This window comes from Mustela erminea, chromosome X (assembly GCF_009829155.1).
Source record: "Mustela erminea isolate mMusErm1 chromosome X, mMusErm1.Pri, whole genome shotgun sequence".
Classification (NCBI taxonomy): domain Eukaryota; kingdom Metazoa; phylum Chordata; class Mammalia; order Carnivora; family Mustelidae; genus Mustela; species Mustela erminea.
In genome coordinates, this window is record NC_045635.1 from 17,577,605 (window position 1) to 17,865,962 (window position 288,358).

The window sequence follows — 288,358 nt, forward strand, 5'->3', positions numbered from 1 at the left end:
TTATATTTACTTCAGTCCTTATTGCAACCTTTCTCTAAGTTTGAAATTCTTCCCAAGTGAAACATTAAACATTAAGAAAAAAACCAGAGGCGCCTGGTTGGCTCAGTTGGTGGGCCGTGCAACTCTAGATCTCGGGGTTGTAGATTGAAGCCCCATGTTGGGTGTAGAGATTGCTTAAAGTAAAATAATTTTTTTAAAGTAGGCTCCACACCCAGTGTGAGCCCAACATGGGGCTTGAGCTCACGACCCTAAGATCAAGACGTGAGCTGAGATCAAGAGTCGGATGCTTAACCGACCGAACCACCAAGTTGCCCCTAAAATAAAATCTTAAAAAAAAATAAGGGGTGCTCCTGGCATAGTTGGTCTCCCATCTGCCTGACGGACATGATAGCAGGACTTTTGGACACAGAACCAAAGCCTAAGAGAAATAAGGCACAGGAGCTCCAAGTAAGTATGTGCTACTTCTTTCTTTAATTTTAATTTTTAAAGATTTTGTTTATTTATTTGACAGAGATCACAGGTAGGCAGAGAGGCAGGCAGAGAGAGAAGGGGAAGCAGACTCCCTGCTGAGCAGAGAGCCCGATGCGGGGCTGGATCCCAGGACCCTGGGATCATGACCTGAGCGGAAGGCAGAGGCTTTAACCCGCTGAGCCACCCAGGCGCCCCCAGTATGTGCTCCTTTTAAGATCTAGTACAGGATGCAGTGATCGTGAGGCAGAAGTTCCCAGGGCAGGAGTGGTTTCAGGGCCTTCTGACTGTCCCTTCTTAGTACCTGCAGGGGCCCCACTGGAGACCATGAAGGCTGTGGCGGAAACGCATGCCAGCAAGATCAGGGTCCCGTGGCAGTTGGCTCTCCGTCCACTTGTGGATTCTTGTGGGTCCCGCTGGCTCAGAGGCAAAAGCCCTTAGGCAAAGATCTTTCAAAGACCCCACTGTTTCTTTGCTGTGAGATGTTCTTTCTGCTGAGACGCCGCAGGGCGTGAAGAGGTTGACTGTTTTCTTTCCGCTTGCATGTGGCAGAAGAGCCGAGTGGGGACAGGGGAGCGGCCCAAAGCCGCCTCTTTACTGAAGGCAAAGAGCCCCATACTTTTGTAGATTGACAAATAGGATCACATTCAAAAGCTATTTAATTAGTGTTACAGGGAAGCTGGCCGAGGACTTTAAAAGGTTCAGCTGGAACAGTAGTTGTCCTGCTAGTCAGGAACAGGAATAGAAAAATGAGGGCAGTGCTTCTCGAACTTGCGCAGAAGGAGTACCTGATTTTATTTTCTTAAAAAACAGTCTGTTCAGTAGGTCTGGGGCCAGGCCTGGGAGTCTGCACGTCTCACGGTCCAGTTGGCCAACGTCAGTGCTGCCTGGCTGTGGACCGCGCTCAGAGGAGTTCTGAGCGAGAGTGTTGTAGGCGGAAGATGGGCGGCCCTGTAGGAAAATACGGAGAGCTCTTGTGTGCCCATGGCTGAATCCGAATGTTTTGGTTATGGACTTACTGTTACAGGTAGCCTCAGAAGTAGTAGCTGTGGCCGTCGTAACTGCCCAAGTGAGTTTCTGTTTGATTTCCGCAGGTTAGAAATGTCCTTGTGGACTTTGTTAAAACAGCAATTAGATAAACCATTAATTTGGGGCTTGATTTTAAGCTCCCAGTACTCCCCAAACCAAAAGACATTTACACCCCCAGCATTTGAAAGATTGGCAGCAGATGGAGGCCAGTTAGTGGAGACCTTGAGGCAAGGAACGGTGTTGAAGTTTTCAAGTTGTCCTCACAATTCTGAAAGCATATGGACAACATATCGGGGTGCAGACATTGCCCTGACAGCTAGAAGGTTCTCAACACAAGGGTAAGGTATTATACTTCTTATTCAGCTACACATGCAACTTAACTGAAGCCTGGATTGTGCTTTGATTTCATGGGTTTAGGTGAAGCTTGTTTATTTCTGTGGAGAGCAAAACCAGAACAAATTTCATTTGGAGGTTGGGTCTTCTGCAGGTTTATTCAAAATGCAAAGAATAACAAGGGGAAGGATTAGAGGTTACTTGATTCTGTTCTGACACATTGAGAGCTTTCAGTAGCACTGGACGCTCTGGCCACAGCAGCCTCTGTGTGGGGGGTCCTGGAAGATGTTTGAGGACTATTCAGGGCACCGTGTAGAGGAAGAAAACCTGTGGGCAGCCTCTTAAGGAGCAAAGAACAATAAGCATAAAACACCAGCTTACAGCAACAGGGCTCACTATGAGGGCTGCAGGAAACGGAAGCGCGCAGGAATGAGTATGAGACTTCATAGGGTGACGGCTATAAAGAGAACACTGGTTTTCGACAGGGGATGGGTAGGGGAGGAGGTGATTTACACCAGTGGTTTTAAAAACACTGAATGTTTAGAAGACAGCAAAACCCAATATTTATCCCAGCTACAACTCTACAAAAAGGTGAAGAACTTTTGGGCCCCTGGATGAACCTTTTAAAAAAGCGTATGACTCTCAATTTTGGCTCAGGTCATGATCTCAGGGTCGTGAGATCGAGCCCCCTACCCCTTGCTGAGCTCTGTGCTCAACACGGCCCGCTCGAGATTCTTTCAGATAGATAGATAGATATCTCTTTAAAAAAAATTAACTCAGGGGCACCTGGGTGGCTCAGTGGGTTAAGCCGCTGCCTTCGGCTCAGGTCATGATCTCAGGGTCCTGGGATCAAGTCCCACATCGGGCTCTCTGCTCAGCGGGGAGCCTGCTTCCCTCTCTCTCTCTCTGCCTGCTTCTCCGTCTGCTTGTGGTCTCTCTCTGTCAAATAAATAAATAAAATCTTTAAAAAAAAATTAACTCTTAGATTTGCTTTAACCAAAGGCCATAGGCCCTACCAGTCTTATTTCTCCCCCACCAGAAGGACATCTGGGATAGTGCTGTGGTTGAATTGTGTCCTCTGCAAAAGCTGTTGAAGTCCCAACCACCAGTACCTGGGAACGTGATCTTGTCTGGAGAGCGGGTCCTTGCAGGTGGTCAGATTAGGATGAGGTCAGTAGGGCGGGCCTCATGTGATATAACTGGTATCCTTATAAAGGGAAATTTGGACCCAGAAACATGTAAATTGTGGGGACGGGAGAACATTATTCTACAGGCCAAGGAATGCCTCAGGAGAAAGGCGTGAGACATTCCTCCTTGCAGCCCTCAGAAGGAACCAACCGTGCCGACACCTTGATTTCAGCACTCTAGCCTCCAGAACTGTGAGACAATAAATATGTTTAAGCACGCCAGCTTGTGGTACTTTGTTACATTCTTCCAGGGAAATGAATACAGGTGGTCTTAGAGATAATTAGATGGCAAACAGAGGAGGCTTTATTATGTATCAGTCAGCTGTTATTGCAGTAAGTATTGCCTAACAAGCAAACTTCAGATTCAACAGCTTCTAGGAGCAAGTGTTGGTTTCTCTCTCGCCCACCTGTGGGTTAGATGGCGTTCAGCTGATCGGCGCTGGGCTCTGCTGAGCCCTGAGCTGTATTTTGGGCCTAGGTCTGCTCCACATGCCTCTCATCCTCCTTGGACCAGTGGATGCCCGAAACATGTTCTCCTGGTGGAAGACAGGAGGGCAAGCGCGGTGATGAGGTACATCTCTAGCCTCTGTTTCCTGTCTGTTTCCAGTTGGTCAAAGCACATTGCATAGAGGCAAGGAAGTGCAGTCCGGTAGCATGAAGCCTGAGCAAACACGTGGATGACAGGGGAGGGAGGAATTGAGAACAATTCAGATTTTTGAAGTCAAATGAAGACATTTGTCTTCAGAATTTAATGTAAAACCCAAGGAGTACCTAATACCCCTGTTTGCAATTCATGGTGCTTTTATTCTGTTTCTTGTTTTTTGTGGGTTTTTGTTGTTGTTGTTTGTTTGTTGTTTGTTTGTTTGTTTTAAAGTAGGCGCCAGGCCCACTGTGGAGCACAACGCGGGGCTTGAACTGACCATCCTTAGATCCAGACCTGAGCTGAGATCGAGTCAGGATGCCCAGGCCACTGAGTCACCCAGGTGCGCTAGAACCAATGGTGTTTAAAGAAATAGGAAAAATGTCTTTTTCAGAGATAGTAGCACAGACTGTCCATCTTAACTGACAAATATGTGATGACTGAATCTTAAAACCCTGTATTTCACTGAGTGAAGCAGTCAACAGATGACCTCTTATTAGCAAAGAGATGGTAAAATCTTGGAGAAAAGCGAAGTACTAACAGGTGTCTCATAAGGTAAAATAGTACTGTGGATTGTAAAGATCCACTTCATTGCTAAGAGAGGCCAAAGTCTGTGGCTCCCTGGAAGGAACGTCATCCAGGAAACTCAGGAAAGGGGCCGTTTGGCAAACATACTCTTGGTAATTAGGGAGTGTGAAACACAAGACTGAGTCCTTACACATGGAAGTCAAGGCAGCGTTGTTACTTCCCTCCTTGCTTTTAGTAGTAGGATCAAGACCTGGCTTGAGAAACCACTATAGATTTCCAGACCCAGAAGTCGGTAGTGCTTCATACATACTTAGTGATGTTACAGTTCACTCATCACGTTCACACCAAGCAGAGCTGACTCCTGCAAATACAATTTACTTAAGGGGTATAGAATGTAAAGGTGATTTTGAGCAGAGGCTCTGGGCCCAGACCGCTGGCTTCAAATCCTGGCTGTGCCACTTCCTGGTTCTGGCATGTTGGCCCTCTTTAGGGCATCTGGAAAATAGGAATAATAATGGCGACTCTGGCTTGATCCACTAGAGCTGCTAGAAGAGAATACAGGAGATGGGTGGCTTATAAACAAGTTTATTTCTCACAGTTCTGACGCTGGAAAGTCCAAGATCAAGGTGCTGGCAGATTCAGTGCGTGGCGAAAGCCAGCTTCCTGGTTCATACATAGCTCTCTTCTCTCTGTGTCCATGTGTGGAAGGGTCAAGGAACCTCTGTGATCTGTTTTATAAGGGTACTAATCCTGTTCATGAGGGCTGCACCTCCCAAGGGCACCCTTTCCTAATACTATCACTTTGAGGGTTAGGATTTTAACATAGGAACTTGGAGGGACACAAAGCATTCAATCCATAGCAACTTTCTTGTGGGTCATTGTGAGGCTTAGATGGGTGCCTGGCACAGAGTAAGGGCTCAAATGTTAGCTTTTATTATTTACCAGGAAGAATCAAGTTTCAAAAAAGTTATGCAAAATCATAATTTATACCATTGCGGCCAAACTCAAGTATTTTGGACCACTGCTGCCTTTAACAGAAATTGTGTGGTGGAATCTTAAGGAATTCTAAGTGCCATGCCCTCTTCAGTCTTTATACTCACCAAGAAGAGTTACCCAGATTTGGTTTTACTTAATTTTTATTTATTTATTAGTTTATTATTATTATTATTATTATTTTATTTATTTGACAGAGAGAGACACAGGGAGAGAGGGAGCACAAGCAGGAGGAGTGGGAGAGGGAGAAGCAGGCTCCCCGCTGAGCAGGAAGATTGACCTGGGGCTCCATCCCAGGACCCTGGGATCATGACCTGAGCCAGAGGCAGATGCTTAACGACTGAGCCACCCACGTGCCCCTTAATTTTTAAAAACCTACAATAATTCTCCCACATGCTCATTCTTTTTCTCTCCCAATTTCTCCACATGTCTTCAAAATAACTGACTATATTAGATGATAATTAAGTGGGGGGCAGTAGGGAGGTTGAGTATTTCTGATGGGGCCCAGAAAGACTCACTTAAGGCAGGTTTGGGTGATCTACGTGTGAGTTAAAATCGGTTAAGGTTAGATAGTTATTATACAAGTCCCTGGAGAGTAGGAACCGTGCACTAAGGAGCTTCACATCCCCAGAGTTGAGCAGGTGCACGGTACCCAATAAAGAGAATGAAAATGTAAATTATCAAAGAAGATTCTATCCAATGTAAATCATCAAAAAGATAGTGTATCTGGTAGTTTGGGTACAAAAGACCCAGTATACAAAACACTTAGCAAGTGAGTCAATGTAACAGGAAGATTAGTAACTGGTTTATGTTTTTTGGCACTGACATATAAAGAAATTAACAGCCAAAAAACTGAGATGACCAGCTTGCTCTTTCACAGAACAAATGCGAAATCTACAGGACATCAAAATCTGGAGGGCTAATGTCAACATCCTCATGGAAGGATCAGAATGCTACATTGTGTTACTAGGAAAAAAGCAATGGAGAAATTGGAAAATAACATTATTGGGGGTTTCTGTTATGCACCAAAGAGCTCCTTTAAAAACATCACCCCTTTAAAACAACACTGCGTTTGAAGGGCTAATAAAATCATCAAAGTTAGAAAAGTACTTGGCAACGTTTATCAGGTGACCTACACTTCTCCCTTAGTTATCTGCTACCCCCTACTGCTTGGCTCCTAGCCTTGAAATTTACAATTCTTTTAGAAAATAGCACCTCATGGTAGACTTATTTAAAAACAAACAAACCACTCTTCCAGTACCTTCTCACATGTTTGCTTCTTCAGGCTTCAACTTATTAGATGTTGTTAAATTGCTTTCCAGAGTGGAAATTTACACAGAGTACCAATGTACACACTTAACAATCAGGACATCAGAGCTGAGGTTGCTCCATTGCCAATACCTGGTATTTTCGCTGGTCTGCAGCTGTGAGTAGTAATGGTACAGGTTTTTATTTGCCTGGTTACTAATGAAGTCAGGCCCATTTTTATAAGTTAATTGGCTAGCCAGTGTTCCTCCTTGGAAAAATGCCTTGTCTTCTGTCCATTTGGCTATTGGGCTTTTATTTTCTTGTTGATCTCTTATGTTTATATCTTCAGGAAAATAATCCTGTGTTACTTGTATGGTTACGAGTATCTACTCCCAGTCTGCTCTTGTGAAATCATTTTAAACTGCACTTTGTTTTTAATTACATTTTGTAATCATCAGGAGACCAGCTTTGGCCATGCTTTATCTTTTCATTTATTCATGGTATTTTTTTTGATGAACATGAGTTTTTCATTGTAGTCTTATTTTTTGGTCTGTTTCCTTTATGGTTTGTGTTTATTGGTCTTGTTTTAGAAACTTTTCCCTAGCCTGATCTTATGTATATATACATATTTTTTCCCTCCTCCAGTGTTTTAAATGTTTGCTTTTCATACTTAATTCTTTCATTTATATGGCATACTTGTCTTTTGGGGATTTTTTTGTTTTGTTATTGGTATGCCAGGAGTTGTGAGTGTGTTTTGTTCCATTGTGATGACTACTTGTCCCGATACCCTTGATTAAATTGTCCATTCATTCTCCAATGACTTGAAATGCCTTTGTTGTCCTACATTAAGTTATTCATTTATTCATGGGTCTGTTTCTGAGTCCAACAGTTTTTTTGGACTTTGAGAAAGTGATATTTGACGGGGCTTTGCCAAAAATGTACTTTAAAAAAGATATACAGATGGCCACAGAATGCCAATGAATTGTATTTTATTCTAGAGTATTAAAAAAAGGAAAAGATGTTGATCACAGTCTAGATGAAATTCTTTTCTCCGATGGCCCACTATATTATTTTTTAAAGATTTATTTCTTTATTTTAGTGAGACAGAGAGTGCATGCGCAAGTCAGGTTGAGGGGTAGAGAGAGAAAATCCCAAGCTGACACCCTGCTGAGCGTAGAGCCCAGAGGACTCGATCTCATGACCCATGAGATCATGACCTGAGCGTAACACTTAACTGACTGAGGCACCCAGGGGTCCCTATAATTTATTTTTAAACATCTAATTTAAACAGCTAAGTTGCATGGAATCAGTTATCATAGGCTAAACAACCACATTACGACACATTACTGAAGATGCTGTGCATAAAATATGTTATCAAATGTGGTAGTTATATCTAAGTTTATTACATTTGTGGACAGAACAGTTCAGCATGTGAAATTGACAAAAAAAAAGAACTGTATCTTGGGAAGAATTCAAAGTCTAGTAAATCTGTTCAGCCAGACTCCCTGTACCACCTTAAAAAAGAAACATTACTTACTTGGGGTTTTTGATGACCACAAAATTGTGCTTAAGTAAGCAGTGAAACCTATGTAGTTATCTGTCTTCATACTATTCCCAGGAGTGGTCAAAGGCAGCTCACAGGGTGAAAACACATTTAAAAGAGGAAAAAAGCTGGGGGTAACAGAAAGCCTGTGTATTTCTCACGTATTCCAACCACCTGCAGAATGATTCCCTCCTAAGCTTTTCCAGGATCTGATCTTTTTAATTTCACCTCTAAAAAACAACCTTGTATTAAGTACAGTGTTGTATGATTACTCAAAGCATAGTCAGACCTAGTCCCCTGATGATTATAAAATGTAATTAAAATGAAGTGTGTAGTGTGCCTGGGTGGCTCAGTGGGTTAAAGCCTCTGCCTTCAGCTCAGGTCATGATCCCAGGATCCTGGGATCGAGCCCCGCATCTGGCTCTCTGCTCGGCAGGGAGCCTGCTTCCTCCTCTCTCTCTCTGCCTGCCTCTCTGCCTACTTGTCATCTCTCTCTGTCAAATAAATAAATAAAATCTTTAAAAAAAATGAAGCGTGTATTAGAAAAGATTTTGCAAGGACATGCCTTGTCAGTCTCATCTTTGCCACCAAGTTCTGGGAGTTCTCTGTCGGTCTCTGTCCAGTGAGATTTGAATGGAATCATCCAGGATCCTACGTCTAGACGTTCTAAGTCTCCGATTCTAACCCTTGTGGTAGTGGTAGTGTACTGGGTTAATTCGCTTCCACGGGGATCGGAGTCAGACATTCTTTATGCTGGGTACATAATCATTTGTGTGTTCAGTAACACTCTGCGTACTTGCACATGTCAGCCGCTGGTGGGGATGCCGAACATACCAAGGTGACCACCGCCCCCGGAAACATCCCCCAGTCTACTTGGGGAGACTAACTCACAGACATAAAATAGCAGGCTGGGGCCTCATGATGCTGCATGTGTGGACATCTGAAACAGTGCAGGTAACAATCTAAAACAGCCAAAAATGGACAGAAGAAGGAGGGAGGGACTGTTTTTAGTTCTCGAACGGAAACGCTGATGGTTAGGTGGAAGATACTGGAAGGGATAGCTGTGTATTTTCCAGGTTTCTTTTTTCTTTTTTTATTCATCAGCATTTCAGATAGAAATGTTTAAGGGAAACCAGGGAAGGGCTGCCAGGAACATAGCAATTTGGTTTTCCAAGATCATTATATTTAGTACTTTAATGTCTAGCTTTTGAGGTCGGGGTGAAGGGTGTTGAATTTAAGAAAAAGTAAACAGTTGTTCTTAATTATACCATACTATGGGACTTGCTATGCTAACTTCATACAAAAATAATCCAGCCTTTTCCCCATTACAGAAACATCAGTGATTAAGCAGCATCGATTGCCTGAGTGGTTATGATTGGGGGTTACTACGGTTAAATAATGCTGAGCCTTTAAGATGAGCAGTAAACTGCGGGTGGAATTCGTGGCTAATAATACCAGTGAGACAGTGTGTTGTGTAATGTAATATTTAGCACCTCCTCAGGAAGACAAATGATCTTTCCTATTTGTGCAATGTGTTATACTTTTTGGATATTCATATATCACCTGATGAATTTCATACAATACTAACACAATGAAATGTTCCTGGAATTGGACATGTTGAAAAACATTGTCTCCTTCAACAAATGAACTTGCATAAATGACTACATTTAAGAATGCCGAACTGAGATCTTTTCCTTTGTGCTTAAGCTGTCAAGGCCCTCAGTTGCCATCAGTAGCACCTCTATTTCTCTTTAAAAAAATTCTTGTAGTTTAGATCCGTCTGGGGCAGGCTGGATGTGAAAGTTTGTAAATGGTGAGCTGTGTGATAAGGGCTACAGTTTTGTCCTTAGAACTGGGCAAGAGGAGCCCTGCCCTGAGTCCTGGTTTCAAGAAGCCTTTCACGCAGGCTCTCTGAGCAGTCCTGCCCCCTACCCCTGGGTGGGCGGTCGGCTGGATTAATGTGATGTGTGCCTGCATCTCCTTCTAGAACACAGTTTGTAGCCCCAAGACTGGAAATTTCCTGCCCAGACTGCTCAGAGCACTTCTGGAGCCCCTGGGGGTCTCTTTGTTTATTGTTCCATTATCCTGATGGAAGACTCTGCCCAGGCTCTGGTGGGTGGTCAGGGTGCTGCTGCTGGTGGGGGTATGAGTAGAGAGAAGAGGGCAGCAGAGGGTCCTGGCGTGCCAACGTGGTTTTGCCTGGAACTTCACAGAGTCTGAGCATTCTGAATGGGAACCTGGCCTGTGAGGTGGGTAAGTGAGACATTTACAAGTTAGGAGGATAGACTGTATTTAACAGTTTGTAGCCCGATTTATAGATTTAAGTGGTATGTGAATGGCCGTGTTCGTACTCTGATCTCAGATCCTGCAATGTAGGTCTGAGCCTAGGGAACTATCTAAAATAAAAATGTCTAAAAATATGGACAGTGAGTTCTCATTAAGCTGTTTAGAAGAATAATGGCAAATATTATATTGTGTCAAACAGGTTCTTTTTATTGTTATTTATTTTAAAAAAAGATTTCTTTATGTTAGGCAGAGAGTGAGTGCACGCATCAGTGGGGGAGGGACAGAGCGAGAGAGAGAGAGAGAATCCCAAGCAGGCTGTGTGGAGCCCAGCGTCAGGCTCCATCTCACGACCCTGAGATCAGGACCTGAACCACAGTCAAGAGTCAGACACTGAACCGGCTGAGCCACCCAGGTGCCCCAAACAAGCTCTCTTGGGAGTCAGAAACTTTCAAGAGCTTTGTGAAACTGAAAACAACCGGTTGAAATTGGAAAATCTTATCTTTGTTCCGTTTCCCCATTTGTAGACGATGCCCTATGTAAAATGGGCATCCATCCTTTTTCTTTTCCACTGAGTGTTCTATTGGCAGAAAGTTCTACAGAACAAAAATGGGTGTTCATTTGATGAAAACCTGGTTCAGTGCACCTAGAGAGCACTTGACATTAAAGAACCCCATGGTGAGTTCTTACGGCAGAGGAGACATGAACTAGAAACGATTTCCCTCTTGCCCTTGATGTCTAGTCACTTCAGAGAAGAGGTCGGTTACCGCTACTCTCTTTATCCCTTTCTTTTCATCCCAATGGCAAAATCACATCCCGAACCTCGCCTTTGCTGGCTGCCTTCTAGCATCTCTTGGGGATTTCAGGTACATTCATCCTGCAAAGTCACGTGCCTTCTCTGTAAGGTCCCAGGGGTGTAAAGATGTCCAGAGCATGAGGAAACCCTCAAGTGGCTCAAAGACAGGAGGAAGCAGACGGTGTATGTTCTCACTTGGGCTATTCTTACTGCCAGTAGGAACACAACCAGCTAGGATTGGATGATGACCGTGGTCTGAGCAAGAGAAAGGACCAGAGAAGAAGGCACATCGTGGTTTTAAGTTGCATTTCCTTCGCGACTAAGGAAGTTGAGCTGCTTTTCCAATGGTTTTTGTTTTTTTTTAAAGATTTTATTTATTTATTTGACAGACAGAGATCACAAGTAGGCAGAGAGGCAGGCAGAGAGAGAGGAGGAAGCAGGCTCCCCGCTGAGCAGAGAGTCGGATGCGGGGCTCGATCCCAGGACCCTGGGATCATGACCTGAGCCGAAGGCAGAGGCTTTAACCCACTGAGCCACCCAGGCGCCCCTGCTTTTCCAATGTTTATTGGTCACTCAGATAACTTCTTTTTGAAGTGTCTCTTCAAATCTTTGGTCCACTTTTTCTATCGGGTGAGCTATCTTTTCTTGTTGCTTTGTACACATTCTGTATATGGTCCAGGTATGCAGGACAGGCACGCCTTTGACCTACCTTCGGGGTGAAGAGAAGACCATCCTAATGCCTCTGGCAGACTCGTCTGTGCGTCTTGTGCTGGGGAAGAATAGGAGTTGGTGTAGCTAAGATCATGGATGAGGAAGTCGAGCCAGGCTGATGTTAGGCTGGTAAGTAACCGCTGATGTTGTGCTGATTCTTTTTTTTTTTTTTAAGATTATTTATTTATTTATTTGACAGAGAGAGATCACAAGCAGGCAGAGAGGCAGGCAGAGAGAGAGAGGAGGAAGCAGGCTCCCTGCCGAGCAGAGAGCCCGATGCGGGACTCGATCCCAGGACCCTGAGATCATGACCTGAGCCGAAGGCAGAGGCTTTAACCTACTGAGCCACCCAGGCGCCCCGGTTGTGCTGATTCTTAATACTGAAATAATTTTATGCTTCATGGAAAGCATATTTTTAATTTAAGCATTATTATTATTATTATTATTAATAATAATGAGGGCCCTGCGCCCTCAGTGCCTTCCCTTTCTTCCCTTCCTGTCCTCTATCCTCCCCTGTGCTCCCCTTCCTGTTCCTTTCTTCTCCGTTTCTTTCTCCCTCTTCTCTCCTTCCTCCAGTAGATCGTCACTGAACACTTCCCATAGGCATAGGTAGCCCTGAATAAGAATTAAACACACACACACACACACACACACACACACACAAGGAGTCCATCTGTAGGTATCTGTATGTGTGACAGAACATATGAACTATTAAGCACAGTAATAGTGATGCCTAACATTTCTTCAGACACCATTTTGAGGACTTTGTCTTATAATAACTCTATAAGGTGAAGACTATTGTTATCCCCATCTGTTCGATGAGGAAACTGAGACCCTGAGAGATGAGTTTTCTCAAGGTCACATAGAAGTTAGTGGCAGTGACTGCTAGGAAGCCAACCGAGGAAGTTCAGTCACGGGTACCCCCTGGCAGCGTGGACCATGCATCAGCCTCAGTGGCCATTTCCAGTCACAGAAGGCCAGGGAAGGGGACTGTAGCTGTCCGTGTTCAGCCGGGAAAGCACGAACAGCTCTACTTATCTTAAAGACAGTGTATTTAATGCAGAGAATTGGTTCTAAAGGCATTGAAACCAGTTGGCACAAGGAGTAAAGAGGGGATGATGGTGCTCAGAGTTCTGTACCTTCTGGAAGCTGCTACTGCTACCAAAAGAGGAAAGGTGTTGACTCCCAAGTCCGCAAAAACACTCCCTCCTGTGGCTGCTGCTGACTGGGACTCCGGGGGCAATGGTGCCACAGAAGCTTCTGGAGTCTATGCGTACCAGCAGCCATACGGCCTCTGCTGCTGTCACCTCTGCTACCACTCTTGTAGGAGCCCACCGTCATCTGCTGGAGCCATGGGGAGAACCAGAAGCAGCAAACAAAAATCCAAAATAGACTTGTATGTGCCTCCTGCCCATGAAGGCCTCCCACTGACAGAATCCAGAACTTACCTGGTGAGGGAACCTGGAAAAGGTAGTTTGTGGGCTTGACACCGAACATGCTAGAAGGTCAAAGTGAGGCTGAGACCCAAAGCATATCCTACATGCTCAGTACTGCACAAGGAAATGTGGGGACAGGGAAGAAAAAATCCTTGTTTTGTTGAATCTAAGATACAATTGATTGTAAGATGTACCACAATTGAGGTACCATTAAGAAAGACACATCCTGTCAAGTTAAGAAATACCTCCTAACCCCTACTTCTGGAGATGTTAAAGCTTGGAAAAAAAAAAAAAAAGTCCCTCTTAGAACTGATGCAGTATGGTAAATCCCTGCCCTCAGCTTGCCTATAGTCTAATGGGGTAGAGTCCCACACAGATCATTGTCACACAACTGAAGTGATATGACAGGTCACCCCCTGACCTTGATAAGAAGAGGGCTTTAGTGCGCTTTCTAAAGGAGTCTGAACTGAGTTTCAAAAGATGAATCTGAGTTTCTAAGGAAATGGTTTTCCAGGCAAAAACATGTTTCTCCTGAGAACAAAAAGGCTGGGTGAAGTTCAGTGTGTCTGGGAGCTTTAAGAGGGTTTAGAATGGCTGGTGTGTAGTGTGTAAATTGAAGGCCAACCAGAATGAGCCTGGAGGAGTGCAGGGGTTCGGTCACCCAGGACGTCTGTGTGAAACATTTTGACATTTTCCCCAGAGGTGACAGCAGCTCTTAAAGGGTTTTAAGCACCATCATGGGTCCATTTGAAATTTGACTCAGGATTACAATTCAGTTGGCTTTCGGTGGTGTGGCTGTAGCTGTTGTTAACTACTGAAATACCTCCTTCCTTTCAGTGGCTGCTTCTCCAGGCCCTCCTCACGGCCTCATCTGCCCCAACCCCTCTCTTGGGACCTTCCAGATCGAGCAGCTAAGAAGTCGTGCCTGTGTGGCGCTTTTAGCCAAGCCACTCCGTGGTGCCGCTACCTTGACGTCCATGTTGTTTGGCCAAGGCACTTGTGGGGACCTGAAACCGACCCTCGGCTCATGCAGGTACGTGCCCTGGCTAACAGCGGGCAGAGTCACAGGAAAATGGAAGCCTCTGACAGGATTTTCCCAGCAGCCCTCAGGATCCAGGAGTCTCTCCCTTGCTTCCCAGCGTGCCCCTCAGATAAGAGCTTCACGGAGCTTACCACGACTCTGCTGTTTTGGGTTTGAAGTGACCAATTTGGCCTTAGCCTGGGAACCCCAAAGCATTGCCCCCACTCCCGGGATGTAATGAAGACCCAAGCCCAGGTCCTGCCTCTTGCTCTGTGTGCTCCACCTTGACCTCCCACGTTGTCCATTGAGGCCCGTTGTGCACCTGCTTCGGGACCCGCAAGGAGGAGCCTTCTCTCTTTCCATTTCTCCTGCAGTCTTTGGTTGAACCACACAGCTTGCACGCCCCCTGCTCCACTTCACAAATGTTATTTTAACCAAGTCGTAGCAGCCTGGTGCTCTCATTACTGAAATATTTTTAAATATTTTGAATGTCATCCCTGGGTTCTCTGTAGAAGTTTAACGTTTAGCTTTGTTAGTTCTTCGGTTTGCCTTACTGAAAGAGATCTGATGGTTTCTTTAAGCCAGCGGACCTCCAGATGTGGTCTCCAGACCAGCAGCATTAGCATCACCTGGGAGCACGTGAGAAAGAAACGTCTCAGACCATCCAAGAGCTACTGAGTCCCGCACTCGAAGAACAGCGCCCAGTAATCTGTGTTTAAACCAGGTTTCTGGGAGATTCTGGTGCCTGACCACACCAACTTGAAAATCACTCCTCTGAGCCTCTTGCCTTTATTAAACATCTGAGTAAGCCAGCCTTGAGCAGTTGGCTCTAATCATCACAGGCATAGAACCTTCTGTATGTTAGTCATCTAACCGAGGGGTCGGGGTGGATCTGATCGGTTTGAGACTATGGCTCGTAAGCACTGGTGGGATGAATAGTTATTACCTTTTAATAGAATGCTGTGCGGAGGGATGCTTTGGGGAAGGTCTGAAGGGTTTTGGAGCTGGGTTACTTATGTTTTTAATTTTCTGTATTTTATAACTCTTTGACATCTCTGGGCCTTGTGGACCCAGGGAGGGCCTGCCCCTCCCAGGGCTAGACAATTCCTAGAGATAGTAAATGACTTGCCTCGTAGCAACCCTTTGAAATGCAACCCAACCAATCCCGAGTCCATGTCTTCACCCACCTCCTTTGCTCAGGCTCCTGCAGTCCAGGAACCTACTCACCCAGAACCCACACCACCCCAAGGGCCAGATGGCGGACAACTAGAGAGCACTTCATAGACCAGACCTGCTGAAATTATTCGCTCTCCCTTCCTCAGCGTGTCTCAGGTGCTTAGCCTGCTTGCCCGTTTCTTTTCTGAAAACCATACTAAAAGGCTTTTGTGTGTACTTTTCCCTCGTTCTTCCTTTTTTTACCCCCCTTGCTCATCCTGCAGCCTGAACAGCCCCAATGCTTCCCCATGTGGCCCTGTGTGACATGGTGTGCCCCTTCCTCTTGAAAACTGTGAGTAATAAACCTTTCTATCAAAGCCCTTCTCTGGGTCTGTCAACTGCGTGTACCTGTGTTTAAAACAAATCTTGGGTACATTTCACAAGAGGTCGACAGATTTGAGTTCCATCTGTAAAACAGATGATTCCTCTACCACAGCACTGACAATAGCACACATGAAGGGAGTGCACACAGAAGAGATAGTAGCTGTATGGCCAGGAATGTGAGAAAGTCAAGAAATGAAATTCCCTTTTAGGCTCAGACGTGAACAAACAGCACAATACATGGTTGAGAGGCCTTTCAAAGGTGGATATCTTTCCTTGTGTTCGATGATGAGCAGCAGTAAATCAGGAGATAGTCTTGTTGCCCAACCAAAAAAAGATTTTCCCCATATTTAATGATGGCTGCTGTTCCTGCGAAAGAAATGAAACCTGATAATTAGTCTTTTCCACGAGAGAATTAGAGGAGGCATAGTTTATCGCTTTCCCTAGGTCTCAAGTGTCATTTTGACACGCTGTACCTCCCTTCACTAATTACCTGAGGAAGATAAGCAAATTTATCAAGTAGGGGCAGAGAGAAAAGAGGTTGGAATTTGAAACCTCTCAGGCTTGAAGACAAATGCCTGCTGTGTGACCTTGGGCAAATCGCTTAATGGCTCCAAACTTCAGTTTCCTCATCTGTAAAAGGAGACAGAACATCCAGCTAAGAAAGATGTTAAAAAAAGATCAGATATAATGTAAGTAATGAGTCTCATTAGTGGGAGGCCTGGGACTTGAACCCTCCCTAGTCTGAAGGGCCTGCCAACAAGTAACAGAGCCCTGGCACAGCCGGTTGGAGTCTGTGTCCTCGAGCTTTTCTTTCCCTTTCCTCCCTCCTTGCCCCACCCCCACCCTCCCTCCTCCTTCCCGGGGATGGATGAATACATTTTTCAGGTTTTGAATCATTTCCTTCTTTCTCACTGAAATTGTAGCTCACATGGGATTTTGCTGCCTAAAACAGAAGGCCCGGCGCCTCCGAGTAATGACCAGATGCACTCGTGTAGCATAAAGACTCCTCTTTGCTTGTCATCCCGGCCACTGAGGCTGGGCCACGGTTGCAGGATTCCATTAACTCTGGATAAATAATCTTACCTGGGAGTCCTACGGGGAGAGATGTCAATGTCCAGGTGAGTCCCAGCCCGGCTGGGGTTTGGCCTATGCCCTCAAGCTGTCCATTCTAGTAGGTCCCCCTGGAAGTCTGCCCAGTGGATCTGTCATTCAGGGATTTGTATTTCTCTGGACACATGGTGGACTTCAGTGCTCTGTAACTTGGTGGCCAAGGGCTTTGTCTGCTGTGATGATTGCCCAGTTTACTGAACCCCGGGCATGGCTTCTTCGTCTGCCCTCACAGGGCCTTGTACGCGGCCAGCCACCTGAGAAATGCCCAAGAAATTTCTCTGGATGCCATTGACTGATTCCAGTTAAAGCTCAGGACAGTCCTGGAAGTTCTGAATGGAAACAATCAAGCGGGGGCAGACCAGATGATTAAGCAGACTTACCTGTGTAGTGACTTCTCAGTTAACTGATTTTCATGGCTCGTGAGAAATTATAACATTATTTGACATCCCCCCTTTTCATCCCAGAATAACACTTCACCCCAAAACACACTAAATAATATGCCATAGTTTTAATATTACAGTTTCAAAGACGCATTGACCAATTTCCCTGACACAACAGTTGGCGTTCAGAGAACGTTTAATAGAAGAATTCTGTGAAGCTGGTCAAGTTCAGGTGAACATTTTGCTTTGTGTTAGTGCGCAGTGTAGGTGAGGATAAGAGGCAGCATCTTCTACTACCCTTTAGTCCAGGGTTTCTGTGAAGGGCCGGGGAGTAAATCCATTCCATGGGCCATATCTGGGTCACGGAACTACTCAACGCTGACCTTGTAGCATGAAAGCAATCATAGACAATATGTAAACGAATGGGGGTGACTTTGTTCCAATAACGTTTATTTATAAAAAATAGGTGGTGGCCCAGATTTGGCCCACGTGCCCGAGTTTGCAGACCCTTGCTTTTGTCTCCTGTAAGCATTCATTATTTTTCTATACTTTGAACTTCTTTATTTTGCTCTATTCTTTTTCCTGTGCTACAACCTTTTTCTCTCCCCCCCCCTTTTTTTTTTTCAAAGATTTCATTTTTTAAGTAATTTCTACTCCCAGTGTAGGGCTGAAACCCATAACCCCAAGATCAAGAGTCACACCCTTCACCGACTGAGACAGCCAGGTGACCCTTCAGTGCTACAAGTTTATTTTTAAATGCAGTTTGAGTGCAAGATAATCAACATTTCCCAAAAGGTTGAAAACTTAATGCAGAAAATGGCACAGAATGAGGAATGCACCTTCTAATGAACAATTCACCAGCCCCCTTTCTCCTGCTCTCAAGTCCTCCTTTGGTGAGGAAAATAAAACTTCATTACTCGCATTACGTGAACAAACTGCATTTATTTTCAATACCTTGAAAGTTATTACTTTTCTAGGCTTGTTTTCATTGTTCAATTAATGTATTTTCTTCTCTGCGTTTGCGTATCTTTGTTTGGGATGGAATGCATTGTAGTTTTCCTATTAGGATTCATGGACGTCTTCTTTAGTTTACTGGCTTTTCACTTTGCAGTTGAGTGTTCCAGAACGAATTTACGTGTTTCAATGAGGAATAGCTGTACGTCAGGATAAGTCCTAGTCGCCAACCCGCAGCCACCATGGCCTGTCAGTTTGGTTCCGGAAAGTGTGGGGAGACTTGGAGAAGAAAGGGAAGCAGGAAGAAGTGGTGTTAACACTTGTGTCGGTGGCCGGTCCCTCGTGCACAGGGAGCTCGGTCAAGCTGCAGACCGACGATGTATGGCAGCGGTCCCCTCAGCGACTTTCCCTTTCCCGAGTTGCTGTACTTCTTGAGGCTAGTCCTTGGGCCTCAGTGTTCTCATGGCAAACCAGACTTAAAAAGACGTTTGCTATCAAGCATATACTTTTACCATGAGGCTAAACTGGGAAATAAACGTGCTGTCCCTCTGTGATATATCATTATCCTTTGAGCATTTAGCAAAGGATTGGGAGGCTGCGAGACACCCAGACACTAACATCTGAGCGTCCTAAAGCTGCTTTTTAAGAGTGAGTACCTGGGAGCTCACTTGCCTGATTTTCATTGTTCTTATTACTGCCTTCACTCTTGTGGGCCATGAACTGTAGATGCTGGGGCTATAGCATTGAACTTGATGGATGTGATTCCTGACTTCACAGAGCTCACAGTCTAAGAAGTACTATGGATTCAAGTCTAAAATCTCTTGGGAGAATCCCGTCCTAAGAGCCAAAGGCCTGCTAAGATGTGTTATGGAATAACAACAACAAAATAACATCAATAGGTAATAAGCACATAATATCTATAGCATACTGTGGTGTCATAATTTGGACAAAGGCTTGTGCTCTTCTGCCTTTGGGGCAACATGAAACGAGCAGAAAGTGAGGTAGGATGTGTTTTGGAATAAGTCTAAAACCTTGAAAGAGGGGCGCCTGGGTGGCTCAGTGGGTTAAGCCTCTGCCTTCGGCTCAGGTCATGATCCCAGGGGCCTGGGATCGAGTCCCGCATGGGGCTCACTGCTCAGCAGGGAGCCTGCTTCTCCTCATCTCTCTCTCTGTCTGTCTCTCTGCCTATTTGTGATCTCTCTCTCTGTCAAATAAATAAATAAATAAAATCTTTAAAAAAAAAAAAAAAAACCTTGAAAGAACCCCATGCCAGGGGTATAAGGCCTGACCCAGACCAGCCAGACAGGACCGTGAAAATGTGGCCACGTAATGCGGGGCTCAACAGCCTCTGCAGAGCTCCAGTGGGACCCACAAGGCCATGGGCACAAGTTCTGCATGAAAACTGTGCTCTACTGGTTTTCAGACGAATTCTCCACCCCCATTCCCGCTGTCCTATGAGCATCAGCAAAACAATAACAGTTAAGTAGTAGCATTGGTTCACAACACTGTTATCTGTATCATTGGCTAATAAAACCCATAGCAATGGACTCTCAGTTGCCTTTCCCCAGGAAGAAAGCAGATTTTCATAATTTAAATCGTTCGCATAGTTGAACAAATCAAAGACCCAGTCATTCACTCTGTCTTTCCAGTGAAACCAATCACCTTTGATTTTTATCCTGGAGAATCTGCTGAAATGGGCGTATCACAGAAACACAAAACTGTACTAACCAAAGGCTGCTTTGGTGGGCCCGGAGGGCAAAATACACAAGGGCACTTTCCATCAAAAGATGCGGAGGGAAAAAAAATCTTGTACCATTTCTTCTGTGGTTGTTAATAAGCTTAATTCGAATGCTCACCACAGAGAGGAAGTGCTTTTTCTTTCTCCTTAAAAAAAAAAAGTTCCCGTCCAAACCATCAGCCTCTGTAGGTTGCCTTAATTGCTGCTTTGCACTGCACTGGACTATGACTCTGATTTTTGGCACATGCCGTCATACACCAAGTTCCTAAAATAAAATGCTCCAGGATATCCCAGGAACTCTTAGAGGGCTTTAAAAAGGGACTTGCACACCGAAACAATAGCTTGGATGGAGACAGTTGAGGCGAGCAGAATGATGAGTGCACAAGAATTACGTGATTCACTGAGACCTTAGAGCAGGGCCGGAGAATCCTCGCCACCTAACTTATCACGGTTTGGGGGAGTTTGATGAGAATCCAGTTTTGATAAAGACAATTGTTTTTTCCTCCCTAAGTGACTATACATTTAAATAGCTAAAACATCTGTTCAGCCACATAGTAAAACATGTACACTCAGAACGCCTGAGAGAAGAGCCTGCCAAATCATCGGTTGCGAGCGACTTTGCTGGGGGGGTGGGGTGGGGAGAGCACCAAGATAAAGCAACCACTGTTTGTTTTGTCTGGTCAGGGGGAAAGCCAAGGCAACCAATATTTGGGGTTTCTTTTATTTCATTTGTGGAGAAATATTTGAGAAAGGGTGGCGAGGGAAGATTTCCTGACGGGACTTCTTCAGCTGTCTGTTAGTAGAAGAACAAGAGGACCTTGGATGTCAACGCCTAACAGACTCTTGAGACCAGCCACCAGACCACAAAAAGTGACTTTCTCTTTGCGTGGCCTCTGCGTACCCTCCTGATGGAGGCAGAAATGGGGAGCAGCACGGAGACTGGAAAGACCGCCAACAGAGGCACTCGAATTGCTCTGGCTGTGTTCATTGGCGGCACCCTGGTGCTGGGTATGATCCTCTTTCTAGGTAAGTGGGGCGCTGGAGGCCAGGGATTGAGGCGAGTGCAGTTACGTTTCCTTGTGCTTTATTCTGGCAGACCTGGTCAGGAGGCAGGTGGAGGGCTGTTTGAATGTGTGAGTAGGTGGTGTATCCTTAGCTTCTGTTAAATATGCAGAAGGAAAAGGAGCCCTTTCTTTAGGAAGTCGAAGAAATAAATACGTGCCACCAGATGTATAGTCCAGAAATGCCAAGTGGGTTTCAAGTGGCTTCCAGCGGCTGGAGGACTCAGTTGCACTGCGCAAACGTTTTTTTTTTTTTTTTCTTTACACATTGCATTTTACATTTAGCAAAATGAGGGTTTATGAATTCATAGTCAGATACCTTCATTTATTTTGTGAGGAAAGACTATGTTATGATCAAAACCATGCTGGAATTTTTTTTTTTTTTTTCCATTTGAGTTTTGCTAATGTTTGCCTGAATGAATCATGAACTTTAACTTAAAAAAAAAAAAAATACAGGGATGCCTCGGTGGCTCAGTGGGTTAAAGCCTCCACCTTCGGCTCAGGTCATGGTCCCAGGGTCCTGGGATCGAGCCCCGCATCGGGCTCTCTGCTCGGCAGGGAGCCTGCTTCTTCCTCTCTCTCTGTCTGCTTCTCTGCCTACTTGTGATCTCTCTCTGTTAAATACATTTAAAAAAAATGCAAAGCAGTCTTTAAATGTGCCCCTTAGGGGCGCCTGAGTGGCTCAGTGGGTTAAAGCTTCTATCCTCAGCTCAGGTCATGATCCTGGGGTCCTGGGATCGAGCCCTGCATCGGACTCTGCTCAGCAGGGAGCCTGCTTCCTCCTCTCTGCCTGCCTCTCTGCCTACTTGTGATCTCTGTCAAATAAATAAAATCTTTAAAAAATAATAATGTGCACCTTAAGGATATTCCTCAATGCCTTTCTAATCCAGTGACTCTGGTGGGATGAAATTTTAACTCTGTTTTTCTAGATTTAAAAATTAATATGAAGGGAAACAGAGGTTGTCCTTCCAACATTGGAAAGGTATTGTGATTCAATTATTTTAATGACCCTTGGTGACAATGATGTACCCAGAGAGTATGATGATGAAAAGCATATTCCTATGAATAAGAATGAAATGTCATAAAAAGCGGAGATGGATTTTCTAAAATTGCCGGCATTCTGGACCCTTGATTATTAGCCTTTGTAGTTTCCTCATACAGCCCATACTATTTCATGAGCTTGAAAGCTATATGGGAACAAGCCTCTATCCTTAGGGGATTTGAGGTGCAGTCTGAAATGCAGCGAGCCTGGAAATGTTCTTTGGCTCGCACAGGTTGCAGGAGGCCGTGTTTATCCTGGCAAGGGAAAACCAGTGATTCGACTTGAAAAGAGTTAGGGTTGTGTTGCTGAAAACTCTGCTAAAACCAGCAAACCATCTTTCCATGTTCTCTGTGGCTGCAGACTTCGGAAATTAGATAGGTTTATTACTTTCTGCTACAGCTAAACCTCCTACTCCTGCAGCTGAATTTGTGGATCTCAAAAACTTTTCTGAGATTTCTCGGCACTTGGGGTTTAGACATGTGTCCTCTCCTGAAATTCAAAGGAGAGGAAGATGATATGGTCATGCCCATATGGGAACTGCATACAATGTGGGAAGTGAGTACAAAGTTAGACTATTTGTGTTTCACGAACGCTCCCAAACTTCAAAATCCAAAGGATGATCGTTTATGTAAAAATCCGCACTCTTCTCAATGTTTCTGCAGCTTGAAGCATTTGAAATTCCACGGTTTAAGAACGACTGTATTCTGAGGCTGTTATGTATTAGTTGAAATATTCTCTCTCTCTCTTTTTTTATGATTTTATTTATTCATTTGGAAGAGAAACAGAGACAAGAGAGAGCACCAGCAGGGGGAGAGGCGGAGGCAGAAGGAGAAGCAGACTCCACACTGCGCTGGGAGGTAGAAGCTGAGCTTGATCCCAGGACCTGGAGATCATGGCCTGAGCTGAAGGCAGATGCTTAACCATCTGAGTCCCCCAGGCACCCCTAGTTGGAATATTCTCAATGGGAGCAAATCTTTGTTCCTTGAGAGGAGATGATTATTCAGAAACAGCTCTAAAGTTTTTAGAGCACAGTAAAATTCATGAAACCAGGCAATGCTATGGGTAAGGAGGCCTGCCTAGAGCAGAAAAAAATAATTTGCAGTATGCCCAGTTACCTGGCTCTCACTGCAGATTTCTAAGAGGAGCTCTAATGATGTCAGAGAATAGAAGTATAGCCTCTTTACACCTGCGCTACTACTCGGTGTTGCCCTTGGACTGGCAGAATGCGCCCCACTTGGAATCCCGAGGTGCCCCCCCCCTCCAAGAACTACTGATTCAGAATCTACATTTCCATACGATCCCCAGGTGATTCATTTGCAAACTAAGTCTGAGAAGCCTTGCTCTAGCTGACAACATCCCCTTGGATGTCTATATTTGGGGATATTTGCTTTCAGATAAATGCACAGTCTTCAGGAGGTTTTTGTCAAACATCTCTGCACTATTTCAGACCTTTTCCCCCCAGCCTTCTCCACTGCCTAGTCCCCCAGGCTTTGCCACCCACCTCCACCGTGCACTTAGTGAAAAGTCCTTGTCTGAAAATCTCCAGGGACCTGCAAGGCAATGCTCTTCCTGACAATATTCTGGTTAAGTCCTCTTCTCTTCAAAGAGCTTCCTGGTTGGTATTTTTCTGTCTGTCCAAATTTAGGCACATGCCTGCAATTTCTAGCATCCCTCCTTACTTCTTTGTATTTTCGGCTCTGGGCTAATCTCTTTCCTAAACCTTAGTCCTTCTACAGTAAGAGTGACTGCCACTGGCCTTGGGGTGGGTCTCAGAGAAGCTAGAAAACTAGAATTTAAAATGACAGGTAGAAGCACAACCAGTTTATTTTAAGGGGTCCTTTCTTCTCTACCTCCTCCCCGCCTTCTTCCACCCCACAGTCTATTCCTCAAATGTAATGGTTGGCAAACTTTTTCTGTGCAGGGCCAGAGTGTAAATATTTTCAGCTTTTTGGGCCATCCAGTGTCTGTGCTGCTACTCGACTCTCTTATAGCAAGAAGGCAACCACAGACGAATATGTACCCAAATAGGCGTGACTGTATTCTGATATAATTTGATTTCCGAACACTGAAATTTGAATTTCAGATCAGTTTTATGAAATATTATTCTTCTTGTGGTTTTTTCCAACCATTAAAAAATGTAAAAATCATTTTTAGCTCATGGGCTGTATAGAAACCAGCAGAAGACTGCATTTGGCTCATGAACCATAGTTTGCTGACCCCCCCACTTTATGGTCATTCTCACACTGTTGGTCTGAGGATGACTCCACTGCATTCTGCGTCATTTCTGCTAGTTAGAGAAAAATCTAAAATGAGAAACCAAACTGTTCCTTAAGTTCCTTAAGTGATTTTTAAAGCACCTAATCAGTAAAAAGTAACATTTTCTTTTTCTATATTAAAAATATTATTGTTTCTGGGGTGCCTGAGTGGCTCAGTGGGTTAAGCCTCTGCCTTTGGCTCAGGTCATAGTCTCAGGGTCCTGGGATCGAGCCCTGCATCGGGCTCCCTGCTCAGTGGGGAGCCTGCTTCTACCTCCCCCTCTGCCACTCTCTCGTGTTCGCTCACTCAAATAAATAAAATCTTCTAAAAAAGATTTATTTATTCCCTTTAGAGAGAGAAAGAGAGAGAGAGTGCGCAACCCGGGAGGGGAGATCAGGGATGGAAACCACACTCCCCACTGAGTGTGGAGCCTGATGCAGGGCTTGATCCCAGGACCCAAGATCAGAATCCGAGCTAAAATCAAGAGTTGGACACCCAACCGACTGAGAAACCCAGGCACCCTTAAGATACTTCTTTTCTTAAAAATAGACCTGAGATGCTCCATAGGCAATTTTCTTTTTTTAAATTAAAAAAAAAATTTAATATATTTTTAATTTATTTTTTAATTAAATGTATAATGTAACACAAGTAAAATGGCTGTTTGGAGGATGGCAGCAGAGAAAAGAACAAAGAAAAAGCAGGCTCCTCTTAGAATGTGGGTTAATAACAAATACAAATCACCACACTGGCAAGAGATATACACAGGCCTTCCGTCTCTATCAGAAACACAGGTACCGCCATGTTTTCTTATCCTGCTTCTCAGCTGAGATGCCACAAAAGGCCTCGGCTCCCCTTCACCCCCCCACCACTCATCTCTCCGCAGCCACATCTCCGAGGATTCCTTATTTCTGCTCACAGACTACAGCAGTCATGAATTTCCATGAACTTCCTTGGCTACCAAAAATATTTTTGAAATCTAAACTCACATCTGCTAATGCCCAGGTGCTGCCTGGAGTTTACAAATAGGGCGCCCTTCTGTACTTCTGCAGAAATCCATTTAGATAATACTGTCAGCCAGATGGGGAAGATGAAGCCATTGGTGAAAAGCTAATTCTATCTCGCAGGGTTTTTGTTTTGTTTTGTTCTGGTGGGAGTAGGTGGAAGCTTGGTCCACGAGCCGCAGGTCTGGTGGCTAGGCTGAGTTTGGTGGGAGGAGGGTGTGTGGGGTACACGGCATATCATGACTCCCTTGCTAGATGACTGAATAATATACGGTGTACCCCCCCCCTCCCGCCGTAACACACACACCATCAGAACTGATTCTGAATCTTATCTAAACATTAAATGCCACGCATACTATTTTTCTCCTTCTAGTCTGGATTTGCTCCCAATGACATAGTTGTAAATTTCATTTTTTTCCCCCATCTCTAAAACAGGAATGTAGTTGTAAACAGAAAGAGTGAAATTATGAGACTTAAATCATAGATAACTTGAGATGGAAGAGACTTGAGAGATCATCTAGCCCAGTGGCTCTCAAACTTGAGTGTGTATCAGAGTCACCTGGAGGGCTTTGCCAAAAAGCACATGGCTGGGCCCCACCCCCAGACTTGCTGATTCAGGTCAGCGGTAGGGCTCAGTAGGTCTTTCTAAAGAGCTGCCAGGGGATGCTGCTCCGGAGGCTTGGGGACCCCACTCTGAGAAGCACTGATCTGATTGTATCCACTCCTCTTATATTCTAGAGAACCCAATTTCAGAGCAGCCGAGTCTCACCAAGGTTACTTAGCTTGTGACCAGAATCTGGTTCGGTGATACCGAGCCCCCTGGATTTTTGAACTCCGGGTCAATGCCGAGAAAGACGAACTGATATCAGATGTCTAGCATATGTGCCTGACTGTGGGTTACCTGATGGGGGTCTGCTACAAGACAGTCATCTCTTTATTTTGGTCTGTTTTTCCAGTGAGTCAAGGTTTCTTAAGTCTCCAAGCTAAACAGGAGTACTGCCTGAAGCCAGAATGCATCGAAGCTGGTAAGTCCGTTTTCCTTCCTGTGTCAAGTTATCATTATGGTACCTTGGGGAAAGGAAGAGGAAACAGTTGGTATTTTTAGTGTTCTGTTTGTTTGAGGTTTACCAAGTACAAAATGCAATTTTGATGAACCTTTCCATTTACCTTCGATGGGAAACGCTCAGTGTGAAATTGTGGAGTATTGGCTTCCTGTTTTTCCCTTCCTTGCAAAAAAACAGCTGTGTGGTATTCCAAGTCATTATAAGAAAATCTAGAAGGGGCTTGGAAGGCCAAATGGCTTTTCTTAAGACCCGAACAGAGAGACCATCAGCCTTCCTATGGTCTCAGCTGGATATAGGTCCCTGTTTACCCTAAGCAGTCTCTCTGTATCATTTGGTCAGTGGGTCTGACCTGTCTGCCTCTGAGCAGGGATCCTCCATCAATCTTCGCTTCCACTATCACCTGAAGTCACTTTGGGTCATTACAAGTCAAGCTTGTCTGGAGGTTAAAGGGCCATGCATCAGTGGGTACTCCACAGTGAATATGAGTGTTTAAACTCACCTCCGTTTTGGCATAGCTTATATTCCCTCTATAGGGAAGAAGGAATAGGGCTAGGGCCTAGATTTGCAGGACCCAGATTTCAGCGGCCCACCCCTCTTCTTTAAGTGGGCACGTGGGCACAAACACTAGTGCATTTTCCAAGGGGAGAGTCATAAGGATTAGTTAAGCACATGGCCCTTTCACTTTCCTCTTGGTCTTAAGAGATTAATGAAATAATCTGCCAAATATTTATTCCAAGTCAGGCACTGAGTTAGCAGTGAACTTGAATGACCAGGTAGGGGAAGAAAGACCATCAATAAGCACAAGGTGATCAATGTGGAAGAAAAAGATCGGCTGGTGGTAATGTTGTGCAGAAAATTAAAATATTCAAGTACAGTAATGTGATAGCAAGGACAGGATGGCTAGATTGGGAAGTCTGAGGAAATGATGTTGAAATGACCCTGAATGATGAGAAGGGACATGTGTGAAGATCAAGGAAAGGGCTTTCCAGGTACAGAAGAGCTGAGGCAAAGGTCCCAGAGCGGAAGAACTTAAGTGCATAGGGGACAGAGTGCAGGTGATGAGAGGCTTAGTGGGGAACTGGGGTGTCAGCGAGTGTGGGTTTTTCCTAAGTGTGCTGAAAAGCCTCCAAAAGATTTCAGTAAAGACAGAGACATGATCTTATTAGCATTTAAACGATCTCTCCGTGCACACCTGGACTCGGAGAGTCTTCTTGGGTGGGGAACAGACCACAGGGAGCAAGACGGAAGAAGGTCCACAGGAGGGAGGTTATTTCGGTAAGCTGGATGAGACTCGATGCTTTCTTGAATTCCAGAGATGGAAAGGCAGAGTGTAGAGGGTTTAGGAGCCAGAGGGCTGCCAAAGGATTTGAAGTGGGCTGTGAGAAAAAGCAGAGAATCAAGGTGATGCTTAGATTTTTGGCAGTGGCATTAGCTGAGTTAGAAAAGACTTGGGTAAAAGAGCTTTTAAATTCAGAGGCCTTATACAGAGGTAATGGATTAGACAGTATGTTATTTTTTGTCCCTTTTTAAAGTGATCTATATATATATTTTTAACCAGTCATTGTGTTAAGTGACTTACATATGCTGCTATCTCATAAAATCTTCATAAGAACCCCATGATGTCAGTGCCTTCACCAGACCCAACTACAGATGAGGATATGGAGGCTTCTGGAAGCTAAATAATTTGTTCAGGATCACATCCTGAGTTTGGTGCGGCACTGGGCTTCAAGTTCATGTCTGTTTGCTCTCCATCAGTGCTTTTGTGTGATAAGGCCATACCTGGTAACTCTTCAGCCTTGGTCCTGTCTTGCCTTTTTCATAAGGATAGACCTACCAGAGTCTGGTGACTGGATAACAGTTTCAGCTTCTCGATCTCACCCCGGAAAGGGTGAGAATAATTTGGGAATTCCCATACCCTTTCCTGTTTGCAGCTTGAGCCGCTGACCTAGGGGATTTCAATGGAAAGGGATGAGATGAAGTAGAGTGGACCACCAGGCGGAACTGTCAGAGGTCACATTTTAGACTTCATGTCACCTTGTGATTTTGCTGTGGTTGGGTCCTTGCAGATGTGTGAAAATGAGATTTTCTGAACTGAAAAATTTTCAATTTGAGAAGGCAACTTTTGGTATGGAGAGCCACATACCGTATGAGTTTTTTCTTTATTACAAATTGTAATAACGCAAGAGTAAACCTTACAGAATGCCGTTTGCTATGTCGTCTCCTGGCAGCTAGTCTGTTTTGCCTTGCTGTTCTGTTTTTAATTTTCACGTTGGTGAACAGCTTTCTAATACTGAAAAAAAATACTGATTTTTCTGTCTCTGTGACAAAAGGCTCACCAAGGATATATCCTCTTCAGTGTAACATGAACCTCACTGTGATTAGGGACCTGCAGAACAGCTGTTAGGTACACACTGTATAAATGGGCCCCTGGGAAGGTTTCAAATGAGAAGCAGCACAAAGGCATGCGCGGGAGGTGGAGCGGGGATGGAGTGGAGGGGGTGGGGGCGCGCATGCGTGGTGGAGGCCCGCGTGCGTGCATGGTGGGGGTGCGTGCGTGGTGGGGGCGCGCGTACGTGCGTGGTGGGGGTGCGTGCGTGGTGGGGGTGCGCGTCTAGTCGTGCAGGATGGAAGTCGTGCTTGTCTAGTCGTGCAGGGTGAAAGCTCAGAAGTTGGAAGCGTTTGATGACCTCTGGACCATTTCTGAGCAGGTGCCACCCGTTTCTGAAAGTCTCCTCTCCATAGCCTTTTTTCCCTCCTCTTGTCCATTTCCTTTTCTCCGAATCCCTCTTTCAAAATAAAGGTGGAAAAAATTACAAGGAAAGGGCGTGCCAAATACAGTTGAGGGCAGACAAGCTGACTTGGGTTTGAAGCATGATCTGGCCACTTAAAAGCCATATGATCCTGGGTTGATTAAATAACCATCCAGAGCCTCTTGTTTACCATCTATAAAATGGGAATGCTGTTTTAACTTAGCATATTAGGTGTGAGATTGGGAGAAAATAGTGCTGGTTGTAGTAGTAATCCAGGTCTACAGTGTGTGATTCTTAACCCCAGACCCAGAGAACATTGTAACCGTCAGTTGGCAAGACTGGACCCGATTTCAGTTCTTGTGGTGGCAAAACTAACTCTTAACTTCTGTGAGACTGTTGTAGACTTTGTTTATACCACCTAGGAAAATATCCGTATATTTCCTATGTAATTATTAAGGTGCTTGTTTCAGGAGTGCCACTCCAGACATTGCTAGAGGTAGTATATTAGCTGTGTTCTATGCACTATATTAGTTTTCTAAAACCTGAAAGCCTATAAGCTCTGAAAAGTAACTCAAGAGTTTCGAATGAGTGTTTATGGAATTATAATAGCAAAAATTTGTATGTAAGGTTGCCAGCTTTAGCTACGTGCATACGTGGATGCTCAGTTACATTTGGATTGCAGATAGACAACAAGGCTGCTATTTTTTGGTATATGTCCCCTACAATATTTGGTACATTCTTAAACTGTAAAAGCTATAATTGATAAGAAATTCAAATTTCATTAGGCGTTCTGTATTTTATCTGGCAACCATATTTGTCGTGTGCCTGAGACTGTTCTGGACATTTCATATGTATTGACTCATTTAATTCTCATGAAGATCCCGTGGGTTATGGTTATTATGTCTTTTTATAGATGAGGAAACTGAGAGGTTAAGTAATCTGCGCAAGGTTACATAGCTTTGCACAGTGGTGTTGGCATTTAAACCCAGGCTGTCTGGCTCCAGATGATGCTGAACTTTCTGAAAAGGGCTTAGCATGGTTCCTGGTACACAGGAAATGCTCAGTATTAATGATTTTACTGTTAGCACCACCCTCTCCCTTGAGCCCTGATTAAACTTAAAGGCTCAGGCTGGTACATGGGGTGTGGTGCCTCTACCTCGGCATAAGCACTAGTAAGAGACCCAGTAATCCCTGACCTTATATGCAGTAACTTGAGAGAACACATAGTTGGGCCATTCACAGGTTTCTTTGATCCTCATATTTCTTTATTAAAACAAGTCTCTTTGAGTTTTCTCCATGGAACTGAGCAGGGGAAAAGGAGTTGTGGTGTCTTGACAACTGTGGTCCCTTGAAATTTGAAGTCACCATTCTCCTCCAGAAAGTGCAGCCCTGTGCCCAGCTGTGAATTATGAATGATGAATTGGGAGGTTGAAACTAGAGTTTTCCCACTTAGTGGGCTGACTTCCAAATTCTGTGTGAGTGATGTATTTCCCCGCTCTGTGTCAAGGCTGAGGTCAGAGCTGATCTTGCAGATTTTGTAGGTACCTACAAGAACGCTGGATATGTTTTAGGCTGGGGGCAGGGGGAGGTTTGGGAAGGCTGCCAAAAAACAATGTGCTTATGTGAATAAAAATGTGTGTGAAGGTTCTTCTGTGTGACTGTAAATATTTTTAAAAAATATTTTATTTTATTTATTTGACAGAGAGATCACAAGCAGGCAGAGAGGCAGGCAAAGAGAAAGAGAGGGAAGCAGGCTCCCTGCTTTTCATTGGGTTTTCATTACTTCAAATAAATATATCCTGGCATTAATTAAAGTATGAAAATTACCCAGAATGTCATCTTTCCAATGTCATTAAAATACTGGCTGCCCCCTACTTTTTAAAAAATTGGTGCATATCTTTGCGTTAGAGAGGTAGCCAGCAGTTGTATGACAGTTGGCAGGGAGTTGGAGTTGAATATTAGGAATTTTGGAACCTTCTCATTTTTTTTTTAAAAAGATGTTATGATTTGAGAGAAGGAGCATGTGCATGCGGGAGATAGATCATGAGTGAGCACAAGGCGGGGAGAGAGGCAGAGGGACAAGCAGACTCTCTGCTGAGCGTAGAGCCTAATGTGGGGCTCGAACTCAGGGTCCTGAGATCATGACCTGAGCTGAAGTCATATACTCAACCAATTGAGCCACCCAGATGCCATAAGAACCTTTTCATTTTTTAAAAAAGATTTTATTTATTTATTTGACAGACAGAGATCACAAATAGACAGAGAGGCAGGCAGAGAGACAGAGGGGGAAGCAGGCTCCCCGCTGAGCAGAGATCCCGATGTGGGGCTCGATCCCAGGACCCTGAGATCGTGACCTGAGCCGAAGGTAGAGGCTTAAGCCACTGAGCCACCTAAGCGCCCCTACCTTCTCATTTTTTAGTGAAAGATTTTTTTAATGCTCATGGATACGTATTTAAGTATGCAAAAACTTCCTCCCTGTTGACTGTATTACATATGTAATTGTGTGTGGGCTTATGAAAGAGGAAGAAATGGTAAATCAGTCTGTTGTGTCTTTCTGTTAACTTACACACATACTCCCCTCCTCTGGCCAGGTCCAGGGGCCAGGTCAGCAGCTATATCGTTTTACGGGGCTGAATTCCCTGCTAAATGGCCCTGAGCCTCCCTGCAGGCCCTGTGGGGGTTTCTTCCAGGGGTTCATTCCTCTGAGAGCTGCACTGAACGTCCAGGGGCTCAGGAATTCATAGGTGGCTTTCCAGGTCTTTATGGAGGTATATTGTACATACCTCTTTTAAATGTTTCAATATGACTTATGGGCCTCGGTTTCACCTTCAGCTTATGCTGTGGAACAAACTACCTTTGAGGCTTGAAACACGAGTGATTGAGTATTTCTTCTGATTCTGTGAGTTAATTGGGGGTTCCTCTGCAGCTCTTGCCTAGCCTCATTCATACAGCTGCGTTCAGCTTGAGGGTCCTCTGGTCTGGAACGTCCATGATGGCTTCAGTCACAGGTCTGGCACTTGGTGCTGATGGGTTATTTTCCATGTTGCCTCACCTCCTCCGGGAGGCTTCTTCAAAGGGCCATAACAAGGTCCTTCTAAGGCCTCGTTTTGAAACTCCAGCAGTCATTCAGCTGTATACTGTTGGTCACAGCAAGTCACAAGGCCAACCCAGATTCAAGGCAGGGAAAATAGATCCTGTCGCTGGATGGGATGAGTTGCGAGTGACCCCGGAGAAGGTTGAGAGGGATGGAAGGAAATACTGCACACGTCCTTGCAAATAATTTACCGTAAACTCCATCTGCATTCCTATCCCATGCTGCGCAGCTGTCCGGGGCGGTCCTGCAAAAACCATTAACACCAATACCACCAAGCTTTTACCCACTCAATCTGAATACAGTAATTTAATAGAGTGAAGTTGATTCAAGGAGTCATTTGAGAGGAAAAGTAAAAGCCAAGGCTGGGGAACTGGTTGATAGGAAACGGTTGTTTAATTTGGAAGGGAACAGTACACAGCGTTCACTGCTTCTCATTAATCCTATGATTTTCTTTTTAAATAGCTGCTGCCATCTTGAGCAAAGTAAATTTCTCTGTGGACCCTTGTGATAATTTCTTCCGGTTTGCTTGTGATGGCTGGATAAACAGTAATCCGATTCCTGAAGATATGCCAAGCTATGGGGTTTACCCTTGGCTGAGACATAACGTTGACCTCAAGTTGAAGGGTAAGTTTCTACGGGGGTTTGGTGACGCACTTTACAGAGAGCAGTACTTGACAGGAAAAACACAGTTTTGGATTTGAAGCATGCCTGCTTGCTTTTTAACTATATTAAATTTCATTTCTAAGATTTTTTAAAATGGAAGGTTAAAAGGAAAATTGTGGAATTTCAGTCTCCCAGATCTCAAATACAAGCCTAGCAGAGGCTTCATTTTGTTTGCATTCACTAATGTTAAATTCTGCTGAAGGATAACTAGCATTTCCTTGAGATTGGGAACAAAGGAATAGTTAATGAAAGTTGTTTTATATAATACACTTATTGGTTGTGTTCAGAGCAAACGGTCACATGTTTATTTATGTCCTGGATTTTCATGGCTACAAAATGTACTTAACACCTCATTGTCTTTTGAGAACTCAGGATGACCTTGTGTTTGTCATATTGTTCCTGTTAACTTCTGACTTGGCTCTGGGGGAACTTTCTTTTCTCCCGTGGCCTCTGTGGTAACGACAGGCTCACACACACATACTCACATATGCCTACGGACACATATACATGTGTGCGTGCGTACACACACACTTCAAAACTTGGAAAAGTCTTTCACTAGAGGCACTTCTGTTCGCATTACATTTATTTTTTTATGCTGAGCTATTGGAGGAAGGCACTTCAGGATGGAAGTAGGGAAATTTTAAGGCCAGATAAGGTAACTGTTTCAGGAAAACAATAATGTGTATATTTTAGGGTGCCCAAGTGGCTCAGTTGGTGACACGTCTGCCTTCAGCTCAGGTCCTAATCCCCGGGTCCTGGGATGGAGCCCTGCATTGGGGGGGGGTCCCCACTCAGTGGGGAGTCTGCTTCTCCCTCTCCTTCTGTTGCTCCTTCTGCTACTCCCCCTGCTTATGCTCTCTCACTTTCAAATAAAGTAAGAAAATCTTAAAAAAATGTGTATTTTTTTCTTTTTGATAACTAAATTACACCACATAACACCTAGAATTTTATTTATTTTTTATTTCATTTATTTTTATTTTTTTACTTTTTGGTTGTCCACAACACAAGTTTATCATCCTAAAATTCTCGAGGTTGGAAGTCTGAATGAGTTGGCAGGGCTTCCGGAGGCTCGAGGGGTGACTGAATGCTGTGCCTTTTCTGGCTTGTGCAAGCCACCTTCGCTCCTTGGCTTGTGGCCCCTGCTGCATCTTTACAGCCAGCACTGTCGCATCTTCAGCTCTCTCTCCAAGCTGACCTCTGACTTCCTTCCTCACATCTCTTTCTCTCTCTCTGATGAAAAGTCTCTTCTATTTAGAGAGGTAAGGCCCCATCAGTGACCTGATCACTCTACCTCACGATCCTTAACTGAATCCCACCTGCAAGGTGCCTTTGCCATATAGGGTGGCACAGTCACAGGTCTGGGCACAGGGGTGAAGACATCCTTGAGCAGGGAGGGAGCGCCATTCTAGTGCCAGAAGCTTCCCGCTCTCTCTGGTAGCCTGAGGTAGTCCTGTGCTGTAGCCTGACATTTAGAGCATTGCATTTGCTTAACTGGGCCCCCTAAAGCTTTTGTTTTTCATCCATTATGTAAAATAATAGGATCTAGAGCTTTTAGAAAAGATCTTTTCGAGAAACTTCCAGATCAAATGTGAAGTGAAAAGGTATGTTTTCTCTTTTCCATTATTGAAATTTTTTCCCTTGTTTTGGATATTTGAGACTTTAGAACTCCAGAAGGAATTTCTGAGAAGCTGGAAGAATCATCATTTTTCTTTCTACTCCATCTCCATTTCCCCAAGATTTTAAGTACATGAAAATTAAATGTCTCAATTTACATATGTTTTAATAACTGTAACTATTGGCATAGTAATTAGATACCTATTGTCAGTTGTAAGGAAAATGTACTTAAGCTTCACAGCTTATCCACAATATAAATTGTATGGACTTAAACTCTTGAGGAGGACTTAAAAGTTTCATAAGTTAGAATAAGTATGTGCTATAATGTCGGTTTTCCCCTAACCCAACAGGGCAGGTTCCCATACTATAGAACGATAAGACATTGAGAAATGAATTTGCTAATAATGATTTCCCTGTATGATATTAACACACATTTATCCTTCACCTACCATTCTTGCCTATTTCCTGTTTACCTTCTTTGGCTTTTCTTCCTAGACAGAGAGAAGTGTACACAGGTGTCACTGAAGTATAAGAAAAAGATAAGATTTGCAGATAGATGCTCCTTACATGTTAGTTAGAGTCAGAAGATTTCTATCTTCAGGGCATCGAAGCAGTTAGAATAATTTAAAGCTCTTCCTAGGGATGTCTTAATGTGAAAATGAAAATCAGTACCAATGTGCTTTTTCTTTGAGGACACTGTGTATGAGTTCCTTGAGCATTCATAGAACTATGACTTAATTGTTGAGAGGCACACAGAGGTTTTTTTGTTCACTTCCTTCTTTTAAAAATGGAAAACTTTACTTCTAAGCTAAGTTGGGAAAGTACAAAGAACCAAAAATTAAATGCAAAAAGAGTAACAAGAAAGTTGCTCATAAATCCACTCATGGGAATAACTGCTAATGGAGCAGTTGGGTATACATCTTTCTAGTTTTTCTTTTTTTTTTCCATTTGTGGGTATATATGCAAACCTTCATGTGCACACCCATCTATTTAAAAACCTAGCTAAAATTAGGCGTACTACCCTGTCATGGACTTTAAAAATGGTGTCTTTCTCATAAACACAGTTAATGTCAATAGATATATTTTCTTATTCTATATAACACTTTCATAAAGATCCATGTGTATTCCAGAAGTGGAGTTGTTGTATTGAAAGAGTTGTCACAGTTTAATTTTTGATGTGTACGTACAGCTGAATAGCCCTTCAGAAAGTTATTTCTAGGTCTTTATATATTTTCTTGCTGCTTTAAATGGTAAGTCGTCTCCATCAACTGGTTTTATTTGGAGGGGGGTGGTTTGGTGTGTAAAGTAGGGGTCAGCAAAGCATGGCCTGTGGGCGCAATCTAGTTCACTGCCTATTCTTGGAACTAAAGTTTCATTGGGAGGCTCTACATCCGTTCAGGTAGGCATTGTCGATGGCTGCTTTTGTGTTACATCAGCAGAGATGGGAAGTTGCTACGGAGACCACATGGCCCACAAGCCTACAGTATTGACCCTCTGACCTGTAAGGAAAAAATTTGCCAACTCCTGGTACCCATTGTAAAGCTTTGATATATCTATATTGGATCACGTTAGAACTGTCTTTTTTTTTTTTTTTAAAGATTCTGTTTATTTGAGAGAGCGAGTGAGAGGGAGAGAGCACAAGCAGGCAGAGGGAGAGGGAGAAGCAGGCTCCCCATTGAGCAGGGAGCCTGATGTGGGACTGGATCCCAGGACCCTGGGATCATGACCTGAGCCAAAGGCAGGTGCTTAACTGACTGAGCCACCCAGGCACCCATGGAATGGTCTTATTAAATAATAGCTTTTTGGTGGCTTCTTTAGAATTTTTTAGATAGGTAATCTTAAAGTTAAGAACTAGAGTTTTTGTCTCACCCTTTCTTTTTACTGTATTGGCTGGATCCTCCAGAACAGTGTTGAACAGTAGCAATAACCATGGATGTAATTTTTTTATGCCTATCTTGGTTGGTGATGCCTCCAGTATTTTCCCTTGGCCCCCAAACATATTTTTTTTGTTTTGAGTAAGTATTCTTTATTGCATTCTGTTACTCCTAGTTTGCAAAAAGAGCTTCAATAATAAAAACACAAAAAAAGTAAAAACAAGTCACGAAGAACCTAATTTGGTCCTGCCATCCAGTGATACCCCCCCCTTTTTTTTTAAAGATGTTATGTATTTGACAGAGAGAGGGAGATCACAAGTAGGCAGAGAGGCAGGAAGAGAGTGGGGGAGGGGAGAAGGCTTCCTACTAAGCAGACAGCCCGACACGGGGCTCGATCCCAGGACCCCGAGATCATGACCTGAGCGGAGGGCAGAGGTTTAACCCACTGAGCCACCCAGGCGCCCCCAGTGATAACCTTTTAAATGCAAATATACATACAAAGTTATATGTATATGTCAAAAGGATCATATATTCTGTGTTTATAATCTTTTATTTGACATGATAACATATTTTTGTGTCAATAAAAGTAGATCTTTACTATCCGTTGCCATGACTTCTTTGTATGGATACACTCTAGCTGATTCAGTCAATTCCCATGTTGCCATTTAGATTATTTCCAGATTTTTTTTCCTCATTGTAAGCGCTCAGAGCATGAGTGTTGAAGCTGCAGACCTACATTTGAATCCTGGTTTCCTTACATTTCTCCTCTGTGCCACTTTTGACCACTCATTTTCCCTAGCTCAGTTTTCTTACCTTTCAAAAGGGGTTAAGAGAACCCATTTCTTAGGGCTTGTGGGGCTAGAGGAGATGACACTTATAAATGACACTTTCCTGGCATACAGCAGGCCCTCAGTAAATATTTGTTGTCTCTGCCTCTATTTTGTCTCACAGCTCGTTCTGAGGCTCATGAAATAGTGTCTACCAAATGCCTGAGGTTTTATTCTGGTCTTATCGTTTGTAAATATCATGTGCTTTCAAAAATATTGAATACCGTCTAGATATTTTTCCTCACCCTTGATAAAAAGCGAGAACATCCAAAAATAAAACCCAATACCACCAATCAAAAGAATACCATTTTCTTATGGCTGATAGAGAACACACAGATACGGCTGTCCAATTTGTGAAATAAAATGGATTTGACAGATCGGGCTGATGAAAAATTGCCCTCTATTGAAGTCAGCAGCCTGGCTTCGTGAATTTTTTCTTTAAGTGGCATATAAGACTCAGATTCCTAGTTGGAAGATAAAATTATTTCTTATTCTCTCCAAGAAGCAAGTTTTTTTAAAAAGCAGGACGAATATAGTCATGTGTTTGAATGTCTCAAAATTTCCTTCCTACAAAACCTCCCAAATTTGTCTTCATGTGACCGTGAAGATGACATAGCATGTGTTGCTTATGAACGAGCAGATGAAAATTTTGCAAATGAGCACTTATGAAACATGAGGCAATAAGTGAGATAGAACACTTGTGTCAAACAGAAGACAGATGACTCAAGGTAGGGCCAGCTCATCTCTATTATGAAGTAGCAATCTTTGCCAATATTTTGTAAAGAAATGCAGTGTATTATTATATTCAAGCATAGATAGCACCAGCAGAACAGTAAGAGGAAGTAGGATTTATACACTAATGAGCAAAGAAAGGTGGTTATGATTCATAGATGGGTTATTTATTTGTAAATATTTGCTGGCTAAGATTCAAATGGTTCTCATAATTAAATACCCCCCCATCTTGTTTTTGCCATAATGATCCTAGCCAAATCGTCTTTTGCAGATAGTGGAAAGCTGAAAATTTCAGATCTTGTAACGTCATTTGATAATTAAGAAGTTGAGACGATTGAAGACTGTGAATTGTGTCATTTTCCTCAAACCATGAACATAGTATGATATACCACACTGAGCTTCGACATCATTAAATTCTTTGAAACAGACCTCAGATTAGAAAAAAAAAATGGGGACACAGTGGAGAAATGCTATGAAGCAGCCAGCCACTGGGGTGGGCTTTTTATTCTTGGTGAAACTCAGCCCCGGTAAATCTCAGTGAATCTGCTGTATAAATAGGAGGTAGAAGGGTTGCTATTAATAGATTCCTGTTTTTGTGACCATGGTGGCTCTTTTTCATGTGGCCACACATGGAGTAGTAAATTGCCAAATTATACATGTGTCATCATTAGGTCCCACATGCATAGAGAGGTGCCGAGTGAAGATTTGGGCCTGTATAGAAGACATTTCTTTATTTATTTACAAAGATTTTATTCATTTATTTGACAGCACAAGCAAAGGGTACAGCAGAGGGAGAAGGAGAAGCAGGATCCCCGCTGAGCAGGGAGCCCAACCTGGGGCTCGATCCCAGGACCCTGGGATCATTACCTGAGCAGAAGGCAGACACTTAACTGACTGAGCCACCCAGGCGCCCCTAGAAGACATTCAGAATGTGAAATGAAATGATTTTACTTGAAAACTATTTTGTTGTTGTTTGCATTTTTCCTAATCTTGGGATACCATTTGAGCATGGGGGGTGTGTGTGTGTAGAGTGTAAAGAAAGGGAAAGAAGCTGTCAGATTTAAAAAGTTGAGCAATTTCTTGTTAGGAAACACCCCCTTGAAATATACACATGAATTTCTCCCTGAAGCCTCTTTGAAAAATGTATATGTAGATCCAGAATGTCTTTTTCTAAATAGCCGAAGGACGTGAAGAGGCCATGAGAACAGCCATCATGTGTGAAAGCTTGTGTTCCCGTAGTTCTGATCATTAGAATTTCAGGTTTTCTGCTTGTGTCTTCTTTTCTACCCCTAGTACATGTCCTTGTCTTTTTAACTCTTTTCTACTCCAAGCATTTGATTTTAAGATCTGATCTTTCTCCATGTGGCTTTCACGTAGCTCTTCTTTCATAGGGGTTAATATTACAAGTAAGTTGGGTACACTTGACAAGAACCAGATCTATTCATTAGATTCATTCTGGGTTGTGTGCTTTTTAATTTGGGGAAAATATATTCACTTCAAAGAGATTGAAATGCATAGTGTTTTGACTGAATTAATCTGTGAACTCAAGACTGTTGACTTGGCGTTTATTTTTTTCTTGGTACCAGTTGCTTTCAGTCACAAGTAAGAGAAATCCCAATTCCACCTGTCTTAAAAATAGAGAAAATTTTCTGGCCCATGTAACCAAAATGTTTAGTAATAATTCAGACTTCAGGTAAGGATTGATCCAGCAGCTGAATGTCATTAAAGATCCTATTTCTTGATTTCCCTGTGCTTTGACATTCACTGTCTCATAATTTGTTTCTAAGTCTCTTTGGTCCTAAGATCCTTGTCAATAGCAACCAAAATGTATACTTCCTCATTCACATCTAGCAAGAGGCATTGTATTAGACATAGGACGATACAGAAGTGCAGAGATTTAATAAGGCCCCCAAGACTACCCATGTGGAACTTAAAAATCTGCACATCACAAAGCATTTCAGTAAGTACTGTAATCAGAAGTCTAGAGCTGCACTGTTCAATATGGTAGTCACTAGCCAGTTGTGGCTTTTTTAAAAATAAGATTTATATATTTATTTGAGAGATAAAGAGCATGCAAGTGGTGGGGAGGGGCAGAGGCAGAGGAAGAGGGAGAGAAAAATTCAAGCAGACTCTGTGCTGAGCTCAGAGCCTGATGTGGGACTCAGTCTCACAGCCCTGAGATCAGACCTGAGCCAAAACCAAGAGTTCAATGCTTTACCCAACTATGCCATCCAGGTGCCCCCCACTTGGGGCTCTTGAGTACTTGAAGCATGGCTAGCTGGAATTGAAATGTGGTATAAATAAAAAATACCACCAAATTTCAAAGACTTCATTTTTAAAAATATATAAAATATCTCACCAAGAAATTATTTCCTCAATTACATATTGAAATGATAATATTTTAAGATCTATTTGGTTAAAGTATATTACTAAACAACTTCACCTCTTTCATTTTTCTAATTTTTAAATGTACAAGGAAATGAATAATGACCTGTATGGCTCAGATAATGTTTCTATCAGTGCTGTTCTAGAGCCCTGAATAAGCCGTTGGATAGGTGAGCTATCTGAATCAGTTCAAGTTTACGTTAGTTTATAGAGTTGAGCAATAGAGAAGGGGCAGAGAGCACCTTTAGTAAAAATAGTTCTCTACTCCCATCTCCAGTCCCTTTCTATCCTATTACTCTATTAGTGTTCTTTGTGGCACTTATAACCATTCGAATTAGCTTGTGTATATTTTGCCTGCCATTTTGGGCTTCACTGTGACTCAGCACCCAGCATCGTGCCTGGCACATAGTTGGTGCTTACTAACACTTGTTAAAGAGAATAGAAAGACTGTGCCCTCTGTGAGTGGCTGGGCGCAGTGGTGAGGGTGGCTGGCTGACTCAGTGGAGAGGGGTGGCTTTCTCGTCTCTTCTTTCTCCCCTTCCACCTGTGCCGAGGGCCCAGCATGCTGTTCCAGAAGCGTCCCGAGATGCAGCCAGAGCTTGCCCCTGAGGGAAGGGGAAGACTAATCATCAGTTATTCTTGGACAGGAGAATGGAAGTGAGACAGGCTAGAGCCCTTCCTGGGGCTCCAAGACTCTCTGGGGGTGTGATCTTGTGTAAGATACAGTAAGGAACAGGAAAACTCCCAAGACAGCATTTACATTTGGGCTCTGAAAAGCAGTTGGGATTCTGCCACTTACTGGCTCTGTGACTGCTGGCAAACCACTTTCCTCTGAGGCTGAGTTTCTTATCTGGTGATACTGTTGGATTAATTCAATGAGGTGCATCAAATGTCTTCTACACAGAATTCAATAAATAACATCTGCTGTTATTGTTAATTTCATGAGGATTAAATTAACATTTTGAAAGCATTTGGCATGTAGTAGATGCTTGAGAAATGTTAGATTCCTAGCCAAATAAAAATTACAAATTGATAAGAAAACCTTACCAGCATCATTAAAGTAAAACTGTAGGATGTAGTTTTTTCTGAAAGTCTTACCGTGCCTATAAATAAGGCAGCTGATCCTGAAAGGGGCAAGTCTGGAGGTGGAAATAGTAGGTTAGGACATTTGTGTGTATTCCGAGCTTTTATTGGCAGACCTTGGTCATGACCTCAAACCTGGAAGGTTTTGATAATCTGTTTGTTGGACAACACATGGGTTGGGGGAAGGGCATTTTAAATCCCTCCTGCAGGAAAAGAGAGAAGAGGAAAGGGGAATTGGTGAAAACGAGGAGAAGTGTCATCTTAGGCTGTTCTAGATCTTCTAGATGCCACTTTTTGTTGCTTACACTGGTTTGCTTTTCTTCTCTCATTCTTTCACATCTCCCTCCGGGATTCTTAACTCAAGAGGGCTGTCTATAGAATTCCAGGGACTTGAAGGGGAAAAGATGCACGTTTATTTTTGCTAACCTCGGATGGAACTTCAACATTTTCTTTAATTATGAAAGTAGGCAAAACCCTGGTATTATGGGCTGTGACCCTGCTAGCAATGCAAAGCATTATTTTTCTGTCTTGTTATAAACGTTCCAAGTATCTTGAAATATTATCTACGTACATCCCGACTTCAAAATCCTAGCAATGTTTAGACCTAATGCTAGATCTTCGTATTTAATGACTTAATGAAGTAGCACACATATTATGGTGACAAACAGCAAAACAACTATTTGATTAATTGTATTTCAGAATAATTGGTTTCTTTGTAAACCCGTGTTTCTTATGCACTCGTAAACATTAGTTTGAGAGTGGTCCTTAGGTTTTAAGAGCCTGCCCAGGAAACGTATGGTGCAAAAAAGATGAAGAACCCCTGCCTGTGTGAAGGTTGCTGGGGCAGGCCTCAAGAAGGTACAGTTTCATTGAACTCCAGTCTTTTGATGCATCCTAATCTAGGTGTTTCAAGCAGAGTTGGCTATTACAGGACCCCATGGGTCCACTCAATGCTCAGGTCTTTGAACAGTCCATAGTCTTGAATCCCTGGGTAATGAACACATTACCAACAGTTCATGTATGTTTATAAGGATATTAGATGAAACCAGAGATTTGTGTTTAGAGATTTGTGCCAGTGCCAGACGTTGAACTGATTATGATGTGATTACCTATGCCATGGAATAAATATATTTATAGATGAAATGACTGAGTGTTGTCACAAGCCTCTTATGAGAGCAGAGAGTTAAAAGTCAGTGCCCAGCTGGAGATGATACAGCTTTTACTGTGGTACAGTTACAAATACTTAGAAGCAATGCCAAATGATTGAAGATAGTAACACAAAGTAGAGTCTTCTTTTACAGGTACACAATACGTGTTGCATGAAAGAGCTTGCTTGTCATCTGATCCTTGAAGACAGGGACTGTTGGTACAACTTGAAAGGGTAGAGGTAGAGGGAGACCGTAGATCCGGAGGCTGTGAATGAAGTTCCAAGGAAAAGACCGAATCCATGAAACTTGGCGTTGTTGGGAGGATGACACGGACACGCCTAGGTGAGAGGTGACAGGAGTGAAATGGGCCAATGAAGGATGTGAGATTTTTGACCAGCAGAGAACGCTGAGGTTTCTGAGCAGTGAAGCTATAGCTTGGGAATGCTGTGCCTAGGAATAACGACTGAAAAAAAGGAGCGGGGAAGCAGACGAGGGGGCATTTTTATAGTATAAATATTGCAACACGTTATAAAAAGTTTCCTGCTAGTTAGCTTGAATGTTGTAGGAAGAGACATTTTTACTTTAGAAGAGTGCTGACTAAATTTAGGTTCTTTTGACTAAATGTAAGTTCTTTGGCCTGACTGATGACACAGGATATGGGCATCCTGAGAGAGACATAGGAATACTTCTCAGCTTGCCCACACCCAGGCCCCGTTTTGCATGGTTGGTGCGTATAAGTGTATTTTGCTTGGCAGTTGTTCAGGAGGGTTGTATATTTTTGAAAAGCCACTTCCTGAAAGATGGTGACTGTTTGGAAGGGAAAGAAAAATCCTAGCTGGTTTTGGTCGTAACAGTCCCGAGGTGTGCCCATGTGAGCTGCGGTCATGATTCCAGGAGCTCCTCTGGGTCCCCACGTGTTCTTGCTCTTGGTCGCCACAGGCTGGCATGATAACGGAGCTGAGAATGTGGGAGTTTGGCAGGAGCTTCCCAGGCTCATCCCGCTCTCACAGCAGAAGCAGATGACTCAGATCGCCTGGACCGTGAAACCTGCATCTTCAGAGAAATGAGGCAGTCACTTACCTTTACTGTACTTCTAATTGGTCAGTGGCAAAACTTAGGCACCAGAAAACTGAGAAAGTTGCTTGCACATAAAAATATGTGGCCAAACAGGGTTGAAAATTCTACCCTTGGATTTCCAGTCTCCCTGATGAGATGGCCTCAGCTGTACTCTCACTTTCAACTCTGGGAATATTTCAACTGCAACTGCAATTCAATTTCAACTGCAACTTGACAGTGTGGAATGGGTTGAGCATCTTTAAGATGTGGCAAAATCCCCATTTCTCCCCCAGTGTTATTACAAATGGGCAGGATTTCTACTCCTTACTGTGTAGTGAACTTTTAACGATTAAAAAAAAAAAATCCTAGGAATACACACGGAGAAGGGCCTAGCAAGCCTGGCACTGTGTAGGGATAACCTGCTTTATTTTTTTTAAACTTTTTTTTAAAGATTTTATTTATTTATTTGACAGACAGAGATCACAGTAGGCAGAGAGGCAGCCAGAGAGAGAGGAGGAAGCAGGCTCCCCACTGAGCAGAGAGCCCGATGCGGGGCTCGATCCCAGGATCCTGAGATCATGACTTGAGCTGAAGGCAGAGGCTTTAACCCTCTGAGCCACCCAGAGCTAAGGTGGTGACGCTAAGATGAGCTAAGAAGGTGGCGCTGTTCCATTTTGCAGTTGAGAAAGCTGAGGCTTGGAGAGGTTAAGTATTTCATATTCACACAGCTAGTAACCTATAAAGTCACTGTTGTCCAGAAGAAATGTTATGTGAGTCAAAAATGCAAGTCACATGTAATTTTCCATTTTTAAATAGCCATGTTAGGAAAAGAAAAAGGAAACAGGTAAAATCCCATGATTCTGTCTAACCCAACATACCCAAAGAATTGGCATTTCATGTAATCAATATAAAAACATATTCACAAGGCAGTTCACATTCTTTCTTTCCTAAGTCTTGGGATTGGTATGCTTCTTATACTTGTAACTCATCTCCATGTGGATGGGCCACATTTCCATTACTCAGTAGCCCCACGTGACTCCCGGTTCTGCAGTGGACAGGGCCGTTCTAGACCCGTGCTTCTCACTGATGGCAGCACACTGAATTCACGAGGGAGCACAGATGCCCAGGGCCCAGCCTTAGAGGTTTTGATGTAATTGGTCTGGGATGGAGCCTGGCCTTCTGGATTTCTTAACCACTCCTCCCCCACCAGGTGACTTTATCATGGGGCCCAATTTGAGAACCTACTCAAGGGTGAAAAACCAAACCAACTGAGTCAAGAACTATAGGCACCGTCCGTTGGAGAAAGTTCTCTGAGTTTTCTGAACTGAGACCCATTCAAAACTACTGCTCTGGCAATATGCTTTGCTAGTCGACATTAAAGAATGCCAGGCAATGCCCGAATTCATGAATTTCTTTCAATTTACATTTCCCAACCTTTTGGCCAAGTCCCAGAATAATGCAGGAAAAGACAAGGGAGTTCTTCCCCCCCCTTGATCTGCACGCTGGTCTCGATACACACCAGTACAAGTAAATGAAGACCTGAAGGTCTATTATTTTAATTGAGGTCTGAGGTGTCACCATCTGTCTGGAAACTTGAAGCTGTGGAAAAGAGGAAGTTAGGGTTTGCCAGCTTCAGGTCATTGCCAGAATGAAACAAGTCTGGTGGAGAACATGTGGGAAGTGCTGGGTGAGGAAAGCAGGCAATTGTGGCTCCAGCTGAGGTCTGAAGGCTGCACAGCCCATGGTGCGGCGGGACGTCCAAGGAACTGCTCTTGCCAGGGCCCGTGTGCCTGCCCGCGCCCTCAGCCAAAGCCGCCATGTGCCTGTGGCACCCGCCATGCGGGACTCAGAATGTCTCCCCTCGCCACAGCTTCACGTGTCCTTCGAATGCTTTTGGAGTCATTTGGAAACATTTTTACATTGCCTTCTTTTATTTAAATTCCATACTGCCTTCCATCTCCGGACACACTGATTATTTTTCAGAAGGAAAAATGCTGGGTCTTCTGGGATGACAGTGCTCTAGTTATATGCAAATTTGTTATGTTCATTTGACTTGTAATTAAGCATGAGAACTCGCACCCATGGCTGAGTCTTTCATAGCCTTAACTAAATCAATACCTTTCTAGTTCATTGAATTAGAAATACCGTCACCTGTAAGAGGCGCCATTACTTCATGTTCGCCAACAAAGATGGCGCTCCTACCCTGGGCCACCTTTTCCCCTGACATTTTTACTTTATGTTCATTGAAAGAGTTCTTGCAGACATTACTTTTTATCTTAGGACTCTTTTGCATGAAATGCAAGCAGGAGAGATTGGTTCGAGTCGTCCTAAAACTTCTTCCCAGTTCTTTTGATTTCAAGTCATCAGCGCTTTTGTTTTCTCACAAGACATTGTCTTCTTTCTGTCCATAGCAGCCGTGATTCAGCATTCCTTAAAAAAGTGCTCCCCGATTGCCTCTTTGGAGATGCAATAAGTTTTCATTTCATGCCCAAATCATATTGAAATCTTTCTGAGGACCTTTTAAGTGACAGTTTACTGGCCATGCAGCCGACTCATTTCCAGGGTCTACTATGGGAACTGCTCAATCGCGTTCCCACACAGGCGGGCAGTGACTGTGCCCAGCTGACAGTTTTCAGATGGATTCCAGTTTCAGAGATGTGAAGACGTGGAAAGGAATGTGCTTCATTAGAACAGATGAATTATGCTATGTAAATTGTATTTCCACTAATCCAGGCTCCCCAACTGCTTAGTCCCATCCACCTTGTTTATGTGCTTTATTTTTAAAAAAGATTTTATTTATTTATTTGACAGACAGAGATCACAAGCAGGCAGAGAGGCAGGCAGAGAGAGGGGGAAGCAGGCTCCCTCCTGAGCAGAGAGCCTGATACAGGCCTCGATCCCAGGACCCTGAAATCATGACCTGAGCTGAAGGCAGAGGCTTAACCCATTGAGCCACCCAGGTGCCTCTGTTTATGTGCTTTAAACAATACTCAGTGAGATTTGCATAATGTTCCCTCCTCTGTATTCTAGGTTTTCATGTGCACTGGTGTATAAGCAAACTCCCCCACTTCCTTCTTCGCCTCTAATGAGTAGCTACAAAGCCAGACTGTAATGCTGTACTTTCCATCCTTGAGCATGTACATAAATCACCTGGGAATCTTGTTAAAGTGAAGATTCTGATTCAATGGGTCTGAGAAAGGACCCAAGGGTCTGCATTTCTGACAGGCTCTCAGGTGATGCCTGCACTGAGGGTCTAGGGACCACGTGATGAGTGACCAGGCTTTACTACAACTGAGGACCCAGTATGTCACTGAGGAAACTCACCTCTCCTGGGGGCATGAGTGGTTTTGTTTTTCCTCCATTCACAGTATGATTCTGATGAAAATCTGTGACTTAAAAATGTCAAGTTGGGTAAAAACAAAGATTTCTTAGGATAAAAAGAAAACAGGAAGTCTGTGTCTAATGTTTTATGATTCAGGGAGAGATATTTCTTCCCCTTAATTTGTTTTCTGAAAGATTTGTTCATTTTGTTTTCCCTTGCCTTCCTCCTCAAAAAACTTGGGCAACTTGAATTTATTAGGAAATCTGCATGTAATTGCAGATTAATAACCTACCCATTAATACCACATTAGTTCATTGTGATTAATAGCATCTCTTTGAATGCTTAATGAATTAGTAATGATGGACTATTTGCTATAAAGTGTCAAGAGAACATTCTGTGTAAAAAGGCACCACGCATAACAGGAAAATTAATTATATGCCGGTTGGAGAATAGCTTGTCACAAATAAGAAATGTTTGTTTGGAACGGCTCACTGGTGTTCATATTTATACAATGAGAGTTATTTTTAAAACATGGATGGACCTTTTAATTTAGAAAATGAGAAGGGGATTTTGTTTTCATCAATAGCTGAGCTCGGTGTGGGAACCGATATTTCGGAAACACACACGAGTATGTGCCGGTCGGTATGCTCACAGGTCTGCTTCCTCCAGTGGTCATGTAGGTTACGTTCCAAATGGAGCAACTGCTACCTGCTGTCTGCTCTGAATTCTTAAGTTCATTTCCCCAAGGCCCAAACATTTCTTGTTACTAATTTTATTCCTTTGGCCTATCATTTGTTTTCTCTCTGGTTCCTCACTCTAATTTGGTGCTGTTGGCCATCATTGTTTATTTCTGTCTTTGCCCTACATCCGAGGAAGCGAAGGTCAAGGAAATTATGTGACTTGCCCAAACCAATCCAGCCATATAATTTGTCCCCCACAGATTATGGGTCTAACATTTCAAATGTCTCCAATTTTAACCCAGGCGGAAAGAGCTGCATGAGCAGAGGCTTTGTCTAGCTGGTGCCTTTGAGGAAACCCAAGAAGCCCAGTGTGATTGGAGCTCAGAGTCAGAAGGGAAAAGGGACAAAAGACAAGACTGAAGAGAAAGGAGGGGCCAGAGCCTTCAGGCCCTATAGGCTGTGTAAAGGTTTTCTCCTCTGTCCTCAGGCACTGGGAGCCCATTTGTAAATGTCACACTGAGGGGCATGATGGGTTTTGCCAGAGCACATTGGCCACGAGTAGAGAATGGCTTGGAGAGGCGAGCTGGTGTATGGAGACCCGTTGACAAGGCCCTGCCATGCTGTTCTGTTTTCTAGCTTGGGATCCAGATGAAGATAGAGTTTGTCTTCCTTGTTACAGAAAACCCCAAGCGTTACTGGATATTCTTTTCTCTGTGTTCTCCTCAGGGCAGCATAAAGGGTCATTGTTTCTTCTCTGTAGCCCCCAGTTTCTTTGACCCGAGGAGCGTACTTCTCCAAGCACGTCCTGTTCCCCAGAATCTGCTGGGGAAGCCCCGGCAGCAGGCAGCGGGCAGGGAAGTTTGCTGTCTCCCTGCCAGCCCTTTCGCTGCTTTGACTTATGCTGAAGGTGCTGTTGCTTCCCCTCTTTGGGATAAAGAAGGGAAGGAAGAGATCCCAGTTCCTAATCCCTCACTGTTAGAAACCCCAGTTAAAAAGGATAGCCTGGGTGGCTCAGTTAAGAGTCCAATTCAGCTCAGGTCACGATCTCAGGGTCTCGTGGGGTCGAGCCCTGCCTCGGGCTCTGAGCTAAGTGAAGAGTCTGCTTGTCTCTCTCCCTCTGCTCCTCCTCTTCCTCCTCTCTCTCTCTCAAATAAATAAAGTCTTTTTTTTTTTAAAGGACAGCCTTCCTTGACCACACACTGTAGTTTGAACAGCCAGGAATAGAACCACTGCTACTCTTACCTCCTCATGGAAGGTGGGAGTGAAAACAGGGGTTAGTTGGGAAGTGGGTTTTTAAACCTATGTTTACAGTGTTTTGATGCCACTTTCACAGATGAGGGAGGAATTGTGAAGTCTAGAGCTCAGATTTTTTAGGATTTGAGGGATGCAGTATTTATCTCACTCTTCTTTGCCGTGGGGCGTGGTATAAGCTGGAGTTGAAAATAGCTGTCCTGTTTTTTTTATTTTTTTCACTTTGGAAGTATTCCTGACATTGTGTAGTTTTTTGTTTTGTTTTGTTTTTGGCTCTTGAGTGAGTGAATCAACCCTTGCCTTAAACCCCTATCGCATTTCACCTTTGAGAAAGGAACTTTTTAAAGTTGGACTTTGCAGAACTGAGGAACTAACTTAGACTTAAATGGGCCAGTATGATGAGAGCTCTCCAGAACAAAACAAAGTAGTGCTTTCCTTGAAGAATGTTGACATTTAATTAAAACGAAGCTGTGGAGTGAGGAAATCAGCAATCAACCTTGACTTTGAGTGGGACGGGGAATGGGGGAGGAGGAAATCTGGGCTGGTGATGTTCTGGGATCACAGGCATCAAGAAGGACTGGAGAAAATTGTCAACTATACCTCATTTCAAGTTGGGGGAGGTAAGGAGTGCGGGCGACTGCTGTTGGTTCTCAGAGTGTGTTCCCTCTACCTATAAGCATTGGCATTAGCTGGGAATTTGTTAGAAATGCAAATTTCTGGATCACACCCTAGACCCACTGAGTTAGATACTCTCGGGGAAGACCCAGAACTCGGTGTTTTATGATTCTGATGCCTGTTCAAGTTTGGACACCACTGGTTTAGACTAGACATAACATGAAGAAAAGCCTTTCGGACCAGCTAACTATGTCCTGCCCTAACCTCACCATGGCCTCCCATCCCTGGCTAGGTTCCTCAGGAGTGAGTCTCCCTGGTCATAATAGCATGACCGGGCTTTATGGGGGACTAATTGAGGTCGTGTACCATACACCTGGTACAGAGCAGATGTTTAATAAAGGAATGCTATCACCTTGGGTCCTTGGATGTTCAGGACTACTGAGGAAGGACCCCTGCAGGGGGAATATAACCACACATGGTCTTTCCTTTATAACAGTAAGATGGTAGAAATAGGTAGGACAAAATAAATAATTAGGGTTTTTACTCAAGGAAAAAAAAATGTGAAGATGGATTATAGTGACTTTAAATTCACCACAGGCCTTTCATTGAATTATCTGCTAAGATCCAAATTATCTAACTAGGAAAGCTATTTTTATGAGTTAAAATATCATATTGGGGGGTGCCTGGGTGGCCCAGTGGGATAAGCTTCTGCCTTCAGCTCAGGTCCTGGTCTCAGGGTCCCGGGATCGAGCCCCACATCGGGTTCTCTGCTCAGCGGGGAGCCTGCTTCCCCCTCTCTCTCTGCCTGCCTCTCTGCCTACTTGTGACCTCTGTCTGTCAAATAAATAAGTAAAATCTTTTAAAAATATCATATTGGTAGATTCATTGCAATTCTATGCTGTCAAAGAGTAATATGAAAATTTAGTTTAAATTATTTTGAAGTGTAACCCTGATAAGTGTAATCCTTATAAATTTGCTTGCAAGTGGGCATAATAAAAGAGTTACCTTCTATTAGACTTTTGTAGTGTCTGGCAGTTTTATAAAATTGATTTCATTATGGGCAAAGAGGTCTTTTGTGTTAAATGGGAGGTATTTTTATGTTATTTGGTAACCCATGATTTAGATCGATGACATAGAGGTTTTTAGTGCCCCTAAAATAATCTCTGCCCCCTTTTCTGAAGCTGATGCCAGCCAACAACGATAATTTATAAGATGATCATAAAAAATGAACAAAGAAAAGGATTTTGACAGGGTCTCTCTCTGTATGGAGGTGGGAGGTTCCCAGAAGAATGAGAAATAGCAGTTTGTCCTGTCTTTTCTGTGTGTCAGAAAGACTCCAGTGACGCCGTGCTTGCCCGGCTCTGGGCAGAGTTGAGCGCACCAGTCGTGCGAAAACACCAGGGCTATGGGATCCACAGACCGTGACTTAGTTAACTTGAATTTTATTTTTTAATGAGAATAACAACGGGCTTTGCAAGCTGATTTAGAGTCTCCAGGTCCAGCTGCCTAAGAGTTTAATACCCGTGCAGTGTGAGTTAGAAAAATGAAATTTTTTGGTATGGTAAATAAACTGAGGAGCCTGGAAACCAAATTGAAGTCTGTAGCCTGGAAAATCACCAAGGACTAAAAATAGCAAGATTAGAGGCGACAGTCTGCCATGGACCATCCGAAGATGGTTTTTAAGTACCACCAAAGGAGAAACCAGGCCATAAGATAGGCTTAAAATATATATATATATATATATATATATACACACACACACACACACATATATATGTGTATATATATATATATATAAATTCTATGGGCGCCTGGGTAGCTCAGTCGTTAGGTGTCTGCCTTCGGCTCAGGTCATGATTCCAGGGTCCTGGGATCGAGCCCTGCATTGGGCTCCCTGCTCCGTGGGGAGTCCGCTTCTCCCTCTCCTTCTGCCCCTGCTTGTGTTCCCTCTCTCGCTGTCTTTCTCTCTGTGAAATAAATAAATAAAATTGTTTAAAAAAAATATATATATATACATAATTTCTAGAGAACATTGTGCTTGTTGCATAGGTGCTGAAGGACGTAACTTCCCTTAGAATGTGGATTCGACTTGTCAGTGTTTTGATTTTTCCTGTTTTTTTTCCCCTTGTATGTAGACTTAGAAGATACTCTCCCCCTTCCTTCTAAGGGAGAAGTGTTGGCATAATCTACGGTGAGGTCGAGAATTCACATTGATGACATGTGATGGGAAGGTTTTAGGATGCAGTTGCTGTTTGCATTAAGCACATCAGGTCCCCAGCTTCAGCATCCCTCGGCCTCCTAGTCGGTAGCCGGAGGATTCCCTGTAGCCCAGGCACATAGCAGGGTTGCGGGGTGGGGACAGAGAACACAAAGGAGCAGGTTTTGATAGAGTCTCTGTGCTCTGAGGCCATCTCCTTCAAACGGCATCAGCTCAGCCCCGAGATTCTTGGGAGGTGTTTGCTCATTGGCCTCATTTGTGCACGTGAAATGTTTGAAAATGGTTTTAGGTGAAAAGGTCTTAAATATAGTAGAAACTTCAAATGACTGGCCTGAGCTGCGTTTGACTGTTGTGAGCTCTTGACTTACTAGGGGACTTCTGAGTCTTCAGGAGTCTGGCCTTTCTTTGGAATGCTCTTCTCCTGTTCCAGAGCCCCCAATAAAGGCCCTGTCTCAGCAGGAGAAGTGAAATGAATGAGAAAGATTGGTGGTCCTGTCTCAGCTTCTGAACTTAAAGGAAGTTGAATGCCAACTAAGTATTTACCCCCAAATGGAAGACCAGGATGTAGATAGCTGAACTGAGACCACTGGTAAGATGAAACCTAGGAATCCCAAAACCTGGTGTTCATGAAAACCAATGAAGTCTTGGATTTCGTTGTATGATACAGAGACTAGGATGTGAGAAAAGCATATTGTGGATGTTTGTGTAATCGGGACATTGCTGATTATAACAAGCAATAATGAAAGAAGTGCAACTTCTTACAGTTCCTTTTCTCTTGGGTGAAAAACTCTTAGACTTAACCTTTTCAGGAATTCAGCTCTGCAGTTGTGGACTGAGCACCAGCCACGCCAAGCAGTAGGCCGTGGGTGCTTAAGATGAATGGGACCCAGTCCCTGCCCCTCAGACTACTCAGTTTAACTTAGACTAGTCATTGTGGATGCCAATTTTATGTACCGAGATTACTTTTCATCTCACAGGACTTGACCCAATGACCAAAAGTACCTTCTTCATTAAAATTCTCCCTCTAGGTGTACCCTATGAAGCCAGGGTTGTGTTACAAAGGCATGACTGTCACACCATGGGCAGAAACTAATTCTATGTGGACTGTAGATCCAAATGTGAAACAATAAGGATTCTGTAAAAAACATAGCATTATGATTGGGACAGGCAAAGGTTTCTTAAATGGGACACAAAATACACTAACCATACACAGAAAAGTGGGGAACTTGGATTATATTGAAGAATTTGATGATTTTATTTGATTAAGATTAATGAGAAAAAATACATAATATTTTTGTGCTCTGTTCGAATTTGATGATCAGAAGCACTTTGAATCCAGCTTTATAGTCTCAGGTTTGGTGCATGATACGTTTTTATGAACTGGAGTTTTCCTTTTCTGTTGTAATATGGTTAAGAATACCTGGAAGAGGGTGAGGATTGAGAAATGGTCCAAGAAACAACACAGAGGATGATGGCAATGCCCTTGTGTGGGTGACCCAGGAGCCCTTCTCAGCGCTTTAGGGACATTTTAATAACTTGCGTAATTGCCTTTGATAGGCAGCCTTTGTTTTCTGCTCATTAATTACTCTCCAGGCTTTATTGCTCTTACCACTAATTCAAATACAGAGATACAGAAAATGGATGCCGCCAGCTGATTGCCAGGACACTGTCTGCATATCAATGCTCTCCCGCCTGCTTGGGCATGAGGAGGTGAGGAGAAGGGAAAGGGTTTGCCAAGTAACCTCGGATAGCTGAATTTGTTTTAAAAGCCATGTTCTGGTACAGAAGACAGAATTTTGACACAGACAGGGGTTACCTCACTTTATGGGACTTCTCTTTCTTAGGGGTGGCAGGTACTGCATTTTTAACAAAGTAATGGTTTATGGTGACCCTGTAGGGAGCAAATCTATGTGGCGCCATTTTCTCCAATAGCGTTTGCTCACATTATGCCTCCATGCCATGTTTTGGTAATTCTTAGAATATTTCAAACCTGTTCATTACTCTTATATTTGTTACGGTGATCTGCAATCAGAGAGCTTTGATGTTATCATTGTAATTGTTTTGGGGCCTCACGAACCATAGAAGATGTCAGACTTAATTGATAAATGTTGTGTGCGTTCTGGCTGCTCTTCCAACTGGCTCTTTGCCCATCTTGCTCTCTCTCCTCAGGCTTCCCTGTTCTGAGACGCAACAATATTGAAATCAGGCCAATTAATAACCCTACAGTGGCCTGTAAGTGTTCAAGTGAAATGAAGATTCACACATCTCTTACTTTAAATCAAAGCTAGAAATGATTAAGCCTAGTGAGGAAGATAATGTTGAGACCTCGGACTCTGGCACTGAATGGTCACCAAGTTGTGAATGCAAAGGAAACATTGTTGAAGGAAATGATAAGTGTTCCTCCAGGGAACACATGAATGATAAGAGAGCAAAACGGACTTCTTGCTGATCTGGAGGAAGTTGCAGTGGTCTGGACAGAAGATGACAAGCCAGCCATCGTATACATCCCCATAGGTCAGAGCCTAATGCAGAGCAAGGCCCTAACTCTCTTGGATTATGTGGAGGCTGAGAAAGGTGAGGAAGCTGCAGGAGCAAAGTTGGAAACTGGCAGAAGTGGATGCATGAAGTTTAAGGAAAGAAGCTCTCTCCCTGATATAAGGTGAAGCAGTGTTACCCAGTTACCCAGGTATCCAAGTTCTCCAGAAGATCTAGCTGAGATGATTCACAAAGGTGACTACACTCTACACAATGCATTTTCGGTGTAGATGGAACAGCCTTATATAGAGGAAGAAACCATGTAGGACTTTAATAGCTAGAGAGGAGAAGCTGGTGCCTGGCTTCAAGGCTTCAAAGGACAGGCTTTCTTGTTATTAGGGGGCTGAGGCAGCCCTGGTGACTTTAAGTTGAAGCCAGCACTTACTGACTATTCTGACCATTCACAGCCCTTAAGGGCTATGCTAAGTCTACCCTGCTTGTGCTCTCAATGAACAGCAGAGCCTGGATGATAGCACATCTGTTCACACGTAGTTTAGTGAGTATTTTAGTGCACTATTGAGTTCTGGTAGCTCAGAAAAAACTTAGAACTGCTCAATGGCAGTGTACCTGATCACCCAGGGCTCTGATGGAAATGGGCAGTGAGATTCATGTTGCCTTCATGCCTGCTAACACAACATCCACTCTGCAGCCCGTGGATCAAGGCATCATTTTCACTTTCAAGTTTTATTATTTGAGAAATAGGTTTCATAAGACTATAGCTGCCACAGGTAGTGATTTCTGTGATGGCTCTGGGGACAGCAAATAGAAAACCTCCTGGAAAGGATTCACTGTTCTAGATGACATTAAGAACATGTGTGATCCTTGTGAACAAGTCAAGATACCAACACTCACAGGAGTCTGGAAGAAGCTGATTCCATCCCTCATGAGTGCCTTCGAGGGGTTCAAGACTTGAGGAGAGGAAGTAATTTCAAATGTGATGGAAATATCAAGAGAACTAGAACCAGAAGTAGAAACTGAAGGTGTGACTGAATTGACATCATGCCATGATCAAACTTGAATGGATGGGGAGTTTTTTCTTATAGATGAACAGAGAAAGTGGTTTTGTCTTTTTAAAAAATTAATTAATTGATTTGAGAGAGAGAGAGCACGAGTGGGAGAGGACGAGGGAGAGGGAGGAAAAATCTCAAGCAGACTCCCTGCTGAGTGCAGAGCTCAATGTGGGGCTCGATCTCACGACACTGAGATCATGTCCTGAGCTGAAAACAAGAGTCAGATGCTTAACTGACTGTGCCACCCATGCGCCCTGAGAAAGTGGCTTCTTGAGATGGAATCTACTCCTGGCAAAGACACTGTGAAGGTCTGAAATGACAACCAAGGATTTAGAAAATTACATAAACTTAGTTAATAATGTGGTGACAGGGTTTTAGAGGATTGACTTCTAGTTTTGAGAGAGCGCCAAATCCTAACCACTAGACCACCAGGGAGCGTCTTGACTCTAGTTTTGAAAGAAGTTGTTCTGTGGATAAAATGCCATCAAGCAGCATCTCATACTACAGAGAAATAGTTTGTGAGAGGAAGTGCCAATCTATGTGGCAAACTTCACTGTTGTTTTATTTTAAGAAATTACCACAGCAACCGCAACCTTCAGCAAGCTCCAGTCTGATCGGTCATCAGCCATCCACATCTAGGCAAAACCCTCCACCAGCGAAAAAGAATGTAACGAGTTGAACACTCAGATGATGGTTAGCATTTTGTAGCAATGAAGTATTTTTTAAAATTAAGGTATTACATTGTTTCTTAGACACGGTGCTATTGCACATTTAATCATCTGCTGATACAGTGTAAACATGACTTCTGTATGCACTGGGAAGCCAGAAAATTAATTTGACTCGCTTTATTGCAATATGCACTTTTTTGCAGTAATCTGAAACTGAACCCATGGTATCCCTGGGATGTGCCTTAACAAATTATTGATATTTGTGCGCTGTTAGGGTTTTGGGAATGCCCTACTTAGTACTGCATGTCCTCTTTTTACCTTCTTGTCATACACAGAATGCCTTGGGTGCACACTCAGGTACATACGTACTACTTTGAGTTCTTTCGCTCCCAAGGCTTGTTTGGGTCCTCAGGGCATTGTTGTTTACAATCTGTGGAGTGTTTATAGCATCAGAAGAACATCACATCCCTAAATGGAATTTGGATTATTTACTTCCAAATGTGTCTCCCCAACAGTCCAGCGACTGTGGAAGTAATACAGTGGAAAGGCACCTGATCTGATTTGAATAGAAATGTATGTGAGTATGGTTTTAGAGCTTTGTGTTTATTAAAAAAAGAAAACAATCTTCCTTCTCGATCCTTGGGGCTAGTTATCTTGCTTTTATTGCTGTGATAATACATAAGAAACACCAAACAAGTCAAAACAATTGAAAACACCCACATCCAACTCAATTTATTTTATTTGAATCTGTGGAGTTCGTTGGACTTGGTTGATATACAAGTGTGGATAAAAAACTGGTCAGGAGCTCTGGATTGCCTTTTTTTTTTTGTTTTGTTTTGAAAGGTAGAACTTCTAGTTTAGAAGTGGAGATTCCTCTTCAGGATATATGTAATTATTAATTGGATCAGCACTCTCCATTGTATGTATCTTGAAGCTCTTCAGAATACAATGGGGGCATCTGTTGTGCCGTCATTGGGAGGCAGCTGGGTTGTTTCAGAAATAAAGTCCACATGCCTTGACAGCAGCAGGCTGCCACAGCTCCATGTCGGCAGTGCCGTGGTACTGCTCGGGGATGCTTCCTCTTGGCTCCATGTAGGTAAATGAGCACTCGCCGGTACATCCAAGGTGTGTTTTGGCGGGGAGGGGGAGCAGTTTTTATTGAGTCTTGCCTTTCCCTCCTTCTCCCCTTAATCATGAAAGCTGCCAGTTTCCACCTTCAAGCAAGAGCATCAGTGATGTTACAAAGTGCACATCACTTTCTGGGTGGGCTCATGTCTACGCTGACAGCCATTTTATACACATGACCTCATTTCAATGGCCAGGACTCCGCATGGGGAAATGGACAAGTTTTCAGGCAATTTGGGTAGGCTTTCCAATCTTGCCTCTCCATTTCCTGTCTAAACAACTTCTCCCATGTCCACAGCATGTTTATGCAACATCGAATAAAACTTCTAATGGGCAATTTCCTCCAGGTGACCTCCTGGAGAGGCTGGGCGGTGAGGAAATCTTAAGAAACCCGACCCTGATGAAATTGCGTCCTTTGAGAATATTACTCCGTGCAGAAACAAAGAACAGAATTCAGTTATTTTTGGTTCTTGAATAAATGAATTCTGTTTCTTTTTATGTAGGTGGCAAAAACATTAACCCCTGCAGCAGGTCCAGTCTGAGTCGGAAATTGAACTTCAGGTTTCTCTGAATTAAGAGAACCTGGCAAAAGAGAAGGTTAATTTTTTTTTTATTTGAACCTCAAGCAACTTGGACTTGGTCGTGCTGTCTGTATATCTTTTATAGATGTATCTTTTCCAGGGTTGTCTGTCTTTACATTTAATTATCCGGAGGCCGGGACTGTGGTTATGGAATGACCTCTAAGTTGCACCTTGTATGGGTGGATACTAATGAATCCTTTCTTAACCTTCCCAGCCCTTTTGGAGAAATCTATCAGTAGAAGGCGGGACACCGAAGCCATACAGAAAGCCAAAATCCTTTATTCATCTTGCATGAATGAGAGTGAGTAATAAAGAAAATAACTGAAATATTTAACACCCTATCCTTCAGAGACTCTATTAATGTTTAAAGATGTTCTTTAAGGAAAACGAGAACTACTAAGATTCCGATTAATGTTTAAAAGTGTTGTTTGAGAAAGGGAACAATTCTCAAGGACTGAATCTTGACTCTCCCTGTCTTAATGTTCTGTTGCTGGCTTGATAGAAAAAATAAGAAAATAATTTTATTTCTTTGGCTTGGATTCCTTACATAGCAGTTCCTCCATGAGAAACTTGGGTAGGGTCAGGAGGGCAAACCCCACCATATGTGGTGTGGAAATGAGAATCTAGAGGCCCTGTCCGGTGTGAGAGGGAGCCTGGGAGAGGGGGCATTTGGGAGTATTGCTGTATCCCACAGAAGCTTACCCAGGCCTAGGACAATCCTGATTCCCAGGTGGGCCAGGCTCCTTCTGCTTCTCCATCAGCCTAACAGACATCTTAGGTGGGTGTCTTGGGCCTGTCTTGGCGTCTTGGGTCTGATTGGGGTTAAGGTTAACACTTGCCATTTGATCTGGTGTGTTTCCTCAAGACCACTGTAGGAAGAGAAGCCAGTGCCTGTGGGAAGTGTGTTACCTTGTTTAGAATTTGGGGTATTATTTGGTGAGCTGGAAGAGTGTGATAATAGACGGTCAAGGAGTCTGGAAGCATTAATTCACGTGTATTGGGGAGTGGTTGGTTTTACTGAATGGTTTCTTTTACTTAGGAAAGTACCCTATATCTTGCAGGGTATGCTCAGCCTAATATCACTCATTGGGCTGTAACAAGCCCATCTTTTCTTGTCGGGAATATCCAGCAGCTTCTGTAGTCCGCTTTCCTGGCAAGAATACCTGGTTCAGGCAGTCACATTGAAGTGTGAGCCATAGCTAGTTCTGTCTCTGTGGTCCTGCTCAGTCCACTGCATCTCTCTCTAACAGGTGAAATGTGAAGTTGGGGTCTTATAGGGAATTTTCTTTAAGAAGATGTACTTGCATTCTAGTTTGGTGATCCAATCTGCAATTCTAACTCTTTCTTTGTATTTGCTCCCTTTCAGAAGCGATCGAAAAAGCAGATGCCAAACCATTGCTACACATCCTGCGACATTCCCCTTTCCGCTGGCCTGTGCTCGAATCTAACATTGGTCCCGAAGGTATTTGGTCGGAGAGGAAGTTCAGTCTCTTGCATACTCTTGCAACGTTTCGTGGTCAATACAGCAATTCTGTGTTCATCCGGTTGTATGTGTCCCCTGATGACAAGGTGTCCAACGAGCACATTTTGAAGGTATAGTGAGGATTTGTTCATTCTGTTTATTCAGTCCAAGGTCAGCCTTTTGGGTTGTCTTTCCGGGGAGAGAGACTCATCCTACCTTAGTGAAATAAGAGGATAAAAATTCTGTTAAACATCGGGATCTAGAATATTCCTTCCTCTCAGATTTGCATAGTGTAAATCATTAACAAACCAATTTTGTCAGCCTTTCAGGAAGCTGGTGGGTAAATTTAAGTCATCTCTGACCTGGTCCTCAAATATCTACTCTGAGCATGTGTGGGGTCCCTAAATTCCAGTGGGGAGCAAGCTACAAAGACTTTCTGAGCTCTGCTCTTCCCCACACCTACTCATTCCCCTGACAGAGAAATAATACTGAAAGATTCATCAATGACACAGCTTGGCAAGGATTCAAATACATTTCTTAAAATTGTTTTGTGTCTTGATCCTACTCTTTTTTTTCCTTCCATAGTTACTTTTTCCTCTTAAGATTTTTAAAAACTTAATTATTCGAGAGAATGAGTGAGAGAGAGCAGGAGTGAAGGGAGGGCCAGAGGCAGAGGGAGAATCAGACACCTTGCTGAGCAGGGAGCCTGATGTGGGTCTTGATCCTGGGACTCCAGGATCATGACCTGATCCAAAGGCAGATGCTCAACCAGCTGAGCCACCCAGGCACCCCACTTCCACAATTTCTTTGACTAATAATAAAAACTTTATTGAATCACTAATTTTTTCCTCCCAGTCTGTCCTTTGTCAAACCATCAAATATGAGACTGACGTGCTACCTACTGCGCTAACGAGGCACCTCAAACCATCAAATATTAGTGATATATTGATGATCAAGTCATAGAAGTAGAACAGCTATTAAGAGTATATTACTCTTTTCTGCTGTAAGTCAACTTTTTAAAATTTTTTAGTTGAGATCTACTTTGTGATCCAGGATGTGATCTATTCTGGAGAATGTTCCATTTGCACTAGAGAGGAATGTGTAGTCTGTTGCTTTGAGATAGAATGTTCTGAATGTATCTGTGATGTCCATCTGGTCCAATGTATCATTGAAAGCCTTTATTTCCTTGTTGATCTTCTGCTTAGATTATCTGTTCTTTGCTGTGAGTAGGGTGTTGAAGTCCCATACTATTATTATATGATTGTCGCTGTGTTTCTTTGATTTTGTTATTAATTGGTTTATAGATACTAGTATATATTATTATATATTAATATAATGAGGCTCCCATGTTAGGGGCATAGATATTTAAAATTGTTAGATCTTTTTGTTGGACAGACCCTTTAAGTGTGATATAGTGTCCTTCCTCACCTCTTATTATAGTCTTTGGCTTAAAATCTAATTTGTCTATTTTAAGGATTGCCACCCCAGCTTTCTTTTGATGTCCATTAGCATGGTACATTGTTTTCCCCCCCCTCACTTTAAATCTGGAGGTGTCTTCAGGTCTAAAATGAGTTTCTTGCAGAAGGATGTCAATGGGTCTTGTTTTTGTTTGTTTGTTTTTAGAGATTTTATTTATTTATTTGACAGACAGAGATAACAAGTAGGCAGAGAGGTGGGCAGAGAGAGAGGGGGAAGCAGGCTCCCTGCTGAGCAGAGAGCCCGATGCAGGGCTCGATCCCAGGACCCTGGGACTGATGCAGGGCTCGATCCCAGGACCCTGGGATCAAGACCTGAGCAAAAGGCAGAGGCTTTAACCCACTGAGCCACCTAGGCGCTCTGGTCTTATTTTGCTTTTTGTTTTTTGTTTTTTTGTTAATCCATTTTGATACCCTGTGTCTTTTGATTGGGGCATGTAGCCCATTTACATTCAGACTAACTATTGAAAGAGATGCATTTAGTGCCATTGTATTGCCTCTAAGGTGCCTGTTCATTGTCTCTGTTCCTTTCTGGTCTGTTACTTTTAGGCTCCCTCTTTGCTTAGAGGACCCCTTTCAATATTTCCTGTAGGGCTGGTTTGGTGCTTGCAAATTGTTTTAGTTTTTATTTGTCCTGGAAGCTTTTTATTTCTCCTTCTATTTTCAGTGACAGCCTAGCTGGATATAGAACTCTTGGCTGCATATTTTTTCCTCATTTAGTGCTCTAAATATATGATTCTAGTCCTTTCTGGCCTGCCAGGTCTCTGTGGATAGGTCTGCTGCCAATCAGTATTTCTACTTTTGTAGTTTATAGTCTTCTTGTCCTGAGCTGCTTTTAGGATTTTCTCTTTGACTCTGAGCCTTTAAGTTTTACTCTTAGATGACGGAGTATTGACCTATTTTTATTGATTTTGAGGGGGATTCTCTGTACCTCCTGGATTTTGATGCTTGTTCCCTTCACCAAATTAGGGAAATTCTCTACTATAATTTGCTCCAAATTCTCTACTATAATTTGTCCTCTCTCTCTTTCTTCTTCTGGGATCCCAATTATTTAATATTGTTTTATCTTATGGTATCACTTATCTCTTGAATTTTCCCCTCATGATCCAGTAGTTGTTTGTCTCTCTTTTTCTCAGCTTCTTTATTATCCATCATTTGATCTTCTATATTACTAATTCTCTCTTCTGCCTCTTTTAGCCTAGCAGTAAGAGTCTCCATTTTTTATTGCATCTCATTAATAGCTTTTTTTAAAATTTCAACTTGGTTAGATTTTAGTTCTTTTATTTCTCCAGAAAGGAGTTTTTATTTTTCCAGAAAGGGATTCTCTAGTAACTTCTATACTTTTTTCAAGCCTGGCTTGCATCTTTATAGTCATCATTCTGAACTCTAGTTCTGACATCTTACTAATGTCCATATTGATTAGGTCCCCAGCAGTCTGTACTGCTTTTTTTTTCTTTTTTTTTAGTTTTTTTTTTCTGTCTTGTTATTTTGTCCAGAGAAGAACAGATGAATGACATAACAAAATGCCAAAAGGGTAACAATGACCCCAGAAAAATATACACTAACCAAATTGGAAGAAACCTGAAACCAGGGGGAGAAGAAAGGGGAAAAAATATATGATTAGGCTGGTGAATAGAACAGAGCCACACACTTGATTTTGGGTGTATTTTGGTCTGTTAGAAGAAACTGCCTCCTGGGGTGCCTGGGTGGCTCGGTGGGTTAAAGCCTCTGCCTTCAGCTCAGGTCGTGATCCCAGGGTCCTGGGATCGAGCCCCTCATTGGGCTCGATCCCAGAATCCTGGGATCGAGCCCCGCATTGGGCTCTTTGCTCATCAGGGAGCCTGCTTCATCCTCTCTCTCTGCCTGCCTCTCTGCCTACTTGTGATCTCTGTCTGTCAAATAAATAAATAAAATCTTAAAAAAAAGAAACTGCCTCCCCAAATTTTAAAGAATGAAAAACATAAATGTTTATAAGTAAGAATTAAACATGATGAAGGGATAGAATATGACTATAAGGATGAAAATTAGAAAAGATTTTAGCAAAGGAATTGATAAGATAAGCACTTGGTTGAAAAAAGAAAAAAAAAAGGAGAAAGTATGATCTGGCTGGAGACTACAACAAAGCCATATGCTATATTTATGTTATATTTTAGTATGTTAGAGGAAATTGTATCCCAAAATTTTAAAGAAAGAAAAATTTACATGTATATAAAAAATATGGTTAAATACAATGAAGGGATAGGATATGACTATAAAAATGGAAATTAAAAAGGATTTTTTAAAAAAGGTATTGATAAGATAAAATAGTTAAGATAGGTTGAAATAGGAAAGAGGAAAAATTTCAAAATATAGAAAAAGAAAAAAACGAAAATTAAAAAAAAATTAAAAATTTAATTTTGAAAGACTAAAGAATCATGGGAAAAAAGGGCAAGAATTCTGTGTTGTTGTATTCCCCTGGCTCTTTGTTCCTCCCTCTTAAGAGAAAGGACTCTCTTTGGGAAGGCACAGCACTGTGGTGATTCCTTTGGGTGAGCAGGTGGTACTTTTGGGTAAAGAAAAAAGGCACCTCTCCAGTGGGCAGAAGCATCACCATGCCAAGGCCAGGCAGTTTGGTGAGCAGGGGTTGCCCAGACCCACCCAGGGTCTTCTGTCAAGCTGCCCTGTGGTGAGATGGCACAGTACTTGTCACAGGCTGAAATGGGAGAAAGGAAATTAAACAAATATAGGAAACAACAGAAGTGAAAGCCCCCAAACATACCTTGCCATTTGGGTTTGGGTTTATTTTATGTAAGGAGATAATAAGAATGAGGACTTTAGGGACAATAACGAACTTGAATATGTGGGATCCTGAAAAAACATTTGGAAGACCAGGTTGTCTAAGTATGTGTTACTGAAACTGACTTTAAATCATCATTAGTGGCCTGCTTTTTGTCTGACTTTTTAGCAAAATCTGTAAGAATGACAAGGAGAGACCCTCTTGGAAATGAAGTTTCCAAGTTTGCTTTGCCTTTTTTCCCCCTAAATCTTAATTTGGCAGATGTTTCTTTTTGCGTTAGTGCTTTGTTTCCTAACCTGAGGTTTGTCGTAGTTAGAGAAAAAAAAATCATCTTTGAGTTCAATATGTTGGATTTCCTAAACACATACTTTATTTTCTACTTGGGATGTTCAGATCATTTGTAAACACAAGGATTAAAAAACCTGCAATAACGCAGTGTCCTAATGTTGGTCTCTTGAGAAAGTCTTTTGCCTCAAGAGTTTTTATGTTTCTAAAGAGATTTAGTTGTCAGACCTTATTCTGTTTGGTGTATTTAAAACGTTTCCTGGAAACCATAATAATGTAGAGGTTGAAAAAAGGTCCAGTAACTTCTCTTGAGTCATCCAAACTTTTACAACAAGTGAATTTAACTTCATTTCTTCAGAGGGAAGCTTTGGCTTTCTTGATGTTGTCTATTTAGTTTCCTTTCCTATGAGACTGAATCTCCAAAGACTGCTCCAAGTTGTCCAGATCTAATTGAAATCCAAAGCATCTTAATCATAATATTGTGTTTCACGATTCTGGCTTACTTAATTTTTGGAAGAAATGGTGGTAGATTGGGAGTTTTAGTAGGATGAAGCCAGGCTGGCTTATGATGTGGTTGTGTGGGGCCAATTAGAGAAGATGGTTGAACACACAATTTAAAGATTTTAGTAATACACGCAGGCAAGATAGATGTTATGAAAATTTCTTTTTTTTCTCCTTGAAAGAAGAGCAGTGTTTTTCTTTGAATTTTCATAACATCACTAACTCTTTTTTTAACCCTATTTATTTATTTATTTGGAATTTCTTTTCAGTGTTCCAGAATTCACTGTTTATGCACCACACCCAGTGCTCCATGCAATATGCCCTCCTTAATACCCACCACCAGGCTCACCCAACCCTCACCCCCCCAAAACCCTCAGTTTGTTCCTCAGAGTCCACAGTTTCTCATGCTTCATCTCTCTCCTCCGATTTCTCCCAACTTCCTTCTACTTTCCATCTCCCCATGCCCTCCGTGTTCTTAACTTGGTCTTTGTAGTATTTGTTGCATATGAAGGAGTTCCTCATGGAAAACTGTGATCCTATACCAATCTTACGTATTAAAGAAAAAAAGAAAATATTTGAGATACAGTAAAATAAAGAACTAGAATACATAGATAAAAATAATGTAGAGTTACATAAATTAATGATACAGGCATGTAGGATCCAGTTTCTATTCAGTTGCTACTAATTTTTGAGGTGTTACTTAGATTTTGTATGTTCTTAATTTGACTTAACTTTTTTCTGTGTGAATCAGATTTAAATTTAGAAAATCTGCTGTTGGGATTTGTTTTATTCAGTCTCTAGGCAGTTGCTGAAACTCAAGAAAGAACAGCCATAGATTTAGAGAAGATTCTGGAACTTAAAAAATAATACTTATTTTTAAATTTACGTACAATGAAATTAACTTTTTGTGATGCATGTGTCTATAAGGGTTTTTTTTTTAAAGAATTTTTATTCATTTGAGAAAGTGTGCATGCGTGTGTGTGAGAGCACAGTTTGGGGGAGGGGCCGAGGGAGAAGGAGAAGCAGCCTTCCCGCTTAGGAGGGAGCCCAAAGAGGGGGCTGTGTCCCAGGATGCCAGGATCATAACCCGAGCTGAAGGCAGACACTTCACCGACTGAGCCACCCAGGTGCCTCTAGAAGTTTAGACAAGTGCATAGAGTCACACAGCAGTTCCATCACCCCCCCACAAAATTCCCTCATGTTGCCCCTTTGTAGTTAAGCACTTTCCCCATCCTTAAACACTGTTCTCTGTCCCTGTAGTTTTGCCTTTCTCAGAATGTGAGTAAAACTTGCCTGTGTTGTTCCATATATCAGTAGTTCATTCCTTCTTGTGGCTGAAGACTGCTCCGGAGTGTGTCACAGTTTCTCCTTTCACCAGTTGAAGAGCTTTTGGATTGTATCCAGTCTTTGGCGATGATGAGTAGAGTTACATGTGGGTTTTTGTGGGAGCATGAAGTTTTTATTTCTCTTAGATAACTCCCTGGGAGTGGGATTGCTAGGTCATATGTAAGTGTATGTTTAACTTTTTAAGAAACTGTCAAATTGGGACGCCTGGGTGGCTCAGTTGGTTAAGTGGCTGCCTTCGGCTCAGGTCATGATCCCAGCGTCCTGGGATCGAGTCCCACATCGGGCTCCTTGCTTGGCGGGGAGCCTGCTTCTCTCTCTGCCTCTGCCTGCCACTCTGTCTGCCTGTGCTTGCTCTCGCTTCTCTCTCTATGACAAAAAAAACACAAAAAACAACAACAAAAAAACTGTCAAATTGGTTTCTCTTTCTCTCTCTCTCTTTTTTTTTAAAGATTTTATTAATTTTGTTGACAGAGAGAGACACAGCAAGAGAGGGAACACAAGCAGGGGGAGTGGGAGAGGGAGAAGCAGGCTTCCCACTGAGCAGGGAGCCCGATGCAGAGCCTGATCCCAGGACCCCAGGATCATGACCTGAGCCGAAGGCAGATGCTTAATGACTGAGCCACCCAGGTGCCCCTCAAACTGGTTTTTGAAGTGGCTTTGCCCTTTTGCATTCCCACCAGCAGTGTGCGACTGATGCAGTTTTTCTACCTCCTAGACAGCTTTTACATTGTCAGGTTTTGCTTGTTTGTTTGTTTTTGCCATTGTAATGACAGGTAGTGGTATTGTCTTGTTTGTGACTTACATTTTCCCAATTATTAGTGCTGTGAACTTACTTTCCATCTTCATATCTTGGGCGAATTGTCTCTTCAGATCTTTTGCTTGCTTTTAAAAAGGGTTGTTTTCTTACTGTTGCATGTTGAGGGCTCTTTATATATAAATCCTTTTTCATATATGTAGTTTTCAAATATTTTGTCTCTGTCTATAGCTCTTTTTATTTTGACAGTGTCATTCACAGAGCAAAATTTTTTAATGATGATGCAGTCCAATTTCTTTTTTCTTCTATGGATTGTGATTTTGGTACTATGTCTAATAACTCTGTCTAGGGGCACCTGGGTGGCTCAGTCAGGTGGCTCAGTTGGTTAAGTGTCTGGCCTTGGCTTAGGTCATGATTTCAGGGTCCTGAGAGCAAGTCCTGTATTGGGCTCCCTGCTAAGTGGGAAGTCGTCTTCTTCTCCCTCTGTGTTCTCTCTCTCTCTTAAGTAAATAAATAAAATCTTAAAAAAAAATCTTTGTCTAACCCTAGGTCACAAGAGCTCCTCCTGTATTTTCTTCTAGATGTTTCATAGTTTTAAGTTTTACATTTAGGTCTATGATCCATTTTGAGTTAATTTTTGTGTAAGATGTGAGGTATGGGTCAAGGTCCATTTTTTCTTTTTTTCTGCAAGTGGATGTCCAGTTGTTTTAACACATTCTTCAAAAAGACTGTCTTTTCCCCTTTGATTGCCTTTAAGGTGTGAAATTGTTTAATTTGAGAAATTATGCTTTACTTTTCCATAATAACTCCGATTATTTCATTGTCTGATTGTTATTTGTATTTTTATCACCTATCCTAAACTTTCAGAGAGAGTTCTAAATTTTGCAGAGATTTCTCAAAGCAGAATTATTTGATTCCTTTAAAATTAAAAAAAAATCAATCAATTCAGCACAATATTTTAGGGGTATGGAGGTAGAAAATCTGGATAATCAACTCCTTCTGGATTGGCATTTTTGTAAAATACTGCAGTGTGGAGAATTCCGGATCTGGTGACAGGAGACAGTGATTCTCCTCTGAGCTCTGCCCAGCCATGTGACCTTGGAAAAGTCACCTATTTCTTTGGCTTTTGTTTCTCCACAAGCAGGGGGAAAACCAAAGCATCTCTAAGACCTATTTCAGTTCAGATAACTTTGATGCTATTCAGTATTGGTAGAGCCTCAAAAGGGTTAGAATCTATGAAGTAGGGGCCGGTCTCTGATACTTTCTGATTTCTGTCTTTGCTGAAATACGTTTTGCCTGTCGCTCTGAGTGCAGGGAACTGTTTCTGTACTGGTGACAGAGACTCAGACTCTCCCTGGGATGCAGATTCCATGATTATTGTTAAAGTGGTTGGTAAGAATTTCTATTATAAGCAGAATGCTTTCTGCTTTGTTTCAACAGCTGGACCAAGCAACTCTCTCCCTAGCCGTGAGGGAAGACTACTTGGATAATACCACAGAAGCCAAGTCTGTAAGTTTTCCTCATATTCGACACTGTGCCCTGTCAGAGTGTTGTTGGGTTCATAAATTGCTCTAAAATCCCTGACTCTTTATTGGAAATGAACAGCGTGAGTGTTTAATGACCATGTTGCCAATGCAGGAAGCAGAGGCTTTTTATTCACTCAAACAAATGGCACTCCCTCTCTTTGGGAAGTCTGGGCATCAAGGCTCCCTGCCCTCATGATGGAGCCGGGGAGACAGCACACCCGAATGAAGCAACCAAGAAATGAGCCTGCAGCCTTTCCTTAGAACTGTAGAGAGCTCACTGTACATTGCAGAAGTAAACTGTGGGATTTTCCTGGGTTCACATAGTTGGTGAGTGGCTCTCAAATCGTATGGCTTAAGAATCACCGGGAACATCCTGTTAAATGTCGATTCTTGGGCTGCAGCCCAGGAGAGGCCCATGTAGGAGACTTGAAGTGGGACCCCAGAATCTGTTTTCTTAACAGATGCCATGGGTTAATCCAAGGTTAATGAGGGCCAGATGGGGGGTGCCTGGGTGGCTGGGAAACCTACTAGTTTCCTGGAGATTGGAGTAGAGCTGCTTCATTCCTGACACTTTAAATTCATTTTGGAAACATGGTTGAATTTCCAAAGGAGTCCCAGACCCAGGGGATCCTTGACTAGGGAGTTCACTGGTTTCTGGGCCAGCCTAAGAATGTAAGAACTTAGACTGGGAAGTGTTGGATCCCAAGGAAAGTCCCTGCCCCTTTGCTGATACTAAACCTTGTATCTAGAAGGTTCTAGAGGGCAGGAAGCTAGGTAAGATCTTAGACAATTTCCTCGGTGAGGACACTCATCAAAGAAGATTTGCATGTTTGTATTGTTCAACAGTGGATAGAAGGAACTTTTGCCAGTCTGCGGGCACCTACCTTTTTTTTTGGAGTCACCACTCTATCAGCAACCAGGCTTGAAACCGTGTAACCAATCAGTCAAGTCCTGTGGATTCTACTTCCAAAATCTCTGTTCCCTCTGGTCCCCCCTCTGTCTTTACTGCTCTAGGTACTCGATGTTAACTCTCGTCTTGACTACAAGTAGCTTTTAACTGTTACCTCCTCCCCTTTGTTTCACTGCCTCCTCAGCCCCAATGGACAAATTCTCTTCTTAGAGCATAGCTCCCAGCATGCTTTTTGCTCACATGCTAGGCTCCGAATTCCTTAGAGGGAATCCAAGGCCTCTTCATGACGTGATCCCAGAGCATGTTTGCGGCCTCATTTACTTTTGTTTTTCTCCCAATAAAGGCAGCTTGTGCACCTCACAGGAGGGCTCCTCACTGCTCCTTCCAGTGCTCTGTGCTCATTCCTCCAGTCTGGAATTCTTCTCTACTTTTTGAGTTCCCAAATGCTTAGCAGCTTTGTTAAGGAACTGATTTTGGTGTCTCTAACACTGCAGTTAGTAATTTCATGTTTATTTCCATCACTGGATTACACACTGAGAACCAGACTCATGCATTATGTAATTTTTTCATCTGTGCCCCCCATAAGCACAGAATGCCTAGCAAGACATCCTCTACATGTGTTAATGGAATAAATAATTTCTTAACTTGAGTTGGGAATTAGAAAGCATCGTTTCTTTTTTCTTTTTTTTTTTAAAGATTTTTTTTTTTAATTTGACAGAGAGAGGTCACAAGTAGGCAGAGAGGCAGACAGAGAAAAAGGAGGAAGCAGGCTCCCTGCTGAGCAGAGAGCCCAATGTGGGGCTCGATCCCAGGACCCTGGGATCATGACCTGAGCCGAAAGCAGAGGCTTTAACCCACTGAGCCACCCAGGTGCCCCGAAAGCATCGTTTCTGATTAAGATTATTTGCAAAGCTTGCTTACTGATTAGCAAATATTTATTAAGACCCTGCTATATGCCAAGCACTGTATAAGTCTCGAGGTCATAAGCATAGCAAGAATAGCATATAGAATCAAGATGTAAGGAAATCGTAGTCCCATAGCACAACTGTGCAATAGTTTATGATGTGGTGTATTGAGTTCTCACAAATATGTCTGAAAGGAGAGGTTACCCTCAACAAGATTCTACAGTTTCCACAGAGAAAGTTCCCTCTCCAGTGCCATATGAATAGCCTGAAAATAGGTTTACGAACATGCAGAGGGGAAACTCTGTATTTGCTATTTGCTGGGTTTCTCTTTATCATTCCTCTCTTCTTTCTTTTTTCCCTGAGTAGTGAGGAGAACTTTGTAAAATCCATACAAAACTGAAGAGACATAGGGCTGCAATCACTGGTCCTTTATTGCTTAGTGTGAAGGTGGATACATTGAGCTGGAAGAGAATCAATCAGTTTCCACTAGTCTTCATGGATCATTCCTCCTGCTTTTAGCACCTCTTCTTTCCCATTATTTTTATTAAAACCTCATTGCCTGGAAAGAGGAGTCTGACCTTTAACTTTCCATTCTGGGCTTATTTGGAGATGTTTCATGTATCTATAATATCACTGATTGCCAGAAAACTAGTTCCCTTGATCCTTGGTGGCTGGTGTCTTTGTCTCTCATGGAAGCAGCACCCCCGTAGCTGCCACTCTTCTTTGTCCCAAAGTGGTTGGTGGATGGTTCGTTTTGCCTCATGCCTGAGTATAGAGTGATATTGAAGAGCATTTACTTCCACCTGCTGTTTTTGCTCTTCTCTGTCCCTGAAACGTACTTTCTAATAGGCTGTCATGGTCACTTGCTTCTTTATCTCTTACAGTATCGGGATGCCCTTTACAAGTTCATGGTGGACACGGCTGTGCTTTTGGGAGCTAATAGCTCCCGAGCGGAGCATGACATGAAGTCAGTGCTTAGATTAGAAATTAAGATAGCCGAGGTAAGTCTTAATGTAAACTCTTTTTTTTTCCTTCTCCTTATTTTAAAAGAAGTATACCATAAGTGAGAATATATATAAAAATGACATTCTGTGGCATTGTCCTTTGGGTCCAAGGTAGAGCTCATAGCATCCCCTCTGGAAAGGAACAGGAAGAAGAACCATGACAGAAAGAAGAGCTCTTCTTTCCTTCTGCCTCCCTGCTTTAAGTCCAAGGGCCATATACCTCCCAGCCGTGGCCAAAGAACAGCATCTGGGAGATCCTCTGACTACCTTTTCCTGAAAGACTTCTGTGTGGTTCCTAGAGAAGAATAGTTAGTTAAGAAATTCATATTGATTTGGCCTGAGTGAAGGTTATTTTTCATTTAGTTTACCTTTTATACCAGTTCCACTCAGGCTCAGTCTGACCTAAAATCGGGGCTTTGGGAAGTCTGTTCACCCTTCCTAATTCTGGATATACAGTTGGATGAAGAAAGTGTAGAGGACATGCTCGTAAGCATTGTTTAGCGACCATTCTGGTGCTTCCTTGTACCTAACCCTGTTTTTTATTCTTTTCTTGCCCCACTTAAATGTCATTATGGCACATGCTCAGTTCTTTGTAAGTTGCCTTAAGTTCAGGCTCAGGGTAGAGACCCAAGAACAAACTTGAGGGCAAATAATGAGAAATTCTCACAGGTTTAACTTTGTTCCGAACGTAACTTCTTTGGTAGAAGAACCAAAGTGCAAAATCCCTGTCTATTCTTAGGACCAGAGGGAACAAATGAAACCCTTAGTTGGATGTGAGTCCAGGTGTTGCTTGGTTTTGTGCTTGATGAGGTGGTGGGAGGGTGTTGAGGTATGAAGTAAGGATGATTGATAAGGGTCAGGAGGAAGTAGTTTCTCTCAGCTGCAGTGATGTACATGCATACATCGCTCTAAACTCTTACTTGCGGAGCAGAAAGTTCGTTCATGCATGTCACCTTTGAAGGCTGTGTGAACACTGCTGCAGATGTTCTGGAGTCAAAGACCGGGCCTCTGAGCCATGTCTAGAGGCCATCTGGATTCCCTTCCCAGGCAAATAGGAGACCCAGAGCTCTAATTTGGACTGAAGCTCTGGTGTAGCGGGGGGAGGCCTTGCCCTGAGCCAGGGATTTGGACCAAAAAGGGAACTAAAAACAGCTGGGCTGAGGCAAGACTGGGAATTGTTGAGAGGCTAAATGAAGTGACAAATCCATGCGGTGGTGGTGGGGGGGGAACGTAGTTGGCAGGGAGCTGAAAACAGCTCTGAGGCCAAAGGGCTTCAATCTGGGGCTGTGAGCCCTAGTGGGGGAGGGAGGAGTATGGATATTCTCTGAGGCAATGATTCAGATAGAGCCAGGAAGCTTTTTGAAAGATTCATGAACTCTCTCCTGTGGAGGGTGAGGGGGGAGAAGCCGAGGGCACTGAAGCATAGAAAAGAGGGGGCAGATGTCCGTCACTCAGCCCTGTGGGACTTCTGTCTTCAAGAATCTGTGGTGCACGGATTTTTGGCCAGCCGGTAACTCTTACTTCCATGTTTTATACCCCTAGGCCATTCAAAATTAGTGGAACACGTAGTACTAGGGAAACTTCTGAAGCTAGAGAGACAGGACAGCCTAGCCAAGCACAAAAACGTCCTTGGAAATATAGCCATGTAAGTGTGCATTTAACCAATACCAGCTAGAGAGAAGTGTTCACAAAGGGAGGGCACACTGATCGAGTGGCCCTTGTGACTGGAGCCAAGTAGAGTTTAATTGGAAAGGCTTGACTGAGAAAATGAATTTGGGCCAAGTCTTGAATCTTAGTTCAAACTGTGGGAGTAGTGATGGTGGATGGGGGTGCCCGGGTAGGAGAGTCCTGTGTGAGGTGTGAGGTAGAAGGCGGCAAGTTTAATGCAAGGGAGCCAGAGGATGGAGGACCTTAAGAGCACGGTGTGGTTTAGGACTATGAGGAGCTCCTTCCTGTCCACAGAAGTGATTAAGATGGCCCTTGAGGAAGATAATCATTGCTACTTTTCTTTGATTCAACATAGCTTAGATTTGGTGTTGGCACAGTGGCCAGGAGCACGAGTATTAGGAATAGAAAGTGTCAAGAGTGAAGGTTGGAGATACAGGCTTGCAAATATGTGTTTGAGTGGTAACTGAACTCATTCCTCGAGCAGTGGTGACAGGGATGGGTCTCAAGGTCAGAGAAAGCAGAAGGAAGAGGGAAGGGGAGGTAATGTGATGAGCTGTTAACAGAATGATCACAGGTGGCGGCGGTATCCAGGTAGTCTAGTGCTCTTTAGTAAAAATGTGTCCCAAGGGATGAGGCATGGCCTGTGGTTCATGAGCGCTTTGGGTCCTTTTCTGGATCCCACAGGTGGAGGTGGAGTGTTTGTCTCAGTTGCGTAATCTCGGTTTGGCTGTCAGACCTGCGCCAGGAATAGACTTTTATCCATCCACATTAGAGGTGAGGAATGGATTTAGGAAGTTATTTTTGGATTGAGGGCAGTGTTTCACACTGAACGGGACAGGAAAGATTCTTTTTATTATCTTCATGTTAATTTTGCCTGAAGTGATGGCTTTTTTTTCCCTCTCTCTCCCAAGTGGAGCACTGCACCAAAATCTTGAAAAGCTTTATGATACTCGGCAGATGTTTTGGCACATGTAGAAAGTGGTCATGCATCAAGAAATGGTTCATTTGAAAAAATAACCGAAGTCTCTTTCCAACAGATAATGATTCCACATGAAAACCGAACCAGCGAGGCCATGTACAACAAAATGAACATTTCCCAGCTGAGTGCTATGATTCCCCAGGTTGGTGAAAATGATCTAGGAAATGTTATCTTAACTGGTCATTTTACAAGCGATTGTACATCCTCTGTGTATGAATTTTTGCCTTTGTGAAACCTACCATCAGTCTTAGTGGTTATCATCATGTTCGTGAGTCACCACCTAAAATATCCCCTGCCAGTGCATTAGGGTGCTTCCTCCTGTGGGGAACAGAAAACCTTTCCAAGAGTGGCTTAAAAACTTAAAGCCCATTTTCTTACATGACCGAGGTCTAGACGGAGGTGGTTGTTGGTATTGCTTTTGCTGTTGCACAGTGTTGTCAAAGAACCACGTTTGTTCTTTCCACTCCGCTCTCCTTAGTGTGCCGGCTTTTTGACCTCCCGTTTGATGACTCAGGCTTGCGAGGTGGCTACGGTAGCTCCGCATATCACGTCTGCCATCAGCCAACAAGAAAGGGGAAGGGCCAGTGATAGGTTTCTCTATTTTACCAGGAAAAAATACCAAAGCCTTTCCAGCATATTCCCAGATGTCTTCCCTTTGTGTCTTAAGTAGGACTGGGGCCTGTGGCCATCCCTGCTTACAGGGGAGGCTGCAACTGAGTAACTGGTTTTCCAGTTCAGTAGTGGATGCAGGCAAGGGAGGTTAAAAAAAAAAAAGGCTGGAAATGACTTTTGGGGTAGCCAGCTACAAATGCCAAGAGAGTGATGCTCTGGAGGGGACACATATTGTTTTCCTAGTTCCCCCCTGCATAAGTAAAGCTGCCCCAGAGGGGAGACCAGTAGCGTAGCCTGGCCTGAAGCATCCGTGTGTATCCTTGAGTGAAGAGTGCTGTGGGCTGGCGGGGTGTGAGGGCCAGCGCGAGAGGGAGAGGAGTGTGTGTTGGGGGCGTCGGGGGGGCAGCGTGGGGGGAAGGGAAAGGGCGGGAATGTGCTGTCTTCGGGCGGATGGTACAGAACGCGCGGGAAGTCTGTGATACAGGCGGTAGGTCTGGGTAGCCTGTGACCAGAAGTTTCTTTTCTAGAGCTGAGCAGTTACATCTCTAACTATCTGGTCAGAAATGACAGGCGGTGGAGCATGTTCAGTCAGCTGTCTTTGCCCTTCTCCTTGCTTACTGCCCGGAAGATGTCCCCTCACTCTGTGTTTTTCTGTCTCTCTCCTCAGTTTGACTGGCTGGGCTACATCAAGAAGGTCATCGATGTGAAACTCTACCCCGGCCTAAAAGACATTGGCCCCTCAGAGAACGTGGTCGTCCGTGTCCCGCAGTACTTTAAGGATTTGTTTAGGATATTGGGCTCTGAGAGGAAGAAGTAAGAGCTTTCTTGTGTATTTTACCATGACTTCTGTTTTTCCTTTTAAATTATCAGGCCGTCCCTCTCCCATCCTTGGAGTCCTGTTGTTAAAGAAAGTTACCTCAAAAGAGTTTTAGGGAAAATGGTGGTGCCCTTTGTGACAAATTGGCCCCAAACATTGTCTGGTGTCATTTACTTGCTATGATAGCAGCAGATACACAATGTTTCTGCACCTTATTTTTGGCCTTTCTCCGTATTTTTCTCTCTGAAAGCCTCAATTGTTTCCTACTTTTAGGAACTACTTATGTAATGATGTTATTTTCTGAGATTTCTATACGAGCATCTCTTTTTTTCCAGTTAATTCTTGGCCCTTGGCTGCTTTTTTTCCTGCTTTCTTTTCAGCAGTAAGTCACTTTGTTGCAATATAGGGAAGGACCTGTGTTGAATAAGAGTACTCTGAGAGCTGTAGAAAAATTGCACTGATGAAATAACTTCAGGCACTGTCTGGTTTTTCTTATTTCATATGTATTTTAAAGGTTTTATCTATTTATTTGAGAGAGAGAGAGCACGCGTGTGTGGCATGGGGGTGCAGTGGTGAGGAGCAGAGGGAGGGGGACAAGCAGACTCTGCGCAGAACATGACCACACGGCAGGGCTCAATCCCACGACCCTGAGATCAGGACCTGAGCCAGAATCAAGAGTGGGACACAGTGGACAATTAACTGCTTAACCTTAACTGGCTGAGCCACCCAGGCACCTTGGTTTTTCTTATTTTACTTATTTATTATTATTTTGTAAAGATTTTATTTATTTATTTGATATATATAGAGAGAGAATGAGAGAGAGAAATAGAGCAGGAGCAGGGGGAGAGACAGAGGGAGAAGCAGACTCCCTGCTGAGCAGGGAGCCCCAGTGCAGGGCGCAATCCTGGGACTCTGGGATCATGACGTGAGCCAAACAGCAGACACTCAACTGACTGAGCCACCCAGGTGCCCCGTGGTTTTTCATATTTTAAAGAATGTTTTAGAATTGGTTGCTTTGCTACTTTAGCACTATAGACAAGAAGATCCTTAAAATGTCCATGAAAGAGAATTTTATATCTTCCTGAAGCCCTTCAGATTTGACTACAGAAGATGAAGCACAGCAAGGTCAAGTAGATTTGCAAAGGCAGTTTCCTAAGCTAGTTGCCAGACCACGATTAAAAATCGTATTTTCTTATTTGGACTTAGGGCTGTCTTACCAGGAATTATGTAAAAAGAAAAAAATAAGATGCCTGCAGAAGTCCTAGGAATAAAATTTAGCTTCCATCCCTACCTAAGGAAACACTTAAACACCTTTGAAGAGCTCCTTTTCCTTTTAAGATGATATTTTATGATAAAAGCAGTATGTGTTCATTGAGGAAAGCATACAGAAAAGGGAGAGAAGAAATGATAAATTTACTTAAAATTCTACCATTTAGAGATAAGCAGCGATTCGATACAAATTTTCTAAGTGAAAATTGAATCTAGAGGTAGGTTAGTGGATGTGTGGGGGAGAGCCTTGCCCTTCAAAGTGTGCTCTGTGTCAGTATTACACTATATGGTAACTAACTAGAATTTAAATTAAAAAAAAAAACACGAAAAAAACAAAGTGTGCTCTGTAGACCAGTAACTCCAGCAGCATCACCTCAGACCCTTGGTGGAAATATTGAATCCAAGGCCCCTCCTCCACAGAGGCGGGAACAGCAGTTCTGGGGTGAGGCCCTGGAATCTGAATTTTAACAAGTGTCCCTGGAGAATCTTTCATTTAGTGCTTTTGGGGGGAATCACTGGGTTTGAAGACCGATTCATGTTTAACACCATTATGCCTAACAGTTTCCTTTGATCTTTTAAAAATATTGTTGTTCCCACTTTATAGATGAGGAAACTGAGGTAAAGTGACTTCTGCAGGACAGACTTTGAAGAGGGGGTAGAACTGAGAGTCTAAATTGGTCACCCTCATTTCTACACCCTGCCTCTGGCACACAAGTCCCTGTATTGAAAAGAGACCCTTTGCAGACAGTTCGCTGCTAGTTTTGCCCATAGTCGGTTCCCCTAGCGTTGCCTGGGTTCCAGGGTTCCAACCCATCCGGGGTTGGTCTCAGTGGGTCACGGCCTGACTGTGGCTTCCCCTCTTGTGTCGCGCCCGCTGCTGACCTGGCCGTGTTAGGCTTTTCTTTCGGAAGGAGTGGCTGTGGGGGTGGTGATACTGCCCCCCTGGCAGGCTGTGGTGCCAGGCTCACACAAAAAAACGGGAGCAACAAGACCCCCCCCCCCCGCCGCCCCGAGGTGGCGCCAGAGGCTGCACTGGCCCTTGCAGTTCAAGGGAGTAGGTGGTCGGGCCAGGGCCGTTTGGAAGGCCAAGCTGGAGGCTGCCTGTGGGGACAAGGAGTTGGTGTTCAAGGTGGAAAGGGCCTGAAGATGCCGTGATGTGCTGGGTCCTTCACGTTATGCCCGTCTCTTCCTAACTCTGTGTTGAGTGAGCTCATGTGAACAGTTGGAAATGGGAATATTCACACCACGGAAATTGGCAAATGCTACAAATCAAGTTTTTTTTTTTTCTTGGAAAGCCATTTGTGAAACATTTACTAGCACATCACTGTTTGAGAGGTGCTGCAGAGGTCCCTCCCTTTCTGTCCTTCCCTCAGCTCTCCCCCGACTCCCGACTTGCAGATGCCTCAGACAGTTGACCATCTCATTCGGTCGGAGGAGCAAAGTGGGAAGAGGGGGGAGGCTGAGGAAGGATGGGGTTAGAGAGATTTTGCTTGGGGTCTTCCTCGGGGCAAGGCCTGGCCTCATGGAGATCGTCTGCATCAGTACTCTCTCTCTCTCTCTTTCTTTTCTTTCTTTTTTTCAGCAGGCTGGCTGAAAGCAAACCGTTGGAGATTTATCCAAGCCTCTGATCTTTTCTGTCTTCAGTTTTATTTTAATACAAAGCAAGCACAATGTACATTAAAGTGAGATGATTCTCGTTGGACATATGCTTGCAGAGGCTTGCGTGGAAAATGTGCTGTTATGTGGACCTCTTACAGGGCTCAGTGCTGCTGAGGGTCATCTGGGGCCTTGTTGTTCAAAGTAGGACCCATGGAGACCAGTACAGGCCTGGCCTGGCAGCTTGTTAGAAATGCAGAAATCAGGCTCCACTCCAGGCCTACTGAATCATCATCTGTCATTTAGTCAGCTCTTCGGGGGGTTCATATACACACTAAAGTTTAAGAAGCACTGATCTGGGATTTAGAAATTCCTGGTTCAGCTGCGTGTGCAGAAAGAGGAGAAGATAGACTTTTCCTGGACCAGTGGTTCTCAAACCTGACAAGCATCAGCACTTCCTGAAGGGCTTATTAACATAGACTGCTCGGTCCCATCCCGCAGCTGCGATTGATGAGATCTGGGGTGAAGCCTAGGGATTTTCTAGCAAGTTCTCAGCAATGCTGAAGCTGCTGGTCCGGGGACACACTTTGAGGACCTCTGCCTTAGGTGTACATTTGAGCAGTCTCTAGGTTTTAAGAAGATCCCTTTGGCTTTTGAGAACCTTTAAGAAGAACCTGTTTGGCATTCCTCAGGTAGTTTGACTTAGAGGAGCATACGCCAGCTCTGGAATCTGAAGACCAGATATTAGTTCTGTGTTTGCCACAGACTTGCAAGTCCCTCGAACTCTGACCTTTGTTTTCTTCATCTGATAATAAGGATAATAATAACCGGCCCATCACAGTGCCATGAGGATCAGAAAAGGCACTTAATGAATGCAAACACATGCAAGCTGTCACTAATTGACAAGGGGCAGCAAGAGCCTCTGTAAACAACAACAACAACAACAACAACAACAACAACAACAACAAAAAACAACAAAACTCTTCCCAGTCAGAGGCTTTGGGAAATGAATTCATGTTGCTCTTTTAATGGTGGGTTCTCTCCTGAGATGTTTTGCTTTCCTCCGCTTTATTTATTGCCATTTGGGGAAATTACCATACTGCTGAAAATGCTTTTTGGAAAAAAAAAAAAGATATTATGTGTTATTTTCAAGGACTGTTGCTGAATATGATGTTTATTTTGTTTTTTTTTGATATATCTGAGCATTAAGTGGCAGTGATTCAGTCATTACTGTTGGATCTGTTTCTGGCCTGGTGATATTAGCACTCTGAAGCCTGGCTCCCCAGCGTTCTGTCGGCGTATTTATAACCCACCGGAGCAGCTCATCAGCGCCATTGTCTTGCTGTGCGAGCTTCCCTGCATTCCATCTTCCAGCTCTCAGAGGGCTTGTTTTGCTATCCTCTTAGCAATGCCTTGCCCATGAAGGCCTCACTCACTGTTCTTTCTTCGGACAAAGCATTTGGGGTCTTTTGACTGGCCAGGAAATCTGTGCTGAATTAGAGGCATTAATTTATCACCGTGTGGCCTGGGGAAAAGCACAGAGCCCTTGGGGTTAGACCCACTTCCGTCTGGTGTAGACTCCATCACTTAATACGCCGGGTCTCCAACTTGTTTGCACACTGAACTTAGCTGGGAGAAATTTAAACACACTTTTTTTTTTTAAAGATTTTATTTATTTATTTGACAGAGAGAGAGATCACAAGTAGGCGGAGAGTCAGGCAGAGAGAGAGAGAGAAGCAGGCTCCCGCTGAGCAAAGAGCCCGATGCGGGGCTCGATCCCAGGACACTGAGATCATGACCTGAGCCGAAGGCAGTGGCTTAATCCACTGAGCCACCCAGGCGCCCCTAAACACACTCTTTATGCTGGATCCTACCCTAGAGATTCTGATGTCGTTGCTCAGGAGTGGCCTGGGCATTTATCTGGACTTCTTAAACACCTCATGTGATCCTAGCAAGTTGGAGGTGCACTGACTATGCGGTCACGAGGAGTTCCTTAATGGTTCGGGGCCTCGAGTTTCTTTGTGTGTGAGACGGGCCCAGTAACACCTCTCCTGTAGTGGGGGTGCCCATGCTCCTCCAACCCCAGCATACGTGCCCTGCACTGCCTCTTCCGCCACCCACTGTTGGCCACTGCCGTCGGGCCCATCCTACCAGCATCCCCAGGGAGCCTGGCTTATCACTGTGCCCTTGAGGAAATAGCTTCTGAACCCCTGGAAGTGTGTCTTCTGGCCATAGACCGTTTTCTAATCTTCCCCCGTGGTTCCACCACACCTTTCAAACCCGGGAAGCCATATTTTAAGGTGGAAGAACATACTGACCTTGTGTCCCAGGCTCGCCTCCTTTGGCACTCCAGACACTGGGCTCTGTTAGCTACCTGCATTGTCTTCTGTGGGGCAGAACTTTCTGAGTATCTCTGTGAGTGATGACCCTGCTCGCCATCTTCTCCAGTAAATAAGCTATTGCTGATTAGCTTGTCCGGAGTTCATATTCCTGCCTCACACTCCTAAACCTTCCATTCTTTAGGCCTGGCTCCAATCTTGTTCCTCTCATGAGGCTGAATCTTATACCTCAGTCCGGGGTATGCTTCTTCTGGTGAAGTGTCTGGCATGTGCATCTGGGTGCTAGGGTCCGCCACGTCGTTAAGTATGCACTTAACCTTGTTTCTCCTGTTCAGCTCAAAGCTCCAGGAGATCAAGGACTGTATCTTTCTCACCTTTCCATCTCCCCAGCACCTAGAACTAGTAGCACATATCTAGGTGGTCAAGATGTGCTGAATGAGTGAAAGAAAGTACTTATACTTCCTTTCGTGCACCTAAAATATATTTCTTCAAGTAAAAAACCCAATTATATGAGCAAATGGAAATCTGAAGTTCTGTGTGCCCCAGCGAGCCCCTTCACTCTCTGAATGTAGGTGCCGGACTCCTATTTCTTTATTATATTCAGGGCATCTGGAATGATGGTTGGCCAACGGGAAGTGCTCAGCAAACACTTCTTGCTCAAGAATACAAATGTGAACTGAGAAGATCCAAAGGAGTGAACTACAACTACATATTTACCATAGTAGGCCGAAACGTAGTAGGCCGGATGTCGCTGCTGAGAGTGTTGTCTCTGAGGGGGAAGTATGCATACCTCAGCGTGGTCCACTGGGTCTGAGAAGAAAATTAGAGAATTTTTGTGTATCTTCATTTTTTTTTCCACTGAAAAGAGAATTAGGCTCGGTTGAGTCCTATATAGATGGTCATGGATCCTTCATTTGATCTGTATGGCGCACATGAGAGGGAGGACACCATCACCCTCACGGGTTTGTCTTCAGTTGGTACATTGAGAAAATAATCTCAAGCTGTTTACTTTATACCTGTATATTAATGAATTGTTTCAAGTGGTTTAACCCCCACAGAATGGACAATCAGCTTAAAAAATTCTTGTAGAGAATCAGGAATCAAAGCTATTACTCATAATGTAAGAACAAAGTGAACATCAGGAAAATGGCAGGAGTGAACCCTCTGCCAGTCTAGTGCGCTATCTTGGTTAGCCAGATGACAAGGTAAGAAACAATGGTGGTCTGGGACGCCTGGGTGGCTCAGTTGGTTAAGCAGCTGCCTTCAGCTTAGGTCATGATCCCAGCGTCCTGGAATCGAGTCCCACATCGGGCTCCTTGCTTGGCAGGGAGCCTGCTTCTCCCTCTGCCTCTGCCTGCCACTCTGTCTGCCTGTGCTCACTCTTGCTCCTCTCTCTCTGACAAATAAATAAATAAAATATTAAAAAAAAAACCCAATGGTGGTCTAACCAGATCTGACCAGGATATGTTCAAAATGTTTTGAAATAATCAGGAACATTCTATGAAATAGGATTTGTATCCACTGTTACTGTTGTAGTAACCCAATCCTATGTGGATAATGTGTCTTGAAGAATTAACTAATAGTGTTTGGGCTTTTAAAAATATCTTTGTTTCATTTTATCTTTTGAAACTCCAATTTCTGTATTTGTTAAAAGCATTCCTAATATGTTAGTACATTAGTATATCTCTATATAAGTTAAAATAGCTGTACAAATACTGGGTGAATACACTGGAATGTATTTAATTGCTGAGAGTGTACATTCACTGGGTTAGAGTACTATGCAAATGAGAATTGGTTGTTCTGTCTTATTTTATTTTATTTTTAAAGATTTTATTTATTCATTTGACACAGAGAGCGAGGGGGCGCACAAGTCGGGAGAGCAGCAGAGTGAGAGGGAGAAGCAGGCTCCCCACCAAGCAGGGAGCCCAGTGTGCGACTCGATCCCAGGATCCTGGGACCATGACCCAAGCTGAAGGCAGCCAGCCGCCCAACCGATTGAGCCACCCAGGAGTCCCTCCCCCCTTTTAAAAATTAACATACAATGTATTATTTGTTTCAGGGGTATAGGTCTATGAATCATCAGTCTTACACAGTTCACAGCACTCACCATAGCACACACCCTCCCGAATGTCCATCACCCAGCCACCCTATCCCCTTCCACGCCCCCAGCAGCCCTCAGTTCCTTTCATGAGATTAAGAGTCTTTTATGGTTTGTCTCCCTCCCCGGTCCCATCTTGTTTCATTTTTTTCCCATCCCTGCCCCGCCATGACCCACCACCCTGCCTCTCAAATTTCTCATATCAGAGAGATCATATGATAATAGTCCTTTTCTGATTGACTTATTTTGCTTAGCATACATTCTAGTTCCATCCATGTTGTTGCAAAGGCAAGATTTCATTTCTTTTAATGGCTGCATAGTATTCCGTCACATATATATTTTATCACATATCACATGTATCTTTATCCATTCATCTGTTGATGGACATCTAGATTCTTTCCATAGTTTGGCTATTGTGGACATTGGTGCTATAAACATTCGGGTGCCAATGCCCCTTTGGATCACGATATTTGTATCTTCAGGTTAAATACCCAGTAGTGCGATTGCTGGGTTTTAGGGTAAGAGAGTTGATTTTTCTTAATGGGCCAGATGCCATCTTCATGTCACATGGATCTAACATGGCTGGATGACCCAAAAGCCATCACAGGAATGTGTATTATTTATTTATTTGACAGAGAGAGAGCACAAGTAGACAGAGAGACAGGCAGAGAGAGAGAGAGAGAGAGAGAGAGGAAAGCAGGCTCTCCACTCAGCAGAGAGCCCGATGCGGGACTCGATCCCAGGACCCTGAGATCATGACCTGAGCCGAAGGCAGTGGCTTAACCCACTGAGCCACCCAGGCGCCCCAGGAATGTGTATTATTAGCCACCATGGTAATGGCGCCACTGCGAGGGGATGGGTCATTAAAAATTCATCGTCACTATTGAGTTAGAAATTAGATCACACATCCTTCTGAGGTCAGGACATCTTTTGCTTATAGAAAAAGGCAACAGTTAACAAAAGGTAATGGGTTTTTAAAAATATCTGTTATGGGCACTACATGAGTATATGGGCTTGTTCATATGTTTGGAAATAATGACAATAAAAAATCTGGAATTTACTCTTTATTAAGGGTTTTTACTTACTTGAACCTCACAGTAAACCTATAAGTTAGTGATCATCCTCGTTGTATGATAAGAAACCATAAAATCAGCAAGTTTAAGTGACAAACTCAAGCACATATAAGTATAGAATCAGGGTGCAAATCTAGATAATTGGTATTGGCCAATATATTAATGTTTGTTCCCAAAAGTAAGAATTCATCTGCATTTTTGAGGTCACCTAATAATTCCAGTGTATGGACAGTTTCTAGATAGAAAAGTCTAGGCTCAACAATGGATTCCATGACCTGAGAGGGAAAGCAAAACGTTGACGCTTAAGGCCTCGGGCTGGAATCTTCATTTCATCTCCCTGTTTTAAGTGGTGAAAAGCAAGCCAGTTTTGGTTGAGCTTATTGACACTGTATCATCTTATATCATTTCTCAAGTGCAAGTTCTACAGTTTTCTATGAGCAGAGGTCCCTCCGTGGAGCTTGGCAAGCAGTTTTCCCCAGGGTGTTCTGTGGAGTATCAGGTATCAACCTAATTGTAATAAATGCACATTTCTCTCTGCTAACAGGACCATTGCCAACTATTTGGTGTGGAGGATGGTTTATTCCAGAATTCCAAACCTTAGCAGGCGCTTTCAGTATAGGTGGCTTGAATTCTCACGGGTAAGTTTGAAGAAGATTGCAATGTTACATCACTGGATAACTTTACATGCTGGAACAGTCTGTATATTGACTAATCCAATAAAAATCATCTTTAGGGATGGGACAGAGGGAATTTTGCAGCCCAAACTCTACTCTTTTTTTTTTTTTTGATTTATTTCTTTTTATTAAGTGAAACCTTATGTACTGTAAACTACACCCAAGCTGTACTTTGATGAGGCCATATAAAGATATTTGGGGCAATATTTGGGACTGACATCTTGTTTTCACTCTCTCTTATCGACCTATTCCCGTTTTTCCCAGTGTTTTTAACTGGGTCACTGTAATTATAGTTCAAATGTATCTTAGTGATATATTTGTAACTATTTTTCATTTTCGGTATTATAAATATTCAAAATGAGCATAATACACATATTAGATAATAAAGTTTCATCTTAATTTAGGGGTAGAATTTTGTCTTTGTCTTGACTTTCATTCAGTCTTTGAATTTATCCTAATTCTGCTAGGCCACAGAGGCCTAAATCTAGTCTCCCCGGGGAACCCAGCTCAGCTGCCTCAAACACTTTGCTTCTTTCCCCCCTCACTTGGTTCTTTGATTTTGGCTTCACTCCCTCACTTACATAGGTATTATTTTGCCTTTGTTTCACAAACTTTTGTCTGAGTAATTTTCCCATGACTAAGGACCTAATGGTTTTCTGTTTGTTTGTTTGTTTTGCATTTTAAATATTGTGTTACTTTTAAAAGGTATTTTAAATTTGTTTTTCTCTCAACTAGAAGTGAATGACATAACAGTGCTTTCATTTAACAGATGTTTTGGTTATTAGAGAAACAGGTAAATACAGGAATTTTTGGAGGGTCATTACTATTGAGCAGTAGCACAGTTATTTTGGACACATTTTGGCTCTCAAAGTCACTAGATTATTGAGTTTTATAGAGAACATCATAAAACAGCTATATTTATTGAGGTCATATCAAAAGGTTAAGTTACAAAACAAGTAGATTTTATTTAAATATATAAATATATATTTTTATATGTGCCTATATATACATGTTCTATATATATATATGTGCATATATATATATATATATATTTATGTTTATATATATGCATGTGTATTTTTAACTCCTGTGGATCACGTAAAAGATAGTACCCACCTGCTTTTCAGCCCTACTGTGAAGCGAATAAGAGAGAACGGTGTAAGAAGTAGTGTGTGAAAATGGGCGGGTTGGGTATGAGGAGGAGATGTTTCTTCAGTGTAAAGAGCTAAATATAACATGGAGTTGCCAAAGACAGTTGTAGGATCTCCCTCTCTAGAGATTTAAAAAATACATCGATTTCTTCTGTCTGTGAGGGGTTGTGTTGCCACAAAGCGGGGGGGAAGGACAGAGCGATGGATCTAAGCATTAAGCCCGCGTCAGCCACAGCCTGGGGCTAGCGTGGTGCAGGCCACGCGGCCACCGTGCTCAGGGCCTCCCTGCCTTGCCGCTTGCCTTCAGTTTGCGTTTTGAGTGCTGAACTTCCATCCTCCAAGGTCATTTTAAACACTATTTATTTCTTTGCTTTCATCACCAAGAGTAAACCTTTGTGCCTTCCAAGTCCTGCTTTGGAACCCCCTCGCTTGTTTGTAAATGTTTTCCTATAATGACTTAATTGGGACAGATGGGAAGAACATTTTCATCCTTTTTTTTTTGACTTTGTTATGGGTGTGTCCTTTGCTAAATAAGCCTCTTGGGTTGTTCACATGGGCCGTGTTGTCCTTGGACTTGTGAGTGTACTACCCAGAGGAAAGAAACCCTTGCTGGGCAGGAACTTTGATCACCCATTGATAGTAGACCTTTCCTAGTGGAACTTCAGTTACCAATAGCTATTTTTTAAAAAGATTTTATTTATTTGTTTGACAGAGATCACAAGTAGGCAGAGAGGCAGGCGGGGTGGGGGGAGAGCAGGCTCCCTGCTGAGCAGAGAGCCCAATGCAGGGCTCGATCCCAGGACCCTGAGATCATGACCTGAGCTGAAGACAGAGGATCTAACCCACTGAGCCAGCCAGGTGCCTCTACCAATAGCTTTTAAAGGCTGTCTAGACACTTGGATGGGCCAGCATCCACTCATTTCCCTGCTAACTGAAAAAAAACTGTGCCATTCTCCTAATCCTTCATTTAATGGGGAAAATTGAAAGGAAAGAATAAATACATTATTTTCTACCATCAAAATATTTTCATTCAGTTTTAAGTCTAACTAGGAACAAGCAGAATTTATTTCTTCGTCTGATTTCATTGTCTGCTCTACCATGAGACCATGTATATGGGTTGGGGTGTGCGATGTTTTGTAGCCTGTTTTCTTCAGGTTGTGTGAATTTTTTTTTTCAGCCATAGGTTTTATCCAAGTGAACCTCAATCCGGATCAATTGTCTCCCACAGGTAATTCAGGGAACCACAACTCTATTGCCTCAATGGGACAAATGTGTAAACTTTATCGAAAGTGCCCTCCCTTATGTTGCTGGGAAAATGTTTGTGGATGTGCACTTCCAGGAAGACAAAAAGGAGATGGTAAGTTCTTCTCCCCCACTGGTAAGAGCCATGGCAATCTGCCGGGTCCAACGTGGATGTGGCCAGCAGGCCCATAGCAGCTCTGAGAGTGATGAACCTAGATAGAATAATAGTTCAACTTCAAACCTAGAATATAGTCTTGAAAGTTCAGACAACTTAGAAGTGAGAAAAGAAGCATGATGTTATGTCACCCAGTGTCTGAATTTCTCCTGTAGAAGTTAAATGTGTAAAGTCGATGCTTAGGAACAAAGAGGGCCTAGAAAATTTTATGAATAGATATTGGACTTTGTAATTACAGAAGGTAGAGCCTCTTTGTTTTAGAGATGAGGAAGCTGCAGACCCTGAGACAAAGAGATTTGTAATATATTTAATAACTATTAAATGGTTTAGAAATAGAAATAAAATGCAAGTTTTTTTTTTCTACTTATGCTGTGTTCTGGAATCTTCAGAGGTGTGACATTTATTTCAGAGACAATACTGTGTGTCTATTTTTTGTTGTTAACCTAAAAAGAAATCCTTTTATTTTGGGAATTCCTAAGCATATACAAAAATGGAGTGAGCAATGTAATGAGCTTTTCTGTACCTATGATCTGTGGTAATTTGCAGTTGCCGTAATGGCATTAATGGCCCAGCCAGATCTATCTGCTAATAAAACATGAGATTTAGTTTCATTAATTTACTCAACAAATACTTGTTGAACACCTGTTATATGCCGGGCACTGTTCTAGGCACCTGGGAAACAGCCGAGAACAGGAAAAAAGGTCCCTGACCTCATTGAGTTGACATTCTGTTGGGTGGGGGGACAGAGAAGTGTTTTGCAAGATAGTAAGGACCCTGGAAAAAAGAGAAAAGGAGATCAAGGTATAAAGGAATTGGGAATGCTATAAGGTGAGGGCGTTTGGGGCAGGTTACAGGATTCATTAGGGTGGTCAAGGAACACTTCACTGTGAGGCTGACGTTTGGCAAAGATTTGAAGGATGTGAGAGAATTAGATATGGCAGCTATCTGGGGGAAGAGTGTTCCAGACCGAAGGAAGAGCTAGTGCAAAAAGTCCTCTGGCTGGGTTGGGGCTGGAGCACTCAAACAATAGCAGGGAGGCCCATGTGGCTGGAACGGAGTGAGTAAGGGTAAGAAGTAGGCGCTGCAGTCAGAGCAATAATAGAGATGGTGGCATTTTGTAAGGTCTTACGGGCCATTGTGGATTTTTATCCTGAGCGCAGTGGGGAGCTAATATTGGCTTTTGAGAGGAGGCTTGATGTGACCTGACTTATGTTGAAAGGATCTCCTTGCTGCTGTGTTGAGAAGAGACTGAAGGGAGTCAACAGAATCAGGGAGACTAATTAAAAGACTGTTGAAAGAAAGGGGCACCTGGGGCGTTTAGTCAGTTAAGCGTCCAACTCTTGATCTCAGCTCGGGTCTTAATCTCAGGGTTGTGAGTTCAAGCCCTGCACTGCACTCCATGCTGGGTGTGGAGCCTACCTAAAACAAAACAAAACAAAACAAAAGACCATTGGAGGGACCAGGTGAGAGATGATGGTAGCTTGGACCAGTTGGTAGCAGTCGAAGTTGGGAAAAGGGGTTGGATTCTGAAGTAGAACCAACATAATTTGCTGACAGATTGAGTGAGGGATCTGAGATGAGAGCTTTGAGTCTGATTTCTTTGGAAGCATGAAGTTGCTGTTAACTGAGAAGAGGAATGCTGTGGAAACCAGATTTGGGTTTGGGAGAGATCAGGAAGTTAGTCGGGGCCATGTTGAACTTGACAGGTTATCAGACTTGCAGTTGTGAAGATGTCAAGGAGGCAGTAGGTATGAATCTTGGCTTGAGGACAGAGGTTGGGGTTCAAGGTTGGAAGAGAGAGGAGAGGGTGTGAAATAGTTGTCCAGGGGAGTGGGAGAGTGAGTAAACTGAGGAAACATGGTTACCCGGAGGCAGTAATGGTGTAGATGAGGTTGAAGGTCCTGAATGGAAAGACTCCTTACCCTCACAGTGTGTTCTTCTTCATTTGTTTCTGCTGCATGGGAGGAGAGAGTGTATTTTGAATTAGAAACTTGGATTTAGCCACGGTGGGGGTTTTTTGGTGTGCATTTTCTTTGTGATGAGTTATGGTTTATGAATGCCATGAAGCAAAATATCTAGACATAATTATAATACAGGGCAGGAAAAATAATCTCCCTCTAACCTTCCCCATTCTTGAGATCCCACTGTGGTAAAAACACAGATTAACAAGAGAAAACCAAACAAGTTTAATAAGGCATATACCTCCTGTATACAAGGGAGAGACTCAGAAAAACCGAGGAACTCCCAGAAGTGGCCCAGGCCACCACCTTAATTACCATCCCCAGCTAAGGAAAAAGAAGATGACAATACGGCGGCACAGGGGTGGGCAGGCCAGTGTTGGGAGGTTACCAGGAAAAGCACAGTAGACAAAAGATAAGGTTATTATGCAGATTTGAGTCCGTGCTCTTCTCCATTGACCAGAGCTTCTAGAGATGAGTCATCTTCCTTTTCCTGAGACAGGGAGGAAGATACCCTTGTAAGGGAGATTTCCCTCCTAAATGTTAATTTCTCTCACAAAAGGGTAGCTTTGACTCTGTTTTGAGAGGGTTCCCTGTGTCTGTAACTTCTCAAAAATAATCCGTCCCCAATAATCAGTATGCCCAAGAGATATATTCTAGGTATATTTCACTAATAATGATCTATTGTAGTCATTCAGATGAGAATATATGAGCAGCTTGGATGCAGGTGCTCAACAATCACTGATTTTAAAGGCAAACACGTAAAGTCTGTTACATCACAATATTTCAAGTAATTGGTATTATGCGCTGCCACATAGTACGAACTGTTTGGTTTTATGTGTTAATACTGTCGGGGAGGAAGAATTTCCTATACCCTTCAAAGCCCCCTTTTTTTTTTTGAAGATTTTATTTATTTGGAAGAGAGAGCGCATGTGTGCACATAAGCAGGGAAAGGGGCAGAGGGAGAAAGAATCTCAAGCAGACTCCACACCGAGCAGGGAGCCGGAAGCAGGGCTTGATCTCATGACCTTGAGATCATGACCTGAGCCAAAATCAAGAGTCCTACGATTAACCAACTGAGCCACCCAGGCTCCCTCAGGGTCCTTTTAGCTGGACAAAGAATCAATATGATATGAGATGGATCAACAGGACAAAACCAAATTTAGCTTTGTGCATATAGAGAATCCACACAGACAAGAAATTTTAAAGACTGGCACCATGAAGCTTCCATGAGCTCCTGAGCTTGGGAGAAAGGGGAGGGTGTGAAGATACAAAGGGGCAGAGGACCATTTGCAGGAAGGTGAGAGAAGATGTTTGGAAAAACGAGCTGGCCCTGCTATGCCCATAGATTACTTAGGTACAGAGGAATCTCTGTTAATAGCTCTCTTCCTCAGGCACAGGCTCGGCCTGCCGCTGTAAATGTAGGCAGCTGAAGGGGAGGTAAGGAACTTTTCCTGAATTTGCTGGATTTTGTTTGCTTTGGACTCAAAATAATCTTGCCAAGCTGGCCCCATCTTGGGGCAGTTAGGCCTTGGCCCCTACAGTAGGTAACACATAACCATGTATTTGCTGAAGTTTGCCTTGGAATACCTTAAATCTAAGTATATTTACCTGGACTTCTTCCTCCCCCCCCCCCCTTTTTTTAATGCTTTGGGGAATTTTCTGCCAAGCTTGAGACTGTATTGGAACCTCCAATTCCCCTTCTTGCAAATAATTCCACTGGAGAATTAATGTCTTATTTCAGAATGCTCAATATTCCTATTGCGTGTTTTCTTTCACTCTTTGCTTAGAGTAAATGGATTGAGAATTTATCAGATAATCACAGTGGTAACATTATAAGCTTTGGGAAGGATATAAAAACAATTAAGGCATAGCAGAAGGTTTTTTTTTTTGGTTTTTTTTGTGTGTGGTTTTTTTTTGGCAGTAGAAGAATTTTAAGTAATATGAAAGGTATGTGGATTAATTTGTTTTTCTCAGTTTTGGTGTGAAAGTCCCCTTTTCATGTGTTAGGGTGTAATATTCTAAAATAAAGTTGATTTTGGCAGTCCCCCCCCTTATTTTGATATACATGGGACTTGGAAGTAGTGGGATAGTTACACAGATACTCATCTATTTTACATAAAATTGTTTTCCTCCCTTAAGCTGAAGCTGTTTGCCTCAGGGAATACTTAAGTTGGAAACTTATAAGAGAAATATCTGACTTTTTATAGCCTTGCTACAGGGCTCTCATCCAAGAACCACCTGGAACCACTGATTTACTTGAAAAACCATTCTGTATTATTAACTACAGCCCAAAGAAAAAGAAAACCAGAAAGATCCCCAGTGGGACAAATTGCAGAGACTCTAACTCCGAAGGAAGGCTGCTGTTGTTCTATTTACAAAAAAATTGCTAAGCAGATGGGTACATTCAGAAGGTTAAATTTCAGGTGCTTGTCAGACTTGAATGTATACACAAATCAAACGAGGCTCTTCTTGTAAAAATGCAAAATCTCACTGCATTTTACGAAGGATCTTTTTAACTTAGATCTGGGTGAGGACCGAGAACTTGCATAACAAGTTCCCAAGTGGTGCTGATGCTGCCGATCCCGGACCACACCTGGAGTAGCAAGGCCTTTGCAGCACTCATTTGCTTGCCAACAGTTTCCACCAGAAGCCCGACCCTGGCGATTCGTGTGAGTGGGGTAGGCTGTTGATTGGGATACCAGTACTTTGTTTACCAAAGCCTGTTGCTTTAGTGCAAGTAAGTGCTTCAGTTTTTTCAAACCATTGAAAAACTTCCTTGTCCAGATGATTGGTTTAAAAGGACTTTGTTCAGATTGGTTTAAAAGGACCCCTGGGTAGGGGTCTCCAGGCCTCTTGTTATTTTTTCTCCGAGGAACTGATTAGTTTTCCTTTGACGGCTGGTATTTAGATTCTTCCAAAGGGCTTCCTGCTTCTCCTCAGTAACCCTTTGTATAGTCTCTCTCTTTTTTTTCTTTGTATAGTCTATTAATGGCAGATTTGGCCCAACTACCTCTGCTTGGCATCGTTTGTTATAGAGGGCAGGAGAGAGTAGTTCCCTTTGAGGTTTCCTTTGTAGAGGAGTAAGCCCCCCACCAACCAGGGATCTCTTCCTTTTCACTGGGGAAAACACGCAATTCAAAGTTGCTCTTTCTTTTCCACTTCCCATAGGCAAGTGTGCATGTGAGCACATGTGCACACGTGCACACATGAACACACACACACACAGACACAAATATACGTTCATACTATTTTACTTACACAGAACTACAGGAGTTTTACAGATTTAATTAGAAATGGGAGGGAATAGCATGTCAAAAAGGAGAGTTCTTCAATGCAAAGCCCCCTAAAGATGCACAGGGAAGATTCTTGTGTGTTTTTTTTTTTTAAAGATTTTATTTATTTATTTGACAGAGAGAGATCACAAGTAGGCAGAGAGGCAGGCAGAGAGAGAGAGGAGGAAGCAGACTCCCTGCTGAGCAGAGAGCCCGACGCGGGACTCGATCCCAGGACCCTGAGATCATGACCTGAGCCGAAGGCAGCGGCTTAACCCACTGAGCCACCCAGGCGCCCTCTTGTGGTTTTTGATACCGGGATAGGGCCTTAACGCACGTGGGACTGGCTGTAGGCCCGGCCAGTGGAGTGAGAAGAGTGGCAGAACTCTTCCGGCAGTAGTTGTCTTTGTTACCTAGAGTGGCACTATCCAAAAGAACTTCAACATAAGCCATGCATGTAATTTTACATTTTCTAGCAGCCTCATTAAAAAAGGAAAAGGAAGGGGCACCTGGGTACTTCAGTCGGTTAAGGGTCTGCCTTTGGCTCCGGTCATGATCCCAGGGCCCTGGGACTGAGTTCCACATCGGGCTCCCCATGGAGCCCACTTCTCCTCTCCCTCTGCCTGCCGCTCTGCCTACTTGTGCTTGCTCGCTCACTCTCTGTTAAATAAGTAAATAAAATCTTAAAAAAAAAAAGTAAAAGGAAACAGGTGAAATTAATTTTAATATATTTTGTTCAACTTAGTATGTTCAACATGTTACCATTTCAACAAGTAATAAATATAAAAATTATTAATGTGATAGTTTATATGCTTTATTTCAAGCTAAATCTTTGAAATTTCATGTCTATTTTATACTTATAGGATAGCTCACTTCAGATTAGCCACATTTCAAGTGTTCCTTTGCCACTGTGGCTACCATTTTGGACATGCAGTTACCATATTGGATAGTGCCCATTTAAAGACTTGAAGAGGGACCTGTTGAGTTCGGTGTGCTGGGGATTTAGTCCCTGATGAGAGCATGCTCATAGCCAGATTTGGGAGGGCAGGATCATCGGTCCCTGAACAGCTGGGTTTCATGGAGGGCTCTAATATCAGGGGAGAAGGACTCAAACAATACCAGGATTCATGGCTTGGGAACCAGGATTTGGAGTTGGAGTCAGGCTGCTACTTGGTGAGGGTGTTTCAGGTTCCCTGGTATACCAGCATAAAGGAGATAGATTCCAGATGCTTCTCTGCAGTAAGCACCTGGGAATCTTGCTTCTCATTGGCTCATAGGCTGGATGGAGAGAAGTCTACAATTTAAAGGCATTCAGTGCCTAGAAGTTGCAAAGGTCTTGGTCAAGCTGAAAGCCGGGGGTTCCAAGATCAGATACCCTTACAGGCAATAACATTAAATAACATACAGAAATAAAGCTGGCTAGGTATCAGCAAAAGCCAGGGCAAGTGCAATGATGAGAGGAAATTGCCTCTGGAATTTGGTGTCTGAGACACAGTAGTGGTGAATAAGAATGAGTATGTTATTCAGGATTCAGCTCAGACTATATTCATGCAGAATGCCTGCCTTGCTAGGTTTCTGATGTGTGTGTGTGTGTGTGTGTGTGAAGCCATGTTTCTTTGCTTTTTTTTTTTTTGAGAGAATTCAGAAATAGGGATTTTTATGTGGAATCTCCCATATTTTAAATCTTGGTCAATACTTTGGAGGCTAAATGAAATATGTCCTGGGCATACGATTCTGTGTCTTTTACACTAACATTCTCTCTCTCCCCTCAGTCTTCAGAAACAAAAATCAGGACCTTGTTTAGTAGAGATCTTCTTTAATTTCTTAAATCTTATTTAGAAGACCATGTATAATTTTAAAATACAGTATATTAGCTGAACATTAACACATTGCTTTTGTGGAAAGTTTTACACAGGAAAGTGGGACTCCTCAAAGAATACATGATGTATTGTTGCTATAAACAGAGATGATGCTCTTGTCCCATGGTAACAAACTCTGATCTAAATGCTCATGACCTAAATGACAGGGGAAGACTAGGGGGTGTTTGTGGGTGCGGGGAGGAAGGATGTGTGGAGTATTACTTGGTATTTTGCTTTTCCATTTTCTTTTTTTTTTTTTTTAAGATTTTATGTGTTTTTTGACAGACAGAGATCACAAGTAGGCAGAGAGGCAGGCAGAGGTGTGAGGGAGCTGTCTCCCCGCTGAGCAGAGAGCCCGATGAGGGGCTCGATCCCAGGACCCCGGGATCATGACCTGAGTGAAGGTAGAGGCTTTAAACAACTGAGCCACCCAGGTGCCCCTCCATTTTCTTTTTATAAAATTATTATTATTAATTTAAAAACATTTTTGAATTTTTATTTGAGAGAGAGTGCACACGTGCATGTGGGAGCTAGGAGCAGAGGGAGAGGGACAAGCAGACTCTCTGCTGAGCACAGAGCCTGATGTGAGGCTCGATCCCAGAACCCTGAGATCAGGACCTGAGCCTAAATCAAGAGTCAGATGTCCAACCAACTGAGCCACCCAGACACCTCTGTTACTAATTTTAAAGTAAACTCTACCTTTAACATAGGGCTCGAAAGCATGACCCTGAGATCAAGACTTGCACACTCTACTGACTGAGCCAGCCAGGTGCCCCTCCCTTTTAAAATTATTGATGATGATATATATCTAAAATACATCATTAAATGCCCATAGAAGTATCTGCATCCATGGAGGGTAGGTGAAGATACCAACAATAGCCAGGAAGGGAAGGGATGGTCAGCATGGGCCTAGTGTGACTAAAGTGGTAAGGGTTTTATGCTTTAATAATCTGGCAATAATAATAAAGTAGCTAATTTTACTGAGGTTTAACGGGATATCTGGTACTCTTCTAAGTGTGTTTAATGTGTTAACTCATTTGATACTCATAATGGTCCTATATCTGCTTCTACTGTCTCCCCCATCTTCCAGATGAGCAAACTGAGACTCAAAGAGTTTAAGTAATCCAAAGATCAGACAGCTTAGAAATGGTTCAGGTGATGTTCATGCCTAGACAATCTAGCTTTTTTTTTTTTTTTTTTTTTTTTTTTTTTATTTTTTTAAAGATTTATTTTATTTATTTGATAGACAGAGATCACAAGTAGGCAGAGAGATAGGCAGAGAGAGAGAGAGGAGGAAGCAGGCTCCCTGCAGAGCAGAGAGCCCGATGTGGGGCTCGATCCCAGGACCCTGGGATCATGACCTGAGCCGAAGCAGAGGCTTTAACCCACTGAGCCACCCAGGTGCCCCTAGACAATCTAGCTTTAAACTCGTGCTTTGTTCCCCTGCTTCTCAGTGAAAAACAAAAGAAAACAAAACAATCCTCAGATCTTCACTGATTTTATATCTGGAATGAGGAAACCAGTCAAGATGAAGAGACTTCGTCATCTTTTTTTTTTTTTAAGGATTTATTTATTTTAGAGAGAAAGAGAGAACTTGTGAGTGGGCAGGGGCAAAGGGAGAGGCAGTGAGAATCTTCAGGCAGACTCCCTGCTGAGCATCGATCCCAGCATGGGGCTCAATCTCAGGACCCATGAGATCATGACCTGAGCCGAAATCATGAGTCAGTCATGAGTCAGACGCTTAACTGACTGAGCCACCCAGGTGCCCCAGTGAGAGGAATTCTAAGCGGCTTGTTTTATAATTAATTTATCCTTATCAGGATATTATTTATTCTAATAATAAGATCTTATAAAAATAAAAGGCACATGTTTATTTCTTAGTGTTTTAGAGATAGGAAATAATTGGAATAGGTCTTGCTTCTAATACTTCAGTATTTTAAAGATAAATACAGTGAAAGCTTAATTCAAGTCCAGCCAGTTGACATCACATTTTCATGTTCATGTAATTTTCAGAAGAAAGAGGAAAATAATAAGAAATGAGCTGATTCAGATGCTATCAGAGACTTCATCCAAGAGCAACTTTTCTAGGTGTATCTTTGGTCCAGTCTACACAGTTAGCTCAATTTTAAGTATTTTCTACATATATCAGTCTGAGGAGTGTTCCCTGATGTTTGGAATGGTGACCCAGGGCTCTGTAAGCATTCTCATCAAAAAATGCTTTTTAAAAATGTTCATAATTCTTTAGTTAACAAAACGGAAATGTGAGCATATACCTTAAAGAACAATTTTCTATTAAGTGTTAATGCAAAAAAAAAAAAAAAAAGGTCTTTCAGCTTTAACTGTAGTTTCTAGAAAATTCAGTGAAGTTAGTTTCACATTTGAACATTTTGGCTGTGCTAAGTTCTTCTGGCCTGAAACCATGTCACTTCATTTCATTTCAGTCACTGTGTCCCCAAACTCTACTTATCTTTATTCATGTATCTCTGCTCTACCAATACCAGTAGGCACGTTTTTGTTGGTACTGCGTATTTTCTATTGTTACAGAGTGAACCCTGTTAAAGAAAAAAATTGTTTTTTATACTTTTTTAAATGGTGAAGAAGAATTTATTCAGTACTGTTGTAGAAAATGCAAGGACTAATCACAGTAGGTGAGAGAGATTGGGCTCAACTCTGAATAGAGGAAAGACCAATGGGGACTTATGTCCAACAAAGAGAGCTGTGGAGTCAGTGGATGGAAAACTGCTAGGATGAGACCTCAGAGGTGAGGGGGCTTTTGCTGAAGGCAGGCTGGTGTGATCAGATAGCAAGGGTGGGGGAGGAGGGATTTGATTAGATACAGAGGATGCTCTGATACCAAGGGTAGGGGATTCTCTCTAGACGAGTGACCGACTGACTGGGACTATTGCTAACACTGGGCTACACAGGCTTGGCAAGGACAGGATGGGGGCCAAGGTCAAGGCCTAGTCAAGAAGAGGGCTTAGAGGAACCCGACTATGATTTGGTCAAGAAAAGAGTCTTGGTCAATTCTCAAATCAAAGCTAAAGTCACTTACTAAATTTTGGGGGCACCTGAGTGGCTCACTCGTTAAGCGTCTGCTTTCTGCTCACGTCATGATCCCAGGATCCTGGGATCAAGCCCTGCATCGGGCTCCCTGGTTGGTGGGAACCCTGCTTCTCCCTCTCTCACTCCCCCTGCTTGTGTCTCCTCTCTCGCTATGTCTCTCTCTGTTAAACAAACAAATAAATAAATAAATAGTTCTAAAGAAAAAACCAACAACAAAAAACACAAAAGAATTACTAAATTTTAAAAACATTTAAAACATTACTACATTGTTAAAACATACATAATACTTATACATGAAAATATTCTGTATGCAGGTTAGTCTAGTTAAAGAGGAATGAATCTTTTATTATGCTTCGAGTTTAGACCTTATTAAGTGAGGAATTAAGACTTTATTTCCTGTGTAAAACAATTCAATAATTTCACCGGCACTCTAGGGACTTATTTCTTTTTCCCTTTTTGGTAAAGACATTGTTCATGTCCCCAAGTAATGCTGTAGATGACCTACAGTATCTTCCGATTTTCTGAGCTGCTCTGTGTGATCAATTCCGATAGTAATGTTTATCCCCAAAACAGGTTTCTCCTACCAGCCCATACTGCTGCAGCTGGTGCCAGAGGCTTAAGTACCCTCATGGGTCCAATTGCAGTGGTGGAATTTGAACTTGCAACTTCCATACACTAGGAGTTCACCTCATTAGTGAGCCAAGATAATTGAATTGATGTGCTGCCATTAATATTGAAGTTCTCCAGTCCCCTGCTCACCATTTCTCTCAGTGGTTGAATAAATGAGATGTAACTCTAATGTTGGTGGCAGAAGTCACATGAAAGTCAGTGTTGCACATTGTAGCAACGCCCTTATACTGAGGGGTTCTTCGTCCATAGCCGTTGCTGCTAACTCACGAGGGCTGCTCTCAGTCCAGCCGTTGCACAGATACAGATAAAGTTCCCTTCAACACAAGTCTTGGAAAGCGAGGCTGTCCTCTCTGACCACCATGTCCATTTCTGTTTGTCTGGTCAGGGCTATTAGCCATCATGTCAAGATCAGTTTCTTTGGTTCTTTGCGGAAGACCTGTCTGAACGAAGGCAAACCAAAGTGATTTGAGTTTCCAATGGCTTTTTAATATAGTTCTAAAATATTGGCCTTGTATAGAAATTACATCCAGTTTCCTGCAAAGTTGCTTTAGCATCTCAGAGCCCAGCTATACTCTTACTAGTTGGGGTTAGTTGCCATCTTTGTGCCTCTGTCTTCCGGTTTATAAATGGTGCACCAGTTTCTGCTGCTATGGTGACGCTGTGCAACGATCAATCGCTAAACCTCAGGGGCCTTCCCCAATGAGCAGTTATTGCAGATGCGTGCGGAGTCAGTCGGTGGGCCCCTGGGCAGCTCTGGTTACTTTGGCTGGGCTTCTCAAACGTCTGGGGTTTGGCGGGTCTAGGCTGGCTTTGGCAGCGGGGATCGGGATGGCTCACTTCCTTCAGCTGGCTCGCCTGGGTGTGTTCTCATAGCGATGGCAGGGGTGCAACTGTGGCCAGGCAGGACCACGTGAGGCCTCCTGTGGCCCAGGCGCAGAACTGGCACAATGTCAGGTCTGCATTCTGTTGGCCAAAGCAAGCCATAGGGCTGGTCCAGATTGACAGACTGGTGAAACAGAGCCTGTGTTTTTAGTGAGAAGAACAGCGCAGTCACACAGCAGAGGGCGTGAACAAAGGAAGGGTCTAGAATTAAAGCCACCATTAGAGTGAGTCACAGATAAGGGAAACAAAGATTCCTTGAGGTTTGTGGGGAGGACGAGCGAGGTAATCCACATAGAAGACTTAGCACGATGCCTGGTGTGCAGGTAAGTGCCCGGTGCTTGTTAGCTACTGTTACTGCTACGTGACATGCCGAAGATGAATCCTAATGAGAGAATTCTTACCATCAAAGTGCTGGCATAGACCGTGGCAGCTCTCCTGCCCTGAAATCTCTTCTTTCTAATTTCTCTTCAGAAGAGTGAGAGGGAGGGAGGTACCTGAAGGTTACTGCTGTTCCTTATCCTCCACACATACCCACTATAGTAGCCTTCACTTGGGAAAAGGTCCTTTTAATACTAGTGTCCTGGCCACACTCCGGAACCTGCCCCATCATTTAATGCTAAATCTGGCCCACAGGAGAGTCTCAGGAAACAGCTCAAGGAGCCAAATATAATTCCTAGAATAGATCCAGGTTTCACAACTCCCTGTGGGCTAAATCTTGTTACAACAAAGGTCATTATCTAACCCTAGTCCCGACAGTTTTTTTTAAGGAACCTTTGGCAAAATGAAATCCGGCAAAACAAGTAATTTAGATAGCTCATAGGGAATTCTTTTGAAAAAAGTGTGGACACTACCCTCACTTCTGGCTTTGAGCGTGTTGCTTCAACCATGACATGTTTGGCTCATCTTTCTTGTTGGTCTTGGATAACATCGGACTGTGTTGCCTTTGTCCCACATTATGGGCCATAGTCTTGTTGATCAGATCTGATCAGGCCTGTGGACTGAGAAGACCCTGTACTAAAAATTCATTCACTGTAAAAAAAAACATTTACACCTTCCAACAGAGCTGAATTTTAGAAGTGACCAGGCAGTTACTTGCTCAGGGAAATTTACCCACAGCCAAGGGCTAGGCCTCACGAGACTGGTTGATTTCTAAATATTATTCTGGTCTCTGCTTCATTCCCTCTTAGAGCAGGAAGTAGAAAACTGGAAAAGACAAGTTACAAAATTTGAACACAGTCTTTCTGTTTATACCCAGTAAATAAGATCTTACTCCTTATTATCTCCACCCAAGTCTTAAGGTTTTTCATAAAAGGATGTGCAGAACTCTTACACCACTGGCCAACACGCTTTATAGCATGTCTGTGACCCAAATAACTTAATAATCTTTTTTCTTTTGCCAACATATTTAATAACTATGCAAGTTTGTTAATCCCAACAAACTGGTATGATTTGTTTTATTAGCTTGCTTGGCTTCTAGAAACTTCAGCATTTTCTAGCTATCCTTCGTTTTTCTGGCTTAACCCCTTCTCCCATTTCAATATGGGTCTCTTCTTTACTTCTTACTTTCATGCCATTATTCCGTTTTTACCAGCCAATTCAGACTCCTTTTAATAAATAGTTAGGGTATAAATAACAAATATTTAATACTTATTAGTACATTGATTTATATAATGTGTCTGTTTTTAGTCAGGTGACAATTACCAGAAAGAGAAGTTTTAGAAACCTCCCTCAGCCGGTTTCTTATAGGGTTAACAACATAAATTATTGATAATGATTTCCATTTTTCACATTCACTAATCTAGTGATAACAGCTGAAGGGAACCTGTCCTGCTTTGCTCCAGTGGGGAGACCGGAGACTTTTGAATCTATCTTATTAAGTGAGATACTACTTACCATTTCTAAATCCACATTAAAACAAAACCTATTCAACATTATGGCTTTAAGAATTTTCTTAAAATTATATCATTTTAAGATTAATGCCCACAATAAAAAAAAAAGATTAATGCGCACAAACTTAAAGGTTTTTTTCTTTTTCTTTCTTTTTTTTTTTAAGAACTGTAGCAGCCCATGATTATTTCTACCAGATGCACAGTATGTATCTTTTAAGCCATTTTTAGCCATCTGTCCTGTACCATTTAGCATCATCCCTGTCAGAACGGACTGGGCTAACTTACCAAGTCATTTGACTTCCATTAGTCTGTTTTTGAATAACTGCTTGAAGAGCTGTTATACATTAGCATATATGAAAGATAGTTGATTCAATTTCTCAGATTCAATTTCATTTCTTTGCTAGATGCCACCAGAGGCTTGAAAAGCACAAATCAACTTGTATTTATTGAACATCTGCTATATGTTTTATGAGATATGAAATCATGTCTGAAAAATCATATCACATGAGCTATGAAATCATAAAACTAACAATTTAAAATTGGTAGAACACTTAAGTTTACTTATATAAGGGAGCAAGAATTTCCTCTGCCCTTTAAGGCCTTTCTTGTTGGACTAAGAATCAAATTGATAGGAGATAGGTTCACAGCAACAAATCAAATTTATTTTCATAGGTAGGGGGAATCCATAAAGCCATGAAAACCCAAAGACAGTCAAGTAATGTGAGGCTTGTATGGGCTCAGGAATGGGGGTGGGGGTCTGAGGGTATAAAGGAAAGGGAGACCATTTGGTGGCAGGTGAGAGATGTTTAGATAACAAAGGTTGCCCCATTATGCAGGTAAGTTTCTTAGATAAAGGGGGATCTCTGTAAACAGCTGTCTTCTTGGTTTAAGCAGACAGTTGAGGGGGAGGTAAAGAGCTTTCCCTGTTTGTGCTAGGTTTTGATGGCTTGTGATTCAAAATAATGTCCTTGCCAGAGTGGGCCATCTTGGGGCAGCCTGCCTTGGCCCCTACAGTTTCCTCCTCTAAAACTTCCCTTAAGTTTCACACAGTAAAATTTGAGTTGGTAGGTTGTTCCATCTTGTTGAACCGGTCTCGTATGCCTGACAACAGGTCAGTTAAATTAAACTCATTTTAGGAGACGGTGATACAGCTGTGTTCTCAAAGTTAGGCCCATGGTTCCAGCCATTCAGATATTAAACGAGAGGCATTTGTATGGATACAAAGACAATGATTAATGATTGGATCAAATTAAAAATCACTTTGAGTCTGAGGATAGGTAGTTGAGATGATTTCTAGATGTCAAGCTTGAAGCATCTTTAGAGTGAGAGCAGGCAGTGATAGTCTGATTTTTCTAGTCTGTAGCTTGAATATCTGTGGTGATCTTTTTGAAAGGCCCACAGAGCAACAGGTGCGAAGGTTGCCTATGTGTGAGATTTTGGAGGTTTCTCTGAAGTTTGCATCAAATCATTCCTACTTGTTGGCAGGGTTTTAGGAGAGAGGGCAATTTTAGTTTTCAAATGAATTCAACTCACAAAGATGGGAGAAGCATGGAAAACATTATTTTGGAGAGTTGTAGCCAGGCATTGGAGGAAACTAGGAAGAATTAGTATCTAGGTGAGTTTATAATGATTAGTATTAGGATTTAATATTTATTCAAAAGTATTACTGAAACATATTTTCTCTGTATAATTACCCTCATGTTTATCAAAGATAGCCTAATTAATATTTATTTGTGAAAAACCTAGCTTCAAAAAACCTTAGCCTGATCATTTACATAAGTGCAGCAAGAATAGCAGTTGATCCTATGACTTTTTTTTTTTAGGAGGGGAGGGGCCAAGGGGGGAGAGAGAGAGAATCTTAAGCAGATTCTAAGCCCCATGCAGAGCCCAGTGCAGGGCTGGATCCTGTGACCCTAAGATCATGACCTGAGATGATATCAAGAGTTGAAAGTTAAATGACAGAGCCACCCAGGTGCCCCAGGACTTTTAAATTTTATTATCATTTTTTCTTGTGAATTCATTTTTATTGGGCTCTAAGAGATGGATTGGATTGGGAAATGTCACCGTGGATTATGTCCCCACCAGGGAAGTGTTCATTCTGATCTTCCCAGGATAGCTTCTGGAACTTTCTTTTTTTTTTTTTTTTTCTTGGAGCTGCTGCTCTTGCTGCCAGCAGCCTCATCAGATCTGCTGCTGAGCAACTCCTCTTTGAAAGAGAATCTTTTTTTCTGGGGACCCTCCTGCTTCCTGCCTCTTCAGGATCATTAACTGGTTCCTCTTCAGGGAAAGAGTTCTTCCTCTTGGGAAGACTTCCACTGCCAGCCTTCTCTTCAAGATCACCACTAACCATCTCCTCCTTGGGAACAGATTTCTTTTTCTTGGGTTTGGAGGAGACAGAGGCAGCTGGGATTTCCATTTCTTTGTCCTGAGGAGCCTTTCAGGCCTTTGGCCTTTGCTTTCTTTTGGGCCTTTCGCCTGTCTCCTCGGCGGTACTGCTGCTGTTTTCTCCTCAGGGGTACTGCTGCTGTTTTCTGAAGACATGAGAGTGCTCGCTGCCAGCTGCTACTTGCTTTTTTCATGTAGAACTTCTCTTGTTTCTCCAGCTTCCCAGCAGTCTTAGCAGCCACTTCTTCTGCCTGAACCATTGCCTCCTTCCTGGCATCCAGATCCTTTCATGCAGTCTCTCCAGTCTCCTAGACGGACAGGTGCTTCTTGACTTGCTCTGGAAGCTTCTCCCCAAATGTACTTGTGGGCATTTCAGAGAAAGACTTACTTCTGGAGGCAGTATTGCATTTGTTTGCCAGGTATCGGGAGATGCAGCCCATGTGCTTAGCAGCTGCTTGGCCAGTGCAGGTGGAGTAGAAAATGAGTCTGCATTTTGTGGTGTTACCCCTTGTCTTCAGGGCTCTGGATGTCTGGAATTACTCAGCCACCAGGTATGGCCAAGGCTTATTTTCCTCTCCTTTTCTTTCTTTCTTTTTTTTTAAACTTGCTTTGCTGCAACTTTTTATAAGGAGTCTCTACATTGAACTTTTAACAGCCTTTTGAGGCCAGAAGCCAAGCCAAATACTTGCCATAAGACTTTGCCTGTAGATTTGGGTTAATTCCTCTTTTCCTGAGGTTCCCCCCAATATCTTGAGGTTTTTGTAACTGCTGGAAAATGACCTTCTTTATTCACCTAGTAAGCTAGATAGTAGGCTGTCATTTCCCAAGGGGCTTTATTGATTCAATAAAGTCAACCTTAGTTCCTTAAAGCTGTCTGGTCATATCTGAGTCTGTGCATTTCTCTCTCAAATATGACATTCCAGTCAAAGCCTGGATAATATAACCAGTGTTTCCAGTTATGTCATGTCATAAGGAGAAGGATTCTTTTTTTTTTTTAAAGATTTTATTTATTTATTTGACAGACAGAGATCACAAGTAGGCAGAGAGGCAGGCAGAGAGAGAGGAAGGGAAGCAGGCTCCCCGCTGAGCAGAGAGCCCGATGCGGGGCTCCATCCCAGGACCCTGGGATCATGACCTGAGCCGAAGTCAGGGACTTAACCCACTGAGCCACCCAGGTGCCCCAAGGAGAAGAATTCTTATTGAACTTATGCATATATGTTGCCATGAAAATAGAATAATACTCCCTGGGCTTCTGAATTCTGGAGGGCTCAGATAAGGAGAAAAAGCGAAGTGTTTCATTTTGTTGACAAAATGCTCACAGACGAACTGTTGTAAGTTAGCTTAAGAGAAAAGTTTCCTTAAATCTATAGAAACAAAGCATTTTAAAAAAATCAGCAATGTTTTATTTTTTATTTTACTTTTTTTAAGAACTGGTTTTATTTATTTATTTATTTATTTATTTATTTATTTATTTAACAAGCGCTTGTGTCGAGGGCTGACTTTCAACAGACCACAGTGAGGGAGTTGCTCTGCTTCGTGTGAAACCCCAACCCAGAAGCAGGTCGTCTATGAATGATTTGGCCCCAGGATCCCCACCAAAAGTCCGCAGTGTTTTAAACAAATGCATAAAAAACTAGTTACCCTCCTCATTACATTAAGGTTCTGCTTGAATCCAGTTTTTCCATTAGCTCTGGAAATTTTTACATAGGTAAGTTTTATGATTTTAAGCTTATCAGAAACTTGTCCTCAGACTTCTTTTTATGAGTCTCAGTGAAGATGAGGTACATTTGTGCATTTATTGTACATTTGTTACCTTGTAACAGCATTAGAATAAATCAGTAACTAAATGATAAGGTAGAAAAATGTCCGTGGTCCGAGATCTGGTTAGAGTTCATTACAATGCAGTTGACAAGGAAATTTGGTTACGTCTGTGACACACAACACTTTAAGATAATAACATACCAGGACATCGGATTTCTATGAGTTTGCATACCATTTTTAGACCACTTAATAACACATCTACACAAATAAAATCCAAGAGGGTTTAGTACCACTTATTTGACAATGCTTCTCCTGTAATTTAACATGTCAGATAAGCCTGATCAGTTAAATGTCTCACAAAATCTTTGAAATGTTCCATGGGGTCTGTGTTACACCTCAGATTGTGGCCAAAAGACTTTATTTTAGAATTTGATTTTGGAAAGCATGTCAAAAAATATTCAAGTGTGTATGTACATTTGATTAAATAGGATCACAGATTATTATGAAACAATATATAATTATCCATTTAACCAAAGTGACAATAAAAAGACTTCAAAGACAAATGCAGAATGTCATGCAGTTGTGGGCAAAATTTAGCTCTTTATACAATAAGACTCAGTTTTCTTAAGTAATCAAAGGCTTGATAAACAAGGGTAATTATTTTGACAAAACACATAATGCTAGTTCTCTAGGCAGATAACTTTATTTTTTTAAAAGATTTTATTATTTGAGAGAGAGAGAGAGAGCACATGAGACCAGAGAGGGTCAGAGGGAGAAGCCGACTTTCCACTGAGCAGGGAGCCTGATGGGGACTGGCTGTAGAAATTCCAGGATCATGACCTGATCCGAAGGCAGTTGCTCAACAAGCTGAACCACCCAGGTGCTTCTAGGCAGATAACTTTAAAGGCAAAGAAAAAGTTTGGTTTATAGTTTCTTTTTAAGAGGAGACCAGTAGTTCAGGAGAACTTTGTCCTTTTAACAAAGACAAAATTTTAATTTTACACCAGTTTATTCTTGATATTAACCCATTTACTTACTTAAATTTATCCTAATCTTAGTCAGTACCAACCACACAAAAAATGTTTTTCCAAAGATTTTTTTCCCCGGTTAACCTTTTACAGTTTTCTTCTTTATATTCAGATTTTATCTTACTTTCCCTCTTTAAATAAGCAGCCTAAGGGCGCCTGGGTGGTTCAGGCTTTAAGCGTCTGCCTTTGGCTCAGGTCATGATCCCAGGGTCCTGGGATGGAGCCCCACATCAGGCTCCCTGCTTGGCAGGAGGCCTGCTTCTTCCTCTCCTACTCCCCCTGCTTGTGTTCGCTCTTCTGCTGTGTCTTTCCCTGTCAAATAAATGAATAAAAATATTTTAAAAAATAAATAAATAACCAGCCTCACTTTAGGACAAAATTATTTTTTTCCCCTCAACAAAAATGTATTTCTGTTTCCTTATACTACTTCTTGCCAAAAACACATTTTATTTTCCTTGTATACAGAGTTGTGCCCCTTATTATCTCCAGTAGTAATATTTATTAGAATTCCTAGAAATTCTTAGAAGTCTTAATTTCTAGTGAAAACTAAGTAGTAAGCAATTGTGAACTGTTATACTGGTAGTCTTTAGATCGACAAATTTATGAATAAGTTTTATAATTTCTAGGAACATGCACTTCTTTATAGCATAGTCTTTCTTTTTTTTTTAAGATTTTATTTATTTATTTGACAGACAGAGATCACAAGTAGGCAGAAAGGCAGGTAGAAAGGGAGAGAGGAGGAAGCAGGTTCGAGCGGACAGCCTGATGCGGGGCTCGATCCCAGGACCCTGGGATCATGACCTGAGCCGAAGGCAGAGGCTTTAACCCACTGAGCCACCCAGGCGCCCCAGCATAGTCTCTCAATAAGGCACTAAACATGTTTATTAACAAACCCAAATTTATCTTTAGTTTCTCTGTCATAAGACAAAAGTTAGATAAACCTAGGTTTAGTAGTTAAGGCTTCATTATTTTATATTATTTGAAAATGATTTAGATGTTAAATGAATTTAACTTATTACTTAAGTTGCCAAAACTTTAAAATTTCAGGTTGCCACAGCTTTCGGTAGCTTTTGGAAGCTATTTAAAAATATGTCTACAAGTCTTTTTGTCTTATTTACATCAATTTAATTGAGTTGTTCTGAACAATTCTGTTTAGATTACCCAACAAACTTCATGAGGCATTAGACAAAGTCAACCATTATATTAAGTTTTTTTTCCTGGTAAATGTTGTAAATGGGAAAACATGAAATTGTTCAACTTTTAGTAAACGCAGGCAGGATAAGTTTTCTATTTTATGCTGGTAACTCTGAAGATATGGCCATTTAATTAAACCAACAATCTTAAATAAGCTTTAATACTGAATTTTTTCCCCCATCACATGAACTTGAAAAACACTTGGGTTAGTTTCTGTCTTTCTGAGTGTTAGATGCCCAGCCTTATAAATGCTTGCCTTCAAACCAACTACGTAGAGTTTTCTTACAAGTTAATTTTAGCAAAATCATCCAGAAGTAGAGAGACTGTCTTGCATTAATGGCATATGTGGACACACATACACAGACAAGATACAAACAAATCTTTTTTTTAAGATTTTATTTATTTGACAGAGATTACAAGTGGGCAGAGAAGCAGGCAGAGAGAGAGAGGAGGAAGCAGGCTCCCTGCTGAGCAGAGAGCCCAAGGCAGGGCTCGATCCCAGAACCCTGGGATCATGACCTGAGCCGAAGGCAGAGGCTTTAACTCACTGAGTCACCCAGGCACCCCTGGTTTTTGTTTTTACTGATACTTTTGTAGATGATGTGGTTTTGGAATATAGGTGAAGTTTGGAGGGGTGAGGTCTGGAACTGAGAACCAAGAAAGAATTCTTGATGGTTCTTTGGTGCAAAATGATGGTTTTAGTAAAGCACGAGGACAGGGCCATGGCGGACAGAGCTGTGCTGGGGTCTTGAGGAGTGGCTCCTTATATACCCAGTTTTGGGGGGATGTAAGGAAAAGAGAGGTTTCAAAAGAACTTTCATATGCTGAAGAGGCCCTACAAGATAATGGAGGCTTTGCCATTGTCAAGTTAAGGCTGTTTTCCCCTCTAGTAAGGCACGAATATTAAGATAGTTGCGAGATTCCTGGAAGAATGTCCCACGTGTCCCACCCAGGAGTGGGGGTGGGAGAGGTTGCAGGAGGTCAGCTTGGGCTTTGCTTCAGTGAGCCTTCTGCTCCCTCATCAGAGAGAACATTGAAAGCCCAATTTCCAGATATCTCCCTCTCTCTTTTTGTTTCTGATGAAGAACTCTTCCTAAAGTTCGTATTTCAAGGAATGGCTCTTACAGGTAGAGACAGTGGAGGTATAATTTACATCATAAAGGTACACAGAAAGTCTCCAAGTTTTCTCCAGGGTGGAGATTTGGAATGTGTCTGCTTGTTATCAGGGGCGCTAGAATCTGGCCACAAGAATCCTTCCAGCACTTTGTATTTTATTTATTTTATTTTATTTTATTTATTTTTTGCACTTTGTATTTTTTTTTAAGATTTTATTTATTTATTTGACAGAGAGAGATCACAAGCAGGCAGAGAGGCAGGCAGAGAGAGAGAGGGAAACAGGCTCCCCACTGAGCAGAGAGCCCGACGTGGGACTTGATCCCAGGACCCTGAGATCATGACCCGAGCAGAAGGCAGCGGCTTAATCCACTGAGCCACCCAGGCGCCCTGCACTTTGTATTTTAAAAAGACTCCTTATCCATTTTTTTCTTAGTCTCAGGTGATTATGGGGTGTTTTTACATTTCAAAGACACGGTAAGTTTTATAATTTCAAGGGACAAAAAAAGAATGCAAATTTTTTTCTCTAGTTTTCAGAGTAACTGCTATTTAAAATTTGCCCTTAAAAAAAAATACAGGACAATTTTGTTCCAATATCCTGATCTTTTATAATATCTACAACTATTCTGAGAAGAATAGGGGAGTTTTGGGGAGTGGTAAAGCTGGGTGGGCCTTGACTTGTTTCTAGAGTTGCATTTCTGGTTTTGTAGAGATTTGTAAAACATGCAGTTCTTTCTAATCCCCCAAAGAATTGGATCATAGCCTGGAAATCAAGGGACGGGTCCATTTTTTAAAACTAAATTTACTTTTTTATATTAAGGAAATTTTTAACTAAAATGAGAATCAAGAGGGGCACCTGGGCGGCTCATTTGGTTAAGCTTCTGACTCTTGGTTTGGGCTCAGGTCATGATCTCAGGGGTGTGGGATCTAGCAAGCCCTGTGTTGGGGGGGCCTCTGTGCTCAGCAGGGAGTCTCCTTGAGGATTCTTTCCCTCTTCTTCTGCCCTCGCCTCCCCCCATGCGCATTTTTTCCCCTCTCATTCTTTTTCAAATAAATAAATCTTTTTAAAAATGAGAATTGGGGGATTTATGTCTTTGTCAATCTGTATAAAGCATTTTAACAAAAGCCTTCTTTCCAGGTACACAGTTCAACCTCGGCCGATGAATATTGGCCTTTCTCAGACTGTTAGTAGGAGGGGTGGGTTGAAGTTTGGTCTTGCTTCCTCTGTGAAGGTTTGTGAATAGTCATTAGTCTTTCTAATTCCTTTCTAAATTTGGTAGCATCTTCTGAAAGCAGAGGTAAAAGGACTTTATAATTGAAAAGCTCTTCTGCTGTCCAGGGACATGAATTCTTTGGGGTTGGGGGAGTCACGTCTAGGATACACCAGCAAAGGACCTTGCATAGGAATGCCTGATGCTGGCAGAGCCTGACTGCAGAGCCCTGGAAGGTAGGAGCAAAGCCTTATTGCCAGTCTCAGAGGCTTTTGTTAAGTTCATTTCTTGGCTTTTAGCATTTACACCAGCAACCTGTGTACTTTGAGCCCAGAGATTAGGCTGGAATGCTTCCTGTAAATCTTGTAGGGAAAGGGAGGTTACAACAGGCAGATGAGGCTAGATTTTTAAGAAGGGGAACTTAAGTTGGATGTAGACATTTATTTTTAAATCTTAAGCTTGATTTCTGTTCTTTCATCTTTTCAAGGTCTCCCTTAAGGCTAGCCATTTTACTTATAAGAGAATTGAGAGTTTTCTTTTTTTTTTTAAAAGATTTTATTTATTTATTTGACAGAGAGAAATCACAAGTAGATGGAGAGGCAGGCAGAGAGAGAGAGAGGGAAGCAGGCTCCCTGCTGAGCATAGAGCCCGATGCGGGACTCAATCCCAGGACCCTGAGATCATGACCTGAGCCGAAGGCAGCGGCTTAACCCACTGAGCCACCCAGGCGCCCAAATTGAGAGTTTTCTATAACGTTTATTTTTCTATTCAGTACAGCCAGTTTGGAGGAGCCATCATCTGGCCATTGGCCAGTAGGATCTGTGAATAGCACTCAAACCACAATAATCCTTTTAATGGCATAATGAAGATTTAAGAGGCATCCAAAGAGAGCAGTCCCCATGATCCAATAGTTTATTCCCAAAATTTATCTAAGAAAGCAAAAGTGTGCCTTGCATAGGCAGTAAGGATGGTGTAGTGGAAACAGTGTCTCCAGTCCTCATGAAACCGTGAGACGCCTCCTCCAGGTACAGACCTGCTCATCAGTGACACGGGACAGGTGCTCCTGGAATGGGACTTTCCTGCATGCACAAGCAACGAAGGTTGAGAGAGCAGAGGTTCCTCTGGGCTGGAACCTGTCATGACAGACTTCCCCGATAGAGGGCACAGCTGCACGGAGAGAGATTGAGACTCAGATTCCTGGTCTATCTGGCCACCAAGGTGCACCCTGGTAAGTGCACTCTCTGAGTGGCGGAGGCCAAAGAGAACATTCTCACTGGTCACAAAACCAAGCTCTTAGGACACAAAATACGACAAAAGGAAAAATCATAATCTGCAGCAAGGTTTGTCTTGAACGCACATTATAGTTTCAGCTGAGCCTCGGGTCTCTTGGAGCCACTCTAATGCCCAGGAGGGATGCGTGTTGTTTTACAGGGTGCCTTGTTGCACAGAAGTTTTCTTGAGGTTGGCAGATCACATCGTGTCAGTCTGACCCATTCTGTGACCAACGTATCCTAATACGGGAGTCTTTGCATTAGGTGGGGAGCACTCTAACAGCTTTTAAGGGCTCTACCTGTGCCTACCAGTGTTAGGGCTTCATCTTCCAAGATGTCCCTTAGCAGCAGCCTTTGCCTCATGTGCAAATTAACCCACAACAAAGTTTGTGTGAAAAATGACATAAAAGACACAAAGGAAAACAAAGGCTATATTTGGGAGGAAATGGATCAGAAACCAGAGTACTCTACCAGAGTCCGTCAGACTCCACAAAAAGAGATTCTGGGAGACCGACATGGTAAGAAATGTTGCCTTCTGCTAACTGTTTGATGTCGCAAGGATCTCTCTGCGGTAGCTGTGTCTGGTGTGAGCCGTGTCTAGTGAGTCCTTGTCTTGCTGACTACATCAACCATTGGGGAGGAAGAATTTCCTTTCCCCTTCATGGCCCTTCTAGCTGGACTAAGAATCCACTTGACATGAGAGAGATTAACAGGAGAAAGTCAAATTTAGTTTTGTACGAATGGGGAATCCACACAGCCATGAAATTCTGAAGACCTTGAGGTACCAGGAGGCTTATCTGAGCTCAGGAGAGGGGAGGAGTCAGGATGTGAAGAGGACAAAGACTATTAGCACAAACCTAGAGAAGATGTTTGGAAGACATAGGTTGCTTTATTATGCAGTTAAGTTTATAAGAAAGAGGCATTTCTGTGAATAGCTATCTTCTCGGTATAATCAAGCAGTTAACCCGGAGGTAAAGAGCTATTCCTGAATCTGCTGGATTTTGATTGTTTTTGGCTCAAAATAATGTTTGTGCTAAATTGGCCTATTTGGTTTGGTTTGCCAGTGATCCCTGCGTTTACATATCCATCATCTCATTGAATCTAAATTGTGATTGCTATTTTCAAAGCTTATAGATTTTGTTGTGGAGACCAAATATATGCAAATGGCAGTTAAACACACACCTGTATTGCTCTGATCATAACCCTCATAGGAACTCTGAGAAGGGACTGAAAGTATGGGCTTACATTTGGGGGATTCATGGGTATGAGGAAGGATCTGAGTTGGCCATGTAGGATTTTTTTTTATTGCTAGAGACACAGCTTTGAAGGAAACTACAGCTGAGAGTGGGATGAATTCACTCCTTCGTCGAGCAGTAGTGGCATACGTTTCCTCAAGTGCATTACTAGAACAATCTTGACTCATTTATATAAAACACTAAGTTTCTATGTCCATGCAACAGGGGAAATGGTAAGGAGAGGTCAAAAGAGGGAGTAGGTGAGACAACTTGAATTTTACTAAGGTAGAAGACTCTTGTTAAAAGGAAAATCTTCCATGGAAGTGTAGCAGGTGCACACATACGCAAGTGTAACTCCCCAGTGTCTGATCGAGAACATTATGGGCAAGATCCTGGAGTGCAAAGATTGAAATACGGAACCACTTTTAAACTTTTTTTTTTTAAAGATTCCATTTATTTATTTGAGAGAGAGAGACTGTGAGAGAGAGCAGGAGAGGGAAGAAGGTCAGACGGAGAAGCAGACTCCCCGTGGAGCTGGGAGCCTGATGCGGGACTCGATCCCGGAACTCCAGGATCATGACCTGAGCTGAAGGCAGTTGCCTAACCAACGGAGCCACCCAGGCACCCGTGGAGCTGCTCTTAAATAGTACTGGTTGAGGAAAAGAGCAAACAGCTGCCCATAGACTAACTGAATGAAGTATATTTTCTTTTATTTTTAAAAAAGATGTGGTTTATTTATTATAAAGAGAAAGCATGCACATGTATGAGTGCTAAGGGAGGGGCAGAGGGAAAGAATGTCAAGTAGACAGAGTGCAGAAACCAGTGCAAAGGCTCAGTCTCACGACCCCAAGATCATGACCTGAGCTGAAATCATGAGTCAGATGCTTAACCAACTGAGCCACCCAGGGGCCCCAAATGAACTGTATTTTCAGTGTGGATCCCTGAGATCTGAAATAAATAGATGCTTAGGAAAATGCTGTTTTGCCTAGAGGGCCCTTCTTCTCAATGTAGCATACTTTACCATAAAAACAATTGAGTTAATTTCAGTGTGTTTTTATTTTTATGTCTAAAAAAATTTTTTTTGCCTTGGGAAACTTCAATTTAGGATTTCCACCTTAAGTGATTTCTATTAGTGTTAAATGTTGCCTGGTGGGGTCGTTAGGTCAAGGCTTGGTGAAGAATTACTCTTTCTCTTTTCTTATTTTGAAACTCTAGCAGGCTTTTGTGCTGCAGGGAACATGGCTTAACTGAAGGCAATGTTATTATGTGATGCTGTAGAGAAGTCTAAAGATAAAAATCAGAAGTGCTGAGTGATTTCCTAGTTCCGACATGCTAAGCTCATTATTTCTTTTATTTGCATTGACATGACAACCAATGACATTAATCACTATAAAAGATTTCACTTGTTCTAGAACTCTGCTGGGGTGGCTCAGCACTGTTTCACAGAAAATGTTACACAATAAATCTGTAAAGTCTGTAAAAAGCAAAACAAAACAAAACAAAACAACCCTGCAGTGGGGTCTGAGATGGGGGTGGGGGGGTGGGGGAGGGAGTGCTGTGGGGGGGGGATGATGGCACCTGAGAGGTCTAGGGCTGGGCCAGATGAGGCTCACAGCAAAGCAAAGAGGGAGGTGATGGCTTGGGTTTTGACATCTGTGGGAGGGCCATAGAGAGAGTGAGTTACCAAGGTAGAGATTTAGGAAAGACTGTGGTGGTGGGGGGAGGGGAGAGGGGAGAGAAGGAAAGGAAGCTCCCGGAGTCAACAGTCAGCTGTTCGTCATTCTGCATCTTGGCAATAGGCCGAAATCTTTATGCCCTTGAAAGGAAGGAAATTGTCTTTCTCTGTCCTTCAAGGTCTTCTAGCTGGACTAGGAATGAAATTTAAATGAGTCAGATTAACAGAAGAACAATCCCAAGTTTTATTACATGTGCACCAAGGCTCTCTAAGGAAATTGGGATGTAAAGAAATCAACAGTGAGTTTTCATACTTTTTAGACAAGGAGACGATAGATCTGTGAGGAATTGACAGGACAAGGGAGACTTAACTTTGGGAGCTTCAACAGTAAGAAATTCTAGACAGAATTTGGGCTGGGGTAGTAAATTAGTAAAAAGTAACAAGCATGTTATAAGCGTTGTTTATACAGCCTTCTTGGCTCTAAATTTCCCATCTGCAGTGATAAGGCTGTCTCTTTACCTCCTGGAATAGAGGTGGCAATTTTCACCTGGGAAATATATTTCCTGCCTTCAGGGGGATGGAGGAGGCTCTTTTGTAACTTTTTTAAAAAGGATTTTATTTATTTGACACAGAGAGGTTATGTGTGTGCACAAGCTGGGGAGAGGGGCAGAGAGAGAGGGGGAAGCGGAGTCCCTGCAGAGTAGGGAGCCCAATGCGGGACTTGATCCCAGGATCCTGGGATTCATCCAAGCTGAAGGCAAATGGTTAACTGACTGAACCACCCCAATGCCCCATTGTAACTTTTATTTAAAATGTCAGTATGTTAAACTGGCACATTTTGGAGCAGCCTGTCTTTGGCCCCTACAGGTCTTAAGAGATTTCCACTTGAAATGCAAATCAACAGGGTAGAGAGCTTTAAGCGTCCATGGAACATGTTTAAAATGTTAGTGATTTCGAGAGCCATTTTAATGCCCAGGGATGGCAAGGGAGGGACCTACAAAACCAAGGTACTTAGAGAGCAGTATCTGGAAGCACTCAGCGTCATTTAATTTAATTTAATTTAATTTAATTTTTTTAGGAATGGGGGGAGGGACAGAGGGAGAGAGAATCTTAAGCTGACTCTCGCGCTGAACCTGGGAGCCTGAAGCAGGGCTTGATCTCATGACCCCGAGATCATGACCTGACCTGAAATCAAGAGTCAGCCACTTACTTAATGGACTGAGCCACCCAGGTGCCCTAGCCTCAGTTTAATAATAGGTACATACTTCATAAAAGTGCCCCGAAGCAAATAGGGGCAAAGCATGCCCCGAAGCAAATAGAGGTGAAACGAACTTAAGATACTCTGTAGAAGTCCAGAAATTCCAAAATACATGTATTTGCCAAAGATCTCTTTGGCTTGGGTAGTGTTTATTTTGTTCTATTTGATTAAGTCATTTATTTTAAACCATAGTGAAACAGACTAGTTCTCATACTCCTCACTCCAGGTATTTTCCTTGGACATGTTCAGCTTTTTATGTATTCTTTAGGTGCTTTCGGTATCACCACATGTTGGCCAGGGTGCTGAGAGCAACTCTTTCATTGCCCGCTTTGTTCTCATCTGTAAATACCTCTCTTCCTACCAGTATGTTCACCTTGTTAGGATGCACACAGCTGAATGTGAAGAAATTGATTTTTTTTTTTTTCCAAGAAACACCCTTTTAGCCGAAGATCTTGCTCTTATTTCATGGGGAAAAGACACCATTGCACGAAGACTGTCAGTCTTCCACCATCTAATCTAAAGATTCTTCTGCCTTCCTGTCCATCATTTTAGCCTCCTCTCATAATCCTGCCTCATGTACTCTCCGGGTCCTGTCCCGCTTTGCCCTCTCCGGGCCCAGCTCCTGTGTGTTCAGTCTCTTCCTCTTCACTGAATCCTTTCTGTCAGTACGTTTTGGGGTAATTTTTAAAAAGACTTAAATGATCTTACAGCAGTTTTATGATTATAACAAAACTGAGAGGAAGATGCAGACATTTCTCATGCACCCCCTGACCCCACACATACAGAATCTCCCCCGTTACCAGCATTGTTCCCTGGAATGGTACTTTTTTTTTTTTTTTTAACCAATGGCAAATGTACGTTGACACATATCACTCAAAGTCCCACAGTTTAAGGTTCACTCTTGGTGTCACACGTTCTGTGGGTTTGGGAAAAAACAAAACAAAAACATAGTGACCTGTATCCATCATTATGCTGTCATACAGTGTAGTTTCACTGCCTGAAAACTCCTCTGTGCTCTGTGTGTTCATTGCTCTGCCTTCACCCCCTGGCAACCCAGTCTTTTCACTGTCTCCGTAGTTTGGCCTTTTTCACAGTGTTCTGTTGTTGGAAACATACAGTGTGTAGCCTTTTCAGGTTGGATTCTTTCCCGTAGTGATAGGTACTTAAGGTTCCTTCCTGTCTTCTCATGGCTTGCTAGCTCATTTCTTTTCAGGGCCGAATAATATTCCGTTGTCTGGAAGTACCACAGTTTGTTTAGCCACTCACCTCCTGAAGCACATCTTGGGGTCTTCCAAGGTGCCACAATTATGAATAAAGCTTCTTTAAACATCCTTGGCCGGGTTTGTGTCGGTGTAAGTTCCTTTACTTAGGGTAAATAACCAAGAGCATGGCTGCTGGTTCCTGGGGCAAGATTATGTTTAGTTTTCTAAGAAACTGCCAGACTGCTTTCCAGGGGGACTCTGCTATTTTGCAATCCCACCAGCTGTGAATGGAAGTTCCTGTTGCTACATAGCCTCACCAGCATTTTGCGGTGTTAGAGTTGTGGGTTTGGGTCATTCTAATAGGTGGGTGGTGGTATCTCATTGTTTCAGTTGGCATTTTTCTGTGACCAATCATGGGAAGTACCGTTTCCTATGCTTGTCATGTGTATGTCTTCTTTTGGGAGGTGACTGTTAATGTCTTTGGCTTGTTTTGGGTTTATTCTTTATTTTTAAATTTAAATTCAGTTAGTCCACACAGTACATCATTAGTTTCAGATGTAGTGTTCAATAGTTCGTCAGTTGTGTACAACACCCAGTTGCACATCACGTGCCCTCCTTAATGCCCATCCCCCAGTTACCCCATCCCCCCCCCACCTCCCCTTCCACAGCCCTCAGTTTGTTTCCCATAATTAAGAGTCTCATGGTTTGTCTCCCTCTCTGATGACATCTCATTCCATTTCCCCTCCCTTCCCTTGTGATCCTCTGCACTGTTTCTATAGTCCTGTATGAGTGAAACCAGATGATGGTTGTCTTTCTCTGATTGACTTATGTCTTTGGCTCATTTTAAAATCACTTTGGTTGTTTTCTCATTGTAGGGTTTCCAGTGACGCTTAAACACAGTTAGATCTCTCACATGGTCAATAACACAACAGCAGCAGCGGCAGCAATAAACCCCAAACCCCAAACCCTCCGCCTCCTCTCTCAACCCTACATCTCCCTCTGCCTTATCTTTGCTTTCTGTCTTTCATAGTGTAGAAACCCAGGACAGGCTGCCCCAAGATGGGCTGCATCGGCATGGAGATTAGTCTGAGCTGAAGGCCCTTGAGACCCTATGGGCTTTCGCCCTTCCCTTAACCAGAGAGAAGAATCTAAATGGGAGTCTTTCCCAGAGTCAGGGTTATTAGCAGAGATAGATTTTATTTGAATGACTCATCTGCATGGCAGGACAAACATCTAATTACCAAACACTTGCTCTTTTTATTGCCCTGTGAAGTGCCTCCCTTTCCTCTGAAGTCCCAGAACCCCGACCCCTTTGTCCTTAGTTCAGAATGACGAGTGTACCTCATCTTGCCTGTCTTTGGAATTTCCACATCTATGGGGATTCCCCTTACATACTCTATTAAATTTGATTTTCTCCTATTAACCTGTCTTATGTCAGTTTGATTCTTAGTCCAGCTAGAAGGACCCTCGAAGGGGTCAGGGATTCTTGCCCTCTGAGAGTAGACAGACTCCTTGACCAGGTTGTCCAGACTTGCTGCCTCCATTGCCCGTGCACCCTTCATCCCACCGAGGTGAGGCTTTTGTCCCCAGCCCTCTTTCTCTTCCAGCATCCCTGGTCTTAGGAAATGGCAGGAGCATTCACCTAGTTGCCCATGCCTCAAACCTGGGAAGTAATCTGACCAGTCCTTTGCTCACTTCCTCACATAAGGTTAATTACCTGCTTCCATTGATTTGGTCACTGAGTCTCTCTCAAATTAATTGCCCCACTTTTTCCCCACCCTGGCTGCCCACTCCTTAGTTAACTTGGGAAGATACTGTTTCAGTTCTTATGGGAAGGTCATGGGCAGGCTGATGGGGGTTGCCGTGCCATGAGGTCACAAAGACTGAAGGGTGCTGATGACTGAACAGGCGAAAATTCTAGACACTGGAGATTTCCTTGTCGTTCTAACATCCTCCTTGTGCGGGCTTTGTTTGAAATTGTGACTTGTACATCTCTCAGTTGGTTCCCTTTTACTTCCCTGGCGTTTTCCCTCTCATGTGTGAGGCACAGCTCTGTTGGTCCGGGAAGTTCTGAGCTCACAGATGTCATTCAGCTCCATGGTTGAGTCTTGGCTCTGACCCTTCCTGGCTGCAAGAGCTGGAACAGATCACGGACTCTCTTGACTCTTTGTTTCTTTATCTGTAAAATAAGTGGCTTCCCTGGAGCAGTGAGGCCACACCCTGGCTATGCAGTAGAATCACCTGGGGTGTGTGTGTGGGGGGGGCGTTTGGACCTCCCAGCCCAGGCTACACCCTGGAACCCTGACATCAGCCTCCCGCCTTGCCGCCTTCAGGATTGTTGAAAGCTCCCCTCAGAGATAGTGTGTCGCCAGGCTTGAGAACCATTGACTTCATGATTATAAAGGGCCACAACTCTTCTATCATTGCGTGTTTTCAGTCATGCCCCAAACTGAAGTTGAGAGTTCCCTTAATGTTTTTACTAAGTTGGAAAAAAATAGCTGTGAAGTTCCCCGCACCCCCTTCCATCTGCTGTTTGTTCTTATTTACATACGATGGAACCCAGCCCACTGATTTACAGTTCTGGTTCCCTTACAACTGTTATTGAACTGAAAACATAGCTGAAAACTTATTAAACAGAAAAAAATTATTTTGAGCTTTGTGCCGACAATTCCTTATAGAACCAAGGAAACATCTAAACTTTCCTTCGAGAATTAATGCTAAAAATGGATTTTCAACCCCCTAATCTTAAGGGAACAATTTAATTCTGGTGCCAAACCTAGTATTTATTCTTTCTTGAGTATCCTGTTCAAGAAAATCAATGCATCTCTGTGAGAGAATGACATTTTGGGAGATTTGTCCCTAGAAACAGGCAGGACCTCCCCAGACTCCTCTACGTGGGCCTCTGAAGGCAAGAGTTAGCATCTCTCTTCCCTAGTTCTCTCTGCTGGCCCATAAACATGGGAAGAAAAGCCAGGGCAAACATACCATCGCTGTGGTATGTGGTCTCACTGTTGAAACACTTGGGAACAGGTCTTTCCGGAGACTGCTTTCCTGTAGAAGCCTCCTTCGGACCTACCATTTTAGGTCTGAAATAACCTAAGACTTTTTGTAAGCTGCAGGGGAGTAGAGAGGAGAGCAAGAGGATTGCAGAGAACAGCAAAGCATTTGGCGTGACCACGGGCACTCAGTTTGGGGAAAACTAGGTCCTGACAGAAGCCTGATTTAGACTGGGAAGGAGTCCCTTGGAGCGCTGGCTCTTCCTGCCTGTTTGCCTGTTAACAGTATCGCCTTCAACTGTTCACTCACTTGCTTCTGGAATTCCCACCTGAAACACACAGCCCATGCCTTCGCATGTCTCTCCCAGAGCCTTAACTATTGAAATTAGTTGCCGCCTTGGTAAGGATGGCTTAATTTAGTAGATGGAGAAAGGTCAGTTATAACCTATGGTGGATTCCTTTCCACATACAATCCTTTTACAACTAGACCATCAAATTGTTCTCTGCAAAGGAATGGTTAATTATCTTCTCGTGATGGGGAAAAAACCCACATTTTCCTGGGGAAAGAAATATTGCCAGAGCTTGGAGTCAAGCTGAAAGGAAGCTGTTTCCCACCACATTTGGCACTGAACTCTTTCTTGTGCCCTAGAAAACCCTGTCTGAATCTTCCTGGTTTTGACCTGTCTCTCTGGGTATTTTCTTGCAGATGGAGGAATTGATTGAGGGTATTCGCTGGGCCTTTATTGACATGCTGGAGAAAGAAAATGAGTGGATGGATGCAGGGACAAAAAGGAAAGCCAAGGAAAAGGTAAGAGTCCTTTTGATTTAAAAAAAAAAAAAATTCGACTTTCCGTGTAATGGATTTTCATGCTCAGTATTGTGTACTTGATTTTTATATTGACTGAGCTCTTGACTCCGAATGACCCCAGAGTCAGGTGTCTGTTTTGGGATGAATGTATAGATTTCATCACCAGGAGGTAAGAGAAAATAAGATCTGACTTTTTTCTTTCTCGAACTGCATTTCAAACACCTTGTAATTCAGCCTTTCCTTCTCTCTCCATTGCTGTTTCTAAGAGCCACATGGCCCACTGCCCAGCGAATTTTGCCACAAACAGTCATTGGCTGTGGCAGAATGCAGAGCAGTGGGGAACCATGGGCAGCAGCTGGCAGAAGAGCCCTCAAGGCCCAAAGAAGAAAACCCCATACTGGCTGTGTGTCCTTCTGCTCTGTGTACGATGTGTGCACATGTCCTCGGGAAAGTCCTTTCCTGCAACCAAGCAGGTCTACTTTCCTAACCCATCATTTTGCTCTAAATGATCTAAATGGCACGCTTATGAACTTACAGACCAGTAGTAGACCATGGTGTAGGAATGCAAAAATGTTGCCTAATAGAAGTAGACGCTTGGTGGGCCTTGTACAATTTTCTGGTCCCATGTAACAAGACGAAGGAGTCAGTGAGAGAAGTATTGGCAGCCGTGCTGCTTAAACAATGAACACTCAGACCGATGGAGCTTGAGGGGGTAGGGAATCCCTCCTGCATCCCCAGCAAGGTCTGATTTAGTGGACAGATGGTGCAGTTGAACGTTTGTGACTTCAGCCAGTCCCCCTGCTGATTGTTATTGCTCGGGAGGGGGGCGCCTGGGGAACACTGCTTGGAGTCCTCCTGAGTCATGCTGAGTACAGATCTTTTTGCCCTATGGTCGAGAAATGGGGAGAGGGGAGGGCAGTGAACCTACCCTCCCTGATGCTATAGGGGTGGATACGTGGAGTCATCATGCATCCGGACCCACAAAATGTGCAGCACCAAGAGTGAATCCTAATATAAACTTTGAATTCCGGGTGGTGATGCTGTACCAGTGCAGGTTCATTGATTGTAGCAAATGCACCTCTCTGGTGGGGGCGTTTGTTAACGGGGAGGCTATGCACATGTGGGCTCAGGGGTTTTATGGGAGATCGCTGTGCTTTCATCTCAATTTTGCTGTGAACGTATGACTGCTCGAAAAAATCAAGTCTGTTCGACAACAACAGCAACAGCAACAACAACAAAAAACCAAGAGGGCACCATTCTGGGAGTGCTTAGCCTCACTGAAATGAGAATGTACAGAGGTTTAGCAAGGGTATTTTCTAGAGCTTTAATACTCCTGAGAGGGATGAACATTGCCATAGATATTTTTGTCAATAGACATGAAAAGGCTGTTCACTGTTCGTAGTGAAGGAAGAACTTGGGTGGCCGGGGGTGGCAGGTGTTGGAAGAAGACAAAGGGAAAGTTGGATGTTTTTCCCCTCGAGAATCTGTCAAAGCCATCTTAAGTCATGGAAGGCACAAGCTGATGAAGGCAGGAGCACGCGGGCTGGGATGAGAAACTCTCCAGATGGTAGATGAAACTTTTGGCACCAGCATATTGTTGTTTTTTTGAAGGCTTCATTTATTTGCTGGGCTAGCTTGTGATATCTGGAACAGAACGTGTCTTGCACTGCACAGTTGAGAGTGCAGAGCACTGGGCCTCTTGATCCTAGCCTGACCCTTTGTGGCCTGAGGGTCACCCATGTGGAGGCTGGGGTGGAGTGATGAAGCCTGTGTGAAAGTGCTGAACAGGACGGACACCAGAGGAATGTTCTGGGGACTGCAGTCAGTTTTTGGGAAGTATGACTGGTTGCCTCAGGGGGAGATCGTCTGAGTTTGCGTAAAGGGGTGGGCACCTTACAGTTGGGTCTTCTAGGCAAGTGGCGCATGGGTCTTTCTTGAAGGCACATTATTCTCAGTTCTTCTAATATTAGACATGTTCCTGTTTGCTCCCTGAGTTGCTCTCCGGTCTTATATTTTATTTCAGTGAGAGCTGTCATTTTTTCTTCTAAAAGAACTCTTTGAACACACTGCTTTCTTTGCGCTGAGTTCAACCTGCCAGGAACTCAACTAGTTCCTTGACAGGTACAAATATCAAAGAGAATTTTCCTCCTGGATCTCACCAGGCTCCCTGAATATCCTGTATTTCAGAGTTCAGGGACATTCCTTTAACAAAAGGCAAGAAAGAGGGGATGTTGTCTGAGAATTTTCACCAGTTTCCCAAAGCATGTCAGGCCCTGGACCCCAGAAGATGCAGATTTTCTTTTTCTGAATTAAATGAACACGCAGTTCTGGAAATGACCTCTGGGCGGAGCTCATAGACTCGCAAAGACAGAATTTAGGAAGCTGAAGGCATTTATGCAGCTTTCGGCTCTGGGGTTGTTTTTGAAAAAATTATTTTTTTTCTTGCCCTTTTTCTCTGCTGTCCTCAATTTGATTGCCTTTTAATAGTCAACAAGAAAGGACAGTTTCTGCCTACTAATTCCTTGAATCTCAGATGGAAATCTCTGACAATCTTAGGGGCTTTGTCTTTCTGATACTGAGTAGCTTCTGCATTAAGACAGGATTTGCCTGTGTTGAAAGTGGAGGTGAATAATTTGCCTGCTCTTCCTGGTATGACTTGGCACTGTTCTTTGGGCATGTGTTGTATGCAGTATATCACCGAGGCGGAAGATTTCTCATCAATAATAGTGCCCACACTGGGCCAGTGCTGAGTCACTTGGCAACCCCTTGGGAAAGCTGGGAAAATGTTCCGATTTGCGAGTGGGAGAGGCTTTTCTTTGCCTCACCACGAAGCTCTAGGCTGCAACAAATGATCCTGTATTGGGTGCTGACCTAAGTGTTCTCTAGTGCCAGGCCTCCTGAATGTGGAAGGCCCCGATGCCGCAGTGACTTGAGGCCTAACACCTTGGGTTGTGTGTCAGTGACCCTGGTTTCAAGGTGGAACTGTGGGGATGTGATTCTGTCGTGTTATTCAGTAGGGGTGATCACCATAAAAAGATCAACAGGGCTGCCTCTGCTCTGGGGAAGGGTAAATCTGTTGTCTCAGTCTCCTGGCCTTGCTCCGCTCATCTCCTAAGAGGTCACGAGTGGTTTAGAAACCACTAAACTGACAGCGTAGGTTTCAACTGGAAATTTAGTATTGTGAAATAAGCACCAATTTTTGTTCAGGATTCTGTTTCCTGCAAGCATATGCTTTTACTGTAAACTAGCAGCAAAGGACAGGAAGCCTGTTATGTTTTTGGTTATCACAGGTGGGGGGTGAGTGTAAGGTGATGGAAATTATTTGGGGGGGTGTCTTCTGGAAGATTTGCCTTTTCCAGAATGGAGTAGGAGGATCTCAAGGTCACTACGTAGTGATTCTGAGGCCTGGCAGGAAGGGATGCAGCACTGCCTTTGGCTGCCCTAGTGGCAGGAGTTCTGCTGGAGAGCTCTGTTTGAGATCAGGAGGAACAGCTTCCTGAATTGGGCTAGTCCCCTGCTGGATTCAGTTCTGTATCCAAAAGCTGGGTCCTTCCTGAAATATTTGTTTGTTTGTCCTCTTTACTTCTGGGATCTGTGTTTGCCTGGCCACCCCTAGAGAGAAAGACTTGGATGGAACTGCTAGGAAGGCAGCCTCCTCAGGATCTTGTGAGTGGCCTTAACCTTGGCCACAGCAGGTACACATGGTTCCTGGGAGTGTGCTACATGGTCCTATTGCCACAGGCATGCAACATAGGCTTTGAGCAAGGTGGGAAGAGTTTTCCTGCAGAGGACCAAACAAAATTGTATTTCACCTCTTTGGCTTTGTCTCTATTTGGGATGAAAAATAATCATTCCTTTTGCCCCTCTAAGTACTTGACTGGGCCCTGTGTGATGAAAGATAGGTTAACAAGAGAAAATCAACCAGAAGTTTATTTATTTTTTCTCAAAGATTTTATTTATTTACTTGACAGACAGAAATCACAAGTAGGCAGAGAGGCAGGCAGAGAGAGAGAGAGAGGAGGAAGCAGGCTCCCCACCGAGCAGAGAGCCCGATGCGGGGCTCGATTCCAGGACCCTGAGATCATGACCTGAGCCAAAGGCAGAGGCTTTAACCCACTGAGCCACCTAGGCGCCCCAACCAGAAGTTTATTAATGTGTACATCTCATACATACATGAGAGAAACTCAGAAAAATGAATAACTCAAAGAGGTGGCTTCAAACCTCAGCTTGTATAGCATTCTTAACAAAGAAGACAAAATTTGCAGAAAAATGACAAAGGAAAGTGGTTTTGGACTTCTAAGAGCAGCAGATATGGAAAGATAAATATACAGGAAACTAATGGTAGACACAGGCTAGTTAGTGAAGTCTGTTACATAGATTACTCCCATGCTATCTCCAGGTGGATAGGGTCTAAAGTTGTCTTTGGTGATTCACCTTTGTCCTTCCAGGTAGAAAGGTGAGAGATGCATTAGAAATGCAAATTCCTGGGTCTCCCTAGACCTGCTGAGCTCTGGGGTGGTGGCGGGAGGCCCACTGCCTTGCTGTTACCATTTCATTGCACATCTGTCTGGCTTCCAGCTGCTGGCACCTGCACTTTGCCCAAGAGGTTTCTCTTCCCACTGGAACCTTCTGTGCCACTCATACAGAGGGCCCATGAATGAACACACTCAATAACTGATGGGAGTTACTGTGTATGCCCCCTCCTCCCTCAGGGATGTGTTCAGCAGGGCTCCTGCAGTTTCCCCAGCCGGCTAAGCTCCACTAGCTCACATGGTCAGCTGGCTCAAGAAGATGCCTTTTACGGACAGCCAGCCTTCCGCAGTCCCTTCCTGGTGTTTGGTGTTTCTTTCACTTGCGAAGTGAACTGCTCATGCTCGAGTCCTTGTCTTGGGGTCTCCTCTTGGGGATCCTCAGACTAGGGCGCAGACCCTGGCGTATGCATCCTCTCCATCCTTGCCGGCCTTAAGGTGACAACACATTTCACTGCATGTCTGTGTGCGCAGCACTTCAGCAAGTTCGCTTCCACAGACGTTTCCAGAACCAATGACATGCCAGGTGCTGGAGCAGGAGCTGTAGATTCAAAGATGATCCGTGGCTTCCTTTCTCTGCAAGGGCTTTCACTGTCCTGGGAGAGGATAGCAGGAACATGGGTGCTGCGCAGATGGGGAGAAATTTTCGTTAATGCAGTGGAGAGACAAAGTGCTCCTGCCTGTCGCTGTAGGGGAGGAAGATTCTAAGGAGCCCAAGCCCACATGTGGGGGCACCTGACTTGGGCACGGCCCACTCTGCATCGCCCTTTTTATCAGTGCCTCTGCCCTTGTAGCCTGTGGGTAAGACTTCCTCTGGCTCCTCCTTGTGGCTCTCAACAGCTCTGCGCCCGGCTATCACTTCCCTTGGTACCTTCACTCTTGCTTCGTTTCACATTTTCTCTTTAAATTGGTCTGTGGAAAAAAGACAAGACCTTTGTCAGAGTGTCTCCTGCCCTCCCCTGTTCCAGATTCAAGGCCGTTTGCATGTGCTCCAGAATGCTGGGTTCTTGCCTCTCCTCCAGTGCTGCCCCAGAGACACGCAGGAACTGACAGAGCAGCAAGTAAACATCTCTCAGCATCCCTCGCCACTTCCGGTAGAACCTTGGCTCACACGTGCAGCCCTGCTGCCGTCTTGAGCTAGCTGGCGCTCTCGGGCTCCATCTCTCTGCCGCCATGTTTCCCCATTTCTCTCACAGGTACATCCTGGCCAAGGGAGTAGCTTTCAATCTTGTGTCCCCTCTCTCTAAGTGGCCTCCACAGGAAGTACAGCATAGACGTCATTAAGCCTACAGACTGTGGAGAAAGACTCTTTAAGCTCAGAGCCAGTGTCTGCCCTTTTTAGCTGCGTGACCCTTTGGAAGTTACTTAAGGTCTCTGACCCTCACTTTTTACACCTGTAAAATGGGGAGAGGAGTACCTACCTCATTGTTTATGCAGGAGTTAATATACTTAAAGTACTTAGAAGAGGCCCCGCGGCACGAGAACGTCTCAGTGTATTCAGCTGTTCTAAGCTGCTGTCCTGTGGCAGAGGCGAGGCTTCGGACGAGACTGGCTGGCAAGGAGAGAGAGATGGGAAGTCAGGGTCCCTGTGTGTGTTTCTGGGTCGGGCTCTTCGTCGGGGTTAGGAAGGTAGGCGACGTAAGACCACACGCTGCGAAGTACCTCTCGAAGGCTCAAGAAGATGCCTTTTACGGACAGCCAGCCTTCCGCAGTCCCTTCCTGGTGTTTGGTGTTTCTTTCACTTGCGAAGTGAACTGCTCATGCTCGAGTCCTTGTCTTGGGGTCTCCTCTTGGGGATCCTCAGACTAGGGCGCAGACCCTGGCGTATGCATCCTCTCCATCCTTGCCGGCCTTCCGCGCCCCGCTGCTCCTGGTCCCAGCGCTGCCCTTCTCCTCACCGCATCTGCTGAAAGGCAGTTAAGAGTGAACGGTCCCTGCTGAGACGGGGTGGGAGGGCCCGCTGCTTTTCTTTGTGGAGTTTGGATCTTCCGGTTTTGAACAAACTGAGCATTATTTTTGTGACATGTTTTCTGGGTGTATTATTTTTATTAAGTTTTTTGATTTGAATTCCAGTGTAGTTACCATACCATGTTACATTAATTTCAGGTGTGGACCACAGTGGTGCCTCGAATCTATTTACCCCGCTCGGCGCCCATGACAGGAAGTGTACTCTTAACCTTCATCACCGGTTTCCCCCATCTTCCTGCCCCTCCTGTGCTCTGGTAGCCAGCAGTATATATATTTTATGTATTTTATTTTATTTATTTATTTTTAAAGATTTTATTTATATTATTTGACAGAAAGAGATCACAAGTAGGCAGAGAGGTAGGCAGAGAGAGAGAGAGAGAGAGAGGAGGAAGCAGGCTTCCTGCTTAGCAGAGAGCCTGATGCGGGACTCGATCCCAGGACCCTGAGATCATGACCTGAGCTGAAGGCAGAGGCTTAACCCACTGAGCCACCCAGGTGCCCCTATTTTATGTATTTTAAACACAGAAGCAAATGTTTCATGTGAGGAGTTTGATGCATGTGTTTATCAAAGACATATTATACCTGATACCTTATTAGAGTGAGTTTAATTGAGTTTTGGTCTTCTAGAGCCTCATGGAAGTATTGTTTTGTGTGATGCTCTAGGTGACTGGTTCTCACACCTAAGGGGCATCAGCGCCAGCTGAAGGGCTTGTTAAAATGCAGATTGCCAGGCCCCACCCCAGAGTTTCTGAGTCCGGAGCTCTGAGGTGGGGCCCCGGAATTTGCATTTCTGCTAAGTTCTCAGTGACACTGTTGGTCTTGCGCCAACACTTTGATAACTGTTGGTGATCACAGGTGACACTTGCCTTCTCCGAAGCCCATGTAACTAGAACAAGCTAACACTCATCAAACGCCCGTCTTACCCTTACCCTAGACCGTCAGAACCCAGCCCAGCCGTCTGCACCACTGCTCTTGTGCCTGCTGAAAAGCCCTCATTGGCAGAGATCCAAAGCCTCCTTCTCCGTCAATTCTAACCCCCAAATCCCTGACTGTCCCCAGGAACTATGCAGAATGAGTCTTCCATGGGAAAGCCCTCCTGATGTCTGAAGATGTTGAATGTGTTTCTATTTCAGAACTCTAGAGTTCATCAGGAATTACCAGATGTTATATGCCAGGCTGCGTGTTCTAAATGCTCCACAGGTATTAGCTGCTTCAACGCCCTAATATCTGTATGAGGTGGGCCAAAGTTTTTTCCTTCACAGGTTTTAGGAACCTAAAGCATGTTGAGTGCCAGCCGGCTTACCCAGGGTCATACAGCCGAAGGCCTGGAACTGTGTCCTTGGCAGGCTGTGCTGTGCTTTTAACTATACTTGCTGGGGGAATCTCTCCGAGTGTGGGCCACAGACCAGCAGCATCAGCACCACCTAGGAAGTCTCTAGAAATGCAGATTCTTGGTCCTACTCCAGTTCTGTAGACTCAGGAGCCCTGGGAGGTGGCCCACGAATCTGCATTTGAGTAAGCCCTCCAGGTGATTCTGATGCAGCCAGTGTGGGAATCACTGCTCTGCGCTATGGTTCTCTTGCTTCGTCCTGCTGGCTGCTGTCCAGGTTTCAACATCTTTTTTTTAAAACTCAGGTTCAAAGCCGAACACAATATTCTAGATACAGTCTAACTCACACAGCACAATGGGAATATTATTACTGCCTTTGTTTTGCATACAAATTATGTTAAAAAATCCAAAGTTTATATTATGGCTATCTTTTCCCCTCAGCCATGTCACTGTGCGCTCATAACGAATTTGCAGTCAGTTAATTTCTAGGTCTTTTTTTTAATCCCCCCAGAAACTGTTGTTAGGCCCTGTTCTCCAGCCCTAAACTTGGCTTTTTTTTTCTTTTTTTAAACCCTTATCCTAGAACTTCATGTTTATTCTTACTTAAATCCATTTACCTTTGGTTCATGGCTCAGCTTTAAAAAATATATATACACATATATGTATATATATAAATACATACATACATATTTCTGGACCTTCTCTTTATTTATTTTTGTTACAAAAATCTGTGCTCATTGAAGAAAATCTTGGAAGTAAAGTGCAAAAGGAGAAAGAAAAAAATTATTGCTAGTTTCATCATCCAAACATAACCACCACAAACATCTTGATGTTACTACTTTCTTTGGCTTTTTCCCTGTCCGTAGATTTGAATAATGCCATATATAGGTATAGATATAGATATAGATATAGATATGAATTTGATTTTTTTCTCCTTTATATTATAAATATTCTATTATTACATTGTCTTTATAAGAGTTTTCATTGTTATTGACTATTTTGTCCATTGACTGTATATGAAATGACTTACAAGTTCTCCATAGTTGGGTAGTTAGTTTGTGCCGTTAATGATATTCTTATGATAAACATTTTGTGCATAAGTAAATCTTTTGCCAAGTTCCAAACGAATTGCTTAGAATGGGATCTTAAAAAGCCATTAAAAATCTCGGGTCTGTTAGTGTGTCAACTACTGTCTCCACTTGTAAATCATTCATAATGGGAGAAATCTGTTCTTTGATTTGGATTGTTTTTATGCATTGTCAATGAGGATGCTTACGAAATGGAGGTGGAATCGACATGTTTGCTTATCCCTTGGAGACTCCTTCTAGACTGATCTACTGATTCATGGAGAATCTGCTCTGTGGCAGGTCTTTTGCTGGGTGCTAAGTAATTCACTAACTAGTAGATTTTTAGTTCAGTTGTTCTCCTTTGAACAACTCCCTGGAACTCTCATCGACTTCCTCCTTTCTGCCTGCTCAGATTTAGCTGTGACTTGATAGAGCCCAGTTACATTGCATTTGGATATTCCTTGCTTTACTAGTGTCCTTTAAAAAAAAAAGATTATTTACTTACTAGAGAGAGAGAGAGGGAGAGAGATAGAGAGAGAGAGAGAGAGAGAAAGAGTGCATGAGCAGGGGGAACAGCAGAGAGAGAGGGAGAGGGAGAAGGAGAAGCAGACTCCCCACTGACACACAGGGCTTGATCCCAGGATCCCGAGATCAGGACTGGAGCCAAAGTCAGATGCTCAACCAACTGAGCCACCCGGGCGCCCCTGTAGTGTTATTTGAAAAAAAAAAAGAGAGAGAGAGAGAGAGAGAATCCTGATGATACTGAACATTCACTGGGCTCCCATTCTTTCTAAGATCCCGTGTTATCCTCAGTACACATTACATCATTCCGTGGGGGTACAGCCAACTCTTCAGACTCCCAAACCAGAAATCTCATATTCCCTCCCAGCCAACTGGAAATACTCAAATCCTGTTGAGTCTGTCTTCCAACAACTTTTAAATCTTTATCATTTCTGTTTCATAGTTCTTTCCTCCCCTAGCTTCTCATACTTCTTTTTCTTAATTTTTAAAACAAATTGAAGTAAAATTCACATAACATAAAAGTAACCATTTTAAAGTCTACAGTTCAGTGGCTTTTAGTACTCACATAGTGCTGTGCAACCGTCACTGCTCTCCAGTCCCCAAAGATTTCTGTCACCCCAAAAGAAAACTTCATACTATTAGCAGTCCCTCCTCACTCTTGCTTTTCCCCCAGCCCTAGACAGCCACCATTCTGCTTTCACTCTATGGATTCACCTGTTCTATATATTTCATATCCATGGAATCATAGAATATGTGACCTCTTATATCTGGCTTCTTGCACTCAATATAATGTTTATAGGTTCACCCATGTTGTAAAGTTCATCCTTTTTAACCCATTTCCTCATTTTTAGTCTTGGAAAGAGAATTACAGAATAGGCTTCTTAAAAAACATTTCCGATAGCGAAGTCTTTCATGTCTTCTCCGAGCTTTTGAAATAGCGTCATAGTGTTTATTCATAACTAGAAAACTTTACCCCAGAATAGAGAATTATTGAGCAGAAGTGACCCCTGTAAGGGAAGAACTATGGCTGGCTGGTTGATTATTAGAAGCTTAGAACCTGACATGGTCTGGCACTCCCTTCTGTGGCCACTGGGCAGACCTTAGCAAGGATCACGGCTCTGGCAAACACATAGACGAGATGCACATCTTTTGAGGACCTTGGTTTCTTCACCTGTGAAATGAGAACAAATATATTACCATTTTCACAGAGTGCTTGGGAGGATTCGATAAGTAAGGTATGCACAGTGACTGGCAGAGAACAAATGCTCAGTGTTAGTAAGATAACATTTTTGTTTTCTACCCCCAAGTTGCCTTTTATTCCCTCCTCACCAAATAATGCGATGTGCCATTACAGTCTCTTAAAGTTGGGAAAGAAAAACTGATGCCAGTTCAATTGCTTTCTTTGGCACGGAGGTACAGAGTGGACTTTTAGTGACTTTGACTCAGTTCAAAAATTTTAAATGTTTTATTAAATTTTTTGATGTGCCCCAGAGTATACCTAACAAATCCCCAGGTCCTCCTCGGCCACCCCCACCAGTCTCACCAGTGTTTGCCATTCTGAAGTCATACACTCCACATCCCACCTGTTTTTATGCTTGAGAATTCAAAAGCTAATCCTTGACATTTTACTAAAAACATTTCATTATGTGTCTCCCCCAGATGAGTATTTTTAACTAAGTGCAGAACTGTGAACATACCCAGCAATATTTATTAACAATACCTTGTTCATGGGTAGCCCGTGTATAGTTTTCTGTAATTAACTAAAAAATGTTTCTTTTTTTTTTTTAAATATCAATTCACATCACAATCCAAATGGAGTACACATATTGCAGTTCATAGGTCCGTCTTTCAAGGCTTCGAAAATGTTAAGAGCTCCCACTCCTGTTTTATCTGTGAATTATGTATTTCTTGAAAAAATTGTATCATTGGTCTGGTCGAGTTTTTAGCAGTCTTGATTTGGCTGATTGTATCCTAGTGTTTTCTTTTAATGCGTTCTTCTGTCCTTTCCATTTCCTGTTAGTGGAATCTAGAGGTTTGAGAAGATTCAGGTTCGATTTTCTTCTGGCAGGAAGCCGTGGCGGGGGGAGCGGTGCTGTCAGCTTCCTGTTGTAGCCAACCAAGCTGCTCGCGAGAAGCCTGGTCCGTGGGTTTGGGGACTGTCAGCCCGATCCTTCCATTTTCACTCACCCATCAACCTTTCGCCTCAGGTGGGAATCCTTTTTTCTCCACTGTGTCTTAGGATCACCTAGGAAAACCCTGATGCTGAGGTGGCTCCCCAGGCCAATGGCATCCAGACTACCCGGCGTGTCAGCAGTTTTTCAAGCTCCTCAGGAGATAAAAATATGCAGCCAGGGCTGAAAAACACTGTCCTAATTATTTTCACGGTCATTGATAATATTGCCTAGGTACGTGAGTTCAGTAAGTGTTGCAACGAGTGATTTTCAGATTCTGTCACATTTATTAGCTGGAATTCTATAAAAAAAAGGTTTCTTCTCATCAGCAACTCAAATATGCCGAGGCATAGTTTATACTGACGTAAACTGCTGAAAGACACCAAAAACATCTGTCTTTATTAATTTGTATAATGAGTCGGTCCCTTAATATCTCCAAAGGTGCCAAAGCAGTTTTTTTTTTTTTTAATTGCGGTATAGTTAGCATATGGTGTTCTATTAGTCTTAGGTGTGCATTGCAGTGGTTCATAGAATTCTATACAGTGCTCACTGCTTATTGCTGTAAGTGAACTCTTAATTCCCTTCACCTGTTTTACCCATCCCCTCACCTACCTCCCCTCGGGTGACCACCAGAGCTCTCTATAGTTCAGAGTCTGTTTTTTGCTTGTCTTTTTTTGTTTTGTTTCTTACATTCTACATATAAGTGAAATGATATGGTATTTCCCTCTCTCTGACTGACCTATTTTACTTAACATACTACTCTTTAGATCCATCTGTGTTGTTGCAAATGGCAAGATTTTATTCTTTTTTATGACTGAGTAATATTCCACTGTGTGTGTGTGTGTGTGTGTGTGTGTCTGTATATGTGTACCACCTCGTCTTTATTCATCTGTTGATGTACACTTGTACTGCTTCCATAATTTGACTATTGTGAATAATAATAATAATGCAGTAAATATAGGGGTGCATATATCCTTTCAAATTAGTATTTTTGTATTTTTTGGGTAAATGAACAGTAGTAGAATTACTGGATCCTACTGTAGTGATTCTTTTTTGAGTTTTTAAAAAAGATTCATTCATTCATTCATTTATGAATAAGAGAGATTGTGTGCAAATTGTGGGAGAGGCAGAGAGGGAGAGAGAGACTCCTGAAGCAGACTCAGTACTGAATGAGGAGCCTGACACAGGGCTTAGTTCCAAGACCCTGAGATCATGATCATGACCCAAGCTGAAATCAAGAGTCTGTGGCCTAACTGACTGAGCCACCCGTGTGCCCGTATTTTGAATTTTTTGAGGAACCTCTGTACAGTTTTCCACGGTCACTGCACCAGTTTGCATTCCCACAAGCCAAGCATGAGTGTTCCTTTTTCTCCACATCTTCACCAACACCTGTTGTTTCTTACTTTGTTGTTTTTAGCTATTCTGACAGGTGTGAGGTAGTATCTTACTGTAGTTTTGATTTACATTTCCGTGATGATGAGTGATGTTGAACATCTTTTCATGTGTCTGTTGGCCACCTGGATGTCTTCTTCGGAGAAATGCCTGTTTGTGTCCTCTGCCTATTTTTGAATTAGATTATTTTGGTTTTTTTGCTGTTGTACAGGTTCTTTTTTTTTTTTTTAAATTTTATTTATTTATTTGTCAGAGAGAGAGGAGCGAGATTGAGCACAGGCAGACAGAGTGGCAGGCAGAGGCATAGGGAGAGGGAGAAGCAGGCTCCCTGCCAAGCAAGGAGCCCGATGTGGGACTTGATCCCAGGATGCTGGGATCATGACCCGAGCTGAAGGCAGCTGCTTAACCAACTGAGCCACCCAGGCGTCCCGAGTTGTACAGGTTCTTTATATATTTTGGATACTAACCTTTTATTGAACATGTCATTTGCAAATATCTTCTCCCATTCAGTAGATTATCTTTTAGTTTTGTTGATTGTTTCCTTCACTGTGCAGAAGCTTTTTATTTTGATGTAATCCCAATACTTTATTTTTTCTCTTGTTTACCTTGCCTGAGGGGATATGCCCAAAAAATGTTGCTATGGCCGATGTCAGAGAAGTTACTGTCTGTGCTGTGTTCTAGGATCTTTATGGTTTTGGATCTTAAATTTAGGTCCTTAATCCATTTTGAGTTTATTTTTGTGTGTGGTGTAAGAAAGTGGTCCAGTTCCATTCTTCTCCAAGTAGGTGTCCAGATAGATTTCCCAACACCATTTCCAACCATTTGTTGAAGAGACCATCTTTTTCCCATTGCATATTTTTGCCTCCTTTGTCAAAGATTAGTTGACCACATAAATGTGGGTTTATTTCTGGGTGTTCTATACTGTTCCATCAATCTTTGTATTTTTTTCTGTGTCAGTACCATACTGTATTGATTACTACAACTTCGTAGTATATATTGAAATCTGGGATTGTGATACCTTCAGCTTTGTTCTTCTTTTTCAAGATTGCTTTGGCTATTCAGGGTCTTTCATGGTTCCTTACCAATTTTAGGATGGTTCTGTGAAAAATGCCTTTGGCATTTTAATAAGGAGTGCATTAAATCTGTAGATTGCTTTGAATGGTATGGACATTTTGACAGTATTTGGTCTTCCAATCCATGAGCATGAAATATCTTTCCATTTGTTGTGTTGTCTTCTATTTTTTTCATCAGTGTTTTATAGTTTTCAGAGTAAAAGTCTTTCACTTCTTTGGTTAAGTTTATTTTTGGTGCAGTTGTAAATGGACTCTCTTAATTTCTGTTTCTGCTGCTTCATTATTAGTTTATAGAAATGCAGCAGATTTCTGTATATTGATTTTGCACCCTACAAACTTACTGAATTCATTTATCAGTTGCAGTAGTTTTTTGGTGGAGTCTCCAGGGTTTTCTTTATGTAGTTTCATGTCATTTATAAATAGTGAAAGTTCCACTTCTTCATTACCAATTTGGATGCCTTTTATTTTTCTTGTCTGATTGCTATGGCTAGGACTTCTGGTACTGTTTTGAATAAAAGTGTACATCCTTGTCTTTTTCCTGATATTAGAAGAAAAGTGCTCAGTTTTTCACCATTTCTCATGATATTAGCTGTGGGTTTTTCATATATGGCCTTTATTATATTGAGGTATGTTCCCTCTAAGCCTACTTTTTTGAGGTTTTATTTTTTTTTAAGATTTTATCTATCTATTTGAGATAGAATGGGAGTAAGCAAGAGAGAGAGAGAGTTGAGAGAGCATGAGTAGGGGGAATGGGCAGGAAGAGAGGGCAAATCAGACTCTCCACTGAGCAGGGAGACCAACACAGGGCTTGAAGCCAGGACCCTGGGATCATGACCTGAACCAAAGGCAGATGCTTAACCTACTGAGCCCCCCAGGTGCCCTTTGTTGATGGTTTTTAAAATCATGAATGGGTGTTGTACTTTGTCACATGCTTTTTCTGTATCTGCTGAAATGATCATATGGTTTTTATCCTTTCCCTGGTTGATGCAATGTATCACATTGATTGATTTGTGAATATTGAACCACCCTTGCACCCAGGACTAAATCCCACTTTCTTGTGGTGAATCATTTTTTAAATATATTGTAGGATTCAGTTTACTCATATTTTGTTCAGGATTTTTACATCTATGTTCATCAGAGATATTGGCCTGTAATTCTCTTTTTTTTTTGCAGTGTTTTTATTTATTTGTTTATTTTTAGAGAAGAGGAAGGACAGAGGGAGAGAGGGAATCCCAAACAGGCTCCACCCCACAACCCTGAGATCATGACATGAACCCAAACCACGAATCAGATGCTCAACTGACTGAGCCACCCAGGCACCCCTTTCTTGTAGTGTTTTTACCTGGTTTTGGTGTCAGGGTAGTAATGGCCTTAGAATGAATTTGGAAGCTTTTCTTCCTTTTCTCTTTTTTGGAATAGTTTTGAGGATAGGTGTTAAAAATTCTTTAAATGTTGGGTGGAATAAATAGGTGAAGCTTCTCTGGTCCTAGAATTTTGTTTGTTGGAATTTTTTGATTACTGCTTTAATTTTATTGCTGGTAATTGGTCTGTCCAAATTTTCTGTTTCTTCCTGATTCATTTTTGGGGGGTTATAGGTTTCTAGGAATTTAACTATTTCTTCTAGGTTGGCTTCAGTTTTTTTTTTTATATATAATATTCTCTTACAATCCTTTATATTTCTGTGTTGGTGGTTGTTATTTATCCTTTTTCATTTCTTACTTTGTTGGAATTCTCTCTCTCTCTTTCTCTCCCCCCTCCTCTCTCTCCCCTCCCCCCACCTTTGATGAGTCTGGCCCTGAGAAGCTTTTGTTGGTGGGTGGGGCCTGCAGTCAGACCGAATGTCTGCTTCCCACCCAGTGTTGGGGCTGCAGTTGGGATGCTGTGTGTGTGGTTATCATCCCCTCTCTGTGGGGAAGAGTCACTTTGGATAGGTAGTGGTACCTGTTGGAGCTGCTTTCACCCTGCCAGGCCTGTGACATCTCATTGGATGGGCTGTGGTCAAGGGCATATTGGATAGGGTCTGTCATCAGTAGAAAGTAGGGAAGAAGCACACGGTGTTAGCAAGGATCGTGAGCCGGTCTGCTGTGGGAGGGGACATGGCGCTGAGACCTGGCTGGACGGGGCATGTCTGCAGCAGAATGAGGAGGCAGAGTGTGCTGTTAGCAAGTTAGGGAGCACTTACTGGTTCTCTGCTGATTCCCACAGGTTTCTGTGCATCTAGCCTGGAGGGCAGGGGTAGAAATGACACTTGCCAGTTCCTTTGTTCATGGAGAAGTCTCTCAAGGATCCCTGCCCCTCTAGCATATGCTCTGAGTTTAGGAAGCTAATTTCCCTCCTGGACATCCCATGTGTTTTCCAAACTGTTGCTTCTCTGCTGTATCCCTGTGGACTGTTGTGCTGTCTCTTTAAGGGTGGGGACTTAGTTTCCTCTTGCTGGCCTAGCTCTCCCAGAGCTGAGCCTACTGATTTTTCAAGTTCTAGGTGGTAAGCCTTTCTGATTGGAAGAACTTGAAAGATTATGCATCTCAGGTTTTCAAAGCCAAATGTTTTGGGGATTCCTCTTCTCAATGTGGGTTTCCCTTACTTGGGGTTTCTTGTGTGAGGGTGTGGTTTTCTCCCCTCTGTGTGCCACATTATCCCTGCAGACATTCCCACGGGTCCACTTAGTTTCCAATGGTGTCTCCACCCCTCCTCCCTCTGCAGTGTGGCCTTTTCTTTATATTTAGCTGTGGAGAGTCTGTTCTGCTAGTCTTCTGGCCATCTTCAGAGTTATTTACACTGATGTGGGTGTTATCTAGTCTCTCAGTGGGAGGAGTAAACTTAGGCTCCTCCTACCCTGCCATCTTCTCAGGAAGTACAAAGCAATTTTTTTTTAAAGGGTCTAGATAAATTCAGGGAATTTTATGTATTTGACTTGTTTGATTGTTTGTCTTTTTTTTTTTTTTTTTTAGCACAGTTGCCCCATACTGGCCAACCCGAAGCTTTCCCTTTAGGGAATTCTGATGTGACTCCAGTTGATTCTGATAGTGTCTTTGTGTCCTGGCATGACAAGATATCCTTTTAATGCTCGAGCTCTGTTTAATCACAGACTGGTTTGAGCAATTATAAATCAGTGCCTTAATTAGTTTCTCCACCTATGAGCAATGTATTGATTTTTTTTTTCTTGATGGAGGAGAGACTCCTTACCAACTTGAAATACAGAGTTTCAATAATAAATCTGCATAAATTGGAGTTAGAAATTTATGTGAATTTTCATTTGTGATGAACACTAGCTCATGTCAGTGGACATACATGTAATACTCACTGTATGGTTTTTGGTGATTTCTTAAGCGTTGTGTTCCCTGTTGATCATCAAGAATATAAATGAGTCTTGATAACTAGTGTATGACCGTGCCATAGATGAAAAAAATTATGCTAGTGTCCAGAAATAGAACTGATTTGAACAATGTGGAAAAATGGAACTATATTAAAAGATGAAAGTTGGAATAGTAAGTATTTAAAAAATTTAACAATATCAGCAACCCTTAATGGTTTGAATACAGAACTGTAAAAATGTTTAGTTCTTAAGAGTCTATTAGTTATTATTTTTGGCTGAGGGATTGGTTGGTTGTAGGACTTTGAAAGCAGTTGGGAAAATGCCATGAGAGCTTTGGAATGAAATTCCAGAGGCCCAAAGCAGAGAGCTGCATTTTAAATATTACGGGAAATATTTGTTACTTTTATTCTTGGGATGAGTGGGAGAGATTTAATGTCTCTGTTTATTCTTTTTTGGTCCAAATACAAATTGGGTATGTTAGAAATTTAGTTTGATTTGATAGAAAAAGAATCACTTAAAAAACTTTTTTAAAACTGGTATTTTGAATTGAAGTATATTTGACACGCAGTATTATGTTAGTTTCAGGTGTACAACATAGTGAAAAGGAATCCGTTTTATATATTGATTTTTACTTTAATGGGAAAAGAGTTCATTAGGAATGTTCAAGTTCTTTGTGTACATTTTGTGATGCTCTTCTCTGGCCCAAGATGAGACTAAGAGCCCTGCCACATCTGCTTATCTGCTGTCTCTGGGGCGGCGTCTGCTGCTGTCAGCGGCTCCCTTCTTATCTGGCTATGGGTCCCGCTCATTCAGTTGTACGGGAATGTCAGTTCCATTAATAACCCAAGGACCGGACAGGCAGATAGTGGAAAATGGGTAAAGAGAAAGAAATTGTATTTAGCTCGGCATTTTGAGGTGTCATTTTTCTCGACCCTAGCATAGCTGGGCAAAGGCAGTCCGAGGGCATGACAGCAAAACCACCTCTGAGAGAATCTCATTTATGAGCCAGAGAAACAACCCAACACCAAGAGAAAAAAGAGTGAGTGAAACTGGGGAAAAAAGGTAATGATTGGGGCTTGGAGAAGTCTGGGGAAGTGGTGCTAGAAAAAAAAAAAGACATTACCCAATTATTTGGATAGAAGCTCTGGCAACTTGGCAAATTAAATTTTGTCTTTATTTTAAATATTATCTTTCTTGGTGTTTTGGATAAACACAACTCCTTTAAAAGAAAAAGAATTTATGGAACGATTGATTCCTCATAGGAGATTTTGGAGTTATTTACTGTTCCTTTTGGCTCTGCGTCGGCCAGTTGCCAGAGGGAAGAGAGCGGGTTTTATTTTTCTTCGTGCAGATAGAATGGCTCACCCACAGCAGTGCTCTGTGTAACACATCACCCCAAAACTTCCTGGCTTTGAGTAGAAGATATCTTATTATTTCTCATGATTCTGTGGGGCTCCTGGGGCCGAGGTGGATGGCTCTTCTAGAGGGGTCGCCTGGAGTGTCTCGTGCAGTTGCATTCATAGATTGGTCATGGCTGGGCATCTGAGTTGGCTCCTTCACTCTTATCTGGTGCCTCACTGTTCCTCATATGGCTGCTTTCTCCAGCAGGGTGGCATGGAAACTAAGGGTTCCAAGAGGGAGGGAGCCAAAGTTTCTAAGGTCTAGGTTCAGAAGTCCCAGCTTTCTTTTGCTACATGCTTTTGGTCAAAGCTGGGGACCAGGGCAATCCCTAGAAGGGACTTCATCTCTTGGGTTGAGGAGCAGTGTGAGCATACAAAGACAGGAGCTGTTGTTGGCAGCCATGTTTGGAAGCTGCCTACCTGGAATCACTATCCTTTGCTTCTCTTTTCTGTGTTCAGTTTTTCATTGTTTATATTAGAGAATTTAGAATTATTTTTATTCTCTGTCTTTAACACCTAACCACCGAGTGTCATTAAATTTTTTTTCCTATTTTCTTGTTTGGTTGGTTAGGTTGTTTCTTATTATTGACTGATTTCTTTTTCTTAGCTCAAGACCAGTATATATGTGTGTGTGTATACACACACACACACACACACACACACTCTCTCTCTCTCTCTCTCACAGAATTATTTGAGTAATCTAATTATTGAGCTGTGATGGGGAAATAACTCAAGCTCATTCTGTTCAGACCTTCCTCCACAGGTGTAAGAAATTCCTACTAGGTTTTGGAGGCCAGAGTTGGACTAAATTACCAGGAACCCAGCCCCGTTCTAATAGACAAATTATTTTTTTCAGTTTTACATTGACTTCCTTAGTAAATAAAATTAAGTTTCAGCATAGACACTCCTTACACTGACTTCCTGTATTCCATAACCAAAGACTCTTGGCATTGGCAAAGGCTGTGCCTCACTCCATGTCCTTGGTGGCCTAAGGTAAAGGGGGCTGATCATCTGCCTTTGGTATATTATGGTGTTCCCAGCACTGATGGTGACTAATGGAGTTTCTGACCAGGGGTTTGTTAAGGATTAAACTAATGAGCTGAATGTCCCAGAGCAGAGTCAAGTGGAGGATGGTGCGGAAGTTGCGTCCTTTAGGGCCACAGAAACAGAGACTTTGCTTAATTTTGATGTTTAGTTATAAAAATGAATTTATGAGTTTATGGACGAATTTGACTAGTTCTTCTAGGCTTTTGAAAATGTAAGCTATGGTTTGGCAAAGCAGTTTGTATACATCTGTAGTAAGTCATGTTCTAATGAAGTCCTGTCATTGGTTCCAAGCAATTGCTGATTTCCATTAAAAATTACTCGAAAGTACAGAGAGAATATTTTTGAAATGAGGAAGATATAGAAGAGAAAAATAGTTCTTCCTCTCCTCCTCTTTCCCTCTTCCCAAGCCTCCTCCTCCAACAATTGCTTGCTTATTTGAGTGTCCAATCTTAGTGTCTAATGACAGTGAGAGCTCTGTGGGTGACCTTGGGAGGAGTTGGAAGCTCCTGCAAACTTTTCATCCTGGGGTCACCTCAGACCTAGGCCATCAGTAGTTAAAAATCAACTCCCAAGGTGAATGTCATAAGCAGCCAAGGTTTGTTTGTTTGTTTGTTTTTGGTCCAGCTTTATTGAGCTATAATTGACAGACATTACTATACATGGTGAAGCTGTGTAGCATAATGGTTTGACTTAAACATACTGGGACATGATGAACACAATAAGTTTAGTTAACATCCATGATCTCATATAGGTACAATAAAAAAAAAAGAGTAAAAATTTTTTGCTTGTGATGAGAACTCTCAGGATTTACTCTTTTAACAGCTTTCCTATATAGTGTACAGCAGTGTTAGCTGTGCTCATAATGCTGTACGTCACATTCCTAGTATTTATCTTACAACTGGAAGTTTGTACCTTTCGGAAACCTTCCTCCCAATTCCTCCTTCCCCCCGTCCCCTGCCTCTGGTAACTACAAGTTTGATCTCTTTTGCTATGAGTTTGGGTTTTTGTTTGTTTGTCCTTTTTATGGCTAAATCATACTCCCCTATATGTACGTATATCACAACGTCTTTATCCATTGATCCACCGATGAACAGTTAGGTTGTTTCCATATCTTGGCTATTTATTACCAATAATGAGACAGTCAAGTTTGAGAAGCAGAGCATTATTAGAGTTGTACTGCTCAAACTTGAATGTGCACACCAGTCTCCTAGGGACCTTGTTAAAATGCAGATTTTTAGTAAGTTTGGAGTGGAGCCTGGGATCCTGCATTTCTAATAAGCTCCCAGGTGAGGCTGACGGCCCTGGACCATGAACCGCACTCTGAGGACTGAGAGTATAGAGCAGGAGTTGGCAAACTTTTCAGGTAAAAGGCCAGATAGGAAATATTTTGGGCTTTGCAGGCCATGTCCAGTTCTCTCTTGTGGTGTGAATGCTACCGTGGATAACATGTGGAAATGGCTGTGGCTGTGTCTACACAACTTCACTGACAAAACCGGGCAGCAGCCGGAATGGGGCATGCAGGCCAAGGAGTGGCGACCTGGTCTAGAGCTTTCTTAGTCTCAAGTTTTTGACCAACACCTGCTGCTTTCCTCTCGTTGGGCCAAATCTCGAGTAAGAATTAAGTGGTTTCATAAGAGGTTACTCATTCGCTTTGTTGAATGATGAATAATTGATGATGACATTTAGGCTGCTGTTTACAAACAGTGCACAAGGTCCCTTGGCTGTGGCTCATTGCTTTCCTTGAGTATAGGTGGCCTTTCTGGTTTCCTTCCCTAGACTGCCTTTTCAGAGGTAGAGCAAAACAAAGCTAAAATTTGTTCCAAAATGTGACCCATGGGCATCCAGAATAAATAACCACGGCCGAACTCTGGAGGCAGAGTCACTGTGGGGGATTTCAGTTCCTTTATCTGTCTTCCGCCACTCACCCCTGGAGTTTACTCTCAAGGGACAGAGGCTGGTACTCTGGCTTTCAGAGAGGTGGAGAGCAAGAAGGGACCTGGACCCACACAGTTTACATTGACGTACGTCCTACTCATAGGTCTGGCTATTCTGGCAGCAGAAAGTTACACGCTGCTGATGATATATTCTTACAGACAGACAGTGCAGGACCAAGTTGTGAGTTTTGGAGGACCCAAATGTGGAACAGAATGTTCCATCTCATGAGCTTTTGGGGTAAGGTCCAAATGGTGCATTTGGTGCATTTTTTTCATTTCTAACTCCAAAGCTAGTTAGGAAAGTGTTTTTTGTTTGTTTGTTTGTTTGTTTTTGTTGTTGTTGTTTTTAAGCTGGTCCAAATGTGGGGCTTGAACTCATGACCCTGAGATCCAGACCTGAGCTGAGATCATTGCCCTTTTATAGGAAAGTTTTAAATTTAATTGGTTCATGGGGCACCAGAGTGGCTCAGTGGGTTAAAGCCTCTGCCTTTAGCTCAGATCATGATCCCGGGGTCCTGGGATGGAGCTCTCTGTTCTGTGGGGAGCCTGCTCCCCCCCCCCCGCCCCCGCCTGCCTCTCTGCCTACTTGTGATCTCTCTCTGTCAAATAAATAAATAAAATCTTTTAAAAAAAATTAATTGGTTCAAAATTGAAACAGGCTCTCATTTGTCTTTATGACAGTGCTTAAATCCCGAAGGGAGAGATGTTACTCCTCTTTCAAAACAGGAGGAAAAAGGCCAGGATTCTTTAGGCTAGGGATGCTCATGATAGACCATTTTTCATGGTGGTTCTTTGCCGATGGATCTCCTCTAGGAGATTGATAACCTTCTCTTGCTGGGTCCCCGTTGCCTAGAACCTTCCTTCTACTGGTGAAATCTCTTTGGTCTCATTACCTTGACTAGTCTGAAGAATAGATGCTCTGATTTTCTTGAGTAGAAATGCTTTCTTTTTTTTTTTTTTTCAAAGATTTTATATTTATTTATTTGACAGACAGAGATCACAAGTAGGCAGAGAGGCAGGCAGAGAGAGGGGGTGAGGCAGGCTCCCTGCTGAGCAGAGAGCCCGATGCGGGGCTTGATCCCAGGACCCTGAGATCATGACCTGAGCTGAAGGCAGAGGCTTTAACCCACTGAGCCACCCAGGCACCCCTAGAAATACTTTCTTGCCTTTCCTTTTCTGTTTTGACCTCCCCTCTTGGCCAACTCTTGGTCTGCTAGGGGCTCTTGGTGAAACTTTAGTTCTATTGGTGTCCAGAACCAAAAGTTCATTACTCTGATTTTTAGGGATGGATGGAAATTTCTTAAAGGTATTCTTGAACCCTGTTTACATGTGTCTTGTCTTTCTTGTAGCTGAAAAGATTATTTGTCTGGGCGTGCTGAATATGGTTACTGGTGCAGAGGTGTGTACATTACATATTTTTCAATTCATTTGGATTTTTTTAAAGTGAGTCATATCCATATAATAGAATACTATTTTTCACTCCTCAGAAGATGGTGTATGTTGGGAAAACATGGGCTTTTTGAAGTCAGATTAAAGCTAAATGTATCTGGGTTAAGACGCTGGTTTTGGCCCTTAAATGTCAGGACATGGGGAGGTTAATTACCCTTTCTGAGTCTCAGCTCCCTGAGCTGTGACATGGACTGACCTATACCTACCTGGTGGAGTTGAGGTAAAATTTAGATCTGATGAATAAATGAAGCCTTTAACCCAGTACCTGGCCCATAGTAGGGGTTCAATAAAGAGCATTACTTTTGTTATTATGAAAAATGTTATTTCTGCTGTTACTAATTCATTTTTGGCTCTGAGATCTCCTCTTTGAAGGTGACCTTTTCACAAAGTTGTTCTCTTCCCATCCCTTCACACCCCATCCTCTACATTCTTGTAGTGTTTTTTTCTTCCTTTCCTTCCCCTCTCTCCTTCTCTTCCTTCTGCATTTTGTTCTCCATATATGCTCTACTGTGAACTCCCTGAGGACAGGAATGCAATCTGTTAAACTCTCTGTCTCAGCTCCTGCTAGACACAACAACATGGATGATTTTCACAGATGTACTGTTGAGTGAAGGAAGACAGACACCAAGAGTACACACTTTGTTTGAAGTTCAAGAACAGACAAAACTCATTTGTGGAGGTGGAGGTCAGAATAGTGCTTGTCTTGGGGCGAAGGAGTTATTGACTGGCAGAACACCCAAAGGAGACTTCTGGGTGCTTATAAATGTATTAAACCTTGTCTTGGAGGTACAAACACAGGCCTGTGTGTGCAATAAAAACTTTTTTTGATTTGTGCACTTAATATTTATGTACTTTGTGTATGTTACAGCTCACTAAAAATTTAGAAAGGTGTTTTCCAGTCTACAGTACTTACTTGGCAATCGTTCGTCATTCCATAAAAGGTTGACTTTTGAATGGGTGATATGTTGAAGTGGTCAGTCTTAATCACCATGGGACTATGGCCAAATTTTAAGACAGTTATCACATACATTTTGAAAAACACAGTGGGTGTCATAATTAGATTTCACATTAGTTGTTCACAACACTGCTTCAATCTTTACCTGGCTCTTGCAAAAAACCTAGAAAATAGGGTTTGTTATTTGGGACCATTTGTGCAGGTGGAACAAAAGAGAGTGAGGGACACAGTCCCATCCACTCGGTGAAAAACCTCATTTTTTCATCGAGTTTCTACTGCTTCCACCTCCCTCTTCTCCTTCCCTCCCTTGTCCTTTTATCAATACTTGGAAATGAAATCCACGACTCTAATAGATGCCACTGACAAGTGTGTGGCAATTCTGCCAGATGGCATTTGAATCTTGGGTGTTCTTTGAAAAATGAAAAGACCAAGCACACGCACAAATAAGTGAAGGTTGAATTAATCTTTATAATTAAATGGAATATCACCCCGCTATGAGTGATTTTAGCTTTCAAACTGGATTGCATGCTAATTTTTCAGTGAACTGTAATTGTATTAACGTGGTTTTTAGATGCTTCAAAGTGCTTAAAATAGATTTTGCCAAGTTCCTGAGAGAAAAGTTGTTAGAACTTTTGATCTAAACATCTCTGAGATCTTGGGGGTATAATTGTATCCTGACTTGTAGTTGCAAAGCATTTTCCAGTTGTTGATTAATTGTTTGCCCCTGTCACCCTGGGATTTGGGTGGCACTGACCAGAAATTATGTGGAGTTGCAAGTGTTTGAGGCACATTCAGAAATTGTTGGGAAAGATCATGTTATTTTCTTCATAAAGTACTCCTGCTGGCGTAATAGTGGTGACTACTAGTGAGATGCCTAAGGAATATTGAAGAAGTGGATGGATAATATATATCAGGGGCTCTCAGAAGGGAGTCTGGAAGCCTTGGTAAGCATCACAGTCTAAAGCATCTAGCAATGTAGCAAAAACTTGAGCATGCAGGAGAATCCACTCCCACACTGGTTCTTAACCCAGGGTGCTATTGTACCCCCAGGGAACATTTGTCAAGGCCTGGAGACATTTTTGGTCACAGCTGTGACGTGCGGAGGGGGAACGTTACTGGCATCTAGTAGGTTGAGATGAGGGATGCTGCTAGACACCCCCCGGTGCACAGGACAGAGCCCCACAAATAAGAATAGTTTGGCCCAAATGTTATTGGTGCCAGGGCTGAGAGACCCTGCCTCACAGTGATGCAGATTCCTGGACTGCAACCCAGAGGCACTGTGCCTTAGTAGGTCTGAGGTGGGTCCACGAATTTGCATTTTTCACGAGCTGCCAAGGACCGCTACTGCTGCCACCGGTCCAGGGACAAAGCTTTGTGAGAAGCCCTGAACTAGAGGCCTAGAGTGTCAATGGCACGCACCATCTGACTGGGTAGTGGCCTTACAGCACCCCTCTCTTGTAGGAAAGCTACATGACAGTTCATGTTGGCCTGATTTCATAATTCTTCAAAGTTACCTCATTTGACCTTTGCCCCACATTATGAGGGAGGTGGTTGAAATGTTTTTCACGTTGGTGGAGAATTGTTCATGTCCAAGGTAAACCTTAATGGAAGGAATGACCGTGATACCCTCTCAGTTGAAGTGTTGATGGGAGAGTGGGATGTGTTTATTTAAGTTCATCTCCAGTTTGCCTGCCATTTCAATATGTGATTTAACAACTGAAGGAAGATTAAATAGCTGATTAAATTTACCCGAGAAATGTTAGGTGTTAGGGACTAGCTGTTGTTTGTGCATTTCTAAGCCCTTTGAATCTTGACATTTGAAAATGATTTTTAATAATTTATTTGCATTTTTTCTTTGATTTTTCCATGGTATTAATTCCTGCTTTGGGTTAATATTCCTATGTTGGCTCTGTTTTAAAATTCAGGTATTTACGTCAACAAAAGATGAAGTATGACAGTTGAGTCACATGTTTATATCTTGACGAAATTGTCCAAAGACTTATGCTTTGTCCCTTATTTTACCCTTGCTGTCTTTTAGTTCTGAAAAAGTCTGGGAACCTTTATCTTGAAGAGGTAAACTACTTCTGCAAAGAGCCAAATAGTAAATATTTCAGGCTTTGCAGGCCCCATGGTGTCTTTTGTGGTTACTCAACTCTGCAGCTGGAGTATGACAGTGGACAGAGACAAGTAAACAAAGAAGCTTGGCTGTTGTAGAGGATTTTCCTCTACCCTTTGAGGTCTGGTCTTTGGGGGCCTGTGAACTCAACTGACAAGAGACAGGTTACCAAGAAAAAAAGACAAAGTTTATTCCTTAAGTAGGTGGGAGCTTACAGAAAATGTAGCTCAAATGTAGCTCAAAACCCCATTGAAAGTTTAGGGCTTATATACCATCGGAACAAGGGGCGTGGGTTAGGATTTCAAGGGACAGTGAAAGGTAGGAAATGACTGAGAAATATATGGGGGAAACTAATGGAAGGTAAAGTTTGTTTTAGTAAGTTCTCACTTCTGGTTGTAGGAGTCTTTCCCTCTGGTATTAGGAAGCCTCCCTTGAAGGGGATTTATGAGAGTGGAATTCTTCTGGAAGGCTCTGCTTTTAGGCACATAACGGTGGTGCAGAGAAAGCCTCTTCCTGCATTGGATGATTCTCAAATGCCTTCAGTTCAAAATAATTCTTAGGCCATGATGACATATTCTGGACCCCTTCGTTGTGTTCCAGTAAAACTATTTTCAAAAACAGGTGGTGGGCTGGTTTTGGCCTGTAGGCTATAGTTTGCTGACCTGATGTAGAGCCCTGTATGGGGGAGACAGAGAAAAAAAACATTTACTTTGGCCCATATAGAAGCCTAACTACAATATAAGATTGTTCTAGCTCTTGGGCTTTTATCATCTTGGCTATGTCTGGACAAATGAATTTAGCTAATTGAGGCTTAGGATCTTCATTTGAGAAGGTCTGGCAGCTGTTCTATTTACAAAAATTTGTAAGCAGTTTACTATATGTGATTGAAAGTACAGAAAGACATTGATTTTTTTTTTAAGTGTATGATCTAGTTACTCTCCTATCCAGTTTTAAAGGGAGTGTATGAGACCTACCTCTATTTTTAAGGTAATAATACCCTTACCCACCCCGAGGGGGATATTGTTGTTTTACAGATTAATCATAAGATGGTTTCAGGTTCTTACCTCTGTTATTGTTCCCTGCTCCATTTATTTACAAAGAAAACCTGAACGTTGGTTTCTTTCTTTCACTCCGTTGGTGCAGCGCTCACCAAGTGAGACCAGGGGACCGACGCAGACACCCTGGGGAAAGGTTTAGTGTCATTCAAGCGAAATTATAGCTTACCCACGCCTGCGTAGTTTCCTTTTTCCAGACTGAAAAGACTGCCCACCTCCAAGATGCATGGAGTTGGTGTTGTCGAGAAAGGAGAGGGCTAGATGGAGCTGGTTCGTGATTTGGAATGCTTCCGAGAACATTGTCTGTGTTTGGCAAGAAATGGGGATTGTCTGCTCTACCAGGGCATTACTCAGGCAGGATTTAAGATGGAAGAGCTGAAATCCGAGCATTCCTGTCTTCCAGCTCTTGTAAAATCCCTACTGAGACGTGCACATATAAAGCCTTCTGATTCATAGGGGCGCTTAACTGGTCCTCTGCGCACCGTGATGCAGGAGCCTCTGAGCCACACCCAAAAGCAATTTGCAAAGTTCAAGTTTCCCACGACTCCTAATAAGTCAGTGCCATCCTTACTGAGTAGATAAAATTTGATCTTTTAGATAAATGCATTGTTATTATTTGTGGGATCCAGATAGCCCCAGTGGATATGAAAGCCTGCTCCCCAGGGCTAATTTTCATCCATACCATCAGCTCTGCTTAGGATAGTATCTCCAGCCAAGCCATCTACTCTAGTCGATCATTTGTTTGATATGAAAACTGCCATTGTTTTGAAGGATAGTGTAACTCACCTACGGTCTCCTGAACCTTCAGATATGCTTAAAGCTCAGAGTTTTGATTGATGGTTAAGAGTTATTATAGAACTCATCAGAGAAAATGAGGCCTCGCTGTGGTTAAGCCTGGCAGAAGCTTTCAGAGCCTTTGGAAGCCGAGCTGTAAGTTGCATGTAGAAGGGCAGCTGATCATCAGTTTCCTTTTTTTCTTATGTTGGTTAAATTAATAAAAAAGAAAAAAAAATAAGAGACTAAGAGACTTAACCAGGGAGCAGAAACACAAAGCTGTTTAATTAAGTGATTAAAGTGATCCCTTTGATGTAACACATGCAAGACATTTGAGAATTTACCTGACTCTCCTCAGCAGCCAAGTCAGTGGGGATTAAAAGAAATGAGTGTTCGGGGGCACCTGGGTGGCTCAGTGAGTTAAGGCCTCTGCCTTTGGCTCAGGTCATGATCCCGGGGTCCTGGGATCGAGCCCTGCATCCGGCTCTCTGCTCAGCAGGAAGTTTGCTTCCCTTCCTCTCTCTCTGCCTGCCTCTCTGTCTTGTGATCTCTGTCTGTCAAATAAATAAATGAAAATCTATAAAAAAATGAGTTTTCCATCTTGCTTTTTGCCAATCAGCTTAATACTAAGTGGCTTTGAAAATTCTGGAGTAAAGCCATCATCATAACCAGTCTTTAAATCACTTTGGTCATCTGTGTAAAAATTAGACACGGTTTCATCGTCGCAGCCAAATAAAGCAGAATTATGTTCTGTTCTGTGCTTGCCACTGGCCCTGTCAAGTTGTAGTGTACCTTGTAGAAAGTTCTGGGGAGGAGGGGTGACTTGAGTGTTTAAATCACATTGTGTTTTACACTTCCGACGTTCCTTGCTTTTCAGAGTTCGTTTGTGGCGATTATTCTCTCTCTCTCTGTCAATGTAATAATCCTCACTTTATGAACTCTCTGTTGTCTCCATAGAATTAATTGTAATTTTTTAGAGCTCTAGCGCTAAGACTTTAGAGCAAGGAATAAACTCTTAAGTGATTAAGATTAGTTGTATGTACATGTTAGTAATAGCAAGGAGCAAGATGGAAACACAAACTAGCTAAAAATGCAAGCACATGCACATACAGGCCCACTGCCCTCCGCTGTTCCGCATGAATCAGTCTAGCAAGCATCGTTGAGCACTTACTGTGTACTAGGCCCTGTGCCACCGATTGAGGCAACTCAATGAACAGTCTACTCTCACCGAATAATGTACATCAACGCAGCCAACTATGACTCTTGGGTCGTATTTGGCATGCTGTTTACTTTTGTTTGGCCCACGGCTAAGAATGGATTTTTAAATGGTTTAAAGAAATCAAAAGAAGAATGTATCATGGTACATAAAAGACATTTGAGATTCAAATGTTAGTGTCCACAAATAAAGTTTTATTGGAACACAGACAGAGCCATTCATTTATGTGTTATCTACAGCTGCTTTCCTAGGTACAGCAGCAGAATTAGATAGTTGGATTAAAGACCATATATATGGCTGGCAAAACTGAGAATATTTACTAAGTAGTCATTTATAGAAAATGTTTGCTCACCCTTGATTTAGGTGGTTCAACTTTTCCTTTCCGAGTTCCTTTATTATTCCAGTATTTCTTTCAACTCTCTTTCATTATATTTGTATTAGAACTAAATTAAAAAAATTATTTATTTTACAGAGAGAGAGAGAGAGAGAGAGAGAGAGAGAGAGAATCAGCAGGTGGGAGGAGCAAGGAGAGAGGGAAAAAAGCAGGCCCCCAGCTGAGCAGGGAGCCCAACCTGGGGACTCCATCCCAGGACCCCGAGATCATGTCTGGAGCCGAAGACAGATGCTTAACTGACCAAGCCAACCCAGGTGCTCCCCAAATCTGTCCTTTTGAGAAAATGGATTTCTGTAAGGGGAACAGGGAATTTGTTATGTGCCATTGGCCAGAATCTCCTTCCGTAGCCAGTCCTAGCTGGAAAGGATGCTGGGTGACGTGGCTGTTTTTTGTTTGCTCCATTGTCATCCTGAGCAGAATAGGGGTCTGCTACTAAGAGAAGGAAAGGAGAATGGATATTGGGCAGACAGTAGGCCATATTTGCTTCAGAAAATAAGTACTTTGCCCAAGGTCACAGAGTTACTGAAGATTAGCAGTGGCTCGAGCCTCTTGAGGAAGGAGGCTTGGTTGTGATGTGCAGTGCCTTTTCAGAAGTTTGTGTGAATAAGGGATGAAATGCCTGCAGTGGTTACAGAAAACTGGGGAGCTTTTGAGCAGCCACAAGCAGCCCCGGAAATACTGCTTGCAGAACACGATATGCGGTCCCTTCTCTGTTTATTCCACTCTTCTCTCAGTATTTGCCCTGGTTCTTGCCTTTCCTTCTTGTCCATGTAACCAGCCCAGGGGGTGATTAATTGCAGACCTCCCACCAATACTTTAGCCATTCAACAAGCCATCGGACTCCAACAAAGTTGGAGCTTTGTTCATCTCGTTCTGGAGAGGTTAAGAAGTGAAGTAATCGCTCTTTGCCTTAAAGCGTGTATCAGAGTTCATGCAGGAGTGTGAATGCCCATCTGAGTGTATCAACAGGAATCTGTGTAATACAGGCACTCGGAGCTCATGCGGTCCCTGGGAGGGCCGGAGGGGGAAGGGCCCGATCTCCCAGTGAGCAGCTTCCCACTCGCAGAAGGGGTCTCCTCAGGAGACTGCCTGGAAGCTGCTGGCACAGCGGCCTCTGTGTCTGCGTCTGCCCATCGCTGCCAATGGCAGGTGAGAAAATGGTGTCTCCTTGTCTGCCTTTCCAGGCTTCTGTGAGTGCTTCTCACTGGCAGATGCTGACCTGGAGCCGTGCCCTGTGGGATGGGTTGAAGATGGAATTCTGAAGCTTCTCGGGGAACAATGTAGAAGGGCCTGGGGAGGGATGACGTGGAGCTGACCCCGGACTGTCTGACCGAAGGACGTTTGAGTTTGAATGGAGGCACATGTTTGGGGAAGAAGAGCTCCGTGTCCAGATGTTGGCCGTGTTTTACTAGTATCATCACCTTATTCTCTCTGCGTGTCCTTGGGAGATGAATTTAGAGATTCTTTGCATCTCTCTGCCGGCTCTGTTCGAGTCATGGTATTGCTAAATAAATAATAAAGAGGATTCAGTGACCCGCATGCACAGTGTAGAAGGTAATATATTCTGTGAAGCTGCACCGTGCAGTGGGGGTCCCAGAGCGTGAGGTCTGCAAAACAATGCATAATTCATCAGCATGCTCCAGAAAGACCAGTGTTCAGAAAACAGTTGCGGATGACTCAGCTTCTCTCTCTTTCTTCATTTGGGGTAACTATCGGGAGCTCTTTATTTGCTCTAGGTTATGCTTGTGACTTGTGGTGAGCTCATAAAAGACACTGAGGAACTAAGTGCAATGAGGGAAATGAAACAGTGGGCTTGAAACCAGGTAACTTACAGACATAGGAGGTATTGTTTGGTGTTGGGGGAGAGTCCTAATGGCTAGCTATCGGCTCTCGGGGTCACCTCAGGCTTTCAGTGTCACTCACAGGGTTGTTTTTTTTTGTTTGTTTTTTGTTTGTTTGTTTGTTTTACTCACAGGGTTTCGAAGGCAGGATTGGATCTGTGCTGTATTTGAGTCTGCAACAGCAAAACCCATTATGACTGGGTCGTGCGGCACTTGTAAAATCTTCTCCGAGTCTTGAGTTTCAGGTTTCTGGTGATATTTAATGTTTGAATTATCTCAAGGAAGATAAGAAAAACATACTATCTTGTTCCATTTCTTTGATGGGTGAGGAAAATGGAAAGGGACTGAAGGAAAGAACTTGTTGGGAGAGCAATGTGCAGAGGTCCCTGGTTTGCTGCGCTGGAATGAAACCGACATGTTTGTGGTTGCCTGGTGTCTTCCGCTGGGTCTTCTGGAGGCCAAGCTGGAGATGAAGCTGCGCGTGCAGGTGGCTTAGGAGTCGTGCAGCAAGTGTTCCCGAGAGAGCAGCAAGGCGATGGGGGAGGCCAGCCAGGGTGTGACTTCAGGGGAAGTCTCAGACAGCCTGATCGTTCAGGGGACCTCTAGAGGGCAAGTTAGACCTCACGGTTTGTCCTTCATGGAGACGAAGGAGCAGAACTTCCGGTCTCCTGCCTCAGTCGGTCTTTGGCTGAAGGCCGCTGGGGTGGGTTGGGGTGGGGGTGGGTTCCCAAGGCAGATCAACTCCCTGGAACCGTTTTGTGTGGTCTCGGGTACCAGTAGCCCTAGGGCAGGCCTGCTAGGAGTCTGAAGTGCTGGCCATTTGAGAAGAAAAGACCATTAGATACTGGAGAGGGCTGTACGGAAGCAATACGAGGGATCCCTGGCACGGGGGGCAGGAGTGGAGGTCTGGGCAGGTTCTCCTTACCAGGTACTTAGTCTTGGAGTAAGCCACTCTTCTGTTTTTGTGCAACCCAGCATCCAGGGAGAGAAAAGAGACACATTTTCATGCGGAACTGTAAAGTTTCTCCAGAGCCAGAGTTGGCAAACCTTTTCTCTAAGGGCCAGGTAGTAAATGTTGGAGGTTTTGTGGGCTGCGGGGTTTCTGTTCCGACTTCTCAACTCGCCACTGGTGGTGTGAAAGCCGCCACAGATTACACGTGAAGGAGGGGTTTTGGCTGTGTTCGGATACAAGTGTATAGAGCCGGAGGCGGGGGGCGGGGTAGAGGGGACGGTAGATGGGGCCGGGGCCATAGCTGGCCAGTCCAGCTGTGGAGAGCTCCTTGCATGTGCCTCAGGTAAGTTTTCCTTCATCCATTCCCTTTATGCTACAGAGCACAGGGAGTCAGTCCTCTGTCTATCAAAAGGATGGTTATGGCAGATCTTAAGTTAGTCGGGACCCCCTCCTTGCAATCTTTTCTGGTATTCCAGCCATCATTCTCAGTGTGGTGGGATAATCTGGCTGAAAGGTGACTCATCGCATTTTACTCCTGCTAAAAACATTTCCTTCTCTCCTATCTGTGAAAGAAAATAACAGACTCGTTGCCTGGCATTCGGGAAGCCCTATGAACTGGCCCCAGCCAGTTTTCCTATGTGTGTCTCCCTACCTCGCCTCCTCCTCTCCCCTCCTGGTGCTTCCTAGCCCAGCTACAGCAAATCTCCTGTCCCTCTCTGTGCAGTGACCTTCCTTTCCAGCTCCCTGTCTTTGTCCTCGTGTCCTCCTGCAGTGTCCTTCCTCTCACCTCTGCGGTTTGAAATCCCACCCATTCTCCAAGTCTCAGTTTGATCATCTACCTTAAGCATTTTCCTCATGAGGAATTAGTCTCTCTGCAGGAATTTGATAACAATACTGTGTTTCTTTTGAAACTTTTACTTTGTTTATTTTTACTATGTGTTTGTGCATTCACTGTATTGTCAGTATATTGAGGGCAGGGACTAAGTTACTTTTTTTTTTTTGCATTTCATAGTGGGTTGCATTTACTAGACACTCAGTAACGAGAGTTTTCAGATGAACATCGCGTCCTACATTGTGTGATTATTAATGATTTAAGTGCTGAAACTCTGACCTCATTTTTCTTTTTCCTTCTTATAGGCAAGAGCTGTTTTGGCGAAAGTTGGCTATCCTGAGTTTATAATGAATGACACTTATGTTAATGAAGACCTGAAGGCAGTAAGTGCTAAATATACTGTATTTTTGTTTTTTGGCAACTTTTACTGGCCTCATGCCTTTCAGCTAACCCAAGCCCAAGCACTTAGACTGGGTAGTGCCAGAAAGCACCAACTTTTGATTCATCCCTTGGCTATATATGAGCTTTGATATGCCAGGCGAATCACAAGATTTAGCACAGATTCAAAATAAAGAAAGTGTCAGAAAGAATGCATAGCTGAGTGGGTACCGTAAAGCACACGGACCTGGATTGGTCTGATTTGATCATAAAGGAAAGAATTAAGCAAACTGAATATTTTATAATTAGTGGGCATGTTCTAATGCAAAACGCATGATGTTTGTTGTCAAACATTCTTCATGTGCTTCATTCATACTAAATGACTAGTAGCAAATCTGCCTGCTGGGAGTTAACTTCATTAAACTTTATGAGTGTTTTGGCAGATTAAGTGCATATACATATGACCCTCTAATTTATTGTGAGTTGGACTGTATATTTGCAGTACCCTACTTATGGAGGAATAGTAATAATTCTTTTGTATTCTGATATTTTGGGACATGTATCTTCCAGTAGATTCATTCATTATAGGCCTTTCTAATCACAACCACTGTTTATTTCCTTTCCTACAAATAGTCCTGATAAGGAACTTCTCTTCCTCACAAACCCCCTGTTTTTACCATTCACTACGTTTTCTTGAAAAAGTAGTTTTTTAGAGTTTAATAAGTAAGGTTCTGAGATGTAGGTCTTTCCTGAAATTGTGGTTTGACAAGTCACATAACTAAAAGCAGTCCTGGATTTGTAGATGAACATCAGAATTTTATAAGATTATTCAAAAGTGAGAGAAGTTTTCATTATAAAGTTTCTCCATTGGTCCAAGATATGGCCTTTGAAGGATTACTCCAGCTGCCCTGGAGGAGGATAATACACTTCAGCCCAATTCATACATTGTTTTGTTGCTGAAAAATCTCAGTATTATTATGATAATTAAAAACACTGGGGCACCTGGGTGGCTCAGAGGGTTGGAGCCTCTGCCTTTGGATCGGGTTGTGATCCCAGGGTCCTGGGATCGAGCCCCGCATCGTGCTCTCTGCTCGGCGGAGAGCCTGCTTCCCTTCCTCTCTCTCTGCCTGCCTCTCAGCCTGCCTCTCAGCCTACTTGTAATCTCTGCCTGTCAAATAAATAAATAAATAAAATTAAAAAAAAATACTGACGCACTTGACACATACGTACATTATATTGTAACCTCCACAGTAATCCTGTGAAGTGGATGGTGTTTATCTCCATTTTGCCGAAAAGGGCGTAGAAACTCAAAGATGTTAAGTGGTTTCCTCAGTGTCCTACATAGTGTCAGAGCCAGGACTGAAATCCGGGTCCAGAAAGCTCTGCCTCTAATCAGAGCAGGGGTTCTGCACGGTCCTTCTCAGGCCCCTGCCCCGGAGGAAGAGTAGTGGGTTTGAGGAATTGGTGGGAGCTGCCTTTCCGGAGCTGGTTGGAAGGGAAGAAAAGAGGGGAGGTCAAATCGTTAAGTGGTTAAGAGCACAGACCTCAGAGTGCTTCTGCCTTTTCCATTTACTAGTTGTTTGTGCTTGCGCAGGTTCAGTTAGCTTGCCTTCCTGGGGGTATCCCAAAACTAGCCCCTTCCAGGTTGGTAGGTGGTGGGTTTCACAAGCCAAGGCAGCGTACATACAAGGGCAGCAAGACGAGTGGAACCCTGCACCTGCCTGCCAGATTTTAAAAGTTTATATAGAGATCCTAACTAGGTTCAGTCATGTACAGTGTGCAGATGTTCCCCACACCGCATCCCGTTCTCAAGGCTGTGTCCCCTGAGCAGCCCCTGGGAGCGGGAAAGGCAAGTAGAAGCCACATTCCTGGGAATAGGGGGTGGGAAGCCTCTGACTGCCCAGGTCCATCTCACAGGTCAAGTTGTAGTCAAATTTTTGATGACCTTCTCCAACCCTTGGTACAGGAAATAATAATAACCAAGTCTTGGTATTGTCCGGAGGATGAAATGAGAGTATATAATTATGAAAGTGCTTAACATAATGCTTTGGTGCATAAGTAGTTTCCTTTTAAGTGCTCACTGGTACTTTGGAGATCAGTATCTGAACCATTGCTGCTGAGAAGTTCATCACTGGGGCACAAAATGCCTTTGAAGGAAAGCCTGGATGAGACTGGCAATCATCCTAAGTTAAGGATGCGGATGAGAAGGTGTGAGAGGCATTTCGGTGACACGGACTCTGGGATGAGGGTGCCTGAAGTTGTCTGCCATTTACTAGCTATGTGACCCAGGGTAGATTATATAGCGTCTCTGTGTCTCAGATTTCTCATATCAGAATGGAATTGAGAATAATAACCTCTCCCTTATAGGGCTGTTGAGATCAGAGAAGTTAACATATTTAGCATTTTGGAAAACTGACTCAGGCACGCAGTAAGCATAGTCTAAGTGTTAGTTGTAACATCTTCAATTTGTATGTGAGACATTATTTTGGTGAGGAAAAGTCATTATGAATTGACCCGTGCAGAATCCAGGTGCCTCAAATTGATTTAAAAAGCTATACGGATGGAACAGTCTCAAGCTTTAATCAAGTAAGATAGCATTCAGGGCTCACTCACAATGCTCAGCTGATCAGGTTTTGTTGGCAGTCTGTTCCTTTCTGAAGCGAGTGCCCAAAAGTGTGAGTACTCGCCGAATGCGGCATCTTTTGTGAAAAGAAACCAGATGCAAGACAGGCTGCAGTATTAGGTGGGTTTCCTTGTTTCTCCAGGATCTGAACCGAAGCCATTGCACACCAAGATTTTTAAGCACTTTAGTCAAGAAACAGCTTTTGTCTGACTCATACCCAGAGTAGACACAGTTGTACCCAGGAGTTTCTGACAGCTTAGAAAAAAAAAAAAAAAACAGACGGCGAAAAAACATCCAAATACTGAAGTCGAAATACATTTGTGTTCAGAAATGGATAGAAAAAAATGAATAAAAACCAACCTGAATATAGGTAAAGGATGCTTGATGCGATAGACAGTAATAGTGTCGCCAAGGTGAATAGCAGTAGGGCTAGAGTATTACTGGGGTATAATAAGGCTGTGTTTTCAGTTTTGAGAAACACGTAGATAAGGACTACTATAGGGTCTGTGAGAAATTTCTGGTAATACAAGCTCTGAGCACAAGAGGCTGTTAGAAATGAAAAACAGCTTACTTTATTTGACGCAAGCGAAGATATGCTTCATCAGGCAGAAAGGCGAAAGAGGATAGAGATTAAGTAATGGATCAGATGAAGGTCAAGGAGAAAGGCGGAAGACTGAACTTGGGCTCATGTGGAGATAAGAGCAAATGGAAAAGAACTTGGAGGCAAATGTAAAGAATTCAGAAAAAACATTTCCTCTCTCTGAGATTGACAGGGTAAACCAAGATACCCAGCCGAGTATTTCTGAACAGCAATCTTACTTTAGTCTTTGAAAAGAGCAAGAAGAGAGGAGATACCCTTTGTGCGAACCCCTGGTAGCATGCAGGGAAAACCTACTGGTTAGCTTTAAATACGTAGGCATCAGTCCATTTTTCAAATTAGCCTTACAAAGGGTTCCTTCACTGATCCTTCATGAAAATGGACTCAAGAGCAAGTTGAGGCCAGTTGGGGAAAGTTGCTCTATTAGTCAGGAAAACCAGAACCACACTAGGTATTTCAAAGAGAGGAGATTTCATAGGAAGAGGGGCTGAAGATTCTTCTAGAATCATTGTCAGAAGAAAGAGGAGAGAGAATGAAAGATGACAAACACAGCATTCTTTCCCTTCCTGTCACCTGCTGACTTCACCCAGTGCCTGCTGTTGGCAGGAAGCCAACTGGCACTCGGTAAATAAAGTTTTCAGATTCCCTGCCCCATCGTTCTAGAACAGAGTAAAAGGCTAGGCATGTAGCTGAGAAAGACAGTAGGTAAGTAACTGGCCCTACTGGGTATTTCACTCATTCTTGTGAAAGCCAGTGGAGAACTGGACTAAGGGCTAAAGTCAGAGTCCCAGCTGGCCTCTATTTACTTAGGAGCATTGGATCTGGGTACTTCTTTAGAGAAGATCAGTGTTTCTGGTGTGTGATACTCACACACATACATAAGCATATCAGTATGCGTATAGAGATACACAGATGTGTGAACCTGCATAATATTCTCTGGGGTGGGTCCTGGTCTGCTGTAGCCAGTAGAATGTGTGTGTGTGTGTGTGTGTGTGTGCGCGCACGCGCGCATGCGTGCTTATGTACCAGTGACAGAGAGTGCTACTGTCACTGTCCAAGAGTGAGGTGAGATTTAGGTGACATGCTCCAGAGAAACAGGTTGCTAAAATATTGAAGTAATTCTGTACAATAAGTAAAGAAACAAAATCAAACATGGTCCTAAGTTTGACCAAGTCATCTGGCCATGGCCCAGAAGAGCCAAGAGTGGGCACTGGAGGGGAGTGCCCTGGTGCTTACCAGCCTTCCAGCCAGTCTCCGGTAACTCCCACATGCTGGCCTCCATCTTGTTTGTTCCCTCCCCAAGAGCAGACCAAGTCATCCCCTGTCCCCCAGTGGTGGTTACGGGGTACCTGGTTCCTTGGTAGTGTGCTAGCTGGCACTCCTCAGAGTTACCCTTAGGTGGCTGCTTGTAGGAACTGCGTCATCCACAGTGTAGCATCTATGTAAGTTGTTAAACAGTTTGGATATCGTCTCTGTGTAGGTATGTATGTATGTACACACACAGAGTACTTAAGGACAAAGCTGTCTAAATGCAGCAATTCTCAATATTACATTGCTATAAATTAGGGAAAACATATAAGTACAAAATCTGAATTCCATCAAGTTTTTAGAAAATTCTGTGAGTGCCTAACAAAATCCTTCTCATGGACACTCAGATATATCTCTTGAGTATCTTTAAATGGTTTTAACTTAAAAAGTATTCTAGAATCTCTTTCTCCTATTGGCTCACGTAGTATCTTATCAACATGTACTTATTCTACTGAGAAGCTACAAGCATTTTCTTGTTCTACCCTTACTACACGTTCCTCACCTTTGAGGGGTCGTAAAAGCTTTATCCCTTTATACCTTTAGTCTGTGACACTTGGTACTTCATATCCTGGATAGGATTTCCAGGAGGAGAAATTCAGATTCCCCTGAATTTTAGGATCTGGACAACTATTCCTAGGATATGACAACAAGAGCCCCAATGAGTTTCCCAGAGATCACCCAGTTGATAAGTCAGGAGATGTAAGTGATTGAAAGTCATTATCAACTTGACCTACATTTTCACCAGTAATGGGTAGGACAAGAGGCTTTCAAGCCAATTATGTTCTGTTGCAGGGTTTAAGCATTTTTTTTTGAAGATTACAGGTGGTTTTCAAATATTCATGTGCATTTGTTCTTGTTGCTGTCTCCACAAGTGGAATTTTCCCAGTGGTAGCTGGGTTTCATGGTTGTTTCTCCCTTTGTTCAAGGGCCTGTTGAAATATTTACGCTTATCAAAGTATTATCACATGGTGGAAAATTTGGGAAATAGAGAAAAGGCATGAAAAAGCACCCATAATGGTACTAGAACATAATAATACATACTTCTATTTCACCATGGTTATCTTGCCTTTCTGTTTTTATATTGCTGAAATTGACACATACATAATTTTGTCTATTGACCTTTACCATTAACCCGTTGTTTTGGTCTTGACTTCCCTAGACAAATTAGCATTATTTTAACAGCTGTATGATGTTAAGTAAACTGCCATCACTTATTTAGTCACTGCTTCTTTTCCCACCCTTAATTCTTACCTTTGCCTCCTCCTTCCTTGTACTGTTTTTAAAAAATATTTTATTTATTTATTTGACAGAGATCACAAGTAGGCAGAGGCAGGCAGAGGGAGAGGGAACGGGGGTGGGGGGAGCAGGCTCCCTGCTGAGCAGAGAGCCCGATTCAGGGCTCAATCCCAGGACCCTGGGATCACGATCCAAGTTGAAGACAGAGGCTCTAACCCATTGAGCCACCCACCCTGTACTGTTTTTGTCTAATCACGGTTTTCCTTATAAGGATTAATGAAAGGAACACTGCAGTTAGGAAACTCATGATTTGAACTGTATGGCTTTGCCAAGTTCCATAATCTCCTCAGCTCTTTTCCCCATCTATTATTTGGGAATAACAGGGGCTAGTCCTTCCCTACCCACAAACACTTAACCGGTATCACAGGAAGAAGTAAAATTTTGTCCCCTATTACCCATGATTTCCACTAAATAAATGGAATAGATCAATTAAATTAGGCTGAGAAATAGCATATATTCTGTTTAATAATTAAAATAACCTTAAAATTGCCCTTCTAAACATAGATACACCATTGGCTAATTGTAATTACTTGCCTCTGAGTTTTGCTCCCCATGATTATTTTAAAGGCAATGGTAGGACCTTATTTATTTTAAAGTATACTTTTACTCGGTACTCTTCTTTTTAAGGAAAATTTTGGATGGTATTCCATTTAATACCTATAGAACAACCTGCATATCAAGGTTTCTGTTTTTTTTTTTTTTCAAATTGAACAGGAAAGTATCACAATTAGCAAACTCTTCCAAAAGTAACAACTGACCCCACTGATATTACCAAAAAGAAAAGTTAATATTTATAAAGGTAATTCCTTTGAGAGAATTTCCCAGAAAGTGTTGTGAACCCAAGAGTGAATCTGAATTTTTCATCAGTTGCACTCATATTCTGAAGGATCTGTCAGAGTTGTCTTGGGAACAAAAGCTAAAAAAAAAATGCTAAGGGTTGAACAGTGGACACATCTTTTAACTATATGACCCAGGAATGCATTAGGATGTTGGTTAAGGCTGCTTGCTAAAACAAGGAGCTTACTCTCTTTCTTCTGAGGTTGACTATAAACTTCTATTTTTTTTAAAGATTTTATTTATTTATTTGACAGAGAGAGATCACAAGTAGGCAGAGAGGCAGGCAGAGAGAGAGAGAGGAGGAAGTAGGCTCCCTGCGGAGCAGAGAGCCCAATGCGGAACTCGATCCCAGGACCCTGAGATCATGACCTGAGCCGAAGGCAGCGGCTTAACCCACTGAGTCACCCAGGCGCCCCTAAACTTCTATTTTTAAATACAGTCAATTATAGGATTTTATTTTGAAGCATTTCAAACATTGGAAGAGTTTGTAAAGTCCTATTTGGAACACCTCTAACAAATATTAAACATTGTTGTATTAGCTTTATAATGCACATAGACATTTGAAATGAGCAAGATACATCGGATATTCTTTTTGTAATCCACCTTGATCTAGTAATGTCCTTTCTTCCTGCCTACCTCCTTCCCTAAATATAAACGTTATCTGGAATTCAGTGTTTATTATTTCCATGTATTTCTTTATGCTTTTGCTATATGGGTATATATCCATAAACAACATACAGTATCATTTTACATGATTTAAAACTTTAAATTCTCTCATACATACAGTTTGCCTTATTCACTCAGCATTGCTTTTGAGATTATCTCATATTCATATATATATACCATTCTTTAAACTGCTGTATTATTTTCCACTATGAAACTATACCTCAATTTATTTATTAGCCACCCCGCTAAGAGGCTTGAAGGAGGGACAACTTAAAGTCCTATCTTTATAGCTGGTTGGTCAGGTAGAACACCAAAGATGCCAGGAATCGATACTTGCATTCTTGCCTTTCTCCCTGTGCCTTTAGTTATTTTGCTCCTTCCTTTACATTTTGGCTGACCTCTGGAAAGAGCAAGATGAATCATTAACAAAAGTTACTCCACAGATATAATGAGTATCCTTCGTATGTTAGGGAAGAGATGAACGTGAGCCAGATGTTGGCCAGCATATAGATGACTGTCAAATCTATAGCCATCAAGTTGCTATGCATGTATTCATATTTATAATGTAATGCCTGTGGATTTCACATACATGTATTTGCTATATTTTAATTTTTCCTTTTAGAAGAGTATGGTTTAAATTTATTAAAAACTTACAACTAGTAAGATTTTGGTTACTCTTGATTATTTGCTTATTCAAACATGTATTTTTCTTATTTTATTTGCCACAGTAGTATATATTTTTAGAGATTTTTATTTATTTATTTGAGAGAGAGATAGCACAGAGGGAGAGTGAGAGGGGGAAGCAGACTCTGTGCTGAGCAGAGAGCCCTGATGTGGGGCTCGATCCCAGGACCCTGAGATCATGACTTGAGCCCAAGGTAGATGCTTAATTGACTGAGCCACCCAGGTGCCCCAGTACTATATATTCAAACCAAATAATTAGCCATCACTACATCCCATTGCTTTTACTGTTATGCAGATACTATTTGCAATATTTAGGTTAAGTACTGCTTGTTTTGTAGATAGAATGCCTAGAGAATTCCAGCTGTTTACCATTCTCCTTCCAAAAAAAAGAAAAGGAACTCAGGAGTCATTTATGTCTGTCTCCCTATTTTAATACACAAATTGTTGTGATGCATCAAGTTTCTGTTTTTCTATGCAAGCTGTAATCTATGATTTGCCTCTGTAGTTTCATTAATTTTTAGAGACCAGAGAATTTTTTGAGTGGTAAGAGACAAATTCTGTTAATAATGAAATGATTCCATTGACTCCATTGTGCTTAGTGGGAGAAATAAATCTCCGAACCACTTGCATTGTTTCCCTTCATGAGCAAATGCTGATTACAGTAAATTGGATCTTAACATTTGACTAAATCATCATCTATAAGCTAAATGAGGTTTCAGCTGACTAAACTGAATGTTATTAGAAGAACCTATGTGACAAATAAATAAAGAACACATTTCAGAAAAGATCAAGGACTTGTGTGAGCCAAGAAATTTTAAACCTAAGAGGATATGTCCTATAAAGGTTAAAGTAGATTTTTCAATTATAAAGCAAATGAAATGCGTCATAAATTACTGCAGCATCTCTTGTTTGTTTACCATGATCCAGAAATAATCATATCGCTTTGGGGACTTTTTCTTGTAAAAGAAAATCACGGAGATTAAATTCCATGGCTCTGTGGATACTGGGTTAACTGGTGATGGCTGAGAGGTGTCCGGAGGAGTGTAGCTTCTTTGTTGGTTGCTCGTTTGTGTGCTGAAGACTTTGTTCAGACTTTGTTTCTTTTATCTGCACTTAGAACAATGATGGTTGTGGTTTGTTTTATTCAGATCAAGTTTTCAGAATCCGACTACTTTGGCAATGTCCTGCAAACCCGCAAGTACTTAGCACAGTCTGATTTCTTCTGGCTGCGAAAAGCGGTTCCAAAAACAGAGTGAGTAAAAACAAACAAACAAACAAAACAAAACAAAACAAACAGAACAAACCAAGGGGCGCCTGGGTGGCTCAGTGGGTTAAAGCCTCTGTCTTCGGCTCGGGTCATGATCCCAGCATCCTGGGATCGAGCCCTGCATCGGGCTCTCTGCTCAGCTCTGCCTGCTTCTCTGCCTACTTGTGATCTCTGTCTGTCAAATAAATAAAATCTTTAAAAAACAAAACAAATAAACAACAACAACAAACAAACCAAGCCAAACCAAACCAAACCAAACAAACAAACAAAAAACCATAAAAACCCGAAAGGGAAAGAAATAAGTATGCTGGTGGGAAGTGAAGTCTCCTTAGGTCAACCTGGGTAATCCCCCCTGGTCAGAGTAGCCGGCTGGCAGGTTACCTTGGTTTGGCCAAAGCATGTTAGGTTTTGATAACTCTTATTTCTGATATGATATGAATCACTTCTCCATTCTGATGATGGTTGCCCCACTCCTAGTACCAAAACGATGTAAGAGGGCTTATTAGGATACAGATGTTTAAGTCATTTCTAGATGTAGGTATGAATATATGTATATAGAAAACAAGTTTGCCTAGAATTTCACGCTCAAGTAGAAACTTGCGAAGATCTTAAAAAAGAACAAGTGCTTAAAAAATACAGTGTAGTTACAAATGTAGAAGTAATTATATAATTATGAAGTAACTAGGAGATTTTTATCAAAGTAATAAGTGTCAGAGAACGGCTGGCTGTATTATTTTTTCCAGTATAAGTTAGGATTTACCCTCTTTCTTCCCAGCTGCCTGTAGGGACTGTCTCCCTAGGTAAGACATCTTCCCGAGGAACTTTCTGGAACGGGGGCAGTCATGATGTCCTTCCCTAGCAAAATATGTATGATGAAGATAACTGATAGCAGCTAAAATTATTATGTTCACAGTGTGCTAGGAAGTACTTTACCTGTTCTAACTAATTGCATCCTCTCTTCATTTCTGTTAGGCGCGGGCACTATCAATAAATAATACCATCCCCACTTAACAAATGAATAAGAGGCTTACCGTTGAGAAATCCTTCAGCTCAGGTTTAGATTACTTTTTCAAAAATTGGATTACTTGACCATATACTTGACAGAGTGTTACGTGTGAGGTTTAGATTTCTGTTTGTTCATTTTGGGTATTGTACTTTGCAATTTCAGAATTTCCCTTTGATTGTTTTTTAGTTTCTGTTTCTCTGTTGTGATTTTCTTTCTTTCTTGTCTCCTCCCCCCTTTCTTTCTTCCTTCCTTCCTTGCTTCCTTCTTTCCTTCCCTTCCTTTCTTCCTTGCCTTTCCTTGCCTTCCTTCCTCTCTCCCTGCCTCCTTCCTCCCCCCCCTCCCCTCCCCTGCTCTCGCTTCCCTTCCCTTCCTCTCCCCGCTCTTCTTTCTATTCCTTCCTTCCTTCCCTTCATCCTTTCCTTTCCTTCCGCTCTTTCTCTTCCTCTTTCTCCCCTTCGCTCCCCTCCTCAGCCCTCCCCTCCTCTTCTCTTCTCTTTCTGGAGGCTCCATACTCAGCATGGAGCCCAACATGGTGCTTGAACTCACGACCCTGCCGATGCTTAACTGATTCAGCCACCCACGTGCCCCATGATTTTCTACTGGTTGAGTCATTTTCGTTCTATTTACCATTGATTCTTGGAATATAGTTTAATTCTTTGGACTTATTTATAATGGCTGCTTTCAGATCTTTGCTAAATCTGATACCTGGCTTTGCTCTGTCAGTTTTTATTGACTTTTTTTTTTCCTAACACTTTTCTCCTTTGCAGAAAAGTGCATAATTTTTTTGTTGTTGAAAATGACATTTTAGATAATATATGGTAACAACTGTGGATTCTGATTTATTTTTCTGGGGCTTTTTAAAAAGTAACTCTTAGGAGTGCCTGGGTGGCTCAGGTCATGGTCCCGGGGTCCAGGGATCGAGCCCCACGTTGGGCTCCCTGCTTAGTGGAGAGTCTGCTTCTCCCTCTTCCTCTGCCTGCCACTGTGTCTACCTGTGCTCTCTCTCTCTGTCAAATAAATAAATAGAATCTTAAAAAAAAGTAACTTTTAGACGGCAGAATCTATCTCTCCCATAGTATGCAGCCGTGGATGTCTCTGCTCATTTTTAAAATTCTTATTTTTTAAATTTTTTAGTTTCTCTTACTTGAGGTTGTCCCTGTGCATAGCTTAGCGCTCAGACAGGGATTGGGGCAGACCTTGTGCTCAGACACCTTGAGTCTGTAGGGCTTCTGCTCTCTGCCTGTTGATCTGTTCAGGGGCTACAACTACCTTTCTCCATCAGCCTCAAAGTCTGCTTGCCACTGGGCTCTCTCGAGTCTCCTCTGTGTACGTGCCTAGTGTCCAGTCAGCCGTGGGTACAGAGTGAGCTGATCTCACCTTCTGTGACTCTTTCATTTCCAAGATCTCCCTTTTAAATTTCTGGCTTGTCTGACCATCTTCCCAGTGGGAACTGTAATTTCAGGCTCGTGGAGCTGTGGGTATTCCTTTTTGTTTTCCACCAAGGTTGCCACTTTTAGCTGACAAAGCTGAAGGTTTTCACCTCCACTCCCAATCAAGTTCACCCCCTGTGGCAGCGAAGCTGCTGGTTTTCCAGCCAGCCCTACCTATCTTTTATTTTTTTAAGATTTAATTAATTTCTTTGGCAGAGAAGGCATGGGGAGAGAGAACACAAGCAGGGACAGAGGGAGAGGGGGAAGCAAGCTCCCTGCTGAGCAGGGAGCCCGATGTGGGGTTCAATCCCAGGACTCCAGGGTCATGACCTGAGCCAAAGGCAGACACTTAACCGACTGAGCCACCCAGGTGCCACTACCTTACCTCTCCTGATAGAACTAAGTTCTCACTGGCCAAGCTGGGAAGGGTGGGAGCAGCCCCTGGCAAGAAGGCCACAGACTTCTATTGTATTTACTCCTAAGTTCTAGCAATTTTTCAAAATAAACATTTTTCAGTGTGTTGTTGGCTTTGATGATCAATTCCCAGAGCCCTAAAGTGGTTGTTTGTTGTGATTTTGTCCAGTTTTATTCTTGATTTTTATGGAAAGTATTTGCTGACTTTTTAATATCCTTCTAGCTGGAAACCTGGATCCCATGGCCCACTTTTTTTTTTTTTTTAATGGACCACTTTTTAACCTTGGCTGATATTCTGGTCTCCAGACCTTTTATACTCCGGGTCTCTTGTTACTCTCCCTTCCAACTCTCTGCTCTCTTCTAGACTGTAGAAACTCTAGGAAGTGTACCAACCCTTGGTTTAAGCTGTGATTACTGCCTGTCCTTCTTCCCCATGGCTGCCCCCTACCAATCCCTACCCTTTGCCCTTCTAGCCTTCCTACAACACATACCCACAAAGTTAGTTACAATTGTTGGACTTGAAGGAGGGGGCCTACAGCTGAACTATTCCCCTGCCCATCCCTGACTCCAATCAAAAGAACAGAGGAGGCTAGAAGGCTTTCATACATCTCTGGAAATGACAGACAGCTGCATTAAAGCTCTGTGTTCCACTGTCCTTGGTTCTCTCCTGTCATCCCAACATCTCTCTGTCCATCTCTCCTGCTTCATTCCTAACCTCAGTTATTCAATAGACATTTTAGATGTAGGCTTCTAAAAGTAGCTTCTTGATTCTGACAAGTTCAGCAAATGTTTTCCAGTATCCTGATGAGCCATCTACATGTAGTATGGTCATCACAGATCTCTGTGAATCATCCTGGTTCTTTTTCAGATCTACTTCAGATCAGTTCAAACTCTTCTTGGAATTTGTGGAAAATTCAAGGTATTTTTGTCACCAGTATTTTTCTGAATTTTCAGGCTTTGGGCTTCTCAATATTAGAGATGCTGTCAAAGTAATTCTTTAATTCCAAAATGCGTTTTTCATTTGGCTGTGTAGCAAGGCCCAGGTTGCTAATTGAGAAATCCCTAAATGTGTCCTCTTTAACATCATCCTAAAATACTGATGGACTGTCAGATTCTAATCTAATGGCCTTGACTATTTCTAATATTTTATTTATGCTTTAGAAAAATGCTGGCTGACTTTGTGGGCTTAGGTGAACTGTGTGATCTTGTGTAGTTTTCTTCTCTGTTGCAATACCTCTTTCACAAGGACATTAAATTGGTTAATGTTTCTGGAAATTCTATCTAGCAATGAAAATCAGTGCGATAGCACTAACAGTTTTTTAAAAAATTTTTTATTTATTTTAGAGAAAGAGTGAGTGCACGTGCAAGCAGAGGGGAGGGGCAGAGGGAGAGGCAGAGAGAGAGAATCTCAGGCAGACTCTGCGCAGAGTGAAGCGGCTGACCCAGGGCTCTGTCTCGTGACTCAGAGATCAGGACCTGTGTGGAAACCAAGTCAGATGCTTCACTGACTGCACTACCCAGGCGCCTCTCAGTAGTACTAATTCTTCTTTCCTCAGACTATACGTGTATTTCAGGGAAAGCAACATTAAGAAATTGGAGATCCTCTTTGTGTAGTAAGGTGATAGGATAGTTAGTTTTTTAAAAGAACTTTTGGGCTGCTCCTTTTCAGGCATCGTAGGAAATTTTAGCTTTGTGATACACATTGGCCTTAATTGACATCTTTTAGTTTTGAAAATTGATGGGTTAATCTAGTGGGGATGATTTGGGAGTAGCTCCACTACACGAGTTTACTTTGAACAGCACGTCATGATTTTATTTCCACAAAGCCCTGAAATACCGTTTTGCTTCTTTGTGGGTATAGGAGATAAATACCCTTTATCTTTCATTCTTGTGGAATTCATTTCAGCTGAACTAATGTGTATTAAGAAGTTTCTAGCACAGTGGGAAATGTCAGCAAGAATGGAATTAATTGGGTGGTCATCCCTGAAGGTGCATATTTAGGGGCTGGTTCTCAGAATTGTCACTTCGTCAGATTGCTTAAAAATAGAGGATTTAGTCTACTGCTTGGCTTGAATCAGAAGTAATTCTTTCCCCTTAGCGTCCCCTCTCATTGACAGAAATGACTTTAAGTCAGCTTCCCTATTAACTCACTCTCATTCGGCTGTGACCAAACATGTCTGGGTCTTCTTTCTCTATCTTTTCAAACATATGTTAAAAATATGGGGTGCCTGGGTGGCTCAGTCGGCTGAGCGGCTGACTCTTGATTTTGGCTCAGGTCATTGATTTCAGGGTCCTGGGATTGAGCCCTGCATTGGGCTCAGTGCTCAGTAGGGAGCCTGCTTCAAGATTCCATCTCCCTCTGTCCGACCCTCTGCTCTCTCTCTCTAAAATAAGTAAAAATAAATAACTTTTAAAAATATGTAAAAATACATGAAATGTCTATACAACTTATGGTTTTGCCCATAATTTTTGTTTGCAACAGCATTATCTATGAAATGGGAAGGATATACTCTATAGGATATTAGAAATAAGGCAATAAATATTCTGTGGTTTTGCCATTCCTGCAACTATCTCTAAGAGTTGATGGGTAAAATGTCAAACTTTAGCCTGATGTATACATCTCTTTTATATGGTCCGTAGAAATTAGGGTACCAATGTCTTTGTCTTTAGACAATTGTATTTCATTATTATTATTATACCCATTTTGTGTATTCCATTGTCCAGTATCTTTTCATCCCCATATAGTTTCCCTTTGAAATTTATATGAGGCTTCTTCATACCTTTTCTATCAAATCCTTCCCCAAACACAGAACATCCCAAAGTAGTGGTAAGAAGAATTTGAAGCACTTGAATTTAAAGCTATTTTTTATTCAAGCAGATGTATATATAGCAATACAGTCATTTAAATAGATATAATGATCTTCTGTTCAGTGCATGCCACTTAGACAATAGTCTTAGCCCATAAGGAGCTTAAAATCTTGTTGGGAGATAATTCGCATGAACTCATACACTTTCCAGGCTCAGTCAGTTAGCAAATGGTGACCTTCCCGAGTATAAATGCTAAGGGGTGGTGGGGACTGTGGAGAACCTCATTTAAATTAATTCCAATTCAGTTCTTTAAAAGACGGTCATGTTGGGCAAATTAAACATCTTTATGGGAAAATTCAACCCAGTGGCTACAATGTAATCTATGGACAACCAACTTTTCAATGTTTCATTTATTTACTGCTGTGTAACAAATCACTCTAAGATTTAGAGGCTTAAAACAACAAGATTTCCCTCTCTCTCTCTCTCTCTCTCATCCCGTCTTGTGGCTCTGGCCTGCACTGGGCTCAGCTGGGTGGCTGTTGCTTCCAGTCTTTCATGTAACTGCAGTCAGAGAGTGGCTGGTACTGGTGTCGTGGGGAGGCTGCTTCTCTCACATCTAGTGGCTGATGATGGCTGTTGGCTGGAGCGCCTCCTGTGGCTTCGCGAACTGGGCTTCTTCACAGCATGCTGATTGGGCAAGAAGCATCAAAGGGCAAGTTCCTGAGAAAGAGAAGCGGAAGGGAGCGTGTTTGTACACCAGGGGGGAGGTTGTACTGCCTTTAAATTGCCTAGTTTGGGAAGTCCTGTGGTGTCATTTCCATTGCATTTTATGTTGTAGAACCGAGTCACCAAGGCTAGCCCATAATCCAGAGGAGAGGAATTTAGGCTCCACTTCTTAATGGGAGGAATGTGAAAAAAAATTATAAACACATATTAAAACCAGGGTTGGTAGCCTTATATTAGAGAATAGTAAAACTGAATGTATAATAAACTTGGCTATAATGAGGCAGATAGACGCCATATTTAATGGCTGGATGGCGTGGGCACTGACCAATGAGAAGAAATACCAGTGCCTGCAAGTGCTAGGATGTACTGGTGCAGCAACTTAATATCAGCTCTGGGTATAATCAAGACTCCAGACATAGCACAGAGATAGCAAGAGCTCTGGGAAGTCAGGAGAGGTGAGATCATGTGTATGAAATAGGACGTTTCAGCCACTCTTGCTGAAGCTTTAGAGGCCCCATCGGGCCCCACCTGATCGTTTGATTTCTTTGTTTTGTCCACCTTTGTCCATCAGCAGTTAAAAACATTTTTTGTGCAGGGACCCTTATCTTCATGTTTTGCAAGTTGATTGTTGGCTAAAGGGAAGGGGGAGTTGGGAGGGGGAGAAGAGAAGGGATGAGCTCTAGGAATACACATCATCTTTGGTGCATAGTATGCTTCAGACCAGTGTCATCTAGAGGCCAAGTTCAGAGGTACCTGGATTCTCCTGTCTTGACTCAAACTTCAGGCATAGAAATGCTGGGTTCTTTGGGTAATGTGTTAATTTTCTGTTGCTGCTGTAACAAACTAATGCAACATTAGCAACTCAAAACACACAATAACTCAAAACACAGTTCTGGAGGTCAGAAGTACAGGATGGCTTCGCTGCTTTCTTAGATCCAGGTTTCATGAGGCTGGAATTGACGTGTCAGTGGGCTGGGCTCGTAGCTGGAGACTCTGGGAAGAATTCAGTTCTGAACCACAATGAGACATCACCTCACACCAGTCAGAATGGCTAAAATCAACAAGTCAGGAAATGACAGATGCTGGCGAGGATGCAGAGAAAGGGGAACCCTCCTACACTGTTGGTGGGAATACAAGCTGGTGCAGCCACTCTGGAAAACAGCATGGAGGTTCCTCAAAATGTTGAAAATAGAACTGCCCTATGACCCAGCAATTGCACTAGATACAAACATAGTGGTCCAAAGGGGCACGTGCACCCGAATGTTTATAGCAGCAATGTCCACAATAGCCAAACTATGGAAAGAACCTAGATGTCCATCAACAGATGAATGGATCAAGAAGATGTGGTATATATACACAATGGAATACTATGTAGCCATCAAAAGAAATGAAATCTTGCCATTTGTGACAACATGGATGGAACTAGAGCGTATCATGCTTAGCGAAATAAGTCAAGCAGAGAAAGACAACTATCATATGATCTCCCTGATATGAGGAAGTGGTGATGCAACATGGGGGCTTAAGTGGGTAGGAGAAGAATAAATGAAACAAGATGGGATTGGGAGGGAGACAAACCATAAGTGACTCTTAATCTCACAAAACAAACTGAGGGTTGCTGGGGGGAGCGGGGTTGGGAGAAGGGGGATGGGGTTATGGACATGGGGGAGGTTATGTGCTTTGGTGAGTGCTGTGAAGTGCGTAAACCTGGCGATTCACAGACCTGTACCCCTGGGGATAAAAATACATGTTTATAAAAAAAAAAAAAAGTTCCCCAAAATAAAACTTACAAAAAATGAAAAAAAAAATTCAGTTCTGAGCTGAGATGTTGGCGCCTCCTCCACCTGGTACTTCTAGAACTGCCATCCCTACTTCCTTGCTGGCTGTCAGTTGGGAGCTGCTGTTCCCTTCTCGAGACTTCTCTCTGGTCCTTGCATGATGGCCCCTACATCTCAGCCAACGACAGCATGTCGGATCCTTTTGACTCTTGGAATCTGATTTCCTCAATTGCATCTCTGGATTCCAGCCAAGGAACAGTCTCAGCTTTTAAGGACTAGTGAGAGATTGGGCCCACCTGGATATCCAGGGTAATCTCTCTGTTTTGAACTTTACCCTTAATTATATTTGCAGTGTCCTTTTTGGGATGTAATATATCCTATTCATAGGATCCAGGGATTAGGACATGAACATCTTTTGGGGAGCCCTAATTCTACCTACTATAGGGAGTGACGTTAGGGCAATGAAGGGGCTTTTGCCTTCACTTACTTCCTCAAGAAAGTAGACCAGTCAGTAGGTTTGTTTGCTAAACACTAGTGCTTATTGAAATACTATTCTTAAACCTGAAGGCAAAGAGTACACATTTTATGGAAAGGAGTATAGGTTTCAGTTTTGACTAGAGGAGGCACTCGTTTTCTTGATATCCAGGAACGTGTCCAGTAGGATACAATGTTTAAGAGAACTGGTTTTGAGGGGGAAAAAAAAAACTGGCTTGAACTCAGACCAGACCTTATGCAGTTATGTAATGCTTAAGTCTCACTGTCCTCATCTGTGAGATAGGCCAATAATTTCTATAGTTGCTGTGGGGAAGAAAACCTGAGGAATAGGGCATACTTAGGGCATTGTGAGTGCTCAGTGAAGGTTTGCTGCCGCTGCTACTACCACTAATAAGAACAACACCATGACCTATTTGTAGACTTCTTTATATGGAGAAGGTATGTGTGGATCAACAAGAATCAACACTTGGATTTCCTACCAGTTTCATATTAGTCTGACATAAATTATTAGCTTGTTGTAATTCTCCTATTAAATATAAACTACTAAAATGATTGTTCCGCAAAGGGATTTATACGAGTTTATTTTGAACAATTTAGCTTCAGATAGCTTGGTTTTCATCCTAAAGGGCAGAAACTCACTGGCATCTAAATTAGGGGTCCGCACACTGCAACTTGGAGGCTAAATCTTGCCTGACGCCTGTTTTTGTATGGCCCGTGAGCGCAGAGTGATTCTGAGAGATAAATATTTGCAGTCGATTGAAGATAGGAAGCACTAACCTTGAATCCCAATTAAGCAAAAATGTTATTCTGCCCCAGAAGAATTCCATTCTTCTCATAATGGCCTGTCTTTAAAAAAAATTGTACTCAGTTATTACATTTTTAATTTCATCAATATCATTTTGTGGAAGCTTTGCTCCTACGCTAGAGGTACCTATATAACATCTTGGATTCTTGCCTCTTTGCCTGCAAAATGCCTAAGTGTTTACCATCTGACTCTTGACAGAAAAAAACTTGCCAAGCCCTACTGTAAGTAATGTATGCATTTCAAATGGAATGTAGGCTCTTTATAGCCGGAAAATACTCCCAAGACCTCTTAATGCAGTACCTAAATTTTATAGTTAAAACCACACCCCAGGAAGGTGGGCAGCTATTGCAACACAACCCGGCGACTTAGCGAGAGAGGCAGGATGAGCCCTTAGATCTGGAGCTTACATCTGTGAACTCAGAGGCACCTGGGTGGCTCAGTCAGTTGAACATCTGCCTTCAGCTCAGGTCATGATCTCCGGGTCCTGGGATCGAGCCCCTCCTCGGGCTCTCCTCTCAGTCAGTGGCAAGTCTGCTTCTCCCTCTCCCTCTGTGATTTCTTTCACTTTCTCTCTCTTTGAAAGAAATAACTAAAAATCTTAAAAAAAAAATCCATGAACTCGTGCCTGGAGCCCGCAGACCCTCTGGGCAACATGGTCATGCTTTAGTCATGTCTCTCTACATGGGTCTCTACGCTGTCATCAGTCTAAAACCTCTAAAGGACAATTCAGAGGTGATGCCTTGTAGAAACTTAGCTGTCCCATGGACCCACTGAGCAGGCCTTACCGAACATCAGCTTGTTGCTCTTTCCATCTCTGGGGAGAGCCCCCTAGATTCTAGAATTTCTCCTGAAAGCTATTTCAGAAGCACCGGTGATGATGTTTTCCATTACATTAGGAGGAGTGCATAACCAGGCATATGATCATATATTCTCATTGAACCCTGTTCAATTCAGGATGACATTGTTCACTGCACAGAGCAATAACCCTAAACTGAGGTGAGAAGTTGCCCATACACCCCACTTCCCCAGTGTTCCCTGGTTGTTTGCTAATAAGTCCTGCCACGTCGTGTTCATTCTTGCTGCCCTTCCGCATGGATCATGGTGATTGCCTGGTGGTATTTGCTTCTCTTTCTACAGGTGGTTCACAAATCCAACAACCGTCAACGCCTTCTACAGTGCGTCCACCAACCAGATCCGTGAGTACCCAGCTTCTTGTCTCCTTGTTAACCTGGCACGGAGTGGAAGGAACCCTTCCCTCCCTATGATTTCTTTATTGCCCTCCAAAAGGGATCAGGTATGTTGGTGAGCACACTTTCCCTTCTCCCCACATGCCAGATTTTCCTCTCTCCCTTCATCTTATTGAGTCAACAAACAAACAAAAGGCACTAAGTAAAACACAGTGCAGTTGGCCATGAAAAGGAGCAAGCTTCCACTTTCCTTTCAACAGGATCTTAATGATTTCGTCCAAACCATGTGTCTTTTTCTAGGATTTATGGGAAAAACAAGCGGTAGCTGGGCTGATGACAGAACCTGAGGGGATTAGCTATAAAGAAAAGTCCTAGGATGTAAAGTCTTAGCTTGCTTTTATTTACATGCATTGAGTAGATAAAATTATAAATGCCATGATAAATTTAAAAAATAACTAAAGATCAGATTAAATAAAAAATGAGACAGCACCAAGTGTTGGCAGCAGGGACACATGTACTTACACGGGTGGAAAGGTAAATCGATTCGCCAGCTTTGCAGAGCCGTTGGCAATGCCTGGAGAAGGGCAAGGTGTCCATGCCTGTCTCCGACCACCATTTGCACTCCTGGCGTGGGCCTCAGTGCCGTGTCTCTCAGTGTGGTCTTCGGACCAATGGCAATGGCATCGTGGGGGAATTTGTTAGAAATGCAAATTCTTGGGCCCCATCTTAGGTCTATGTTAAAAAAAAAAACCCTGTGGGGCTCAGAAATCTGTTTTATTTAGGCTTCTAGGTGACTCTGCATAGCTTGAGAACTATTGCCAAGAGGTCTTCCCTGAGGAGGCCCATGTGAGAATGCTCATACCGGTGTCGTTTGTAATAGCAGAAAAAGGGGAGTGACCTATGTGTCCCTCTGCAGGAACATGGCTCAAGTGTGGCATGTTCACCCAAAGGAATTCCGGGTAGCAGTGAATAATGAAGAGCCTAGAGCAACAGCTATTAATGAGGATAAAGTTCATAAATATTGGTTGTATGGGGAAAAGGACAACTGGGGATAATATCGAGTATGATACCATATAAAAAAGTTGAAGAGCGTGCAAAAACACTTCTATATATTGTCTGGAGGTATAGCCTTTTGAGTGAAAGTACGAAGACATTCCTGAGAGTGACAGACACTTGAGTTGAGGTTGGCAGTGACCTGTTGTTGTTGTTGCTCAGGTCCTGGTGCTCTCTCCTCCCTCCTGCATTTCTCCTGGTCTTCGTCTTTACTCCCTCATGTGGTGATAACATCTAATCTCACACTTTTAATCTCAGTGCACTTTGTTGAATGTGGGGGATGGAACTTATAAAGACTTGCCGCCCTTGGCCACAGAGCCATCTCCTCCTCACTACGTACCGCCATAGCCTCCTCACTGGTCTCCCTGCTTCCGTCTGTATTCCCCTTCAAGCTGTTCTAAATCGAATATTGCAGACATTTAAAGATGTTTTACAGTCATCTCAGGTCTCTCCTTTGCTGAGAACCGGTTATCAGCTTCCCTTTGCATTTAGAATAAAAGCCAAACTACCTGTAATGGCCCTCAAGCCTCTTACTGCTGTCTTATGTCACCTTGGTTCCTGCCACACTGGCCTCCCTCCTGTTTCTAGAACACGAGACTCTTCTCTCATAGCATTTACACAAGAGGCTGTCTGCTTTGGAAAATTCCCCAGGTGATCTGCATGGTTCATGCTCCCATTTCCTTTAAATCTTTGCTTGAATGCCACCTTCTCGGTGAGGGGCCCTGCCTACCCTCTGTAGGTCCTCCCTGCTGACCCTCATCCCAACAGGGCTCCCTGGCCAGACAGGACAGCTCTGGAGCTCTGAATGCCAACTCCCAGCAGGCACAGCTCGTTAGAGTCGCCCTTGTGTGGCCACTTTTGGAAATGGCAGTCTCTGAAGGACTGGTCTGAGAACATAATAAATAGAAGGAAACAAGCAGATGGTGGTAATTTTGGATTTCTATGTTAATTTGTATAATCAAATAAGTTGTTAAATATTTTGAATATTTTGAATGTCACTCCTTCCTATAGAAATACTCATTATTATGAAAAGACTTGCTTTCTTCTCCCCGCAGTGTCATTGCCGTCTAATTGACAGTGTGTGTATGTATATGTGCACCGTGGTGATTTCATATAGCTCCAAACTGAGAACTAAGACCCATATGTTACATAGGAACTAAAGATATTTGAGATTTTACTTTGTTTTATTTTATATTATTTTATTTTATTTATTTTTTTGGAGCGAGAATGAGTGGGGGAGGGAGGGGTAGAGGCAGAGGGAGAGAATCTTAAGCAGGTTCCATGCTTGGTATGGAGCCTGGAGCCTGATGTGGGGTTTGATCTCACAATCCTGAGATCATGACCTGAGCTGAGATCAAGAGTTGGACGCTTAACTGACTGAGCCACCCAGGTGCCCCAAGATATTTAAGATTTTAACTTTTAACTACTATTTAAAATAATAATTATATATTAATTATAATAGTTGGAATAACCTATTATGCAATGGACAATTCTTTAGATTATCCTTTGCTCTAACCCCCCCACACTTTTTATTTTATTTGTTTATTTATTTTAAAGATTTTACTTATTTGAGAGTAAGAGAGCTTGAGCAGGGGGTGAGGGCAGAGTGGCAGCGAAAAGCAGACTTCCTGCTGAGTAGGGAGCCTAACACGGGACTCAGTCCCAGGACTGTGAGATCATGACATGAGCCGAAGGCAGATGCTTAACCCACTGAGCCACCCAGCTCCTCCCCACCCCCGCCTTTTTATTTTGAGCTACTTCTAAACTTACTAAAAAGTTACAAAACCAGAACACAGAGTTTCCGTTTATCTTTTAGTCAACCACCCCAATGTTAACATGTAACTATAGTGCAATGATCAGAACCAGAAAATTAACATTGCTGTAACACCATTAATTAAACTGAAGGCCTTAGTGAAATGTCACTAGTTTTGCCAATTACGTTCTTTTTCTGTTTCAGAATCCTGTCAAGATCCCACATTGCATTTAAGTCATTATTTCTTCTTAGTCTCCTACAGAGTATAATAGTTCTTTAGTTTTTGTCTTTTAGGACTTTGAAACCTTTGAAGAGTACTGGTCAGTTAGTTTGTGGAAGAGCCCTCAGTTTGTGTTTGTCTAGTGTTTTTACATGATCAGAGTGAAGCTAACGCATTTGGGGCACGAATGTCACAGAAGTGATGTTGTGTCATCCTTAGTGAGTCATATTATCGAGTTTATGCTATCTGTGTGTCTTCTTACTGTTGATGCGATGTGACCCTCGATCACCTGGAGAAGGTGGATTCTGCTGGGTTACTCCACCATAAAGCTGCTGTTCCCCCTGATGAAGAGGTGGCAATATGTTGGGAACTATATCTCTGAGACTGCATGTATCCTCTTTCTCACCAATCTTTCCCTCACTGATTTTAGCATCCATTATTAAAACCTGTAAGCAACGAGTGTCCCTGCACTGTTCGCTCAATGGAAATTTCCATTTCTTCCCTTCCGCATTTGTATTGCTGTGAATTCTCTTTTAAGGAAGGGACTGTCCATTCACCCATGGGTATTTATTTTATTCTGTGGGTTCTAATCCAATACTCTGAATCTCTGTGTCATTGCTCAGAGTGTTCAGTTCTGGCCACGAGGAGCTCTCTGGGGTTGCTGCGAGGATCTTGCTTCACAGTGCTCCTCAACTTGCTTATTGGTAATTGAAGCAGATGCCTTCCTAGCTCCTTGAACTAGTGCGTTCTTTCTGTTTCTGGAGCAGGTGGATAAGTCCTTCTCTTAGCCTGGATCCCAGCTGCCCAGCTTTTCTGTTAGGAGCTTTCAGACTTGACTCATAGAACATTTCTTCCAGATGGGGTCCAGAAACCAGCAGGAATCAGACTGGGTCCAGCGGAGAATAAAACCTGACCAGTCAGGGTTCATCTGGGTCCAGAAACTGCCCAGATTTGGACTAGATTATCCATTTTAAAAGATGTTTTATTATGTGATATTTGGTACATGCCAAAGAATATATGTAACATGTTAAAACATATAAATTATATTCCTATGAATCTCCCACCCAACCAAGAACTAGAACATTCCTGATCTCATTGCATCTGTCCATGCTTCTCCCCATCCCATTCATCTTCTTCACTGTGGAGGTAACTACTTTTCTGATATTCATGTTTATCATTTTCTTTTTTTAATAAAATTTAAGCCATTCGTTTATTTTTATAGCATGATAAAATAGTATCATACTGCGTGAAGTGTCAAGCCGGTTTGCTTTTTTAATCTACATGTTATTAAGATTCATCCATGTAGCATGTGGTAGTGGGGTTTTCATTTTCCCTGCTGTATAATATTCCATTGCATGACTGTATCTCAGATTGCTTACTTGTACTACAGACTTTATCTGTTGACAGACCAACGTGTTCCCCCACCCCAGGGTTTGGCGCTTGTAAACAGTGTCTCTACTGTGAACATTCTTGTTCATGTCCCCTGAGACGAGTGTTTAGGGTGTATACTAGGAGTGAAATTACTGGCCTGTAAAGTGTGCAAATACTCAACTCTACCAGATAACACCAAATGGGTGGCAAAGAGAGTATTTCAAAGTCCAGAAGTGTTTTCATCAACTCTTGTTTTTACCACCTCTTGGCATTGGTAGACTTCATTTTCCCCAATCTAGCGGCATTGAGATAGATTGTTAACAGATTCTTCTCACGCTTATTTTCCAATGTCAGTGAATGCTTACGGCTGCTTTGGGGATTTAAGTATGCCTAATAATATTCTGCCTCTGGGATTCACTCCTGCTCAGCCTTTTTCTTGTCTGGAAGAGCTGATCCTATCACAGGTTTACTGAAGAAACAGCCCTTTCAGGGTAACCCATTGGTTTCTGGAAAGCTCAGGAACAGAGGGCTTTGAAATGAACAATTTGAAGCAGTGTTTTAATTAAGAGATTCAAGCTGTTTCTATTTTCCTAATGACCAGTGCTTGCTCTCATTGTAAATTACATTCCCAGGCAAGATGACAAGGAATCCTTTGGGTGACTTTCTCTCTCTCTCTCTTCTGATTTTCTGGACTACAAATTAAGACAGGTGGAGCTCCTTTTGAGACATTTCCCCACTGGGTTTGTTGGGACTCCCCCCCCCACCCCTGCCCAAACCCCCAACTGTCTTCTTTTTCCTTCACTGAAGAAGTGAAAAATTAAGGTGATTTTCTGAAATGAACATCTTTATTGATTAGGAGCTGATTCTGACAGCATGTGGCCATCTGTTTAATTGGGTTTCACATCTAAGACGTAACTATACTTAGTAACATGATTTATGAGAATTTCATTCAGTCTCTGTTATCATTTTCTGATTTATGCCACTTAAGTCCACTTCTGCTCACGGTAGAGACTCAAGTAGAAAACACAAAAGCCTATAGGTTTTCGGTTTGTTCTGCTTTTGTTTGTTCTTTGTTTGCAAATTCCTGCCTTTGTCTGAAACCCTATGACTTGTGGCCATATTTCAGTGTTAGAATTTTGCAGCATGGGCATGCTTCTTATTTTTCTACCCTCGTCAAGCTGGGGAGCAGTGTCTTCAGACAGAGTGCGGTGTAACATAATAATGAGTACAGTCTGCTATAGGAGGAGTTACAGAGAAGAGCTGTCGCAGAATTTAATTATATTTGAACTGATACGGTGGTTAAAGAGGACAACCAAGAGGCTGGGTTAGTGTTGCCTGAACTTGGCCTTTCCTAACTTTGTGATACCTGCACAACTGGCCTTCCTGTTGGTATCTCCTATTACCCAGAAATTCCATCTTCATAAAATAAGTCCGTTGTTATGCCCATCAAAACACACGAACATTGACTGTTCATAGGAGCTTTATTCATAACAGCAAAAACCTGGAGAGAACCTCATGTCCACAAGTAGAATTGGTAGATAAATCGTGGTATATTCGTATAAGTGACTATTACACAGCAATGAAGAACAAACCGCTCCATGCTGCAATAAGGGAGAAGGCCACTGCCTCAGTGCTCAGTGACACACTGCATGCTTCCGGCCATCTAAGGTTCAGGAGGAGGCAAAAGGATCTAAGTGATGGAATTGGAAACAATGGCTACCTTTGCTGGGGGTATTGACTGTGAGGGGCCACAGGGATCATTTTCCCAATATGGGAGGTGGTTGCACAGGGTATAAAGTCTCATCGTGTTCCACCATTAAAATTTATGTCATTACTATATGCATATCATACATCAACAATAACACTCTCTCACACCCCCCCCCATAAAATGTTTTATATCAGCATATAACATGCATACACATTTTTGGGCTTGTAACAGTTTACGTTAGGCCAGGCATCCAGAGGAAGAGATCAGGGATTGGCAAACTTTTCCTGTAAAGGGCCAAATAGTAAATGTTTTTGGCTTTGCAAGCCATCCATTCTCTGCTGTCAGTTCTCACCTCTGCTGCTGTGACCGTAGAGAGTTCATACACAAATGGTCACGGCTGTGTTTTTAGTAAAACTACATGGGCTCTAGTTGGCCAACCCCTGGTAGAGAGCACTGCAAGTGGATGGGACCCAGGGAGACTTGAAGAGTACTCTGACGCAGCTTACACACTAATTCGGATCCAATCATGTGGTGGCACCAAGGGCAGTAGAGAGCACAGCTCATATTTGGCTTTCATTTCTGCTGACATGGACTGGTCTTTAGAATAAAGTTCATTTCATGTATTCAGTCTCAGTGTGTATCTATAAAATGCTTCATTTCAGTATTGGTTTTTCTCATCCTATGTCTTAAATCATATTAAAGAATTATTGCAAGCAAATAAAACCTTGGCTTGAAAATAAGTACGGGCTGAGGGCTAAAACCAAAGATACTATTATCTTTGTTGTAATACACAAGGAATTTGGTTACCTGGGTTTAATCACAGATATTCTGCTAAAGGAGATAAGCCTTTGACCAGAGGCTGGGCTTACACTGGCATCAAACTACAGTGTTAATCCTGAAATCAAACATAGATTTGTTTTGCTGTTAAGGAAACGATTATATTTCAAACTGAGAGAATTTCTTATACTTTGTTGACTCTGCCTAAAACCATAAAGTAGAAGCCAAGTTAGCAAATACTCACCTGTAGCCTCTAGCAGAATTTAATGGAAGTAAAGCCTCGAATGCATTTGATACTCTGTTTGGGGACAATTTGGGAATAGTCTTCTAATGGTTTTGGAGGTAAAAGGGAGGAAACTTAAGTGGTTAACTTATCCAAATTTCTCATTATCTAGAAGAGATTCTGACGCTCGTAGCGATTGTTAGGATTTTTTCCCACTTACTCACTTAGCGTTTATGGATCTCCCATTGATTATTCTTGATGTTCACCCTGGTGTGTAGTGCCCTCCGACACTGAATAAAGCTGACCTCTGTAACTAGTAGGATACCGTGGAAATGATGGAGTATGACGTCTGAGGCTGGGTCACGTTGTTTTCTCTGCCTTGCTGTCTTGGATGGGTCACTCTGGGGGGAAGCCAGCAAGGATGACTTAAGGGCACTCAAGAAGCTGGCAGAGAGGTCTGCAGGCGAAGGGCCGGAGGCGTCCTGTCCATAACCATTAGCACGTGTACACACCGTCTGGGAAACAGATTCTCCAGTCTGGCCAAGCCTTCAGACGATGGCAGCCAAAGCTGGCATCTTGACAGAAACTTCCTGAGCAACCCTGAGACAGATCACCCATAGAAAATGTTTCTGAATTCTTGAGTTTCAGAAACGGTGGGATGGTAACTGCTTACTGTTTGGAGCTACTGTGTTTCGAAACACTTCGTTACACAGCAAGAGAAATAATAGAGACATTACGGCTTGCTAGATACTGAGTTTGCTGCTAGGTCTTATACTGTAATATATTATGCTAGTTACTGAGCGTGGGCTTTGATGTTGAATCCTGGCTTGGCCACTAGTAACTTGCAATCTCGAGCAAGTGCCTTAACATCTTTAAGCCTCAGTATAATGTTCTGTAAAGTAGAGGTAATAGTAGTAAGTGAAAGAGAGACTGGTTTTTAGCAGGTGTTCAATAAATTTTAGCTCTTAAGGTCCTTGCTTTCGAGGAGCTGAGAGAGACAAAGATGACCAGTTATTTATACGACACAGTGAGTGTGCAGCAGAAGGGCATTCAGTATTTCGTGGGAGCCACGGAGCAGGGGTAGCTGATCAGGGGTAAGGGGTGGGGGGAATCAAGAGCAGCTGCACAGTGATGGCAATGTTTGAGTTGCCAGTGAAATGAAAAAGACATTTTCTAGGCCAATAAGGGAGCTTGGGCCCTGCAGGAAGAGGGGACGACGAGAGGTTCTTCCTTTGTCTTAAAGCTTGTGGCATCCTTTGGAGAGGAAGAGTGAGGTCACTTAGACCAGTTAGAATTTTGGCAAGTGGTTTAAGAGAAGGATGGAGAGGCCTAAATTCAGGCAGTGACAGTGATTGGAGTAGGGAGTGGCTAAGTCAGATCCCGAAAGCTGGCTCCCAGGTAAGCATGCGGTGGGAATACGTGTGCCAGTTTTGTAACTTGTCCGGCGATGCCGCAAAGGACTCCCATAAAAATGAAGGTTCTCGGTGTTCTCTGCAGCTCCTCCTCACTAAGAGCTGTTCACAGGCCCAGCCTTGTGACAGTTACTTTAACATCTTCCCAGTAGCTCTGTGATCTTGGCCTGCTGGGCCCATTTTACAGAAGAGGAAGTTGAGGTTCGGAAGGCTAAAGTCACTTCCCACAAACCACACAGCGAGCAAATGGCAGAGTTGGGAGTCGTAGCCTCGCTTCTCTGATTGCATGTATTTCATCTTCACCCCGTGCTGTTCGTTGCTGCATTGGAAAAGTGGGAATTACATGAACTGAGACATGTGAGCCCACATGAAAAGGTGAAGAATGTAATGGTTGTTAGAGGATCTATCAGCATTATGTCATACCCTCACCCGTGTGGTGGGAAGATTGTTTCCATCTGGTATGGGAAGAAGATGCTACAAGATCTGGGGACACCCAGGAGGTGAGGGTCAGAAGGTCAGATGGTTCCCAGGTCCCGCCGATGTCAGATCCCAATGGGCTGTGGCCAGGAGCAGTAGTTTATTACTGCAGGCCCTTTAGCCAGGCCCACTGTCTCCATGCAGACTTGGGTTTGGGCAGAGTGGAACAGGTGTTACCTGAGAGATCCCTTCAGCCACCTCAAAAAGAATGTTCCGGTGTACTTTCCAAAAATGTTTCCCTTCATAAAATTTCCTATGAGATTTAAGAAGTTTTGTTCAATGAGCTGAAGTTGTCATAAACAAACTTAGAATAGCTTGCACAATTGCCAGGTGATGCACTTAGGAGGTTGTGGGACGCCTGCTACAATTGCTTCAAGATGTTCTTGCCCTGGCCTAGTCAAGGACTCTGGAGTTCCTAATACAGTCCATTCCAAACTTCCAACCCTGCCCCATCCCTGGCTCTGAGGCCTATCCAAGGAGGCAGCGGAGAAGGACATTCTAGGTACTGCCCCTAGAGGACAAAGGTACCCTCAGCTGGGAAGCCCTGCAGTCGCATTGGCCTTTCCTTTGCTGTGGCGACTCCCAGGGCCAGTGCCTGGAGGGAGACATATTTGCCACCTGCAGGGAACTTCTGAAAACATACTTGTGGGGCAGGACAGATGCGGCTTCCAGACACAGGACTGTACAGCCTCGCTGCAGGGCTGGTGGCAGGAAGCGTGGCATGATTTTGGGTGCAGTCTAATGAACGAGGCAGAGTGCGAGTGGGACACTCCGTGGGGGTGACCCGGATGTGAGCCAGAGTGAGGCGAGCATCAGGAAGCTGGCACAGAGCTGTGGTGGTGGGAGATGGGAAGTCAGGGCGAAAGCTCACTCATTTATCTTGGTGGTCACAATCTCACTTGTGCCCCCTTGAAAGAATCAGTAGTCTTCCACCCTCATTACAAAAGTAGTTAATATTTATTATAGAAAATCTAGAAAGTGTTAAGCTAAACTGAAAAAGTTTTTTTCCAGCAAAAATATTCTTTAGGTTTTGATTCTAATTTCAGTTAGTTAACATACAGTATTATGTTAGTTTCGAGAGTACAAAATAGTGATCGGACACTTCTGTACCTCACCGGGTGCTCATCAGGACAAGGGCCCTCCTTAATCCCCTTCACCTGTTTCACCCACCCCCCTACCCACCTCCCTTCTGGTAACCAGCAGTGTGTTCTCTAGCATTAAGAGTCTGTTTCTTGGCTTGTCTCTCTCTCTTTTGTTTTCCCCCCACTTTGTTTTGTTTCTTGAATTCCACATAGGAGTGAAATCATATGGTATTTGTCTTTCTCTGACTGACTCATTTTGTTTAGCATTATAGACTCTGGCTCTATCCATGTCATTGCAAGTGGCAAGATTTTGTTCCTTTTTATGGCTGAGTAATATTCCACTGCAGGCACATGTGTGCATGCGTGCACGTGTACACACACACACACACACACCCCTCTTGTTTATCATTTCATCAGTCAGTGGACATTTGGGCTGTTCCCATAATTTGGCTATGGTAGGTAATGCTGCTATAAACATTGGGGTGCATGTACCCCTTCAAATCAGTATTTTTGAACCCTTTGGATAAATACCCAATAGTGCAATTGCTGAGTCATAGGGTAGTTCTATTTCTAACTTTTTAAAAGATTTTATTTACTTATTTGACAGAGATCACAAGTAGGCAGAGCAGCAGGCAGAGGGAGAGGGGGAAGCAGGCTCCCCGCTGAGCAGAGAGCCCGATGCGGGGCTCGATCCTAGGACCCTGAGATCATGACCTGGGCCAAAGGCAGCGGCTTAACCCACTGAGCCACCCAGGTGCCCCTATTTTTAACTTTTTGAGGACCCTCCATACTGTTCCACAGAGGCTGCACCAGTCTGCATTTCCACCAACAGTACAAGAGGGTTCCTTTTTCTCCACATCCTCACCAACACCCGTTGTTTCTTGTCCTTTTAATTTTAGCCATTCTGACAGGTGTGAGCTGATATCTCATTGTGGTTTTGATTTGCATTTCCCTGATGATTAGTGATGTTAAGCATTTTTTCATGTATCAATTGGCCATCTATATGTCCTCTTTGGAGAAATGTCTCTTCATGTCTTCTGCCCATTTTTTTTTAAAGATTTTATTTATTTTGCCCATTTTTTAATCAAATGATTTGTTTTTTGGGGGTGTTGAGTTGTATAAAGTTCTTTGTAGATTTTGTTTACTAATCCTTTATCAGATATGTCATTTGCAAATATCTTCTCTCCTATTCCACAGGTTGTCTTTTAGTTTTGTTGATTGTTTTCTTTCCTGTGCAGAAGCTTTTTATTTTGATGTCCCAGTGTTTTATTTTTGCTTTGATATCATTTGCCTTAGGAAACATATCTAGAAAGAAGCTGCTACAGCTGATGTCAAAGAGGTTACTGCCTGTGTTTTCTTCTAGGATTTTTTAAAAAGATTTTATTTATTTATTTGGCAGAGAGAGAGAGATCACAAGCAGGCAGAGAGGCAGGCAGAAGGAGAGGGGGAAGCAGGCTCTCTGCTGAGCAGAGACCCCGAGGTGGGGCTTGATCCCAAGACCCCCTGAGATCATGACCTGGGCTGAAGGCAGAGGCTTAACCCACTCTTCTAGGATTTTTATGGTTACAGGTCTCACCTTAAAGTCTTTCATTCATTTTGAATTTATTTTTGTGTGTGACATAAGAAAGTGGTCCAGTTTCTTTCTTCTGCATGTTGCTGTCTAGTTTTCCCAATACTGTTTGTTGAACAGATTGCCCTTTATCCATTGGATATTCTTTCCTGTTTTGTTGAGGATTAATTACGATGTAGTTGTGGATTTATTACTGGATTTTTCTATTCTGTTCCACTGATCTACATTTCTATTTTTGTGCCAGTATACTGTTTTGATGGCTACAGCTTTGTAATATCACTTGAGGTCTGGAATTGTGTGTGATGTCTTAGTTTTGTTTTTCTTTTTCAAGATTGTGGCTATTTAGGGTCTTTTATGGTTTCATACAAACATTAGGATTGTTGGTTCTACCTCTGTGAAAAATGTTGGTGGTATTTTATTAGGGGTTGCATTAAATATATAGATTGCTTTGGGTAGTATGGACATTTTAACAATATTTGTTCTTCTGTTCCATGAGTGTGGAATGTCTCTATATCATCTTCAGTTTCTTTCATCAGCATTTTATAGTTTTCAGGCTACAGGTCTTTCACCTCTTTGCTTAGGTTTATTCCTAGGTATCTTACTATTTTGGGTGCAATTGTAAATGGGATTGCTTTCTTAATTTCTCTTTCACTGGTTCATTATTGGCATAGTGAAATGCAACATATTTCTTTTCTTTTAAGATTTTATTTGTTTATTTGACAGACAGAGATCACAAGTAGAGAGGCAAGCAGAGAGAGAGAGAGGAAAGCAGGCTCCCTGCTGAGCAGAGATCCCGATGCGGAACTCGATCCCAGGACCCTGGGACCATGACCTGAGCAGAAGGCAGCAGCTTAACCCACTGAGCACCCCCGGCACCCTGCGACAGATTTCTATACATTGATTTTGTATTCTGTCACTTTACCAAATTCATTTATCAGTTCTGTTAGTTTTTTGGTGGAGTATTTTGGGTTTTCTATGTAAAGTATCATGTCTTCTGCAAACAGTTTAAGTTTTACTTGTCCTTACCAATTTGGATGCCATTTATTTCTTTTTGTTGTCTGATTGCTGTGGCTAGGACTTCTAATACTATGTCGAAAGAAGTGGTAAGAGTAGACATCCTTGACTTATTGCTGATCTTCAGCAAGAAGTTCTCAGTTCCTTACCATTGAGGATGATGTTGGCTGTGGGTTTTTCATAGATGGCTTTTATTATGTTGACATATGTTCTTTTTTTTTTTTTAAAGATTTTATTTATTTGACAGACAGAGATCACAAGTAGGCAGAGAGACAGGTAGAGAGGGAGAGGGAAGCAGGCTCCCTGCCGAGCAGAGAGCCCGATGTGGGGCTCGATCCCAGGACCCTGGGATCACGACCTGAGCCGAAGGCAGAGGCTTTAACCCACTGAGCCACCCAGGCGCCCCGACATATGTTCTTTTTAAATCTACTTTTGTTGATGATTTTTATCATGAATGGATGTAGTACTTTGTCAAATGCTTTTTCTGTGCCTACCGAAATGATCCTATGCTTATCCTTTCTCTTATTGATGTGATATATCATGTCGATTGATTTGCAAATGTTGAAACACCCTTATGACCCAGAAATAAGTCCCACTTGATCATGGTGAATGATTTTTTAAGTTTACTGTTGAACAGTTTGCTAGTATTTTATTGAGGATTTTTAAATCTGCGTTCATCAGAGATATTGCCCTATAGTTTTCTTTTTTAGTGACACCTTTATCTGGTTTTGGTATCAGGATAATGCTGGCCTCATAGAATGAATTTGGAAGTTTTGGTTCCTTTTTTGTTTTTTGGAATAGTTTGAGAAGAATAGTAGATTCTTCTTTAAATGTTTGGTAGAATTTGCCTGTGAAGGCATCTGGTCCCTAACGTTAGTTTGTTGGGAGTTTTGTTTTGTTTTTCACTCAGTTTCTTTGCAGTTATCTATCTGTTCAAATTTTCTATTTCTTCCTGTTTCAGTTTTGGTAGTTTATATGTTTCTAGGAATTTATCCATTTCTTCTAGGTTGTCCAACTTGTTGGCACATATCTTTTTTTTTTTTTTAAAGATTTTATTTATTTATTTGACAGACAGAGATCACAAGTAGGCAGAGAGGCAGGCAGAGAGAGAGAGAGAGAGAGAGGGAAGCAGGCTTCCTGCGGAGCAGGGAGCCCGATGCGGGGCTCGATCCCAGGACCCTGAGATCATGACCTGAGCCGAAGGCAGCAGCCCAAACCACTGAGCCACCCAGGTGACCCGGCACATATCTTTTCATAATACTCTCTAATGATTGTTTGTATATCTCTGGTATTGTTATTTCTCCTCTCTCATTTGTGATTTTATTTATTCGAGTCCTTTCCCTTTTTTTCTTAATAAGTCTGGCAAGAGATTTATCAACATTTTTGATCTTTTTCAAAGAACAAGCTACTGGTTTCATTGATCTGTTTTTTGTTTTTTGGGTTTTGTTTGTTTGTTTTTTACTTTCTGTATCATTTATTTCTGCTCTCATCTCTATTTCCTTCCTTCTGCTGGTTTTAGGTCTTGTTTGTTCTTTTTCTATCTCCTTTAGGTGTAAGCTTAGGTTGTTTATTTGAGATTTTCCTTGCTTCTCGAGGTAGACCTGTATTGCTGTTTCTTACCTTTTAGGACTTCTTTTGCTACATTCCAAAGGTTTTGGACTGTTGCGTTTTCATGTTCATTTGCTTCCATGTATTTTTTTAATTTCTTCTTTTATTTCCTGGTTGACCCATTCATTCTTTAGTAGCATGTTGTTTAACCTCCACGTATTTGTGGACTTTCTAGATTTTTTCCTTGTGGTTGATTTCTAGTTTCATAGTGTTGTGGTCAGAAAAGACACATGATATGACTTGGATCTTCTTAAATTTGTTGGGGCTAGTTTTGTAGGTTAATATGTGATCTATTCTGGAGAATGTTCTGTGTACACTTGAAAATAATGTGTATTTTGCTGTTTTAGGGTGGAACGTTCTGAATATCTCTGTTAAGTCCATCTGGTCCAGTGCGTCATTCAAAGCCATTGTTTTCTTGTGAGTTTTGTTTAAATGATTTGTCTACTGATGTAACTGGGGAGTTAAATTCCCCTACTATTATTGTATTATTATTGATGGGTTCCTTTACACTTTTTATTAACTGTTTTATGTATTTAGGTGTTCCTGTGTTGGGTGCATATTTACAATAGTTATACCTTCTTGTTGGGTTGTCCTCTTTATTATGTAACGCTCTTCTTTTTCTTTTGTTACAGTCTTTGTTTTAAAGTCTGTTCTGTCCAATATAAGTATTGCTCCCCTTGCTTTCTTTTGACATCCATTTGCATGATGGATGTTTCCACATCCCCTCACTTTCAATTTGCAGGTGTCTTTAGGTCTAAAATGAGTCTCTTGTAGGCAGCATATAGATGAGAGGGGTCTTGTATTTTTTTAATTAATTCTGACACCCTATGCCTTTTGATTGGAGCATTTAGTCCATTTATATTCAAAATGATTATCGGTAGAATGTATTTACTGCCATTTTATTCCTTGTTTTATGGTTGTTTCTGAAGATTTTCTCTGATCCTTTCTTTCTTTCATGTTTTTAAGCTAAAAAATATTAAAGTTTTTGCCCTGATTTAAAGATTTTTTGAACACCTCTCAAACTTATGTTTATCTACACATTTAAAATGGAAACTAGGGGTGCCTGGGCGGTGCAGTTGGTAAATGTCCGACTCTTGGTTTCAGCTGAGGTCATGATCTCAGAGTCATGAGATCAAGCCCTGTGTTGGGCTCCATGCTTGGCATGGAGTCTGCTGAGGGTCTCTCTCCTTCTTCCCCTCCTGCTCGTACTCTTTCTCTGTCTGTGAAATAAATAAATATTTTTAAAAAATTAAAACTAAATATGGACTCATCCAACAATGCTGCCCCCCAAACATTGTAACATGAATATTGTCTCCATTTATTACATATAATCCTAAGTTATCATGTATAGTATTCTACCAAATAAAAACACATTGATTTCTTTAGTTAATTTCTTTTTTTGAAAAAGATTATTTATTTACTTATTTGACAGAGAGGGACACAGTGAGAGAGAGAACACAAGCAGGGGTATTGGGAGAGCAAGAAGCAGGCTTCTCGCCAAGCAGGGAGGCTGATCCGGGGCTCGATCCCAAGACCCTGGGATCATGACCTGAGCTGAAGGCAGATGCCTAATGACTGAGCCACCCAGATGCCCCTCTTCAGTTAATTTCCTACCTATAGATGCTTAGGCTGTTTGCTTTTCTGTTAAAAAGAAAAAAAAAAAAACAAACTCTGTGGTAGGTTTTGTGTCTATGTTTTTATGCAAATCTGAGTCTATTTCTTTAGAGTAAATTCCTAGATGTGGAGGAATTGCTAAGTCTAATGGTATGTCCCTTTTAGGGTTTTTTTTTTTTTTAAAATACATCTTATGCAACCTCTCTTGAGAAAAGCGGTACCAGTTCATATTTCCATTAACAACAGATGAGATGGTTTTCTTTTCTTGAGTTAAGCATTGTACAGATGCTGTTGGAGGAGATGAAAGAGATTTTTGTTGTTGTTGTTGAATTGACATAAGAGAAAATATTAGTCATATTTTGATTCTTAAGACCATTATCTCAAACCCAGATATGGCTCAGGGAACTCAGACAGGCGTTTGCTGAATATCTATTATAATCCCAGGCCTGGTCTAAACATCACAGCCTTTGGTGTCAGTTTTGAATACCTAGTACAGCAGTTGTGTGTATGAAACAACCTGTTGGCATAATAGTAGAATAGGAGATACTGAGCTTTATAGCGGGAGGAAATTTGTGTTTTCTCTGCCAGATGGTGAACTGTAGCAGTGGTTCTTAAGAGCGTTGTCCCTGGATCATCTGTGTCAGCATCACTTGGGATAAATGAACATTACCTGGTCCCACCCCTAAGCTGTGGAATCAAACACTGGGTATAGGCCCAGCAATTTATATTTTAAGAAGATTTTAACCATCAAATGTCTGCTAGCTGCTGAAGTTTGAGAACCCCTGAGGTATAAAAATGCAGCAAATTCAAAAGAGGTCAACTTGGTTGGGTAAAGGTAAGGGACTAACTTGTCTTGGTTGCCTGGGACTGTCCCAATTTTAACACTGAAAATTCTGTATCTCAGGAGCTTCCTCAGACTTGGGCAAATAGGTGGTTCATCACACTGGTAAAAGAGAGGAGGTTCTCTTTGTTGCAGCCTGAAGGTGGTTATGGCAGAAAAAGAACAGAAAGGCCAGAAGAGGAAGTTTCAAGATGGAGGGCAGATTTTAGAAGCTGCTTTCTGCTTGTCAGTTCTAGGCTGATAGATACAGTGGCAGGAGGTTACCTGTAGGAAGCCAGCAGATGGCTAAGGCATCTTGCTGAATCCCTTGACATGAGTCACAGCTGTTAGTATTGGATACTTTCTGGAAGGGGGAAGGTTGGCATTCACCAAACTACGGCAAGATGCCAAATTGAAAAAAAAAAAAAAGAGCCACTATTAATCTTAGCAGTGATGACAATGAAATTCTTTACAGCAGAAAATATAACCAGAAGTGCTTTGTAATTACAGCAATTTCCATGTCCCAACTGATGGTCTTCTAGATTCTGAAAGAATGCTATCCAGTTTACCTGATTATGAGAACGAAGCCTAAAGAAGACGTAACGTTCATTCCCGCTTAGTGTGAGCATTCATTCTGGATTTTCCAAAGCAGTTGAAATTAAAACTGGTTTTGTCCTTGTACAGTGATAATTTGTTAACCATGTAAAGTTTCAGTTTTTAAAGTATAGCTGCAAAATTATAAGAAAAATATCTGATTGGATGTTACAGTCTTGAGAAGAGGTGAGGAGAGGAGAATGAGACGGGAGGGCTGGTTTAAACCCATGAGTTCAGTATAAGCAGTGACTTATTTTTCCTAACCCGAGAGTTCTGAATTTCTTGGCATAATGGAATCACCTGAGGCGCTTTTAAAACATACATACATTCAAGGCTCCATCCCAGAGATTATGGCTTGGTAGGTCTGGGCAGGGCCTTTGACGTGGGTCTACTTTTTAAAAGCTTCCCAAGGGATTCTGAGGTACAGTTGGGATTGAGAATCTTTACCCTGACCTAAACCAGTAGGTCTCAACTAGCCTGCACCAGAAAAACCTGGGGCACCTGCTGAAAACTCTGCCCACCCCCCAGAGTTCCTGACTCAGCAGGTCTGGTGTGGCGCCCAATAATTTGTGTCTCTAACAAGCATCCAGGTGATGTTGATGCTGCTGGGCCATGACCACATACCAAGTGTCATTCTCTTAAACCATTTCTACCTCAAACCTCAACTGATGTCACTGATCATATATTTAGTCATTAGTGTAGACATGTGTATAGCTCCCCCTCTCCCAAAACACCTCTATGCGTCTTTACTGAATTTAAAACAAATGTCACTGAAAACATACACTTTAGAGAGCTTTGGTATCAGTTCACCTTTTTAGATATTACAATACAGAATTTTTTTGTTACATCTCTTTTCCTTCACTAGATAGTAGGTTCTTTGAGGACATTTGTATGTTCACAGCTTCCCTGTATGGCTTGGAACATCACAGGTGCTTCGTAAATGTCAGCGACCAATGATTATGTGTACAAGTAGCATCATCATAAGCAAACTCAGCTCTTCCTGGTAGTTTTTATAATGGCATTTTAATTATATTAACATCTCCAAAAATTGGGTCCTAAAATACATTCATTTAGTGAGCTGTAGAACTAGGAGCTATTATTGCGTAGGACGAGTAAAATAATCAAGCCAGCAGAAGTAACTACAAGTGAATCTCACCAAGAAGTACAATAATGTTGCTAAGATGATACATCAGCAGTAAGTCCTGAAATGTAGATTGATACAAGGATTAGCTCAGTAATGCAAGTATATACTTAAGACTTTTGAAAATAACAGTCATAACATGCACTAGAATAAAGCCATGTTAATCCATTAGTGAATCTATGCGAAAGACTAAACATCCTGTTATTTGACAAAATTAATAATACATTGCATTGATACAGTCAGCCCCTTAGCAAAAATACCACAAACACCCATAGTGAAAAGAAAACAGACACAGGTACACACTCAGTGGAAAATCCAACTACATCTCTGGAGAAAGCAGCTATAGCAAATATGAAAATGAATTGAATAATAAAGAGGTCAGTATGTACTTTGGCTTGCACATTCTCTGGCCCATTGGATTTTTCTTTAGAATCCTGTCCTCCCCGCCCCGACCCCTGCCCATCCGTATCACCTTCTTTTGAACTGAATCTTTATCATTTGGCCCTGGATGTGCCTCTTCTGCCCTAGAGGCTGCTGGAGGGATCCTAACTGAACAAATTAACTAATGCTAGTTTCTTGAAAGAAGTCAAAAGATAGATTGAATTTAAGAATGAACTGCTCCCAATTTAGTTGAGTCTGAGTTGTCTTCCATTGTGTTAGTATATTTACAAAAGTTTGCTGTAGAAAAAGGGAAGAAGCTGATAATCCTGTCTGGGTTTTAACGCCTGGCAAGTAAAAGTTGGAGGCCTCCCACTTTGTTAAATCTGACCAAACATGGACACAACAGGAAAAGATGGTTGAATCTGAGCACAGTTTTCTTAAAAGAATCACCATTTTTAAGCGTCAATATAAAAAAAAAATCCCTCAGACTTCCACATAACATAATACCTTGGAAAGTCACACTTTCAAAATATTGCTGTATGATAACTTTACTGTATTATAGGCTTTTATGGGTATGAAATTTAATGTGGCAGTTACATGAAAGCATGCAAAGGATGTAGGGAAAAGAGAATATAGTCATCCAGTACTGTTGGGACCAAAGGACTCTGATCTAAACCAGCATTTTGTCTGATTTCTCTTTTCAGCACATGTCACAACCATAGAAAGGGAGCATACCCTACTTTATTCCTTGGCCATAGGGAGGGCTAAGAGTACACAGGGGTGATGGAACTTTCAGGGAGCTGGACAGGGCTTTTCATCTTGTTAAAATCTGCATTTTGAAATGAGAGTCTATTGGGAGAAAAAGTGCCAACCTCAGAACTATACTAGTTCTGCTATAAATGCAAGAGAATGAAATCAACCAAGTCCTTAATCTAGAAGGAAAAACAACTTGAATAATGGAACGTATCTCTGTTCTGGTATTGCATATGGAAAGTTCAGGAAGTAGCACATTGATGATACCAATAGTAGCATGTAATGTTTTCCACTTTGGCTAATGATATATACTCATAATCATAGGTAATGCTTAACCCCGATTATACCTTCAAGTTTCACAAGGTGCAGATTCCATTCACTCAACAGATATTTACTGAGTGCTTATCACATGCCAGCTCATGTTCTGGCTCTACAGATAATGCAGTGAAAGCATAGTGAAAATAAAAATCCCTTTTGTTATGGAGCTTACTTTCTAGTTGGGAGAAAGACAGTAATTTATACAAAGGAAATGCAATGTAGAGTGCTATAGATGATGGCATTATGGTGAAACATAAAGAAAGAAAGGGGTAGGATAACACCCCCTTTCCTTTAAAAAGCGCTAGGGAAGGCCTGAATGAGAAGTTGACATTTGAATAAATATCTGAAGCAAGCTCTGCAGATAGTAGTGGAAAGAAAGCTCCAGCATTGGGAAAGAGGAGTGGAGAGAAGGGAAATTATTGATTTTGTTCATGTCTCTTCATACAGCATGAATTTGCTATCCCTGAGTACGCATGTATTTTTGCTTTCTTGCATCTGAGCTATGGGATTATGGACTAATTTTGTTTTCCTCTCCTCATTTGTCTATACTAAAGAACCTAACCGGTGGGATTTTCCTGTAACAAAATAGATACTGAAACTGAAATGTGCTGAGGCATTTAAGTTTCCTTGGAAAGCTGTTGCTACAGTTAAGATGTAACTCTGTGAGTTCAAAGGCCAAAAAGTTGAACCTGCCTGAGTTAATTGTGCAGTGAATATGGTTGGTTCTTTGGCAGTCATGTCTGTCCTAAACAAAAGCCCTCAAGGTTAGTCCGTTATTCACTGGTGTGGGAGTTGTAGGGAAACTCCAGCAAAAAAGGAAGGTTTGACTCTAGTAGAAAGCCAAAAGCAGGCCTTAGTAGTGTTGCTGGGTGCAGATCTGAGAAAGAGAAATTTTTAGTAACAAACAATGAGGTTATTACAACATATAGATAATATTTTCCTTTGTCAGAATTTTAGTCTTTTGACTTACATACCAACAACTTGTATTTTTGCTTGAAATGGGAATGGAATTTGCTGGTGTTGACAAATGTCAGAGGAAAATGCTATTATGTAAGCTTAGTGAACTGTTAAGTTTTTGTATAACCTTTAGAAGAATTTTCTACAATGTGTACACATGTCTATAAGAGTTAATTTTCATTACACAAGTTGATTACCTGAGACTAGTTAAAATTTACAATATTACATCTGTGTCCCAAATCCCTTTAACCAGTCATCACCTTCTAGTCCCCCTTAGCTCCAGGAAGCAGTCCTTATGATCCTTTTGATATGTATTTTACAGACCTTTTCTGTGCATTTGCATTCATGTACTACGTGGATATGGTACTTATTTTAAAAATAGAAATGGTATTATATATCTATATCTGTGCTTTGCTTTATTTTAACAACATGTCTTGGGAGATTTTTTTCTGTGCTGGAACATTAAGACCTACCTCTTACTTTTCGTTTGCTGCAGAGCAGTCCATAGTACAGTTATGCCATAATTAAGTCATTTTTTCCTGTTGGATATCTGGCTTGCAGCACACTTTTCTCAATTACAGCGATGCAGCAATGAACATATTTAGCCATGACTCCACAGTACACATGAACCAGTGATTGGGCAGCGGCTCTTGAAGTGTGGCTCCTAGATCAGCAGCTTCAGCATCACAAGGGAACTTGTTAAAGGCGCAAATTCTTAGCCTCTTCTCTAGACTTACTAACTCAGAAACTCTGAGAGTGGGGCTCATCAATCTGTTGCATTAAGCCCTCTAGGTCATTCTGATGCCTGATAAAATTTGAGGGCCACTGGCAGGAATGTATATGTATCCATACACACATAGATGCCCACATGTACCTACACAGTTAGCTCTGCTGTAACGCGACACACAAGTTCCTAAATGTCACTACGTTATGCAGAATTGTGCAATAAAAGCCACAGGTTTATGAGAAAAATGGAGTTAGGAACACAACAGTCAAAAACATGATCAATGATGCATGAAAACAAAAGCCGGGAGCCTAAGAAAAATGATAGTACAGGGGCGCCTGGGTGGTCCAGTTGGTTAAGCCTCCTACTCTTGATTTCAGCTCAGGTCCTGATCTCAGGGCCCTGAGACTGAGCCCCACAGCAGGCGCTGGGCTCAGCAGGAAGTCTGCTTCTCTCCCTCTGCCCCTCCCCCCACTTGCACCATCACCCGCACATGTTCGCGTCTCTCTCTCTCTCTCTCTCTCTCTCTCTCTCCAAAAGTAGATCTTGAATAAAACGATAGCACAGTCTTACAGGTGTTAAATGAGTAAATACATGAATACTACAGTAAATATGGCATTTTCCCCCAGAAAGACTTGAAGTTGGCCTGTGGAAGTGGGTGCTGGAGGAGCTCGTGAGTTAGAGTTAATGTGTCGCGGTTGAAGGAGGGTGAGCTGAAGTTGGAAGGACGTTTGAGCACCGGGGGGGGGGGGGGGGGGTGTGTGTGGGGGGGTGGCTGGGGCTTCTAACACACGCGGCGAGCTGAGGTAACTAAGTGGCCCGCGTTGGGATGTTTGAGTTCTGTGTATTCCCGTGTGGCTCAGTTCATTTGGTGCATTTCTTGCTTTCATCTAGCATTTCTGGAGGACAAAATCACACATAAGCAAATGTGAAATTGGGAGTTAGGCCCCAGTTTTTTCCCCAGTGTATCAGTCACCTTTGAGCAAATTTGCCTCTTCCAGGAAAGCGTTACAGCAGTCCTGACTCAATGTACCTATGCATATGTTTATACATATGCTTTGCAGAAAAGGACCACATACACGACTGAATGCAGCTTTTTTGCTTAATATTTTTTTTCACTTAATATCTTTTGGGTTTTTTTTTTTTTCCGTGTCAGCTCATAGTTATTTATTTTACAGAAGTGGTATTTAAAGCATTAAGAGGGGGCGCCTGGGTGGCTCAGTGGGTTGAGCCTCTGCCTTTGGCTCAGGTCATGATCTCAGAGTCCTGGGATCGGGTCCTGCATCGGGCTCTCTGCTCAGCAGGGAGCCTGCTTCCTCCTCTCTCTCTGCCTGCCACTCTGTCTACTTGTGATCTCTGTCTGTCAAATAAATAAATGAAATCTTTAAATAAAAAAAGCATTAAGAGATGACTAAATTGGGGCGCCTGGGTGGCTCAGTGGGTTAGGCCGCTGCCTTCGGCTCAGGTCATGATCTCAGGGTCCTGGGATCAAGTCCCGCATCGGGCTCTCTGCTCAGCAGGGAGCCTGCTTCCTCCTCTCTCTCTCTCTGCCTGCCTCTCTGCCTACTTGTGATCTCTCTCTGTCAAATAAATAAATAAAATCTTAAAAAAAAAAAGAGATGACTAAATTACTCATAAAAATGCTTGCAACAGTTTACGCTCACACCAGCATCCTTCCTACATCCTGGCCAGTATTACCCATTACCAACTGACTAATTTTTGCCAGTCTAATAGTTACATTTTTTTCCTTCCTCTCCCTCCCTCTCTCTTCTCATGTGGATATCTCCATGTTTGTAGGCATCATGTGTCTGTATGTAATATGGATGCAAGCACATGGATGTGTGTACATACATACATTTACATTGTGAGGGTGCCTCCCATAAATATACTGATAAGGAGCTTTAAGAAAAAGGCTTTAAAACTGTGAAACTGGGGCTACCTGGTGGGTCAGTGGGTTAAAGCCTCTGCCTTGGGCTCAGGTCATGATCCCAGGGTCCTGGGATCGAGCCCCACATCGGGCTCTCTCCTCAGTGGGGAACCTGCTTCTCCCCTCTCTCTTCCTGCCTCTGCCTTCTTGTGATCTCTGTCTGTCAAATGAATAAATAAAATCTTTAAAAAAAAAGTGTGAAACTTGTGACACAGTGCTGAAATGGGGGGAGAAAAGAAATAAAATGGATTTGCAAAAAAAAAAAAAAAAAAACCCACAAAAAAAGCCTGTCAAAAAGGGAGAGAATTTCCTGTTTATTTAATTATTTTTTACTTCTACCTTTGTGAAATACAGCTTACCTACTTCCTGAGATAAGATACCGAGTTGGTGCTGTTGGGCTTTGATCTATCACTCTGTCGGGGGGGGGGGGGGGGCGCGGCGGACACCTTCACACCTGCAGCTTATGCTGTGAAGCCATTCAGTTCAGCAACACAGCCGTAAGGGCGTCAGATTCTTGTGTTGATCAGTGGAGGGTTCCCTGGTCCCGACAGGCTGAGCAGATCCAGCTGCCCCGAGGCATGCGATGGCCAAGGCCTGCGAGTCGGGGGACCCCTGACAGCAAAAGCCACAGAAACGGAAGAGTGTGCAGGTGTCAGATGTCTTCCTGTAAAGAGGTTGGCAGTGGACAGAAGTGCTTCCAGCTGGGCACCACACCAAGCAGGAACGCTGTAATGACTTCATAATTAGATCCCATTGGTTCATGATCATTGTTCTTATTAGGAAATATCATTGCTTTTTGATGATGTATTATGTGAGATGAGACTTTCATATAAACACTGTGATTTGCATATATATGTAATATATATTTGCATATATTTCTCCAAGTTTGAATGACTTGCTACAAGTAATCACCAAAAAAGGATGGAATATTGATGTAAAGATGCAAAAAAAAAATCTAAGGCAATTTTAAAATGATGAAGATAAATATGATGTTGCCCCTTCAAAGTGATGTGTTTTCCTCTTTATGCAAGTAACAGGAAGAGAGAACTCCAGCTGGACCCACCTCTGTTTTTGCCATGAGCCTTTTGTCCCTTGAAATTTCAAACTGATATAAAGAAAATATAAAGAATGGGTATACGGAATCAGCATTTCACTTCTAAACTAAGAACTTGCTTTCCCACCCTCGCTGCTTCTCCCAGTGCTGTGGTATCATCTCGTGGCTGGGGTGTAGACAGAATGTGGAGAGGAAGAGACGGAAGAGAAAATATTTCAATCCTAAAAGAGCTTTCAGTCTCACTGGGGCTGGAGCCGTGGAGCAGGCGAGGGCATTGAAGAACGCCGCTGCTCACTTGTCCTCATCCTCGCTCGCTTGTGGCTTCTGTTACTATTTGCATTCCTGATTGTTAAGACTTGGGAATGCAGCTCTCAGGATCAGCCCAGGGTTAAAAAAACGTTTCTTCTGCTCATCTGCACCAAGCCTGCTACTTAATTTGCAGGGCCCAGTGCTGGATGAAAATATGGGAGCCCCCTGTTCAGAGAGCCAGAAGGAGTGCAGTTAAAGGTGCTCAAGGATGCAGCTTTGTCCTGCCTTCCGTGGCCTCTCTTTCTCTAGACTTGTCAGGTTTTTTATTTGTTCTTTAATGTCATTGTTGAGTTGTAAGAAAAATCAACATTTTCAGCCATCAGCATAAGTTTACGGTTCATCTATATATTGTGCAATGTCAGTTTTTTGTTTTTTGTTTTTTTTTTTTTAAAGATTTTATTTATTTGTTAGAGAGAGAGATACAGAGCGCAAGCACAGGCAGACAGAGTGGCAGGCTAGAGGCAGAGGGAGAAGCAGGCTCCCTGCCGAGCAAGGAGCCCGATGTGGGACTCGATCCCAGAACGCTGGGATCATGACCTGAGCCGAAGGCAGCTGCTTAACCAACTGAGCCACCCAGGCGTCCCTGTGCAATGTCAGTTTTAAATGAAAACATAAGAGCTTTTAACTTGTGTGTGGAATCACCAAAATTTTACAGTTTGTATTTTGTAACCTATACACGCATAGGAATTTTGTTCTTACCAGGCCAGTGGGAACGCTGCCCAAAACTAACCCAGCGGCTTTGATGTTATTTCTTAATACGTGTACATTCTACTCACGTTCTCTGCCTCTGGTTTACTGATGAGTAACGGAGTATGGGAGGACGGAAAGGAGAAGGAGCTGTGGGTGGTCCTGTCTTTCCTTTCCTTCTATGTAATTTTCAGTGTATGTGGTTGGCTAATACAGAGAAGTAGTAACTGAAGTAAGAAAGGATATGATAGGGTTCCTTGGTCATTCATGTTTCTTAGAATGCCACTGTCTCTTTTTTGGGTAATCAAATCCTGGTTCCAATGGAAATGGCCTCCAGAGGCGCCATCTACTCAGTCCTAAATGTCACACGCTTTGCCTGTACTCACTTTGCCTCTCACTGGATTCCCACACATTGTGGGTCTAGTGGAGTTCTGTGTTCATAGGAAGTCTGAAGAATGCTGCATGCAAGTGGGGCACCTGGGGGGGAGCCCCTTTGGCCACATAGGTTGTGTATCCATGTAGCTGGCCCTTTCTATATGAGGGAAAGCTGCTGGACAGCCAGAAGCCTCCTGCACACACTGTATGAAGGAGTCCGGTTCACCGCAGGCTGGACAGTGTCAAGAGAGTATTCACGCAAAGTGGTTTCCTTGAAACTAATGTGATGCCCTTATTTCAAACGTTGAATTCATATCATTTTAGAAACAGTTGACTCTCTTACAGTGCTCCTAGCTCCATGAGGAGGACCTTTCAGATGGACATTTGAAACTTCCAGGCTAAAGCTTGAACCAAGTCCTCGTCATCGAATCAGTCTCTGTATCCCTTACGATTTTGCCTATCTTTCTCCCAGGGTTTCCAGCGGGAGAGCTCCAGAAGCCTTTTTTTTGGGGAACAGAATATCCTCGGTAAGTAAATGAGTGAAGAATCCAGTTTTTGACAAATAGGGGAGAACGTGCTGCTTTGGCAGAGAATAGAATATAAAGTCACAAAAAACAAAGCCAGTGATTGTTCATGCCCAAGAGGGGCATGGAACCCAGTGTGGGTCAGTCCCCCTTTTCATCATTTTAGGTACTTGTCTTCCTGGTCTTTCTCCCAGGGTGTATCTCTGGATAGGAGAGACAACTTCTACACATGGAGCTTTCATTTTTATGCATTTATTCACCTGTGCATGGACTCGTAGTGCAAATATTTAGACCTTAAAGGGTTGTTGGGATTTGAGTTGATGATAATGGGTCAAACACCATAGAAGAAATAATGTGAGAAGAGGAAAGGGAAGTGTGCATAGATTTTAGTTTGGCTGGTCCAAGTAGTATATGAAGGGAAGTAGTGGAAAAGACATCGGGAAAATAAGTTTAATATTTGATATTGGAGGGCTCTGGGTGCCAGGTAAGGAGCCTGGCCATTAACAAGCAATAGAAAATACTGACGTTTTTGAACAAGTAAAGATAATCAGATTTGTCTTTTAAAATAAAACTTGGGTAGTGATGCAATAGGTCAAAAATGGACAGTCTCTGGAGTTTGAGATATTAAAGGTCATTAATACCAACAGATTGTAGACTTAAGTAATGCTGAATTTACATATATAGTGGGAATTCTGATATTATTCGTTGTTGGTAATAGCACCACTTTTATTATGTGTCTTTATTTGCTCTGGTGCTTTAGTACACAGAAAATTTAGTCTTGCTTTTAGAAGTTTAGTGTCTTTTGTTTTGGTTTGGATAAGTGACAATTTAAATATTTTGTAGGTTAAAAAACATATGGGATCATGTACCTATAAAAGTAAAAGAAATATGGTAGCAATATTTTGATTTGGACTCAAAACAGACCCTATGCAAGGATTTGAGTTTGAGGAGTTCTTATGGGAGATGACAGCAGAAAACATCAGCAGGAGAGTGGAGATGTGAGACAGGAGGGAAGGAAGCCAATAAATTGTGTTGTGTGAGTTTTCTGTGGCTGCCATAATCACCACAAATTTAGTGGCTTAAAAAACAGGAATTTATTAGCTTATGGTTCTATAGGTCAGAAGTCCAACCTGAGTCTCACTGGGGTAAACACAAGATATCGGCACAGCTGCATTCCTTTCTGGAAGCTCTAGGGAGGAATCTGTTTCCTTGCCTTTTCTAGCTTCTAACGTTGGCCCACATTCCTTGGCTCTTTGTCCCTTCCTCCATCTTCCAAACTAGCAAAGTTGCATTTCTCTGACCATAGATCCATAGTCAGATTTCCTTCTGACTCTCCTTTTCTGACTTCTCCTCCATTTGGAAGGACCTTCGTGATTATATTGGGTGCACCCAGATAATCCGGGATAATCTCCCTGTTTTAAGCCCAGCTGATTAGCAATTCCCCTTTGCTATGTAATAACATCACAGATCATGGCTTCTGGGTATTAGCATGCAGAGATCTTTTGGAGCCATTATTCTATCTACCACATATGTGTTTCAGATCCAGTTATCACTGTGAGCAACTGGGGCTCAGTCTTGCTGGGGAACTGTAGAGCATGCTTTGGCATAATCCCACTTTAGGGGCAAGGTTGCTGGGGTGTTGATCATCCAGTTCCCCTTCCCTCATTGATCTGAGGGCTGTCACCTGCTGTCTTAATTCTCTGGCATTCCCCATTCTCAGCCACAAGGGCTCTGGTAGCCAGAAAAAGTCCTCAGGCAACTAGTTTCAGGTGTTGGCAGTTGGAAGATGTGGGATTGGTGTGCTCAAAAATGGTGAGTACCAAGGGGACCAGGAGCAGGCATTAGTAAAGCTTACTTTAGGGAAGCACTCCATTAGCATAAATGAAAATTCTTGGTTTGCTTTAACCAAATCCCTTACTATCACCCCAGGCCTCAGCTTTATAGTTTCTTATTAGTGGTCAGGTATTTGGAATTGATTTTCCCCTATTATTCAAATTAAAAGCTTGCATTTATTTCTATAAAAATGAAGATCTAGGCTAAATATTCTCTAAGTTTCCTTCAAACTAAAAATGTCCTAGAACTCTTCGATTCTGCTTATCTTTAGCAATTCAACTGAGCTTCTGTGATTATGGTTATATACCTAGAGACTTGGAAAAACAGTCTGGTTAGGTTTTGAAGTTACTGATTCAGTGAATTTGTTTATTGGGTCCATGAGCACGATTTTCTAGTCTAAAAGTCAAAATCATAGAAACCTAGGAAATAACATTAGTGTCTCTGGGTTCAGCCTTATGCTGAGCCATATTTGATACTTTGGTGGGAGAGAGATTTGTGTTTTTTTCCTAAAGAGTTCTAGGTCCTCACTGAAGCCTTCCGTCCTCTATTATGATATCTGCTCAGTGAATAATTATTAAGCATATTTTGGGTACTTGGCATTGGAAAGATGGAGATGCTGGAGATGTGGGAACCATAGTCCAATCAGCTGGATTCCCATACATCTCTTTTGGATGGATAGCCTCCAGACCAGGAAGTGGGTAACCATTATGTTCACACTAGTCAGCTTAGTCCTTCCCTGAATTTGGGGTTTAATTCTGGGGACGTTAAAAAGCAAAATTGTTCCTAGAGTAAAGAATCAGGATTGTAAGTAGTCTAAGACAACATCCCAAAGTGTTTGTTCCCCAAAGTAGTAATAGAGGTAAGTCACCCTCCCTTTTGTTTTGAAGCATAAGAATTTCCAAGAAGACCTGTAAGAAAGAAACCTATTTAAATGTGTTTAACTCAGAGGTTCCTAAGCTCCCTCTTTACCTTTGTTTTGGGAAATGCTTCTCTAGAACTCAGGGCTGAAGAAAAAACAATTGAAAGAACTTGAGGTCACTTGAAGGGGAGCCTTCTAAGTGTCTTCACATTTTTGAAGGAGAGTTCAGTTGGCAGACGATTTACTGTGTTCAGAGGGGCCAGGGGATATTCGGCTAGAGACTGTCCGAGACCAACAGATCGAAGACTTAGAAAAGAGATTATGGATCAGGAGAAGTCCCAAGACTACGGAAACGGGCTTTTGTGGAGGAGGTCCGTGCCTCTGCTGAGGAGTCAAAGTAGATAACCTGAACGCCACTTTTGAATCCGAGATTTTGATGAGTTTTTGATTCAGGCACAGAGTAGCCCTCACTTGGTGACAGTGTGAGATCACAGCTGCTGCAGACAGTGGCCTGGCTGTCCTCTGGTTGAGAGTAGAATCCAGGGCACATGTTAAACCCGTGGGGGTAGTAAGAACACGAGAGAAATCGAGGAGGTGGAAAAATGGTCATTTTTTTCTATTTCGTTTTTGGAAGGCTCAATTTTTCTCTGCAGCAGTCTTCTTGTTTCTGGCCAGCCAGTCCCATTTTAAAAGGCTTTTGAGTTTATTTATTTATTTTTATGGCATGCTCATCTAATAATGTCCATTGATGAAATGGAAGATGGGCCTTCAGCATTATGAAACATTATCATTGGAAGGCTCAGTCATATAAAATTACTCTTCCTTGTCTCCCCTCCAAAGGATCACGATTATGTGACTGAGAGTTGGAACTTACAGTGATTCAGTTATTTTCTGAATTCTTTATTACCCTCTGCAAATAGGATGTTCATCAGAGCAGCCCCTCTTACGGGACATTTATTGCAGTGCAGTTCCTATAAACTTCCAGTGTTCATCCCTTCAGCTCGCCAGTCACCAACATTGACCAGTGGTCATAGAGGCTGAGAGGCATGAAAAAAAAACACAGTGTTACAGGCTGCATAGCGATAGCTCCTGCTGCAGAAACTAGCACTATGTAAAATTACAAGTTTGTCCCACACTGTCATGGGAGCTCCATGATTGAAATGCATAATTTTACTCTTACTTCCTTAATGAAGGTTTGCAATGATGTAAAAACAGTAGGAAGCGTTTTTTCAAATGCAAATTACCTTGCAGGGAAGAAATAACAAAGGAAAGAATTGCCACCGAGGGGAAAAATTAAATCTTAGAGCACTTCCTTGGGTATAGTTGAGACAAACAATTAGCATGTTAAGGATCATTATGTCCTGTAATAACATGTTGCTTCAAAAATTTTTGTTCTTTCCACTTATGGGTCCTTTCCATTTGCCGGGTGACTTTGATTTAGCTTGTCAGGAGCCAACTGCGAAATATTTTTAGCATAATTGCAAATCTCAGGAAGAATCCTCATAACGAGGATTTTAAATCGTCTTTAATCCTCATGCACATGTTAAATAACTAAAATAAGTTACATGCGGACCTGTCACTTGCGTGAAATGGTAAAGTTAATTAACCAATGAGTTAAATCACTGCTACTTTCTTAGTGTGTACTAGTTAGAGGATTTAGCAGTGATCAAGCGTATGGCCTTCTCGGAACTTGTAGTTGAGAGAGAACATTCCAGACCCCCACACACATCCAGAAGCCTCTTTGCGGATTTCTTCTTCTATCATTAATATGCTCTGTTTGAGTCATGTATTGTTACCTAATAAGCAAGTGCTACCACACAACCACTATTGGCTCATGATTCTGCAGTGTCCAAATCTGGTTAAGGCTTCAAGATCCTTGCCATTCACTCGTGACCTTGTCTGTCTGTCACTGAAGAAGGGAACGTGACTCCCTTCTGAAAGCAGTGATCCCTCTTAATCTCTGCTCTGTTCCTTTTTTATGATTACATTTGGGAAACAACTTACCTTTTAAGTCTAGAGTGATTTTTCAACAAGTTCTCAGATTAAAAAAAAAATAAATGGTATGTTTACTGACAGGATCATTTCAAACCCTGCTGCCACTTTGGATGTTTATAGATACAAGCTAACTAGAGCAGAGATGCAGAATCATAGAAATCTTAGGGCTGGAAGGGACTTTAGAAATGATCTCTTTCATATCCCTAATATCATATAGGTCATCGCGACAGTGTTAGAATTTATTTTCTTTGCCTATTTCAGTGAGAAGGGTGTGTTTAGATTTTTTTTTACAGTTTTGTGGGTGTGGTTATGAAGTTGTTATTGTGGTTACTAGAAAACAGAGTATCTTGGCTTTCATTGAAAAAAAAAATCAAAGGATCATACTCTGAGATTAATGCTTGCAATTTTCTTCAAATTATACATTTGTACTGCAGATCTCTGAGTTACGGAGCTATAGGAGTAATTGTTGGACATGAGTTTACACATGGATTTGATAATAATGGTAAGTGCTGGTTCATCATATGAGCTGCTGCTTTTATGATAATGTTGATCGTAAGGATGTTAATTGTTGCTATTATCTTTGCATAGTGGCATCATCATAGACTGAAGATTATCCAAAGCAGTACGATTGCTGATTGAAAACTTTCCCCCATGTCTTGCTGTGATAGCTTGCCATAAATAAATAATTGTTCCCGTTGGTGACGGGATAACATGAAAGAAAGACCTTGTAATTTCAATGAAATTAGCTTTGCATTTAGATCAGGCTTGCTGTAGCTGCCATGATAGTTACAGGAATTGCTTCATAGCTTCTCCCCTTTGTCATTTCTTTATTCACCATTATGAGATGCTCTCTCTGGAGGTGTGAGCTCTGCTCCCAAGATGATTATATGTGCTGCCAAGTTAGGACTCTGGAGCTCAGCTGCCTGATCCCTTTATACTGTTGCAAGGATTATGCAACGCTTAAGCTCTGTTTTTCTCTATGCTGGCATATATTCAGAATTTTGTTAGGAGGCTGTGCTTTCCTAATAATGTATAGTATAGAAGAATGTGCTTTGTATCCTGATGATATTTAAGCACAAGAGCAGAGTGGGACATAAACTACCAAAACCAGTGCCCTTTGGGAGTCCTCATCATTTTTGATGGGCACCCCTTTCTCCTTTACCGTTGAGCATTGTTGGAAAGCCACAAGATATCTCTAATATTTATGAATTAGCAGCAAATTACAATCAGGTGCATATCTGCACAATGATCTGCAGGCAGTTTCAAGGCGCTGGCTGGCACAAGGCAACATTGCATAGGCGGCCCTCTTTCTTCCATGACTGTGGTATCTGCAGCATCCTTTCCTGGATGCCTACCCCAGGGCCAGAGACTCCTGGTTCTTCTCCCTCTGGACAGTTCTTCTTGGGCTCCCACAGCCCTTCCTGAATTACCTAGGGTCTCTGCACCTCTAATCTCGGCCCTCCCTATTAAAAATGTAGCTGCCTTATTGTCATCTCAATCTCCAGAGTTACGCTTTCTGTCTTTGCGTGTTCACGTTATCTAAGAGGAGTGTCTTAGCTAAGAAACTTAACCGAGTAGTGATCTCTTGGTTCTGGGCCTTTCTTCCTGGGAAATTTATGTACAGTTGTCCCTCTGAATCTTTTGCAGGCCTTCTGGAGCCATTCTCAGAGGACATAATCTAATGACAGCAATTTCGCTCCGTAACCAATACTTAGAACAGGGAGTTACATAGTTAATTCCGTGCCCAGTAACTGTTCAATGATTGATTGGATAGTGCATGGAGGACAGTGACTCCATGTTCTCCCAGGGGTGGTGGTAGTAGCATCCATCCTTGCCAAAGAGCTTTGGGTTATTCCAGTTAACACCTTTTCTTTGGGGCTGTCTTACAAGTCCAATGAAGAGTTCTTTCCATAATTAAATTTAAACCAGTAGTAATCTTGAGTATGAACAATAGTCCAGATCTACTCAAAACTTTTTTTGAAGGGTGTAGACAAATGAAGAGTGAAGCTATAACAAACAAACAAACAAAAAAACCAAAAAAAAACCCACAACCAAACCAGAAACCAAAAACCAAAACAAACAAATAAGCAAACAACCATGTATAGTTAATCTTTTTTTCCATTATGTTTTGGAGATTTCCATTCTTGTTCCAAGATCTCTTTTTAGAGCAACCTGCCTTGTCAAAGCAGGACAGATGGGCCTTCCATGCACACTGATGGCTGTGGAATGATTCATAATAGAGGTTTTATGTGTCTCTCAGCTCCTGGCAACTTGGAGGAAACACGTTCCTATAGGGCTGAGTCAGGAGCTGTGGTCTCGCAGTGTGAATGACTCACAAGGCTGTGCCTATGGATCCGTGTGAATGACTCACTGGGCTCTTCCTCTGGATCATTTGGAATTTCACTGGTAGTGACGCTCCAGCTCCCACCATGGGCTTTCTGAATGAAGCCATTTCATTTCATAATCCAGAGAACATTATGGGTCACATCAGGTGAAAACAAAGAATTCAAGACTGTTTCACGGTGTGCATGCCATAAGTTGATGAATTTTATTTTTAAAATGTTCTTTGTTGCTCAGGAGGAAAGAACTTCCTCAAACCTCTTTATCAACCCCTCTTTTTACAATTAACATGTGACATTGGAGAGAAGGTGGGAGCTGCTCCCAGGCATGACCCTTGCTCCTGGGGACTGCTTTTTCAAGGCTTTTTGAATTGAGGGAAAGGGAAAATGAATAAATTAGTTTCCACAAATATTACACATTTCTTTAAGTTCTTATTTAAATTCTAGTTAGTTAACATACAGTATATTATTAGTTTCTGATGTACACTGTAGGGATTCTACACTTCCGTACATCACCCGGCACTCATCAGGACCAGTGCGCTCCTTCATCCCCATCACCCATCTTCTCCCCCACCTCCCCTCTGGTAGCCAGCAGTGTGTTCCCTAGAGTTAAGAGTCTGTTTCCTAGTTTGTCTCTTTTTTTCCCCTTTGCTCATTTGTTTTGTTTCTTAAATTCCACATATGAGTGAAATCATATTTTTTTCTTTCTCTGACTTGTTTCACTTAGCATTATATTCTCTAGTTCCAACCTGTTGTTGCAAATGGCAAGATTTCATTCTTTTTTATGGCTGAGTAATATTCCACTTTCTCTATAAACACCACTTTTTCTTTATCCATTCATCTGTTGATGGACATTTAGGTTGTTTCCATAATTTGGCTATTGTAGGTAATGCTGCTATAAACATTGGGGTGCATGTACCCCTTCAAATCAGTATTTTTGTGTCCTTTGGATAAATACCCAGTAGTGTAATTGCTGGGTCATAGGGTAGTTCTACGTTTAGCTTTTTGAATACCCTCTACATTGTCTTCTACGGTGGCTGCACCAGTTTGCATTGCCACCAACAGAGCAGGAGGGCTCCTTTTTCTCCATATCCTCGCCAACACTTGTCATCTCTTATCTTTTTGGTACTAGCCATTCTGACAGATGTGAGGTGATACCTCATTGTAGTTTTGATTTGCATTTCCCTGATGAATGATGTGGAGCATCTTTTCATATCTGTGTTGCCTATCTGTAAGTTTTCTTTGGAAAAATAATGCAATCTCTATCAAAATACCACCAGCATTTTTCACAGAGCTAGAGCAGACAATCCTAAAATTCGTATGGAACCACAAAAGACCCCAGATAGCCAAAGCAACCTTGAAAAAGAAAAACAAAACACGAGGGCATCACAATTCCAGACTTCAAGCTATATTACAAAACCTTAGTCATCAAGACGGTATGGTTCTGACACTAACATAGATACATAGATCATTGGAACAGACTAGAAAACCCAGAAATGAGCCCACAAATACATGATCAATTAATCTTTGACAAAGCAGGCAAAAAAATAATCCAATGGAAAAAAGACAGTCTCTTCAACAAATGCTTCTGGGAAACTGGACAGCAACATGCAAGAGGATGAAAGTGTTCTTATACCACACACACAAATAAGTTGAAAATGGATGAATGAATGACCTAAATTTGAGGCCTAAAACCATAAAAACCCTAGAAGAGAACATAGGTGGTACAAATATCTTTTAACTTTCCTTTTTGCTAGGTAGAAAATATGATAAAAATGGAAACCTGGATCCTTGGTGGTCTACTGACTCAGAAGAAAAGTTTAAAGAAAAAACAAAGTGCATGGTTAACCAATATAGCAACTACTATTGGAAGAAAGCTGGCTTAAATGTAAGTACAACTATGGTGTTTTGTGGTTATTTTTTCTCTTTTGGACATTACTGGCTTTAGACCATTGGTTCTCAGTGCGTGGTTCCCAGGACAACAGCATCAGCCTCTTCTGGAAACTTGTTAGAGATGCAAATTGAGTCTTAGTTCAGACCTCTTGACCCAGAATTCTGGAGGGAGGTGGGCACTGGTCTTCTGGTGTCTGTCTTTTCCCAAGCCCTCAGGTGACTGTGAATGAAGCTCAAGTTTGAGACTCACAGGCCTAAACATGAGTTTGTTTTCCTAGATTTAGATAAATGTAGAAAATCTTGTAGCAAACATACACCATACAATTCTTATGAGTCTACACTCCATATCATTTTTAAAAATTTCCTTCCAAATTACTATTTAATTCATTGAAATAAATCTCATTATTTTGAATTAATGACTCTGAATTGGTTAAGAGATCTTAGTTATAGAATTTTGAACAAAAGAAATGTACTTCTAAAGCATTTATTGTCTATTATACGTACATAATACATGTCCATGAAGGCAAGAAAGAAGTCTTATAGTTGTCGTTCATGTGCATCAGATTTTCTTTCTTTCTTGTCTTCACCCCTTCTGCTCTCACCACTCTTCTCTTCCCTGCCTGTCATTCATCTTAATCACCCTGGTACACTATTTCACATACTGGCGAAGAGATGGACACACACCACAGGCCCCTTTATTGCATGGTTTTCAATTGCTGCCTGGAAGTCCATAGTGGGAACGTAATCTAACATATTCACCTAACCTCTTATTGAGATAGGTCACACTTTGTCTCCAGCTCTTGTCCCACAGTAAATGCTGCTGTAACAAAACCTCTCATTGTGTACATATCCTTTTTATCCATCTAGGGTAGATTCCTACTGTCACCAAGAAGTTATAATATTCATAGTCCCACCAGTGGTATATGAAAGAGCATTTCTCTCTTCAGTTATTTTCTCACCAATGTATCAGAACTTTTTAAAGATATTACAGGTGTTAGAAATTTGTCATTCCCATTACAGAATTTTCTCCCAAATATATTACGCATCCATTAGATGGATGGCATCTTTTGACATACAAAAATTAAACATTGCTATAGATCCAAAGATACCTATTTCTCTTAAAAAATAGAAGTGCCTAGGTGGCTCAGTGGGTTAAGCGTCTGTCTTTGGCTCAGCTCACGATCCTGGAACTCCAGGATTGAGCCCCACATCCCCATATCAGGCTTTGTGCTCAACAGAGAGTCTCCTTCTCCGCTTCTTTCCCTCACCCTGCTCAAGCTCTTTCTCTCTCACTCTCTCACATCAATAAATTAAAAAAACTTTAAAAAATAGTTTCTGCATTTCCACCCTATAACATATATATAATCTCTTGGCTTTTCTGGGAAGGTTTCTTTGGTTTTTTAATTTTATATTTAAATCTTCATGCATGTGAAACTTAACTTTTTTGTGGAGTTTTCTTTTATATAGATTTTATTTATTTATTTGAAACAGAGAAAGAGAACACCAGCCGGGAGGAGAGGCAGAGGGAGAAGGAGAAGCAGAATCCTCACTGAGCGGGGAGTGTGACCTGGGGCTTGATCCCAGAACCCTGGGATCATGTCCAGAGCTAAAGGCAGATACTTATGACTGAGCCACCCAGGCGCCCCCTTTTTATGGAGTTTAATGTGAGAATTCTTTTCTTCTAAAAGGATAGTCAGTTGATCCAGCATCATTGATTAAAAGATATTTTTTTCTCACTGAATTGAGTATTTGTCAAATTTTAGATTCTCCTATATATTGACATCAATTTTTGGATTAGCTATTCTCTTCTGCTGGTATGTATGTTCAGTTCTACACCAAGGTATTATTACCATGGCTATATGGATTATTCTGGTATCTGTCAATACAAGGTCTCCCTCACTGCTCTTTAATGTGCTTGGCCATTCTCAGGAAAATATACTTCTGTATATGTTCCAAGATCATGTTACCCATTCTCACCCTGTCCCCCAAAGAAAATCCCATTGGGATTCTAAGTTAAATCATACTCAGTGGATAGAATTGATATTTTTTGTAATATAGTCTTCTTGTTCAAGAACATGGTATGCTTTTCTATCTGCTTGATACCTGTTTTAACTTTTCCAATACAACTCTACAGTTTTCTCTATATACTTTATCTCCTCCACATTGTTCTTACTTCTTTTTCGTTTTCTTTATTTTGCTGGTTTGGTCAGGTTTTCATGCCCTCTCCATACTATTAACTTTTTCATGTACTTTTTAATTGCATTTTCTGCTCCTGCTTTCATAATTTTAAAAATGGGTTTCTCTCGTTGTATTTGACAGTAAGAGACTAGTAATGAAGAATTGTTGGTAGGGTATGGATCTGTAGGAAACCCTTACTAATCTAAAATATAGATGCACACACTGTATGCTCCTACACTGTACAGTCAAGGGGACAGCACATAACAGAAGCAAGAGAACACACAAAACTGTCTTGGTCCTCCTGGTTCTTCAGCCATGTTCAGCACCAGGAATGCCATTCCTTGTCCAGGCAATGGAACCAGAGGCTGTATCCTTGAATAGTATCTCTAGCTCTTTCATCACTGTTCTGGGAAGCCATTTATTTCTCTGCCCATATATTTCTTTAATATCTACAACTAAGTCATGAGAAGATATGAAATGGGTGCCCCGTTTATCTATATTCAATGTAGAGGTTGTCACATTATGAAAATCCATCTAGATTATATGTTGCTTCAGGAAGAGCTTAGGGGAGGGGTTCTAGAGTCAGATAGAGGTTCAAATCTTGACTCAACCAGTTACGAGTTTTGTGAACATGGGAAAGTTCCTAGACATTCCTGACTCTGAGAGTCTTCATCTCTGAAATGGGTCAGTGTTTTGGAACTCACTCATTTGTAAGAAGTAAATGACTGAGACTACGTAAAGCACCAGCATCATGCCTGACGTGCAGTAAGTGCTTAGTAAATTGTAGCTGATATTACTACTACTTTGCAACATACTCATAGGTACTCCATCCTAGGAGAAAACAAAGGCAAAGATTTGGGGGCTGAAAACCAAACAAAGAAGAATAGAAGAGCAGTTTCTTTCGATGAAGGGAATACATATTTCCTGATGATTGTTACCGCAGGCTTGGGTGTTATACTTTTTGCCTACCTAAAACAAAGTTAATCCTCATACTGGTCCCAAGAGGTATACATATTGCTAGCCTGTTTGACATGTAAGAAAACCGAGATTCAAAGAGATAAAAACCCACAGTAGAGCCTAGATTAGAATTTAGATTGGTGTGATTTCAAGATCCATATTCTGGGGGCACCTGGATGGCTCAGTGAGTTAAAGCCTCTGCCTTCGGCTCAGGTCATGATCCCAGGGTCCTGGGATCGAGCCCCGCATCGGGCTCCCTGCTCAGCGAGGAGCCTGCTTCCTCCTCTCTTTCTCTGCCGCCTGCCTTCCTTGCCTACTTGTGATCACTGTCTGTCAAATAAATAAATAAAATCTTTTAAAAAATCCATATTCTGTTTTTTTTTAAAAGATTTTATTTATTTATTTGCCAGAGAGAGAGAAAGAGAGAAAGCAAGCACAGGCAGGGGGAGTGGCAGGCAGAGGGAGAAGCAGGCTCCCCTCTGAGCAGGGAGCCCGATGGGGGGCTTGATCCCAGGACCCTGGGATCATGACCTGAGCTGAAGGCAGATACTTAACCGACTGAGCTACCCCCTCACCCCCGAAGATCCATATTCTTGCCCCCTATATCATGCTATCGTTCTCTTCTTTTAAGTTTATTTTAGTCCTGGGTGGTGTATTGGTGGGAGGACTATTCTACAGCATCCATATGGGCTAAAATGTCAGATACTGAGAGTGAATTCTGGCAAATGTGTACCTCTGTCACAAGGACCATAGAAAGGGGACACCTGTGTCAGCATCCATCCATTCAGCCATCAGGAAACAGTTTCAGTTTCATTCTCAGAGAAGAAAGGTTGACTTTCTTCGTGGATATAAGATTCTGTGCTTTATTTTCTGGCTCCATTCATGGATGCCGGTCCCCTGTGCCTGAATCCTTGGCAGTGAACTGGAGAGGGCTCCAGCAGAGTGCCACAGAAGAAGACCATGAGCAGCTCGTGGGGCTTGGACGCAAACCTATGACCATATGGTCTACTGAGGTGGTCTAGAGTGGGAGGAGCCAAAGGGGGAGGGCTACTCCCCAGACCTCCGATTTTGATAAAGCTTAGAGGAAGGAGATTAAATTCCAGTGTGAGTAGATGCGTAAACAGAAGTGCCGGAATCAAGAGCAGTTGTGACATGACATATTATGAAGCAAAGACTCTGGAAACAAACTGCTTGGGTTTAAATCTGTGTGAAATGTGGGCAGTTCCTTTAATCACTGGAGTTCACTGGAAGCAAAGCCCAGGAAGGGATTTCTTAGGTAAGTGACTTATTTAGGAGGTAGTTTCAGGATAAACCTGTAAGATGGTGGTTGATTTCAAGAGAAACCTATAAGAGAAAGCATGTTGGTTTCAGGAGTTTAGCCTCAGCCTGATCCCATAGAAGGTTCTGGAGCCTGAATCACACCACAGAAATTGTTCAGCCTGGGGTAAGGGGCTAGGCAGTTCTCAGTGCACATCAGTTAGTTCTTGAGAAGTAGGGGATCACCTGCCAGGAATCTTCAGGTGAGACGACTCTGCTAAGCTAAGGTTAACCTTCTTGAGCTAGGAGCAGTTGTAGGAATGGGTGTGTAGTCCTGGTGGAAATGGGGATCTGCTGCGACACCAAAGACTTGTGCTACACGCTCTGAGCTCTTCTTTCCCCATGTGTTAAGCAAGGTGGTGGTAACAGCACTTACGATGGAGGATTGTCGTAAAAGAAAGAATGTATGTCAGAGCAGGAGGGGAACTTTGGGGGACCGAAGCTAGGAGGGTCCTGGGTGATTACAGAAATAAATGTTATCTGAAGAGTTGTTTTTATCCATTGTGACTGCTTGATACCTGGGTGACTGGCCTAGCTTAAAAGTAAAGAGTGCGTAGGATTCACGGCTTTAAAGTTGAGAGCGGGGTGTGTACGTTTCCTGTTGCTGCCATCACAGATCCCCACACACTTAATGGCCTGAAAGAACACAAACCCTGTCCTGCAGCTCTGTATGTCCCACTCGGGTCTCAGAGGGCTTAAGCTGAGGTGTAAGCAGAGCTGCTTTTCTTTCGAGGTGTAAGCAGAGCTGCTTTTCTTTCTAGCTGCTCTGGGAAGAATCTGTCGCCTTGTGGTTTCTCACTCTTAGAGGCTGGCCACATTCCTTGGCTCCTGGCCCCTTCTTTCCTCAGAGCCAGCAGTGGCTGGTCACAGCTCACATTGGATCACTCTGACACACTCTCCTGACCCCCTTTTCCTCTGCTTACATGGACCCTTCTAGTTACACTGCTCTTGCCTGGGTAATGCAGGCTAATGTCTCAGGATCCTTTATATAATCATAGTCTAAAAGTTATTTTGCCACGTAAGGTAACATTTGCACAGGTTCCAGGAATTTAGGACATAGACACCTTGGGTGGATGGGTGGGAGGTATTATTTTGCCCCTTAGGCAGGGATTGACAGGCTTTGTCTGCAAAGAGTAATTATGGTAAGTAAGCATGGTTTTGCAGGCCACAGGTCTCCGTGGCTACTTAGCTCTGCTGCTGTAGCAGGAGCATGGTTGTGACGGTACGTCCACGACTGGGCATGGCTGTACGCCAATAAACCTTGAATTATGCACACTGAATTTGAACTTGGTGTAATTTTCACATGCCACAAAATATTCTCCTTCTTTCGCATTCTCCCCACACCCCACCCATTGAGCCACGTGAAGTCTGATTTCACTTTGTAGCCTACATAGAAGAAAGGGGCAGGTTGGATTCTGGCTTGTGGACTGTATTGGTTTAGAACGCTTTTTTGTCTTGTCCTGCGTAGGGATTTCAGAAACAGTCTTCAAATGTGTGGAGGAAGTTTTTCACCACGCTTGGCCGGTTATCCTGCACATTGCAAACCTTGACCTTGTGGCCTGGGCTACTTTTGTTTGATCCCCGCCCCCCCCTCCACCCGTGAGAACTACCCTCCTTTTAATTTTTCATGGACGTAGCTGAGGTAAAATGGTGATGGTTCATGAAGTTTTGTTCCTGTGTGGATCGTAAATGTTTGGAAACACAAAGCACACCGAAAAGAATACTCAAATGATATGAATGAATCAGAGAAAGTAGTCTGTATTGACATTTCTACTTTTACTCCATTAAGCCAGAGTCACTCAGAATATTGTTAACATTTTATTGGAGTTGGCTCAATTGGTGAGAATACAGAGGTGGGTGAGAAAGAAACGTGTAGCATAATAAAATAGAAATTATTGTATTCAGAAGCACCTTGCTGGAGTTAGTTTGCCATCTCACAATATATTATGACTACCTGTGATTTAGTCCATGTAATTTCCTCTTTAAAATATGGTACTCTCCCTAGCTATCACATTTATGCCTGTTGCTGAATGATAGTTGGCTGAGAAACACTCTTTTTTTCTTTTTCTTTGTTAGGTGAAGGGGAAGAGGACCCTGGGAGAAAATATTGCTGATAATGGAGGTCTGCGGGAAGCTTTTAGGGTACGCACTGCAACATTTGCTGTGATTTTTAAAATTAAACTATTGAGTGCCATGTGAGTGTCCCTCAATTTACACTACAGACATATTCTTGAGGAATTAGATTTCTGTCAATTCTGTGAATTTCTGTAAATAGAATTATATTTCCACATCAATGCTGTCCTGCTTTATTATGTGAATAGAGCTGCATTTCTTTTTTTTTTTTCCTTTTTAGGGTTTAAAGTCACCCTAAAGAATAATAAATGTTAAGAATCATGTATTTAAAAGATAGCTTTCAGTAGATGCATTCACAATAATATCAAAACATGCTACAGAAATCTCCTCAGGGCTACGTTCATATGAGTTTTCCCTGAGTATACTGTCTCTATAGCCCTTCTTGCGATTTTCTCTTAAAATACCAAACTTCTGAATTGTGGCCAGAGGCTAGTAGTTCTCATATAGTTGGGGGAGGGCAGGTGAGAGTCCCTAATAATGTTTCCATCATCCACTGGTCCTTGGTTAAACAAGAAATATAAGGATGATGTGGGAAGATTTTCAAAAAGGTAAATGCATTTAACGTCAAGACCAGAGTATTATTCTGAGGTTACACCCTTCCTGTATTCTGGTTAACATATATTTTCTAAAATGACGGTGAGTTTTCCCTTTTATTTGGAAAAAGAAAAATTTGGCCCCATATGTTAACCCCCAAATTTATTTCCGCAGCCCTTGCCATTGCGTTAGGAAAAGAATAGCTTCTTGGTCGGGGAGGAATTATTTAACACGTGACTGCTTTGGCCCAGGGGCTCTGGTATCTAGTGAGGGTGAGGTCTTCTCACAGGTGCAGCTGCCCCACTGTTAAGCTACACAACATTGATTTGCATTTCCAGGGGTTGGTTTGTTAAAGGAAAACTCTGACAGGCTGCACTTTGTTCCTGGTGGGGGATCTATTTAGGATCTCAGGCCCTGGATGAGAAAAGAGGAGGGCCAGCATTGCAGGGGATCAGCCTTTCTGCTTCCCTCCCCAGGCTTACAGGCAGTGGATAAACGACCAGAGGCAGGGAGTCGAAGAGCCTCTGCTCCCAGGCATCGTCTTCACCAACAACCAGCTCTTCTTCCTGAGTTACGCGCACGTGAGTAGGCCCAGGAAGGGGCTGCCAAGGTGAAATGCGGGATTTTGGCTTCTCCTGTGGTCAGAAGTTCAGTGGTATAGCTTTGATTTTAGCTGAAATATGATCTTGCTGTTTATTTTCAGGATAAATTTCACCTTCTTAATGTTCTGTGAGACATAATTAATGAACCAGTCAAGTCAGGGTTTATCGGTGTTGTTTGTCAAGTGGGTGACCAGTCCTATCATAACCCACTTGGTATTTCTTTAATATATGCTGACTTCTTAATGTATGCACTACACTTTATAACCATTTCTAGTGATTCCTTCTTTGGCTTCTGGCACTCTGCTTTCTGCTGCATTTCTCTTTTTTCTTCTCTCTCTCTCTTTTTTTTTTTTTTTTGCGTCATTGGCCGACTGTATTCCACCACTTTCAACCCGTGGAGGGCCCCCAAAGCTGCGTTTCCCACAGCCGGGTGGACTGGTGAAGACTGCCTGAGCTGAAAACAACATCAAAACCAAGGAGAGTCTCATTTATTCTTCTCCTACCCCCTTGGGAGGGAGACAAACCATAAGTGACTCTTAATCTCACAAAAACAAACTGAGGGTTGCTGGGGGGAAGGGGGTTGGGAGAAGGGGGGTGGGATTATGGACATTGGGGAGGGTATGTGCTTTGGTGAGTGCTGTGAAGTGTGTAAACCGGGCGATTCACAGACCTGTACCCCTGGGGATAAAAATACATTATATGTTTATAAAAAATAAAAAAAATTTTTTAAAAATGTTAAAAAAAAAAAAAAACCAAGGAGAGTCATCTCACCCATTTGTGACTTTGATGGGCTTTCTGAACAGAAAGCGAAAGAAGATATGTACTAAAAAACACACAATTCTGAGTTCAAGTCTCTGGCTAATGAGATAAGCGCCAGTTCTTGGTTGCTATTGGTTATCGCCCGGGCTTATGTCACAAATGTGTAGGCCTCATTTTCAAAGCAGGCAGGGAGGAGCCAATGAAGGTTCTAACACATGGCTTCACAGTGGGCAAACGTGTCTCCCTAAGACCATGGTTGTTACCAGCACAGCCTTCTTTTGCTCAGTCTTCACTGTCTCCTCAGTAAGCTGATTCCTTCCCACATCTTCTCTGGTTGAGCCCGGCTAAAGGAGTCCCATCTTTCTGCTATCTTTTATTTCTTAAAGTTGACATGACAACACTACATAAATGTTGCTTTATCAACATGACAGCAGCGTACCTGGAGTCACTGAAATGACCTTCCTTTTTAGTCTTCCTGTTGCTCTCAACACAGCCTGGTCTTTGGGTCTTCCCGGTTAGAAAATCTAGATTCTTCTCTCTTATTTGATTTGTCTGTCCTTGTTTTTATGACATGGGTTCCCAAAGCTGGATGTTTCATCCTTTTATCTCCTCTTTAGATCTTTAGATTCATCCTCTTTCTCGCCGTTACCCTGTATCTCATCCTCTGTAGAAGGCCCTTGAGCTCTCCTATTCTGCATTATCCCAACAGCCTTAAGGCATGTTTTTCTGCCTTTGGCATCTTTCCACCACTATCTTACATGCCCCTGAAATACTACTTTTTATTTCATTACTGGCCTGCTCAGGGAACTGCAGTGACTCCCACATCGAGGCCAAGCACGTGCAGCTGGCTCTCCTCATCGCGTCCAGTCTTACCCCACTCTACACAACCAGCTCTGACTTCTTGGCGGCTCCGCCACACTCACCCTTAGCCAGGCAGGCGTCCTCCTGGCCACCCGGCAGTGTTAGGCCTGTTACTGTCTCTGGGGCGTTGCTTTTGGTTTTCCTTCTGTAATGTGACCTCCTTCGTACTCCGCCCCCTCAGATGATTTAATCCTGTCGTTATCTTTCGGGCTCCATGTTGAGTTCCACCTCCTCCACATTTTCCACAAACTTCCCCAAGGACTCCAGCTCTCTCCTTCTCTCTCTGTCTTTTGAATCTCCAGCTCCTTTACACTTCTCTTCATTACTATGCAGTTTAGTCCTTAAATGTTCTCAAAATGTTGAGGACTTTTAGTTTTATCTCCATAGCTAATCTTCTGGATCCCTGTATTTCTTATGTATCCCCATAGCACCCAGCAAAGATGCTGGGTATATTGAAAATCTTGACATTTTTAGATGAATTGCTTAAAAATGGTAAGAGTAAGTAACAGTTCAGTTAAGGAGGTTTTTTTTTGGTGTGTGGGGGGGAGTCAGTACTGGGTCAGATATCTCAAAAAACACACACACAATATAGTTAGAATTTTTTAGAGCAGGGGTCGGCAAACTAGGACCCATGGGCCAAATATGGCCTGCTGCCCATTTTTGGTAAAACTCTTTTATTGGAAAAGAGCCATGCTCTTTCCTTTGTGTTGTGGGTAGCTGGTTTTGTGTGACGGTGGCAGAACTGAGTTGAAACAGAGACCTTCTCGTCTGCAAAGCCTGAAATATTTAACGTCTTCCCTTTTACTGAAAAAATGTGCTGACCCTTGGTCGAGAGGACAAAGCACAATGTCCATTGGTTCTTCCTTCAGATGTTAACTTACTTAATTAAAGCCCATCTTAGTTATATCCTAGTTATATCTTTTCGTGTGTAAACTAATTGGTAGCAACATTACCTTCGTAATTTTTGAAATGTCTTCAAATAAAATTCCGAAGCGTATCTGATTTATTTTAAACTAAAGAGATTTAGGGAAAAAATGAAAAGCTATTTTATGTTACTAATGAGAAATTTATCTTGGAGGTTTTCCTACTGACAGAAGGAGGAGATTTTCAGTCTTTTGCACTTTGGAAGAAGTCTGCTTATAGGGAGTGAAGTTATTTTCCCTCCTGAGAGGATTCTAGGAAAACAGTGACAATCATAGTGTGTTTTCAGAAGTCTCTTAAATGGTTTGTGAAGCAAAGACAGCGCTAAAACAATACCATACAATGATGTAAGAGTATAAGAAGAAATAACACAAGAAAAAGTGAGGTAATGGCGAATGTGGGAAACAACTTCAACTTAGCTAGCCTCTGAGGAACTGAAGGCATCATATTACGAAAGCGTCTTCACAGTCACATTCAGACTGTTTCTCTTCATCAAAAGCAATAGCAGCCCATCACCTTTTCTGCTTCCTGTGTTCCTGTAGTTTGTGTTACCTGCTAATTTTTTCCCTCAGATAATCTTATCTTTCTACTTCTCCATTCCTGTCGATCCTTATTTAGTGGCCATTCATCGAGAACCTTCCCATAAATTTGTACTCTTCAAACTGATCTCTAATTTCCTCTGCCTGATAAGTCTTTTAAAAACATGGTTTTATCATTTTCTTGCTCACAGACAATGTTTAAATATAGTTTAAATTCTTTAGCTTGGGGCTCAAGACTTCAGAAATCTGGCAACATCCTCTCTCTACCCTGGTCTCCCATCACTGCCCATTATGTACCACGCAGTCCAGCTACAGGGAATGTCTCGCTTTTTTTCCCTCTCGGGTAGGTCTTTGCTTCTATTTTCTTCTGCCCTTGGAATGCACCCCATCATTGCTTGTCTCCCCGTTCTTTTCATACTTCAAGATTATATCGTGTTTCCAGACACATTGCAAGTCAGGATCGAGTAAGTTACGGTGCAGGAGCGAGCAATACAAAGACAGTTTCTTTTGTGTTCATGCCCCCCATCAAATGTGGGTTGAGAGAGGGGCTCTGCTTGTAGTTTTTACTCAAGGACCTGGGTTTTGGAGTCTTGATTTCAACACATGCTTAACATGTTCACCATTGGAGTAGGAAATTGGTATGAGGAAGTGTACAGTGAACCTTCATGTGGCTTCTTAAATTGTTCTTAAGATGCTTAGAACTTCTGCTAGGTTTTTAAAGCTTCCACAAGGATGTGCTGTCTATACTTCCGCTCACATTTCATGGATCAGAGCAAGTCTTAGAGCTTTGCCTAACTTCTGTGTCTATGGAGAAGTGTTTTCGTATCCAAGGCCCTGACTAGGGGTGACACAAGCAAGGCACCTAGGGTGCAAAACACTCACTTCCCATGACCATACTCTGTAATAGATGATGGATTCATTTTTTTTTTCCTGTTGGAGTGAATATGGTTGAATTTGGTAAGTCCTCTTCCAAGCATTATATTATTTGAATTAATACATTGGTCGATTCCTGGACATATACAGTGTTTTCTTGATTTAAAAATTGTGTCTGGAACCTGTCGTAATTTACTCAAATTGTGGAATTATGCACAACAATAAAACCTTCTACACTGGGGATTAGAATAATAGATGCTGTTACTGGTGAAGGTTTTACCTGATCTACTAAAACTGTTTGTCATCCACTGAGTCCAAAATTACTCTTCAGTATAATTTGGAGCAGTTAAGGAGGTAGAAAGTGTGTAATTGGAAAGGAAACATAATTATTGGCATGCTTTTCTCTTCTAGGTGAGGTGTAATTCCTACAGACCAGAAGCTGCCCGAGAACAAATCCAAATTGGTGCTCACAGCCCCCCTCAGTTTAGGTAAATGGGCAAATCAGTGACCCTCTTTTTAAACTGTGCATGTCCTACCTCTTCCCTGACTCAACTGTCCCAGTGTTATACCAAACAGGAGATCGGAACAAGAGCCTGTGTTGTGAACAGCAGTCTCTCCATTTTGCAGACAGAAATACTTGGCCAAAGAGAAGCTGAGCACCTTTTCTTTCACTAGCAGGAAGCTAGTCTAGTCTGCATTCTCTTAAAAAAAAATGTCCATGGTAGGCATTTGTGCATGCCTCTAGCCCATTGCTATAGCAGGAGATCCATGAGCTAGTACAAGACTCCAAAGGTAATTTAGAATCCAAATCATAACTTTAGTATTATTTCTCATTTATTATCTTCCAGTTTTTGCAAGGCCCCAGTCCAGGGGTGCCATGAGCACGATGGCTGCTTAGTAAATGGGAATATTTGATTGATCCAACCACCTACGTTTTTTTGTGTGTGTGTGGAGGGGGGCACGAATGTCTCTTTCCTTAGACAAGGATGAGAGCTCACATACTATACCTTAAAGCACACAGAGCTCTGGTGAATTTTGTGTTCTAGAGCTTCCTGTTTCATGAAAGCCTCTTGTTCTTCCACGCAGCCGGCTGGCAGAATGAATGAATGCCCGCTTTCCGAATAGCTCGGAACACAAAACGGGATGTATGGGGCTATTTAGCTATTAGAATTCATATCTGAAGTCAGAGCGCTATGTTTTGATTTTTAGTTTGAATCATTTTTTGAAACAGTTGCTTCAAATGAAGGGAAAAGGATGATGACCTGCAATCTTCATTGTCAGAATGATGAAATAATAAGTGAAAATAAAATGAAGGTTAGGGTATTTACCCAGTGCTAGGTTTCTAGCCCCGTTTGAGATTTTCTGTAGTTGGGGTCCGAGAAGTATAATGGGGGCTATATAAGAAACCATAGTAATTTTTTATTGCCCAGTTCTTTCCTTAGAGCTTGTCATACCTGGATATCCTTATGTTTAATGTTTAAATGAATCCATCAGCACAGTGTAGGAAAATCATCTAAATTTTCTCCTATATTTAAAAATCTTACTCCTAAAACCTTGCTTTAGAAATGTTTCAGAAATTGACTCTAAATTACCCAGGAGCATAAAAATCTAATCACAGTGTTAGAAAATTCTACCCCACTGGGCTAAACTGTCAAAAAATGCTGACAGTCTCTAATGAACTAAAGTATGCTCCCACTGATGAGTGGTGCAGATAGAAACCACACAGTAGATTAATGACTTAACAGGTAAGATTTTTAGAAACTAATTTCCTTTTACTAACTAGTTGCCTGTAATATTGGATTTTAGCTGATAATTTACAGAGTATACTTACTAATTACCAGCTAAATTCTCTTTAGCATTTGCCCATGGTGTATCACACTATGATATATATGCATCCCTACTCATATATCCCAGTTAAAACACAGGAGGTTTGAATACAGGCCACTATATTCCTTCACATGCCCATAGGTCACATAGTCATTAGGGAAGAAATAGTAACTAAGAATGCTGAGTCTCTCTAGTCAACACTCTGAACATGCAGTTGAGTAAGAAATAGATGAGGGGGCAGTTTTTGCTGGCTTGTTAGTGATGTCTGCAGTAACTATAGATTTTGAGTACAGCAGAAATCACACAATGGAAATAGCACTGCCAACCAAAGTGCTGAGTAGGAATCCACAGTCTTTACTGCAGTCAGGGAACTTGTAAGGACACCAGATTTTGGAACCAACTCCGGTAAAACATTGCTCATCAATAACGAGTAGATATCATTCATTAGTTTGTTGCCTGGACTAAATTCGAGGTAAATATGAACCTTCAAATGTAATAGGAATGAAGCAAAAGTGTTTTTGTAGATTGGGTGAGGTCTTAGGTAGCAATGACATGAATGAATCTTACAGACATAATATTGAGTGAGAGAAGGCAGGAACAACAGAGTGTGTACTGTGGAGTCCATTCATACGAAGTTCAAAAACAGGCAAAACTAATCAGTGGTGATAGAGGTCAGACTGTAGTTATCCTTGGAAGCTCCACTGGTAGGGCACACTGTGGAGCCTTCTAGGTGCTAGTAGTATCCCATATCTTGTTCTGGGTGGTAGTAACATGAGTATACACACATGAACAAAATCAGTGAGCTTTACCTTTCAGGTGTGTGCACTTTATATCAGTTATACCTTCCATAAATGTTAAAAGAAATAGAAAGCCCAGGTATTGGTAAATCTAACAGTTTATAGGAATCTGTAAATTTATAGGACTATACAATCACATACATGATTTATAGGAATTGTAAATCCTACAGTTGATAGGAATTTGAGGGTATTGGGAAGATTAATCAGAGCATTTGTCTGACTTTCAGGAGGTGTTGGTTCTAGTCTCAGCTCTGTGAATTTCTTTGGAAATTTACTTCTCCCTTTTGGGCTTCAGTTGTCTCCCCTGTAAACAGATGAAATGAATGCAACATCCCTGTGAGCAGTACACTGTTAAAGTTTTTTTCCAGAACCTCTTGAGATGGAAGAATTAAATGACATGAGCTGTGACATATCTTTTCCAGGGTCAATGGTGCAGTTAGCAACTTCGAAGAATTCCAGAAAGCCTTTAACTGTCCATCGAATTCCACGATGAACAGAGGCCTGGACTCCTGCCGACTCTGGTAGCTGGACCGCTGGTTTCTGTCATCCCAAGAGCCACGCAGTACCAGTAGAGGCCACACGGAGCGCTCGTCGCCACTGCTGTCAGCCTGTATTCCCCGCCCCACCCCGCTGAACTCCAGTTTTTAGTGCATCTTCCGTATTTGGGTGTTGGTTGGATCGAAAGAGTATATTCAAATTGTAGGGCTCAGAATCTAAGAAGGGATCTCAGTATGTTTCTTTACAAAACCAGACTAACAGAAATAAATCTCTAGGCTACTTTTGTTAAAACATTATCTGCTGAATTGTTGCTCTTGCCCATTTTTAGTGTGAAAATAGCTAGGTGGTATACACCGTCTTAAGCCACAGCTTCGCAGGGACCTAAGCATAATTTATCCAGAAAAAAATTCGGTCTATTGAATGTGTAACCCTCAATGACGAAGCCATGTTCCTGGAACACCTGGTAGTTCTTGTTGCTCTATGGAATGCGCTGCTGCTAGGTTTTATGCTTCGCCATCTACCACGTTTATTAACTCAATGGTGGTTAAGTTAGAAATGTGTTGGAGCTTCATTTTACAATTTTTGCTGATATTTTTGCCTTCAGTTCAGAAGTTTGTTGGGATGAAAATGCATCTTGCAGCTTCTGTCTGACGTAGCCGATGGCCCTGTTTAAGTCATCATGAGCAAAGCTGGCCGAAAGGCTACTTGAAAAAGGGTTTCAGTTCTTCAAATAGAAAAAAGAAAAAAGGATGTGTCTTTAAGGCCCAGAAGAAGTCAAAACTCCTCATCACGCAACAGTAGAGACATGAGGAGATGGAATCTCCACCATTTGATCTCTTTTGTCCAAGCCTCAATGATTATGTCTCTCTGACAGACACTTTTCCTTTGTCCAATTCTTACTTGTCTCGTTACTCTCATGTATGTGCATTTTTCTGTTTCTGAAATGAGAAGACATTGAGAAAATGATTTTCTGATTCTCTGTTAGGAACTAACGGCTTTTAATCCCCCTTTAGCTTAAAGGAACAGATACTACATTGAAGTGGGTGCGAAGTAACCTTGTGTTTTGGCTTGGTTAATGTTACCTCTCTTTGAAAAAAAGCTTTTTGAAAAATTTGCTGAAGACATTTTAGAATTTATTGATTAAATTTAGAATTCCCTGCATAGTCCAAAGAAACATAATTTTCACCGTCTAAGCCTTCTAAAGAATCTGTTAGAAAGAGCAGGACTAAGTTTTTGATCCTCAGGACTTGATGCTTTCATGTGAACTTGTCCATCTCTTATTAGTGTGTATCTGTAGGATAAAATTGTGATGGCCTTAATCTGGCATTTCAAGTTTTTAAAAATAACTTTCCTCCCTGTGCATTATTCATTGTATATGCAGTTTTGGCCGATAGGAAAATCTCAAAAGCAAAACGACAAATTCAGACTAACCATGGGGCCATTTTGCACTCCTGTGATTTGTTGTCCTTTTTTATTTTTTAAATGTTAAGTTCGTGCCATGTCTTTTTGTAACTGTGGGAACTTCTGAAGGGGGAAAGTTGCAGGGGCAGCATCATGAGGAAAACAGTTACACTGCTTTAGGGGAGAGTGATTTTCCCCTTGACCTCCTCCTCTCTGAATGAATCAACTTTTGAAGTGCAGCTAGTTTTTCTTCCTTTTAACCAAGGCTTAATGTAACCTTTGTTCATATTCTTAAAAGCAAGGGCAGTTAGGGTGGGTCTGCTGGGAGTGGACAAGTATTTTCTCTGGAGGAATCATTCTGATTTGTTTTAGACGTACAAGATGCTCCTTGTTTTATGCCGGTACTTGGACATTTAAAATCAGTTGTGGTTTCTTATGCTTTTGTGAATAGCACTTTCCTTCTAGATTTCTCTTTTTAGACTCCAAATAAACACGTTCCTGCAGGTCAGAGAAAGTGTTTGATTTCTGAAAGCACAGGCTGAGGATTGTGGAAATGCGCGTCAGTCACTTGCTGGTAGAGGACAGCTGGTTGGTGATCAGCTGGGGTCGTACACTTTCTAAATGATGTGGCTGCCTTGTCCTGATTAACTTGACTTGACATAAGTCCGCTATCCAGAAAGTTGCGGATACGACGGCCGTTATTAAAACAAAATAAACCCAAAGCAGCGATACCAAATCCTCAGTACTAGCTAGAACAATAATTGCGGTAGGATTGGATTTCCAAATACATGCTCATGTTTACATTTTCAGACGACACTCTCGGTGTTCCTTTTCTTCAATACAGATCGGAAGCAGACTCTGAGTAAGTGGTAGAGGGAAGAAGGTAAAACACGAGTGGAAGGAAAGGTAAAAAAGTAGGGAGAAGAATATGTTGCTGACAAGAAGACAGGATTTGGGCAATCCTTGCTAAGCTCATCCACTGGAGTACAGCCATAAAGTTTTACAAAAATAATCGTGGTAAGTCAAAAGGAAATTAGATATTGGATCACAGACTAGAACTGCCGTCACATACTTTTCTGATTCATATACCAGATGTTCTGCCAATGGACTATTGTCTGCGTGTTGGAAGGAGTTAGGTTTTTTTTTTTTTTTTTTTTGAAAATTCTCCCAGATTAGTCAAGGATTTTATGTATATAAAGTGGTATTATTTGAGCTTATCTCCACTGCCCAAAGTTTGTTCAGCTTTTCACCAGCCACACAGCACTGGCCTCCTATTTCCATTTTTGCCTTTTATGAGATGGACTTGGACATGACAGATGCAAGCTCAGGATTCGTAAATTATCCTGAAGTTTATTCAGTGCCTTTCCTCAATGGAGCTTAAAGCATAGCACATAAATTTTATCTTTTTTAGCCCTGGAGCATCACTAAAAAGCAACAAGGAATGATGGCTTGCCACACAGGTTATGCTCATGCCAGAGAAGTGGAGAGAGGTTTGAAATTGCTTTGTTGAGTATCCCAGAATCAGGAAAGGCAGAGTCTTTGTTCTGTGGGCTGCTGACCTCTGCATTAACCTTCATCCCTTAGATCACCCCATTTCTAAATACATTTATTCTCTTAGTATTTCCATAATCACTTAGCATTTGATAGGCTTCTTCCTTGAGATTTTTAACGTAACGTCTCAGTTGCATATTAAGGTAAGGAAGAATATGCTTGCTACATGCAGCTACACTCTCGTTACTGGTGGCTGTACCCCCACTGGTCTGAAGAAAGGTGTACCTACATGATGCGTTTTATATCTAAATGGTCATTGTATTTTCTTCTCTTGTAGAACAATGTGAACAGTCATTTTAAGGACAATAAAAAGTTGAAGATTTTCTGTTTCCTCTCTCTTTATTTTTATGTATGTGTGTATATGTGTGTTTTACTCTATTTTAAAAAATATAATTGGTTGTATCTGTTAACACATTCAGTTCTGTTTTAGACAGTCCTGTTTGCCCGCCAAAGCACCCTAGTAGACTACGTTTCTTGGTCTAGGAAAGTGGGATTTGAATGCCTTAACTTGGCAGACAGTGAGAGATTTGCAAGGTGGTCATTGTATTTTTTTCCAGAATGTAAGTCAGCAGAGGTGGCTTATTGCTTATGCAGTAATATTCCTATTGAGGAAAAGGGAGGCTTCTGAGGGAATTATGAGCCACAATAGGGCTGGTCTTAACAAAATGACGGTGAACATTACAGTTAGTATCAGACCAAAGAATCTCTATGGGCTCTCACTTTTCTTTAACGATCGAGTCCATTTATAGTTACTCAGCACACCATAACTGAACACCTGTTCTGTTTATCTCATGGAACTAGCTGTATTAGGCAGATTAGATGCTGTCCCTGGGCCTCAGTGAATAGTCTTGTCTTATGTGGGAGACAGGCCCGTAAGCTGTTAGAATTACCCTGCTTTGTGGCGAATGTGGTGATATTCAAGGACATCAGGTTATGCTTTGGTGCACAGAAAAGGAATTACTCAACTCCCCTCTGGTGGCTGCTGTCGGTGCTCTCTCTCTGCCCAAATCCCAGCAACTCCCCTTCCCTGGGCACTCTAACCTCACCTGGGTGCTTTTCTTTCTAAGTGGCCCAGGCTCTCTAGGGGAGCTGCACTCATGCTACTGGAGCCTCTTTGCCCTACGCACACTTAGAGAACTGGAAGTGCCTGGGATTTTTGTATCCCCCAGTGACCTTTGGACAATGAGTAATGCTGGACAACACAAGCCTGTCTGTCTTGCCTGAGTCCAGACAAATCTAGAGGTGTACCATAGAACCCATACGGCTCTATGGGGACATTTTGAGGTTAGGCCTATAGGACAAGTAGAGTCCCTTATTGATTATCTTAAACATTTTTCTGGCACTGATAATGTTCTAAGATCTGATTTGTTGTTGTTTGTTTGTTTTTTTAATTTTATTCATTTATTTGACAGAGAGAGATCACAAGCAGGCAGAGAGGCAGACAGAGAGAAAGGGGGAAGCAGGCTCCCTGCTGAGCAGAGAGCCCGATGTGGGGCTCGATCCCAGGACCCTGAGATCATGACCTGAGCCGAAGGCAGAGGCCTTAACCCACTGAGCCACCCAGGTGCCCAAGCACTGGTTTTTCATAGGCGTGCCATAGGGACCGTGTGCGGGAGACAGGTATCAGACGGGTGACAGAACTGGTGGGGAATAAGTGGCTGAGTGTACCCTGTTAGTGCCCCTCTTAGAGAGTTTGTTCTAGTTTCTGAGCTGATCCTCGAAATAATTCTTGTGTATGGGGTAGTGGCAGAAGGAAAGATGCATAGAAATGATAGTTGATGAGTGGTCTCTGGGGGCATGGGCCGGAAGGAGGAGCTTTGGGGGAATGGAGGCAAGGAGTCTAGAATTTCTCATGCTGTGGTCTCTATGATAAATTTTTATGAGACCCAAGACGTATTGTTAGATTGTTAGATAATTGTTAGATAAATTGTTAGATAAATATCTAAGTGGACCTGATCAAAATTTGAAGGAGGCGAATGTTTTCAGTTAGATCTAAGGTATTTGCATGTCTCTCAAGTTCAGTTTTTTTTTTTTTTAATTAAGATCACACTAGCTGTTGAAACATTAACTTAATGGCTTAATCCAATTTAGGTTTATTTCTTGTTTTCATTGCATACAAGATGGCTATTAATGGTCAGTGAGCCTCTCTCTTCCAGTTGGTGATTTAGGGACCCAGGTTCCTTCCACGTTGTGAGTCAGCCATTTTCAACATGATTGAATACATGCTCATCTTACAAGAAGCTGGTGGGTAGAGGGGAAGAGGCCATGGAAGATACGGAGTGGAAGGTTTGGTCTGGTTCCTGGAACTATCTGTCACTTCTGCTCCTGTGCCATTGGCTAAAGCTCAGTCATGGTGGCTAAGCCTAACCACAGGAAAGACTGGGATGTATAGTCCAGCTGTGTGCCCAGAAAGAAGAGGAAATGGGTTTGGCCATCAGCTGGGAATCCCAGCCACACCTTCAAAGGTGAAATACAGGACAGTAACTTGGAGGTTGTCTAAATTCTGGGAGATTGCTTTTGGACACAGCACAATAGAAATTTTAAAATGCCATTGGTAGCCTGCAGTTTATTCTCTAAGAGTCTTTTTAATTAACAGCTTAATTGGATAATTTAATCCCCTTTAGAATTGGAGATATGAAAATGAAAATGAGATACTCCCTGTGATCTGACAATACCGAGCTTTAGTAAACACACCAAAGTGAGCCTGGAAATGAGTACCGCAAAAGCATTACTATAATTTGTGATCAGTGAAAGAAACCTGATCTATAATTTTAATAATTTCGAAATGGTTTAGATACATGTTTTGTTTGAATGTGCATTTTGTTTTGTTAATTGCCTCAATTAGAAAGATAATGGAATATAAGATTCTGTGGCTATGCCATATATGTATAATATATTCTAAGCTTTTAAAATATATTCCATTGAGACAGTAAATAAAACAACCTATGAAATAAAGTCTTGTGCTATATCTTCTAGTATTTTTAGAGAATTCAGTGAAAATTCTTTTTACTTCTCCATTATGAGATGAGAAATTACTCCTCTTATTCTTATTTTGAGCTTTCTCCACTTGAAAAACAAACTGAGAATTAGAGTCCAAGAAAGAAAGATGAGTATTCATCTACAAACCATAGAAGTACTGTTTGTGTTCATTCTGGCTCAAGATCCATTTTATAGAGAATGAAGAACCAAGTGATTAAATTACAATCCCCCATATAAAAGCTACCTAAAATATTGAGCATCATTTCTGCTGGCAGGTGGGCTGAAACGTCTGCAGATGTTCTAGGCAAGAAGAGACATATAGTTTACCATCTAGAAGTACACTCTGGCAATTTTCAAACTGACTTAGTAGTCAGTGGAATCAGTATCTTCATTATGGTTGCACAATCCTTCCACCCCATTGACATTTGATGAATGAAAAAAAATAAGCCTACAGCAAACTTATTTTAAAATTGACCAGATTTTCAATTGACATTTGTAAATGAAATTTTTTTTCCCCTAATAACAGTCTTGATGAAAATGACTTCCATTTCTGGAGACCCACCCCTGTAGGCCCTCTGCCAGGGTCTTCCATGCTTTACAGCCAATCCTCACAACAATCTTGTAAAGAATTGTTGCTGTTTCTTCACAGGTGAGGAATCCTTACTTTACTGACCACATTAGTGGTTAGAGGAGCCAGGAATAAAGTTAATTTTGTCTGACTTCGAAGTCCATTCTCCAGTGGTCTACTGGGCATATGAAACAATGTTCACAAACCCAATTTTAACCTGTGACTTACTGAAGAATTCACATTGTGTTCCAGAGTCATCTGTTAGAAAATAACATGAAGAAAGGAGTCCATTTACAGGTATTTGTACTTGATGGTAGTTCTGTCCTGAGTTCTCCAGAAACCTCTCTACAACCTGCCCTTCACTGATGAGGCCAGCTACTATTCAGTCATCTTGTCCCATGTGCCAGGTGTGCCCCAAATATTCTATTTTCATTTTCTAATCATTCCAATCATTCAGAAACCCATTATCCCCATTTTATAGATAAGGGAACTGAAGGTAATGACTTGCCCTTGATTCTATTTAGCTAGCAAGTAGCAGGGCCAAACTTGTGTCCCAATTTTATGCATGTGTTCCCTTGGGCAGACATAGAGCTTTGATGACCTTAAGCCTGGGATTTCTGGGCTGAGCTATCCCCCCATTTCAGTTAGTGGATTCCCCCAAATGTACCTGTGTTCAGTCCTGTGACTGCCTGTGCACTCTCTGTTCAGTCTTCTAACACCAGAATGTCTGCCAGTCACTTCTCCAGAGAATAAAACCTTTGTGACCCTGCCTCTGGGCAGTTGAGGGCGTGTGACTACAGTTACTGACTTTAAAGCAATAACCTTGTATTTAACCCTATTGTGCCTACTGACATTCACTGGGATTTGGAGTGTCCAAGTCTTGAGACCTGTGGTATTCTACAAGCAGCTCTAGCTTTTTTTTAAATTAACATATAATGCATTATTTGCTTCAGAGGTACAGGTCTATGAATCATCAGTCTTACACAATTCACAGTATTCACCACAGCACATACCTTCCCGAATGTCCATAACCCAGCCACCCTATCCCTCCCCTTCTACCTCCCAGAAACCCTCAGTTTGTTTCCTGGATTAAGAGCCTCTTATGGTTTGTTTCCCTCCCCCGGTCCCATCTTGTTTCATTTTTTCCCTCCTTACCCCCCAAAAGCCCCCACACGGCCTCTCAAATTTCCTCATATCTGAAATAACACCTGATGATTGTCTTTCTCTGATTGACTTATTTCGCTTAGCATATTACCCTCTAGTTCTATTCACATCGTTGCAAATGGTAGGATTTCATCATTTTGATGGCTGCATAGTATTCCATTGTATGTATGTATGTAAATAAATATTTATACACTGCATCTTCCTTATCCATTAATCTGTTGATGGACATCTAGGTTCTTAACATAGTTTGGCTATTGTGGACATTGCTGCTATAAATATTCAGGTGTATGTGCCTCTTCAGATTATTACATTTGTATCTTTAGGGTGAATACCCAGTAGTGCGATTGCTGGTCATAGAGTAGCTCTATTTTCAACTTTCTGAGGAACCTCCATGCTGTTTTCCAGAGTGGCTACACCAGTTTGCATCCCACCAACAGTGTAGGAGAGTTCCCCTTTCTCTGCATCTTTGCCAACATCTGTCATTTCCTGATTTGTTAATTCTAGCCAATTTGACTGGTGTGAGGTGGTATCTCACTGTGGTTTTATCTATATTTCCCTGATGGTGAGTGATGTTGAGTACTTTTTCATGTGTCTGTAGGCCATTTGGATGTCTTCTTTGCAGAAATGTCTGTTCATGTCTTCTGCCCATTTCTTGATTGGATTATTTGTTCTTTGGGTGTTGAGCTGGATAAGTTCTTTATAGATTTTGGATACTAGCCCTTTTTTTGATATGTCATTTGCAAATATCTTCTCCCATTCTGTCGATTGTCTTCTGGTTTTGTTGACCATTTCCTTTGCTGTGCAGAAGCTTTTGATTTTGATGAAGTCCCAATAGTTCATTTTGTCCTTGCTTCCCTTGCCTTTGGTGATATTTCTTGGAAGAGGTTGCTGCGTCTGATGTTGAAGAAGTTGCTGCCTGTCTTTTCCTCAAGGATTTTTGATGGATTCCTGTCTCATATCGAGGTCTTTCATCCATTTCGAGTCTGTTTTTGTGTGTGGTGTAAGGAAATGGCCCAGTTTCATTTTTCTGCATGTCCAATTTGCCCAACAACATTTGTTGAAGAGACTGTCTTCTTTTCCATTGGATATTCTTTCCTGCTTTGTCAAAGATTAGTTGACCATAGAGTTGAGGGTCTATTTCTGGGCTTTCTATTCTGTTACATTGATCTATGTGTCTGTTTTTGTGCCAGTACCATACTGTCTTGATGATTCTAGCTTTGTAATAGAGGTTGAAGTCTGGAATTGTGATGTTACCAACTTTGGTTTTCTTTTGCAACATTCCTCTGGCTATTCGGGGTCTCTTCTGGTTCTGTATAAATTTTAGGATTATTTGTTCCATTTCTTTGAAAAAAATGGATGGTATTTTGATAAGGATTGCATTAAATGTTTATATTGCTTTAGGTAGCATAGACATTTCCACAATATTTGTTCTTCCAATCCATAAGCGTGGAACACATTTCCATTTCTTTGTGTCTTCCTCACTTTCTTTCATGAGTACTTTATAGTTTTGTGAGTACAGATTCCTTGCCTCTTTGCTTAGGTTTATTCCTAGGTATCTTATGGCTTTGGGTGCAATTATAAATGAAATTGATTCCTTAATTTCTTTCTTCTGTCTTGCTGTTGGTGTATAGGAATGCAACTGATTTCTGTGCATTGATTTTATATCCTGACACTTTGATGAATTCCTGTATGAGTTCTAGCAATTTTGGGATGGAGTCTTTTGGGCTTTCCACATAAAGTATCATATCATCTGCAAAGAGTGAGAGTTTGAGTTCTTTGTCAATTTAGATGACTTTTACTTCTTTTGTTGTTTGATTACTGAGGCTAGGACATCTAGTAGTATGTTGAATAGCAGTGATCATAGTGTACAGCCCTGCCATGTTCCTGACCTTAGGGGAAAAGCTCTCAGTTTTTCCCCATTGAGAATATTATTCACTGTGGGTTTTTCATAGATGGCTTTGATGATACTGATGTGTGTACTCTCTGTCTCTACGCTGTGAAGGGTTTTGATCAAGAAAGGATGCTGTGCTTTATCAAATGCTTTTTCAGCATCTATTGAGAGTATCATATGGTTCTTGTTCTTTCTTTTATTAATATATTGTTCACAGTGATTGATTTCTGGATGTTGAACCACCCTTGCAGCCCAGGAATAAATTATACTTGGTCATGGTGAATAATCTTGTTAATGTACTGTTGGAGCCTACTGGCTAGTATTTTGTTGAGAATTTTTGCATCCATGTTCATCAAGGATATTGGTCTGTAATTCTCCTTTTTGGTGGGGTCTTTGGTTTTGGGATCAAGGTAGTGCTGTCCTCATAAAATTAGGGAGTTTTTCTTCCATTTCCATTTTTTGGAACAGTTTCAGGTTCTTCTTCTTTTTTTTAAAGATTTTATTTATTTGTCAGAGAGAGAGAGGGAGAGAGAAAGCGAGCACAGGCAGACAGAATGGCAGGCAGAGGCAGAGGAAGAAGCAGGCTCCCTGCCGAGCAAGGAACCTGATGTGGGACTCGATCCCAGGACACTGGGATCATGACCTGACCTGAAGGCAGCTGCTTAACCAACTGAGCCACCCAGGCGTCCCTCAGGTTCTTCTTTAAATGTTTGGTAGAATTTCCCTGGGAAGAAGTCTGGCCCTGGGCTCTTATTTGTTGGGAGATTTTTTAAAGAAGATTTTATTTTTTAATTTATTTAACAGAGAGAGAGAGAGAGAGAGAGAGAGAGAGAGGAGAGAGAGAGAGAGAGAGTAAGAGAGAGAGAGCTCACAAGTAGGCAGAAAGGCAGACAGAGGGTGAGGGGAAAGCAGGATCCCCGCTGAGCAGAGATTCCTGATGTGGAGCTCAATCCCAGGACCCTGAGACCATGACCTGAGCCGAAGGCAGAGGCTTAACCCACTGAGCCACCCAGGTTCCCCTTGTTGGGAGATTTTTGATGACTGCTTCAGTCTCCTTACTAGTTATGGGTCTGTTTAGGTTTTCTATTTCTTCCTGGTTCGGTTTGGTAGTTTATATGTCTCTAGCAATGCATCTATGTCTTCCAGATTGTCAAATTTGCTGATGTATAGTTGGTCATAATATGTTGTTATAATTGTTTGCATTTCTTTGGTGTTGGTTGTGATCTCTCCTCTTCCATTCATGATTTTATTAATTTGGGTCCTTTCTCTTTTCTTTTTAATCATTCTGGCCAGGGGGTTATCAATCTTATTAATTCTTTCAAAGAACCAACTCCTAGTTTTGTTGACATGTTCTACTGTTCTTTTGGTTTCTATTTCATTGATTTCTGCTCTAATCTTTATTATTTCTCTTCCCCTGCTGGGTTTAGGCTTTCTTTGCTGTTCTTTCTCTAGCTCCTTTAGGTACAGGGTTAGGTTGTGTACTTGAGACCTTTCTTGTTTCTTGAGAAAGGTTTGTATTGCTATATAATTTCCTCTCAGGACCGCCTTTGCTGTGTCCCAGAGATTTTGAACAGTTTTGCTTTCATTTTCATTTGTTTCCATGAATTTTAAAAATTCTTTTCTTTAACTTTTTGGTTGGCCCATTCATTGTTTAGTAGGATGCTCTTTAGCCTCCGTATTTTTGAATTCTTTCCAACTTTCCTCTTGCGGTTGAGTTCTAGTTTCAAAGCCCTGTGGTCTGGAAATATTCAGGCAATGATCCCAGTCTTTTGGTACTGGTTGAGACCTGATTTGTGACCCAAGATGTGATCTATTCTGGAGAATGTTCCATGTGCACTAGAGAAGAATGTGTATTCTGTTGCTTTGGGATGGACTGTTCTGAATATATCTGTGATGTCCATCTGATCCAGTGTGTCATTTAAAGCCTTTATTTCCTTGTGGATCTTTTGCTTAGATCTGTCCCTTTCAGTGAGGGGGGTGTTAAAGTCCCCTACAACTATTATTGTATTATTGTCAACGTGTTTCTTTGATTTTGTTATTAATTGGTTTATACAATTGGCTGCTCCCATGTTAGGTGCATAGCTATTTAAAGTTGTTAGATCTTCTTGTGGAATGGACCCTTTAAGTATGATTAAGTGTCCTTCCTCATCTCTTACAGTCTTTGGCTTAAAATCTAATTTATCTGATATAAGAATTGCCACCACTCCTTTCTTTTGATGTCCATTAGCATGGTAAATTATTTTCCACGCCCTCACTTTAAATCTGGAGGTGTCTTTAGGTCTAAAATGAGTTTCTTGCAGACAGCATATTGATGGGTCTTCTTTTTTAATCCATTCTGACACCCTGTGTCTTTTGATTGGGGGCATTTAGCCCATTTACATTCAGGGTAACTATTGAAAGATATGAATTTAGTGCCACTGTATTGCCTCTAAGGTTACTGTTACTGTACATTGTCTCTGTACCTTTCTGGTTTGTTACTTTTAGGCTTCCCCTTTGCTTAGAGGACCCCTTTCAGTATTTCCTGTAGGGCTGGTTTGGTGTTTGCAAATTCTTTTAGTTTCTGTTAGTCCTGGAAGCTTTTTATCTCTCCTTCTATTTTCAGTGACAGCCTAGCTGGATATAATATTCTTGGCTGCATATTTTTCTCATTTAGTGCTCTAAATATATCATTCCAGTCCGTTCTGGCCTGCCAGGTCTCTGTGGATAGGTCTGCTGCCAATCAATATTTCTACTGTTGTAGTTTACAGTCTTCTTGTCCTGAGCTGCTTTCAGGATTTTCTCTTTGACTCTGAGACTTGTAAGTTTTACTCTTAGATGATGGGGTGTTGACCTGTTTTTATTGATTTTCGGGGGGGTTCTCTCTGCCTCCTGGATTTTGATGCTTGTTCCCTTTACCAAATTAGGGAAATTCTTTACTATAATTTTCTCCAATTTTCTGTCCCTCTCTCTGTTTCTTCTGGGATCCCAATTGTCCTAATATTGTTTTGCCTTATGGTATCACTTACCTCTTGAATTCTCCCCTTGTGGTCCAGTAGTTGTTTATCTCTCTTTTTATCAGCTTCTTTATGGTCAATCATTTGGTCTTCTATATCATTAATTCTCTTTTCCACTTTATTTATCCTAGCAGTAAGAGCCTCCATTTTTTATTGCATCTCATTAACAGCTTTTTTAAATTTCAACTTGGTTAGATTTTAGTTCTTTTATTCTCAAGAAAGTGATTTTATTGCTACAGAAATGGATTCTCCATGTATCTTCCATACTTTTTTTTTTTTTTTTGAGTGCAGTTAGCACCTTGATAATCATCATTCTGAACTCTAGATCTGACATCTTCCTAATGTCCATATTGATTAGGTCCCTAGCCATCAATACCACCTCCTGTTCTTTTGTTCTTTTTTTTTGGGGGGGGAGATGAGTTTTTCTGCCTTGTCATTTTATCCAGATAAGAACAGATGAATGAGAGAACAAAATATCAAAAGGGTAGCACCAACCCCAGAAAAAGATACACTAACCAAATTGGAAAAGACCTGAAACTGGAAGAAGAAAGGAAAAAATATATATATATATATATATATTTTTTTTCCTTTCTATTATTCATCAGTGTATATATATATATATATATATATATATATATATTTCCTGTTCTATTCACCAGTGTGTATATATATATATACACACACACACACACACACATACATATGTGTGTGTATATGTATATATACACATACATACATGTGTGTGTATATGTATATATATATATATATATATATACACACTGGTGAATAGAACAGGAAATATATATATATATATACACACTGGTGAATAGAACAGAGCCACACACATGATTTTGGGTGTATTTTGGTCTGTTAGAAGAAACTGTGCCCCAAAATTTTAAGGAAGGAAAATATATATATATATATATATATATATATATATATATACACACACACACACACACACACACACACACACACACATAAGGGTAAGCACGATGAAGGGATGGAGTATGACTGTAAAGATGAAAATTTAAAAAGATTCTAGAAAGGCAATTGATAAGATAAGAAGTTGGTTGAAAAAAGAATAAAAGAGGAACGAATGTGATCAGGCTAGAGACTAGAACAAAGCCATGTGCTAGATTTACGGTATATTTTGATCTGTTAGAAGAAACTGTATCCCAAAATTTTAAAGAAAGAAAAACCTGTATGTTTACAAAAAATAAGGCTAAATACAATGAAGGGATAGAATATGACTATAACAATGAAAATTTAAAAAGATTTTTAAAAGGGTATTAATAAGATAAAATAGTTAAGAATGTTAAAATAGGAAAGTGGAAAAAATTTTAAAAAATAGAATAAGAAAAAAATAAAATTAAAAAAATTTAACTTTGAAAGACTAAACAGTCATGGGAAAAAAGCCATGAATTCCATTTGTTATATTCCCATATATCTGAGGTTTTGCAGTTCTCATTGATGGGTAAACTTGGTCTTGGCTGGATGTTCTTGTTGATCTGGCAGAGGGGCCTGTTGCAGTGATTCTCAAATGTCTTTGCCTGAGGGGGAATTGCACCATGCTTGCCAGGGGCCAGGCTAAGTAATCCGCTAGGGTTTGCTTTCGGAGCTTTTTTCCCTGAAGGCTTTCCGTAGAGCTCTGGAGGACGGGAATGAAAATGGCGGCCTCCCAATATCCAGCCTGTAGGAGCTGAGAGCTCAGGGCCCCACTCCTCAGTGTGACCTCAGAGAAAAGCAGTCAATCCCTCCCATCTCTCTGGTCTCCGTCCACTCAGAGGTCACCCGGCCTGGGACTGAGCGTTTCTATCTCTGGTGCGCAGCCCCGTTTGGAGTCTCCAAACCCAGCAGATTCCTGTGGCGCACTGCTGTGCCACTCCCCCCCAGGGAAGGAAGGTGAGTCTCCCCGTATCTGCTGCTTGTTGGATCCCTGCTTGAAGAGCAGTGGTCTGACTGCACCTTGGATCACAGTTCAAGGTAACTCCAAGTTGAGAGCTCATTCTTCAGCTCTGTCTCTGCAGCCAGCTTCCCTGCTCTGATACCTGGCAGCTCTGCCACACTCAGACACCCCTGGTCTTTCAGTTACGCTGCAGGTCCCGAGACCATACTGTCCCCACGAGGGCTCCAAACCACCCCACCCCACCTCACCCCCCTGCTTAGGCTTAGAGCAACATCCCTCAGCGGAGCTGACTTCTAAAAGTTCTGATTTGTGTTCTGCTGCTCTGCCGCTTGCCGGGAGCTGCCCACCGCCCCCCCCCCATGGTCTATCTTCCTGTATATCACCTCAGATTCACTCCTCTGAACATCCTACTTTCTAGAAAGTGGTCACTTTTCTGTTCCTAGAATTGCTGCTCTTCTTCTTTTCTATCTCCTATTGATAATGTAGGTGTTCAGAATGGTTTGATAACTAGCTGAACTCCTGGGGACCTGATGATATTAGATCTTCTACTCCCCCACCATCTTGCTCCTCCTCCCTAGCTTGCTTTTAGGAGCTGGGGTGGTCTATTATTTTGGCCCCTTTGGGCTTATACCTTTTTTTACACTTTTGTCTTTTCTTGTGAGAGAGAGTGTAGATCAATGTCTGAGTCACTGGAAGTCTACATTTTGTTTTCTAATGGGAAAAAGAACAAAAATGTATTTTGAAAGAAATGCTGCTATATAGTTCTATACTGAATTTATTATCTCTACCCAGCAATATCTACAACTGAAGAGCCTACAGCTTCTTTTAAACTGCTAAATATTGGGAGGTTTCATTTTATGCAGAAGCCAATTCCACTTTTTCATAGTTGTTTTAATAAAACAAGAATCATTAACATTTGGTATTTTCCATTTCTCCCAAAGACGTATAACTTAGTCTTGGGAGAATTCATTTGAGATGAGAGGACTGGATCTCTGTCGACCTTCCAGAGCTGCCTAGGAATACGTCTAAGAGAATGCTAGAGTGGATTTGTCACGAATGCTCCAGAGGAAATTTTTACTTATCAACAGGGGCCAAGCTCGGTCCTTGGAGATTCACATTTCAACTCTCCTTTGCACACACATACACAGGCTTGGTGCAGACTGAGTCTGAGTTAATACACATAGCTTGTTGGGAAGAAATCAATCAAAAGCTTTTTTAAGCATAAGTGGTTCTTTAGGAACTGAAGGCTCAGTGCCTCCATTTTATTGTAAGCATTGACTAAAACCATTTTAAAGCATTTAGCCTATTAAACCCACTCTGCAAATACTAGCAAAAATAAAGGTGCTCCCTCACCCAGTCCCACCGGTGATATGTACAAAATAATGTTTACTGTAGAATAAGAAAGAAAAACCGACTATTATTTAACTTCTGCCTACAACACGTGAGGCACAGTGCTAGCTGTCATACTGTATTTTGATTAATCTGGTGCTTTGGTGACCTCAAGCCCAAACTTCACAAACAATACAGCAAGAACAGCATTGTCATTCCTTCAGTGATCTCTCCATAGCATTTACAATAAAGTCCAAACAACTTACGCTGACCTAAAGGCACTGCATGACCTGGCTCTCCATTTTTCCCTTGTCCTGTCTGTGTTGCTGTTTTCCTAGTTACACTTATCTTCTTTCCATTTCTCAAACTTACTAAGCTTTCTCGTAACTTCTCAGTCTCGGTCCTCACTGCTTTGCTTGAAATGGTCTTCGCATGTCTTTCCTATGACTCCAGCACAGACAGAGCCCCTCACCTTACCTTCCATCACCCCACCTAGCTTACACCATCCTAGATCTAACTGCACTTTCCAGTTTCCTTCCTTCCTTCTTCCCCCTCCCACCATCCCCTCCCCACCCACACACTCATTTTTCTTTCTTTCTTTCTTAGCCCTTGTTGATAAGTAAAAATTTCCTCTGGAGCATTCGTGACAAATCCACTCTAGCATTCTCCTAGACGTATTCCTAGGCAACTCTGGAAGGTCAACAGAGATACAGTCCTCTCATCTCAAATGAATTCTCCCAAGACTAAGTTATATGTCTTCTGGAGAAATGGAAAATACCAAATGTTCATGATGCTTGTTTTATTAACATAACTGTGAACAAATAGGATTGGCTTCTGTATAAAATAAAACTTCCCAGTACTCAGATAAGAGCATCCCTTAGCTGTTGAGGAAGAAGAAAGAGGCTAGTGTGGCTAGAGCAGAGTGGGATGAGAAAGAGTGGGGAACAGGATGATGTCAGAATGAAAGCAGGCGTTCCGATTATTGATGGTCCTGTGGGCCTTTGTAAGAACTCTTGTCTTCACTCTGTGTGAGATGGGAAGCCAGTGGAGGCTTTGGAGCAGAAAAGTGACAAGATCTGACTTGTGATTTCTAGGGTGACTCTGGCCATGCTGAGAATGAACCGTGATGGACAAGGGAAGAAGAAGGAAGACCAGTCAGGATGATGTTGCAGTCATCCAGGTGAGAGACCATGGCGGCCATGTCCAAGAGAGTCGCAGGGGAAGTAGTGACCAAAGGATCAATAATAAAATTTAAGGAAAAACTCCTTTGTAATCTTGCTACCTTAAAATTTCCAATTATTTCTTTCGTATGTGTCCTCTTCCATGTTGCTCTCTGGCTCCATGCATGGTGTAATTTTAGAGCATAATGATTTTGCATGGTTTTTCATTTAAGAGTATTGGCAGGTGTCCATGATGCTTCATGATCTTCCATTTTGAAGGCAGCATAACGTTTTTAGAGTTTCTGTGGCATATTTTATTCAGTCATTTCTTTATTGTTGGAATTTATTATTTCATTTAAAACTATTATAAGTAATAGAGATAAATAACATGTAGAGTTTTTTCCTTTCCTCTTGATTTTTCCTTAAAATTCATACTTGAGCGTGAATTCACGTCATCAAAGGGGGCACACATATAAGCTTTAAAAATATAATGACAAACTGCTTGTTAACAAGGTTGTATGTATGGGGGTACATACATCATTTCGTAACAGGACTAGATCAGAAAAGGGTCCTGCCCTTTTCTGGTAGATGTTTAAACCAACAATTCTAATATCAAACACGAGGAAGCATAATATGAGAAGGTGCTCCATTTACTAATGTGATTAGCTCCAGGTGTTACTAATTTCAACTAAACTAATATTTTGCACCTCTCAAATATATAAAAGTGTGACTAGTTGTTTTACTAATTAGCTTTTTGGTTTTTTCCTTCTCTTGATGTAAATTACCCACATATCAATGTCCTTTGTCTATCAAGCTCTTAAGATCTTGATTTTTTTTCTTTTCAATTATAAGAGATTTTTATTGCTTATTATTTGTACTTATTTATTTAAATAGAAAAAATCTACTGCTATGCTTTCATTCTTATCTTTGTTTTTTGGCAATTAGCAGTGTTGTTCTGTAAGGTAGCAGAGACTAGCAGAATGCTCTACTTCATATGATTTGCCTTGCTGGAATAAACTTTATACAAGGGAGTATTTTAAAAAGCACAAATTTAGAATGAATATACTGTTAAATGCATATCAGTTAGCTGAATAAATATTTCTTGAACTATTGAACTGCTTGCTAGATACTGTTCTAGGGCTAGGAATACGATGATGAATAAGAGTTCTAGCTCCCAATTATTTAACAATTAAAAAAAAATACAATTCATAAGGAAAAGTAGATATGCAAGTAACAATTTCAACAGTGTAATATATCATAGAATAGAGGTGAACGCAGGGTTCTTTGGAAACAGGACTGGATAAAACTATTTATAGAACTCAGCAATGAAATAATTACAATGCCCTCAGCTGTGAAATCAAAATAATAATAAGAAATGAATAAGGCAGACAACTCAATAGGAAATTAGGCAGATGACAAACTTGTTCACGAAAGAGGATATGCAAATTGCCAACAAATATATGAAAAGGTGTTTAACTTCACTAGTCATTAAGGAAATGCAAATTAAAACCACAATGGGATTCATTTATATACCCCTCTCTGTAGGGTGGCTAAAATAAAAAAGGATTTAGGCAAGCAGAACTCTCAAATGCTGCTGGTGAGATTATAAATTGACACGACCACTTTGGGAAACTATTAGGCCATATCTTCCAAGGCTAAATAGACGTACATCCTGTGACCCAGCAAGTCCACCTCTAGGTATTAAGCTGACATCTTAGTAGATGGAAAATGGCCAAATATTGACAGTTTTATATTGCTTAACCTAACGTAAATCCAGTAGAAGGGCACACATATGTTCACCAAAAACCATGTAGGAGAATGTTCATAGAAGTACTCTTTGTAATAACCCTAAACTGAAAGCTATGCAGATGTCCATCAACAGTGCAGCCAGTAAGTAACTGAATATTTGTCTATAATAACAGGAATGAACAAACAACTATGTACAAAGGAGTGGTATCAGAAACATAATATTGAACAAAAGAAGCTAAACGCAAAGGAAAACATACTTTATGATTCCATTTATTTGAAATATAAAAATATGTAAAACTAGACTGTTCTAAGTCAAAGGAATGGTTGCCCTTTGGGGGTTAGTGACTGGAAGTTCCGAGAAAGGGGGCTTTTGAGGTATTGGTAATATTAGGATGCTATTTAATTTAACGACTTGTGTACTTTTATATATGTATATTTCACTATAAAATTAAAAATAACAGTAAAAGTGCACCTGGGTGGCTCAGTCTGTTAAGTATCTGTCTTTAGCTTAGGTCATGATCCCAGAGTCCTGGAATGGAGCCTGTGTTAGGCTCCCCGCTCAGTAGGGGTCCGCTTCTCCCTCTACCTGCTGCTCCCCCTGCTTGTGTGCTCTCTCACCCTCTCTTTCTCTCAAATAAACAAATAAAATCTTTTTAAAAAATAACAGTAAAATAAATACAGGGAGGTCCGCACAAGTTTGGAGTTCTTCCTCACGATAACTACTTTGATTTTTTTGAGGGAAATAATATCAAACTCCAAGAATCTTTTCTCTGCCCATTTCTGAGCTCTTCTTTTGCTGGTACTCCTGGGGAATTCTGGATTTGTTATAGGAATATAGGCAAGACACGAGACCAGATATGGGTTCTGTCTGGGAAGACTTCTTTTTTTTTTTTCTTAAAGATTTTATTTATTTAACAGAGTGATAGAGAGATATCACAAGTAGGCAGAGCGACAGGCAAAGGGAAAGGAAGAAGCAGGCTTCTTGCTAAGCAGGGAACCCGATATGGAACTTGATCCCAGGACCCTGGGATCATGACCCGAGCTGAAGGCAGCTGCTTAAGCTGAACCTGAACCACTCAGGTGCCCCTCTGGGAGGCCTTCTTGGAAGAGATAAAGCTGGACTTGATTTTTTGTAGTGTCCACCAGAGACAGGGAACAAGCAAAGAGCAGAGAGTTCCAGGCAGAAAGGCCAGGCTGCTAGAAAGCATGAAGATGTGGTGGGGAAAAATAGAACCCACTGGGAGGGGCTGGAAATGGCTTGCCAGAGCTGGATCTTGAAGAGTGGCCAAGGAGGGGTTCGTGATAAACAAAATAGCTTGGCAGACGCCAGATGGAGAAGGGCCTTGGAGGGTTACGCTGCTGAGTTTGGACTTGATCGGGTAGGCATTTGGAAGCCACTTAATTTAGATCAAACCAGTGACACAAATGGATTTCTGTTTAATGAAGAGTAATCTGGTGGCGGTGTGGAGAGCCCTTGGCGAGGGATAAGACTAAAACCTGGGACACCAGTTAAGAGGCCATTGCAGTAATCTGCAGGAGATAGTACAAGCTGGTGGCTTGAGATGAAGGGGTGTGGGCAAGGAGGAGACTTCTTCTGACGACTTGGTAATGGATGGGTTCAGAATCTACATGTAGGTATGGTGCTTTATTTTTTTATTAAAAAATATGGTATCCTTCAATTTGATAAATAATGAAACACATCTAGCCTTCTTCCTGTCTTTCTTTTTTTCCCCCTTAACACCATTCTACAGTTTCATAGGCCAAAGACACCACCGTGACAAATGAGAAAGTTTGTCAACTACTTCCCATTGCTTCTTAGAATGAAAACTCATTGGGTTTCCTGGGTGGCTCAGTTGGTTAAGCGTCTGCCTTCGGCTCAGGTCATGATCCTCAGGGTCCTGGGGTTGAGCCCCAAGTGGGCTCTGTGCTCAGCAGGGAGTCTTCTGAAGATTCTCTCCTCTCCCTCTACGCACTTGTGCACTCTCTTTCTCTCTCAAATAAATAAATAAAATCTTGAAATAAATGAACACTCAGTGACACGTTTTGTATGTTTTCATCGGAGGAGCATGTAGGTCATCTGCACTAGAGTGCGCACTTCATTTGGCCAAATGAGTCAGTTGAGGGGGAAAAGGTAATTGGCTTGAGAAGCCCTCTGTTAATGCTGTTCTAGAACTAGAAAACATGTGGTACTTATATACACTGTCATGTACCATTGTAGAAACAATCGATGCATGCATTTGTATGATTATAGAGGTGCAAAAAAAAAGTATGAATCAACATACACACATATATAAATGTACACGCACACACGTATATACAGACAGACTGGAAATATATGTAAGTATGTGATACTCCTGAGATTTTAGATACAGAGATTATCTAGGTATAGAAAGAACAACATACATTTTAAATTTCCCCCTCGTTTTTTTAAGGGTGATGTTTGGGTGGAAGAGGATCTGGGTGATATTTTCCTTACTTTAATTACCTCATTGCACTTCCTTCCTTTCAATTTTGGTTTTTATAAACGGGAACACTATATTAATCCATTCTAATTAAAACTCAGCCATGCAATCCTTCAGTTAAAGAAACAATTTTTTGTCTGCCTAGGATATCATTTAGTCCGAAATTGCCTCTATCACTTTTGGAATTATCACCACTGCAGTGTTCTGATGACCACTGGGGCGACAGCTTTACTCGCTGATTTTATTCTAAAAATATCAGAAATTGGCCAAGAGCCTTTGCTCTGGGGAAGGGTTCAGAGATTTTACACAGGGGCCTAGACAGAGTGTGAAAAATTTCTATTCCCATAGTAAAAGAAGAGGGGAGTTACAGAAGGGACAACAAGCAAAGGCCCCTTCACCTTCTGGCTGCTGGAAGAAACTTGCTATTCTCAGCCATCTCCTGCAAAGGTAATTACACAAAAGCCCTCTGAAACCCATTTCTGCATTTGTCCAAGAAATTCTTCTACCTTCTGTAAATCCCTCATGCTGTAACTGAGCCCTTGGTCTGCCCTTGCCAGATGGGAGGACAGCCAGACTTCCTCTCTCCAGCAGAGCCCTTCCTGTAGTAGCTCGTCCTGCCACCTCCTTCCCTTTCTCCACCCTCAAAGTGTTCATCTCGAGCTTCTTCCTTGTCATTCTTCTTCTTGTCATTTCTTTGATCCTCTCTCTTTTAACTCTTGCCCAACACCATTTAGAACCAGACCTAGTACTATTCAAACCCCCCCAGCTATCTTGCTCACTGAGCCATCGCTAGGGGGCAATGTAGAGTTAGGGAGAGTCTGGGAAATTCCGAGAGGGAGTTGAGACACGGGCCTCTCACCCACAGCTGTGGAGTAAAGTCAAGCACAATTGAGTCATGGGCCAGAAGCCCAAGATGTCAGTTCAAAAGCAAGGCCCCTAATCCCAGGTAGCATCCTCACAAAACCAAAACCAAAACCAACTCCAAAGGCCTTGATAGTCCAGCAGTCCAGGTAGAATCCAGCAGAATTGCTCAGTGAAGACAGCAGTCTGGACATGGGCCTGGGTACTGAGTGGGCAGATACAGCCTGTAAGATAAATTCATCTCACTGTCGGGATGACAATGGCAGATGACTTGATCAGTAATGAGTTCAGGATGTTGTCTTTGTTACCTTTTTCGACTAAGGCAGAATTCTTCCATGTCATTAAACATAGACCTCAGACCTTCTAGGGGACCAGCACCAGACTTGCGAGGATTTGAGTAAGCTTGCGTGTTTCAGGCTAATTCGGTCTTGACTAGAGCATGTGATAGTCTTTTGGACTTGAAAACTTCAAGTCCTCTGTTTCCCTTCTTTCTGGAGCCTGCTCCCATTAAATTAGTCACCAAACTGTGGCCTTCCAATGTCTCCCTTGTATTTGTTCCTTTTGCCTTCTATTGCCCTACTCTGACTTGAAAAATCTCGGTTCTGAACTGTAACTGGCTTCCTAATAAGATCTTCTGATGCCTCTTCCAGTTTGCCAAACTACATAGCACTCCGCTTTCTTTCTTTTAGATCTTTACTCGATGATTCTGAATTGCCTGTTGAGGTAAGTTTATACCCCTCCTTCGTCCATCCAAACCCTCTACCATTTGGTGCTAAACTCCTTTTCCAACTGTATCTCCCACTGCTTCCTTGTATGAGCCCTCTATTGAGTTGAACATCTTGCCCTTGAACACAAGGGCTTTCCACATCTGTCTTTGTTTATTCTGGTGCCCTGACTTGGAAGGCCAGTTAAATTTTATGTTTAAAGATGCAGATCCAATCTTAGTTCATCCCATATTCTCTTTACTAGAAGTTTTCTACATACCCACAACTCTTAGAGCACTTTCTGTCCATTTCCCTAGTTTTAAAAAAGTGTCACCTTTAATGAGTCAGCATGGGAATTTCCTGGTCAGCACTAGGGACTTTACTGATAGACCCTTTCATTTCCCTTTAGGAGAGCAACTTTGCCAAAACAATGGATTCTTTGCTAATAATTTCTTTTTCCACTCCCTCTCTACCTTTAAAAACCTTTCTTTTTCCGTAGTCCTTTGGAGCTTCCCCTACAGGCTAGGTAGCTTCCCCTACAGGGATGCTGCCCAATTCAGGAATCAATGCATAAAGCCACTTAGATCTTTAAAATTGACTTGGTTGAATTTTTGTTTTTTACCACCCTCATCCAACCCTGTACTGTACTGGGCTTCTGGTTTCATATTTGTGTATTGACTTCATTGTCTACAGTCTTAAATACTTTGATGGCAAAAAGTAGGCTTTTAGTGGTAGGGATGCCACTCTAAATAGTCTAGTGTTGTTCCAAAGGTACGGACTCTGCTGGTTTGGATTTGGATCCAGTGTGGTTACAATGCTGCAGTGCAGTGATTCTCAATATTTGTCAAACATGAGCATCTCTTTGGTTTCCTGTTCATTGTCAACAGTTTTTTTTTTAATCTCCTGCACGTGTCATGATTCATTGACTGAAGTTGTAAAAAACCAAAATGACCAGAAGGTTTTATGAATTTGATAATGCTTTACAATGAAGTTTCATTTAAGTATGTACTGCCCACCGGTATTTGAAAATCGGTAGTGTGGGATTTGTAAGATGTTCTTATTTATTTGGTCTACACATCATTCTTAGTGAGCTTGTGATTTTGCTGACCCTTGAAATAATTTTGGCTTCACCTTGTGTCTTGCTGCCCCATTATTTGGACATATCATTACTACTTTCACCTCTTAGGGCTCTCATGAGGATTCAGTGAAAGACCATATATTAGGGGGGCGCCTGGGTGGCTCAGTGGGTTAGGCCTCTGCCTTCTGCCTGGGTCTGGTCTCAGGGTCTTGGGATCGAGCCCCACATCGGGCTCTCTGCTCAGAAGAAGAGCCTGTTTCTTCCTCTCTCTCTCCCTCTGCCTACATGTGATCTCTCCTCTCTGTCAAATAAATAAAAAATCTTAAAAAAAATAAAAAAAAGAAATACCATACATTAGGTGCATGACATAGTGCTTGGCATTTAAGTGATCTCCATCTTGCTTTCCCTTTCCCGTATTACCATCAGCCAGTTTTGAACATGGGGATGTTCTGCGGTCTTCTGGGTAGTTTGGTTTGGATGGGACAGAGTTTAGGGGAGTGAATGAGGAGGGTGGGAAGATTTCGTCTCTGAGAGGACAGGTGAAAAGGCATGAAATACCATCTAGAACAAGAGTTCTCCAATGTTCTTTTACTCTCAGGATTCCTTTCCCTTCTTAAATATTATGGAGGACCCCAAAGAACTTTTATGTGCGGTGTATCTATTGAGAAACTTTAAAATCTTTATTATTTCAGTTTAAAATAACAGTAATAAACCATTACATACGAGCATAAACAACACATTTTTGTGAAAAATCTATTTTCCAAAAGAAAAAACATTAGTGAGAAGAGCAGCATTGTTTTAAATGTTTGTAAATCTCTTCAGTGTCTAGAAGATAGCTGGATTTTCATACCTGTATCTGCCTACGATCTATTTTTTTTAAGTATTTATTTATTTGTTTGAGAGAGAGAAAGAGAGGGAGAGAGAGAGTGAGCAGGGGGAGTGGCCCAGGGAGAAGTGGACTTCCCGCTGATTGCGAAGCCTGATGTGGGGGCTGGATCCCAGGACCCTAAGATCGGGACCTGGGCCAAAATCAAGAGTTGGACCCTTAACTCACTGAGCTACCCAGGTACCCTGGCATTTAATTTTTTGTGATATTTGGTTTGGTTAAATACAGGGAAAAAATCCCAGGCTCATACAGATATAGTGCTGGAAAGCGGGGGAGTATTAAAACAGACTTTTAGATCATTGTAGATACACTTTGAAACTAAAACAAAACTCAATAAGTGGTACTTTCCTCCAGGTTAGTTGCAATGAGGAATTTAAAACATATCAGTGAATTTTCATACTCTGTTATATTGAAATCCTCTACTGTCTTGATTTTAAATGGGTCTTTTAATCATGCATGATTTTATAACATCAACCATTGATCATTTGGAAAATATTGGTTCACTGAGTTATGCAGAACTTCCAAATTTTGACACGTTTCATTATGCAATTCCAAAAAATTAACTTCAGTATAGTCACCACTGATCTTATCAGGTGAATCTTCATTTAGTAGTAGGAAGCTATTAGGATCGTGGTGGCAGATAGAAGTTTAGAAACCCTAATTTTCATTCCAAAGATTGAATTTTATAATTGGCAACAAGTTGTCAGTTGTTTTTCTTGAAGTGACAAGCTAATTTTGCTCATTTTTGAAAAAAAAATGCCTGCCTAATACTCAAGTTTGAATGGCCATAGTTTTTCAGTTGTTCTTTCAAGTGAAAACAATGTTCCAGAAAAAAAAGCAGATAATTTGAAGTGAGTGCAGTTCACCTTCCAACTCAGATGATGGCATAAATACTTTCCCTTGAGCCAGCCATTATACTTAACCGTGCATAAGCATAAGTGCTTTGTGTGTACTTTCCATTTGGTCACACCAAATAGGAAGAAGACAGGTACTCAAGCGTTGTGATTTATTACCATTAATAATTTTTTGAACTTAATCAGGGACGTTCTCAAGTAAAACTGGCATTTTCTTTTTACCAAGTCACAGTAGAAAATAACAGAGATGACTCGTTTAATTTGGGACTGTTGCCTTGCTTCATGCCCACATGCCAACTCTTCCATCCACCATCACTTTTTGCATCATCATTGCCAATGTCAAATGGTTAAAGAGCTAGACAATGCTTTCATATTATTATGGAAAGAGTTTTGACCTCAAGGATCCTCAGAAAGGGCCTTGGCAATCCCTAGAGGTCTGTGGACCACATTTTGAAAACCACTGTTCTCAACTTTTGCAGAGGTCCAGCCCTCCCTTGCCAGGATGTAAAATAGACACATTTGGGACGGGAGCTGAGGTCTTTTTCACACAGGGCAATTTGCCTTCCTTTTTGGAACCCAAGATGGACTTTTTATTTCTTCGTAGAACTGAAGGCATCTGGCTTGGGAGCAAGATTATTCTCCACTCACCTTTAAACTGCCTCAGCTGTTACTAAGTCTCTGGCAGTGATATGTTGATTATGTGAATTTAAAGCCCACAGGAGCCAGAGGAATGACAGATCAGATTCCCTTAAATGAGAAATAGAATCCAGGAGCCTGGCAGCGGGACATCGGGCTCTCACTCCCGCCGACCTTTGGTGTCACTCTGGTAGAATGACTGCTTCTGGGCCAGATGGCATGTGGCTTCCACGGAGATGTCTCAACCTGTTTCCTAGCATTAATTGTGCACATCGATACTCTTGCTTTGCGCGGTCCATAATTCTTCATTGTCAGCCTCATTCAGATTTCTTTTGAGGCAGCTGAATTGTAACAGGTCTCCATGAGTCAAAACAATTCTGAAAGGTCCACTTTCTTTTAAATCTCCAAGCCCAAACCATTTTATATCCAATCACTGTTACAGGCTGACAGACACTGAATTTCTCTTTTGTCAATCGAATGGAAGTCTAGCAACTTTTAAGAGCACTGAGATTGAAGGACAGAGTCTCTGTGCCCTAAAGGAGACTGCTGAATGGAAGCCCATTTAACTTTTCGTTTAAAGGCACTAAATACGGATCAGTTTGTAAGGCAACTTTTCAAGTGTAGCAAGATAGCTTCTTAAATCTGATGGGCATAAACAGAAGGTCAATACCCTTTATCTTATCAACAGTTTCATCAAATAATATTTATTAAGGGCTTTCAGATCCAGCTTCTCAGATATAAACAAACAGATACTCAAAGCCAAGCTCTTGTAAGTGTTGAACCAGAGCAGCTCTGGGTGTGAAATGTCTAGATTAGAAGTTAACGTCACCCATCTGCAGTAAAGCATGCTTCCGTGACTCAAAGGCTGAACTTGGAGAATGTATTTCTAAAATAATTTGAAGTAGGCGCAATGAACAACAAAAGCAAATTGAGCCAAGTAGGAAAGAAAACTGGCTTTTTTCACTCAGGGTTAAAGTGTCAGGACAGAATTGTGTCATCTGAGAAATGTCTCAGTTTAGTCAGAGAAATGTTGGTTCTAGGAAAGAAGAGGAAATAAGTTATGGACATTCTGACAGATTTTTTTTCTCTTTGTATTCACGGTATTTGGATTATGTGCACATTACTAAAAAAAAAAATAAGAAAGAATACCGAACCCTCATAAAGGGCCTGGCCAGCAAGTAGTTGTACTTGGAAAGCAGGAACATGTGCATAGATCTGAATGCTGTCCTATTTAGTTTGGGCTCAGAATTCTGGTTCATTGTTTACCATAGGGGCAGAATATCCATACTGTTCCAAGAACTACTCTGACTTATGAAAAAGTGCATCTTTTTTTTAAGCCCCCGAAATTTCAAGCTATCTAAAAACAAAATCAGCCTGTAATGGGAGGCCTGGTTTGAGAGAATGAAGTGCCCTGGCCTTAGTGTTTGGGGAGGTGGAGGTGTGTTTGGAGACTCCATGAGGTAGGCCCATAAAGAAGTTACTTGTATGAAGTAGCATATTGCCTCTTGTAAGTGAACGAATCCTTAGAGAGTCCCCCATTGCTGGAATACTGAGAAAGCTGAAAAACTAGGGGAAAGCGTGAGAGGCGAGTGACACCGTATATTCAGATTTAAATCAACTACAGTGAGCTTGCTTGCACTGCCAGAGTCCTTGCAGTGCAGAGTATGGTGGCTGGGGTGAGGGGGCGCACATAACTGAGAGCAAGTGAAAAAGATGGTTTCTTTTTAAAAAAAAAAATTTATTTTTTGATTACTTTTCAGTGCACTAGAATTCATTGTTTATGCACCACCCCCAGTGCTCCATACAATATGTGCCCTTCACAATACCCACCACCAGGCTGGCTCAACTTCCCACCCCCTGACCCTTCAAAACCCTCAGATCGTTTTTCAGAGTCCATAGTCTCTCATGGTTCATCTCCCCCTCCAATTTCCCTCAACTCCCTTCTCCTTTCCAAAAAGATTGTTTCTGAAAAATCTCTTTATGTCTTCAGGGAGAAAAAGTCTGAAGTACTTTGTAGCCCATGGAACAGAGTGGAAGAAAGAAGGCCAATGAAGCCCATTTATCTTCTTGCACTTAGCAGCACCTTCAATGAGTATCGTTTTTTTGCTGAGGAAGCAGTGACTTTGGGCATAGGTTGGCGCTGGTGCCCTTGGTGGCTCTCTGGGCATTGCTGTGTTTCCAACATGGGTTTAACCAAGAATCTGAACAAACCAGAGCCAGAGAAAAGAGGTTGGTGGCTGAGTACTGAAACCAATGGGATCACGTGTCATTGTGTTAAACAATAATGGGACTGTGGATAGTTTTCTGGTCTTATGTTAAACAATTCTGAGAATAAGCAAATTTAACTATTTGTTCCAGGAAATACTTCTTCCTGGAAGATAAATTTGTGAGCCAACTGAAAGAGTTCACTTATAGCATACTGCTTCACTCTTCACAACTCCCTGTACTTATTGATCTATAGCTGTTGTATTATTAAATCTGCCCAATCCAGCCTACAAGACCTATCTTAATATTACCCAGCCTGATCCCCAAGATCACACCCTGCTATCCCACTTTCAAGATGATAGATTCTGTTAAGGAAGTGTTCTCCAGTACTGTAGTAAGTCTTAAAATCCTGACTTCGGTTGATTAATTTTAGGGGGTATTTTTTGGGGAGACTTGAAAGTCAACAAAGCCAAAAGGTTGAATGTCTGAAACTTCAGGAGAGACCCTCTGAGGTGCAGAGGAGCCACAGTTTTGGGTGAGGGTAGAGCCAAGTAAATATGGTCTGTTATTCTTTTGGTAGTCCAGTTCCTACTTGCAGGAAGGTGAGACCTGGGGAAATTTGGCCTGTACACCCATAAACATTTTTAAAGAAAGAATAGCAAATGTCTAGCCCTGTGAAATTACCATGTTCACTACTTCCACATAATTTTTCCTTGAGAAGATAAATACCGTGCTCCCTTCCTCCGGACAAAGATGATTTTTTTAAAATTTTATTTATTTATTTGACAGAGAGTGAGAGAGAGCACAACAGGCAGAGCAGCAGGCAGTGGGAGAGGGAGAAGCAGGCACCCCGCCAAGCAAGGAGCCCGACATGGGGTTTGATCCCAGGACCCCGGGATCATGACCTGAGCCGAAGGCAGTTGCCTACCCAACTGAGCCACCCAGGCACCCCCAAAGATGATTTTAAATTCATAGTATCATAACAAAATCTTAGAGGTATATATATACCTCTAAGATTATATATATATATATGTATATATATATATATATCGATATATATATAGATATGTATCTATCTATCTGTATATATATCTGTGTATGCTTGTACAGATAGATGTACACAAACACACACACACACCATCAAGGGGTTTAAGGCAGTTTACAGAAATGCATTTGGATAAAAATAAGTAAGTCTAGAAGGCAATGGTCTATGAGTTACTACTGTGCTCCCCTTCCCCATTCCCATCAGTCTATTTCCACAGTTAGAGGTCATTTTCTCTTGTGGCTCATGAAGAATCACTTAGCAATCTCAACAGCTCAACTAAAGCTCTTTCTTCCCCTGTCCAACCTGTGCCTGAATCCTTCACCAGAGTAGTAAGATAGGGCAGGAGAGAGAAGAAGAAAGACCCTGGAGGTCCAAGCTATGTGGGCCAGAGGAAGGTGAGTCTTTGGCTCCTATTCCCAGCTACAGTTTGAGCTGAAATGTGCCTTCCACTGCCTCTAATGATGGGTTACTGGGCACAGAGAATTCTGGATCAGGAGGTTGCCTTGATGTTCGCAGACAAATGTCTTTAAAGCTCATTTTCAAGCACGCAAGCAAAGTCAAATTTGTGTCTCAAATTGCAACAACTATGAAGGGGATGCCTGTTGGTGAAGAAGAGTTTGAATATAACAAAGATGGGCAGTATGACTGTAAAGGAGGGGGACTGTTGGGAAAAAAGAAAAAAAATTCCCAAATGCCTTTGGGAGGACTATAAGATGAACATCACAGGGGAAAAGAATGATTCGCCAGTGCATTTCTGTGACAAATGTGATTTGCCTATTCAAATTTATGGGCCAGTGATTCTGCACAAATATGCCTTTTGCTATGACTGTGCTAATTTATATGATGACAATGAAGATAAGATGTGTCTAGGCTGTAGTATTCTTGTACCACTCATCAGGGAGCATATGCGAAGTTCTGTCCTCATGGGCAGCACTGTCCAAGGATGCAAGCAAACATATATGTCTGAAAAAGACTTATGAGCTCTTATCAAGCACCACCATAAGAAAGCTGAAAAACTTAACTGTGCTCCACTGGGGAAGGTTCATCATCATATTGCTTCACCGACAGCTGATATTCATGCAACACTGCTAAGACAAGGACCCTATGAGCTGTATCCCATCAGAGCAGCACATCATGACGTCACCACCTACTGTGCATCCTGTGCCATGGGAGGATCTATGTGCTCCTTCAGCAATTGTCTCCACCCTCACTTCCTTCAGTCCATCAAGAAACCCTTAGTATTTCAATAAGGGAACACAGCAATTTGCTCATCATCCCTATTCAGAATGACTCAAATCCTGGTGCTAAAGAACCCTCTCTACCTGTTCCAGCTCCCGCTTATCATCATCCTGAATATTGAAATCAATCAGTGGAATGGTACCCTCATCCTATTATGCCTCTAGAGCTTGGGCACCTTTCTCCCCCATCTTCTCCACCACCACTAAGCCAGCCAATGTCGTATCTCCCTAGGATTCAGGTACTCCTTACTTGGTTTGTAGTCAAGTGCCACCTCCACCCATGACTTCTGGTCTATCACCATTAACTTCTTCTCCTGGATATATTATTGCTCATGTGCTACCTTAGATGAATTCTCCTTTTCCAGGATGTCCTCCTCTCAAAATTGTGGCCCACCTGTAAGTAGATTCCCTTTTAACCATCATAATCATTAACTCTTTACCCTAGTTCACTGAAGAGCAAGAAACTCTGAGCCTTCCATTTACACAACCATGTGGAACAAATTCTGGAATATGGCCTATGTCAAAAGTATTTTTACCTCCTTCACCAATGCAAGGTTCACTTTCTCCAGCCCTACTTCCTCAATCTCATTATTCAGATCAGACAGAAGATGTACATCATATTAACAACGATAATAATATTTCGAACTGAAGAGCTGATGAAAAAACCTTAAATATAGTTAACTTTTTAATTAAACATTGTTTGGAGAAGGAAAATTACTCTTAAACACTTACAGGGCACCTGGCTGGCTCAGTTGGTATAGCACGTGACTCTTGATCTTGGGGTCCTGAGTTCAAACCCTACACTGGGTGTAAAGCTCACTGACAAACAAAGAACTCTTAGGATCTTGTCTCTTAAATTGGTTTTAAACCTTGATTTTAGGATTTATTTCAAGTTCTATATTGTGGTATGGATAAATGACTCAGTCGAGCATACCTTTTTTTACAACTTTGTTCCCTTAGCATTATTAATGGACCCAGAGGTGATTTTTTGTAGTGTGTGTTCCTGAAATAAATTTGCATTGTTTGACTTCTAAAACTGTTGTTTTTGTTTATTTTTTTTGTGATGTATTTTGTGAACCTGTGTGAAAGGATGGAATTTCAGTATGGTTGTAAAAATGCTATATTTTTTGTGAATTTAAGCATAATCATATACTAGTTTTTTGAAAACCATGTTTTAACACTAATTTCCCAAAGAATAGTAAAATTCCTGTAAGTACAAATCAAGAATATACATAAGACAGATTGCTAAATGGTAGGGAATTATTTCCCATGTTAGACACTGAAATGTTGAGGTATAATAAGTATATAATGCATTTCACTCGCATGCTTTTCCATTTTTAGGCAGCTCCAAAAGCACCAAAATACATTGGAATTGCAGTTCTTTGATGGATTTATTTCTGTAATATTAAAAGGTATTACTAAATCATTTGGAAAGATATGGGCAAAGTAATTGACTTTGTAGGCTCCAAGCTGATGGGGATGCTGTTACTTGTTAATACTTTTTTTTCAGAATGGTTGGACTCACATAATGCATCACACTTATTAGTCTTAAGTAACATTATGTCCTAGCACTGTTTAAATGGCATTATTTAGATGAAGTGTGTGCTACTCTTATCATTGTCTTAAACTAAATATTTAGGCATAAATAGATTTTTTTAGTTTTGTGTATTTTAAAAGGTTTATTTATTTGAGAGATGTAGAGCATGAGTGAGCAGGGGGAGCATCAGAGGGAGAAGGAGAGGCAGAGAATCTCAAGCAAGCTCTGCACTGAGCACAGAGCAGGGTTGATCCCACATCTCTGGGATCGTGACCTGAGCCGAAACCAAGAGTCAGATGCTCAACCAACTAAGCCACCCAGACACCCCTAGGGATAAATGGATTTTATTATGATTCTCCATTTCATGGTAGAGTTTGGGCCTGTTTTTATGGTTTTTGTTTATTGGGCTTTAAATTACAATTTAGGTGCCATGGAGGAATTCAAATAATGTATTAATGATACCTGTTCATATAGTCACAAACTCACATTTGCTTGGGTTTCTTTATCATGTGATAAGTGTTTTCCTTTAACTTGAGATTAAAAAAATACTTTCCTATTTCTTTTATTGGTGAAGGATTCTAAACTTGGAACATTTTAGCATGAAATTACCAGTGAAGACTGCCAGAGGACTTTGTACTGGAAAAGATAAAAGTGATTACTAAACTGCTTGAATTTCACTTTAATCATTTTTTTTGCATTACATGGACTTGTTATCTTCTTGGTAAGGTAACCACTTACATGTTATACAGAATTCATATGTCTTAGGATGTTATTATATGTCATTTGAATAAACATCTGTGGTTTTTTTCTCCCTTAAATGGTATATAATAGAAACATGAAATGTGTAGTATGTGGATATAATTTATTAGGCAGTTTATAGTATATAAATTTAGAACATATTTCTTTTTGGCAAAGGATAAACTGATGGCTAATTTATCATTTTATTCTGTTGGATGCAGGCAAAGCAAGTTCTTTTTTTTTGGCTGATCAGATGCAAACACATATCTGAGCTTAGAGCTGAAGTAAGAAATCATATAAACAGCCATTTTAACCTTGGTCAGCCTAAAATAACTAATATATATATTTTTAAGTAAGTGATGTATCACAGCTAGCAGTTTGAGAGTCCAACGTTAATGCAGTATTTCTAGTGAGAAAGCCTTGTTACTAAAAGCACAGAGCGCAATACTGTGAACTGTTGGTGATAAATGCTTCTTTTTTTAAAGGTTTTTAAAATTTACTTTTGAGAGAGAATGTGAGCGGGGAGAGGGCCAGAGTGAAAGGGAGAGAGAGACTTTTTGAGCAGACTCCCAGCTGAGCGTCAAAGCCTCACATGGGGCTCAAAACCAAGACCCTGAGATCATGACCTGTGCTGAAATCAAGAGTCAACGGGTTAATCAACTGAGCCACCCAGGTGCCCCAGGGCTAAATGTTTCTATTATATTATTGTAGGTACGTGGACTGATACAAACTTGTTTCCCTAGTTTGCCCAAGTTCAGGAGCAGCTAAAACTCTACTCTTAAGATACAATCCCATTATTTGTTTCTTGTAATAAGAAGATAAGTCAAATTCACCTTATATCTTCTTAACTGTTAATGAAGAACTCTCCTGTTTTTATCTAAATTCACAGGGGTTCAATGTGATAGGAAACCACTTAGATGATGTACTGGATGAAACAGCAGTATCGTGATAAAATTTCACAGGCTACAAAAGGTAGAATTTTAAGAGATGATTTGTTTTCAGTTAGGTTTAAGAAATACGATGTTATGCAGCAAAGCAGATCAGATGCATGTGTTTACAGCAGACAAAACATTTAAATGGCTTTAGGTGTCAACTCATTCAGGGATTGTTCAAATGACTTTGGTGGACCAAAAGATACAATTAAGGTGAATGCTCCTTTCTTTAAGGAAAACAATAATGTGAGTTCTGCCTTATATTGGAGAAGGTTTTAAAGCTATAATAGTGTAAATGAAATGTTTGTACAGTGGATTTTATTGTTCTGAAAACAGCTTAGGTAGCAATTTAATTCTTTTTTTAAAAAAAGATTTTATTTATTTATTTGACAGAGAGAGAGAGAGAGAGAGAGAGATCACAAGTAGGCAGAGAGGCAGGCAGAGGGAGAAGGGGAAGCAGGCTCCCCGCTGAGCAGAGAGCCTCAGATCATGACCTGAGCTGAAGGCAGACTCTTAACCAACCGACCCACCCAGGTGCCCCAGTTTAATTCTTAAAAACGACAAAATGGATGCATAAATACAAAAAAATAGCATGTATAAAAAATCAGGGAAAGAGAATATAAAGGTAGAATAAGTAGTAAAATTAAGCCCAAGTTAACTTTGGAACCAAAAATATTTGAGCCAGAAAATCCTGCACATTGTTAATGATGGATGAAATGTGGTTGAAGCAAAGAAGCAGGTTTAAAAACATGCACATTTCACAGAGATCATAAATCTAACAGTGAGCAAAAGATCTTTTGTGGGTGCCCATAGAATGGCCAGTGTGTGACAGAGGGGGGTGATTCCCGATACTGACCGCATTAGAGAATCTCTTGGAGAGTCAGCTGAGAATAGCAGCCTTTGCCTTGTTCCTACAAAATTCTGATTCGGTAGGTTTGTGGGGTGGATGGGTTTAGGAATGTGACCTTTCAGTAAGTATTCGAGGTGATTTGGGAGCAGCTGCCTAACAAATTCAGCCACTGGTCACCCGGTCCCCATTCTCTGCTGCCCGCCCTCCTTTCTGTACACAGTAACCAAGGCAATCATTTGAGAATGGAAATTGGTCCTCGGTGGTTTCGTATTGTACTTCATGTCTGATTTCTTCTCCGTGGCCATACAATTCGGCTCCTCTGAATTTCTAAGCTCTTGACCTGCGGTTCTTTCCTTACTCCCGCTCATCTAGCCACAGGCCTTTCCTTCAAAACACAGACTACCAAGTGTGTTCCTGCCTTTGCATGCTGCACTTGGAGTGAAAACTGGGGCCATCTGAAAACTATGTCCACGCTCTTAGAGGATGGAAAGCCTGCAGATCTGTGAGTAAAATGTCCAGTCCAACGTGATGGTCAGACTTTGGAATTGATGGAAGGGTGAGGTCTTTCTCTACTTTTCCAGCTGAGGCTGGTGGAAAACTAACAGTTAGGGGAGGATGTTGTGGTCAACTCCCTGCCTTACCCATATTTGTTTTATGTCTCTTCCTCTGCTCCCTTAAGTGGATGTCTTTGCCCTCCAGAATTGATGTGCAAGGGATTGAAGGGGGAGAGGTGAGAGACTGGGGAAGGTCTCACTTGGCCGGCACTATATGAAACCGGGTTACTGCTTTCCGGGCCTGACCACAGGTTTTAAGAATTGATTCTGTCTTCTATGGTCACTTTTGTGATTGATACGAATTGCTTTCATTGCTCTACACCTTTCCCTGAAGTTTCCTTGAGGAAGATGAATGACTGTCTCTTCCAGTTAGTTCTTTATTTCTTCTTCGGCCTCTGAGAACTTGGCGATCCTTACAGTTTCTGTGCACTGAGCTGTGTTTACCCCTCCAGGTGGCTCTCTGGTACCAGGGCCCAAGATCACTTCCATACTGGCTGCCTTTAGTGAAGGACAGTGTCTGGCCCACGAGAAACACACTTCCTTTTTCCTAATCAACTCTGGCTCTGCCAGCTGATCCCAGTGTTGCCTACTCCGCCCTCTCAGCGGTCTCATCAAAGTGCCCTTCTCTCAGGAGTTGGAGGGGGAGGCATCTTTCATCCCTTCTTCTGAGTGGGGTGGTGGTGTTGGGACTCAGAGCATAGCAGAATCGTGCCAGGCTAGGTTCTGACTGACCACGCCATACCGTTGGCTAAATATCCCTTATTACTACTCTGGATCCAACTATTCTTGATTTACAAGTAGCTCGGGAACCCAAGACACTAAAAGGCAATTCTGCTTGGATTGTGTCTGCAAAAATTAAGGAAGGGGAGGAAGTAGTGACTAAATGGATAATTCAGAAAAAAAAAAAGTATCGGGTATTGGACTTCTCTTGGCAAAGTTTTATTATCTGAAATCCTTCTGAAAAGTGTCAAAATTCAGCACACCTCATTACAGTTTCAACAATATGATGCCGAATAAAATCATGCCATTTTTTCTTGACAATATAGTCAAGAGATAGATTTCATTTCCAGTAGGGGGAGCTCAGTTGTGTTTTAAGCATCTTTCAAGGTCAGAACCAAGTAAAAATGTGATACAGATGGTGTTCATATTTGGGTGGCATAAGTGGGGTTATAGAACGCTTTTTCCTCTGCTGAATGAAACTAGTTTTGTTTTGTTTTTTTTTAATCACATGTCGTCACAGCATAGGAAAGAGTTGGGCAGTGTGTTTACCTCACTGACTGTCACTCACTGAGCTTTAACTTCTCCCCTCATATCTGACTCAGATATTCTCTTTGGTCTATGCAAGTGGTAGACTGATGGCCTCATTGGCTTCAGTTCTCCACTCCTTCCTAAATCAATCCTTTTCAGCACGCCTTCACCCTTCTTCTTATAAAGAAGTGGAGTCTCTTTTCCCAGCCCCTTGAATGTGGCTGGGTGATTTGCTTTGGCCAGCAGAATGGTGTAGAAGTGTCAGTGTTCCAGTTCTGAGCCTAGCGTCCTTGTGTCCTTCCACTGTCTCTCAGAGCCCTGCCACCTTCAGAACAAACCTGGCCTCCATTGCTGGTACATGAGAGAACACTTTGAGGAGAGCTCATTTTTCCCCCTTCACAGCCATCTTAGACAAACCTAAAGTCAGCCAACCTCAAAACATGTGAGTGCCAGCCAAAATGGGCAGAGCTACCAACCCAACCCACACCTGACCGCAGACATAGGCAAGCGCTCATCTGAGACCAGAAGAACCACCCATAACTACCTGTTATGTTATGAGCAATCATAAAAATGCTTAGAGCTTTAAGTCACTGAGTTTTGGGATGATTTGTTACACAGCAGTAGCTAACTAATATGAGCCATTTTTGCCCTCACTTTCCCTTTTTCATCAGAGAATTACAAACTATCCAGTTTTACGATGAAAGTTTGCTTTAACGTAAGGTGTTTGAAAACATGAATTACAAATATTTGTTGTTATGACATGGAGAAAGTTCACCTTTGGAATGCGTTAATATACTAAATATTTTCTTCAGGTTTTGTCCTCTTTGCTTATTCATTTTTCAGTGTTCTCATTACTATCCAAGTTGTAAGAATGATTGACCTTCAATAAACTGACAGGAACTGTGAACAAACTGAAATTTAGCTTAAGCAGACATTACATATAGGCCTGGTGTTTCCTAGAGTCTTGGTGATCAAATTACTGAAGGCTGTATGTAAAGTCTTGTGCTTATCCACATAAATCCTTATTCCAGACTTTTTCTTCTGAATTGGTATCTTGAGAGACATTTGTGCAGTAGATGAGCTATGGATGGTAGCCTATTCTTACATGAAAGATTTAGCTGTGTGCTTTATGACTGACAGATCTATATTCAGGAGTATATTGACTTACGGTCAGTATGGTACATGTTCTTTATCTTTGCCTCTAAGGAGGCTCAAATTAGAATGGTTTACCTTGGAGGAAAACCCTCCTTTTAACCTCATCCTTTCATGGCTCCCAGTATTTCAGTAATCTGAAATAGCTTTCTAAGTTGATGTCCTCAAATTTTTTTTAAACAAATTTATTTATTTTTCTTTTCTTTAGATTTATTTATTTGAGAGAGAGGGTGAGAGAGTGTGCATGCACCCAAGTTGGGAGGGGAGGGGCAGAAGGAGAGGGAAAGGGCATGGATCCTGACTCAGGGCTCAGTCTCACGACCCTGAGATCATGACCTGAGCCAATATCAAGAGTTGGAGGCTTAACCGACTAAGCCACCCAGGTGCCCCTCAAATTTCCTTTTCTCTTTTTAGTCCAGCCTTCCCACCTCTCTGTGTTACATCTCAGTTATATATGAGTAGGCTATTAGCTCCGAGCTCTGCATAAGCCCAGATGTCTGCCACCAAGACCGACATCACTTTGGATACCACTTGGCTACATTTTAACAGTGAGGAGCAGTTGGGCAAACATGTTTTAGGGACAGATGTCTGCATAATCTTAGGTTTTCAGTTTAGAATACACTTTAAAATATAATTTGAAATACTTCTATTCTTTATTAGGGAAAATACCTTAAAATAATATTGCCTTAGTTTATAAAAGCAGAACATGTTTATCATTAAACATTTATACAGCATAGGAAAAGATAAATAAAATGAAAATTATCTGTAATTCTAAATTCTATTCTTTGTATATATTTCTGTATGCATATATATAGTACTCTGAAAAAAAAGAATTTCTAAGTTTTGGGTTCTTGGATGGCTCAGTAGGTTAAGTGTCAGACTCTGGATTTCTGCTCAGGTCATGATCTCAGGGTTGTGGAATTGAGCCCAGCATTGGGCTCTGTGATGGGCGTGGATTAAGATTCTCTCTCCACCTCTCCCTCTGCCCCTCCCACCACCCCTCTCTCTCCCTTTCTAAAAAATTTTTCCAAGTTTCTAGAATGGACCTTTTCTACAATCTTTGTCTTTTATTAATAATTAATTATTTAAATTAAAGTTGTTAGAAGGTCAACTTTCACTTTTTATCTTTAAAAACTACATGGCTTATTGGATTTTAACATATAATAATAGCATTTGCTATGTTTTGGTTAGGGGTCAATATACATAAATTATTTAGGTTCTTTTTTTAAGAAAGATTTTATTCGACAGAGAGAGCGAGAGAGCACAAGCAGGGGGAAGAGTAGAAGGAGAGGGAGAAGCAGGTTCCCTGCCAAGCACAGAGCCCAATGTGGTACACATCCCAGGTCACTGGGACCATGACCTGAGCTGAAAGCAGAAGCTTAACCATCTGAGCCACCCAGGTATCCAAAATTATTTAGGTTCTTAATGTAATATCTATATGGTCACTTAAAATTGAAAACAATAGGGACACCTGGGTGACTCAGTCAGTTAAACATCTGTCTTTAGCTCAGGTCATGATCCTCGAGTCCTAGGATTGAGTCCCACATTGGGCACCCTGATCAGTGGGAAGCCCTCTCCCCACTTCCCATCTCATGCTTGCTCACTCTCTCTCTCTTTCAAATAAATAAATAAAATCTTTCAAAAAAAAACCCTGAAAACATTAACTCTAATTTACCCCTCACTCCACCTGTGTTTCATTGCAATCAGTATACCTTTCTTTAGGGCAAAGATAGAACATATCCACAAGCCCATGTGTATTTATAGGGGACTAAGAGCAAAGTAGCAGCCTCCAAAACAGGTGCTTTGAGAAAGAGCACCTACCTCAGTCAGTATGATTACCATTAAGTGTATTTTATCACAGGGGCACCGGGTGTCTCATTCACTTGAATGTTGGACTCTTGATTTTAGCTCAGGTCACGATCTCAGGGTCGTGAGATTGAGGCTCTAGTCATGTTCTGTACTCAGCACAGGATTCTCCTCCTGCTTGAGGATTCTCTCTCTCCTTCTCCCTCTGCCCCTCTCCTTGCTCACTCTCTCTCTCTCAAATAAATAAATAAAATATTTTTAAAGTATATTTTATCACAAATGAATTGTTATTAAATCCTTTCCTAGTCTCTTTTCTTTCCCAATGCCAATGAATCTGAAAGGGGCTGGCCATTCATTAAGCCAGGGAAGAATGGGAGGACACTGCACACTGTTCTACAAAAGGTATCTGATGAAAATAAAACTACTTTTGTTCTTTTCACAAGTGTATAAGTGAATATTTGTATTATATTTGAACATTAAATTCATTTTGTGCGTTGGTAATACTAGCAACTCAGAGTTGTTTACAGTTATCATCTGGCCCTCTTCCCTTGGCTATAATCCAGACACCGCAGCCCCTATGAAGCCATTACTACAACATCATCTCCCAGATAAGGGACTTCTCCTCTAGTGCTTCCTCTCTTGGTGAATGGTTCCCTTAGGCAACCAGATGTACTGGTGGTCATTCTTTAGTCCTCCACACTCCTTCCTCATTCCCCATATTTAATTGGTAACCAAGCCTTGTAGGTTCCACCTTCACTATAGTAGGCATTCATTGATTCTCTGGGTACTGCTGGAAGACACTCCTTATCTCTTTCCTTGCTTCTGATCTCAACACCAGCCTCATTCCTCCACCAACACTGCCAAGGAAGCCCGGTGATGTGTAAGTCTCTTTATAGACATCAATGCACAGCTCTAGCGTTTGAGATAATGTCCAATTCCTTTGCTTAGTCTCTAATACCAGGAAAAGTCTCTATACCAAGCCTGTATCCCCTCTCACCCCTTTGGCCCCATTTCCCACCACTTACCCATGGGCAGCCCTTTCTTTAGTCAGTGTCCTCTTGAAAAAAGAAAGAAAGAAAGAAAGAAAGAAAGAAAGAAAGAAAGAAAGAAAGAAAGAAAGAAAGTTAGTTTCTCTCTTTGTATCTGTCCATACAGGTTTCCCTCTGGCAAATACCCCTTTTCTTGTTTTTCCCTCCACTTTTCTTTTCCTTCCTTCCTTCCTTCCTTCGAGGTCATACTTTTCAAGTATCCACAGAAATAGCTCTTCTTTCTAAAACTTTCTCCACCCAAGTGCATGATTTTCATGCCTCTGCACTGTGGTAAAGGTACCATTTATATCTGTTTACATCACGACAATTATCACAGCGTATTTTAATTGTTTATATGCCTTTCTATTCTAGACTAGTGGGTCCAAACTGTGGTTCTCTGACCAGTAGCATCAGCTTCACCTGTGAGTTTGTTAGAAATGCATTCTTAGACCTCCCCATCCAACCCAACCATCAGTCAGGAACTCTGGGGATGGAATACAGCAGTTTGTGTTGGAAGCAAATCATTTAATATCTTACGATAGGGGAAGGCTGACTGGCCCTATTGACATGCTAAGAAATATGGGAATTGTTTGGAAAAAGATGCATGAATATTGCATGAATACTGTCTTCCATGACAAATTTTTTTTTATTATTATTATTTTTTTATTTTTTAAAGATTTTATTTATTTATTTGACAGAGAGAGAGAGATCACAAATAGGCAGAGAGACAGACAGAGAGAGAGATGAGGAGAAGCAGGCTCCCGGCTGAGCAGAGAGCCCTATGTGGGACTCGATCCCAGGCCCCTGGGATCATGACCTGAGCCGAAGGTAGAGGCTTAACCCACTGAGCCACCCAGGCGCCCCAAGATTTCACCTATTCATTTGACAGAGATCACAAGTAGGCAGAGAGGCAGCCAGAGAGAGGGGGGGAAGCAGGCTCCCTGCTGAGCAGAGAGCCCGAAGTGGGGCTCGATCCCAGGACCCTGAGATCATCACCTGAGCCCAAGGCAGACGCTTAACCCACTGAGCCACCCAGGCGCCCCTACTCCATGACAAATTTCTTAAAAAGAATGGCAACAGCAAGGAAGTCCAAAATGCCCCAAAGCATTTTAACACTTGTATTTGCTGCTGCAATGAATTCACACAGACTTAGTGGCTTAAAACAGTTAAAATTTATTATCTTACAGTTTTGGAGGTCACAAGGCTGAAGTGGGTCTCGCTTGGCTAAAATCAGTGTTGGTAAGTCTGAGCTCTTTTTGGACATTGTAGGGGAGAAACAATTTGCTCAGTTTTTCTAGATTCTAGAGGCTTCTTGCATACCTTCCTTCGTGACCTCTTCCTCCATCTTTGAAGCTAGCAATGGCCAGTTGACTCTTTCTCATGATTGCCGTCTTTATGGTTCCAGTCTTCTGCCTCTCTCTGTCCCATTTGGGGATTGAGAATTACTCTGCTTACCATGACATTTACTGTTGTCTTTTAGAAATTTAGGTAAAACTGATATTGCCTTTTGCCTTAATAGATGGGTTCTTTGGAAAGATTTAGGTTTCCCTTTCCACATTGTAAATTCTTGTGAAGACGGTAGTTTGAAATTTTTGTGTTGATTTAGAACATTTTACTGAAAAGAAGACTTCCCCCTCGCCCCCTACCAAGGCTTTATAGCTGTGAATGTAAAATGTGAATTTCATTCAAGGTTACCCAAGGAAACATCCCAGGTGACAACTAGAGACCATGAGATCCATGAAAATAAGTGTGTCTGTATGTTAAAAATAAATCAGAACAAGTCAGCTTTAAATATTTAAAAAAGGGAAATAATGTGTTATTAAATAACATATCTTTGAAGAAGGAGCAGGTAAATGCTTTTTTAAAACTTTTCTCAAGAGACTGGTTTTACATCAAACTCACCTAGTGTTTTATTCTTGGCATCCCTTTTCATTCACAGTGAAGACCACAAGTTTTTTTTTTTTTAAAGTCCCTTGTATTTACGAACCACATTTACCTCTTGTCTGCCTTCTGAACCATAGTGTCCAAAGCACTGTGGTCAGTGGCTTCCTTATCACCCTACCAGGTTTTCCTTTGCCGTGCGCCTTAGGTTTGGGGGCTCTTTTGAATTGTCCGTGTCTTCTTCGGTCCACCTTCCCCCATGACCCTGTCCTGCCAGACAGCTGCAGTTCCACGCATCCCAGTTGAGAGGGATCCCCATCCCATTTTTGTGTCCAGCCCTGGCTTCCATAGTCTTGACTATATCAGAAGTGTGGGTTCCCAGTTGCTAAAGTGTGGGTCCCCAGTTACACTTACATGTAAGTGTAAGTGTAAGAGATACAAAACTTTTCAATATCTCTATCTTAACGGCCGGCCCTTAACTTTAGCTGCTGCCTGCAGGGAGCTCTCTGACAGGGAGACACCAGAAGCAATATTACAGAGAAGAGTGTTATGAGTAATGGGGAATCTCTGGTAGGCAACCTTCAAACCATAACTTGTTCTTTTCCTGCTGGAAGATGGAAAGGGCTGCAGGATCACTGCAGACACCCTGCAGGAGGCTTTGCCTTGTAGGGCTCTGACAGAAGGTATTCGAGAACCCACTTACACCGCAGAAGACTTAGCACCTTCGTGTCTGTCATTCATACAGATCTGTGCACTAGCAAATAATGATGGAAATGGAGCCAAAGTAATGCATTTGATGAAGGTTGTGAACTTTAAGTAGCGAACTTTGATAAGCTAGCATTTAGAAACTGAGAATACTGTTTGAATGCAATATATGTCACCTCATATGAGGCAGGCCCAGTCCAACATGGACCAGTTTGGACCAGCATTGGGCAGTACAGAAATGTATTTGTGGACAATATACCAGTAACATCAGAGAGGAAATGAATTACAAATGGAAAATATGATTCTTCTTCTTTTTAAAAAAAATTAATTAATTATTAATTAATTTATTTTTAAATGAACATATAATGTATTTTTATCCCCAGGGGTACAGGTCTGTGAATCGCCAGGTTTACACATTCACAGCACTCACCATAGCACATACCCTCCCCAATGTCCATAACCTAACCACCCTCTCCCAACCCCCCTCCCCCCAGGAACCTTCAGTTTGTTTTGTGAGATTATGAGTCACTTATGGTTTGTCTCCCTCTCAATCCCATCTTGTTTCATTTATTCTTCTCCTACACGCTTAACCCCCCCCCATGTTGCATCCCCACTTCCTCATATCAGGGAGATCATATGATAGTTGTTTTTCTCCAATTAACTTATTTCGCTAAGCATGATACCCTCTAGTTCCATCCACGTCGTCGCAAATGGCAAGATTTCATTTCTTTTGATGGCTGCATAGTATTCCATTGTGTATATATACCACTTCTTCTTGGTCCATTCATCTGTTGATGGACATCTAGGTTCTTTCTATAGTTTGGCTATTGTAGACATTGCCGCTATAAACATTCAGGTGCACGTGCCCCTTTGGATCACTACGTTTGTATCTTTAGGGTAAATACCCAGTAGTGCAATTGCTGGATCATAGGGTAGCTCTATTTTCAACATTTTGAGGAACCTCCATGCTGTTTTCCAGAGTGGCTGCACCAGCTTGCATTCCCACCAACAGTGTAGGAGGGTTCCTCTTTCTCCACATCCTCGCCAGCATCTGTCATTTCCTGACTTGTTCATTTTAGCCATTCTGACTGGTGTAAGGTGATATCTCATTGTGGTTTTGATTTGTATTTCCCTGATGCCGAGTGATATGGAGCACTTTTTCATGTGTCTGTTGGCCATCTGGATGTCTTCTTTGCAGAAATGTCTGTTCATGTCTTCTGCCCATTTCTTGATTGGATTATTTGTTCTTTGGGTGTTGAGTTTGATTAGTTCTTTATAGATTTTGGATACTAGCCCTTTATCTGATATGTCATTTGCAAATATCTTCTCCCATTCTGTCAGTTGTCTTTTGATTTTGTTAACTGTTTCCTTTGCTGTGCAAAAGCTTTTGATCTTGATGAAATCCCAACAGTTCATTTTTACCCTTGCTTCCCTTGCTTTTGGCGATGTTCCTAGGAAGAAGTTGCTGCGACTGAGGTCGAAGAGGTTGCTGCCTGTGTTCTCCTCAAGGATTTTGATGGATTCCTTTCTCACATTGAGGTCCTTCATCCATTTTGAGTCTATGGAAAATATGATTATCCTTAATCAATGTTTTTATCCGTTTCCTAGTGAGAAAGGATGGGTAGTTAAATCAGAATCCTTTTCAACCTTCTATGAATGTGCATGCCCAGTATCTATAGTTGTTTTCTTTATAGAATATAATTAAATTAACTATGAACCAAACTGAGTTTATCCTGTACTCTGAATTCAATGCTTAACTGTAAAAATCTTTACAGATCCTGAATCGAAACCCCCTCCCCCCACATATAGTTAAGGAGAGCAATGTGTACTAGGTCCGGCCCACCTAACATTCCTTGTCACCATCACCTTACATCAGAATGTAAAGACCTTGCAAACAGTACCCTGAGCCATTGAATTTGGCTGTTTTAACAAATTTTCTTCAGTTTAAGGGAGTTGATGCTAGCTAGGATTGGGATTCTTTAACTGAAGGTAGAGAAGTGGGGAGAAAATCTCGTGGCCAATCCAGGCACAGAACCTCTGATTCATTGCCGGGATATGTCTTTTCTTTTAGGACAATCCATTGTTTTGTTCTCATCTTAGGTAACTTTTTGGCTTTACTTTGCATGCACTGTTAGAACAGGGAACTGTTCTAAACTTGCAGAAGTTTAAAGGCTGTGGTTACAGATTCACTCTGGAAGTGTAATGCCTCTCTCATCACCCACGCAGCAACTGCCTGGCCACCTGGGAGAGGTTACCTGAGTCAGACCCTGGCCTACCTGCTCTATGGGAACATAGATTAGGAGAGGGAAATAAGAAAACATTGATTTTCCACATTCTTACAATGCTTTAATAAAGGGGATTCTTAGGATGTGTTTTCTTTGAACAGACCAGCTTTCATTCCCTTTGTTCATGAATCAGCCTTAAAGAAGTTTATGCTTCTAAGAAATGATTTTGTTCCCTCCTAGATGCCAAGTGGAAACTTTTCAAGGCCATATTTGCTATGAGAGATATTTATCATGGAAGTTAAGTAACTTATGCTTTAATTCAAGCGTCTGCTCAGCAACAAGAACAGGTTATTTTCTCCAGAAGGCCCAAACAGATTCCTGTTTTAAAGAAATTGAAAAGCAATATATTGCTTTCAACAGCCCCCAAATCAATACAGTTTCAAACATAAATGGGACCAAGTTTTCTGTGCTTCATATGTGGGCTGAGGAATGGACTGACCTGAAAGCCTGTGTGATCATAGTACTTACACTGAAGCCATTGTGCTCTGGGGCATGAATGATTGTGGCTCTTTTCTCAACATTTTAGATTAAGGTGACCAGCCCTTGTACACATCCCACAGCAGTGATGCCTTTACATCTATTCAACTTTAGCAGCTTCCACAGGGAATAGATTTAGGACCAAGCCATTTGAACATCAAAACATATTCCTTTTCCTTCCCCCTTCAAAAACAACCTAGAGGGAACCTTAGGGCATCACCAATCAGTGCTTTTTTTTGTTGTTTTTTGTTTTTAAAGAATAATGTGCGATAAATATGGCTGTAAGCTATAAAGTCCTTGATAGCAGAGTACCATGTTTTATTTATCTGCCTATCTCCCTCAGTACCTAATTGTGGCTTAGACAGAAAACAAGCTCACTCTATGCCTGGTAAAGAAGTGAATATATAATTTCATGTACTAATGCTACAAAAAAAAATACCCACTTGTGTTATAGATTTTATGTTTTTTTACTTGACATGTAGATTTTTGGTGCTGGGAGAAGGACTTTGATCGTTTCGTATAGTTTCCATTTCTGTGCTACAATTCTCAAAATTGCTTTTTATCTCTTGAATTCGGTGAGCGCATTTATTTTAAAGCGTTTGTCTGGTAACTCCAATATCCTCCCTTGCATTTCTATTTTCCGCCCCCCGCTGGTCTTAATTCGTGTTGTCATATCTCCAGCCTATCTGCTTTTGTTTGCATGTTGGACATTGTATTAGAAAAATGGTTTGTAGAAATAATTTGAGGCCCAAGATTATGCTCTTTTCCTGCAGAGAGGATTCCCATTTGCTTCTAATAGAGGCCTAGAGGCATGAGCATTGTTGATCACCTCTGTCCAATTTCAGGGATGGGGAGGACTTGAAGATGGTCCGCAGTTCCTGCATTCATCTATGTATTTTCTTTTTTTTTTTTTTAAGATTTTATTTATTTATTTGACAGAGAGAGGTCACAAGTAGGTAGAGAGGCAGGCAGAGAGAGTGGAAGGGAAGCAGGCTCCCCGCTGAGCAGAGAGCCCGATGCGGGACTCGATCCCAGGACCCTGAGATCATGACCTGAGCCGAAGGCAGTGGCTTAACCCACTGAGCCACCCAGGTGCCCCATCTATGTACTTTCAGTGCATGCTGATTTTTAGGGCGCAGACCTTTGGAGATCTGATCCAAAGTGAGGAAGGTTGACCAGGACTCCCCGCCCCTGGATTCTTTGGTGGCTCCGAGACACCACTGTCTGTTCCTTTAGTGCCACCACATTGATTGAACTATTCCTTAGCCTGTCAGTCATCCCTTCCTGGACTATGTAATACTTTCAGGAGTAGAGACTCTAAAGAAGGGTTCATTTCTCAGGGCATCCGTTCTCCCCTGGATCTTGTCCAGGTAGTGCTTCCCTATCCTATTAATATTGTGATGTCCTTAGGCAGAGTAAAAAAATATTTTTTCATACTTTTCTAGTGGTTTTTGGTGGGAGAGTTTATCACAGTGACCTAATTTGTTATTAGTGGAAGCAAAAGTCCACTCACCTTTTTCTTTTTTTCTTTTGGTTACAGTTGCTTGGTGTTATATCTTTAAAATGTCCTTTTTGGCTTGGTTAGTTTTATTTCTTATTTTTTTGTGAGTCTATTCTGATAATTAGAAATATACATATATTTGACATGGTAGTAAGCTTTATAATTATAACTTTATATATTAATTTTTCTATTTTTTTAAATTTAAATTCAGTTAGTTGCCATTTAGTGTATTATTAGGTTCAGGGGTAGAATTGACGGATTCATCAGTTGCATACAACACCCAGTGCTCATTCCATCATGTGCCCTCATTATGCCCATCACCCATTTACCCCATCCCCCCCACCCACCTTCCCTCCAGCAACCTTCAGTTTATTCCCCAGAGTTAAGAGTCCCTTATGGTTTGTTTCCCTCTCTGTTTTTAACTTATTTTACTTTTTCTTCCATTCCCCTATATTCATCTATTTTGTCTCTATTTTTTAGAAAGTATCTACTGATTTTTTATTTTGAGAAATGATAAAATTAGTATCTTTCTTTCTTACCCCACTCTACCATTTGATTTGAGTTGATTGCATCATGTTTTTTGTGTTTACCATGACTGTTAAATACATATTTTTTTTATAGATTTTTATCAATTCATTTGAGAGAGAGAGACAGCATAAGCAGGGGGAGAAGCAGGCGCCCCGCTGAGCAGAGAGCTCGACGTGGGGCTTGATTCCAGGACTCCGGGATCATGACCCAAGCCGAAGGCAGAGGCCTAACGGAGTGAGCCACCCAGGTGGCCCTGTTAAATACATTTATATTATTTAATTTTTTAGTTTAAAATAGTAGCATTAAAAAATAAAATAGCATCTGACATACAGCCATTAAAAAGGGCAGGATATGAATGATACATATGTGAAGTAAAAGAAAAGGAATAGTATGGGAAAAAGCTTTAAAGTGAGATAATACTTTTGAAGGTTTAATTTTCCAATTACATGAATGGCTAATTAAATTTAATCCTCTTTATGTGACTATGGATCTGGGCACATAGGTGGCTCAGTCCACAGAACCTCTGACTCTTGATTTTGGCTTGGGTCGTGATCACATTGTGATCCTGGGGTTGTGGGATTGTAGAATTGGGCCTTGGTTGGGCTCCACACTCAGCATGGAGTCTGCTTGGGTTCTTCTTCTCCCCCTCCCCCAGAGCTCACTCACTTTCTCTCTCCCTCTAAAACAAACAAATAAATAAATAAATAAAGTCTTTTAAAAACTGTAGCTATGGATCTGTTTCTCCTTTTAGTTCTGTCAGCTTTTACTTTACATATTTTCAAGCTATGTTTTTAGGTTTTTATTGCTCTTGACTTATAATATTTTTGCCTTAGAATTGACTCTTTTTTTTCTTTTTAGGTCATAAATTATTTTTAACTTTAATTCCAATGTAGTTAACCTACAGTGTTTTATTAGTTTCAGGTGTATATACAATATAGCGATTCAACAGTTCTGTACATTACTCAAGGTTCATCAAAATAAGTGTACCTGTAATCTCCATCCCCTATTTGCCCCCATCCCACCCATGTCCCCTTTGGTAACCATCAGTGTGTTTTCTCTAGCACTTTTTCTGATTATTAGCATAGCCATACTAACTTTCTCTTGGTTATTGTTTACATGATGTTATCTTTTTTACATAATTTTATTTCAACATTTTTGTGTTTTTACATTCAAGATGTTTCTCTTATAGGCACTATATACTTGGGATTTGATTTTTTTAATTCACTAAGACATATCGCATTTAATTCAATTACTGGTATATTTGAGTTTCTATTCTTCCAAATTACTTTGTTTTCTAACTGACCTACCTGTTTTGTGATCCATTTTCTTTCCTTACCTTCCCTTGGATAATCAGTATTTGGTTTTTAACTCAATGTCCCACCTCAGTTAGCTTGTTAGTTACATACCTTTTTACTGTTCATTTAATGGTTACCTTAAGGATTATGGCCTGCTTCCTTAACTTGTCATTTTACTATAAATGATGTAAGTTTCACTTTCCTACTAGATCTTAGTAGAGTTGAACTTTATTTCTTCCCTTTCTGCCTTTTGTGATACTGTCATGCAATTTCTACATAGATCTTAAACACAAGACTTTTAAAAATATTTTATGTATTCAGTACTCAGCGTTACCTTTATATTTACCTTGTCATTGTTCTGCATTCCTTCCTGTATTTCCATGTTTCCCTCTGAGATGATTTTCTTCCTCCCTGAGAAACTGTTTTGACTATTTCTTGTATTGTAGGCCTGCTGGTGATGAATTCTCTCAGTTTTTGCCATGAGACATCTTTATTTCACTTACATGGTTGAGGAGTATTTTACAGCATATCGAATTCTAGGTTGGCACTTATTTTCATTTCCGTGCCTTCCGCCTTTTATCACTTTAGAGATCGTAGTGTTTTCCCTTCATGTATCTTTTCACTGCTGCTTTAAAGTTCTCTCTTTATCTTTGCTTTTTACAAGTTTTACTCTGGGATGCCTAGCTTTGGTTTTCTTTGAGTTCATCTTGCCTGGAGTGTGCTAAGCTTCTTGAATCTGTGGGCTAGTGCTTTTCATCTATTGAGAAAATTCTTACACTATTTATTATCTTTTCACATATCGTTTCTGCCATGTTCTATCTTTCCTTTTATCTGCAACTGTGTTTTAGATATTTCACTGTTCCCTTCTTTCTGTGCTTCAGTCTGTAAATATATATTTTTTTATTAACCTGTCTTCTGATTTATGAATTCTATTTTTTGTTATGTCTACCTCTTGCTAAACATAACTATTTAGTTCTTAATTTCAAATATTGTGGTTTTTTGGTTCTAGAATTTCAATTTGATTGCTTTTTTATAGATACTATTTCTCTGAGGATATTTCCCATCTTTCATCCATTTGCCCTCTTTTCTGCTGTTTTTATTGAAAATATTAATCTTAGGTATTTCAAAGTTCTTGCTAATTCTAAAATCCAGATCATTTGTGGGGGTCTATGAGTAGTATCTCTTTTCCCCTTGGCTTGGGACCTCTTTATTTCTGGTAGTATTCAATTCCATGTCAGCTGTTGTATATAAAAAGTTTTAGAGGTGTAGGATGATGTGATTTTTCCCCAGAGAGGTTTCATCTTTCCTCTTCTAGACAAATGGAGGGAGATATTAGTTCCCTTCCATCAGGGAAATGGACTCAAGGTTGGGTTGTGTTTTCTCTGGTGTCTGTCTATCAGTTGTTTGCTTCATGCTCCTAGGGGATGGGCTAGCCTAGCCCTTGCCCGGTTCCAAGTGAGAATCTGAGGTATTCTGGGAGGCTCCTCTACTGTGGTTGGTCCCAAGCTCCTAGTGTCCTCAGCATGGAAAAACTGCTAAGTACAACCCTTTGCTCTTTAGAGGCTTTCTGCCTTGCATCCTGCCTCCTGTCTTAGGCAGCTTCAGAGCTCGGTAGAGGTTTTGAGGGGAAAACTGGGCAGGAGCAAAACTCAGATCTCTGTTTCTCCCTTTTCACTGGAATCCTAGGCAGCCAATGCTCTGATTGTCTCCCTGCCTCTTAGCAGCATCCCCTCCCTGGGAAAAGCCTGTCTTCTCAGCTTATGGCTCCATGACTAGAATCTCCTCAGTTCCCTCTGGAAAACGCAGAAGCAGAATGCCAGAGGACTACCCTGTCAATTCCCCCTTTTTAGTGTTTGTTTGCCCTAGCAGCTCTCTCATACTTCCAAACAGACTTTCCTTCCTTCCTTCCTTCTTAATAGCTTATCTGTGATTATAATGATTAAAATGTGAATATCTTGGGCATGACTCAGTCAGTTATGCCTTTGGCTCAGGTCATAATCCCAGGATCCTGGGATCAAGCCCTCCATCTCCCTCTTCCCACCCCACTCCCCCCTTGCTTGCTCTCTTTTTCTCAAATAAATAAAATATTTTTAAAAAACATGAGTATATTGTATTTATGCCCTGCATTATTTTAAATTTTTGTTTTACTTTTAAAAAATAGATATGCTAATTTCCCCAAGAACCAAGCCTTTTTTCCAGTCTTGAGATTTAGTTGACATTAAGTCTGTGTAAGTTTAGGGTGTTACGACATGGTGATTTGATATATCATATACATCGTGAAATGTTTGCCACAGTAAGGTTAGTTAACACACCCATCACATCACATAATTACCTGGGTTTTGTTTTATTTTATTTTATTTTATTTTTCTTGGTGGGAACATCAAGATCTACTCTCAGCAGCTTTCAGGTATATAATACAGTGTTGTTAATGATAATCACCTTGCTGTGAACTAGATCCCCAGATCCTTTTCATCTTCTAACTAGAACTTTGTACTTTGACCAATACCTCCCCATTTCCCCCACCCGCTACCCTGTGTCAACCACCATTCAACTCTCTGTTTTTATGAGTTCAGCTTTTTAAAATTCTACATGTAAGTGAAATCATGTAGCATTTGTCCTTGTTGTGTGACTTATTTCCCTCAGCATAATGTCTTCAAGATTTATCCATGTTGTCACAAAAGACAGTTCTTCTTTGGATGTGTGTGTGTGCGTATCACATTTTTTAATCTATTCATCTGTTAATGGACACTGACTTTGTTTCCATGTCTTGGCTATTGCAAATAATGCTGCAGTGAACATGGGATACAGATTATCTCTTTAAGATAGGGGTTTCATTTCCTTTAGATATATATCCGTGAAATGAGATTACTGGGTCATATGTTAGTTCTATTTTTAATTTTTTGAGGAGCCTCCATATTGTTTTCCGGAGTGCTGTACCAACTTACATCCCCACCAACAATGCACATATCCTCTTTTTTCCATATCCTTGCCAACACTTTATTCAAAGAACTAAGTATTAAATTGATCAGTTCAGTTATGATGTTTTCAGGTTGTTTTCCATATGTCTGTTTTATTTCTACATTTTCTTCCCCTTAATTTTTCTTGGAGTTATTTTTGCCTTTTGTTTAAAAATGAAACCCATCTGGCACTGTGGACCTCCTGTATTACAATCACTTTCATCTCTGTTATATGGTGAAAACTCACATACAGAATTATAATAGCTAATACTACCTACTATGGACTATTCTAAGTACTTTATATATAGTAATTCGATTACTATAACATAATTTATGAGATATGACTATTATCCCATTTTATAGAGGAGGGAACTGAGGCATAGAAATATTAAATAACTTATTCAAAGTCAGTTAGTAAGTGGCAGGGTTGGGTTTCAAACTGCAATAGTCCAGCTTCACAGGCTGAACAAGTAATCCCCTTGATACCACTTTATCTCTTCCAGTGAGTCATACTCCCAAATTCATCTCTCTGACTCCAATATCCTAACTGTATACATCCTCACACCAAGATTTTGCATTCAGTCCCTTCCTCAGGTACAAGTCTAATAACTTCCCTCAAGACCCTCTCCTCTCCCAATCCAGCCTGAATCTTAGGTTATTTTGTCTTATGAGATAGTTTCTGAATTCTTTGATCACTTGACTTTCTCAAAGTTCAACCCTTTGCCCAAACTGTTTTATGTGTGTTTTCTCCGAATCCCAAGCCTCTGAGCCCCATTGGAGATAATTGTGAGCCTAATGAGATGAGCCTCATTACTATTATGCTTGTCAACCTCAGGTAGGGCCTTCATACTCTAATAGTTCTTTATGTTTTCCACTGTATACTCACTTCCTCATTTCCCCACTGTGACATTCTTTTTTTTTAAGCTATTTATTTATTTATTTTAGATTATTTAAAAATTTCTTTTCAGTGTTCCACAATTCATTGTTTAAGTTTTTATTTAAATTCCAGTTAGTTGGGGCACCTGGGTGGCTCAGTAATTTAAGCAACTGCCTTTGGCTCGGGTCATGATCTCAGGGTTCGGGGATCGAGCCCCGCATCGGGCTCTCTGCTCAGCCGGGAGTCTGCTTCTCCCTCACTCTCCCTCTGTGCTCTCTCTCAAATAAATAAAAATCTTAAAAAAGTAAATTCCAATTAGTTAATGTTCAGTGTTGTATTACTTTCGGGTGTACAATTTAGTGATTCAGAACTTCCATACATCACCCAGTGCTCACCACAACAAGCCTTCATCCCCATCGCCACCTCCCCTCTGGTGACCACCAGTGTGTTCTCTAGAGTTAAGAGTCTGTTTCTTGATTTGTCTCTCACTCTCTTTTTCACCCCTCCATTTGTTTTGTTTCTTAAATTCCACCTATGAGTTAAATCATATCATATTTGTCTTTTTCCAACTGACTTATTTTGCTTAACATTTTACTCTCTAGCTCTATCCATGTTGTTACAAATGGCAAGAGTTCATTCTTTTTTATGGCTGACTAATATTATTGTATACATATACACTACTTCTTCTTTATCCATTCATCGGTCGATGGACACTTGGGCTGCTTCCATGTTGTGGTTATTGTAAATAATGCTGTTATAAACATAAGGGTGCACATATCCCCTTGAATTAGTGTTCTTATATTCTTTGGGTAAATACCCAGTAGTACAATTGTTGGATCGTAGGGTAGTTCTATTTCTAACTCTTTGAGGGAACTCCATGCTGTTTATCACAGTGGCTGCATCCGTTTGCATTCCCACTAACAGTATACAAGTGTTCCTTTTTCTTCACATCCTTGCCAACACCTGTTGTTTCTTGACCTTTTGGTTTTAACCATTCTGACAGGTGTGAGGTGGTGATTTATCATTGTAGTTTTGATTTGTATTTCCCAATGTTGAGTGATGTTGAGCATCTTTTCATGTGTCTGTTGGCTGTTTGGGTATCTTCTTTGGAGAAATGTCTGTTCATATTTTCTGCCTATTTTTAATTATATTGTTCATTTTTGGGGTGTTGAGTTTCATAAATTCTTAATGTATTTTGGAGACTAACCCTTTATTGGATCTGTCATTTGTAAATATCTTTTTCCATTCCATAGGTTGTCTTTTAGTTTTGTTGATTGTTTCCTTTGCCATGCAGAAGCTTTTTATTTTGACATGGTCCCAATATTTGTGCTTTTGTTTTGCTTGCCTCAGGAGACCTGTCTTAAAAACATTCCTATGGCCAATGTCAAGGTCAGAGAAGTAAACTGCCTGTGTTCTCTTCTAAGAGTTTTATGTTTTCAGGTCTCACATTTAGATCCTTAATCCATTTTGAATTTATTTTTTTTGTATAGTATAAGAAGGTGGTCCAGTTTCATCCTTTTGCATGTAGCTGTCCATTCTCCCCAATAGCATTTGTTGAAGAGGTTCTTTTTCATTGGATAGTCTTTCCTGCTTTGTCAAAGATTAATTGACCCTATAATTGTGCTTTTAGTTCTGGGTTTTCTATTTTGTTCCCCTGATCTATGCATTTATTTCTGTGCCACTACCCTCTGTTTTAATGACTACAGCTTTGTAATATAGCTTGAAGTACAGGACTGTGATGCCAGCAGCTTTGCTTTTCAAGACTGCTTCAGCTATTCGGGGTCTTTTGTGGTTCCACACCAATTTTAGGATGGTTTGTTGTAGCTCTGTGAAAAAATGCTGGTGGTGTTTTGGTAGAGAGTCCATTAAGTGTATAGATTGGTTTGGGTGTATAGACATTTTAACAATATTCTGTTCCATGAGCGTGGAATGTCTTTCCATTTCTTTTTTTTTTCTTAAGATTATTTATTTAATTATTAGGGTGCCTGGGTGGCTCAGTTAGTTGAGTGCCTGTCTTTGTCTCAGGTCATGATTCCAGGGTCCTGGCGTCAAGCCCCACACTGGGCTCCCCTCTAAGTGGGAGCCTGCTTCTCCCCCTCCCCCTGCTTGCCACTCTCCCTGCTATGCATGTTCTCACTCTCTCTCAAATAAAGAAATAAATAAAATCTTTAAAAAATCATTTCTTTATTTGAGTGAGAGAAAGCAAGAAAGAGAGAGAGAGCATGAGCAGGGGGCTGGGACAGAGGGCGAGGGAAAAGTGGACTCACTGCTGAGGAGGGAGCCTGATGAAGTGCTCAACCCCGGGATCATGACCTGTGCCCAAGGCAGACGCTGAGCTTAACCGACTGAGATGCCAAGGAGCTCCTGTCTTTCCATTTCTTTGTGTCATCTTCCATTTCTTTCACCAGAGTTTTATAGTTTTCAGAGTACAGGTCCTTCACTTCTTTGGTTAGGTTTATTCCTAAGTATTGTATCTTAGTATTTTAGGTGCACTTGTAAATGGGGTTATTTTCTTAATTCTCTCTCTCTTGCTTCATTACTGGCATATAGAAATGCAACTGATTTCTGTACATTGATTTTGTATCCTGTGACCTTATCAGTTCTAGCAGTTTTATGGTTGAGTCTTTCAAGTTTTCCCTAGAGAGTCATGTCATTTGCAAATAGTGAAAGTTTGACTATTTCCTTGCCATTTTGGATGCCTTTTACTTCTTTTTGTTGTCTGATTGCTGAAGCCAGGACTTCCGATGCTATGTTAAATAATGGTGGTGATAGACACCTGGGTGGCTCAGTTGGTTAAGCATCTGCCTTCGGCTCCAGTCATGGTCCTGGGGTTCTGGGATCCTGGGACCGAGTCCCACATTGGGCTCCCCCTGCTCTGTGGGGAGCCTGCTTCTCCCTCTGCCTGCCACTACCCCTGCCTGCTTGTGCTCTCTGTGTCAAAAAAAAAAATCTTTAAAAAAGAATAAGTGGTGAGAATGGACATCCTTGTCTTGTTCATGACCTTAAGGGAAATGCTCTAAGTTTTGCTCCACTGAGGGTGATGTTAGCTGTGGGTTTTTCATATATGCCTTTATTATGTTGAGGTATGTTCCCTCTAAACTCACTTTGTTGAGGGGTTTTTCTTTTAAATCATGAATGGATGGGGTACTTTGTCAAATGTTTTTCCTGCATCTATTGAAATGATCCTACACTTCTTTTCACTTATTGATGTGATTACCCACTGTGACTTTATAAACATTTGTCTCTCTTATTGAATTTTCTACCCAACTCTGTCTACCTCAGTTTCAGCAGATAACCTCAATTCCTGTGCCCTGGGGGGGGGGAGCCAAAACTGAGCTTTCTAAACTCCCCCTTTTCCTCCAGAAAACTTAGCTATAGTTTCATCCATTCTTTTCTTCCTAATCTACATATATTCATTTTTTCTTCCCTCCTAGCTTTGCTCCCTCTCTTCCTTTTTCCCAGCCTTTCTCTTCCCTTCTATGAGGATCCGTTGAGAATCTACTATATGCTAGACACTGTTCTATGCTCTGTGGATACCACAGTGATGATAACAGAGTTCCTGTTCTGTGCTCACCTCTAGTTGGGGAGACAAGTGAGAAGGAAATCCATGTATATCATGTCAGATAATGATCAGAAGTTTGCAAATAAGTAAAGTGGGTTAAAAGAACTAGAGAATCCTGGAGGGACAGTACTTCATGTTCATGTTTGCCAGTCAGGGAAAGCTTCCTCTGTGTAAGTCCTTAAAGTGGGGTTGCCAGATTTAGCAATAAAAATGCAGGGTGTCTAGTTAAATTTGAATGTCCAGTAAACAACTAATACTTTTGAAGTGTATGTCTCATGATATACGGCAAATTATTCATTGTTTATCCACAATTAACATTACCTAGACATCTTGAATTTTATCTGCAACTCTCTGAAGAATTTATGTGACAAACCATGCACCTATCTGGAGAAAGCTTTCAGGCAGAAGAATTGTCTTTCGGATATTAATTTTAAGTCTGCAGTTATCCTAGGCCCAGGGGATACAGAAAGTAAGACAGTGTTTTGCCTCCTAACTGCTCTAGCTTTGTCATTCCCATCTCTGCTCGAGTCTGTTCTATGTACAACAACCAAGGTGAGCCTTTTAAAATCTACCAATCAGGTCCCTTCTCTGCTGAAAACCCTCAACGGGTTCCTTTCTCAGAGTAAAAGCCCGAGTTTTTGTTTTGTTTTTTTTTGTTGTTTTTTTTTTTACGTTTTATTCAAGTAATCTGTACACCCACACACTCATATATATATATATGTGTGTATATATATATATATATATATATATATGTATTTCAGTAAAAGCCAGAGCTTTTTTTTTACGTTTTATTTAACTAATCTGTACATACATACACACACACACATACATTCTCATATATATATAGATATAGATAGATAGATATCTATATCTATCTATCTATATCTATATATATCTTCAGTAAACCCTGTATTCACTTCCTGCTGGTTCATATTTGATTTCCATCCATCACGAAGCCAAGGACACCCTTGGCTAGTCCTGTGGGACCCCCCTCTCTGGGTCCCCAAACCCGGCCTGCCTTTATCGCTCAAATGTCAATATATCATCAAAGTCTTCCCTGAGCTTCCTCGCTCTTGTATCCTCATTTTCTTTCTTCTGCTGTCATGACTACTTTCCTGTCATATATTTGTTTATGTCTTTACTTAGGTCTGTCTCTCCTCACCCCGGCCATTCACTACTCTAGTGCCCATAGCAGGGCCCGACACATAGGTTGAGCTGAGGAAGTAGAGGTTTATGGAGGAGTTGAGTCGAGTGGGGAATGTAGACCCATAAACAACTAATTATAATACATTAGGATAAATCATTATCTGAGAGTTTTAAACAGAATTCCCTAGGGAATATAAAGCTTTCAATTCCCAATTCCATTCTTTCTCTCCCTCTAGGATGTTGTTTTCCAACTTTTTCATTAAATAAATCACTTTACGCAGCGTCCATACCCTCAGTCTCCACACCTGCTCAAGCCCCCTCTTCCCCGCTCCCATTTAGTGAGGGCTGAGGCATTATATAAGCATAGCACAAAGATGAACTCTTGCAGCAATCCCGGGGTTAGGTGTTAGTATTATCCACATTTTACGGATGAGGAAACGGAGAAGTTAGAGAAATTACTGAAAGTGCCTGGGAGTTCATAAAGTCATGGAAACATTTGTTTTTCACATGTGGATATTGGTGCTGGGAGAAGGATTTGATTGTTTTGTATAGTTTACAACTATAATTGTAATTATAGTCTTTACAATTATTATTTTCCCCTCTCCCAGGAATGTGACCTTGTATCAGTCAGCCTAAAATTTCCTGAGCAGCACTCCTGAGGTCTTCTGCCTGGGAAAAACCCTGTAGGTTTCTTTCCCTGCAAAAAAGAAGAGGTCTTATCCTCAAACAGTCTTTCTTTTGCTAGTAACTTCCTTGGCCCACCCCCCCCATCTCCTAGTTTATACAGCTCCTCAGATCATCTCAGTACTTGCTAGATGGGATGCTGCCCAATGTGAATCACTTAATAAAGCCAATTAGATCTTCAAATTGACTCTTGAATTTTTTTGTTCTTTGACAGCCCCAATTGCCTATAGCAATAACCAGCTCATTAATGCATTGTTGGCTTCTTTCCCTTTTCTGCCTGCCTGGAATCCCCTCCCAAATAGACTACTCAACCCAGATCTTTGACTCTGGATCTGCTTCTGGGAGATCCCAAACATACAGTAACACACGTTTCCTCTAAGGAACAGAAAAAAAAAAAAATCCCCCAAACCACCAGCATCTTCTCAGCTTCTAATTGGGGAGATGAAGCCATTCTGTGGAAACCTTCTTATGCCTTGACAACAGCCTAACACCTCCCTGTAGAAATCAACCTTCCTTTTGACCACTGACACCCTAGCTATTTTTACAAATTTCTTTTTATAGCTGCTTGAAAGTTAATTTTGGTATATTTGATCATATTAGCCACCCATCTGATTCACAAAGATAGATGGAAATTTGGGGTTGACCAATCTGCGATCTGAGGATGTTGTTGCCTAGGTAACAGCCTGCGTGGGCGTGGAATTAAGGATAATAGGCCTAATGCTACATATGAAAAGAGAACAGATTGCCTGGTAGAAGGAGGTGCATTAGATTCCTCAAGCAACTTGAGATGCCATTTAGTTCCCTGGAAGAGGCCATTTTCTAGGCAGTTAGAGGAGTAAATGACTCAGTAAGAGATGCTGTTTGACAGTAGGGATTTCTGTAAGGGGATTTTCCATCACCTTATTCCAGCTTCTTTCGGTTCAGTGTAGTCATGGGGGAAGCTGTGGTGTCTACGCGCGCGCGCACACACACACACACACGGAGAAAACACAAATATGTGAGAAAGAAAGGTAAACATAGCAGTCCCTGTTTGTGTAGGTCATTCCTCCATGCCCCATCGGATGGAAAGGATTTCTGTACAAAGGCAAATAGATGAAATCTTAATTCTGTCTCTCTGCCCAGGGATAGCAGTCAAATCAATAGTCCGCGCCTCTAGGAGGAAATAAAGAGCATTTATATTGTGGACTCAGCTCCATGTGTATGTACGGCAGATGTGTTGAGCTTCCTGGCCCCGGTGGCACAAGACAGGCACCGTATTGCTTAGCGCTTCACATCCAGCCTGAAGTATGAAGTAAAGAAGATTTTTTGGGCCACCTTCTACCCCCGCATCTCTTCGGGCTGCTTCACGTGCTCGCCTCCCTTTAAAGGTGCCGGCACAGCAGCACGTGGCCCACGTGGGATCTGTTTCCCCGCACCAGTACAGCAGCGCACTGGGAGGCTGCTGTCTTCCAGACATCTCTAAGCATCCCTTTCAAACCTAGGTGTTGGTGCTTCCGTCTCAAGAAATGGTGAGCGAACAGGGCCAGGGATCGAACTTTCAGAGATAGTGTCTTTTTGCCCGTGATAAGGATTTTGATTAGGATTTGGGGGCTTGGATCATGTTATCACTACTTCAGGGTTTTTATATCTGACACGATCATGTCTTTCCAGTGGTACGTACTCTTCCCTTGCCTGCCTCATCATCTGTGACCTTCTTCATCCTGTTCAGCTTTTCCATCAACCTTGCCCGGTGAGGAAATCTTAAACACTGCTTCCGTATTTTCTCCTACCGTCTTCACGTACACACCGTCAGTCAGTTCAAGTTCTTAGCGTGGCCCATGGCAAAGATTCCACAAGATAATCGCTGCTCAATACATTGACACGATGAGGAAATAATATGGTCCAGTTAAAGAAATTTTCCCATTAGAGGATAATTGTAATGTCAACATTTATTTTAATTGTTTGATGCAAATTTATAGTGTATTTCTATCTTCTGTGATTCTTTCCCTTGAAAATTCTGAACATAGTCTAAATGCTTTTGATGCTTTACAATCATCAGGAAGAGCACCATTATGCTGGGTCTTCAGGCCCTACTGGTGTAATCAAGAGGTGTTGGTTACTTTAATGGGCTGTCATTACTGAATACTACTTGGGTTTCCCATTTTAAGTTGCCGTTTCTTTGCTCTCCCCATCTATTACCCCAGTCAGTGTGTGCGTTTTTACTCATCTCCTCTTCAGACTTACAATTCTTGCTCTTTTTTTCCAATATGGCAATCAAGTAACAGCACATGAAATTAGCACACATAAATTCCTAATAAGGAGTGGAGGCTCCGTTCTACAAGGAAAGTTGATGAGACTTGAACATGAACTTTTCACCATCTGTTTCAGTGGTCCCCTCCCCCTTTTTCCTTCTTGCAATTTCCTATTTTCTGTGTTGTCAGATTAGCTAGGTAGGTGATCACAGACAAGAGAACTGTGGCCATATTCTTTGTGTGTGCACATGTGTGCTTTTCCTTCCCCAGAAATGATTTCCTCTGACTGCAGGGACCAAACCTTCCATGTCTGGCTTGCTATATGGGTGGCTTCTGTGCTTCTGATTGGCACTGGGGAGGGGGTCGCTGGCAGAGGGTTGTGTGTGCAGGCAGGTGGGTGCTTCAGGTTGCTGACGTTTTCTGTTGAACTGCCGGACCCACCTGAAACTAGGCAATGATTGTCACAGACTTTCTGCTTAGGTTTGAGGGCCCTATTCAGTTGCAGGGTCTAAGCCTTGCTGGGGGTTTCTCTTGGGCAAGAAGCTCCCAGATGCTGGGGCCCTAGAGGCAAACAGCCTTCTAAAACCCAACCAGAAAGCCCATTACAATTACCCAGAGTTGTGAGTATCGTGGTTAAACACCCACACCGGAGGGTGGGACTTGGTGAGTTGGGGTCTCTCTATGCTGCTCAGAGACTAACAGACCTTGAGAAAGTACTTTTTAACCTCTCAGTGGCTCAGTTCACCCCATTCCCCCCAAGTGGAGACAATAATAGTACCTACTCAGAGAGCTGTTAGGAAAATTAAAATGGGTATTTTAAAGTACTTAGAAGGGTGCAGAACAGGCGCTTGGTGTAATGTAAGGACAATCGGAGTGTTAGCTGTTACTATCGTGTTTCCTTCTTTTCCGGCATCTCATTTCCCTATAGGCTCTACTTAGGGAAGATGCTCATATTTGAATGAGTAATTCACCTTGGGAATGGATGTGTAAATAAAAGCACAAGATATGAATTTGATAAATGATTTTTTTCCATTGTGGATATATTTGCAATTTTGTTGCTGTACAAATGCATAAATTAAGTACCACAAATCTGTATATCTCAAGAACAGTTATTGAAAGGGTTATGCTGATAAATTTCATATTCTACTAGACTTAGAGCATCAAAAACAAACCTGAACAATTTTATAGAGAGCACTGGATGCTTATAGCACTTGACTATGATATTGTTATTAGCCCCATTTTATAGGTGAGGATTTTTGAGGCTTGGAAAAGTTTGAATGAATTCTCCCGAAGTGCATTGCCAATGGGTCTGGACTCAAACCCAGGTTGTGAGTCCCGGAAGCTCATGGAAAATTCCTTTCATCTATCTACAGATAAACACTGCTTGGAGAATCTTAGTATATTTCCTTCAAACCAGAAAACTGTCTTTCTCTCGTAAGTCAAAAGAAACTTCAGAATATTGTAACGCTTCAGCCACCATTGGGAGCATTTGTTATTGTGGAACATCACTGCAAAATAGCTCTGGCCATTAGAATTCTCTGGCACTGTGCATGCTGGATAAACACTGCTTAACCGTCCTAGTATATTATGGGGAAGACGTGCTTTTGTGATATGTGTGGGTGTGCGTGTGTAGTTCTGTTTGTAAACTTGCCGTTAGAACCGATAACAGAGATGAACACTGAAGAAGGTCAGAAAAGGAAAGCGTGTGTCTATTTAATGGAAAACTTCAAAGTCAATAAATCTTGTTTTTACTCGAGAAGTTGTCACCACACACCCGGTTGCTGACCCCCACATAAAAACAGTCTGCGAGCAGTGGCTTCAGGTTGATGCTTTCAGAAATCCTCCTTCTAAGATTACCAGATAAACATTAATATGATTTTTGTTTCTATCACAAGGTAATTTGAGTCATCCTCTTCCTGACTGCAACAACAGAGCTTACGTTATCTTATTTGGGGCTCTTAAAAATGCTTCCCATACCTGTATCCCTTCCTATATTATTCCAGAAAGAGATGAATTTAATTTTTATTAGCTGAACTCCATGAGTCATTCTGCTAACTGACACCACCAACCACCTCCCCACCAGACTGGCCTTTGCTGAGGGCTCTAAATTTAGGAACAGAATGAGATTGCCTCCGGGTTACATAAGGAGGCAAGGCGGTTATTTTTAGAGCGCCGTGATACCTAGAGAGCCCTGTGCTGTTGTCTGATTTGTGAACCGTGGGCTGAGGAAAACGTGATGACTGGTTCCTTCCCTGGGCTGCTCGGGTGCTGCACCCCTCAGGACCAAATGACATTTGCAGTGCTGTTTATTTGCAGTTCCTCCTGTTTATTTTGTCTGTGTTATAAACACCCTGGAAATCAATTGTGTTCAAACACGGTGGCCATATTTTTTACTACCTCCTCTATTGGAAGAAGTCTCCCCACTATGCAGTATGATTTTATCTTTCCTTTCTCTCTCTCTCTCTCTCTTTAAAGAACTAAAGGAAAGAATTTTGGCTGCTCCTTCGCTGAGGCTGCTGTCAGAGCTCCTGATGGCACACGTCTGTCCAGACCGATGAAAGTTTTGTGTTTTCCATAGCAGGCACTTGTTTTTACTTTCTGTGGAGAGGGGATTGCTGTGGCTGACCAGGAACAATAAAGGTGGCAAGGGAAACATTAGGGAGCATGCTGTCATCAGGGCAGAAAATTAATGGCTGCCATAGTAGCTAGAGAGATAATCTGGACAGAAGCAATGTTTTGCTTGTCACTGGCACTGCATTGTTTCACAGCCTGATATTAAAGTCAGCATTAGTCCCCCTGCCTCTTCCAGCTTGTGTTTGAGCAATCACATACGTCTAGGGCTTTGGCATGTGAACATAAACGAAATCTCTCTTATATATTTAATTTTGATTTTTTTGGTTATTTTTGAAGCGATTGGATGGTCATATGGGCAGTTGCTTGGGAAGTCTGTCTACTTAGAGTCCCGTTCCTTTCCGTAATCAGTGTCACTGACATTTCTAGCTGGTGTATGTGTGTGAAGCAACGGAAGTGTAAGGAAGAGAAACGAATGGCGCACGTGCATGCGAGGGCACTGTTGGCAATAACATCAGAACTGCTAGCTGGAATTGTTCACAGGGACATTGCTAAGATGTTCGTATTTTGCAGCGGTCCTGGGATGCAAGGAGCTGGATTGTACCACAGTGACCCAGGTGGCTCACTCTGGGTGGTGCAGTCAATGACCGGGCTGGGATCGGGCTCCTCTTTCTCCCAGCGGGAGTGTCCGGGTCCCGAATATTTACTTGCTAATCCTTTCTCCGTCCTTGCTTGTAAAATTATTTTCTAAAAGATTGAACTGGTCATGCCGTCTCATTTATTAACGAGCAAATGGACGAAAATAGTCCCTAAATAATGAAGATAGGGGTGCCTGGGTAGCTCAGCTGGGTAAGCATCCAACTTGTGATCTCAGTTCAGGTACTGATCTCAGGATCGCGAGTTCAAGCCCCATGCCCAGCATGCAGCCTACTTAAAAAATAATGAAGATAGCTAAGAAGCAACCAAATGAAAAACGATATATCTGTTTCTTAATTATATGATTTGCATAAATCTGGGAAAAGGTTGTATATTTTATGAAATAAGTCATTACATTTTTCAGAAATGGGGAGAGAGATTTCTGACAGAATGTGACATTGTTAAATATAATTCTTGATTCAGCCTAGTTGGCATCATTTCTTTGAGAGGGACTAGCTGCTCCCAATAGCTCCCATATGTGGACAAAATGACAGTAACTTCCTTTGGGCCCCGGTAGGCCCCAGACTCCTGCTAGTTGGTGGTCCTGGACAACTTTTGCCAAATCTAGGCAGCTTGGTGCCCAGGAGTATGTCCATGGCCTCTCTGACAAGGCCACTTTCCCTCATATTCATGCTAATAGTGAAGGTGAAAGGGCCAGAGTCTTTTTTCCTGGAATGTAGACCCATGCCCTGACTCTGGGCTGCCTCTCCATGTGGCTCACGGGAGGAAGGAACATTTGGAACATTTATGTCCTCACTTGTCTTATGATCCTAGCCTGGTAAATTTCCATTTTCTCTGTAATGTGTGACATTGTGGAATTTGTTCTGAGCCTTTTGACACAAGAGGTCATAACCACAAATGGACCCACCTGATACATTGGGTGAAGAGAATTTCTGTTGTCCAGCAGGAAGAGATCAAGTGGGTCACCCCGGAAGTAGAAGATGTCCCGCCCAGGGGTATAGACAAGGTATCTGTGGAACCGGTGGGCAGAGTCATTTGGGATGAGGGAAGGCCACTGGATGACTGTGGTAGTCTTGCGTCACCACAACCCCCGAGACGGCAGGCCAGGCCACACAGCCTGGTAAGGGCCAGTAGTCCAGTGAGTGGCCTTATGGTCATCTGAAGATCACTAGGGCTGGGAGCAGCTGGTCATTTGGAAATCCTAGAGTCGTAGATTCACTGTGAGAGCAGAATCGTGGATGCCAAAGAGTGACATCAGGTGGCTGAAGCAGCCCATCCTCTTCCCTCAAGAGTCTGAAAGCCCTTAGCCCTGAGGACAGAGGGTGGAGAGAAAGCCCTGACGACAAAGGGTGCCCAGAATGCTATTTGAGCAGCTGGGTCATCCTAAGCATACCACCTACGAGTTGTTTGGGAAAAATTCAGTACAGATAGAAATGGAATATTACCAGGAAAGAAAATCAGGCTCCCTCCAGGCTAGTGCCTCACTCTCAGCTAGAAAAATTGCCAGAAGCTTGGTTGCTTGTTTCTATCTGTAAAGCTGAAGAGTGGGCCGCAGGGAGGGTTTAACACAGGGCCCCCTGCTGCAACACAAATTACTAAACTGAGTGTATTGGACATATCCTGTGCCCAACTTCGTATCCTCTTGGCCCATATATATTCCTGTGGGGACAACCAGCTATATGCCGATGGCCTCTGACAACGACTTACCTTAACTGTGCTGAGGAGCTGACCCAGCCCTTCGCTGCAGCCTCTGTGTTCTGAGGGGACGTACAG

General features: G+C 41.9%; 1 protein-coding gene and 1 long non-coding RNA gene across 2 annotated transcripts; one reads left to right on the plus strand and one right to left on the minus strand.

Moving 5' to 3' along the window:
- Positions 1-20,027: 20,027 nt before the first annotated feature.
- PHEX (phosphate regulating endopeptidase homolog X-linked) lies at positions 20,028-224,127 on the plus strand. Its single transcript, XM_032330228.1, has 22 exons — positions 20,028-20,963; positions 26,254-26,322; positions 32,668-32,829; positions 57,807-57,893; positions 58,959-59,185; positions 67,633-67,701; positions 70,418-70,534; positions 73,243-73,326; positions 74,464-74,609; positions 83,533-83,626; positions 86,042-86,170; positions 118,822-118,923; positions 152,562-152,639; positions 161,795-161,898; positions 172,510-172,568; positions 198,954-199,008; positions 204,127-204,194; positions 207,789-207,919; positions 214,453-214,518; positions 215,520-215,624; positions 220,010-220,086; positions 222,645-224,127. Exons 1-22 carry the CDS (start codon positions 20,846-20,848, stop codon positions 222,745-222,747), a joined length of 2,250 nt encoding a protein of 749 aa, XP_032186119.1. The 5' UTR covers positions 20,028-20,845; the 3' UTR covers positions 222,748-224,127.
- On the minus strand, positions 90,389-102,485 carry LOC116582624. Its single transcript, XR_004282476.1, has 3 exons — positions 102,373-102,485; positions 100,799-100,804; positions 90,389-90,399 (listed from the first exon to the last, which is right to left on the minus strand). It is a non-coding gene; the product is annotated as an uncharacterized LOC116582624 (long non-coding RNA).
- Positions 224,128-288,358: the final 64,231 nt, after the last annotated feature.

Coding starts and splice junctions, on each gene's coding strand:
- PHEX (XM_032330228.1), top strand. CDS start 20,846: ATGGAGGCAGAAATGGGGAGCAGCACGGAGACTGGAAAGACCGCCAAC. Junction 70,535..73,242: donor TAGAAATTAAGATAGCCGAG/GTAAGTCTTAAT, acceptor TCTTTCCAACAG/ATAATGATTCCACATGAAAA. Junction 204,195..207,788: donor ACATGGATTTGATAATAATG/GTAAGTGCTGGT, acceptor CCTTTTTGCTAG/GTAGAAAATATGATAAAAAT.